This window comes from Sinohyriopsis cumingii, chromosome 2 (genome assembly GCF_028554795.1).
Source record: "Sinohyriopsis cumingii isolate HCF-2022 chromosome 2, ASM2855479v2, whole genome shotgun sequence".
Taxonomy (NCBI): domain Eukaryota; kingdom Metazoa; phylum Mollusca; class Bivalvia; order Unionida; family Unionidae; genus Sinohyriopsis; species Sinohyriopsis cumingii.
Genome location: NC_142962.1, coordinates 23,819,566 through 24,085,766, shown reverse-complemented (window position 1 = coordinate 24,085,766; position 266,201 = coordinate 23,819,566). Strand labels below are relative to the sequence as shown.

The 266,201-nt window shown below is 35.7% G+C and overlaps 3 protein-coding genes across 4 annotated transcripts; 1 reads left to right on the top strand and 2 right to left on the bottom strand.

Annotated features, from left to right (window-relative positions):
* Positions 1–36,768: 36,768 nt before the first annotated feature.
* On the bottom strand, positions 36,769–108,498 carry LOC149804477 (F-box only protein 11-like). Of its 2 annotated transcripts, XM_089940691.1 has the most exons (19): positions 108,323–108,498; positions 93,382–93,573; positions 92,616–92,763; positions 91,518–91,647; positions 83,625–83,705; positions 82,008–82,143; positions 75,932–76,038; positions 75,041–75,152; positions 74,622–74,728; positions 72,348–72,485; positions 71,387–71,604; positions 70,026–70,111; positions 63,259–63,353; positions 57,212–57,334; positions 56,914–56,999; positions 50,671–50,891; positions 43,381–43,599; positions 38,685–38,793; positions 36,769–38,148 (listed from the first exon to the last, which is right to left on the bottom strand). In XM_089940691.1, exons 1-19 carry the CDS (start codon positions 108,417–108,419, stop codon positions 37,920–37,922), a joined length of 2,634 nt encoding a protein of 877 aa, XP_089796817.1. In that variant the 5' UTR covers positions 108,420–108,498; the 3' UTR covers positions 36,769–37,919. The 2 variants fall into 2 exon arrangements, with proteins under 2 accessions (XP_089796817.1, XP_089796818.1); XM_089940692.1 differs by lacking the exon at positions 38,685–38,793 and having other exon boundaries at positions 37,964–38,148.
* Positions 108,499–108,596: 98 nt separating this feature from the next.
* Positions 108,597–126,597, top strand: LOC149804476 (EF-hand calcium-binding domain-containing protein 11-like). The gene is made up of 6 exons (XM_089940690.1): positions 108,597–108,792; positions 109,912–110,007; positions 111,948–112,008; positions 113,767–113,868; positions 116,801–116,891; positions 120,631–126,597. The coding sequence occupies exons 1-6, from the start codon at positions 108,703–108,705 to the stop codon at positions 120,713–120,715; spliced, it is 525 nt and encodes a 174-aa protein (XP_089796816.1). The 5' UTR covers positions 108,597–108,702; the 3' UTR covers positions 120,716–126,597.
* A 128-nt stretch (positions 126,598–126,725) lies between these two features.
* Positions 126,726–259,825, bottom strand: LOC149804475 (Golgi-pH regulating cation channel-like). The gene is made up of 21 exons (XM_089940689.1): positions 259,719–259,825; positions 248,608–248,665; positions 238,599–238,705; positions 229,161–229,283; positions 220,128–220,181; positions 211,271–211,378; positions 199,554–199,595; positions 194,758–194,848; positions 192,129–192,190; positions 189,822–189,942; positions 181,434–181,496; positions 179,405–179,507; positions 169,284–169,377; positions 167,789–167,859; positions 165,836–165,945; positions 162,143–162,201; positions 158,994–159,097; positions 151,924–151,997; positions 145,820–145,890; positions 140,407–140,459; positions 126,726–138,032 (listed from the first exon to the last, which is right to left on the bottom strand). The coding sequence occupies exons 1-21, from the start codon at positions 259,815–259,817 to the stop codon at positions 137,960–137,962; spliced, it is 1,740 nt and encodes a 579-aa protein (XP_089796815.1). The 5' UTR covers positions 259,818–259,825; the 3' UTR covers positions 126,726–137,959.
* Between the last annotated feature and the right edge of the window lie 6,376 nt (positions 259,826–266,201).

Genomic DNA, 266,201 nt, shown 5'->3' with positions numbered 1-266,201 from the left:
GATAGCGGCGTAACCCAGCATAGACGCCCTCAAATGTGGATATGCCGGGCTGTCTCCATCGCTGTAGGAAACAACTGTACCCAACTTTGTTCCATTGGACAGCAGAGCTGTTTTGCAGTTCACGTATCTATTTTTTGCCACTGCGTCCTTGATTACGAAATCATATTCTGCGTCATCTATAATCAGCCGTGAGCAATATCGTTTGTAGTCGCAGTTTTTTCCACCTTGTGTGAACTTACCGATTATCCTTCTACCGAGATCTTTTGCCTCGCGGTTTCGTTGGTTGAATATCTTTTTGGACCATTCGATGATATATTCCTCGTCGGCATCAATGTGTTTTCTAGATTCGTCAATTATGCTATCTAGACGCTCTGGTTCTGGTAACCAGACTTCAGTCTGCGCCCGATATGATATAATCGCGTCGCTGACAATCAACGATACAAGCATGCTACAATCAATCATATACCGTAGCAGCGCTATTGGCAACCACTTCTTTTCAGCCATGTGTCTACCGATCCAAATATAACAACAGCGATGAAGTCCTGCTGCGAATTCAAATGATACTATGCGAGCGAATCCGGTTAAATCAAAATCAGGCAGTGGTCCATTAATAGCAACACGAGTCATTTCATGTCTGGGGTGTCCAAATCGTTTGAAATACTCAGCGGCGGATCCATACCCGAGAAAACTCGCTGGATAACAGGCAACCATATCAACGGAAATCATAGCGTCGCGGTTGTATTCAGTGTTCCATAGTCCACCGTGATAGTATTCCAAACAACTGGATTGTACATCCGGTAGAAATTCCTTGCGCGTTGGTCTCCACGCATTTTTCCTTGCTGCAACATGAGCCGCAACCGATGGAATCGTAAAACAATTTGTTAGCAGTTGTTCATCATGCTCTTCAAATTCCATGGCGGTTTTTTTCATCTTGTTGTGAAACGCTTCAGTGCGATATAATTCACCGTTTGGTCTTACAAACTGATCAAAGGTATCCGCATCGTTTTCAGCGCTGCGAAGTAACCACACTGACACAGGGTCGTTTTTACACAAGCAGGCAATAGCATCAAATAGTTTCCTCTCCGCGAGAAAACCATCCTCTCCCAGGAATTCCCCCGGGATAGACTTTACTGTTCTATCCCGTGGAAATATTGTGACCGCGGGCGTCCACGCGTGTTCGTTATGATCAATAATTTTGATTGGGGCTCCCTTTGATTTATACTTTGATTCGTATAATACTTCACCGGTTATCGTTGTAACGGTTATTGGAAATCTCAGCGACGTTTCTAATTTCGTTATGTCGCTGATGGTTGCTCCTCGCTCGCGTACTGTCTCCTCCCATTGGTTTATTTTGCTACGTCGTAAATCGGTCAGTTTATTTCCTCGACACGCATTTGTAAAATGCTCTATTACTCGTTCTGCTACACAATTTATCCCCGTTGACTGTTTCATCGGCGCTAGTTTTCCGATATCAGGTTTCTTATTTAACGGGTATATTCCATAGACAACTGCTGTTTCAGGATACGCTCGTTCATAGTATGGTCTGTCAATTCCGGTTAACAGCCCTGGCTTGGAGTCGCGGCTAACAATGACTGTTTTCTTATCGCTGAGAACCGGTTCAAATTTATCACGTATGATCCAATTACCTTATTCCACCCGGACAATGAATTTTACTCTGAAGAAATACCTTTTACCGTCAAGTTGTGATATTATCGTTGCTGCGCGGTTGTCGTTCATGGTAGCATCAACAACACCATCAATTCGAAATGTTGACCAACTATGAGATGCACCATCACGCTTGAATTCATTGATACAGTCGCGTATTTTATTCAACAGGGTTCTATCGTTTATTAACGCTTTTGGTGCGTCCTTGAGGACTCTATCGAGATTGAACTTAATATTTTTCCAGGGCTTAATTGCTGCTAATCTCTCAAACTCTTCCATATAATTAAAACAAGTATTTAAATGAAAGAATATAGTATAATGAATCACTGCAAATGGTTGATGATTGGGTCGATAACCCCGTGCAATAAATCATGTAGAGGTGAATTCTGCGGGTATCATTTACAAAGCGTTCGTAATGGTTCTCTTGGCCCCCTCCCGTGCTTGGTTTGTCACGTTGGTGTAAGAGGAAAATCGCAGTTGTGTATCAATTGTGGCGGAAAGCGATACAGGGAGTTAAAACGCTATTATGACAAGCGAATAAAAAATGCCGTCATTGACCCCACCGCAGACTTCGTCATCAAAACTCCTCAGGACTACATTGAAAGGTTTATAATTAAACCAAATAATGAATTAGACAAGTAGTATTATTATACAAATGAACCAAGAATTTCAGCCGCATCCCGTCCTCGTTAATTACGAGGCATCTCGCGACGGCGTTGTTAGAAATTGTAGACTGAAGAAGCCGGTTGGATGGAAAAATAATCACGGATACTTGATGTTTGGTGCCGGAAAGAAGAAGTATTATGTTCATAGGGTGGTATTTGAAGCATTCAACGGATTAATCGAGGACGGTCTCGTTATTGATCATATTGATGGATGTCCTCAAAATAATTCTCTTATAAACCTGCAAGCTATCTCTCAGAGTGAAAATAGTAAAAAAGGCCAAACTGGTAAATGCTCAAAAAAAGCAAAAATCGTAAAGTCATTTGATACAACAACTCACGAGGAAAAAATATTTCAGTCGATGAATGAGGCAGGAAAATATTTCGATATTTGTAGAGCCTCAATACAATTTGTTGCAGAACGAGTATATCAAACAGCGATCTCAAAAAAGACGGGTCACAGAATTCGATTTTCATATATAACAGAAATCAGCGAGTGACAAGGTCACCGTGACAGTGCGAACGCTACAATAAATTGTCTCTTCCGGAAGAAATACCGGAAGAAAACGAATTATCCTACGGTTTCATCGAATGTTAACACACCTCGGGATTGATACGCGGGGTTCATTTTGTAAAATAATTTTTTTTTTTGATATTAGAAATAAGATGTTTTATAAGAATATGAATATCGAAGACATCAATAATATATTAACCGAGATTTTAAAATTAAAAAATCAAGGAATTGAATTATCTGATAAGCTTGATAACCAAAAAATATTGTCCGATTATGAAATTATTAACGAGCAATCAAAGAAAGGTCGATATACCTTGCCACGCGAGTATTCTTTTATAAAGCGATTACAATATACGATCAATGAAAACTTGTATGGCAATGACGTAAATGCATTTATTGGACTATTTACTGCCGTTGAGACAGTACGAAAAAAACTCGGACAGGCTTTTGAACGACGTCGAGAAATCTCTAATAAAATTAAAAACATTAGAAGGATTATAGACGAAAACTCCCTGGAGCCCCTGGGACATATCCCCCCCCGCCACACTCGGCGGGAAATTAGAAATTACGGAGCAATTGCAATAATGGTAGGCGAATCACTTACTACTCGGCTAGCCAGAGAGCGGCTAGTAGCGCTTAAAATGTTCATACCGTTACGAGACAGGGTCCGAAAACAACTTCAAACGCGGCAACAACTACAAACTGATTTTGCTGTTGGAAGCGAACAGCTCTTTGCTCCGGTAACTAAAGCGACCAAAGATGTTACGGCGGCAACTGTGCCCGTCCTCGGTGCGCTTGAAAAGATAGCGGCTCAGACCGAGCAAACAAAAAAGTCTCTGGAAACACTCCCTGCGAAAATAGCGGTTGCTACAACACGGAGGCCGCCACCACTCGCTATAACGGACCCACAAGAACCTTATGTTACAATAGCCGATGAAGAAGAACTAGGCGCCACCGCAAGAGAACCAGAAGAAGAAATACCGGAAGAAATACCGGAAGAAATACGGAAAGAGGGGAATATACCCCGTAATGTGCTTAAAAAGTCCGCAATAGATAAAATTAGAAATCTCGGCTACGAAGGATTAGTTGATTTTACTGTTACAAATTTTGCTAAGGACACACGAGATGAGCATATCAATAGCGGCTACGAGAAAAATATAAGGTCGTTAAAGGACTGGACAAGAATAGTGTATTTAGCAAGTAAATATAAAAATGAATTACCACCGCGTGATAATAATTATATAATATTCCACAATAAAGTAAAAAGTGAAAGACCAAAACACGGAAAAGGATACTCTGTTGGTAAAGACGTTACTTGTCCTGGTAGTGTTCTCAGTGATATATCACGGCTAGAAATACTAGTCGGAGGAAAACGAGCCGGAAATAACTCTCCGGAAATAATCAATGAGGCCGCTGATATTTGCAGGCGGTTATTTGCCGGTGGTATCATGGACATTAATGCATATCGAACGCTCATTGACGAGTTAGTGGATGATTAAAAAAATTATAAAATTGTCGTTTTTTGTCGGTTTTTGGTCGTTTTTGGTTGGTTTTTACGGGTGAAAACCCCAGGAAATCATTTAGAGAAAATCGATGTTTTTTACCAAAAACCGGCAAAAACCAACCAAAAACGACAAAAAATCGACAAAAATTGACAAAAATTGACAAAAACCGTGGATTTTTACCGCCGATGAAAACCCCAGGAAATCATTTAGAGAAAATCGATGTTTTTGACAAAATTTATGATTCGGTAGTGGGGAGGGAGGTGATCAATCACTAATTGGAAAACACTGGTGTTTTTTATAATAAAGATGATTATACACTACAACCATGATAAACCAGTCAGCGTCTACGTGGTAAACTCACGATTGCCCGTATACCGCGCGTGGTACGGAGACGGTCTCGGTAGCACCATTGCGGGGTTATTTACAAGAATGGCTCCAAAAGTGGAGCCGTTAGCTAAACAATTAGGAATGAAGGCTATTGATGTTATTCGTGATAAGGGTATTAGTGCTATTGGAGACGTTGCCGGAAGGGTGGTTTCTGCAGCACGAGATAAACTAATGTCGTTGGTAAAATCCAAGGGATTTTCACGAAAACAACCGGTGATGCCATCAACGACAGTGATGCCTGCAAATGTCAGTAAAGTAATAAATAACGCCGTGGAAGAAAAACTAGCGTCGTTGGTAAACAATAATCAAGATGACATCGCAAACATAATAGCGGGAAGTGGTTTAAAACGACGACGATGATTTAGATGCATCAGCGTATTATTAAATAAAATGTTTAAACGAACAGCTGACCCGGCGTTTGATATGGACGCACCAGTGCACAAGGATGATTCTGTCCGTAATTATCAATTTTATTCCTATCATGCAGTACAACCCAACATACGATCGCGAATTGAACTTCAAGTCCATGATACCAGTAAATATTTTTTACCGTGTGAAGCGTTTATTGAAATCGAAGGAGAACTTGTAACAGAGGCCGATACTCCTGCTGTACCAGCACCGTATCCAGATGGTACCAAAGTTGGCTTAGTCAATAACGGCGTAATGGCGCTATTTGAGAGCGCAAAATATCTCATTGATGGAAGAGAGATCGAGTCTATAGAACGCGATGTTGATGTTGCTACAACAATAATCGGGTTAGCAAGATATTCCGACGATTATACAAGATCAGCGGGTCCATCTATGATGTTTGCAAAGGATACTAGAAACACTGCTGGAAACTCGCAATTTGTGGTAAGACGACCAAGAAATAATGCTAATAACGCTGATGCTGATGTTGAGAATATGATTATAAACAGCGATCCTAATTTTAACATCGGAGCTGCAACACGCATATCAATGTTAACAGGGCCGCGTAGATCTTTCTCATGCGCGATTCCACTGCATCATATATTTGGATTTTGTAGGAACGTGCGAAAAGTTATCTACGGAGCAAAGCATACCGTGGTGCTTGTGCGAAAAGGTGATGATAGAAATGCAATTTGGAGAATTCTAGCGGATCTTGCGAATCCAAATAATGACTCTGGTAAAGTCGTTTTAACTAAAATATTATTGTGGATGCCAGTAATGACTCCATCCATTACCACAGAGGCACGATTGCTATCCTTTATGGAGCAGGGAGGAAAATCATTACTAAGTTGGCTAACAACAACAACAGATACTAAGCAATCAAATATCAATGGTGTATTTACATGGAACCTGGCATCACAACAAGGCATTTCGGCTCCGCGTCATATATTTGTTGCGTTGCAGGATATGACGAGAGTTGATAATCAACTATCCAGCCATATGATATTTGATCGATTAGGCGTTACTGACGTCTCGCTGAGAATAAACGGCCAGCAGGAACCATCTGAGGATATACAACTTAATTACGGTCAAAACCATATTGCACGCGTGTACCATCGGTTGCTGTCGTATATGAGTCGTGATCAAAACGTCGACACTGGTTTGCAAATATCACAACATGATTTCAAAGAACTATATCCGATCTATTACTTTTCGCTGGAACATCTTGATTTAACAAGACAATCCGTCGTTGATATACACTTCCGAGCTAATGTAACTCGCGGCGTTATTGCCGATTATAGAGCGGTTGCTGTCATTCTCAGCGATAAATCAATGCTGTTGGAAGGCGTTGGTGGACGAATGAGAATCGTTGATGCGCCAGTGGAAAACATGTAATTGAAAACATAAACGCGTTTACAATAAAAATGTCGTATAATGTTGTCGGTGTAGAGTTGACCGATGGTCAAGTCAAGAAATTACGATCAAAGTCGGCTAAACAATGCGGAACCACAATAACGTTAAAGCCGTCACAGATGGCAGGTGGTAATCATAAGATATCGTTGACGGCGCGTCAAATAAAACATTTCAATGATGCGATGAAGAATAAAAAGGGTGTTCAAATAGATTTTTCGGCCGCAGCGATTAAAAACATGGAAAAGACCGGTGGGATATTTCCGCTGTTAGCTGCGATTCCAGCGTTGATTGCCGCGGCGGCCCCAGCAGTGGCGAAGGCGGCTGCGTTAGGAGCCGTTGGTACCGCGGCGGGAATGGCATTGAAGAAGGCAACCGGGAAAGGCTATAAAAAAAAACGACCCGTAGCAGGAAAGGGTCTAAGACTACCGGGAACCCCGTATTCATGGTACTCGGGGAAGGGTCTAAGACTACCGGGAACCGTTTATTAACGCAAGAGTCAATGACTCCAATGTCTAATTTTGATTTAATAGATGCCGCAAACGCGTTAGCGATAAAAAACTTCAGAGGTGTTTTCATGAGGGATCAATTACCGACAAAACCAAGGAATATTGAAACCGGTATAATTAACCTCGATAAATCCTCCGGAGCGGGAACTCATTGGGTTGCATACGCAATTGATCCGCGTGCGATCGTCTATTTTGATTCATACGGGTTAGCCCCGCCAAACGAGTTCATGCGGTATATCCGGGCGTGTTCAGCCCCGGTTTTTTATTCCACGCTGCCAACACAACAATTAAGTGACCCACCGATATGCGGCCGTGAGGTATTGAACGTACTCGCGGCTATTTCATCATCGCGGAAACCACCTCATGTGGTTGTAAACGAATACACTAGTGGGGTCGTAGAGGCCCGGCGGGTTAATTAAAAACACTGTTTTTTTTAACAATAATAATGATTGATATCTGGGGACGACCGGTTTCGGCGCTGAAAAAACCCACGGAAACGCTCGCCACCGATGACATAAAAAACTAATCGAGGATGAAATCGCTGATACGTTAAATTTAACCAGTGTTGACCCGGGCGAAATAGTTGTATTTCAAGACCGCCAGGGTAAACTGAAATCCAGTAATGTGTCGCTGAATGACGTTTTAACACGAAATAATGATGCCGCCGAGAACAATATCGTGTTGTATACCGATGACGGACGACTTAAATCAGGTGAATCCATCTTGACGATAAATGGAAAAATAAGTACACTTGGCAACAATTATATATCCATGTCGGATTCGTTAAAAAATTTGTATGATAGACTTAACGCGCAAGCAAATCAGTTCGAGGGGATACAAAAGTCTGTCACCGATATACAACTCACTACTGCTAGTTTTTTTGGAACCCCGACGGTAACCGAACCGAATCTTGTGGGGATAAAAAATACTATTTCGGAGTTTACAACGCTGTCGGGCCAATTTTACACGTTACGAAAAAATTTTAACAGGGCTGATAACACCATTGATAAATTCTTTGGTAAAAAAAATACCAGACCGGATGAAATTACAATAACTATAAATGATATCACTGCGTATGGACAGGAAATAGAAACAATCAAAATTGATGTTAAAACGATCAAAGCGGGTTTATACGTGAATGAACGGGAAATAGAAATAATCAAAAATGATGTTGAAGCGAACAAAAGGAGTGTAGACGCGACACAGGAAACAGAAAAAATCAAAACTGATGTTGAAACGATCAAAGCGGGGTTATACGTTCATATACAGGAAATAGGAACAATCAAAACTGATGTTACAGCGATTAAAGACAGACTACCGGAAATGACAAAAATAAAAATCCCTCATGAAAACACCATCAACACAGTATACACGATTCATCATGGATCATTCGCTTGGACTCCTACACAGAATACAGTAGAAATCACCGCAACCGTCGAGGGTATTTATCGATTGACACTGGTTTCAATGATGCAGTTTAATATATTATCGTCGAGTTCATCCGGGTTTAACAATACAATATCAACAATTATAGACAAGGACGAAACTGAACAGTTTACAATTTATGCCGTCGATAGACATTTAACCGGGGCAAACATTACATGGTATGTGGAATTTGTAACGGATCTAAGTAATTAAAAATACTAGCTCTTTTAAAATAAAAATGACCACCAAGGTAATTGAATCAGAGGTATCACCGACGTCACATCAATATCGATTCAATACCGTAAAAGAATTTTCCGCGAATTTGAAAACGCTTTCCGAACAATACCGTGTAAAAATAAAAAAATACCGCCGAAAAATAACCACCATCGACGCGGTCGTGTACTCGGTGTCGGGTATAGTAGCCGGTACCGGTGTTATTTTATCCACGGTGACCATGATGGCCCCGATCGCTGTTCCAATCGTTATGTCCGCGGCGACAACAATTGCTGGAGTCGCCAACGCAATCACTAGAAAGATATCATCGTGTGCTCAGAAAAAACTCAGCGAGTATACAGTAAAACATCAAATAGTATCCGACGCGTACTCGAAATTATCCGGGTTTATCTCGTTGGCGATAGATAATTCGTTTATATCCGATGCTGCATTCTCCACGATGGTCCAGTTGTATGACTCCGCGATGTCAAAAATCGAGGATTTTCAACTGGAAGCTGGAAACCACGTGGCTGAAACAACTTCAATGGGCTTAAAACATTCTCCTGAAAACAAGCAGGTTGTTGAAATTAAACAATAGAAACGACGAATAATAATAATGTCGCTGAACCCCGAATGGTTGCAATTATTTCAACGGATCGCGGAGAACACCACTCCGGTACAAACAAATATGATATCGATAACATCAACGAAGCCAGAATTCAGTGTAAACTTCCCATCACCGGTTCCAGTGAAGGAAATAGCGCTGGCAAAATTGCGAATATATCACAGTTGGCCTAATATCCGAGCGGAAGCATTTAACGGACAACAACCTAATAACTCGCTGATTTTTGCATGGACAAATAAACCCGATGGGACCCCAGACTGGAATGAGGTTACAATACCAACTGGGTCATACCAAGTAGAACAAATCAATAAAGAATTCCAACGCAGGATAAAATTGATCACAGGAAAAGAATCAAAAATCGATATTACGGTTCATGAACCGACGTTATCATCGACGATTGAAATAAACACACCGGGGTATATGGTTGATATTTATAACAGTTCAATAAGAACCATACTAGGTTGGCCCGAGAATCCACCTAATGAAATCCCCGCGTATTTGCACACAAATGTGCAATCGTATCATGAGATTAATCCTAGTTATCAAGATGAATTGTCTATTATAAAAAACACGTTATTACCCAGCGGGTTTATATTTCAAGACAGGAATACCATGCAATGGTATTTTCCGTATAAGCAAACTCCTGAATCGTCCGCCAAGGTCACAGTTCGTTTAAATGATATCACTGGTGCGTTTGCCGAGATTAATCGTAATTACCAATTACAACTAGAACAGCTACGGAAAACAAAAGCACGAAAACGCGTTGAGGTGTTAAATCAACTTATATCAGACATGGAATATATCAATGAACGAATCGTTAAGACAACATCTGCTAACAACGATGATAATAAACAAAAATTCCTAACCGAGTATAATATCACAGAAGCCGATTTACCCGATTTCAAGTTTCCAGGATACAACGCGCCAGAACTAAGAAAGTCTCTTAATGATTTTCTCGGTCCATCAACTATCCTCAAACACGATAACGGAGATGGTGGTAGGCATATTGCTCCATACAACGTAAATATCGCATCGGTGATAGCAATCAATCTAGTGTGCGATGTTATCGAAGGGAGTTACCAGGTAGATACCAAGCAATCAAATCAAGCTCAACAGGGGTATATCCTTTATTCATTTTCACCAACAGCCCCTCCCGGATTCTTAATCGTTGAGAGCCCAATTAATCCGGTCTATATGCGATGCCATAATCGGTTTTTAACGAGAATTAATTTTAGACTTACCGATCAGTCAAATAACCTAATTGATCTACAAGAGGAGGAGTTAGTGGTTACTCTATTTGTGAGATCATTGTAAATAACCACTTAGCAGCGGGGGGGGTAAATGACATCGACGCGGTCGTCGCTGTGTTTACCGGACGCTGACGACGCTGGGATCGGCTCGCAGAAGGTATTAATTAAACCAAATGACGTCACCGTCGTGTAGGATGGACCGTCGTCGTTTTTTTTTTACCAGGCGCTGACTACACCGGATCCGCTGAGTGCAGAAAGTATTAATTAAGCAAAATAACGATTGGACAAAATGTCCGATTCGCCCCCCCCCCTGCTGCTAGAACAATAACAAACAATGCAATTTAAATATACATAACAGTATGACATAACAATACGACATCAGTACCATTTTATATCCAATTTAGAAATATCATTTTGGATAATTGAGTCATTTCATAATTTTGATAATTTGAAATAATTTTCATTTTTGGATTTCCTTATGTTCAGTTTGGGATTTTGAAATATTACTTTTAAGAAGTTTCTTGTTTTAAATTTTCAGCGCGTTTAAAGTTGTCCCCCACCCCAAATTGAAAGAAAATTCACATACAATTGTTTAAAAAATATGGTTTGCGCAATGTGATAATTTGTAGTATATGTAGTATAGGAAAGCAATTTACGATTCACTGGGTAGTATTTAATGATACAAAGTTGAGAATGCAAGTAGGTTTGGATTGGGAAATGTTTCTCTGTGTTTATAGTAATTCCAACACAGCTAAAGAAAAGGATAGTTTCAGAATTGAAAGTTCTATATGATTTGCGTGTTGCAGAAAATGAAATAATATGTAAATAAATTAAGAACACAAAATATTACTGTAGGTTATCGCAAAAAGAAATATTTTATATAAATTTAAAAGGTACTCATAAATTCATGTGGCTGTCTACTGATCAACAGATTAAGATGAGCGATAATCAGAATAATTAGGGGTACAAATTGGGGAGAAAATTAGTGATAAAATTCATCTAATCAATCGTAGCAAGACATTTTTACAGTTATCTCAAAGCCGAAAATAAAATTGCAAGCCACCGACCCAGAAAATTAAATTGTTGATCCCTAACATATTGGCGGTAAAACGTGGTACGTACCCCGGTATCCAGCTGTTATTTAGATCTGCACAATAGATTTTATAAAGACCAAATTCAGGAACATATGTCGTTATATTTACCACAATCAACTACGATCATGAATTTATGAATATTTTCAGATGATTTTAATACTTCAACTTCAACTAATATGCAATGGTTCAAGAGAGTGGTAGGCCTAGTGTAGATACTATTAAAAAATAAATTAAAAACAGGGATAGCAATTAAATCATTAGCGGACAATGGTGCGAACAATGTTACAAGAGACACTTTTTGGAATGCTGCAAACGCAAGTAATTTTTTTTATTAACAAACTCGTTTATAACGTTGGTTTTGCATAAAGATTACTTCTAGCAATAGGAAATAAAGAAATATGTATGCTGTCGGTTCAGTTTTGCCCGTCACCCCTGCCGGGGTATAGGCCGCCCACAAATGATCGCCATTTCCACCAAAGTCACTTCCCAATGGGCTTCGTGGTCTAATTGGATGGCCTGATGTAATTTGGCCGTGTAACAACACAAAGTTACACATTTTGTTACACATTTTGATGATAATGGTTTCATTTCTGGATATACTTACTCAAAACTAATGTACTCCCACTTGAAGAGAAAAAAACCATGTTTAATAGCATCAATCACATTTTCAAAGATATTACCATCAATATTTGTCATTTTTGCCCTGCTAACGTTACAGTATTTGTCGGGAGTGTTAGTTTGTCAATTATGATATTATCAAGCACGATTATTTTTGTTGTTGTTTTTTGTTGTTGTGTGTTTCATTATCCAAATCTTCTGTAGGAATAACATTTTCAAGTGCGTACACAGTTAACAGTCACTGTAAGCAATATATATATATATATATATATATATATATATATATATATATATATATAAAGCAAGAAACTATATAGAGATAGATAGATAGATGGAGAGCGAGAGAGAGGGGACATGTCTGTATTAGTTTTAGTAGTTAGAAACGTTTAGAAAGCATAATATGATTGTAAAGGAATTTAAGATAATGGACAGAAAAAGGATAAATATTTTAATGTTCCAGAATTATGAAAACCAGATTAAATCCCTGTGTATAATATATGCATATGCTCACTTTTAAACATTTAATATAAAAAGTTATTAATAAAGGCTATGTCCTTTTCGTCTTTGTCTTGGGGTTCTGCTTCCACGGTATCATCCCATTTCAAAGATTCTCCACTATTCAAAACGGGATAACAGTCTTTCATGGCTTCTAATAGTCTAGAATGACTTCTCTCAAACTTTTGATTTCTTGGTATTATCGAATTCGGCATACAGGATGACGTTCACCGTGTTGTTTACGGGTATTGACTTTGCAAATTGAAGTTCCACACGAATCTGTCCCGATTTTATAGGGTGGAAATGTCCCTCGTCGCTGCCTTGGTCTGGGGTGAAATCAAAAGCCCACAAAGTGTAGCCTTCTGCATAATCCTCGTACGTAATGCCGTGACTATCACTGGTTCCTAACTGTCATGTGGCTTCGTACAGGCACAAGTATGACCTTGAATAATTCTTCTTCTCGTCACTAAAGTCAGGTTTGAAAGGTCTGGTACACAAGGTTTTGCCATCTCAACCGACTTCGATCTTGGACGCATTGTAGTGCTGAAACTCATAAGGATTTTCCTCGAAGCCTCCATCGAAAGCTGTATTTTTGACGATACGAATGATCAAACGTTTGGGTAACTCGAACCTATCAGCAATGGCGTCCACCAAATGTTCAATACTAAAATAATAGCCTGACGCAATTTTCAGCGTGTAGATGCTGAATCATGGATTGCTTGCTGACTTTGTGTCATCTGAAAACCCGATTTTATTTATTTCTTGTTGCAATTGGGCATTCAGGATTTCGACCTGGAAAGTGTTTTGCTTTTCAGTGATGTTTTTGATTTGTCTAGGGTGAATCATTTCCACCAAAGTCACTTCCCAATGGGCTTCGTGGTCTAATTGGATGGCCTGATGTAATTTGGCCGTGTAACAACACAAAGTGTTGTTGGAAAAAAACCTCCAAGGAACTGTCACTGGGTAAGGTTAAGTAAAATTGGTTTTTGTTGTTGTTGTTCATAATTCCAGGGGTCACTGTTTGAGGGGTCACTGGAAGTCAGAGGAGTGTCTCCGCCCAAAATGTTGTTGTTATTGGGGTGGTGATTGACGTTGGACGCAAGACTCCCGTTGTTTCCGTTCGAAGAGTATTTCAGGGAAGGATTGGGAAGAAGGTAACCGATTCAACTGCTCAATAAAACAGTCCACAATTGCTTGTCTCCTTGTGCAAACTCAAATTGGCAATGGCCGCACCGATGACACAATATACCACAAAGATTTGGCAGAAAAAGACGATTTGTGTTTTAGGCACATGTTCTCCACACCACACCCACACGGGTTGTTTTTGTAGATCTTGCAGAGAAGAACTCGGCGAAGGAGTGGTCACTGCGGTGGTAGCGGTAGCTGAGGCTGTGTGGAAGGGCATGATGGTCACTTCTTTTTATAGTCGATGACTTGCGAGGGTATCCTTTCCAACGCGCTTTAGACATCTTTTGACACGTCGTTTACCCACTTTTTAGGGTTCTTCGTTCGAGAATGCTTTCGATATCGTACACTTCGTCTTCTTTTCTGGTCACACGTTGTAACTCGGGGAAGAAAAACGTTCCTATTAACACTTCCCCGTTCATGTCTTCCAATTTATAGACGGCAGGATGACAGCCTCGCACTCGTCCAGTGACACGAAACAATTCGGTGGTCGAGTTGGGTAATTAGCCTTTGTCGAAAGTGCGTTCGGTTTTGCCAATGCGCACCCAATCTCCTGTGGACAAGACTCCACTTTTCTTGGGGACAGCCACCGTCGGAGACTTACCAAACACACCCTAGAAAAGGGTCACTTCATTCTCGGGAGTCACTTTTTTTTTGGGGGGGGTGCATGTCCAATGCTTCAATGGTAAGATTGGTTTTACGCTTGAACCAAGTGTGGTAAGACGTCGACGTACTTGAGAGTGTGTTGATGTGTACAATACTTCCACATGCGTTCTTTCAAAGTGCGTTGAAAACGTTCCACGATGGATTTGGTTTCGGGATTCTCGGTGGTGAAAAAATGAATGTCTCGTTTCTTTAATTCTTTTTGGAAATCTTGGTTCAGAAATTCGATGCCTTTGCCAGATTGCCATCGAATAGGGTGACGTCCGCTACGTTTCAGCACCAGTTGGAGGGCTGGCACTAACTCACTGCTCGATTTGGAAGTCAATGACACGATCCAGGGAAATTTGGAAAAGACATCGATGACACAAAACAAAATTGTGTAGCCACGACTGTAGGTGGCCAAATGACAGACATAGGCTAAATCGACGTGTCACTGATGATCAATTACCTCCACTCTAGTGCAATTTCTGGAAACTTTTCGTCGAATGGGTTTATGTAAAGTATACGTGCCTTGTTATTGTAATCATCGTTGCACTTGAGGTAAACGGAGACTTTTCAGTCGAGTTTTGGCAGCACGATGCAATTTCTGAACTCCTCCGTAACCTGCAGGATGAGATGGATCGTTGTAAATGCTGGCTAACACCTTCTCCATTTTTTAATGTCACACACTCTTCCCTGATGATACTTTGGACGGGGTGAAACGGATTTACGTGTCGAAAGTGCCACGGGAGTAGAAGTCAAAGGTAGTGGTGGAGGTGGTAATGAAATGGCTTTGGTCTTCTTTTCTTTTTTCACTTCTGGCTTCCCTTCTTTTTTTTCACTTCTGTCGAAGGAGGAGTGGATATCATCTTTTTTAAAAAAAACTTTCAGTTCTTCTCGTTGAGGTGTGAGGGAAGGGGTTAACAAGGACGCTGAAATCTTGCTAGGAATGGGAGCTGCTGACGGTGTTTGACAGACTTCTCGTACCTCTTCTTCCTCACGCTTTCGTGGGGTTGCGTATGTCTTGACCGCTGCATGTGGTGGTGGTAGTGGTGGTGGTGGACTTTTCATCAGGGTCTTAAAATCTTTCAGAGTGGGTAGAGCTGTTTCGTCTAAATCTTTCTCGTGAAAGAGTTGTAGTCGTTGCAAGAGCTGACCGTACTTTTGCGATTTTTCTCTTTCGGACAAATCGTTGTAATCCATCAACGTCTGCAATTCGTGTTGTAACTGAGACATCTCTGTCAAACGAGGATTGGGAGGCAAATGCGGAGTCCGTTGTTCTTGCCATCGATGTTATTCCATCCGCCGTTTGTAAGGCAGAAGAGCCAGTTTTCGTCCTTTCATCGGATTTCAAAGGTCACGTCTGAGATTTTTGGAGTGCAGATGTCCTTTTAATCTTCTTGGTCCTTTTTTATCTTGCACCCACGAATCCTCTCAGCATTGTTCCCAATACTCCTTTCAGCAAGGGTCCTAACAACAGGGGTAAAATTCCTCTGCGTTGTACCAACATCTTCTTCTTTTGACGAATGGGTATTTTCTTTTGAACCATGTGGCGAAGAACGTTACAATGTTTGGCTAAGCATTTTTTCTGGTGTTTAGACAAAGGTATCGTGCCTTTCAAGACGTTCAACAACATTCGCACACAGTATCGGCGACATCTTTGGAGGCGGTTTGAATGGGTTTTTGTTTCGCATGGGGTGGAAAAGCTCTGGGCAGGATAGACAACATGTCCCTATGTTTGATTAAACGAGGAAGCAGTCCTTTCCTTTTCTTTCCGTTGGGTGTAGAAGAGGGATAGCTTCTGGGGGTGGGGGTGACATCTTTGGGTGTTCAGGAGCACAAAAACACTGATTCCCATTATGTTCTCATGCCTTTTTTATACTGGAACGCGTCGCCACTGATTGTCTAAGCGTCGTATCAACTTGATGACAGGCATCACGCGTCGCAACGGACTAAATCGGGACAGTTCTTGCTTGGACAAGTACAGTAAACCCTGTAACATGCCCGATCTCTCCTGGACTTTGATTTAGGGAGCAGGAACTTTGTGAGCAGCTGCCGCCGAAGCTAAAGAGGTGGAGGCTGTCATCGATGGAGAGGTTTTTGGAGACGCGGGTTTTCATTGTTTCATCAAATGAGGAAGAATGGATGTGTGTGTCAAATTGGGTTTAGCTGACATCACCAGCAACGGAGAAGTGGAAGAACCTGAGGCTACTGTAGACGTGGTCACCGTCTCTGCATGTCGTGGTTTGCGAATGTAAGATTGCGTCCTGGTTGACGTGTCTCTCTTGCGGGTAGAAGCTGTTTCTGGGGACTTTTTCTTTTTTGTGGGCTTTTCATTTTCTGGGGTTGTGACCTGGTCTTGACACGGTTGTTCTTTTTCTTCTTTGGGCTTCGTTTGTTTTGGTTTTTTTTTGAGTGATCTTTTTCTTGGGGAGAACTTTGGGGGCATTAGGATCCCATCTTAAGAGGGAGCGAATGATGACACCTCTTAGAGTACCTCTCCCATCAGGTTTGAAACTGATTTACTTTTTGGTTTGAGTGTCGACGCGGGGATCGGCCAGTTGGGTCAAGGCTACTTTGTTTATATCAAACAAGCGTTTGGTTTGATGAGGGATTTGAATGATGCCTTGCAGTAATTGAAGTGCTGTCACCGCAAACCATCGTAAGACTTCTTTGAAACTGGCTTCTAAGACACGAGCACGTATTTGTGGATTTTTTTCGCGACTGATGCCGTACCAGGCACGAATAAATTTGACGGGAAGATGAGACTGGAGGGATGTCATGTTGACACTGTGTGAGACAGACCTAAATTGTTTTTATAGATTTTTTTGTTAAGTCGACGACGAGGACGCGTACATGACAGGCCTATGTCTTGACACCAGTGTTGAAACAAATGGGTACGAAATCGCAAATAATCGGCGGTGGTGGGTTTTAAATCCACGAGTAAATAGGCGTGTGGGTTTTGAGTGGCATCCTTGTACGAATGAGTCAGCCAAGGCGTTCCTAACTTTTTGGCTAAGACTTGCACTTGCGATTTATCTCTAGGGCTTTTAAACAAGACCACGTAATGAGCATTGAGACTGATGGTGCGATGGACTTTACTTTATTGAGTAATGTGAATGACACTGGCATTACGATGATGCCCTTTGCGCGTAAACCACAGCTTAATTTCTTCTTCGTCTTCTCGTAACATGTCGTCGAAAATGACCAGATGGGTTTGACTGGGGTCAGACACAATTCCGTCGTCTTCGCTAGGAATGCCTTCCACAAACACGATGGAATCGCCTTGGCTTTTTAGCAAGAGACTGTACGCCGATTGCCACTCTTTGTAACACCACACGATTCGTTGGGTGGACGATCGATTAAATGATGTTTATGTTCGATCAAACGTTTGACAAATTCAGTTTTGCCTGAACCGCTAGGTCCGGCAATTAACACGTTAAAGGGATGGCGAAGATACGAGGTCTCCCAACTGGCACGATCTAAGTGTTCGTCGATGAAGGAAGTGGAAGAAGAGGGAGCAGAGACAGCAGAGGTAGCCATAATGCAAGGAATGTCACTTTTGACACGAAGACAGACAAAACAAGAAGGTATTTTTTAATACTTTTTCAGGACAAGTTTATTGCAAGTGAAATTGGAACAACACGAAAGACAAAAATACATAAAATGCAAATGGTTAAGTACAACGATAAAATACACTTCAAAACGATCAAAGTGGAATATAAACAAGTCACTGTACAACATGTTTTGGGTAACCAAGGTGTCCTAGGGACAGTGTGTAATGTTCTTACAGTCTCTACATTGGGTACAGTCACACAAGTGTCCTCCCGGAATGGTCTTTCGGGAAGGTCCATGATAGTCCTGTCCTGAAGGGTGTGGTTGTCCTCGGTGACGGGTTCTTCAAACACTTTCACTAACACAAGTTTAAAAGTTACTTTTTTCCTTGGACGTTTGAATTGAGGATCACAGCTCTTGGGTGTGGTTACTGGCAAATATCCATGAATAAGGAAAGCCAGTTATTGATAACATTTAACACCCCGTTTAGTAGATACTGCTACCTGAGAATGCCTTTTGGTATTAAATCTGCTCAAGAAGTGTTCCAGAAACGTATGGCACAGTATTTTGAAAACCTGCCTGGGATGGAGACTGAAATAGATGACATAATTGTTTGGGGAACTTCAAAGGAAGATCATGATGTAAAACTGAAAAATATTTTAAAGAGATGCCAGGAAAAAAATCTTACACCGAATTTGGCAAAATGCCAATTTGGACTAATAGAAATGTGCCACGTGGGACACATGTTGACATCATCAGGTATTAAAAACCTGACCCAGAAAAAGTAACAGCAATCACAGGTATGCCCGCTCCGACGGACAAGAAAGGAACTGAAAGATTACTGGGTACAGTCAACTACCTAGCAAAATGTATCCCAAATATGTCTACAGTGACAGAGCCAATCAGAGCACTTTTTAAAAGTAAAACTGACTTTGTTTGGGATCAAACAGTTTCTAAGCAAAGAACCTGTGTGGAAATATCTCGATGTTAAAAAGCCTGTCGTTGTTAGTTGTAATGCATCAAAATCAGGACTTGGAGCGGTGTTGGTGCAGTCAGGCAAACCCGTTGCATTTGCATCAAGGTCTTTGACAGATACAGAAACAAGGTATGCACAGATCGAGTAAGAACTGCTTGGTCTTGAAATATTTAATCAATATACTATATACTTATGGTCGTCAAGTACAAGTTAAATCGGATCATAAACCTCTGGAATCAATCCCCAAGAAACCTCTTTCTGCAGCACCGCCTAGACTTCAGAGAATGCTTTTAAGACTGCAAAAGTACAGTTTTCACTTAACGTATTATCCTGGAAAAGAGTTAATTGTAGCAGATACACTGTCGAGAGCATACAGACAGACGAACACATCTGAGATGAACATGGATAGTGAAATTGAGTGTTATGTGCACATGATCATGTCAAATATACATATTACATATACACAATTAGAAGCAACAAAGAATGGGCCAAATTATGAGAAATGATTTAAAAGGGATGGCCAAATGATAAACATCTCGTACCTTTTGAAATCAGAAATTTCTGGAACTGCAGAGATGAACTTTCAGAAATGGACGGATTAGTTCTAAACTTGTAATACCAGATGCTCCTCAGAAAGAAATGCTAAAAGAGTTGCACAAAAGTCATATGGGCATTAATAAGACAAAGCAAAGAGTAAGAGACATTATGTATTGGCCTGGCATGAATGCACAAATTGCAGACACAGTATCGAATTGTTCTACTTGCCAGGAATACAGAAAGTCAAATAAAAAAGAAACCGTTGTTGTCTACACAACCTACTGCACCATGGGAAATGTTTGGATCAGATTTAATTATGTGGAATAATTACAACTATGCCAGTGGTTTAGCAGAAAGAACCATTCAAACTGTCAAAAGAATTCTCAATAAGGCAAAGAGAGATCGAAAAGATCCATACTTACCGATATTGGAGTATCGAAATACACCAATTGTTAATATAGGATCTCCGGCACAAATACTGATGAGTCGAAAACTTCGATCGACTTTACCTACTACCAACATACAGTTACATCTACAATTTATAAAAGAGGAACCTAAAGTGGAAACAGAGGAAAAGAAAAATCATCAAAAGAAACAGTATGACAGAACAGCTAAAGAGCTTCCAAATCTGACTTCTGGAGACAAAGTTAGAATCAGAAGACAAGATCTTTGGGAACCAGCTGTAGTCGTCAGAAAAAGTAGTACTCCAAGGTCGTATGATGTGAAAACCCAGGATGGTGCTATATACAGGAGAAAACCGAAGACATCTGTTACAAACAAAAGAGACATTACCAGAACCAGAGATATATGATACATACGAAGATACTAACAAGGAGGTCACTAAACTGAATGACAAGACGCCATTAGTCATCAATGAGCCAAACCAGACAGGAGAGATTCGAACAAGGAGTGTACGTCTAATAAAAAAGCCTGCAAGATACAGCGATTCTGTTACATGGACTCGATAATTTTTCTCAATTTCAAAATTGTGTCTTGTGAATATTAGAAACTGGAAGTGTTTAAGAACATAATAATACATCTGTTATATCACATCAGTTTATATGCAGTGATAACAACTGGATTGAAGGACAAAATATTGGGGATATAGATTTAAGTGACAATGCCAATACATCACCATGTATTTGTTTTCATGAGTGTAAGAACGATTGTGAGTGTCATAGGGCTAGAACTTAATTTTAACTACAATTAGTAGAACTTTTACAACTCACCAGCACAAAACTCATTTTTAAGGGAAGTTGTGGTAATATATGGTATTAACATTCTGTTGCTTCAAATGGTCCGACAGTTACAGGTCATGTAAACCGAATCAACGCGGAATGTTGTTAACATGACCTCTAGTAAAAAGCATCAAATGATACCCGTGCACGTCAACGCGCCGAACGTGGATCTCAAAAATGACTTGTACGCGATCGAGGGAATCTCTGCTTCCTTAGGTACACTTGGAGAATGAACTGCCGGATGGATTACCAGAGGAGGCCTGAAGACTAAGACTGCACTTGACGGCCACTAACTCACCACTCACTGGAGATAAAACGGCAGTATAAGAAACAAAAAAGGACGCAAAACTGTAGCAGTCAAAATCACCCAACACCTTTTGAAACTTGAGCACGGGATTCTTTTTGACGAACATACGATGCAACCTCGGTAGTGGCTGCGATACGAGAACGATTTTGTAACCACGCGTGCGATTTCGGTTCGCCTGGCTCGAATGCGAATTTGGATCCGTAATTGAGCTGTCATTGTTTAAAGCTGACTTACAACATTGTGTCTGGGAAGGTCCTAATAACGCAAGTAAGTCGGTTTTTTTGTTGTTACGCCTCTTGCTATCTGATTTCCTATGTTTATTTACAGTTGGTGGTGCTGTTTCAACCAGCTGTGATGCGTGGTGGTGGTGGTGGTGGGACATGCCCTGCCTCTTGAGCTGATGTGAAAATGAACTTATTTCAGACTTGTTATCGCGTTTGTGTTTGACTGAAACAGCGTTTAGTGCAATTTTGTTTTTGAGATGTGTGTGTTATGTGCAGTGTTTCAATTAATACAATTAATACAATTGCCCTCTCCAAAATAATTATTGAGATCTCGTGCACACACGTGTAATCGTACTCAAAGTTCAGTTTGAAATTCCCAGTCACAAAAGTATTAATTGGCATGCTCACGAACAATAATAATTCGATTCATTTTCACATCAGCATGGTATAGTTCAGCCACGTGAAATTTTAATCCAAATCATCTTTGGTTTTCTATTTGAGAATCCGGCATGAAAAACAAGAGATTTATATCGGACTGTTATTTTCTTCAGTAGTTGAACTTTATGAACCACACAATATTGTTAGCAGTGCATGCAATAGTTGTACGAGATTCAAGCCCGGGCGCCCGCGGAGGTTTCTCTTACGCAAGGCGCTGAGTTTATGCGTGAATACACTCACGTTCCACTCGCCTATTCCGAGCGGAGTAAAGTCATGTGTGTATGTGTGTGTGTGTGTAGAGGGCGATGACCCATATTGGTAATGGAAATCTAAAATGCCTATCCCCTCTACTAACTTCAAAACATAATTATGTAAATATTCCTTGAAGGTATGATTTACCTGCAAATATGTGTGTCATTTATGCATATGAAATATTAAATAAAATGACATTCTTGCATACTACAGGCACATCGTGCAACAGTAGTTTTAAAAAGCCACGATGTATTTTAACTGACAACAGTGTAAAGTGAGCTACAACTTTTCTACAAGTAAAAAACCATATGGAAAAAATGGTGATAGTATATTTTTGACATTCATTTAGCCACGTGTTTGTGACGTATTCAGAGTGTAATTTTAGCACATTCCGTGCGTATTCGTTGTGAACGAGTTCCATATGTTGAATTTTTATTTATTACTTGTTGAAGTTATATATTCTAATTAGTTCAGTATTTGAACGATATCGTTTCTTTATCTCAGTTGTTTAACTGTGCGCATCCATTGTTGGACTTTATGCGCACGCGTATGATGGTATCAGATTCATTCACCGTTCAATCACATTATAAATAAACATATTCACGATGTTGCGTTCAGTGTCTTCGACAAATCCAATCCCAGCTCGGTTTCATCTTATTACGAACGTAACAGACCACACGTATTGTTACCACTGTCTTTTCGTCCACATACGTACTTCAAATGTTGCTTTCCTTTTCAGAACCAGGCACCAAATTTCATCGGAGTATCAAGCGGGTTAATTGGCTTTGTATAAAACTGGCAGAGGACACATGATGGTGAACACTATCTGGAGACAGGGTCGGCGCCAGACCCGGCCAGACTATCTGGCGCCCTAGGCAAAGTTAAATTCTGGCGCCCCCCCCCCCCCCGGAAAATATCAATTTCAAAATTTATAAACAATAAAAAAAAAAAATTAAATATGCGCTCCCTGAAATAAGCGCGCTAGGCGGCTGCCTAGTTTGCCTATATGGTAGCGCCGGCTCTGTCTGGAGATGCTTCTGCTTCTGGGAATCTCTGAAGACTATAATTTTTCAAAATAAATTCATTCAATATGAAAGGCTGTGCTCGTCCTAGGAATAACACTGAAATTTAACATTGAGCGAGCTATTTCTCTGTTGCGCTGTGACTATCTTTTTGCAGACTGCAATATGTTAGTTTGTAAAATCCGCCTTTCACCATATAAAACATATCCTCGTCCGTGTTTAATGTTGATAGCATAATGATTCATAAACATTGTTAATTAATCATCTTGTTTTTGTTTGTTAGGTTCTGCTTAAAGTATGACAAGTATGAATATTGTACGCTTCTCGTCTTTAATGACGAAGTGTGTATGAGAGGATAGGAATAAATATAGGTACAAGAAATGAGCAGTAATATCCATTTTGCAAAATTTATGTCGATGATAGTAAGGCAGAAAGTAAGAATCTCAGCAGAAGGAATAACGATGGAAATGATTTGTTGATGCAGATTTATTTTGACGAGTTTTTTTTATAACAAAATGGCTACAAAATATCCAGACATTATCATTATTATCACCATGAACTACGAAGCTAGTGGTTAGCGTGCTGTACTCACGGCCGAAACGGTGCGGGTTTGAATCCTACTATCCGATCAGTCTGGGTCAGCTACCGTCGTGCGTCCTTGGACAACGCACTTTACTCCAATTCCATCGGTTCGAAATAACCTGCTTGTGTTACTGTGCGGTAAAGCACCAACCCAAAATTATTACTATTCCAGGATGAAAGCGAGAGAGATGAGCTTAACATTACGTTGTAGATAGAAAGAGATGGATGATGGTGAAAGACAGAAAATAGCAGGTCCGCATTTTTCCTATTATTTTGCGGCATTATACGCTAAGGAGAAATGAACATTACGTTATCATTTTTATGTTTTTGAAGACGTGGATAAATTTTATGCAGGAAATATTCATTTGTAATGTTTTTTTTTTCTTTCATCACTTTTAAAAAAGGTAGCGTATTATTTACTGTTAATGACCTCTGTAACATTTGCTGTATGTCCCTTACCCCGCAATGTAAGATATGTCATTTTTGCTGCACACTCCTTGAGGTTAAAACAATGTTCCCTAAATCAAAGATCGAAAGAGCAGTAACCCCTGCCCCCATCGTCTTATTCTATCGGCAATCAGAAATTAACAGACTGATAATAAGGCATACACTGGGAAATTCATAGATTTGGACTTGTGATAGAACGTTTAGGACTATTTGGGATTTAATTCACAACACTGTAAGTTCTTTTTAAATTTTCACTTTGCATTATAGGGAAATAAGTTATTTGCTGAATTTTACAAAACTTGTTCTTTTCTGTAACTCTGTGATCATAGAGTCATAACAATATTCATTGGCATTACAAGGTACTCATAACTCTGGATTAAGCAGCAGTGTTGGAATTACTGTGAATTCATTAAAGACATTTTGGATTATAATCTACATTACTGGCACATCAGCACAATAGATTCGACTTCATTCAGAACACTACTGGAACTCACTGGAATACTCAATACTTTCGAATTGTGATAGAAGTTTATAACTATTTAGGATTTCATTCACCATGCAGCAAGTAATATTTTGTATTTTTCACTTTGTATTTCAGGGAAATAAATTATATTTTGAATTTTACAAAACGTTGGTTGGTTTTCATTCTTTTTTGTTATGTAGTTTAAGACCATAGAGTTGTAACAACACAAATGAACCATGTGCTGAAAATACATTTTTTGAAAGAACAATCATGAAAAAATGTAAACAAAATAATTAAGATAGTTTATTTATTGTACAATTTATATATTGTCTTATAACAAATAAATATATTGAATATGCTCTTCAAATACTGCAACAGCATATGTATTTTGAGATTTTCAAACACAAGTATCAATAATGTGCCCTCAATTTTTTTTTAAAGAAAAGAACTGTCTTCCCATCGAGAAATATCACACATACATCAAATCACATACACACAACAACAAAATTACCTATAAATATGGTTAATTAATAATAAGTATATCCAACCAAACAGTGGGCTAAACAATATGGTCTAGAAAGATCATTTTGCTTTTCTGCATTACACAGATACATCATGATAAAAATAAAACAGGTACACAGTCATTCAGCCCAAGATACAAGCTTCTGCCTCAAAACATTTTCTTGTAGCTACAGTTTGCAATGTGAGACATTTTAAGGTCATAACAAGTTCACAGAAAATACAAGTTTCATCAACTAATACCTTTTAAATGAATTTATTTTATTTAACAAGGCATACTGGAGTTTATCTTTACTGTACTTGATGTGAAAGACACTTTCTACATCACTGTAAAGTTTACAAATCATGCTTGGGGGGGAGGGATATAACAAGAGTAACAAGAATGACACATTGTACACCCACCCCATGTTTAATAGTCCTCTATGTAGATATCTCAAATTTGTGGTCAGAAACCACTTTTCTTTTTCAGTCAGTGACCTTGACCTTTGACTCCAACATCACTAGACCTTTGCCATACTTGAATGCTGGCCATGCACGAAGTTTGTTAACTGCAAATGGGGATAACTTGAGTTAATGTGGAGAACCCATTTTTCTTCTTTCAGTGACAGTAACCTTACCTTTCACCTTGAAATAACTTTCTTACCCTAAAAAACACTCCATTTACAAAGTATGGTAACTGTACATCTTGGGGAACTAATGTTATTATATGAAAATCATTTTTTTCTCTTTTAGTAACAGTGACCTTGACCCTTCAATTTTTTACCCTGAAATTGATTGTATTCTTTATCCCCTGTGCCAGCCATCCTCAATGTTTGGTAACTGTAGATGGTGGAGAATTTATGTACCAAAAACAAATCTGGTAAAAGATTTAATTTCACAATATCTCTGCCTTGTGCCCAGCATAATGAAGTGAAATTTATACCTGCAGCTAAATATTTTCTGTCTTATCCCCAGGTCATTAAAATAAACTGAATTTGTCCAAACACTTTAAATGACATCAGTGCTTTACAGCTATTGTTTGATAAAACAGTTCTATTTAGAGAAAATGTTCTTTACTCTTCACTTCCATATTCTTTCTGGACATGACTACATTTGATCTAACACTTTCTGGAAAATATGTGCACCCAGACTTTCATGATCAAAATCGTTTATACAGCTGTTTATATTCTTATCTAGAGAAGCTCATCAAAGAACCATTTCCTCAGCTGAATTCTTTATTCCCCTGTACTCTATAATATTTTAATTATTTAAAAATTTGGTACAATACCCCCCAAATCACATTCAATTAAATTTGGATCTACTCTCTCTGCACAGGCCAAAATTACTGAACAAGTGTGTATGCATATTTAAAAAGATGGTAATTATCTCTATCAGCTAAACTTCTCAGAATTAAATATCAACATTTATTTTCACCTGGAAAGAATGCAACTGCATGACCCTGACCTCTTAAATTCTGATCAATCAATCCTACATCTTCCCAAATTTCATATACCTAAAACTGCTATCCATGGATACTTCCCTAATGAAGATGCGAAATTTAAAAAAATGAAATAATGATGCTGGATAGACATTAAAAGTGCAGACACAGAGACAGTTGTAGACACAGAGACAGTTGTAAGCTAATGTTAACTATCATTTTTGAGAAATCTACTGACCGTTGCATAAAGAAAAATGTGAGTATTAGTACGGCAGAGGTTATTTCTTCAATGTATCAATAGCTTGATATTTTGTGGGAGACAGAACTGGTAACATTTCAACATACCAAATAAAACAATCCAACCGGTGTATTGAGGTTGAGCATGTTAACTCTTAACCAGTAGCAAAAGTACAATGAGGTAACTTTGTTAGCAAAATTACTGCAGCTTTAGTAATATGAACAGGGAATGACTGATCATCCTCTAGTTATCAATAAAATAAAGAAACTCAACAAATCCTGATTGTGAGACCAACAGACTTCTGTTACCGTATTTACAAGTGTGCAACACACCCAACTGTAAACAGCATATGTCCAGATCTATCGTATATCGTGGCAGCAGATCAGTTCCTACTTTGCTTGAAATCATAGATCGAATAAACAGCACTGGCCCTAATCTGTCATTTTATAATGTGCCTGCAGGCTAGTATTTGTTTGAAATGATAGAACAGCACAGACCCCAATCTGCCATTACATTCTATGCCAGCAGCTCAGTGTATACCCTATCTGGAATCAGTGAATAAACAGAAAAGAACTGGATCTGTCATTTAATAGCGTACCTGCGTGCCAGTGTTCACCCTGTTCATTTGATATCATAAACAGAACAGCACAGACCCCAATATGTCAACACATAATGTGCCAGGAGACCAGTGCCTGCCCTGTTTATTTTGAAATAACAGAAAGAACAGCAAAAATCCTCATCTGCCATTGCTTAACATGCAGTTTCTATTCCATATGAAATCACAGAATAAAATACATATACCCCAATCTACCAGTGCATTTATATGATGGCACACCTGGGACTACATTAACTGCAGCTAAGTGTATAAAATAAACCAGCAATGTATTGTAAATACAGTGTGTACACTTGGACAATAAAACTCTCACATTAGAAATGCTAAAATGGACAAAAACATTTATTCCTAAAATCAACCACAAAATGTATAAAGAGGTGAACAATGTGGTACAAGCTTGAATTCTAACAAGTTATAAATGATAACAACTACTTATGTGAGGATGGGTGAATTAAAATCAACCTTACAACATCGAAAAGAAAAGAATTATAAATAAACCTGCTATTGACTACCTATAACTTTTTAAGACACAGGGAGTCATATCACAAGTGCAGCATACAAAGATGTACAACACAAAATTCATCATTTCACTCCTCCCTTCAAGGGAAAGGTAAAGATGGGTACAAAAAAACTTTAATATAACTACCTGCCAGCATACTTTGAACTGTTTGAAAGAAGAAAAAAAAAGAGACTAAGATAGCCCATGGTATAAAGACCTATTTCATATGTCTATATTATTCACTTATCCTCCCTGCAGCTTGTACCCTTTTATTGATTTTAAAAACAAAAGGCACCCAAAATGCACAAAAGTAAGTCAATTCATTCATCAATTTCTAACCTCACTGCTGCCAGATGGTCTCTAACACTGTCATTTTGTTTGCATGTTTCCACTGTCAAAAAGCTACATCAAAACAGACTGCTCAATGTCAGGTGTTTGGAAAAGTCCATTTTCAGTGAAGAGGTGAGGTTCCTTCGACTACACATATGCAGAAGGTATAAACAAATAACATCTGCATCAAACATTATTCAAAGTTTAATTTCATGTTTCGAAAAAATAAAATTGGAATAAAATGAAAGGGCAAGTAATAAAAGAGATGTCAGCTGTCTTAGAGAAGAATCCCCTGATTGAAATGAAACACAAAGGATATGACAGTTTTAGAGGCTGCCAGGTGACAAACAGGTTAGAAATAATAAGTTGATAAATGAAAAGACTAAGCTTTGTGCTGTTTTTAAATTCTTGATGCTTTTCATTTAAAAAATTGGTAGGGGGTTACAAGCTGCTGGGAGGATGGGTGAATACTATAGGTATAGTCTATGCAGTCATGTTTAAAACAGGTTTTTGTCTTTCTTTTTAATTATATAAATAAATAATTTATTTTCATCCTTGGGAAAATTAAAATAACACAGTGTCAGCTTTTTTGATGCATGTTTAAATTAAATATTAACATCAATTTAAATAACAAAATTGTAAACATGTACATAGATTTTGTGACTAATGCAGTTTTGTTGAAAAATTGGAATCCAAGGGCAGTTACATTTTCATAATAAACAGACTTGCAACAAGCAATATTACCATAAAACACAACTTCTTTAAGATTAGTACTTTCTGATTAAGATCCCATCCAATACAAAACCATATAATGGGTATTTGTTTATGCATTGCTACATTTTCTCAGTTTTACATCTTCGGTCTTTCCATGAAAAATAAACATGTTCATGCTTTATAATCCAATACTTCTCTGTCCCTACATTTGTAGAAGTTAAACATACAAAACACAGATTACGTTTGTTCTGAAACACATAAAACAAGAGCCCCAAGTGGACCTGGTAATAATCAACTGGCTTACATAACAGCTGACCATTTCACTAAGCAGGCTTATGAAGTAGTATAATAACATATCCTAAATAAACTCTCAAAATTTATATCTTGTATATTTTTACCTATTTTATCAAATCCTAATAAAAAATTCTTTCAAAAGATGAAGGCATAATTAATATGCATAGTATATATTCCCAGTTTGTCAAAACTAGATTACAAATACTGTTTCCACAGTAGCTCATCCAATCAGATGCAAGATTACAGTATTAACAAGCTAGATGTCACTATGAAACACAACCAAGACCATGATGATACAAGTCAATATTTCAGGTTTGATCAAAACTTGACCAGAAATATGGCTTCCAGCATGGTAACAAGCTTACCCAATCTGATGCAAGAATGACTTAATATGCGTGCATCTCACTCAGTATTGAACTTGAAAAAGATCTTGATGATACAAACATATTTCAAGTGGTATAAACATCTGATCAGAAATATGGCCTCCATAGTGGCAACAAACTCAGCGATCAGATGCAAGGTAACCTCATTAATATGTGTGCATCTCACTCATTATTGAACTCATTCCAATATCTTGATGATATAAGCATATATTCCAAATTCGATCAAAAGTGGATTAGAAATCTGCCCTCCATAGTGGCAACAAGGTCAGACAATCAGAAGCAAGATTCTAATATGTGTAGATCTTGATCATTATTGAATTCATCCAAGATCTTGATGACAAAAGCTTATATTTCAAGCCTGATTCAAATTAGATCAGAAATATGTCTTCCAGTGAGGTAATAACAAGCTCATCAGATGCAAGATTGTCTCATACATTGATCTCACTCATTATCAAATCCTTGATTGAAACGCATATAACATGTTCGTTTCAAAATCAAATCAGAAATAGAAACCAAGCCAATCAGATGCAAGATTGCCTCATAGTATGCATGGATCAAACTCATCTGAGATCTTAAACATTTGCAAACATTTGAAGTCTGATCAAAACCAGATCAGAATATGGTTTCCAGAGTGGTAACATGCTCAGCCAATCATACGCTAATTCACCTCGTTAATATGCATGGATTCTGCTCATTACTTACTCATCCAAGATCTTAAATCTGCATATATTCCAAAAATCAGATCACAGATATGGCATTGACAGAGGTAACAAAGTTAGCTAATCAGTTGCAAGATCATTACTATGTATGAAGCATGCTCATTACCAAACTCAGAGATTTTGCAAACATAAACCCATATTCCAAGTTTGATTGAAATCAGTCAGAAATGTGGACTCCCGAGTTGTAGATGGATGCAGCTTCATATCATAAGCTCCGGTCTTATTGATAGGTGAGCTTAAAACTACAGCAGCATATATAGCCCATTTTGTCATATACTCGGAATCTGTCACACTGATCAACATGGGAGGCAACTGAACAATACTTCCTCATACATGTTGTCAATAAGGACACTTCATAACATTATGATACCATGTAAGATTTTACATCACAACACTGAATTAGCACAGTATATTTCTATGCATCTGGACTGAATTCAGGATGAAGTTGAGTACAGGATAAAAAGATCATATGTATTTTAAAAATTGTAAATTCTTTCCAAGAGTAATGTTAAAAGACTTGCAAATGATGCTAACTATAAATTTTGGTATACAACAAGCATGTAAAGTATACTGTCTGAGATCTCAGGTGGACTTGCTGTTTCAGTGTATCAGACTTGCAAGTTTGCCAGCCACTTCCATTGGGGATATCAGACAGTACTTATATAGTTTACACATACATAAAAGGAAAATCAAAATTTTAGGCCAGAGTTTATGGTAAGAAAATACATATAATATCATCAAATGCTTAAATGGCTACGTTATTACAGAATAAGGCAGCACTATACTTAATAACAGTTTTTGATGAGTGGGGTATGAGAACATTTTTTAAGTATCCTTCGATCCTGCCTGTAATGAATGTTACCTCGCACCTCAACTCTTGTGACACTGACCTATAACACTTTTGGCTTGCAAAACTGCTTGGAAACCAGATGCAAAATCTGATGACAATTCCAAAGTGACAAATCAAAGACACAAGAGTCAAGCCCCTTTTTGTCAAGCCTTTAATTTAGCTAGTGAGTAATAAAATTAAACTTTAATCCAAATAAGTTAATTACCAAATTAACCATAATCCAGGATGTGGACAAACATATGGATATTCACACTAAATGATTGCTATGGTGAACTTCTGTGTTGGTGGGCTTGACAGTATTCAATAAATGAGCTAGAATTGATGTCCATGGAATATGGATGTCAACAGGGGATAACTAATGAGAAATTAATCATGCCCCTGCTTGCTTCAATGATCTTAATGTTATGTGCATTCTAAAATTTCAGAACCACATTACTTGTAATGTTTGAAAATAATGGTATTAAATCGATGGTCAGGAAAGAAAGCATATGTACATTATAATATAAAGAAAACATTTAAATCTCAGGCGGCAACATTTAAAACCATGTAAATAAACACACGTGGATGTCAGTGATGTGGAAATTACACATTCCATGAAATTTCCACAGCTCTGATTAAGATGGTTGTTTGGTAAGATTTTGACCTTCCTACCTTGGAAACATGTTCACTGACAAAACCTTTGATGTTTTAATCTGAGAAACATCATTTCAAGTTTGTAACCCACTGTAGTTTCTCAGTCATGTAGATCCAACAAATGCATCCTATATGCAGGTCTGGACAAAGAGTCCAGTTGCAGTATAAATTTTTTCAGATTGTACATATATGCAGCAGTGTGAAACAATACCATGATGATCCACTGGTTGTTTTACTTAGACTGGCAAATATATTCAACAAAGACAATGTCATAAACAGCAGTCACTCAAAGGTTCTGATGCCCTACTGTGTGAAAAGATTTTCCAGGAATACAAGATAAGACTATTTCCTCTTTTTAACTGCTGAGTGTAGAAACCACATCTATTATTTTTAAGTGACAAGATTTTTAAGATCAGCAATATTTTCATATAGGGCAAACTAGACACAATTAGAAAATGTTTGGTAAAATTCCATGTTCATGAGAATTAGTGACAAGATTTTCAATATGTTCATTCTGGCAGTCATATTTGAGGTTAGATTGGCATCAATTACATTCCGGCCACACTAGATATATAATTAGTGTTCTGTTGGAACTTCTTAACTTTAAACTCTGTAGAAGTAGCACTATCAAGATTCTAAAGATGATTGTTATGGTGGCAATACTGGATTTCAGTTACACACCATTTTCATTTACAACCAAAGAGACAATGTAGGATGTCTTATAAGGAAAACCTCTATGTTGATATGACCATACATTCTGGTGGAGTAGCAATAACAAGAAGATTTTCATGATGTCAGGCCATGGTGGACATACTGGATGTCAAATTGGCACCATTTTCAGTTAGGACCAACTAGATATCACAAGAAGTCTTTCAGTGAAAACAACATGTTGATATGAACATCCATTCCAGAGTAACAATACCATTTTAACAATTACCACTGTGGTGGCCATATTGGATGTCCAAATGGAACCATTTTCATTTTGGAAAAACTTGACATCATAATAATTCTTGTGAAAAGCCCATGGTGATATAACTTTCTATTAAGGAGTAGTGATAAAAAAGTTTCAAGATGGCTGCCATGCCAGTCACACTGGACATCAGATCAGCACCATTTACATTAACAACCAACTAGACGTAAGATGTCTTTTACTGAAACTCTGGTCTTGAGGAAAAGTAGTGTTAATGAGATTTTCATGATGGCCACTGTAGTGGTTGCACTGGCTGTCCAAGCTTTAATTATTTTCAGTTAGGACCCAGTAGATATTATAAGAAGTCTTCTGGGGAGATGACTGCCATGGAAGCCATATTTAATGTCAAATTGGCACCATTTTAATTTGTGACCTACAAGACATAATGAGTCTTTTCTGAAACTCCTATGTTGATATGACTATCCATCATGGAGAAGTAAAAATAGGATTATCAAAATGACTGCCAAACTGGATGTAAAATTTGCACAATTTTATTTTGGACCATCTAGACATCATGGGAAGTCTCTTAGTGAATCCCTCTGGTGATATGACCATCCATTCAGGAGGAGTAGCGATATGAAGATTTCATTTATGACTTATCTATTCAGGAGTAATAATAAAGATAAGATTTTCAAAATGGCTGCTGTTGGTCATACCGGATATCTGGGCTGCAGTTTTCATTTGAGACCAATTAGACCTTGGGGATGAATGTGGTTAAGGTTGGATGGCAAACCTCCAAGTAATTTAGAAGGAGCAGCAATTACAAATGTGTGCATGGACATTGGAGGGTGAACAGACCATCCCATAATCTCCTCTGGTCTTTGACCTGTACTGCTAACAAGATGTACAACAATGAAACAAACACAAGCTAAGCTACATATGGCATGCACATCTGTCAAGGATTTACATAAAAATAGTTGAAAGCTTAATGTGCTGATTGGAAAGAAGGTTTAGTTTGGAATAATTTTCATTAAACTGTATAATTTTGGTAAATGTACAAGTTTGCACATTTCTAAATCATGGTAAGCTCTTGCAGCTTTATTAAAATTTAAAAGAAATTCTGGAGGAGCAAAATTTGCAGCAGAGTACATAATTAAGTTCAGTTAATGGGGCTATATTTAAGTGATCAATGATTATCTCAAGGTCATGATCACAAAGAATGTTCATCAATTCGTCAAATTTCATGACAATGTGTTTGAGTACATGTAAACAAAATTCTGTGACACATGGATCAACAGTGGAGTGGATGAACACATGTATGGAATGACTTAATCCCTTGGACTTCAGGGGAAAAAATATGAAGTATAAAAGACCCCTTGTTTGACAATCTGGCCTTTTTCTTTATTTAGAAAAGACATAAACAGAAAGTAAAAAAGAACCCCATACAACACTGAGCTTAATCTAAAAACTGCCATACTCAACGAAATCCAGGATGCAGATGGACATATAGACAGACATACATGCATGCAAAGTGATCATTATGTCCAGATTTTTACATCTGTATATAATATTTGGACTATAAAAATATTATCCCAGAGTTTTAGTTTAATTCAGCAACTCAAACCTATGATATATGACTTTTCAAAATCCTTGTATACAACAAATTGTTTATTAACTATATATGGGTGGAAATACTTGTGATATTTTTTGCATCCATACATAAATGTACTAACAACGAGGTTACTAGAGTCCATTACAGCAGTCTAATAGGTATATCCTTCCAGTTTTCTGAAGAAAGAAAGATACTTAAAAGTGATAGCTACAAACCTTGACAGCATGAAAGTGCAGTTATTTTAAGCAGTTAAATGAATTTCAATTTCAGAAACAAGCATATTTATAGCAAATGATGGTAGAGACAATGCAATTTCTGTGAAAACTGCAGTCATAGTGGTTAAATTTCTGAATGACTTGTATCAGACTTCTTTCCAAAAAAGTGTAACAGACATGGGGTGTTGTTGTTGTTGTTGTTGTTGTAGAGTTTAACACCATTTTTCAGCACAAGATAGGCTATACATGGCGGCCAGTATAACTGGTGGAGGAAGAACACTGGAAAACCCAGGGAAGAACCACTGACCCACGAGAAGCTACTGGCAGGCTTTCCCACATATCCATGCTAGCCGAGCCTTGGACTTGAACCCAGGCAAACAGAGGTGAGATGGCAGTGATCTGGAACGGTGAGCACTTTAGACCACTCGGCCACTCGGGGCCCCCACATGGGGGGTGGGGTGAACTAGGAAGAGTACAGCACTGAACTAGTATTACCCACAATACCTTTCCTAAAAATTACCACAATGACTTGCATATATGGCTAATTTACACATTAATTTCCACATCTACCAGTGCTAGTGATAAATTACAATTCTAACTGAAACTGACATTCATTTACCAGTTCAACTCGAAACAACCGAGCTTTCATGTTGTCAAAAGTTGCATTTATCTTTTAAATTTGGTGAAATATTTTTAGGAGAAAAAATGAAAGGGTATACCTGTTAAGACAGGCTATAATGTATTTCAGTAAATGACAAAATACAGAAAATAAATGTCAGTACAAAACTGGCTGATCTGTTTTGATACCAGCATTAAAATAGGGTATTCAGGTCTTCCTTAGATGTATAAGCTGAGCTTGTGCACCATTAACAAAAAAAGACAGCAAACTCATCTTGATACTTGCAGAAAACTCATGGTCATTTTTTTTAACAAATTCCTATACAACACAAGCAATCTAGTCCTTAGCTTTTAGGTCAGTAGTGTCAAGATGGCAGTTTTCTTTAATGGAGGTAAATATAATAATAAAAATCCATATTACTTTTTGTTCAGAAGGAGTAGTAATAGGATTTTCTAGCTGTCATACTGTGCATCAGATCAGCACCATTTTGATTTAGGATCAACTAAACATTATAAGATGTCTTCCAGTGAAAGTCCATATGACTTTAAATTCAGGAGAACTATATATACCTCAGATACAAGCCCCCAAACAGATAAAACATTAAAGAGTGCATGACCTGTGCATAAGCTGACCCTTAAGTCAAGCCATACAACTGTAATGACATTAAGATTTTCATGATGGCTGCTATGGAGGAGATATTGGACATCAGACGACTGGCATCATTTTTATTTAGAACCAACCAGACATCATGAGAAGGCTTTTAGTTAAAGACCCTTTCTGATTTGACCATCCATTCATGAGGAGTAACAATAATATTATCTTCAATCTTCTTAGCAATATTGAATGTCCAAGCAGCTCCACTGACATTTTGGACCAGCTAGATCAAGATAAATGTGTGAAAAGTTTTAAGGCAATTCTCCGAGTAGTTTAGGAGAAGTAGCAACAACAAATTTGTGCTAATGGACAGATGGACATCGGATGACAGACAGAGAAAAGACCATCCCATAAGCTCTTCTGGTCTAAATCGTGACCTGACCAGTAGAAAAAGTTAAGCAAGCATGTTGCAGAATGCATCATCTTAGCACTGTAATTATTCATCTAGAGTATAAAGAAAAACCACCGAGGGGTTTAAGAAATATAAGCAAATGTACAAACTTTGATCAAAATCTTGACATCAAGGTCATAGGGTTGGGAAAGCATGTTGCAGGATGAGTCGCCTTTGCTTCATAATGATTTGTGTCAAATATGATTAGACTTACTCATGGAATTTTGGACATATAAGCAAACCTTAATTCAAGTTTTTTATGATTAACATCTTGACCATAAGGTAACAGAGGCAAGTAAATATGTCACTAATTTGTTTAAATGTGTAATGCTTCATATGAGTATGATGTGACAGAAAATTAAGGAATATAGGAAATATATGCAAATAAAAAGCTTTAACCAAAACTTTAAAACTGTTGACCCCACTGCTTCTATTAGCAGAAGAGTGACTACCATGTCTTACTTCTAACAATGTTGAAATAAATGGAAGAAAAACAACCTTATAATATATATATATATATAAAAGCACTCAAAAGAATTTGACCAAAATTTGATGGACAGCATACTGGTTTTTTAAAATTTATACATTTATACAAATGATAACAACTTATCTTCCATCTGCAATTTATATATTAGTATAATATAGCATTGATAGTGTTTACTTTTGGCTTTTCTGTTTTCATTCTACAGAGCCAAAGTTATCATCCCGACCACCACACTACCCTCCGCTTGACAAATATAAACATTACACAGGTGACATAGGTGACAAAGAAATATGACTGATTTTGTAGATATGCATCTCTTACCTCCCTCCAAATGACCTAAAACTATGAGATTTAATTTGATAAAGACTGAAGGAAAAAAAAAGAATTTAAAAATGTCTGGTTATCATCAGATGAAAATTAAATTGGAATATAAATTCTGGATTTCTGAGCAATATATTCTAATACAAAAAAATAAATAAAAAAAATAAAAAATAATTCCGGGCACATAAATCTACTGGTTAAAATTTAGTTTTTATCAGCAATGCAACAGCATAAAAAGTTAAAACCTTTCCTATACTCCGTAATATTGCCCGAGTTCTCAAAACATAAGGAAAATTGTCTTGCAATGTTGAATACATTATTAACAGTGCTTTCTCTAGATATTGCTCTTTAAAAGTAGGGCCAAACCTATATTTTCTCTGGCTGGTTTGTGTCAAATGGAAATATTCTGCTTGGTATGTCATACACAAGAACCTTACAATAAAACATACGCTGTGCTTCACATAAATTTACATCTCTTACATAAAAACATTTATTAGTTTAAAATATCATCCCACACTCACTGGAAGCACACATTATTTTTCACAAGAAATTCTGTAGTTCATTACAGTGTACTACACAAGAATGGTGTACATTTCACCTTGTATCCTGTGAGATGTGCATGAAAAATGCATGCAATAATAAGCTACCTCATGTAGCAGTCTGTATATACCTCCTCTTTTGACTGGCATCATGGAACATGACTGAATGGGGGAGAAACTCTCCTGGAACCATCTGAATGGAAATTACTCCTTTCCTCCATTGACAAAAATGTTGATATGATGACACTGGGGCTGTTGATAAGTTATCTGGATCCATTAACACCAACTCATTTGAAATATAAATTAATCACAGAGACTCAGTTGACACGTAATGTATGAGATTCCATAGGTGCTGCTGAATCATATAATGTGTCCGTGTCCTGTGTGGGTTCACCTTGTAACTGACATGAATTGTTCAGCGTCCCTGCGCCACAATCACAGAAAAACCTATCATGACGGATAAATTCTACCTCATGGTCTGCATGGCATGTCTTAATACAGTTTATACATATAGCGTTTCTCTCTGTTGTGTTGCATGTGCGACATCTGTAATATAAGGTAAGTTATTTAAGCAGTTTACTAATACCGACAAGAATCCTCAAGTTAATTAAATTTAATTCTGACGTCTTTTATCTGAAATATGGTAAAAATTTCATCTGATGTGTTTTGCAGCAATGTGTTTCACATACACAACCATTTTTTAGATATTAAACAATAAACCAAGATTTAAATTTGACAATAAACAGTACATATTATATTCAAGTATTAACTCAGTATTTGGTACCTAAATAATGTTCAATGGGCAAGTCAATACATTTAAAACTAAGTAACTGAAAAGTATTTGGCATACTTGATCAGAAGAATTACTGATAATTAACAATCTCTGTTATAAAACCTAATTTTATTTCATTCGCTTCAGGAACAACTAGCAATGTGTTCAGGGAACACAGATGCCCCACCACAGTGCCTGAAATGACCTAATCACAAAATACAACCAAGGTGTGATGGACATATGGACAATGATAATAATATGCTTCTACCACAGTGACATAGAAAAATCAGGCTACCAAGATGTTACATACCTGTAAAAGTCATGCATTGGAAAACTAGTATAACTGGAAATTTTATACAAACACTGGCCAGAGTTGACTGCTCGTTCCACCATATTATGATTCCCATATATTTGGTTGTCTTAAAAGAAAAAAAAGAAATAGTCTGCCAATCTAGATTTCTGTCACATGTCCTAATTTTTCCCCAAATTCATTTAAATATGTAATCAATGATATATATAAAGAACAAAAGACCCATAAAGCATCTGATGCTCAACTGGCTGAAAAGAATTTCATGAAATTCAATACAAGACCATTTCTTCCTCGTTGATATGACAATTCCATTTCAGAGGATTAAGGATAACATTTTCTTTTCTAGATGGATGATATGGTGGCCATATTGGAAAGCAGACTAGAACTATTCCTATTCAGTACCAACAAAATAAGGAATCTTCTGGAGAACAATTTCAATATTACCAGTCATCTAGAAGTAGTGATAACAAGAATTTCAAGATGGCCACTGTGGCAGCCATACTGGTCATCAGATCAGCACCATTTACATTTAGGATCAACTAGGCATCATAAGAAGTCTTTTAGTGAAAATTGCCTTGGTAATATGACCATCCATCAGGAGAGTAGTGACAACAAGATTTTCAAAATGGCCAGTTCTTTTTGGCACCATTTTCATGAAGAACCAAGTAGTCATCAAAAACAATCTTCTGAAACAAAACGCCATATCAATAACATAATTTTCAAGATGGCCACCATGGTAGCCATACTAGAAATCAGATCAGCACCATTTTCACTCTGAACAAACTAAACATCATAAGCAGTCTTCTGAGGAAAACTTCATATCAGTATGGCTTTCTGTTTGGGATCAGTAGTGATAAAAGGTTTTCAAGATACTGATGTCTCAGATTCCCCTTTTTCATTTAGGACTAAATAGACCATGGGATGACTTTGCATGTATAAGTTTCATGGTAATCCTCCAAGTAGTTTAGGAGGAGTAGAGATAACTGGTGCTAACAGTTGGACGGATGATGGACAACAGACCATCCCATAAGCTTCTGGTCTAAGACCAGTTGAGCTAAAAATACAGCAGTGCAGATTCAAAAGTGAAGACTGTAAAAAATTTAGATTAAACAAAGAGGGATAAGAAACATTTACAATAAAAAAAATAATATATATATATATATATATATATATATATATATATATATATATATATATATATATATATATATATATAATAAGTAAGCATTGAAAAGTTTGTATATGTGACTAGCAGTGATATATAAAGATTAAACTAGGACAACATTCAATCCTTTATTTTGCAGACATATCAGAAAACAAAATTCATGTACTTATCAAAGCAGCATATCTTTTTTAATGTATGTATTGACAATTAATTTCTGCAATACCATATCAGTATTTTTATTAGATAAAAACAAAGGAGCCCTCATCCTTGCCATCCCCATTTCACCAAGATGTAAACTGTGTGATTTTCTTTGTTGCTGTTGTTGACATGCTCTAGCCTCGTATTATTGAAATTTTTGGAGCAAGAAAATCAAGGTCAAACTCAAAGACCCTTAACTAGGACAGTCTAGATCTTTAATTAGAAAACATCTATAACCATAGGACTTCTCAAAATGTGGGGACTTTGGAAGAGTATTGTTAACAGCACATTATATACCCCCAGTGTGTTTATAAGTTCTTAAAGTAGAGACCAGACCCTGGAAATAATTGATCAATGGTTCTCAATGACCTCAATCTTTGGTCAAGGTTTGCAGTCTTCCATAAAATTTATTAGACTTATCATGATTAGGTCTGCAGACCTTTACATCAAAGAATATACAGATTTCTCTACCTAAAGTGCAAGTCAACCACAAAGTTTGGTCAAGGAACTTGTAATAAAACAAAAGTTATTCTGCAAAACCCATATTTTGTTTTAACCACAATGACCTTGAATTTTGACCTACTGACCACCAAAAGTTATCTTCCATATCTTAAGTGCAAGCACTCCACAAACTTTGGTCAAGGTAAAAGCCTATAACTAAAGTTATTATGCTGAACCAGTTTTCTTCTTTTTGGTTACAGCAACCTTCAACCATTTGACCCGGAATCGATAGGGTTTCTTTATCACCATAACTGCAAGCTATCCACAAAGTCTGGTAACTGCCCATGGTGAAGAAGTGCAGTTATTGTGCAGAACCACTTGTCTTCTTTCATTAACAGTGACCATTACCTTTGATTTTTTTAAAGCCTAAAATCAATAAGATTCTTCCTTACAGCAAGTGTAAGCCATCCACAAAGTCTGGTAACTGCAGATGGTGGAGAACACAAGTTATTGTGCAGAAACCATTTTTCTTTTTTCATTACAGTGACCAATACCTTTAACCTCTTAATGCTAAAAAATCAGCTAAGTTCTTCCTTGCTGTAGATGCAAGCCATTCACAAAGATTTTTGATGGTAAACATCTAATTTATTGTACGGAAACCATTTTCCTTTTTTCAGTGGGAGTGTTCTTGATTTTTGGCTTTTTGACCCTAACTCTGATATAGTTCTTCATTACCCACAAGTGCAAGCCATCTACAATGTTCGGTCTTGGTCTGTAATGTAGAACAGTTATCTGCAGATTCTTTTTACTCTCACAAATTTAAATTCATTCACTGTAGGTTTTCAACAAGGTTACCAAATGGCCACTGTCATTAACCTAAATATTCACACATTAAAAAATAATTACTTTTCTCTCTGTCCAGATGATTTGTGTTCTAATGGGAATTGTCAATTTTCCAGTTATTTTGTCCAGAAAATGAATATCTTTATTGTCAGGAAAGTAGACCAATTCACCTAGCAAGTTCAATGCTGGTTCAAGTGGTTCAGGTAAAAAAGGTTGGATTATGTGCTTGCTTGCTAATAAAGAACACTTTCATGACAATGTTTCAGTGTTTTCTCTAAGAGTAAAGAAGTTAGGTTGCATTTCCGGCATTTGTTGATAGTTTGGAAAACCACGTAAGCCTGTTCAATGTGTACGCACAATGTCACTGGTAACAAGTGTGAACTGGCCCAAAAAGATATAATATGCAAACTTTAATTTCTGTACACTCCGGGCATGTTTACAACACATACCGGATAACATAGCTAAAATGTTTCAGTAAAGTATTAGCAAAATTAACTGATTAAAGCCCAACAAGTCTCAATCATTAGTAGTAACTTGTCTATAAACAGGGGCCATATTAATACTAACATGTACATAGTGCTGATAGGAGCCAGTTCTAATAGATACTATTTCATAATGTCAAGATCTTCTTTGACAACAAAATGTATCAGTAAAAAGGCATTTAGATCTATCCATATTATACTGCCTCTGAAAATCTTACAGATAACCTGTATTGTCCTTCAAAAAAGCCAGAAGTGACCTCAACACTACAACTCCAATTATGGCAATGACTGCCCCAAATATGCAAATAAGCTATACCACTTAGGATGGTTCTGGAACTAAATTTTAAAACAATTATTTGTCATCATACTCAAGGTAAAAGGACCAAACTGACTACATTCAAAATACCCAAATTGACTACATTCAAAATACCCAAACTAACTACATTCAAAATGCCCAAACTGGCTACATTTAAAATACCCAAACTGACTACATTCAAAATCAGGTCATTAGAGGAAATTGCCAGTGAATAAATATGTGATGTTAAGAACTTGTGAAGCTTGTTTGTTGGATGTGAAAACCACTTCAATGCCAAGTTTAGCTTACTGGAAAAGGGAAAAGAAAGAATAACAACCCTGAACACTATATCACACAAGCAACTGCACCTTACTGAGAACGTGAATTGCCTACATCCAGTCAATGGTACATAATACTGAATAATCGCAAGTTGTGACAGTTGTCTACTGACAAGACCTAATGTTAATCCATGCAATAATATGGTTAATGGTTTCATGCCTACATCCAGTCAATGGTATATAATACTGAATAATCGCAAGTTGTGACAGTTGTCTACTGACAAGATCTAATGTTAATCCATGCAATAATATGGTTAACGGTTTCATGCTATCATTTATTCCAGGGGTCATAAACTCAAATCACCCTGAGGGCTGCATTGGGGGGCATTTTCAATGGTCTAAGGGCCGTACCACCTTTGTTGTCTTTCATGACACCTTGTGATGCCAATTAATTTGCAGGCAATAGGATATGGCTTGGCATGCTGCATGCAGCCCACATGTTTGAGACTGATCTATTCTAACACCTGTTTTTGAGAACTGGCATAACATTACTTAGTTTATGTTCCAACCTAAATATTTTAATTTTTTTGTTTGCTTTAAAACAAGAGACACATTTGGTTTTAAGTAATTTTGTATACTCTTACTATTGAAAATTATTAAAAATTTTGAAATATGGAATACAGAAAATTGGAGGGACTGGACATTTAGGTTAACAACACCATGTTCTTTCTTGTGCATATATATATACAGAATGAAATATTAATTACTGTTAAATTATTTGGCTGAAGAATTTCAAGCTATTAACCAAATATGCTAAACCATATGTCATGATATATTTATTTCAGTTCAGTTAGGATTTGCATTTCTAAAACAAAATACTTATATTTAAACAACTGCAACATAAAATTTGGTATGACTATCTGAAACTGTTTTAAACTGATATAATAGAATTTTAAAAAGAAATTTAAAAGAACATTCACATTGTTTTATGTACCTTTTAATACTGGGTTCACTCCACTGGCTAGACACAATCCACCAAACTTGTTGTTGAAGATCTTGTTTCCATCCAAATTGGCTGTGGCATTATTGGTGATTTCTACTCCTGCTGCCAGGCCATCAAATATACGATTTCGGCGCAGTGTGGGATGGCTTTGTGTGCTTATTAATACACCAGCTTGAGCATTTCGGAAAATGTCATTTTCTTCCAAAATTCCTGCAAATCAAACACATTTGTTTCAAAAATGTAAATTTGTATAGTCAATTGCATTTCTCCAAGAATATTTAACTATCAAATTATTAACATTAGGAAATAAATTCTGTTTCCTTTTGAATCCAGTCCTCCAATAAAGATGAGTGAGTGTGATTTGGATTTTAACATAGCTTTAAAAATTGTTCAGTCATATCGCTATGATGTCTATAGTGAGGCAGTTTATAGTGATGTCTAGCACCGAGGCATCAAGCCACAGATATATAACATGATGTCCCACCAGTCACATTATCCTGACACCAGGCTGACCAGTTCTAACACTAACCTCTTATTTCTGAGTGCCTAGCGAGGCAGCTGTTAGTACCATTTTTAAAGTCTTTTGTATGACTCAGCTAGGGTTCGAACCTGTGACCTCCCGCATCCAAGGTGGACGCTCTAACCACTAGGCCACCAGAGCAGTCCAAAAAAGATGAAAATATTGTCTTTCACATCCATATATCACATAATATCAGGTGGGGAAGAAACTCAGATTCCTGTCCCTAATCACTGCAGATTAGTGTAGACACCATTCAATGACAATTGTCTTGTCCCTCCTTGACAAACTGTCTGCCAAAATATTTTTTTCTCCAGGATTGTGTTACTCAGTGAAAGCCCGTGTGAGGTTGCCCAGTGAAAAAGGTTCTAAACCTCCATGAAAAGAGGTAGTGTGTCTCCTTACCACCTCAGGTACACTATCACTGCATTGGTGATGGAGACCACCATGCAGTGACTTATTTTGTCTACTCTTATGGACATTAGCACTGCATTCATTGCTTAATTGTTGAGGGATAATTTTCATGGGACCACAAAACCTTACCAGTTAGCCGTTCCAGCTTCAGCTGAAAACCCCACCTGGAATCTGATGTCTCTGTGAACACACTGCAATGGCGTTCTGGGCCATGTATCAGAAAAATGTTCTGACTTGACCAACATATAAATGATTGTGGAAATCTGGTCCCAAGGAAATCTTATCTGTCAGAAGATCCATGTGGGTCCCAGCTTTCTAGAAAGAGAAACTGGAAGGGGCTGCAAATGCAGTCTGCTTAAAGGAACATGAACTGCAGTCAAGTCAAGGTTCCCAGAAGGCATAGATTTATACGAGGTTTATTTATATCATATTATGTGTGTTAATTTTAATGATTATAGATTGAAAGGGTCATTTAGTAAATAACATGTTAAATAGCTAATTTTGTACATTGTGGATTTGGTCTTAGTGATGAGGTCATGATTTTAATAAAAACATAACTTGAAGATAGTGGGATGTGCTTTTAAAGAAAGTAAACATTGATGAGATCAGCCGAGGTCATGGGATACCCCCACCCCAGGAAAATTTAGCTGACCTAATTCCAGACTGGCTTGCAGCTAAAGTGCTAGACCTTGTTGAAAAAGTGTTTTCAAAATGATTAGTTGAGCCTAATTCTGCTTTACATTGTGCATCTCAGTTTTAATATAAGGGATGATTTACTGAGAACGAGTTATTCTTAGCATAAGTATCAGTCTAAGAGACAAATAGTTGTGTTTAATTCAGCTGAAAGGATTTAATTAATTTATTTAAATTACCATTTTTAATTACAAATTGCTCGGACTTTACTATTTATTAGCAGTTTTGGAAGTAATGTGAATTCATTTAAAGACATTTTGGATTAATCAATGTGATACATCAAGACTATTGGCACATCAACACAAATGGCTGAACTTCATTGAAACTCATATGGAATAATCGATACTTTTGGACTTGTGATAGAACTTTTATGACTATTAGGATTTCATTCACCATACTTTAAGTTATTTTTTTGAAATTTTGACTTTCTATTTTAGGGAAATAAATTATATTTTGAATTTTACAATGCTTGTTTGTTTTCGCTCTTTTCTGTTACTTAGGTTAAGACCATGAGTCCTAAAGGAGCCCACAATGAGGTCTGGGCTCTGCACCCTCCAACAGGACTAGGGTTCTGTCTATGGTTCTGTGGGACATGGAATAAATCAGTGTATGTGAGGAAATTCATCCCCATGTATAAAAAATCCTGGACTTGAACCAGTTTGATTGTTCTAGGTTGTTTAAAAGGCTCTGTCTGACCACTTCTGACCAACAATGAGTCAGGTCTTGTATGAGGAACTCTAACCAGCTACTGTTCATCAAACAACTGTCAAAATACAGTCCTGCCAGACCCAACAAGAACTTCTCAGTAAGGCAGTAGATTTTTTCCCATAAATTAAGACCAGTTTTCAGTATCATGTACTGCTACTGTACAGCTGAAAAACAGGCATGTAAAAGCACAGAAGTGTGATTCAAGACAGGTGCAATGACAGTAAATATTGTGTTAAATTAAAAGTTTGTAAAGAATACTTGGACCTTAATTACCTGCAGTACAGTTCATTAACTGCAGTTCCAAAATCTACAGAGCCCAATGGCTTCTTGCTATATCTTAAGTTGATGTAAACCTTTAAAAAATTATTTAAATTTCACATGGGCCGTGGCAAAGGCAATCACCTTTTCTATCATGACACACTCTCAAATACACATATGCTGTCCAAAAAACATAGTTGTTGCCCTTTCTGCTTTTTTGCCCAAGAACCCAAATATTTCTTTTTATTCTTCTGCAATGACCATCAAAACTTTATAAGAGGTTTATTGTTCAGTTTTGTCCCAAAAATGTATTGTTTGTTGGAAGCCATGTTTAGAAAGTAAGCAATAGCAATAACAAAAAAAACCATGCATTTAAAGCATCTGAATTATTACTATAATGTTAGTGTGCTGTCCCAACCAAGTTAACTGAATATAATATAAAACCCAGATCTGAATCAAACACAGACAAACCAGTATCCGGATTTTACCGCAAACAATCATACTTTTGTAGTTTGTGCTTTATTCCACAAGTCCATATTTTAAGGGTCATTTCCATAAGACTTATGATAAAATCATAAGGACTAGCAGGTCAGAAAATACTAGAGAATAGAGATCCTCAGTTAACCAAAGGTGGACAGCTGCTACTTCCATGAAGTTGGCAAAAGCTCTGGTTGTAGAAGCTAGGCCAAACAGCTGAGTGTGAAATCGGAAGACCTCCCTGAGCAAGTACAACTGGAGGAGCTTCATCTGAGGAGGAAAGATAGGAATGTGAAAGAACGCATCCTGCTGGTTGATAGAGACAGCCCAGCTGCTGTGCCTCATGTTGTTGGTAACCAAGTCTCTGGTGTCCAGCTTGCATGGACCCTCCTGCAAAAATCTTTTTTAGGTGGAAAGGTTAATGAGTCAAAACTTCACACCTTTTTTGAGGAACAAGAAAATCCATAAGTAGAACACTTGAAAATGGTTGTTGAACACCCTCTCTACTGCACCCTTCTGCAGAAGATTGTATACTTCTTACTTTAAGTGCACCAGAATCAAATGTGAGAACCACATGGGCCTCCTTACAAGTGGAGCAAGTTTCCAGAACTGAAGCCACTATCCTCCGTTTATGATAAAAGAGGACCCACCAATCAACTGTTGTGCTTTCCCAAACCTCTGGAAGGAGGGTTACTGTGTGCTTAAAGGAATAGAAGGAAGAGGAACACATTGCAGGAGAGGGAGCAAGTCCCTACAACTGCCCCCTTCCATTTAGAACAGTGGGTAAGGCCTGCAAAATTCGTCCCATGGATTTTCCAATGCACATTTCTATAGCCTGACTGCTGAGAGGGAGGTCTAAACTGGGTTTGCTTTTTGGATGGAGGCTTCATTGCTTTGAAGAATGCTATCAATGGCCCCTGGTGGTGGTCTGGAGTGCAGATGCGAGAGACTGGTGCTGTTGGTCCTTCAGGTCCTGGAAGCCACAGAGGACTGAGTCTTCCAAAGAGGATCTCTGCTTCCAGGGAAACAGTCTGCAGGAGATTCTAACTACACTCAAGCAAAACTTTGGAAGTGTCCAAAAAAAAAAGCATCCCTGCAGAAGTGGAGAAGATGATCTAACAATGTCATGGACATGAACTGGCCATTGCCTCCAGTAAGTGCTGAAGCACAGCTGGCTACAAAGAATTCTCCTTCAGCAGATCAAGGCAGAAGCCAAGAAAAAAAAAAAACCCTCAGATGAGATGCTATGGTCACTTGTTACTTGGTGTTAAGCTCTAAGGTCTCCAGTGTTGTGACAAGCCACCATTGAAAAACCCACTTGAGACACTTTGGCATATAAGGCATGAGGTGTTAGGGGTTAGGTAGGAGTGTGAACCTTATAACTAGCTGCTGAGGACAAAGGTCTTAATATAGAGAGGACTCATCACCCCTTACACTGCCAAGCAAACTCCCGACAGCGACTATACCTCTGATAAAGTTATCTGACCATGGCCAAGTGGGTGAGCAACAGGAGATTTGGGTGGGACGAGATAATTTTAGTGTCCTCTGAGCATGAAGCTTGGGATATAAATGGCAGAGGGGAGGATCTTCATAAAAGGGAAGGATAAATCACTTCCCTGAATAGGATGACCTTGCATTTCATAGGGACTGAATGGGAAGATAGGATGTGGGGAGGAGAGGAAATGATATCAATTCGAGACCCTTCAATAGTATTGTGTCCGTATGCTGACTTTCAGACACTAGTGCAATTCAATCCAGCAGCTGTTGCTACCATATTGGATATCAGATTGGCACCATTTTTATTTAAGACCAGACAGACATCATAAGAAGTCTTTTAGTGAATATCCAATGTTGATATGATCATCTTGCAGGAGCATCATCATCTTTAAAGGTCATATTTCTCATTCAGTATTAACTTGACCAGGAATCGGCAACTTTTAGAACTGGCGTTCCAAGTCCATTCAGTTGTAGACAGCTGCATGTCAAGCCTTATTCATCCCTTTTATTTAATTATTTTTTTTAGTTCATACAACACAAATTTACACTTTGTAACGCATGCCTTTCCAAAGAGTCTGGCATGCCATCATTGGCACATGTGCCATAGATTGCCAACACCTGAACTAGACCATGGGATGAATGTGTCTGTGTAAAGTTTCAGAGCAATCCTCCAAGTAGCTTTGGAAGATTAGTGATAATAGACAATAGATGAAAGACTATCTCATAAGCTCCTTTTTGTCTGGTCTTCTAGCAGAACTAAAAATTATCCAACATTTTCATGATATTAACCTGTCAAGTTTGATTAAAACCAAGTCAAATATACAGTGTCTCAGCTGAAAAGGAACTTAGCCAAACATAAGCATAGATCATGCTCATAATAAAATGCATTCTACTCTTCAGAGATAAGATGATGGTCAAATTTGCCGCTGATGTGGATATACTGGTTGTCGCCTTGGTACCATGTTCTTGTATGATCAGCAAGACATCAAGTCTTCTGGTGAAACTCCATGTTGATATGCCTTTCCATTTCAAAGAGGTAACGATAACCAGATTTTCAAGATGGCTGTCATGGTGGCCATATTTTTATATCCGATTGACACCATCTCTATTTGGTACAAACTACACATCATTAGAAATTTTCAAGTTGGCCAATGTGATAGGCATATTGAATTTCTGAATGGTATCATTAGGTCCAAACAGGAATGAGAAGTTGTTTAGTAAGAACCCCATATTGATACAACCTTCCATATATAAGTAGTAGTGATTAATATTTTCAAGATGGCCACAGTGGTGGCTATATTGGACACAAGATTAGAACCGTTTTCATTTATGACAAACTAGACACCATAAGAAGTCTTTCAGTGACCAATTAAGACCAAGTATGTGCAACTTCCTCCTGGGTGTGGGCCAGATGAGCGATTATTAAAGTCATACCTTATAATATAAACAGGTTGATAAAGCAGGTCGCAGGTCCTAGTCTGCACGTGTATGAACTTGACATTGGGATGAATATGTGTGTGTAATGTTTCATGGCCCTCCTCAAAGTCGTTTAGGAATAATAACAATTGATAACTTATGCTATTACTTGACAAACAGATGAAAGACCATTGCACAAGCTATTCTGGTCTATGACCAACAGCTAAAATGATACTAGCAACAACAAATAACTTGTATTATCATGTTGTCAATTAAAAATTAACTGTTGTTGGGTGAAATTCTATGATACAGTTCTCTGAAAGAAAAAATGATCATAATAAATAATTAGTGTGAGCAGAAACAAGTTGATCATGATAGGAGAACACTAGCACTAAAGCAGAAATGGACCTAGAACCCAAAATGACACGTTTTCTGGAACATTTAATAATTAGTTGTTGTTGTTGTGAGGTATAACACCATTTTCGGTACAAGATAGGCTATACATGGCGGCCAGTATTATTGGTGGAGGAAGAACCTGGGAAAACCCTGGAAAGAACCACCGACCCACGAGAGGCTACCGGCAAGCTTTCTCACATACCCACACTGGCTGAAACCGAGACTCAAACCGGCGCAGACAGAGGTGAGATGGCAGTGATCCGTAACGGAGAGCACTTTAGACCACTCGGGGCCCCATTTACTAATTAGATGTATCAATGTTTTTCATCACAACTTGTATCTCCATTTATTGTTTTTATATTAATTCCACAATTATATGGCTGCCACATTACAATTGTGGAACAATGTCCAGTAAGACCCATTAGAATTTCATAACCTTTGGAACCATTAATGTCATAAGTGATGACAAGGTCTGAGACAAAGTCAACAAACTTATACAAACCTAAATGCAATGAAACATAAAAAAAGAAGTTACCAATGACTTTAAATAACCTTAGTGATCAATACTATACTGACTTTCCAGATGGATGAAAAGAATAAATGACAGCTTCTGATAGATAAAAGCAGTCCACCGAGTTTCTGCTTTGCACAGATATTGCAACAACATGCAGTACTTGGATGGTTGAATTATTTTAAAAAATATATAAAGTAACCCTATGACTTGTACAATGTATTTTGACTCGAACAGGACCCTTTGCAGTCAACAGCACAATAAAACAAATGTGAAAGTAAGGTCCCTGGGTTTAAAATATTTGCTGCAATAATTTTATTCTTATTCTTTTCACTGGATTTTTAGTTGTACATTTTGTTTCTTAACCTTTTTTGCAAAATCCACATCAAGTTACCTTTTCCTCCATTGAATATACAAATTCCTCCATCTCTTCCATCATGAATTTTGTTATGCCTAAGTACAGGATTGCTGTCTGTTTTAATCCACACACCAGCCATGGCATTGTCAAATATCTCATTATTTTCTATCATGCCTAGTCCACCATTATATACTAAAATTCCACCATTCTGTCCTCCCCAGATTTTATTCTTGCGAATCAGAGGATTACTTCCAGTTCTGAAAGTGAATGAATCAAATACTGATGATCACTGCATTTTCACTAGTATAAAATATGAAATAAGTCGGCAATAGAACAAATATGTCCAATTTCTATTAATAAGCAATATGCAATAAGTCAGCAATATAACTAATATGTCCAATTTCTATTCAGAGCAATATGCAATAAGTCAGCAATAAAACTAACATGTCCAATTTCTGTTAATGAGCAACAAGCAATAAGTCAGCAATAGAACTAATATGTCTAATTTCTGTTAATGAGCAACATGCAATAAGTCAGCAATATAACTAATATGTCCAATTTCTATTCAGAGCAATATGCAATAAGTCAGCAATAGAACTAATATGTCCAATTTCTGTTAATAAGCATCATGCAATAAGTCAGCAATAGAACTAATATGTCCAATTTCTGCTAATGAGCAACATGCATTAAGTCAGCAATAGAACTAACATGTCCAATTTCTATTAATGAGCAAAGATTATATAGATCTTAAGTACTGATAAGGAATTAATTGTTCTCACTGAGTTATGTTAAATAAATATCACAGTCTTTCAATACAAATGTCTCACTTAATAGATAATATAATCATGCCAAATAGGCATAATAAGTAGAAAACAAATACAATTCCATTGAATGCTATGTTTCACCTGCTATATTGGAAACTTGGAAAGTTGCCTGAGCATATAAACCTAAGTCACTGTGACCTACATTTGCCACAGTGAGTAGAACCTTCCATGATGAACATACCTGGTTAAGTTCCAAGACTGCATAAAAGTGACAGAGAATCATAAACTGTAACAAGAGTCCCTTGAAGGGGTTGACTACTGGGTAAAAAGAATTTCCTGGAATTCAAGATAAGACCATTTCTTTCTTTTAACTGTCAAGTGATGAAACCATCGATGATATTCTTCAGCAATAACAAGCTTTTCAAATAACATATAGTGGTACACATACTGACTGTGATCTTTGCACCATGTTTATGTAGGAAAAAGTAGACATAAAATCTTTCAGTGAAACCCTCAGATCATAATAATCATCCATAGTGGGAGTAGAGACAAAAATGGAGTAGAGACAAAAAAAGTTTTTAAACAGTTATCATTGCAGCCATTGTATGCACAACTGGAACCATTTTCATTTAGGAATAAACTGGTATCGTAAAAAATCTATTGCTGAAAACCACATGTTGATAATAGCCATCCATATGAAAATGAGTAGAGATAATATTTTATAGCTGCCAACCCCCAAATACAAAAATACTGACTTCTTGTGACAAAAATACTGATTTTCAGGAACAAATACTGATTTTTAAAATTGTAATGCATATGTAACTATTTACAATATATACAACCATCAGTAAAGTAGGACAGTGCTTTACATAATTATTTAATGTCAAAGATGCATGTGTTGTACCATGTTCCATTCGGGTGCCCATTCAGAACATGCAAGAGTGCAACACACTTAGACACAGGCTTTTTATAGTAGCCTTTTCTACACATTTTTTTCCTATCATTATCAATCTGAATGTATCAACTTTCATTGATGATCTCAATTCTGTGTGATTTTCTTATTGAACTGTTTTCGTTCAAGCATATAAGTAATCCTTTGCGATTTTACTGTCTGGAAAGCGTGTGCGAAAGAAATCGCCAACAACACTAGTAACTGAAAGAGGAAGGTTAATTTCCAAAAGAAATTTAATAAACCGATAATTTTGATCAAATTACATCAAGGTTCTCTCTGGTATTTATATACGTCGTAAGTTCAGGCTGAGTTGTGTATGATGAAGCAGCAAGCTGATGTTTATTAGCTTTTTCATGCTCTTTATTTCATAGGCGCCCAATAGTGAAATCACATCACACAATTTGCAAAACATAGAGTTTTCTCTCACTAAATGGTTTCACAAATCTAAACAAGATGGCACAATTGTCCTTCTAGTTCTGTTTTCTTGTCTTTCCTGGAGAAAATTATGAATATTCTGCTTTCCTATTCAACATGATTAGAAGCTGAATATTACGAAGATGAGATACAGGCATTGTAGCATCGATTTCGAATGAACCAATCATATTGTAGAACTGTATTCCTATAATTCCTATATACATGTGATACATTTCTATCAGAATGGAACCGAGTGCCCGTTTGAAACTGAAAATTGCAAGGAATTTTTAAAATATTTTTTTTAAAAATAAAAAACATTTTTCTGCCCAAAAACTGTACACCCATATTCAGGTCCAAAATACGGGACAAATATGGAAAAAAAGGGACAATTGACAGCTATGATATTTTCAAGATGGCTGCTGGACAGCCAAACTGGAACCATTTGCAACTTAAGAGCAACTAGACATCATAAAAGGTCTTCTGGTGAAAACCACATGTCAATATGTATTTCTGTTCCAAGTCAAGTTGTGATAAGACTTTAAGATGGCCATGTCAGATTGGTACCATTATATATTTAGCACCATCCTGATGTCATAAAAAGTCTTTTAGGGATAACCTAATGTTGTTACAACCATCTATTCAGAACGAGAAGCAATAACAAGATTTTCAAGATGGCCAGTGTGGCTGCCATATTGGAAGTCAGATCAGCACCATTTCATTTAGAACCAACTAAACATCATTAGAAGTATTTTACTGAAAACCGCATGCTGATGTGACCATCCATTCCTGGTGGCCACACTGAATGACAGATCTGTACTATTTTTATTCAGGACCACTACACATCATAAGAAGTTTAATGAAAATCTCAGGTTGATATGACAATCCATTCAGGATGAGTAGCCACTACAGATTTTCAAGATGGGTGGATGTCAGATCAGCACCATTTCATGCAGGATGAACTAGACACCATAAGAAGTCTTAAAGTGAAAACCACATCTTGATATGACTATCCATTCTGGGGGAGTAGAGATATCAAGATTTTCAAGATGGCTACTGTTGTTGTTGTGGGGTTTAACGCCATTTTTCAGCACACAATAGGCTATACATGGTGGCCAGTGTCAATGGTGGAGGAAGAACCCAGGAAAACCCCCGGAAAGAACCAACGACCCATGAGAAGCTACTGGCAGGCCTTCTCACATACCTACACTGGCCAAATCTCAAGATGGCTACTGATGCCTATGCCAATAACAATAGTGATACTGCAAGGAATTAGTTTAAAATGGGGAGCCCCCCCCCCGCCCAGCTATAAAAGAAAAAAAGTGGAGTGGGTGTCAGGAAAGTTACTAGGTGGAATAAATCTTGCCCATAACACCTGAACATGTTTCTTCTTCCCTTCAATGCTCTGTTGAACAGAAATATTGATATGACCCACCCTGTAGCTGTTTTAACATTATTCTGTTGACATATCTGAAGTTAATCTGATTACAGTGTGAATGTTAATTTCATGAAATCTGTATTTTGGAGTGGCATCTACATGGTTAGCTTTTCTAACTTTATCAAGCCTAGAACCTCTAAACTTTGACTGTAATTCTTTCTTGTTTCTTTGGTAGTACATCACATGCAGTCCAAGAATAAGCAGATTCTGATCCTGAGAAACTTTAATTGTTTCTGTTCAATCTGAGGTCTCCAGAGATAATGTGTCCTAAGCATTATCAATGTATACTGATCCAAGTCATAGGTCTCAGCAATGGAAACTTGAAAGCAATCCCTTATCACACTTACAACCAACTATTGTCTTAAGCACACCTGAATGGATTTCTAGACATGAGTGCAAAAGATGCATTAAAAAAGGCTGCCAGATTTGCAAAAACACTTGGTTGTTGTTGTTGTAGGGTTTAACGCCATTTTTCAGCACAAGATAGGCTATACATGGCGGCCAGTATTAATGGTGGAGGAAGAACCCGGGAAAACCCCGGAAAGAACCACCAACCCACGAGAAGCTACTGGCAAGCTTTCTCACATACCCACATTGGCTGAATCTGAGACTCGAACCCACGCAGACAGAGGTGAGATGGCAGTGATCTGTAACGGAGAGCGCTTTAGACCACTCGGCCACTCGGGGCCCCGCAAAAACACTTGGATGATCAAGACTAAAGCAGACAACCTTATACTGAGCAAAACACGGCCAGACTTTGTTTAGGTTTTTCACACATCAACATCATATATTTTTTTTGGAGGAAGTTCAGGTTTTATTGCATTAGTTCTTGTGCATAGTTAATTCAAATCACATGAGAGACTGTCAGTTTTATGTGATGATCCCTTTTGTGTGGTATACCATCAAAAAACTGATATCTCTGAGTCTCCTATCCTTTAAAGGTGAGACAAAACCTAGAGTAACTTCATATTAATCTTTGTATTAAATATGATGAAGATTCATCAATTTTGTTTTCTTCTAGTTATTAAGAGGAAGAAAAAAGCAGTATGCACAAAGCATATAGACAAGGGCCTATTTTATTTTCTCATCTGTGTAAGGCACTGTGCATAATCAACACATCAGGATGTGTATGGCACTATGCATAATGAATACATCAGGTAGTCACTGTGCATAATGAACATATCAGGATGTGTATGGTACTGTGCATAATGAATACATCAGGTAGTCACTGTGCATAATGAACACACCAGGATGTGTATGGTACTGTGCATAATGAATACATAAGGTAGTCACTGTGCATAATGAACACACCAGGATGTGTTTGGCACTGTGCATAATGAACACATCTGGATGTGTATGGCTCTGTGCATAATGAACACATCAGGATGTGTATGGCTCTGTGCATAATGAACACATCAGGATGTGTATGGCACTGTGCATAATGAACACATCAGGATGTGTATGGCACTGTGCATAATGAACACATCAGGATGTGTATGGCACTGTGCATAATGAACACATCAGGATGTGTTTGGCACTGTGCATAATGAACACATCTGGATGTGTATGGCTCTGTGCATAATGAACACATCAGGATGTGTATGGCTCTGTGCATAATGAACACATCAGGATGTGTATGGCTCTGTGCATAATGAACACACCAGGATGTGTTTGGCACTGTGCATAATGAACACATCTGGATGTGTATGGCTCTGTGCATAATGAACACACCAGGATGTGTTTGGCACTGTGCATAATGAACACATCTGGATGTGTATGGCTCTGTGCATAATGAACACATCAGGATGTGTATGGCACTGTGCATAATGAACACATCAGGATGTGTATGACACTATGCATAATGAACACATCAGGATGTGTATGGCACTGTGCATAATGAACACATCAGGATGTGTATGGCACTGTGCATAATGAGCATATCAGGTTGGCACTGTGCATAATGAACATATCAGGATGTGAATGGCACTGTGCATAATGGATATATCAGATAGTCACTGAGCATAATGAACACATCAGGTTGTCACTGTGAACAATGAATACATCAGGATGTGTACCGCACTATGTATAATGAACATGTCAGATTTCACTCTGCTTAATGATGATGACATCAAGTTGTGATTGGTACTGTGCATAAAGAACAGATCAGATTGTGTATGGTAATGTACATAGTGAATAGATCAGGTTGTGTGTAGCACTGCATTATAAGCAGATCAAGCTGTGCATGGCACTGTGCATAATGAACAGAGGAGGCTGTCACTGCATAATGAACAGATCAGGTTGTCTATGGTACTGTGCATAATGAACACATCAGGTTGTCTGTGTATAATGAATACAACAGGTTGTGTATGACACTGTGCATGATAAATACATCAGGATGTGTATGGCACTGTGCATAAAGAACACATCAGGTTGTCTGTGTATAATGAATACAACAGGTTGTGTATGACACTGTGCATGAGGCTGTCTATGGCACTGTGCATAATGAACACATCAGGTTGTCTGTGTATAATGAATACAACAGGTTGTGTATGGCACTGTGCATGATAAATACATCAGGCTGTGTATGGGACTGTGCATAATGAACATGTCAAACTGCAAAACTATCTGATTTTATCAAGTCAAATAAATTAATTAGCAAATAATGTAATGATTCAAATATTCATGTTCCAATTACTGATGAGGTAAATTCTTACCTAATTTGGACACCAGAATACAGGTGGTTGAAAATGTCATTATCTTCCAGCACTCCATGGCCATTGTCATAAAAGTAAACACCCACCTAAGAAAAAGAAAATGAAAAAATCCTTCTAGAATCATTACAAATTTAATTTTTCTGCAATTTTGAACTCCCTGATGAATAAAACAAGCTTAGGTACAACAAAGACATCTTTTGAAAAAGTAGCACACATTTCAAAGAATTGACAAGCAGTGTTTTTCAAAAGTAATTTCAATTCTGTTGTTGCCAGAAAGAAGTAAAGATTACTTGCTGACCTGTTTTCCACTGTGTATTCTATTCCTCCTGAGAACTGGTGTACTTCCAGTGGTGATCCATACACCTGCCAATGTATTGGAGTAAACTTCATTCTCCTCTATCAGCCCTTGACCTTTCTCATGCTGCAATAATAGATCACATCATTATGCATTCATCCAAATAAAACAATTGAAATTCTAATATTACAAACATTATACTGAAAAATGGTTGACTGGAATAAAAAAAAAGAATACTGCCATTTTAACAAAGATTTGGCAAACAAAACAATCCAAACAGAGCGTAGAATTTGTCCAAATTAAGCACAAACAATCTTTACGACACAATTTTATATGTAATCTGATAGAAAAGTGCCTGACAGAATTTAAAAAAAGAAAGAAAACCACCATCAAATTCTCAAAACAGTCCCAGCTTAATAGAACATAAATGAACATAAAAAACTGTGCTCATTGTAACCGAAAAACTAAGTTGATAAACAAGACCAAATAACAATACCATGTGAAATAAGTTAAGTGTCCTTTTCTACTGAGTTACATTACCCCTGATAGCATGAAATATAAAGTATCCATGCCTATTGAGTTACATTACCCCTGATAGCATGAAATTAATATAGAGTATCCATTCCTAATGAGTTACATTACCCCTGATAGCATGAAATTAATATGAAGTATCCATGCTTACTGAGTTACATTACCCCTGATAGCATGAAATTAATATAAAGTATCCATGCCTACTGAGTTACATTACCCCTGATAGCATGAAATTAATATAAAGTATCCATGCCTACTGAGTTACATTACCCCTGATAGCATGAAATTAATATAAAGTATCCATGCCTACTGAGTTCCATTACCCCTGATAGCATGAAATTTATATAAAGTATCCATGCCTACTGAGTTACATTACCCCTGATAGCATGAAATATAAAGTATCCATACCTATTGAATCTCATTACCCCTGATAGCATGAAATTAATAAAAAGTATCCATACCTATTGAGTTACGTTACTCATGATAAGATTAAATGATATAAAGTATCCTTTTCTATTCAGCTAAATAACCCCTGATGAGAATAAATTAATATAAAGTAATTGTTTCTATTGAGCTACATTAAACCTGATTAGAATAAATCATAATAAAGTATCCATTTCTACTGAGGGCTGTTCCATTTAAACATACATGGCATCCAGGGAAAGTAGTTTTTACAAAATATATCCCAGGGTACTTTGATTTCACAGAGTTCATATTAAAATAAGAAAATTCTAAATTGCATCTAAGGGTGAGTACCCAACAGCTCAGGGTTACATTGACCCTGATAAGATTAAATTTATATAAAATATCCATTACTACTGAGTGACATTACCCATGATAAAATTAACTTAATATAAAGTATCCTTTTGTTGAGTTGCATTACCTTTGATAAAAACAAATACATCAGATAAATTACCCATGATGAGAATAAATTATTATAAAGTATCCATTTCAATTCAGTTACATTATCCCTGGTAAGATTAAATTAATATAAAGTATCCATTTCAATTTAGTTACATTACCCGTGGTAAGATTAAATTAATATAAAGTATCCATTTCAATTTAGTTACATTATCCCTGGTAAGATTAAATTAATATAAGGTATTCATTTCAATTTAGTTGCATTATCCCTGGTAAGATTAAATTAATATAAAGTATCCATTTCAATTTAGATACATTATCCCTGGTAAGATTAAACTAATATAAGGTATTCATTTCAATTTAGTTGCATTATCCCTGGTAAGATTAAATTAATATAAAGTATCCATTTCAATTTAGATACATTATCCCTGGTAAGATTAAACTAATATAAGGTATTCATTTCAATTTAGTTGCATTATCCCTGGTAAGATTAAATTAATATAAGGTATTCATTTCAATTTAGTTACATTATCCCTGGTAAGATTAAATTAATATAAAGTATCCATTTCATTTCAGTTACATTATCCCTGGTAAGATTAAATTAACATAAGGTATTCATTTCAATTTAGATACATTATCCCTGGTAAGATTAAATTAATATAAGGTATTCATTTCAATTTAGTTACATTATCCCTGGTAAGATTAAATTAATATAAGGTATTCATTTCAATTTAGTTGCATTATCCCTGGTAAGATTAAATTAATATAAAGTATCCATTTCAATTCAGTTACATTATCTCTGGTAAGATTAAATTAATATAAAGTATCCATTTTAATTTAGATACATTATACCTGGTAAGATTAAATTAATATAAGGTATTCATTTCATTTCAGTTACATTATCCCTGGTAAGATTAAATTAATATAAAGTATCCATTTTAATTTAGATACATTATCCCTGGTAAGATTAAATTAATATAAAGTATCCATTTTAATTTAGATACATTATCCCTGGTAAGATTAAATTATTATAAAGTATCCATTTCAATTCAGTTACATTATCCCTGGTAAGATTAAATTAATATAAAGTATCCATTTCATTTCAGTTACATTATCCCTGGTAAGATTAAATTAATATAAAGTATCCATTTTAATTTAGATACATTATCCCTGGTAAGATTAAATTATTATAAAGTATCCATTTCAATTCAGTTACATTATCCCTGGTAAGATTAAATTAATATAAAGTATCCATTTCATTTCAGTTACATTATCCCTGGTAAGATTAAATTAATATAAAGTATCCATTTCATTTCAGTTACATTATCCCTGGTAAGATTAAATTAATATAAAGTATCCATTTCATTTCAGTTACATTATCCCTGGTAAGATTAAATTAATATAAGGTATTCATTTCAATTTAGATACATTATCCCTGGTAAGATTAAATTAATATAAGGTATTCATTTCAATTTAGTTACATTATCCCTGGTAAGATTAAATTAATATAAGGTATTCATTTCAATTTAGTTGCATTATCCCTGGTAAGATTAAATTAATATAAAGTATCCATTTCAATTCAGTTACATTATCCCTGGTAAGATTAAATTAATATAAAGTATCCATTTTCATTTAGATACATTATCCCTGGTAAGATTAAATTAATATAAGGTATCCATTTTAATTTAGATACATTATCCCTGGTAAGATTAAATTAATATAAGGTATTCATTTCAATTTAGTTGCATTATCCCTGGTAAGATTAAATTAATATAAAGTATCCATTTCAATTTAGATACATTATCCCTGGTAAGATTAAATTAATATAAGGTATTCATTTCAATTTAGTTACATTATCCCTGGTAAGATTAAATTAATATAAAGTATCCATTTTAATTTAGATACATTATCCCTGGTAAGATTAAATTAATATAAGGTATTCATTTCAATTTAGTTACATTATCCCTGGTAAGATTAAATTAATATAAAGTATCCATTTTAATTTAGATACATTATCCCTGGTAAGATTAAATTAATATAAGGTATTCATTTCAATTTAGTTACATTATCCCTGGTAAGATTAAATTAATATAAAGTATCCATTTTAATTCAGATACATTATCCCTGGTAAGATTAAATTAATATAAAGTATCCATTTTAATTTAGATACATTATCCCTGGTAAGATTAAATTAATATAAGGTATTCATTTCAATTTAGTTACATTATCCCTGGTAAGATTAAATTAATAAAAAGTATCCATTTTAATTTAGATACATTATCCCTGGTAAGATTAAATTAATATAAAGTATCCATTTTAATTTAGATACACTATCCCTGGTAAGATTAAATTAATATAAAGTATCTATTTTAATTTAGATACATTACCCCTGGTAAGATTAAATTAATATAAGGTATCCATTTTAATTTAGATACATTATCCCTGGTAAGATTAAATTAATATAAAGTATCCATTTTAATTTAGATACATTATCCCTGGTAAGATTAAACTAATGTAAAGTATCCTTTTCTGTAGATTTACATTACCCATAATAAGATTGCATGTGAGAATTTTATTTGCTTGAAAAATGCTTTTGTTGTGTTCGTTTATGACTTCTAATGATAGGACTCAAAATTAACAAGTGGTCTTGTATCTAATAACACATGGGATGTCATTCGCTTTCATGATTAACTGATCTGTTTGTATAAATTGAATACCTGCAAAAATCCTGGCTTGATGAGGTACATTGAATATTATGGCTGCAACTTTTATCAACATGTCAATGTTTTAGTATAAAACAATAAATAAACTAATAATGTTTAATAGAAATGACTAAAAACTCTTACTCTTCCCCCCAACCTGCCGAGTTTATTTTCAGCTGACAGTATTTATATGTAAACCACTGACAATGTGCATGATGTACTTAGTTTACCTTGGTTTTTTTTTTCTTTCATTTATTGGATGTTATTTTGCCTCTTATTTTGATAGGAATCAGTTTTTATGTGTATTCAGTGAAAATATAAGGCAATCAAAGTAAAACAGCCTTAGGGTTCTCATGAGATCATTTTAATTTGTTGCATATATGCACATGATACAAAGAGACCCATAATGAAATCTGATGTACTGTACTGGATACACTTGCATGCTGTTTTTGCATGATACACAAACACTACAAGAAACTGCAGCTGCTCACAAAATTAAAAATGGTGTTTCTTTATAACAGAATGTTACTCACCAAAGGTTCTGTAAACGAACATATTTTTCATAGAAAACTAGTTCAAAGAATGTTTTGACAACAAGTAACTCAAACTAGTGTGTAGTGTTTAATGCAAGGTACAACCGATTCTTGTCAACTTAAGCTTTTTGTTCCTGTTATAGCCCATTTGATGCGAAAATCATCTATACTTTATAAGAAAAAACCCCAGAAACATCTTACTGAAAATTTGTCTCAAGATGTGACAATAGATCATTTACATGGAACAGATAGTTCCTGCATCCCTAACAACCATATGCATATTCGTTTACATGGTTACCAATTTTGTAAATGTTTATAAGCAGTAAACTAAACCATTTACACATGTCAATGCTGCAGCCTTAATCAATGCCCATGTGTTCTTCAACACATCAAGTAATGATGGATGTTTATTGTCAAAACTGTCAGTATGCATGCTGAACTAGTCTGGATCCATGGCCCAATGTGCTAATTTCAATACTGACAACACAACATGACACAGGGTATCAGACCAGTATCAAAACTAGACACAATGGAAAAGGTTGTTTTAGCCGACTCATTGAATAATGTAGAATTATATGCAACAGATTTTATATTTAAATCATTGTTGACAAAGATACTTTGCATTGTGCTGTGACAATTGGAAAGGTGTGACAAATCTTAGGTGTGCAGCTGAGTTTAAAATGTCAGAAATCTGATGACAAGAAAGAGTGTGACTAATAAACATGATAACAGAATCGAATGATAAAGCACCAGAAATCCTGGGGAAAGACACACAATGGCTAGAATATGACCCAGAAAAGATGTGCACTTTTGGCAAGGAGTATTCAGAGAAACCATTGATTCATATCTAATGGCAAGGTCCAGTCTTGGTGAATCAAAGCAGTCATTTCTCTCTTTCAGAGCCAAGGTCAGAACATCCATCTCTGACTGAATTGTCCATGGTCTGGACATCCAGGACTGAAATGTTACCATAGCCAGTACCAGAATTAAGTCAGGACTGGTTGTCTAACAGCTCGTGAACATTGTTCAGTGATGGCACTGGAAAGAGATGGATCTGTAAGGTGCCAAGCTTAAGAGTATTCATAACAGGTATGGAGCATTTCACTTCCAAAGACGGCCCTGGGGTCCATAACAGAAACTCTGCATAATGGCTGCAATATGTTGATTGAGTTTGCAAACCATTTTAAATGTCAATTACATGCACATGACCACACAAGAACACACCTATCAAACGTTTGGTCATTTTTCACACAAGCAACTGCTGCTTTAATTATACTGACTGAAAAGTTCCAGGAAAAAGAAATAAATGGTTCAGTCTAAATAAAACAGCAATTAAGTAATATTTTTCTGACAGCTGAAAACATATAACATTATTCTCAGTCTCCCAGCAACCAAATATAACTGAGAAGAGTGAAAAACTTACCACATAAATACCTCCATGTTGACCATGATGTATTTTGTTGTGCCGGACAATTGGGTTGCTATTAGTTCTAATCTGAATACCTGCAAGAGCATTACCTGAAATTACAAAAATAGATGGTAATCATTGTTTTAGCATAGGGAGAGCATAAATACTGTAAGTATTCACTTGAGCCTAGAAAAAAAAAACAATGCCTACCTCTTCATATTTAAATTGGAATAAATGGAGTGATTATGTTATATGTAAATTTGCATAAATTCCTATGATGATATTTTCATCTTGAATAAATATATCTTTCTTTCTTCCATCATTAACTCTTACTTAATGTTTTTTCAAGGAAGAAGCTAAAAATCCTTTACCCCCCCCTTACATTTGTATAATAATACAGTGTCATGTATTTTTATGAGAATGAATTATATGGCTTTGGGAAAAAACCCATTTTCATTGACACTTTTCATGGATGGGGGAAGGAGTCCTTTTGTTTCCAGAGATTGATCATTGTTTATTTATTGGGGAAGGAGTTTTTTCTCCAAAGAGATATCACTGTTCATGGACTGAAGTAGTCCTATTGTTATTGATTCCAGAGATATATCATTGTTCATACAACGGGATTGGGTTCAAATTTCCAGGGAAAGCACTGCTCATGGATTGGGGAAGGGCTCATGGATTGGGGAATGAGTTCTTTTATTTCAAGATCGAGATCAAGAGAGAGCATTGTTCACTGAGTCTTCAAATCTGGGCTTTGAAGCAGCTGCCATAAAATTCATGATACCCCACTAAATGAAGTCCCAGTAAAGACAGTACAATACATGACAAATATTAGTCCTAAATATTAAATGTACGAAAGACACAATGGAGATTTTCATCACCTCTCTGACAGTCACTGATTACATAAGGAAATATTCTTTTAAGGAGCAGATCACAGAAAACATGTAAATCATGTGTGTAAGGAGTGTAATACATGAATTATGAAAACATGTAAAGCCTAGGTGTAAGGAGTGTAATGGCATGGATTATGAAAACATGTACATCATGTGTGTAAGGAGTGTAATGGCATGGATTATGAAAACATGTAAAGCCTAGGTGTAAGGAGTGTGATGGTATGGATTATGAAAACATGTAAATCATGTGTGTAAGGAGTGTAATGGCATGGATTATGAAAACATGTAAAGCCTAGGTGTAAGGAGTGTGATGGTATGGATTATGAAAACATGTAAAGCCTAAGTGTAAGGAGTGTAATGGAATGGATTATGAAAACATGTAAAGCCTAGGTGTAAGGAGTGTAATCGCATGGATTATGAAAACATGTAAAGCCTAGGTGTAAGTGTAATGGCATGGATTATGAAAACATGTAAAGCCTAGGTGTAAGGAGTGTAATGGCATGGATTATGAAAACATGTAAAGCCTAAGTGTAAGAAGTGTAATGGCATGGATTATGAAAACATGTAAAGCCTAGGTGTAAGGAGTATAATGGCATGGATTATGAAAACATGTAAAGCCTAGGTGTAAGGAGTGTAATGGCATGGATTATGAAAACATGTAAAGCCTAGGTGTAAGGAGTGTAATGGCATGGATTATGAAAACATTTTGTTGTTGTTGAGTTTAATTATAGTAGCGTGCGCACAATTGTGCATGTGCCACTTTTTTCTGACTGCACAGCAGCCTGCTAGTTGTTCCTGGGGAAGGGAATGGTGCCAACTCCCCCAGGCTTTTATGGATTCAAGGAACCCTGATAGTTTGGTCTCAATCTGTGGGTCATCTGCAAATTGTGACAAGTTTATTTTTGTGGAGGCTGCATTGAGGTCAAGGTTGTTTACCATTAGGTTAAATAGTAAGGGACTTATTACACTGCCTTGCGGTGTTCCATTTTCAAGTGAAAATTCTTCCGAATGGGTGTTGCCTATACTTGTGGTGATTTTCAGGCCTGTGAGGAAATTGCCAATCCAGTTGAACAAGCATCCAGTTATTCCAAATTGGTTTAATTTGGCCATTAGTCCATTGGTCCATACTAGGTCGAACACTTTTTCTAGGTCTAAAAAAACCGCTATGAGGTTGCGATCAGTTTTCCTATGTGTGTTAAAAGCGAGTTTGATGTCTGTTTCCAATCTGAGAAGTTGGTCAGTGGTGGACCGTTTGTTCTGAAAGCCACACTGATTTATGAAGAGTAGGTTATTGGTTTCTATGTGGTGTTTTAACCTATTTGCGATTATTATCGTCTCCATTATTTTGCAAATATTGTTTGTAAGGGAGATGGGTCGGTACGAATTTATGTTGTTGGGATCTTTACTTAGCTTGGGGATTGGCATTACTATGGCCTGTTTACATTTGGTGGGTAGTTGGCCTTTATCCCATATCCTATTAAAGAGTTTGTAAATCATTTGTGTAAAGAGTGTAATGGCATGGATCATGAAAACATGTAAAAAGCCTAGGTGTAAGGAGTGTAATGGCATGGATTATGAAAACATGTAAAGCCTAGGTGTAAGGAGTGTAATAACATGGGCTCTGAAAACATGTAAATCATGCATATAAGTAGAGCTGCCAACTCTCCAGATTCATAATTAGTGAAAATAAAAAACAATTTTGTCTAGCAAAATGTGTTTCTTCAAAAATACTTACCCAATCATAATACATTAGGAGAACTACCACTACCTCGCAAATCCAGCCCTCACAGATACTACTATTAGCTCAAGGGTGCTAAAAGTTGTCTGCTGATCCATTGGTGGTTGGACAGAGTAATCTCCCCTTATATATGAGACTTGGCGGCAAGGCATAACGATATGTTAGTTATTAGTGGAGTAGAAGGCATGCTTGCTGTGGATGCAACTGAATGGAGGCTGGGAGGGTGTATATGTATTATGATTGGATAAGTATTTTCAAAGAAACATATTTTACTGTAAATAATTGGTTTCTTTTTTGAATACATAACCCAATCGTAATACCTTAGGAGAATAAGAGATCGAGGGAGGTACATCCTCTTACCCTGGATATAAAATCTCCAATCCGCTAAGGTATGAGAGACAGCTTTTAAGTAGCCCCACTGGAAGTGACTCGATCTGTTGGGGTACCGCTTCAAATGGGAAAAAATGTTCCCCATGCAAATCCTGCAGAAGTCGTGAAGCTGTGTCTTAAGAAGCTGGACTAACGACTTCGAAATGTGACCTGTTGAGCTGCATATATAGGTCTGACCAGATGGAACTGGGCCCTTTGGGATTATAAATCTCACTGATAAAAGCTAGAAAACGTGGACTCCAATCTCCATCACACAGCCTGAATAATGACAGAGAACAGTTCCATAAGAATGCTATGCTTGTGGCAACTGCCCTAACCTCATGAGCCAAAATGCGTAAAAAAGTTCACTGAACCGGGGTTATTTCCCTGTATGCTGAGCAAAGAACCCATGGATATATCGTCTTGGCCTGATTTAAGAGACAGAAAAAGGCATGATCTCCCTCTACGCACTGGCTCCATTCGATAAAGTTACCACTTCAAAATTCTGCCAAGGTCTTGTAAGTGACCTTCAGCTGAAGTGTCCAGATGAGACAGGTTTCATGAGAAAAGACTCTTTATCCAATGAAGGGCGACAGTTCTTGGTGATGAATGAGGATGCTGTCATAAGACTGACCCATCTTGTCGAAACTGCAGGTAATTGGGGTCTGAGGACAGAGCATGCATTTCACTAATTCTGCCTGCTAAAGCCATGAGGAAGCAGGGCTTGTAGGAAAGGTACACCAGAGATGTGTGTGTGTGTGATTAGGAATTTTAATGAAGCTTTAAAAAAATTTCAGTCATATCGCTATGATGTCTGCAGTGTGGCAGTTTATAGTGATGTCTAGTACTGGGACATCATGCTACAGACACATAGCATGATGTCCCACCCAGTCACATTATCCTGACACCAGGCCAACCAGTCCTAACACTAACCTCTTAATGCTTAGTGCCAATCGAGTCAGGTGTTAGTACCATTTTTGTAAGTCTTTGTTATTACTCGGCCATGGTTCGAACCCACGACCTCCTGCTTCCGAGGTGGACACTACACCAGAGATGCCCATACAATGGATTCAAAAGGGTTCTTGTTCAGCCCGGTTAAGGGAAGGAAAGACCATTCCTTCTGTACTAGTTGACTGTTCCGTGATGATGGGACAATCAGTATGTTGAGGAGTCCCAGGATATGGTGAACTTGAAATTCTTGTTGATGACAACACCACTTCAACAAGTCGCACACCATGATGCAAAGGTCTGGCATCTGGGATCCTTGTTATTGAAGATAATGATTGAGTTCTTCCTTGTTGTCGGAGCAAAGTCCCATAGCATGATGCAAAGGTCTGGGGACTAAGAGCCTCCTTGTTGCTGGAGATAAACCAGCATTGTAGTTTTGAGATAGTCCTTGTTGTTGAGAAAAGTCACCACTGTAGATATGTCAGACAGAATGAGAACTCCCTTGGCCTCTTAAGTATTCTTGCCCTTAATGAAAAGCTTTCACACTGGCCGTCCTCTCCAGAACTATTGATATGTAGATGTCATTTCTGGGGAGATCATGCACCACTGGTGTCCCGAAATGATGGTTGTGGGTGGGCTCCCATACCTTTTGTAATTGCATTGGTACAGCTTGTAATCTCAAGTGTGTGGATGTGTAGATGCACACCCACCGAGAACCAAGTTAGGCTGTTCCAAGTTCTGCTGATGGTGCCTCAAATGGGTGCAGGTGTTGAGAGGATGGTCCAGTGGGCCAACTTGAGGACTCCATTTGTGCAGACAAAAACAGCTGCAAAGCAGCAGAAGGTGACCAAGGACCATGATGTCCGCTGCCGCACTGAGCAATCCCATGTGGATAGAATTCCTCAAAAGAGAGGTGTTATCATGAATCATTTCAATGCCTGATCCTGACGGAGACAAAGTATGGTGCCTGTGTTCTGAAGTCCATACCTAAGTGAGTGAATTTTTGAGATGCTACTAGGTTGGAATTTTCCTTGTTACTGAGAAGTCCAGATTGGTAACATGGGCCATCATGACTGGTTAGAGCTCGCTGATGTTGCTGCAGGATGTTGTCCAGGTAACCCAAGGTATGCACCTTTACTAGATTCGTCAGACGAGGCAAGACCCCAGAGTCAATGAAGAGCCTCAAATGGGCTCTGAATTGATATATGATGTTGTATGCAATTCTCAGGAACTTGTTTACAAACATGTTTTATTGCATACAGTGTGACAATACCACGTGTTTGCATACATGCCAACCCCTGGCGATGAAAATGTGTAATCCAAGTGGACAAAAAGAGTAATCTGAGCAGAAAAAGAGTAATCCACATATAGCATGATAAAGATTCGACGAGCATATGTACAAAATAATTTATTCATCCCTCTGGATTTTTAACATCAGTTATTGCTTCAAGCTTTCATATATAACACTTTGAGCTTTAAAAAGCAACAGTCTCTCATGTTGCATTTCAAAACATTTTGTACCAGCTGAGACTGAATGTTTTGCACACCAGTAGAGCACTAAGTGATGGGTTACAGAGCTTGGATCTGAATTCAGTTTTATTTTTCTTCATTAGAATGGTAAAGAACCAATATTCCTTTCATAACCTGACAAAGAAGAGGAAATTTATATCTTAGTTATTGGGTCTTTTAGCTGGGAAATAAGATTAAAAAAATCAACTGTGTCCACAGGAAGTACATTGTCAGGTAGAGTGCCAATTTGATACTTCAAGAGTTCCCTAATTTATCAGCAGCCTTTCCTGCAGCATGGTGCATCATATGAGAGAGACAACCTGATATCTACAATTTTTCAAAATACAGAATGCAACTCCTTTATGAATTCCAGTCATCACTGATGCAGTATCAGCTGAAAACCCACATACAGTTCTGCCAACTTATGTTTATTCAAAGCAGTATCAAGCAAATTAAAAAAAATGCTTTCTCCAGTGGAACCTACTGTTAATTCTGTTAATGAAAGAAGAGTACTCTGACTTTGCCCTTTTCGTTGTCAAAGTCTATTACACAGACTGGGTACAACTTTTTGTTGTAGTCACTACTCCTGTCTTTTGCAATACTTAACAACCCAATTTTCATCGCTTCTGCAAATTTAAGTCAAGTATCTTCTGCTAAACACCTAACAATATTAGATGATTTTATTCTTGCACATACATATTTTCTGTAATTTCGGAATCAGGAAACATTTGTTTGAACAAAGGACCAATGTAGTGTTCTACTGTGCAGGCTAGTCTGTGTTCTATCAAGAACTTGGTAGATAACGCCTCTGCATTTATATAATTTGTGTCCACAATGTAGTTCTGCTGTAAAAAAGAAACTACCTTAGTATTGGAGCTAGTAAAACGAGCTAATTAAAGGTTTCTTTGTTTTACCACCATGACCAATATTGAAATCCTTTCCATGCAGCCTGCAAGGGGAGTGAAGCTGCCCTAGAATGGAACGCTGTATTGTGTAATTCATGTATTCATCTCTGAATGAGTTTTTCGTCTTTTATATTTAGTGTAATGACATGGGTTCAGAAAACATGTAAAGCCTGTGCGTATGTAGTGTAATGACACGGATTCTGCAAAATGCTGTCTCACCTAAAACCACTCTACAATGTACTCTCATGTATGACTTTCAAAATTTTTTAACAAAACCTTCAAACAAAATTGTTGAGATCATTGTTGCAGATGTTGATCCAAATTTCATTATCTGGGGAACTAAACTGCTTTATCCCTCTAAGTATAAACAACAATGACTTGCAAAACTAATGGTGAATGATGCTCTTTATCTATACGTACCATAAATATTATTATGTTCTACAAGTCCTCTTCCTTCACCAAATATATACACCCCTCCTTGATGCCCATTATAGATTTCATTTTTCCTGTAAGTGAAAATACATATCAGTAAGAACTTGTATGCATATGTGTTAGTGTGTCTGATTGTATGTATGTAAGATGAAATATAAAAAGTAAAAAAAACCCAACAACATAATTTACATGCATTGTTATCACACCTATTCTGTTTTGCTTGCATGCAACTAACTCCAATATTTCTCTTAAGGTTTCTTCCAATGACCAGTAGAAGACTACATGTAAAGCAAAACAAACAAAAAATGCATCTAACTTCATGTTTGTACAGGCCTGGAGAATTTTATTTAAACACCTTATAAGGATTTTTCTGGGAGTATTTTTTTTTCTAATCAAAATCAAAATTCAACTTTCTTCCTGTGTTACACATACTTTGTTTACTGCTGCACAGAAGTTTTTACAAAAATAGAATTTAATAAAAAACAAAACAATTACTATGGCAGGTGATGTAGTACTTTATGCATGAAGGATTGTTTTATGGCACCTCGGCATAACAGTACGTATATATTGCCAATGTAATATATGTTTGTGCTCAAAACATTGTGTGAAAGATGATGGCAGACGAATTTAGCAATGTGATTCTCTTGTGCTTTTAACTTTTCATGTATGGTTTTAACATACTTTTGTCCAAGCTGGAAACATTAACAACTTTGTTGTTGCATGTCGTACACATCACTTTGTGCTTATCAACCTCAAAACACTTTCACCAAGTTGCAAATTGGGTCATGCTCCGATTCTGAACAGTGAAGAAAACTCATTCCTAGTCAGGTCCAATTCCTTACCCAAACAGCCATCCACCTGCAATTGTGATTAGCACACCACTACTGCAAAGAGATCCTATCCAATCTTGTAACTACTGATGCATATTTATTTGATCCACAAAACATTAGGCTGTACAAGACATGATAATTTAACAGTGTGTGTACTTCATTGGACAGCTATGAATATTTCGGGTGGGTGAGATGATATGAGTGATGGATGATAGTTGCCTGACAAAATTAATAATAAGTAACCTAAAAAACAGAAGTATCAAATGACTAATCAAAAGAAGAACCAAAATGAATTATTAGATGATGGTCAAAATTAAGTATCACTTCTAAACTACAAGAAGTAATATTGTCAAGCTCTGTGGACTCATTTTTGAACAGTCTACACTTCAGCTGATCTTTAGACATTAAAATTGAACGCAACAAACATAATCTCAGAATTTTTAGATATCAAAAATTAACGCAGCAAACATCTATCTCAGAGAACTGTCTGATTGTATAATACAGAAGGCATATGCATACCTTATTGTTGGGTCACTATTTGATGTGATCCAGACACCGGCAAAGTTGTTGGAGTGGATTTTATTCTCAATAAATTGACCACGACCATTCTCATGGACATAAATGCCTCCAGTCTGGCCATGATGGATTTCACAGCGCACTACTGTTGGGTTCGCCCCTGCCTTCACTTCAAATCCTGCTATTCTATTGTTGTGAATATCACAGTGCTCAAAGTAACCCTGTAACATGGTTTTGAAAGAATGGTCACATGACCTCTTCTGCTTGAACATCAGAACAATATTATATACATATCCATAGTGGCATCACTAAAGAGGAAATATAAGAAATCACAGCCATATCAAAGACAATTTATGGTGCAGTTATGCAGTGAAACTTCCAGTATATTCTAATGAAATACATTAAGACCACCCACAGAAAAATATTTTTGTTTTTACAATGGTTTATAAGTTGTTTATTAAACTGCTGATTTTTATGTAATAATTGTAACAAATGAAACACTATCTGGCATCATATTGTAATTTCTATTTAAAGATCATTAGTATTCATGACATAGACAAAACCAAGCAGTCTCCGAGCTTGAAGCAAGCAATACTGTATCCTGCAACAATAACAATATCAATTTCAAACAATGACTTATTTTGTATCTTTGGTTCCAATGATTCATCAAGGAATGATCCAGTTCTGAAATGAATGACATGAAAGCTGACCCAGATTTAGCAACTTCAACTTTAAAGTTTTCTTCACATTTCATCTGCATCAGCCATTTTACTAAATCATTTTCAAAATGCCAGTCAATGATCAATCTGCTACTTAAGAAACGAGGTTATTTACAGTGTCTAGATCTCATTAAGCTTTAATGCTACAAAAAAAATGACATTTCATGAGAAAACAATCACCAGGTTTTTAGAAATACTTTGATTTATTCAAAATGAGAAATTATTGCAAATCGCATAAGACTTACCAATCCATTATCAAATGTAAATATCCCTACATCTCGGCCATGATGTATATGATTCCTGCGCATGATGGGATTGGAGTGATTTTTGACCCAGATTCCAGCCAAAGCATTCCCACTGATTTCATTGTCTTCATAGGTACCCTATTAAGACATAAAATAATGGAGCTGAAACAATAACAAATGTTCCAATTGGAATATTCATTGAATGTACTAGTCAATGCTAAAAGAGCAATCAAATCTATCCTCTCTTTAAAACACCGTGAACTGAGTCATCTAAATTAAATGAAATGACATTTTAGATGACTGTAGGCAGTTTTCCCGCTGCTTTTCCAACTCAGTATGACCATAAATGTTCTTGTAGTGCTAAGATGGATGGTACTGAAGGACAGAAACTCAATTACCTGCTTAGTTAAATGAGAAGATCTCAATAATTTATATGGGAAGGTTTTCTTTCACAATAAAAACTGCACAGATTAAATTTGGATTAGTTGGTCGGTGGCTTCTGGAATTGATGTTCATGTAAGACATGTCCAACTAGTTCCCTGCCACAACTAAGTTTGGGAGCAGACCATTCACTTTCAAGGAAAATGAGAGATCCCCAACAAACAGTTCAGTCATTTTCAAAACAGCATACAAATGAAATAATCCCAGGATAAATTAAATAAATGACATCAATTAAAATGTATACTCTGAATAGCAAGATTTACTGTAACAGCAAAATCTTCTACCACTACAATTAAAATGGATGTGTTCCAAAGTCATGTCAACTGGCCCATGTACACCTGTTATATGACACGGACATCTGTACTACATACTTTGCAAACTGGTAATTCTATAGCTATTAAATGACCTCACAACTTGTTTAAAAGACCAAACATGCAAATACAGTACAGGTTACTTCCAAGATAAGAAAGATATCAAGTGATAATGTACGCAGTACTAACTAGATCAGCTCCAGACAGAAACAATGTCCAAAAACCAGCTCACAGATATTTTAAAGGCTATACTAAAAAAGGCTTTGTTGATTTTAATATGAACATATTCTTCATCAACTTACCATATTATGCATAATTATTTCAGAGTGCCTTAATGACAATAAATAGAAACTGCAATGTTGGGAGCAAAGTGATATCAGAATTTTGACATTGTCTTGGGAGTCCATATATAAATTTCAGATGATTTAACAGTTCTGAAATTGTTCCCTAGGAAAGTAAATTCATCATTTGCACAGTTTACCTTTAACTCTGTTTCCTTCTGTAACAAAATGCTGTCAGATTCACATAGTAAACAAATGAATATTCAATTATACCAGCTATCTATTTAAATATTTACAAAAATATTTTCTGATTAGACTATTCAGGTCATGTCTCAGCTCTATAAAAGACTTTATTTGATCTATACAGAATTCAGTATACATTTGACACAAATTTTGACCACGATCTGGTTAATGACAGCAGACAAGTCTTGTAACATTGCCTAAAATGTATTGTTGGTAGCAGACAATTATGAAATTATTACTTGTCTGTGATAGTAAGTTTGATGTTTGGAAGCAATGTGTCAACTGCTTGTAAATTTAATACAATGGGTTATGTGACACTTGTTAGAAATGGATAGAGGAGAGACAGACCGTGAGATTCTTGTTCAAATGCCCAGAACAAGTTAAAAATATAGCTGTGGATGTTCACTGTGCCACAAGATGTTATTGGTCTATATAGTTTTTTGGATTATATACATTCAGTGGCATCTAATTACATCACATATGTCCTGTTGTTTGTTGTTATGGGCTTTAATGACATTTTTCAGCACATGATAGGATATGCATTGCAACCAGTATATTTGGTTGAAGAAGAGCCCAGACAAACCCTGGTAAGAACCAGCTACCCACAGTAAGCTACAGGCAAACCTTCTCACATACCCATGTTGGCTAAGCCTGACACTGAAACCCACACAGACAGTGGTGAGATGTTTATGATTTGCAATGACCTTAGACCACACTGCCACCCACTGCCGCAAATGATGTCCTGTCATTTAAAGCCAAAATGTAGTGTCAGTGCCAATCAGCATAAATTTTCAGATTTACTGAACAAACTCGTTTAGTTTTCTCACACAAGATAAAAAAATCTTCAACTCATTTCACATACCCAAAATCTTATTTAAAAAATATAAAGAAAAATATTAGAATCTGGGGAATTTTCACAAACTCTTATTAATTTTCTACATTACAAATTTAAAATTGTTTAAGCAATCAAGTCCTGTTAACAATACTGCATAGCCTACCTGTGCATAGTCTGTAACATAAAGTCCAACATTTTCACAGTCTTTGATGAGACAGTGACGAATGTGTGGGTCTGCTCCAGAGCCAGATACACAAACTGCAGCACCAACTGAAAACAGAGACCAATAAACTAAATCAAGAAATTTGTTTAAAGTATATTTTTATGTTTCAAATGTAATTTTTAAAACAAATAAATAACAAAATGCTATAAATGTGCACAAATTATCACACATTTAAGTAATTATTTTATGTGTGTGGAGCTAGGACGCTATACAGAGAAGGGGAAATAAATCTTTGTTTCAATTAGTACTTTTGTGCAGTAAAGATTTTTCTCCATATGAAAATAAGTAAATATGATCTCCAATAAAACTAATAAAATTCGTCTGCACAATTCATGGAAATAGAAAGTGTATACACTTACCAACAGATGTACTTTTGATCCTACAGTGATCAATGGTAGGAGAACACGTCTCGGATACTTCCAGTGCATAGTGTTTATGATGTGGAACAGAGGAGGTAATATCTGGAGAAAACTAAGTTAAAACAAAAACAGCCATAAAATTAACATGGATGACAGAAAAAATATAAACAGTCATGGCAAAGACAGTGAGTGAATAATTTATGAAGTTGCTTTAAACCCCTCAGTAATTTTAAAACTAATTAATAGTAGATAATAATGCTTACTGAGGTATTCAAACGGTATGGTAGGGCCTTTTTATACTAATGTCACAGTCCTAGATAAGCTGTATATTATGCCATAATTATACGAATGTTATTAACTGGGAATTATAGTGAAATTCAAATAAGGATATGTTCTTGGATTGTATTATTGTGATTCAACAAAAGACTGTTGAATATCACTACGACATAGGCCACTACAGACACATCAACGCTTCCTCCATTGGATTTATTTTAGAATACCACTAATGTCTGTTAAGAACTTAGTACTTGTGTTCAAAATTCTAGGATTATTTGGATAGATTTTGCAATACTGTAAGTTCTTTTTGACATTTTTCACTTTGTATTCTAGGGAAATAAATTATTTGTTGTATTCTACAAAGCTTGTTCTTATTACTCTTTTCTATTACTTATATTAAGAGCATAGAGTCATAATACAACATAATTAACAAAAGTTCAAGTAAATTATTCATGCATTGCAACATACAGAAAGATGAAGATGGATGTACAGACAGATATATGGACATTATCATAATATCTCCCTTCCAAGTGTTTAGATCATTATATAATCTTTTCATAATAAATTTACCTAAAAAAAACCCATTTTCTATATATGGTGCCTAAGGTAAGTTACCTTTAGTGTCATGTAACCTAGATAAGCATCTTTTGCACCCTCGACAAACACCACAGTGGACCCACTCTCTCTTTCAATCAGTACATGGTCATACACAGTCCCTGGAGCTGTAAATAAGAAACAAATTCCATCAATGTATAGTCAAAAACCACAAGAAATGGATAATGCATCATACATTATATTCATGTTGTGATCATATAAGGAAAATTTTGTTTACTGCAATGAATCTATTATAATAATTTAATATGTAACCCTATTACTGTGCAAGAATTTGGATATAATGAAATCATGGTGTGTCTCCTGAATTGTACAATAACTTTACCAAGTTCTTGAAGAACTATACAATTTTAGTTTCAAAATAAACAAGAGTTTGATTTAATAATTTGGCAAGATGTGTTGTATTCTTGACTGAAAAATGTATAATATTTGTCCATTTCTATGAATAAAATGTACATGCAAACTGTCAATCATTGCATGTTGATTTTAGTCTCCTTCTGAAAGATGTCAACTTGTTAGAAAGCTGATAGTTGTTATCTAATTATGATTAAACCATTAACAATAAAGATATCAAGTCTTCTTTGCATTTGTCTTCAGAGCACCCCATGTACAATTGTTGCTTAGTAAAGGGTAAGCAATAGCCAATGGATGCCTCTGTGTGTGTGTGTGTGATTTGGATTTTTAACGTAGCTTTAACAATTTTTCAGTCATATCGCTATGATGTCTGCAGTGTGACAGTTTATAGTTATGTCTAGCACAGGGGCATCATGCCACAGACATGAGCACGATGTCCCACCCAGTCACATTATCCTGACACCAGGCCAACCAGTCCTAACACTAACCTCTTAATGCTGAGCACCAAGCGAGGCAGCTGTTAGTACCATTTTTGTAAGTCTTTGGCATGACTCGGCCAGGGATCGAACCCAATAAATGCCTGTATAAACAACCAAGAACCAAACAATGTGGTAGTCAAAAAAAAGGTTTTACACCCAAATTTATGTATCAATTAATTTACATATCTAATGAAGTAATTGCTCATCATGGCAGTCAATCTCAAAGCTTAAAACTTAAATTCTCGGGCACTGCTTGATAACATTTTTTTTAAAAAACAACCCATGAACCACAGCAGCCATCCCTGGCCAACCATATGAACTTGGACCAAATTCCAGTGGTTTGCAATTTATACATATACTACTAATAACCTCAACATGTACATGTGCATATATACTAAACTCTGTAAGGTTGAGATCTTTCCTTATATTATTTTGGGGTCAGTTTTTGGGCACTGGATTTATGATCCATGCTGAATGATTCATTATGGACTCACTGTTATGGATGCAACTGTATTGGATGGAACGTCCTTGTATCAATACTTTAACCATTCATACTGTGTTAACAAAAATTCACCGAGTCAAGCAGAAATATACACACATCAGTTCCTTCCTAAACTTGTCCTGCTATTTTACATAGCATGATGGCACTGTGATTCCAACTATCATGTCATGGTGAGGTTTCATTTTTTTTTTTTTAATGTAATGAATCTGTCCAATTTTCAATTTTAGCACCAAAAATTATAAATCTTTTACTCAATTATGCATACGGTTAGGAACAGCCAATACTTTATTCAGGCTGATGTTACCATGTGACAGAGTGGCCCAGCGGTTGAAGCTGCTTGCCTTTACAGATCACTGACATCTCACCTGTCCGCATGGGGTCGACTCTCTGGCTCAGTCAATATGGTTATGTGCATAAAAAGTTTGCCAATAGTTTCTCAAAGGTTGTTTGTTCTTCCCGGTGTTTTCTCCAGGTTCTTCCTCCAGTGACTGTTAAGTATGGAGTATCATGTGCTGCATAATAGCATTAAATCCAGTAAAACCCTTCTTAAATAACCTCTGCTAATAACAACCACCTGTCTTTAATAGCCACAATTATTATGTATGGATCAATTTTATTATAGAAATGCAATGTCGTGAGTGACTAAATGCAAAACATTGACCAGTGACCATGATTATTAGGCAAAACAAGTGAGTCAGCACTGCTATGAGCTAACACATAGTAAAAACAGTGACAAATACCACTGACCTTTATTCATTTTTTTTGAACATTACTGCTTCAGAAGGTTTACAGATAAAGTACAGATTGTTGTAAACAATGCCATGAATGTCAGCATTGCAAGAACAGAGCTAAACACTTGGATTTTTTTATTTCATCCTCTGTAATCACAACCTCTTAGGAGGTTAGCTCTAAACACCCCACTCCCCGAGTCTGGCTACTGTTTTTAGAAGCCTACAAGTCATGCAGGTATGCCAAAGACCATAAACCAGGATAAAGTACATGTCACTAACTGCCTTGTAGTGTCGACGTAAAGTAAAACCCCATTATGAATAACCAATCCTTCTTTAAAGGGAGCAGTCAAGGAAGTACATAGTCAATTCCACAGTGTATACTCTTGTTTTATCTTTGGCAAAAACTACAGAACCCCAATAATACCATAATTAGAAACATTCTTAAAGGGCATCACTGTAGTGGTTGAGTATGATGTTTCTGACTAGACTCAATCCATAATGCCTGGGTTGAATGAGGTTTTTGTCTTTTAATAAGTGCTTATTGTTTTAAAGTTTTGATTCTCACTGTAAAAAATGTTTTTTGTTTGTTACTTTTTTGACACAACTGTTAATAAAACCCCTATACCAAACTGTCATCTGTTCACCATAGTGCAGCCAGTTACAACAGCTCTTTATTGTGTTAAGCTCTTCATATTGTTGGAGAATTAAGCCTTTAGCTTTTGTCTCTCTCAATACATTTGCTGTACAGTAGTCCCCCTCTTGAACGGCCCCCCCCCCCCCCCGACCAGCGGCCACCTGCTCCTTACGGCCAGAATCTGTTGGCACCGACGAGTTTGTGTTCAAAAGAACCCCTCACGAAAGGCCACCTGGCTAACGTGACCAGCGGCCAGCATATTAGTGCAATAATATAAAATTTACCCCTCACAAGCGGCCGCATTATTCTGATATATATCCAGAACCAGTATTTTATTCATAATGTGTGTTAAGTAATCCGATTTCTGTTTCCCGATGTCAGGTTTTCGTTACTGAAAGAAGTGTTGACTAAAGTACATGTACCACTAAGGTTAATATTATATCATTTACAACTCACGGGAAGCCACATTTATTCCATAAAGCCAAGAAAGACTCAAATTTTAATCCATATAAAAGGGTAAATACATGCAATCCAATTAGCCTTACTGCTCTGTTATCATAAGATGTCCGGTTTAGTCACTTCGATAATTGTTAAAATTACAATTGTTGAACATTAGTAACAGCTGAGAAGTGGCAGCATCGATGTACAATACACAAGTCAGCAGGAAAATGGTTTGATAGCCTTTATGGCTTCCCTTAGTAACATGTTCACCTTGATAATTAGTGGCTATTACTAATGACAATGATTGTCAAAATTACAAATCCTAACGGCCGCGAGGTCAAATCTGTGTGATGTTAAATGGTACATATCGAAGCCGTTTTGGCTTCACTCACTTAGTGTAAAGAAATATATAAAAACAATAAGGTACCAGACTGCGACTAACGAATCACGTGACAAGATCACTTCCTTTATAAACACACGGCAATTTGTTTAGATGCATACAAAATTGTTTTATCAACATTGTAGTTGTCAACATGAATAACTTACTGCAAAAAGATCAACATGTCATCGAGGAAAAGAAAATTTATCAGTTTAGAAGAGAAAGTAATTCAACTGACCGAGACCTTTGGGGGGGGGGGGAGGAGAGAAGGTCGGGTCGAGTATCCTTGCAGAAAACTAATGTCGGAAAGACTCAGATAAACAATATCGTGAAAGATAAGGAAACAATTCTGCAGAAGTGGGAAGATGAAATGGATGAAGAAAGGAAGATTGTTTGAGCCAGGGGATGTTTGTATCGTGATTTGAATGACAAGGAAAAGCAACAATGTTATCAGCTGAATTGACATCACGACTTTACCGCAAGTAACGGATGGTTGCACAGATTTCAAGTGCGACATAATGTTAAGTGTTCTGTCCTTATTGAAGAATCAGATGATGTTAATAATGAAGTTGTCGAAGATTGGAACAAAAGACTAAATGACATATGCAGGGGATATGACAGCAAGGATATTTTTAATTGTGACGAGACTGGTTTGTTTTTTAGACTGTTACCAACAGAGTGACAGATGATGTGATCTGTAACATAATTATCAAGACAGTTTTAAAACTGTATCAATGGTTATTCATAACATTCTTTTGAAAATGATGAAACAGTTTGTTCTTCATTTATTTCACAACATGCATGTGATATTTTAATGAAAATATTAAATGTTTTAGAATTAAATGTACTTGTGACTTTCTTCATATGTATTAACTATTCACATTTGACATCCCCCTCTAGAAAGGCCACCCTCATTATAAGGCCACTTCCCTGCTGCAGTAGGGGTGGCCTTATAAGAGGGGGACTACTGTATTCAGATGGGTTAATTCTGTTTGCCTCTTCTTTTTACTTCTTTCATTAACTGGTAAATATTTACCTAAAGCCTGACCAAAAGCGCTAATCAATACGCAGAATGAGTAAGAGTTATCTACGCTGCAATTCCCATACTACATTTAAAGTAACTAGAATGGAGATGTTAAGTTAACATATGGACATGATAATAAATATTACCTTAGTTAATCTTGCAATTCATATGCTAATACATTTAAACCTATCTGCAAATATAAATGTGAATGTTTTATGACAGATGTATATCTTTATTGCTAAATAAAATTATTTTTTAGATGAAGTAAATGCTTTATTTTAACAAAAAAGGAATTAATTGCATATATGTAAACTGCAGGCATTTATCTTCCACATGTTTAATATTGACCTCGAAAACAGGTCATCTTGCACAAACCTGTTATGAAAGACTACTGGTCTTGAGCAACTGCTTTTTGTTGAGAGAAAGGGTGGTTCTCAAGAGAGTTTGTACTCTATTACTTTTCATGCAGACATATTGTCATTCGAACAGGTCATAAGTATCAAGTTCATGATAAATGGAGAATATTTACCTTCTGAACAACAAAAGTATTCAACAGAAATGAACTAATGCAAATGTAAATGGGTAATCAATAGTATTTTGGCACTGAGGGTAAAATGTTTGTGTGTCAAAATATGATGGTGAAATCTGGCAACCTGAGGGCCAACCTTCAAAACATAATGAAATAAAGTTCTGATAATTGTGAATGGTGGAAATTTGAGAACATTCAGATCTAAAGGTCTGTCAAAAATTTAAAAGATAGGAATATTAAAAATTGCTAGATAATACAGTTCTTTTATTTGTGACTTCTATCGCTGAGATCTTTTTTATATTTGCATATTTCTCATTTAATAATATGCAGATCATGAGAAATATACATGACTGAATTTATCTACTTACTCAATCTGTGTGTGAAATTTTAAATTATGCATGACAACTTGGGTTCCCGGTTCCAGACAACCCTTGTAGCAAAAATAATTACATCGAATTCTTGATTATTTCTTAGATTAGATCTGAGAGTATACAAAGAATTAAAATCCTGACATATAAAGTAAGCTTCTACCAGTAGTTCCTAAGACCAGAATGTATTCTGGTTTGAATGACATTAAGTAATTTTAAGTACAGAGCTCCATTTGTAAAGCATGTCAGTTCATAAGTGGGTTTACTCCCCTACTATAATTAGTATATGTAGTTCCACTGGAAATGAGTTTAAGCTGGACTTCATATTCAAAGACACAATGCAGGATCCATAGCAAACACGAGACTTTCAAAGTCTGCATATACACCAATGAACCATACTTCGATCTCCCAATCTCAAAGTATGACCATTTACATGAAGATAAGAAACCTATAGGTCTGATACACAAAATACATTTAAGCCTGAAGATAAGCACTGTAAATGTATTAAACACATGAGCACAATAATACATGTATGTATGCATGTATGTATGTATATGTGTGTGTGTGTGTGTGTATATATATATATATATATATATATATATATATATATATATATATATATATATATAATGACTGACCTGCTCCTATTATGGCAACATTTGTATCAATCAGAAGAAACTCTTCTTGGTAGACTCCTGTATGGACAAACAGTATGGGATTCTCAATTTCCTCTGCATCTACATAATTGTATGCCTGCTCAATTGTGTCAAAGCACTGAAAGCAAGACCATATTGTTATGATTTTTGGTCAAAAAATATGTTACAGAAAGAAGTTTAACCAACAATTTTAGTAAAATCAACAAGCAATATATTTCACTACAATACAGTGAAAAATCTGGATATTTACAACATTATGAATTCAATACCAAATAATCCTCCAAAAATATAGAATGTTCTGATTGTATTCCAATGCTCCTGAATGCCCTGATGTAACACAATAATACAATCCAGAACATCTTGGAACGAGTTCACATTAATGAAAAGTAATGTAATAGTCCAAAAGTCAATGAACAGTTTAGAAATTCCAATTTATGTTTTAAATAAATATTCCTCTTGAATTATATTTGAACACAAATGCAAACTCTGAACACGGATTACCACACACTGATATAGAAAATAAACGAATTATTCACTTATCAAATCCCTATTTAGATAAAATTTCACCTGATCAACATTGCAATAGAATATGAAGATTTCCAATGGAATAACCTAGTCTAACTGCAAACAAAACTGGCCTTGAACTCTGCAACTTAAAGTCTGTTTGCAACTTACAATCAACGACAAAAATTAAGCACGCATTATAAATCAAATATACGTAACAATATCATACGTAGTTTTTATCAGTTTGCTAGAAATCAGACCAATAATGCCATTAATGTAGGCTGCTGTGCAGCCATATCTCCACCAAGAGAACAGATACGATTTTTGACACAATTTGGAAGCAAACTAACAAAATAATATGCATTCCATACATATTTAAAGAAGTGAAAAAAAAAGCGTCTCTAACAATGAGCAATTTATTGCAATTTTACTCACCTATTCTGCAAATGGTAAAATAACTTTGGTCCAAATAGTAATAATCTCAGAAATCTTTAAATTTTCAAAGGGTGATCTAGTATCTACTTTGAGAACATTTTTTTCAAAGCTATTAACTTTTTGTGAATGACTTGTATATCTTTTTTTTTAAAATATGAAAATGTCTGAATTTACACACTGAAAGAAATAAGTAAAAATTGAATGTCTTACATAATATAAACTTTAGCTATTTAAATGCAAATTTCTTCCGAGTATAAAATGTTTCTTTAATATTACTTTCCATATTGTGATATGTTAGGAGTACATCACTACATCACAAATCCATCCTTCTCAAGTTAACATTGTGTCTTCTAGCTTGTTTGAACAACAAAATTGCTTAACGATTATCTTCTTGCTAAGTAGAAAGTCAGACCGGAGTGATCTCTGTTGGATAGAGGGACTGATGCAAAATCACACCAATCATCCATTGTTATGTGATCGGAGGGCATGGCAGGTTTGCCCATCCGATAACTGGGTAAGTATTACTGAAGAAATAAATTTCATTCAAAGATTATATATATGTACCCATTATGGCATCACCAATGGCTATTTGTGAAAAATGCTACAATTTATTCTTGTAATTAATAAAAGTGTGGTATCATAATCTGTACAATAATTTACCATCATGTTCCTGCTCTTTAACTTTTTCCCCTTTGGTTGATAAAGTTCATCAAAGCCAGGTCTGACATGGAACCCTCGGTACTAAAATTCAGAACAGGAAATATACAGATGAGAATATTCATGAATGTCCAATCCAGGAATTATTCAAAAACTTAAGTGTCATTCGATGCAAACATACATGGTACACAGGGAATGCACCGAGTCCCAAAAAGGCAGAAGAATTTCCATGAATTTAAGGTAAGCCTTTTCATTGCGGTCTTCAAGATTTTTAAACTAGCTATTGTGATTCACATATTGCATGTCAGCCGTACACCATTTCTTTTAGGACAAAATATAGATGTTATTAGAAATCTTTTGGCATAAACACATTATAATGGTGATCCATTTGAGGGGTGGGGGACTGACAAGAATTTTTTAAGACAATCGTCATGGCAAACATATTGGATATATGACTGGCATCATTTAGGACCAACTAGATATCATAAGAAATCTACTGGTGAAAACCCCGTGCTGATATAGCTATCCATTGGGGGAGGAGTAGAAATAGCAATATTTTAAAGTTATGACGTTGCATTCTGGAGGAGCAGCAATAACAAGATTTTTAAGATGGATGTTATGGTGGCCATATTGGATATCAGATTGGCACCATTATTATATTAAGATCAACTGGACATCAGAAAAAATTTTGTGAAAAGCCCATGCCAAAATGACCTTCTGTTCAAGCAGAGTTATGATAAGATTTTAATGATGACTTCCATGAAGTCATATTGGTTATCAGATCGGCAGTATTTTTTATTTAGGATCAGCAAGACATAAGAAGTCTTTCAGAGTAAACCCCATGTTGATATGACCATCCATTTGGGAGGAATAGTGATAAGATTTTCAAGATGACTGTCATGGCAGCCACAATGGATGTCCCAGCATCACCCTTTTCATTTAGGACCAACCAGACCATGGGATGAAGGTGTGTGTCAAGTTTCAGGGTAATCCTGTAAGTAGTTTGGGAGGAGTATCAATGACCAACTTGTACCAATGGACAAATCAAGGACAGATGATGGACAAGAGACCATCCCATAAACTCTTCTGTCTATGACCAGTAGAGCTCAAATACATGTCTGGGTATACTGATTTCTCAAACAGTTTATATGAAAATGATACAAAATTGTAAATGGCATCTATAGGTAGGATTTCCAAGCTGCCCAAGCTGACCAGCTCAATGGGCTGCCAGCAGGGCAAAAGTAAAAAATTTGCACATTTTGAACAATAAATTTTATGCCATCACTATTCATAAAATCAATAAATGTATGCATTTGTCACAATAACTACTTTTCTTCTATCATTTTATGCACAAATCTGTATTTTTCTTTTCTTTTCATATTTAAAAATGTTTGAGGTATGTAATGGGCATAATTTGTGTAGTGGCAGTTCGTCTGAACGACAAAATATTACATACATGTTTACTGTAAGACTTGGGATTATGTGTATTTCCCATGCAATTATATTAGCACCATTGTAAAGCAGAGAGAATGACCTACATTTTGATATCTTTACTGTGTAAATCGGTTTTGTATTTGCTTCAAATTTTACACGATGAAAACTTCAAAATGACAATTGTTCAGGTTAATCTCAATTTTAAAACAAGAATTTGATATTTTAAAGCGTGTTCATTATACTTTATTCCTGTATAAACAGGAATTTTCCATGACATCTACGGTTCAAGGAAAACCTTTAGAGTCTGATTTCCTCAGATAAGTCATTTTTACACATGAAACACACGTGCAAAAATGGCTTCGGATGAAGCATGGCATGTTATTTTATGTAATTAAAGTAAATTTGTTGACATAATTTTTTTTCTTGTATGTGACCGAGCAAGTAATAATAGATTGAATTGGATAGTGATAAAGTTGTGACCTTTGACCTTTCTGTTTGTAAACACGATTCATCAAAAGCAAGATGAGCTCTGTAACCCTTCTTTATTTCTTTTCACTTTGTTTCTTTTGATTTTTAATTTTGAGCAAGGTCCAAAATTTAGGATAAGTGTCTTATGGATAAAAGGGCATTGTAAATCTAGCTAGCTATAGTCTGGCATTTTAGTATGTTAAAACTACAAAACCTATCAATTTCCAATTTTTATATATCTTCATGGCATTTTTAATTTCTCCTGTCTGTAACAACTCAGTAAATTGTCAGATCAGCATCTTTAAATGTAGAAAAAAGTACCTAATTTGTTTTAAATACTTTGTGTGAAATGAATTAATTCAGCCTCATTTAGGAAATCAAAGAACAATCAGTGCTCAACCATTAAACATGACCATTTTTAAAAACAATTTTTTGGGGGGCTGAACAAATAATTTACATGAATTTATTTAAATTCTTTTATTTCTAAATATATTTTTTTGCTTTGTTGTATTCATCAGTTCAAATGCATTTGAGTGAACTTTTTCTAAGCTTACACATTTCAAGTTTATGAGTGGATTAAGAAACTCTATCCTGAGAATCCATTCCTCATTCTGCATCACATGGGTAGCTGTGTATTACGATGACTAATATTACATTGGACAAGTGTTGGAAGTACACCAACCTGAACTGTCACTCTTACAATTTTTATGCTAGATGAAAATCAAAACCGTTCATTTCAAATGGACAGCCAGTGATGACATTGCCGAGGTTAAGTCGTGTTTTGGAAATTTAATGTACAACCAGCTTCAAGTGACGGCCAAACTTGGAAAGTTGAAAATATTGGTCACACTGACCAGCAATATCCAGCAGAATAAAATTCTCAAGCTAAAAGTTTGTTAAAGCTGTTACTTTTCTGATTATTTTAAACAAAATAGTCCTTTATGACATTTACAATTGTATCTACTGTCTGAAGTGTACATTATCTTCAAAACATTAGTTGCAGTTAAAGATTTTGATACCTTTTCAATAGTTCTTGCTTTGTAACCTATCTTTGCTTTATCATAATTACATTTGCTTTATTAGTATGTATGCAATAAGGCTGTAATATGCTCCATTTAGGTGCAAAAACTATCAAAATCAGTTACTAACTGATGAAGTTGTAAACTTTTGAAAATTGTTTTTGCCATTTTTCAGATATTGCTTCTGCTTTAAAACCTACTGTCACACTAATTTTGACATTCTTTGTATACTGCATGAATTCTTCATATATTACCCTGCATTTTGGTACAAGTATTATAATCTGTTAATAAATATTAAAAAAGTTGTGACCTTTTGAAAATTATTGTTTTTTCATTTTTTTGTACATTCAAATATTTGATGTGTTCCCATGATTTCTATGATCTGGTACGGCAAAAGTTTCAAACCCACTGGTCCAGAAAAAATTGGGCTTTGTTTTCAGAAGGTTTTCTCACAGGAACATACTTTAATTTGCATTTAAATGTCATAGTCTTACTATAGCAAGGTTGCAAAGTCATGGAAAAGCTCAATTTCTGGCTTTTCCAGTTAAGCTGCCCTCTGTAGTTTTGCTGTTTTAGAGAGAACCTAATAAAAAGGATTTTTTTTAATGTATCACTGTAATGTCTGCATTTCTTGAATAACAAGGAACTTGTCTAGCTTTGCAGTAAATGCCACTGCTGTATAGCTTCAAATTATTTATTTTTACTCAACTGAATTGATGGTAATTGCATTTTCGGTGGGGATCGCAAATTTCCCAAGTCCCTCTAAAACTTTGCAAGGTCATATACTGAAAAGTATTTGACTGATTTACATGATTTTTTCAACATTTTATTTTCATATTAAGGTCATAAGGATGGTAACGATAGCTTAGTGCTTTTAACTGCATTTGCTGATATCCTAAAAGTGCCTGGAATACCTACTATAGGTCACTACTTAAACCTTTCCTGGTTTAGAAGTATTTGACTGGAACAACAATAACTAAGCGTCACTTAACTACAACAAAAAGGAGAAAGCCGTATCTTTGACATTTCAACTTTTGTGCAAAAAGAAAGGTGTGCCATGTCATAACTTACATTAAAACACATTGGTAATGACAGAAAGCCTTAAAGTACTTATTCTGGTTTTGTATTGCTTGATTGATACCACTTTTAGAAAATTTTGTAAGCATTAGCTTGATCACGCAGACATTTTGCATGAAGAAAAAAAAAGCAGTTTAAAGCATCTGAGTAACTCTTGTCAAGTTACTCTGGTTCCCTGACCAATTACACTGACTGTAATATGACACCCAGATCAGAATAAAGCATGGACAAGCCAATATCTGGATTTTGTACTGCAACAATTGTATTACTTTTGTTTCTGCTTTGCTCCGTAAGACTGTATTTTAACGTCTATTTCCATAGAAACTGTAATTCACTGTGAAACGTATGCTGTTCCTGTTGTTTGAAATTGGGCACAATATTTACTAATGTGTGCACTTGAGTTCAATTTATCACTAGAGGGTGTTCATGTAAATATTTTTTTCAGAATTCTTCCTTATTTGGTAATATTTGTGAAAATGTGTTGAACTTCCTGTGTTTGAGATCTACCATTCTGGTGCCTGTAGTTAAGCTCAGTTCCAGAGATGGTCTAAAAACCAACCAAACAAAAATCACTCCATCCAATCTTGACTGTTAAAATTTCTTTAAGCACAACAGCAAAGTAGACTAGTAACTACTGACAACCACTGGCTCAAAACAGTTTTTTTTTATTGGTCATTTTCCAATATAAACTTTGGCATCGAGATACATGACTAATACTGATTATAATACTTCTCTTAAGTTGTTTCAACCTTTATTTCCCTCGTCATATCAAATTAAAAAGTTTCCATAGAGGGATTTGACCAATAATGTCAGTGTCGAAATTAAAACAGAAGTCTGCTATTCATTGAAAAATCAGTATTCCAACCGGCATTATCATATTTCCTACTCAATAACACATATTACTTTGAAATCATAAATTTTCCTTAATTTTGTTGTTTTTGTGTTATTTGGTTATTGAAAAAATTTACACAACACAATGACATTCTGCTGCTACAAAACACAGTCACATTTAACCTATGTGACACACTACTGACATCTGGTTCCAGATTGTGTCTCTAACATATTTACCATTTAACTCTGAAACATAAACCTAAGTCTGGTTCTGAACCTTGACTTGACTCTGGATTGTATGTGAACAATTTCTGGTAACCACTTCCTTATTTTTCTGCCAAGATTAGTTTTGGAATTAGGATTATTTGATTAATTGGACATTTAGGCTGATGTTCACCTGCTATTTAACACTTGTATCATTGCTGTCATTTCAATATGATTTGATTACATACATGCCAACCCCTGACAAGGAAAAGGTGTAATCCAAGTGGACAAAAAGAGGAATCCACAAATAACCTGCTAAAAATTCAATAAAAAAAATGATTTATTCGCCCCTCTCGTCTTTTAGCATCCTTTACTGCTTCAAGTTTTCATATGTAGCACTTTTAGCTTTCGAAGGCAAAAGATTTCCATGTTGCATTTTAAAACACTTTGTACCAGCTGTGTCCATAAATGTTTTGCACACCAGTAGAGCACAAAGTACTGGGTTACTGAGCCTGGTTCTGAATTCACTTTTATTTTTGTTAACAATACTGAACAATCTCTCACAGTCAGCACTAGAATGGTAAATAACCAATATTCCTTTCTTAACCTGACAAAGAAGAGGAAATTTATATCTTCCAGTGACTGTGTCTTTTAGCTGGGAAATAAAGTGCCACTGCACATCAACTCTATCTGCATTAAGTATATTGTCAGGAAGAATCCCAACTTTATACTGCAGGAATTCTCCTTCCAGATGACACAAGGTAGGCAAGGATGGTAATAGAAAGGGACATCTCTTGACAAAGAGTCTAACACTTTTGAAGCTTTCTGATTCTCTCTCATTTACATCAGCAACTGAAGCATTTAAAAGCACTTCATCTCCATAGGAGAATTTCTGGAGCATGTAATCACAGGCTGTAGAATATTAATATCTAACATATTCATAAAACACCTTCATTATCTTTCTATTAAGAACCCGGTAAATAACACCTCTGCATTTATAACATTCATGTCCGCAATTTAGTTCTGCTGTAGATAAGAAGTTACCTTAATATTGGAGTTTGTAAGACACGCTAATTCGACGTTTCTTTGTTTTCAAGTGTTTCACCACATAAAATTTACCAACATGCCCAATATTAAAATCGTTTCCGCACAGACTGCAACGAGCATGATGCTGCCCTAGAATACAGGGACTCGTATCGTTGCTTAAAACTGACCTGTCATACATGTACTATATAGTACATATATGACAGGTCAATTTTAAGCAATGATACGAGCCCCTGTGCCCGAGAATGGAACGCTGAATTTTGCCATTTATGTATTCATCTTTTTCTGATCCACCTGTGAAATTCTTTGAAAAAATATATGTGCTCTAACACAAACATTGACTAGAATACATCTGATGACTTTTAGTACCAAATAGTAAAATTATTTCCACGTGTCCTGCAATAGACGTCACGTGATGCTGCCCTCGTGTCCTCATCTTTGGAGAATTCTGCTACTTTATGTTTCGTTTATTTTTGGCCTTTTTCTAATCCATTTGTGAAATTATTTGAAAGGATATATTTTTGCTCTCATACACACATTGACTAAAATAAATTATACTTTTTAGCGCCAATTACCTTTAGCCTGGTTCTGTACCATATATAAAATAGAAAAAGGAATCTGCGAGTAAAGATTAAAAATTAGAAAACCAGTCTGTTCTCTCCTCACTAAGCCATACAGCTGCTATAAATAGAATTATACGATCAAACGTTTGAAAGTAGAACCAACATGTTTCTGGGTAATAGGATAGTTGCCATGAATAGAACATAATACTGTTAGGAAAGTGCACGGACAAGTGTACTCTTATATTGTAGTTACGTAGAAGCCGTCTTTTCTAAAATATGGTCTGTGGGATTAATGGAATGTTAATAAAAATGAGAAAACAAACAATTATTTTTTTTGGGAAGGTGGATATACCAAAAAAGCGTAATCCATACATGTTTACGCGTAAGGCGTAATTTAGTGGGAAAAAAAAAGCGTAATGATTACACCAAAAGCGTAATGTTGGCATGTATGTGATTATCACACCTTTTTTATACGTCATTCTACATTTGCAAATATCATATTTCTAACATTTTGAACACTAAAATGTTTGTGAGTGTGTGTGTGTGTGTGATTTGGATTTTTAACATAGCTTTAACAATTTTTCAGTCAAACTGCTACAATGTCTACAGTGTGGTTATTTAGAGTGATGTCTAGTACTGGGGCATCATGCTGCAAACATGTAGCATAATGTCCCATCCAGTCATATTATCCTGACACCAGGCCGACCAGTCCTAACATAAACCTCTTATGCTGAGCGCCTAGCGAGGCAGCTGTTAGTACCATTTTATAAGTCTTTGGTAGGACTTGGTCAGGGTTGGAACCCATGACCTCCCATATCTGAGGCATATGTTATAACCACAAGGCCACCAGATCAGTAAAATTTGTGTGAGAAAACATATAAGACTGAAAGCAATTTAATAAACTGTTGACTATTTGCATGATTCATTTTTTTCTAGTATGATAAGAAACTTGGTGGTGAAAGTATCATTTTATGACAGTCAAGTAGTTTAGGATAAGTAGTGAAAACAAACTTGTGCTGATAGATGGATAGATGACTGAGCATCTCCTAAGTTTTTCTAGTCTATCACCAGGTACAGCCAATAAAAACCAAAGAAAATAAATACCTGCTAAAATTTTAGCAAACCCTTTTTACTCCTGAAAATTATTGCACATATGACTGGTCCAATGAACTAAGGTATGATTGATGGACCAAGACAATGATAAAACTATACACCTTACCACCGACATGGTGGAGTATATAAAAAAATGAACTTGCCAACTGTCGAAAGCTTTCCTTCCATGGGTTTTCTAATGCACTCTCTTTCAACTGGACAAAATTAAAAACTTTGGGCTCTGGATGAAGAAGTGGAAGATCATACTCAAAAAGATCTTGATACAGGGTTTTCCTGTTGAAATACAATGTAAATGTCATACAGTATTGGTCTTATTTGAAATGTTCAGTGTTCACTTCTGCAACTAATTTTCAACAAAAGTCATACCATCAATTTTACCAGGAGCTGTGATTTCTTCTCTGTGAAATTATGTTGCATTGATACAGCATATATGACAAAGTGTACATATTCATGTATTTTTTCTAAATAACATTCATGGCACAGAAATTACAAAAAAAATTCAATTGATTTAAAGCATGGGAGTCAACAATATAGTTTATAATATGGATCACTCCATGTTATTACACAACATAATTATGAATCTTGTATGTTTGGCTCATACTAATCAAACATTTTAGATAGTACAAATGCCTTCTGAAGTCTGTCAGAAGCAGCTTCCCCTCCATTGAAGGTTGAACCAGGTGTCCATCTGAGTTTCCACTTCTAGGAAGGGTGGACAAAGTGTTCATCAGAAGCTTCCCCTCAAAGGAAGGATGGACCAAGTTTCCATCAGAAGCTCCACCTTGTAGGAAGCTTGAACCATGTGGCCATCAGAAGCTTCCATCTAAAAAGGTTGGACCAAATATCCAGATGCTTCCCCTCCAAGGAAGGATGGACCAAGTGTCCATCAAATGCTTTCCCTCCTAGGAAGGATTAACAAAGTGTCCATCATAAGCTTCCCCTACTTGGAAGGTTGGACGCAGTTTCGATCAGAAGCTTCACCTCCTAGGAAGGTTGAACCAAGTGTCCATCAGAAACTTCCCATTCTAGGAAAGATCGATCAAGTGCCCATTAGAAGCTTCCTTCCAAAAAGGTTGGACCAAATATCCAACAGAAGTTTCCCCTCCGAGGAAGGATGGATCAAATGTCCATCAGAAGCTTTTCCACCTATGAAGATGGACCAAGTATACCTCCTGGCAATCAGATGACAAGACAAGTAATTCATGTATATTAGGTTATAATACCATCTACAGCACACTTACCACAACTCAGAGTCATTAGCTATTTCTTTAAATCTACGGCAAACTTGGGCCACACGACACAAATCAAATTCTAGAAGATAACTAAAAATCTTCAAAAGCACTTCATCAGGCAAATCCTCTGTCAGGTATCGACCACCAACGGCATATCCTGCAAGTAAAATTATTGTGTGTAGACACACATACATGTGTAATTTAAGTATATAAAACACAGCTTAGTAAAGCACAATGCAGCAACTTTAAGGACATTGCAACTTTTCCCTCCAAGCTCATAGCTGGATGTTGAGTCATGGAATGGACCTTAAACCATGGCAACCTACTAAAAGTTGAGAATCTTTTCATACAAGACGTAAGAGCAAAATATTTTTGTCCGCATAATTTTTTAAAGATAATTTAGATAAAAAAGGGTAAAGTTATGTAATTTGATAACTTTTTCATCTATGAATAGGGGACCTAAGGTAATCAATGTAGGGAAATTATAATTAACCAAATAAAATTAGTTATGAGATTTCAAATTCCAGAATTAAACAATCTGCACAAAAATGAAACGCTTTTCATTGTCAGACCTTGTAAACCTTCCCTCTATCTCACAGAATATCTATTGCCTTTTCAATGATCAATACACACATTAATAAACTGGTTCCATGCAATGATGTGTCTAGCCTGTGAATAGCATCAAGGTGATGTGAACTCCTGATATATCTGGACACAAACATTATACCCACACAGGTCTCACCATTCACAGATGAGACCAAAGAAGTATTTATACCTTCAATATGCTGAGATGATGTACTACTGGCACATTTTCTGATTCTCCTGTTTTTCTTGCTATTTGGGTGGGCTGTAATTCCAGATTCAGATGATGGCCTCTTCCTCAAATTGTAGACAGATCGTCCCACTTGGTTTTCAGACTGGCTGACATCGGTTTCTCTTGGCTCTTCTCTACCTCCATATTCATCATCTGGAATGGAAAATAATGACCTCTATTTTTGCATCTGTCACAGAAAACAATTTTCATGTGTCGTGACATTGTGCTGAAGCAAGTATGATTATCCTCTAAAAATTCACATAACCACTGCTCTCAACTGGACTCTTCACATGGAACTGATGGGTCACCAGCCTTTTCTTGACAGTAATTCAGTTTCAAATGGACAGATTAAAAAAAAGACAAAGTCTATAATCATTATTTCAATACACATTGGGGGCTCAGAGTGGCAGAGTGGTCTAAATGCTCTCCATTACAGATCACTGCCATCTCACCTCCGTCTGCGTAGGTTCGAGTCTCGGATTCAGCCAGAATGCCAGTAGCTTCTTGTGGGTCGGGGGTTCTTTCTGGGGTTTTCCCCGGGTTCTTCCTCCACCATTAATACTGGACGCCATGTATAGTCTATCGTGTGCTGAAAAATGGCGTTAAATCCTACAACAACAACATCAATACACATCAGGGCAGAATTCTTATATATTTTATAAAATCACACTAAAAACAAAATAATTTTCAGTAAACAGACTATTAGGTCTAAACATTATACATGCAAATTTCTAATTTTTACTCCTACAACAACACTAAAAACAAAAACAACAATAAAGTCATCAACAATTATTTTAAATCCCAAGGCTGATCATTTTGGGAGCTGTTAAGTTGTTCCTGAAAGTAAAATAACATTTCCAGAAAAACGCTTGTCCTGACTGTTAGAAAAACACTGACTGAGCTGAGCAGATGCATATATACATGTACATCTCAAGAACAAAACTGAGTTGATATTCAATATCACTTAACACTTGATTCCGTCAATTATAGATTACTTTTATTTAATTTGCCTCTGTGTAATTATTTTGTATACGTATGTACCCAATATAAGACTCGATGCTAAAGAGGTTAAAAATCGTAAACATGTTATGTTGCAGTTTCATATTTAGTCCTTGATTCCTCAATTGCAGCAACACTTCTCAGTAATTTAAGTATCATTTGGATGTGTAAAAAGTTTCCCTTTCAAACAGCAGTCACACATCTTTATTAGTCAAATCTCTGAGAAGTTACCAGACAGAAAATGTCAAAGTTTTGTAATTTGTCATATGGTATAAGGTAATGTTACACTGTGCCCCACGTCACCATTATTGTTGTGACCGATACTTTATTCATACATTTTCATGCCAAAGAAAAGATGCCAGCAGAGTTCTGTAAGTATCTAATGCCTTTCACAAGAAAAATGTTCCAACTTAATTCTGGCAACTGTTTTAAGGCTCTCAGATAATTTCTATCAAGTTTCACACGATGGATGCTGTTGTAATTTATTTGTTTTGTTGTTGTCATGGGTTTTGATGCCATTTTTCAGCATATGCTATTTGGTGGCCAGTGGTGGAGTAAGCACCAGGGAAAACCCTGGGAAGAACTACTGACACAAGGGAAGCTACTGGACACTTTCTACAATAACCACTTTTGTAGAGACTTGAAACTATGAGGACAGAGGTGAAATGTAAGTGGTCTGTGAAGGCAAGTGCATTAGACCATCCAGCCACACAGGGCAGGGATGGAGCTGGACTTTGCCAATGTCACAAACTGTGATTTCTTTTTCAGCTTATAGGCAACATAATATACCAACAGGTGATTTGTTGGACAAAAACATTTTTGTGCTGTTTATACCTATGTATACAATCTTTGGTTTGGGGTGGAGAAATTCAAAGGCATCAGGAAAGGAAGCTTCAAACTTGGATATAAAAATGCAATGGAATCTATCTATTGTTACATAAATAAAATCCTTTGTTCATGTGACAAACACATCTTAGCACATTTTTACATCAAATCTGCTTATGCAGACACCTGGCCTGGGTAATGTATGCTGTGATACACTCAGATAGTCATGCTACTGGATTAGCTACAATTGATCAACCTCTGAAGGCAGGAACCAGAAAAGCTACAATCAACCAAATGGTGTTTTTGTTTGTTTGTATTGTTATAAAATATGTAAACCAAAAAATATTTCTGCTGAAACTTCAAAGAAAAATGAATAACTTTGAAGCACCTATTGTTCTATATAAAAACTAAGCAAATGATGAAGAAAAAAAAGGTCTTAGTCAAATGTTCTACAATTCTTTGATGTTACCACCACAATAACAGCATTTGTTTGGTCCTTGAAATTTTACATTTAGTGGTGACTTCAATAACAAATGCAGCCTTCATCAAAGCAAGTGGACAACAATCTTAAATAAAAACAATAAACCTGTCATCAAAGGAAATCAGCACCAAACTTTAAAAAGAAAAGAAAAGCAATCGAGTCTGATCGATCGTTGCATTTTCCAAAGTGATTGAACACTTTTATTGTGCCATGAAAGTTTCCGCATTGCCAGATAACATAAAATGCAAATTAAATTTAAAATCTTTTGAAACCATAGACATTTGGTTGCAAAGAACTATTTAATCTGCTCACTTGTTTTCATTTCCCTATTAACAGCCTCATCCCTTGGTAGCCTCAGAAAGATGATACCTGCCTCCAGCAAGGACTAAAAGTTATTTTACATAGGAATTATTGGTGTTTTCTAATGGCAGGTGAATGATATATAAATTTTTTAACATGTGATCTGTACTTGAATTGATAGATTTTTCCTGTACACTTACAGTACTTTACGCATTATGGATTCTTCTACACAACTGTAAGTTGTCAATACATGTGCATTTCCAACTAGTTGTGTCTCCAATTAATCAAATTTCCACCATTTATTTTCTCTCAGTGTAAATCCTACTCACTCACAACAGGTTACCTCCATCAAATTTCACTTGTGTGCGAAATTTGAATGTTTTATCCCCCCACCCCATCTCAACAGCCACTTAAGTTGACAATATTACTTTAGTCACAGGGAGTACTGTAGTAGAAAATGGCATTTTTAATACAAAAATTAGCGACAAAGTATAAAGATAATCTATTTGTTTTGGCAAAATCTTTATTAATGCCAGCACCATCCATGAAGGGCCCTTGCTCATAAAGCACATGTCAAGATAGCATCTAATTGGTCAACATTTCTTTTGGGTTGTGTCCTGAAAATGTTCAATTCTATCTTTTTTTGGTGGCATCCACGAAAATAGAGGTTAAATAAAAAGGATGATTTGGTACAGAAAATTTATGGAAATTAAAATGGATGAATTCTTTCAACTGCAAATCAATGACAGTTTTCTTGTAAGAAGTTATTACATACTTATACAAATAAATGTATCTCCTGGCGGCTTTTCCTTGACTTGACAATGTATGAATAAACATTACACTGTCTTGAAAATGCTGATGATCTGCAGCAACTGTTACAGTCTGACAAGATGATCATTATAAAGTTTTGACATTATCTCTCTAGTTTTCCCATAAGTGAAAAAGACAAGTAACAGACGTAAATCATTTCTCTCTTGGAAGAATGCCTAGAAAAAAATATCCTGATTCCCTGATCTCCATTTACTCCAAAGAAAACTTCAACAAGTAAATATGAGGCATTACACTATATATATATATATATATATATATATATATATATATATATATATATATATATATATATATATACATACATATATATATATATATATATATATACATACACACACACACAGAGCTGTCGAGCATTTCTGCACGTGTAAAGTTTCCATCTCCAAAATTGAAGCAAAACACTTACAGAATTTGACCAACTGATGAAAATAAAATACTGCAATGCATACCATCTGAAAAGAGGCAATTGTCACCAAAATATTCTGTTCAAAATAATAGTAATTTTGGACACATGTGATACCCCCCTCCATTTTCATGACTTGTGATATGTCGGCCTATTCTGCGCACAGCTTTGAAAAGATGTAATGTTTATCCATTGGGCTATATAAATGAAATACATTACTTTGGACTATTTCTGTCAGCAGTTCAGTTGAGTAATTAGGTCAGGTTTATAGCTAGTTTTACAAAATTTAATGTTACTAGGAAAATAAATGGCAGGTGATATTAAGCAAACTAAACTGATCTTGTAAAAAAAACTAGTAAAGTTCAACGTGTTATAAAAAAATATATAGAGGATATTTGCTTTAAACAAGTGAATAACGGATATATTTCATCGAGTGGATGAAAAACTCGGTATTTTCACGAGCGACGAAGCCACGAGTGAAAATACTAGTTTTTCACCCACGAGATGAAATGTATCCGTTATTCACTCGTTTCAAGCAAATATTCTTTTTACTTTATGCTCACATATGTTGGCTACCTAAAGTTTGTAACACAGTGGATTAGCAGATTTCTTACGGTAATGTCAGCTGTTTACCGTACATGTTCTGCTGTGCTATGTGTAAAAACGCACAAAATTAGTTCCACATCAGATTGATAAAAATTAACTGATATTTCCAGAATAATAAACTACAAGTTTCAAGGATAACAGACAGGGATTATTAATAATAAAACAACCACAAGTAATTCATCAATGTATAAGTAGTTCACCAACAGAAAATCAAAGGGAGGTAAGTATGTTCTGACCCCAAAAGTAATTCCTGAAGTGAAAAATTATTATTTTTTCACTACAGTGAAATATCATTATTTTAATTAGAAAATCAAGTAATTCACTGCTTAGCATTAAATAAAAGCTATTATGTAGAAGAGAAACAACAACAAATAGGATGCAACGTTTTTACAATGTCTTGTTTATGGGGCAAAAAAACTAAAGAATATAGAAACATACTATATGCTGGGGAATTTCTTGAGAATCTTGTTCTAGCAGACAATTTTGTACATGTGGAACAACTTCATGCAAAACTGGAAAATTGGATTAAGATACAGAATTTTTTTAAGGTATACATTTTCATCTTTTATATAATGTATTTATTTGTATGATTCTAAACATACATAGTAAATAGGATTTTCTGGGTTACAAGTTCAAGAAGGTCATGGAGTGGGTCTTCATGCTGAAATTTAGAAATCACATTTTCATATGCATTTTGAGTCAAAATGTGGGATATTTTTGTACACTTTATCAATATCACTTTTCTTAATTAAAGTATGATTGTTCTTTCTTGATAGAATTTGGATTTTTGACCCAAAATAACACATGATCCAATGTTTACAGAAGTGATGTATTGTTGCACAGAATAACCAGACGCGTAGAAATTGGCCGACATGGTGGTATTTAGATGAAATAAAATTAAAAATGATGCATAAATCCACAGCCTAAGAGTCCCATATGATTCAGTACAAATTGCTGACCAAGTCGATTTCTGGCTTGCAGAAAAGACTGAGGTTTCTCAAAACAGAGATCTCAAGGATTTTCTATGCCATCAGTTGAGGTCATACTCATTAATTATGCAATGTATTCATTTCCAAGTGTAGCCATATAAGTATAGTGCACATGATCTCTAAAGGATGATGCACTAAGGATTCAAATTAAATTTGAAGATTAAACCCTATGAGAATAAATATTACTACCATTTGTTGCTTTCACGTTCAGACTTGGACAAAATGCCATTTGCAAATCTGGGAAAGCATTTGGGGGTTAAATGCATACATGCCAGCCAATATGCTTTTATTATAATCATTATGCCCATTTTCAACAAATTATGATTTTTTTTCTCCATTATATGGATTATGCTGTTTTGGTAAATTAAAAAATAAAATAAATAAAAGTCAGTAAGAAGTTGTGTTTATCACTTTTAGTTTCATCTCTTTAATTTCACTTGCATAAATTTGAAGATCTGCATTAAGAATTTTCCTTGTTTTCTATTTATAGCAACTGCATATGACCCATTTTATTTCCAAGAAAACATGGTTTTCAATTTGAACTTAGCCTCAGAGATTCATTATATTCATAAAAAAATTAGGTAGAGGACCAGTCTTTGGTTTTATAGAAAATGGTGTTAGATTATAAACAAGACACTTCACAGTGTGATTTGTGGATGTTATATGAAAGAAAATGTTAAGAGCCAATGGATCTTGCAAACTTCAAAATATGTCTGATCAGAAAAAAGGAAATATCAACATTGTTTTACAAACTTTAAAAGAAGAATATGAGTAATGTAATACAGCACTCGAGATTTAGCACATGAATGCTCACTGCAAAATTTAAAATTAAATTCATGATCATCCAGTTCTGTAATTAAGACGCCTCACCTGATATTTTTGTTTTGGACGGTGTGACGTATTACTGTCCAAATAACGGCCTTCTGTAGCATGTTCCCAAGTTGACTGATGGGATATGAATTTTATACATGAATATTTAAAAAATTACAAATAAGTAAAACTGACAAGGTTTTTTGTCTCTTTATTCCTGGCATTATAATGGACATTTATCCACTTCATGTATACTTGTACAAGGGACTGCAACTTTTGCTAGTGGAACTACTATTTTCAAAATTCTAGTAAGACCTCTCTCTCTCACACACACACAGACACACAAATTTCTGTAGAAACTATGAAGTGGGACCCTTTAATATCTAGTAAGGACCCTATAAAATTCAAATGTGGGGGTCCTCGGGACTCCATAAAATATCAATTTAACAGAAGCCCTGACTGGTCTCCATTACTCTTCCAATCTAAGCTCATCTTAAGGAGAAAGTTTCAGAGCTGGACATGAGATGTAATCTTGAGTTTCATATTTTTCAGCCAATCAGTTTTCTTTATCACTGGTAGAAAACTCCTGTTTCTGTATTTTGACATCAATTAAAACATAGATCAATTGCCTTTAAATATTCCTCTAAAATCATCATGAACAATGGAATAACAATACAAAAAATCATGGCTTTGCCAAGTGGTGGAGACAAATAATCTAACCCCATGACTGGGATCTCCTTGTCTTGGTGCAAACCCTAACATTTTTTTCTCACCCAATATTTTCCTTTAAAGTTAAAAGAACTCTTCATTTGTGCAATATAGTTTAGCACATTTGACACACAGTATTCATCATTATTATTTCTACAACTGTATCTGTAGGTCATTCAGTCTAATAATGTTTTATGAGAATCAGAATAATCATCTCAGCAGAATCCAAGTATTTTTATAGACCTTCACCCACAAACTGCAACAACAGTTATAATTGTTAAGTATTATATTGTAAGTATTGTGCAAAGAGGTCTAAAGCCAGATGCAAACGTTGTTCAATACGTCATATTAATATGAATATATTAATGAGGGATGCTGCGTGACTGGTCCATTTGAAGTACATAATTTTTAATGCAGCAGAAAACAGTACTGGGGTATTTTATCACATATAACAGATGGATGTTATATGAAATTAACAATAAATATTTAATATTTATTACAAAGAAACAATTCCATGGAGCCAAGCAGATGATAACAACGGTTGATAAAGTAGTTCCTGGCACGCTGACAGCATGATGAGACACTGGAGATAGTTGCATGATAATCAGATATCCCACTCAGCCCTTGTTCATGTTGTCTGATGCATGACAATCAGATATCCCACTCAGCCCTAGTTCATGTTGTCTGATGCATGACAATCAGATATCCCACTCTGCCCATGTTCATGTTGTTTGATGCATGACAATCAGATTTCAAACTCAGCCCTTGTTCATGTTGTCTAATTCATGACAATCAGATGTCAAACTCAGCCCCTGTTCATGTCTGATGCATGACAATCAGATTGGATTGATGATGATAAAGAAATTAGGTATCTGACTCGTATATAACTTTCTTAGTTTTGTATAGATATAGTTTTGCATTTAAAATGATTCTGACAAGTTGAAAAAAGAAATTATATTAAAGTTAGAAATATAAAAAGTATAAAACAATCCTTTTTCTGTGTATTATACAAAATATTCAGCAGTGGCCGAGTGGTCTAAAGCACTCACTGTTCCAGATCACTGCCATCTCACCTCTGTCTGTGTATGTTCGAGTCCAAGGCTCGGCTAGCGTGGGTACGTGGGAAAGCCTGCCAGTAGCTTCTCGTGGGTCGGTGGTTCTTTCCTGGGGTTTCCAGGGTTCTTCCTCCACCAGTTATACTGGCCGCCATATATGGCCTATCTTGTGCTGAAAAATGGCGTTAAACCCTAGAACAACAACAACAACAACAACAAAATATTCAGCAGTGTTTTATCTACAAATGGCTTCATGTAAGTCATTTGATTCATCAAGGCAAAAAACTAGTCAAAATCAAAACCTACGAGCCTTATTCAAGCTGATGATAAGTCTTCAGTAGTTTTTAAAAATAATTACATTGTTTAAATACACAACTAAAATATTAGTTATATAATGTGATTAAAGCCAATAAGGCAATTCCCTTGCCAGAAGCATCTGAACATTCTATATTTGTTAAAAATCATGTTGATGGTTTCATGTCATCAGAAAAATTCAGCCATTGCTGTCACATATGATGAATTCTGAAGGTCACGTATAAGGCTGTCCTCAACAATGTTTGATAGGCTATCCAGTACCTATGAACAGGTAGCAGTAGCCAAGTCATACTGATTGGCAAAATTCTTCAAAATGCATATGACATCAATTTCTGCCGCCATTATATCATGTATTAATTAGGAAGAGATCTGTATTTAAAAAAGGGATGTCTTTTACACTCAGCCAATGTACACACTTAACTCATTCAGCCCCAATCCTGCCTGTAGGCGTGATGAGGCTGTACTCTATTTTCGAGCTCTGCAGCATCAAAGTCATTTAAGATGCACCAACATGGGTGGTATTACAAAAAAGCAGACAGATATAGCTATACAATGATACCAAATAATCTGGAAGTTCTAGTTGCACTACAAAATACAGAGGGAAAAACCTCATATTTTGGACCCAGCTTTTTTCACGCAAAATTCGTTCGTGGTCGGAATGCGATTTTGTATCTGGATTTTAGACATTTTGGCCTCAGATCTAAGGCAGACCGGTCTGAACTGCACACAGACAGGTGATCCTTTGCAAAAACTAGGATAAGGTGGGCATTTGGAATAAAGAGCGGCCTCCATACAAAAATGATGGGTCCATTAAGCAAAAAAAAAAAAAAAAAAATTAAAAAAATAATTCCAACTTTTACTCTTCTGCTCATGCGCAAGCAAAATAACCAATGGAAAATTATGTTTCTAATACAACATGGAAAATTTATTGAAAGCCGATGTATTATGATGTATTCAGAAATAGTACCCTAAATGTCTTTCCTACTCACATTTCAGGCGAAAAAGACAAAAACCTCTGGGGCCGAATGAGTTAAGTAGCACTTTCACTGCTATGTCTTATTTGTAAAACTCCATTAAAATCTGCCTGGTGTTGTAGACCTTTAATCAGTAGTTTGTGTTATGATTACCAAGCAATGCCTTGCTAGTGTACTGTTCTGAAAGTTATTTTATTTTTTTGCACATTTGGTCATGGAAGTTGGGTTGTTTAAGCCTCTGTACATATATGGCAAAACATAAAGGTGTCTTCACTGCCACTTTCTTCACTCGACTTAACTTCTTTTTGAAAATGTAGCCAGCATATGTTTTCAAATATTTCTGCACAAAATTTTACATTTTCTCTTACGAGTAACCGTTACCTCATTTTTAGATGATGAAGACTCCACTGGTTTGATAACAATACTATTATCTACGGTCAGTTGTACAAACATAGTCCAAATGATAATTTCGTTCATTTCGGTTCTATTTTGTTTTGTTTGCTTTGGATGCCATTTCAGTAGAACACTGACAGTATCTTGGAACAATGAAAGGCATACACTTGAGCGAATCAAAACTGTTGCTTCGTTGCATGACAAGGATGCGCATAAAATAATAGTTTCTCATGATAATCACTTGAAAATCACGTTTATTTTCCGCCTCTTTCTTGTGTGTGGAGATTATATGGTTCTAACATCCAGTTGCTACAAATGATGTGACAGTTACAGGTCACGTAAGATCAGCTCCAGATTCCACACTCACTTGTACCCTTATGTATTATGATAACATCAGCGTAAGAAACTGATGTGCATGTGTTTTGCCTTTTTGGAAGAGTTGTAATTGAGCCAATAAAGTAGTTAAAGCAAACCTTTATTTTGTGTTAATCAGCAAAACATAATATTAGGGTGTGCCAATTTACGTACCGGTTATGATTTTTAGACCAAACCTTTGCTTGGTGTTAATCAGTAAAACATAACACTGGGGTGAGCCAGTTTACATACCATTGATGACTTTTGTGCATCAAATCGGAGAAGTCTGTGATTTGATGCATGATGCATAGGTAGATTCAGTCATACATAATACGAGAAAGAAACATTCCATACAAAGATAAGAAATCTTAAACATCAGTCCAGGGCCTCCCTTGGGAATATTTTTCTTTGCGCCATTAAATTTGCCAAATTTAAAAGTTTGTAGCCACTTTTCAACCATAGGAGACATTTTATTTCATAATGCAGGGACTTAAATATATGAGTAATATTATATTTGCCCTATTTTTAATCTATATAAACACGAGAGTAAGTTTTACATTTATTACTTTTCAAAGCATAAGAATAATTATTCATAAATATAACAATACCATTATATACTCTTGAAGTTCAATGAATAACATCTGAAAAGCAAGAATGAATAAGAATGTTTCTTTATAACTGAAAATACAAAATAGTGCTTAGCCTTTTTGAACAATGTCACTGACCCTTCATCAATAACTGCCTCATTTTTTCCCCAGACATTTCTCAAATGCCTACTTGAAATCAAATTTATTAACAATGGGCCCATCACAAATGACGATTTATGAGTGGCTACAATGTTGCCAATAGACACTAAAATCCAGTATTTTTCCCACATCAATATTCATGAATACTGGATAAACTGACATTTCTGGTGTACCATCAATAGTCATTAGTTTTTTTTAGAGTGAGTGCTCATAGCCAGGATTGTTTATTATTCAATGATCAGATTACAAGACCTCCGTTAGGCTTCACATTTGCCAGATGTGAAAAAATTCTGAAGTGGTGCTATTTTTTATTGACACAGAAGTTGCTGACGACAAATTTTTATAAAGTAAATTATTTTTTTTTTTTAACGATAAATGACTCGGGCCACTTAATACCTGTTTTCACTATCTGCAGCAGTGAGTGGATCATGTTGGTTGACAATGAATAAGACATTATTTGAACATGATTGCAGCTAACTGCAAAATGTCAGTCAGTTTTGAGAAGTAATTAAATGTGATTAATAGGAAATAAGGAATCACCGGGGATATAGTTGTTGAACTGGTTGGCAACAAGATTTTGTGTCATTTGCACATGTATGTTGATTGCAAAATGTGAGTGTGAAATGCACTTTGTATTACTTAGTGTTTTAGGGATTATTTACTTTGATAACACATTTTTGTTCTATGAACTTAAATGAGTAACACAGAATGCTGCTACAAGGATGCCAGCTGTCGACTGTAACGGGTCAGAGAAAAATTACAAACTTCCTTTATAAAACAAGATGGTATCAAGCACAAAGAATATGGCTAATCTAACTCTGAAAATGAAGATTTATATCCAGCTGTATCTGAGGCAGCTACCAGGTTACTTGTTGTCGATATACCCATTGAATTTCACAAGTTTGTTTTAATCAGATTCTGGTGACTGAAACCCTCTCTCAGTCTGCTGTAGAAATAGGGGCAATCACTTTCATTTATTTTCTCCTTGAATGTTAATGATCTAAAAAAGCTGACCAATATGATCCAGAGTTTAGAAATTAAAAAATCAGCAGAAAACTTTTATTACTGTTTTAATTTTACTGTCTATCATATTTCAGAACATACACATATGAATTATGTAATTAATCCAATTAACAATACAAGATTAGAGAATCAATGGGATTATCATGCAAAACAGTGTGAAAAAGCAATAATAATGAAATTTTACCACAGCATGGATTTCTTACACGAGTAATATGTAGGCAAGTACACAATTTAATGTTTTAACTCAGCAATGTCAAATAATCAGTCTAGTTATTACAACAGGCATTAGATGGAAATTCATCATATTGCAGTCTTGTTTGTTAGCATTTACCATGTATTTTGATGGAAAAGATGTGGACTGTCACTGAGACAAATGAATAGTGCTGTGCTGTATGTCAATATGAATTGTTGAAGTCATTTATGCATGACGATATTCGGTAATGTTAGCTACATTTAGAAAAACTGATGCATGAATTTAATGAGAAACAAATATATTTATCATTCACGATGCTGTGTGGAATACTATAATATAGTTTCACCAAAGTCCATTCAATCCTGATTGTTTAATACTCTGCTCCTTAAATCTGATCAAATTGCTTGGAGATGAAAAATACTGATCATTGTGGACTTTTACAATTGTGGCCAAGTACAATCAGGACAATAAATGGGATGTTGGGTCTATCACAACAAATAACAGGGTACAGTTGTCTTATATTATATTCCTGAAACTTGGATTACTCATTCCAGTGTCAACAGACATCATAGTTTCAATTACACATTCTAGTTTTCCACACAGCATCGTGAATGATAAATATATTTTTTCTCATTAAATTCTTGTATGTACCCTGTTATTTGTTGTGATAGACCCAACTGTAGTTTTATATGATCCCCCTTCCACACCAGTGACCACTGTCTCTACAAGGCCAGTTTTGTTGGCACCGACAAGTTCGTATACAAATGTACCACTCGTGGGTGGCAACCTCTCTGATGAAGCATGTGGCCAGTATCTTAGTCCCAAAATGTCCAATGTACCCCTAACAATAGGCAGTGTATTCCCTAGGGGTACAAGACTGAGAGTCAAAAATCTCCTTGGTGTCAAAACTGGGGGTCAGACTGAGTAAAAAACAAACTTTGGTATCAAAACTGGGGATTGAATTAAAAATTTGGGGGTCTCTGAAGCGCAAATGAGGGTAAAGGGAAACACTGAATAGGGTAATTCACGTAGTAAGCTAAGTGATCTGATTATATTCTCCTGTCTGATTCCAGACGTTAGGTTTTTGTTGCTAAGATAAAAATGCTGCCTATAGTATATTATAACATGTACCACTACTGTTAATATTACTGGTATATCATTATCTACATTAATTACATATCAATTTGTGGAAGAGCGTCGATATGGGTTGCCAATAATCCTACAATGTAAGACATAGCACGTTTTTGTTGTTGCTGTTATAGGGTTTAACGACATTCTTTCCGCACACGAAAGGCTACACATGGCGGCCAGTACAACTGGTGAAGAACCCTGAATACTCCTGGAAGGACCACCGACCCACGAGAAGCTTCTGGCAAGCTTTCTCACGTACCAACGTTAGCCAAGTCTGAGACTCGAATCCAGGCAGAAAGCAGTGAGATGGCAGTTATCCAGAATGGTGTGCACTTTAGACCACTTGGCCACTCGAGGCCCCCACATTGTTTTAGTGCTATGTCTTACTACCCAAATAACAGCCTTGGATAGTGTGTTCTATGTCTGTTGTCACTGGAATGAGTAGTCCAAGTTTCATGAATATCTCACACACTTGGCAGCCTATATCAACACTCTTCCACTAATTTATGTGAAATTAATATACTTACTGTGCTGTCTTTATCCTGGCGGAATGAAAATATGACACTAGCAAATAGATGCATTTTCATGTTCTGTTAACATACATATGAATTTGTTGCAATGTGAGGGAAGTCGAGGAAGGCCGAAATATGTTTAAGTAGGTTCATGTGGAGGGTATGTTTTCTTGAATGAAACAAATCATTGCTTACAGTTTCAATAGGCATAATATATTTTTATTTGTTTTGTTAAAGAATAATATTTCAGCTTTCATCACTTTCCAGCCAAATGAAATGTAGGCCAACGAAACTTGAAAACAGGTCCATTACTTTTGTGAAAATTTTAATTTATCAGAGAAAAAACATCAGGGTAAGTAAAGTCTGACAAAAACATTATAACTTTACTTACTAGAAAAGCGTTGTTATTGGTTGCCAGTTGTGTGTGATATTCCTGAAAATTTGACTTTTGTTACACTGTTAGTCCACATCAAAACATGCTACACAGCGCCGTTAGGCTCTAAGAACCATCACCCCCCAGAACATAAATATCGGGTGATGTGTCTTACGTTGTAGGACAAGGCTGCCAAGTGTGACATATTCCTGAAACTTTGACTACTCGTTCCGATGTCAACGTACATTGGAACACGCGATACAAGGCCGTTAGTTGGGTAGTAAGACATAGCACTAAAACAAAAATAACGCTTGATACGTCTTACATGGTAGGGCTACTGCCAAGCGTGAGATATTCTTGAAAATTTCTAAGCTCGTTCCGATGTCAGTCAAACATCGGAACAGGCTAACAAGGCCGTTATATGAGATGTAAGACGTAGCACGAAATCATACAAATACAAGGGATACTTTTTCATGTATGGACTACAAGAGAAGTGGCTTCATAACCACGAGTTTACACATTGAGTTGGATTCAATTTTCAAACTTTTTCACACAAAGATTAAACACTTCTAAGCAGCCAGTAAATACTTTTACATCAAATATCGCGGCTGCGTTCTACTGGTGATCCATGATTTCCGTAAATTTTTTGTCGACAGCTGCCAAACCTGATCCTGCCATAGAGGGGACAACTCTTTTCCAATGCACAACCAATGGAGGTTTACAAGCTCAAAGCAACGTGCAAATAATTCTTTAAGACAAGATTTGAACATGCTATATGGTGCTAAGCACCTACAAAATAGCGGTGATTGGGGTTCGAAACATTTGCAGACATGAATAATAATTGAGACGTTTGACTTCCACAAAGGGTTAAGAATACTCACATGAACTTTTCCTACTTCTAAGCAAAGAATTTGACCTGTAGCGATTCCGTAATTTCCTCGTACTAAATCGCGTTACTCTGGTGCTTTGCGGTCGCATTTTCAGCCATAAATCCGACAAAATATACAATTTTGTTCACGATTCTGTTGTTCAACATTATTGAATGGAAGCCATCTTGAAATATACTCTACTTTCTTATCACGAGAGTGGTTAACTGACAAGGTCACGTGCCGTTGCTACGCCAATCAAATCGGAGAATAGCAATACACTCCAAAATTCCGCCAGACCAAACGTGTAGAGAAATGTCATAAACCACCTTTTGAACAAGCGAGTTTTGATGGGCTATTATAAAAAGGCACCGACAGAATAAAATATAATAATAATGACATATTTGGGATTTTGTTTGGGTGCTGATGGTTATTCTTTCTTACCTAGAAAGTTAACCAAAGAAGATGAGATATTATTGAACAGGGTTTGTATTACATTTGGCTGCTACATTAATGAGAGGGATGATGTGTATTGCAGTAATGTGGTTTGTCTCGTTCAAACAATGAGGGATAAACAAAGAATTTTTTAGAAGGCTTTTTATAAAATCTGATATACACCGTGTACAACAATGGTTCCATTAATGAGAGTTGCAGCTAACATTTATGGCCATCAGAAGAAATAACAAGTTTCTTATTAATAATCTTTTTTTAAAGGCCAAACCACAGGAACTCTTATCGTTGCTTACAATTTATCTGTCATACATGTACTATATAATAACTAATAATAGTTGTTATATAGTACATATATTACAGGTCAGTTTTAAGCAACGATACGAGCTACTGTGGGCGAAACTGCCACGAAAGCAAAGTATTTGCAACAACGAATACACATTATAATAATGATTATTAAAACGTGTTGGATATATATTCAGATAGAAAAAACAAATACAACTGTATAAACATAAGCACACACACTTTATAGAAAGCACTTGATACAAATTCATTACAGAAATTGAGAAAGCTGATAATTTATGGGTTGTTGGGCTATATTAGTTGGCTCATGTAAGAAGGCCTTATATGGTATGTTTATCCAACAGTGGTTGCAATTATGAATCTGCCACCCAAATGGATTAACACTACAAGTTTCAACAATTACTGTGTTTTATCTCCAGTTGTTAGCCAGAAGGCCTAACTTAACAAGATTTGTGGAGTTTGTTACAAAGTATGACTCCGGTGCTCAAAATTTCCCAGTCGCGTACGTACAGAGTATATAAATATTGTGATCATTTCTATTCAAATAATTAAAAAGGCAACCTAATGATTTAGTAATTAATTATTTTTTGTACTATATCTAGATTCTTAAGTCTGTCAAGGTATAATGTACTGTGATGACTGTATCTATGATAAGTACTGGCTTAATGATAAGTCCCTTTTTTTAAAATTAATTTTTGGCAAATATTTGCTAAGAACATGTTAGCCTGGTGATAATTTCCCCACTCCCATTTGATATTAAAAGTTAAAGTGGTTTTGTGATGGAAGAAATACTTTACCTCTGAAAAGCTATCTTTCTTTTTACAGTATTTCTTTCAAAATTATTTTTGCAGATATTTGACACAGCTGATGAGGGTGGAAAGGGATACCTCAACAGAGAGGATCTTAAGGTTGCGTTAGTTGAATTGTTTGGCTACAAACCAACTAAGGTACACTATGACTACAAAAAGTCATCTTACAGAATAGTTTATTATGACTTATTAATAGTTTATTATGACTTAATAGACATTGAATAGACATTTACCACATAACATAGACATTGCATAGACATTAACTAAATAACACAGACATTGCATAGATGTTTACCACATAACATATATTTACAACAAAAAATATACATTGCATAGACATTTTCACATAACAGAGATTGCATTGACATCTATATGGCTTAATATTAAGCTATATAATTCTTATTTGTTTCATTAATCTATTTAAATCTACGTTTATTAGCAACGGTAAGGAATGTCCATAGTTATCTGGTTTCGTAAGAATGATTATGAAGAAGGGTGTGTCAGCTGTGATCCATGCTGTTTGCTGACATTGTGTTTGACTTAAAATGGTAAAATTTTACCATTAAATCAGTGCTTACACAGGTGAGACAAAAACATCAAGGGGGAACTGCAATCCCAAACCAAAGAAACCTTATGTTTTTCCAAATTTAAAACATAAATTGAATTATAAAGTCAGTAATGGTATGATGTTTCAACTATGTGGTCTTAAACTAAGTGACAGAAAGATGTGAAACCAACAAGTTTACTAAAATTAATAAAAAAGTTTATTTATCTAACTTAGTGAAAATTAAAGAGGAACTTGCACTATTAATAGTTGAATCCCAAATAATTTTAAAAAATTCTAGGATAGGTCCAAAAGTATAGTGTTCTAAATTAATTCCATTCTTGAATATGCTGTTGTTTCAATAGTCTTGAATAGATTGATGTACCTACGGTCTTGTTGTAACAGGATGATACAATCCAGAAAGTCTTTGAATAAATTCACAATAATCCCCAAAAAGTATTTTAATGTAAACAGTCAAGTAGCACTTTGTAATTCCAGTGAATAATTTTTAAAATTATATCTGAACACAACTGAAAATGATTCTATAGACTAATCTTAAGATTGTAATGAATAAGTTTTCTTACCAGGACTCATATGCAGCCTAGGACACAATAAAACGACCATCATGTGAGTCAAAAGTTCTCCAGAAAGGATTCTATATTTGTAAATATAGCTTGACATTGAGCTTAGATTTCAGTAAAGAACTTATTTATTACTTACAAACATAACAACATGAGAATAGTCAGGTAAGCCAAACCTGTACCCTCAGTTATGGACAGTGGTAAAGCACATGATAAAATTTGTTGGCATAACAATGCTGTGAGCTAATAGTATAATATCAGTAAGCATTTAGCATAGAAGGTATGGTCAGAATGTGTTAAATGAAGCGGTGGCATACAAAAGGGACAATGTGAGATGTGCAGACTAAGTATAAATAGTACATAAGCATCACTAACCATAAAGAGTCTTTAAAGCTAATACTTTGAGTTTTGTTTATTTGTACATTTGACATATTATAAGCAAAAACAAAACCATGTTGAACTTGTGATAAATTAGAGTTCATGCTGGTCCATGAAAACTTTCATAGTACTTGGTTTTAAATGGGAAAAAGAAATGATGAAAGTTTTTTCAGTTGGCTTAAAATTGCTTGAAGCTTGAGAGAGAAGTAAAATGTTAGATTATAATGTTCATTATATACACTAATTGAAGAAGCCCACGTTCTGCTTAAAGTCGGGAAAGACAAAAACATAATTGATTCATAATTTTTTGGTTTACTAGTAAATGAAGAAAAACGTAATTTATACAGTTATATGGTCTTCCATAACCTTTATAATGGAGAATTATGGCTTGTGTCTTTTAAAATCCATGGAAAAAGCTTTGAATATTATGCTTCCAAAGCTGTACCAACCCAGTAAATTTCCTTTTAACTAAACTGCCCTTTTGTTATATAGACTGTTTGACTTAAGTTCTAGTTCAGCTGGTAAGGATACAATATTTCTTCATTCCTGTACCTTTAATTTCTGTTTGTTTCCAGCTGGAGATGAATCAGCTGCTGGAGAAATATGGTGACAAGTATGATCCTTCAAATTGCAAAGGTTGTTACTTTACCATCTCCGTCTGCACAAACTTTGTAATGGAACATACATACTATAGATACTCACAGGAAGAATATGACCGAGTTAACCTTATCTTATAGCCTCAAGTTTAAATCAATGTCCAACATTCTATATTTAGATGTTTTAGGTAATGACAATTTGTCACTTAAGGCAAAACTCAGCACATTTTAAATGAAACAAATGTGATGTAACTATATCATACTTGAATCAGTGATTTAAAATCAGACATTGTCCACAGCTGTACCAGATGGTTAAAATATCCTTTTTTGAAGTGGAAAACTGAAAAAAGTTTGAAGATCAGGGTTACATAGAGAAATTATTTACTTGTGTCAGAATGTTTTGTCATTAGACATTGCATAGACATTTACCATACAACATAGACATTGCACATTGTCAGCAACTGTACCAGATTGCTAAAAAAATCCTCTTTTGAAATGGAAAACTGAAACTGTTTGAAGATCAAGGTTAGATGAAGGAATTGGTTTGTTGTGTTGTAATGTTTTGTCATCAGCATGTCACAGACATTTACCATATAACACAGACATTGCATATACATTTACCATAAAATAGATATCAGAGACATTTACAACATAACAGACATTGTATAGCCATTTACCACAAAATATACATTTCATAGACATTTACCACATAACAGACATTGCATAGCCATTTACCACAAAATATACATCGCATAGACATTTACCACATAACACAGACATTGCATAGACATTTCCCAAATAACACAGACTTCGCATAGACATTTACTACATAACATAGGCATTGCATTTACAACAAAAAATATACATTGCAGACATTTATTACATAACACATTGCATAGACATTTATAACATAAAATATACATTGCAGATATTTACCACATAATGCAGACATTACATAGATGTTTACCACATAAGACAGATATTTACAACAAAAAATATACATTGCAAGGACATTTACCACAACAGACATTGCATAGACATTTACTGCATAAAATAGACATTGCATAGACATTTGCCACATAACATACAATGTTTATTGGAATTTAGAGGTTGAAATTCAAAGTTTAGGGACACAGTCATTGCAGAAGCTTGCTTCACTGTTTTGGAGTTACCTTACTGGATATCATATTTTCATAGAGAAGTTGCCAGAACATACACACAGGTTCACCTAGTATATGGATCATTATTGGGGATTAAAAAGCAAAGAATCAATGGTCTTTATTACCAGATATCTATTTTAAAGCATTTTGGATAGATTGTCAAAAGCTTTAGCAAGCCTTCTATTTTCTTGGATGGACTGTCATCACATTTTAGTTTTGCATGTTGCAAATTTTGCTGTAGGCTAGACAATATCACTTTAAGCCAAGACACAGTATTCTTAATGCTGAGTCACTTTAAGCCAAGACACAGTATTCTTAATGCTGAGTCACTTTAAGGCAAGACACAGTATTCTTAATGCTGAGTCACTTTAAGGCAAGACAGTATTTTTAGTCATTTTAAGTATAAATGCAAATTGCTACAAACCACAAATTTAAAGACTCAATAACAATTATAGAAGTAGAAGTGTAAAACCAATGAAAATGTCACGTTTTGTAAATGATAAAAATTTATGACTTTGCCTATCTTCCTGTCCTTCACTTTTTGAATTAACAAGTGTAAGAGACCACAGTCTCATTCTTTACAAATAAAATAATAAATATTCATATACTTTGTCGTAAAGAACTTGTACATTTTCCAGTCTTGTCCAAACAACAGTTTATGGCATCCATGATGGAGAAGATGGTCAGACGTGATGAAGATGAGGAGATTAGGCAGACATTCCTCGCTTTTGACATGCAGTGTAAGTTACAAACAAAAGTCAGTTAAGAAAAATTACAAAGTGTAATATAACAGAACATTTATGAGGTATATTTGTATTTTTTGTGTATTCTGATATTCATTTTGTGGGGCTTGTACATTTATCTGTATTTTTATTAATTAATTATCCCCACACTGTTCAAAAAGTTGTATGGGATATTGTGATTGCCGCAATAACTTGACCACTGATACACTTATTTTGACTGACATCTGATACACTTATTTTGGCATTAAAAGATTAATGCAGATGTTCAACTAACAAATGGAACCCAGGGGCTGTCCTTATTCGCGGGAACATAACTTGGAAACTTGTAAATCAAAGATTTTGACTATATGTACACTTACTGGGGACGAAAAGATGAATTCATATGTGAAACTAATAATGTCCAATGGGTCTATCCTTACGCTCAAGGAACTTATCCCATGGGTCATAGCTTTGAAGCTGATAAGATGGTCATAAAAGGACAGATGACTCTTAAGCAGCTGACATTAGTATCTGGGTCTGTTCCTAAACCCAAACACTTAGTCCCAGGGTCATAACTTTTAAAGCATTAAGAACCCCATGCTATAACCATATTAATACTTGCTGGAAATGAAAAGACATTTATGAAACTGATATTGTCCCCTGGGTCTATCCTTAACTCACACACACATATGAAATATATAAAATTCTCTCACTTGCATACACACTTGCTGTCTCTGTCTGTCTGTCTGTCTCTGTCTCTCTCTCTCTCTCTGTATATATATATTCTGGATACAATTTCTTATCTTTTTCTAATTCTATAAGTAGATATAACTACCAGTAACCTTTGTTACCCAGGGGATTCCATAATCCACTGACCATCAGTGGCTGAAGAATTATTCAAAGTCTTCTTGATAGTTTAGTATAATCTGATCAGTCAAAGTCTATGTATATGGTCCATTCTAAATTAAAATAAACTTAATGGTGGTCTTCAATATACACATCATGGTTTACCAGAATCATTCAAGACTTTGATGAGCAATTATGGAGAAAATGTTCAAATTTCAGATTTATCACGCTTTAGTGTTCAACGCTATGTAAAGATTAAGAATGAATTCCCTAAATTTTCTAATGAAAGGGTTGATTATCCAAAATTACTGACTGCATCACCACTTTGGTAGGCTGTTATTTTTGGCATCATTTAAAAAATCTGCTGACCAGTCACTAATTTAGAACTGTGTTCATTGCTTGGTCTGTTTAGGTAAGAATGTTGGATTTTGTACAGTGTACATTCACAAATTGTGATCATAAACAGAATTAGGGTCAAAACAAAGTTACAAATAACGATAAACTGATTGTATTGTGTAAAACCAGGAATTATTATAAAAAGCTTTCCCTGTGGCCATATTGCTCATTCTGATTTAGTTTGAAGCATATTACTGCCAATCAAATCACCAGAAATATTTCGAAATGATCAAGAAAGGATTTTGATACATCACTGAGGCAGTCATCATGTGAAAATGGGAGAGCAAATGAGAGAGAATGAGAAGATAAGAATATTGAGAAAGAAACTGTCCCTTTGAGAGGGTACAGAAATTTGAACCACTAACACATATCTTGATTTAACTTTTGCTTTACAGAACTATGATGGTGGTAAAAGAGCATGGCAAAGTTATATTTTTAGGAGATAAACGGTTATGTTTTAATGGAGCAGGGTAGCTATGTATGATTGTAAAATAAAGTTACAGTTAATTTTAAACAGTTATTGCTTACTTTTTTTACTACAATAATGGCTGTGATGATGTACCATTTTTCTTAGTGTGGTTAATAAAAACCTTTTAAAACTTTGAAAATATACCAAGATCACAATTCTACATTTGATTGCACAAATATTTTGTAATTCTTTACTTTTTGTTCTCATAATCTATTATTTTGACTCTGTGGTCTTAAACTATTTGACAGAGAAAAGAGCAAAAACCAATAAGTTTTGTAAAATCAACAAATAATTTATTTCCCTCAAATACAAATTGAAAATTTAAAAAGGACTTACAGTATTGTGAATTAAATCCCAAATAGTCCTAAACGTTATATCACAAGTCTAAAATAAATGAATTCACAATAATCCCAAATAGTGATTTAATCTGAAAGTATTATTGAACACTTTGTAATTCCAGTGAATAATTTAAATAAATCTTCTCAAATTAGAACTGAACACAACAATAATACTGATTTCACTTTGGATATTAAGATAGGAATGAATAATTCTAATATAAACAACCCTAGTACAGTGTATCAAAACCTAAGTCACCATATGAGTACCAGGATGATGGTCATCTTAATGGAAGTTTCCATGAAACTGTAGACAAAATTAGTTTCTGGAATCTTGTAGGGCCAGAATCAAGGCTATATCTCGAACTCAAACCAAGTAAACATATTTATCCTACATGACACTAGCCATGTAGGTCCAAACTCCTACCCTCATTTATGGATAAAGATCAGTCACACAGTACAAATTAAATATACTTTTGATTACCATTTTTGACCATAGGTTTAGCACTAGTCATTTTCATTTCTGAAATTTCCACAGAATCACTGATTATTTAATAACCTATTGTAAATTCCCTCCACTATAGTCTCAATGTTCTTTATGCTAGTAATCCCTTATGAACTCATTTTTAAGACAAGTCCATCAGCAGATTACACAGAGCCAGATCTGCCACCACATAATGCACTGGCAGATCTGGGTCTGTGCAGTTTGTTTGGAGTAATCAGTAGAAAAGATAACATAGACCCTGATCAGCAGGTGCATTATGCTATGGCATATCAAGATATTTGTTGTATTCAGTTTGGCTCGACTTATAATTAAATTAAGATGCAATTACCAAAAATGTTATTGTCAAAGTATGAATTTTAAATACATCTTGCTTTAAAAGCAATTTTTACTCTTATATAGGTCATGGATTTCTGACTGTTGAGGATTTGAAGAAAGTTTTCAGTCAAGTGGCTCCCAGCTTACCAGCACAGTCAATCCACTCTTCATTCAGGTATTCGTTGACTATCTGTACTCTTCAACTCTCTGTAGCTGTAGAGTATGATAATCAGCATTCATCTGTTTTATTAATATATTCTGCTGCAATATATAATTGTTTTTAACTCTCATGTATTGCCAGATGCCAAGATGGGGTATCATTTTTCCAGAGTGACAGAAGTAACAGTGGCCTCTGTGTTATTATAATTCTGTGTCAGCATTATGATGCTGTTTGCTGGTGAGAAACGTCTTGGTACAATTTGACCGTATGTACAGTAATGACATCTTATTAATTCTGTCGCAGCAAAAACCCCTGAACTTGAAGGTATGATTTAGTACAGCTCACATGATTTTCCAATTCCTGACACTTCACAATGGGGGACTTAATACTCTCCAAGATAACACTCTGTAGTGGAGGGATAAATACCTACCGGTAACAACTACGCCTTGGCAGGCATACTGTTGGCGACTCTACCATGGAGGGGCAGGTCAATATTACTGATTGACATTCGAACAGCAAATGAATGAAGACAACCCATGGAAAGACTGATATGTCAAGAGCGATTTTCAATCGGATACCATTTGAATGAATCATCTTTATTTTGGTCATAAATTTGGACAATGAAAAAAAACTATAATTTCAAAAGTCTTGTATGTTCAATAGATGTACATTCAGAAAAGGTTAACTGACTTTTGCATAATTGTATGCTCTTACTGTATTCAAAGAAATCTGAACAAATACTCTATCTTGATGAGAGGCACACCTTGTTGACCTTAACTAAGTTGAACAGCGTAAGTGTATCCTTTTGTTACAAAGGAAAAGTTGTCCTCTGGGATAAGAACAGTTAAATTCCAAATGACAACCACTTCTGTTTAACAAGAACTAAATAAAAAAACACTGTATTTGCACTGAAATGCAAAGCACATGCTTAGTCCTTAAGCAGTAATGGCAGTCATAGACAAATAATGTAACCTAATGTAACCTCTTGACTGGCACTTCCTTGTCTCAGTACAAACCCCAACAAAGATTTTCTTAATCTAGTTTGGAAAAAGAATTAGGATAACTCTGTCTGCTTGGTCAAACAAAACTGTTGTTTGAACTCTTGGTTTTTATTATTAACACCTTTTTGATATCCTATGTTTGTCTGTTTTGACTCGTATAGGTTCTATCAGTATCCATCTTTATAATAAATCTTGCTGTTTTCAGATATAACCAGTGCCTTCTTTGCCACCCCTGCTGAAACAAATATGTATACTGACACCTTTAGTGGACAATTATAGGACAAATGAGTCCTTTGCAGGTAGTTGGCTTCTGCATTAAACAACCACAAAAATGTATTTGTTACGGGCAGTTAACCTCAGATATGAAAGAACCACAAAATGTATCTCTTAATATGCATTTGGTGTCAGATAAGAAAGGACAACCAAAACGTATCTCTTACAGGCAGTTGGTGTCAGATATGAAAGGACCACAAAAGTTCAGATATGAAAGGACCATGAAAATGTATCTCTTAAAGGCAGTTGGTGTCAGATATGAAAGGACTGCAAAATGTATCTCTTACAGACAGTTGGTGTCCGATGTGAAAGGACCATGAAAATGTATCTCTTACAGGCAGGTGATTTCAGATGTCAAAGGACCACGAAATAGATTTCTTACGGGCATTTAGCCTCTACATTAAAGAACCACAACATAGATGCTGCCAGGATGTGTGAGTGCAGATCACACCAATTTGCCTGAATTCACATACTTGGAAAACAGTGATGCATAAGAAATCCTTCAAATTAGTACATAGTCATGCCATGGCTCATCATACTTTTTTAAAAACTCTTAACCTGTACAGTGCTTGCCATGATATAAGTTGTGCATCCAGTCGAGGTCGTTTAGCACTTGTCACAACATATGTCAATTTGGGTAGGCAACTGTTGATATATCTGGGTACTTTAGTGTGACATGTATGGTTGTTAATTTTTGTATAATCAGCCCTGGAACAAACATTCTGTCATAGTTGGAACCTTGCAGTCATCAATGAAGTTTTACAAAAATGCATGTCCAAATTTTGGGATACCTAGAACACCCCAAATGGCTGACTCACAACATGGTTCATCATTAACAGATACTGGCTGACGCTAGCGATGATGACAGTGATTTTTTTGAAAGTTTTGAAGTATATCTGTATGTCTGTGTAGAAAATGTTTCCTTAACACTAAACATATTATAGCAAATCTGCATATGGAACCAAATCATTTGCCACAATAAGAGAGTAATTTACCTTTGATTGAATCCATAGTAGCTGAAAGAGTATACCAGTATACTGCAGTAATTAAAGCAGACTGTTGAAACCATGCTTGTATGTGTCTTTTCATGTGTACACAAAGTATACTGTTGAAACCATGCTTGTATGTGTGGTTTAAATTGTATATAAAGTATACTGCTGAAACAATGCTTGGATGTGTCGTTTCATGTGTACACAAAGTATACTGTTTTGAAATCATACTTGTATGTGTGGTTTCAGGTGTACACAAAGTATACTGTTGAAACCATGCTTGGATGTGTGGTTTCATGTGTACACAAAGTATACTGTTGAAACCATGCTTGTATGTTTTTGGTTATTTTCATATGTACACAAAGTATCTGTTGAAACTGCTTGTATGGGTCTTTGCATGTGTACTCAAAGTATTCTGTTGAAACCATGCTTGGATGTGTCTTTGCATGTGTACTGTTAAAACCATGCTTGTATGTGTCTTTTCATGTGTACACAAAATATACTGTTCAGACCTTGCTTGGATGTGTCTTTGGATGTGTACACAAAGTATACTGTTGAAACCATGCTTGTATGTGTCTTTTCATGTGTACACAAAGTATACTGTTGAAACCATGCTTGGATGTGTCTTTTCATGTGTACACAAAGTATACTGTTGAAACCATGCTTGTATGTGTCTTTTCATGTGTACACAAAGTATACTGTTGAAACCATGCTTGGATATGTCTTTGCATGTGTACTCATGAAACCATGCTTGTATGTGTCTTTTCATGTGTGCACAAAGTATACTGTTGAAACCATGCTTGTATGTGTGGTTTCATGTGTACTATTGAAACCATGCTTGTATGTGTCTTTGCATGTGTACACAAAGTATACTATTGAAACTATGCTTGGATGTGTCTTTGCATGTGTACTGTTGAAACCATGCTTGTATGTGTCTTTTCATGCGTACACAAAGTATACTGTTGAAACCATGCTTGCATGCGTCTTTTCAGGTGTGCACAATGTATACTGTTGAAACCATGCTTGTATGTATCTTTTCTTCTTCATATGTACACAAAGTATCTGTTGAAACTGTGATTGTACGTGTTTTCATGTGTACTCCAAGTATACTGTTGAAACCATGCTTGTATGTGTCTTTTCATGTGTACATAAAGTATACTGTTGAAACCATGCATGGATGTGTCTTTTCATGTGTACTCAAAGTGTACTGTTGAAACTATGGTTGTATGTGTCTTTTCATGTGTGCACAAAGTATACTGTTGAAACCATGCTTGTATGTGTGGGTTTTATGTGTACTATTGAAACCATGCTTGTATGTGTCTTTTCATGTGTACTCAAAGTATACTGCAGTAATTAAGCAGACTGCAGAAAATACATTAAAACAAGCAACATCATTACAATATCATGTGCCATTTGCACTGCTCCTTTTTACAACATGTACATTTTATACAAGTTCATGATAAGTTTATAATCCATTATTGAATCTTGCAGAGAGCTGGACAGGGATGGAGATGGTCGGATCAGCTACAAAGATTTTGACTTCATGATGAAATACAATGCTGCTGATCATATTTGAAGCCTTGAATTGACAACAGAAAGTTAAAGATTCTGAAGAAGCAGAGAAAAAGAAAGAAGACCTGACCTGGCATTCATAAAAACCCTTGAGTCTGCAACTCACTATTACAAAAAGAATGACATTCTAAACTTTCATTTTGAATGTAGAAGAATCACAAAAATTGTAGGATTGATAATGTATTGTCTCCCATTTTACAACAAGGAAGAGCTTTTTTCAAATAAACTAAATTTTTAAGGTTTTTGAATCATAACATGTACATGGCTGTATAACTTTAGGCTGTGAACTGATATGATTTTACCCAGAGTTTAGGCTGTGTGCTGAGAAAATTGTTTCCTTTGTTTAGGCTGTGAGACCAGTTTTTAGGCTGTGTGCCAAGAGTTTTATCTTTTCTTTAGACTGTGCTCAGATGATTTTATCCTGAGTTTAGGCCGTGATCATTTTATTTACAAATATGGCAATGGTCTCTGAATGAGATTCCAGAGAATTACTCCCCTTTGTCCATGATAACTCGGTAGGTATGATGTGAGGGAGAACTCATAAGATGAAATAACTTATTAAAACAAGTCTAATGATTATATGATTGTGATAGATAAGGCTAGAACTGTTGCTACTAGAATCAGTTGACCATGACTGATAGACAAGGCTAGAACTGTTGCTACTAGAATCACTAGCCATGACTGATAGACAAAGCTAGAACTGTTGCTACTGGAATCAGTTGACCATGACTGTGATAGACAAGGCTAGAACTGTTGCTACTAGAATCAATTGACCATGATTGTGATACACAAGGCTAGAACTACATACTACATCATCTCTTAAACTCAGGTAGTAATTTACATGGATATCAACTAGGGCATAGGCTAGCATCCCAGTTAAAACCTTGGAGACCTGAACAATAGTGGCAGTTGCTTGCATGCCAATCTCTTTTCAGCATTCTTCTTCATCCTCTTCAGTCTCTTGAAGAAGTCATTGTTTCCAGCATCACTTCAGCTTATGCTGGAGGCTGTAGTGTGATCTTCTTGTTGATGATACACTTTGTGGAGCTTCACCTCTGCAGGAATGCCACTTTGGAGACGTCAAAGGTATTGCTGGACCACAGGAAGAACTTTTAAGGGTTGCACATCTTGTAGCAGAGATGTGCTATTTAGCTTGAATCCCATTGTTTTGACATCATAGGATTCGAAGGATCAACACCACATGTCCCTCGCAGCCACTATGGGTCCTTTGAGACAGGCCAAGAAGTGCACCGACCCTGACTGCTCTATCGGATCTCCCCTTGGGTTCTTCAAGCAAGTGCAACCTCAGTAGTCTTAGAAGCAGCCCCAGTTCAAAGCTATTCTACCATTGTTCAATAGACAAGGCAGGCAGAGAGTTCAAGGGAGAAAGTCTTTGGACTCCTCCCTCTTCTTCAATAGGGATAAGGTCATGTCTAGGGAGTTGCACCCCTTCTGCAGTATCTTCCTCTTCCCAGCATTCTAGTAGGAACTTGTTTAGTCCTGGGGTGGGGTGGGGGTCAGACGTCACAGATGATGTGCAGGTTCATTCCACCTTAAAGGGTGGCTACTGGCTTCATTTCCATGAACATCTCCACTATCATGGCGCCAAATCTTTCACCAGTCCAAAATGGCTAAATTGAAGAAAGAAGTACACACCCTTACAAAGAAGGAAGCAGTTGAGAGGGTGAAAAATGACCAGACTGCAGCTTTCTATTCATGGATTTTTCTGGTGTCAAAAAAGGTGGACAGTTTCAGCCCATAATAAACTTTTCTGCCATGAACACATTTCTTGAGGAAGAGCGCTCAAAGGTGGAGACTACATCCTTGATCAGGAACCCAATATGGCCCTATGGCTGGGCAGTCCCCATTGATCATTAGGATGTGTATCTTCATATCTTCATATTCCCTCAACACAAAAAATACCTTGGATTTTGTTTCAATCAGGAGGCTTTTCAGTTTTAAGGTGATCCGTTCTTTGACGTATTAAGTGAGGGAAGAAGCAGAGTTCTCTTTAAGGCCTGTAGATATGTTTTGGCCAGTGGAATATCAGTCTTTTCAAGGTACTATTGTTTCTTTGTGTTGGGAAAAGGGTGGGTGGGTTTTAATTGCAAGAACATTGTTTTTCTTATTCCTTTTATTTTAAATTTATATATCAGAATAAGCATCAAAGAACATAGATCGATAGCTTAATGTGTTTAATCAATAGCTTTAATGTGTTTAACCATGAAAAATGAAGATTTCTTTTTTTGTTGTTGTTAGTATTACTAAAAGTATTTGTTACTTCATCCTTGCATCCATCAACATTGCTATTGTTTTTGTCTGAACCCAACCAGCCCCATTACTGTAAAGGCAGTTTTGCATGGCCCCTTTAAGACTATTGTGCTAATAATCCATTAATATAATTATGATACCACACTGGTTGCAAAGTCATAAAAAGATGATTTGTGCATGTGAGAAATATTGCCTAAAAGTTTTACAATCAATAAAAAAAATGTACATCTCAGTAAAATGTGAAAGTGGAAGTGGGAACACCATTGCCATTACTTTTAGTATTGTACTGAAATAATATCATTTCTTTTGATAAAGGAGAGTATATTTATAAATCTGTATTCAACAGTCTATCCTGTTTTGCTCACCATTCTAATGCTCATTCACAGCTGTAGAGTGGATATATTGTTCCATCATTATAATACTATATATTAGATATATTGTTCCATCATTATAATACTATATAGTGGATATATTGTTCAGTCATTATAATACTATATAGTGGATATATTGTTCCATCATTATAATACTATATAGTGGATATATTGTTCAGTCATTATAATGCTATATAGTGGATATATTGTTCCATCATTATAATACTATATAGTGGATATATTGTTCCATCATTATAATACTATATAGTGGATATATTGTTCAGTCATTATAATACCATATAGTGGATATATTGTTCAATCATTATAATACTATATAGTGGATATATAATTGTCCCTCTATATGTTTTACCCACCATTCAGATAATCATATCTATATAGTAAATATATTTTCTCTCTTTATAATGCCATTTTGCCCATCATTCAAATGCCCAATCATAGCTATATAGTCGATATATTGTTCCCCCTTTATAATACTGTTTATGGGGGCCATTAAAGTTAACCTGCATTGAGATGAGCTAAAAACTGAAATAAAGTAGCAGTGATGGAACTGAATGAGCAGTTTAATGGGATCTATGCTAATACCCATATTATGAGAATAGCACTTGTACACTGAGTAGCTTTATAACAAGGGATTACTAAACTGATAGACCTTAGTCACCCTGACTTTTTGCCTCTTCATTTCTTCCATTAATGTGGATTTTCCATGCCCTTAGTAATGCATATGGGTCATGTGGTCAATGTTGCAAATAGAAGATTCAGTTGCTTATATACAGTTTAAACAAAAAGTCAGTATAGCAGGATGATTTTTTTTCTTCATGTGTAATGCCATTGTCACATTCCCTATGTGAAACTGTTTCCTTTTGTTTTGGGGTCATGTATCCTAAGAGGTATAAAGAGTTATTTGAAGACAAGGGATGACAATTACTTGATACAAAGACGTTTCTAACAATATGAATTGTTAACATTCAATCAGGAAACCCATGATGGTTGCATGAAAACAAGTTACTGGAATCTGCTGAACTTGGTCAAACTAGAATCTGGTTATCAAAGGGATGTAACTCTGGCAAATAATAAGGCACATGTGGGAGGGTGCGTGTACTTTTGTAGAGGAAGTGGCTATGTTACAATTTTGATATAGAAATTTAGTTAAGGTTCAAGGAAACTGTACAATTGCTTGAAATAAATTATGATTAAGAGAGTTATTGTTCAGAACCAAAAAGTATGTGTGCCCAACATTCAGTGGCCATAACTCACCTAAAGAATGACATAGAAAACTGTAAACATTTACTGAGGTTGTATTAATCTGAAATTGCATGTAACAATTTCTTGAAATCAAATAATAATTAAGGGAGACATTGTACGAAAGCAAAACTGGATGGGTCCAACAGTAAGGAGCAGTATATCTGTAAATCATAGCCAAGTCTTCATCAGAGTAATATTGCATATCAGATAATGGTTAAAATTTAATAAGAATCAAGGATTAGAGAAAGTCAGCCAATTAGGATCCAGAATTGTCCTTAAACCTTATGTATCATGCTATCTTGGCAGTCGAACACAAACAAGACTCATCACACTGAGAATAAAACACATCAAAATTCTCATCAGTATCAAGATGATTATTACATCTGCTTGACAGTACAAGTAAGAGTTTTGTGCAGAAACAAAATTGGGTGGCTCTGAAAGTCCTGCAAAAAGGTATGTTGAGAATGAAGCTTTGCCAAGGTCTTGTCAATATTAAGCTGCTTAACAAATTAGGTTGAACTAAATCTATCATTAAGCATGTGCTTGTGGAATTTAATGGAAATGTGAAGTGTAAACAGTGTTCAAACATGGGGAGATAACTCTAAAAGCAAAACTAAATTGTATATGTAACATAAACTGGTCATTATGTAAATGCATATAGTTTTATGAAGAAGTCTAAAATGGTTCAGGTGACATTATGCAGAGAAGAATGAGATGGATGGATAGTTTGCTATAAAAATAGGATTAATTCTTTAAAAAATTTTTATAGACTCCATATTGAACTTTATAGTCATTAAACAAAAAGTATACCAAGTACCAGGAACATATCTCCAAGGATTCAGGAGATAATTTTAAAAGATGGTATGGATTGACAAATGGATGGTCAAGTTGAGACCCAGTATACCTGTTATCACTAACTCCAATTGCAATGGGTATTATTATTACACTAAAATAACAATTTTCTATGAGTAGTAGTGCACAAACAAGAAAAACCAAAGTTAAACACAAGTTCCCCGTTAGTATTTTGAAATTGTATATACCTGACTAAAACAAAAACTAGCACCAGTGTAGAGAAAACTTTTACCTTTGTTAAGAAGAATACCATGAAAGGCACACTATACACCCACCTCTTTGTTTAACAGTCCTCTGAATAGGTGCTAATAGGTCATTGTTGGCTTTCGAAAAAAGTATAAAGTCTTGGACTAAATTTGATGTAAATATCTTTGTACAGTAAAATCTATAAAAATCTATAGTCTTCATTACCTGAAATACAAACCATCCACAAAGTTTGATCAAGGTACTCTAGAACAAATGTGCAAAACAAAATTTTCCAAGTCACAATGACCTTGACATCTGACCTTCTGACCCCAGATCAATGGGCCTTTTTTTAATACTTAAAGTGCATGCCATCCACAGAGCCTGAAAGTATATGGTTGAGAACTTAAATCTTTGCACAGTGACCATTTTAAGTTTTTCAGCCATACTGACCATGATCTTTTAATTTTTTACCCCAAAATCAGTAGGCTTTCTGCCTTACTCCAAATGCAAACCATCTACAATGTTTAGTGAAGGTCAGTGATGTAAAACAAATGCTATAGAGCAGGAACCATATTTCTTTCTGTCAAAGTGACCTTCACATTCTGATCCCAAAATAGACTTCTTTCTTGACTCGAGTGCAAGTCGTCCAAAAAGTTTGGTCTAGATCAGTAGTATGGAACTTGCGACATTGTGCAGAAAACCTTTGTCTTCTTCCATGCTGTGACCTTGACCTTTTAATTTTTGATCCAACACTGATTGGCTTATTGTTGACCCCAAATACAAGCTATTTACAATGTTTGATAATGGTATGAGGGAAACACTGACAAATGGATATTACAACAATTTGCCTTATGGTGGTCATATTAAAAATGAATCCAGAAGAAGGGTATGTCTTGAAACTAAGGACTCTAACTATACAGTGATCTGCTTGATAGCATATAGACATGACAAACAGTGTATGTAGATTACATGGCCTGGAAGGTTGACTAGATGGAAGTCATCATCACACAGTTTAATGATGGGCATGGGGATAAACAAAAATTTAAACGACATAAAAATATCAGAACGAAATTAGCTGAAAATAATACTTTATTATGGATTATTTAAACAAGCACAGTGTGAAAAAATACCAGTCAAGGTATATGATTACATTCAATACGAACACATTTTTTATTGAAAATAAATAAAACTGAGTCATGTTTCAAACGACATGTTCACACACACAATACAGGATAATAAGTGTTCAACTTTATTACTATTTCTTTTCAAAGGAGGTGAATTATTTTCTGGAAGTAAAACATTCTAAATAAAAAAAAATGAAATTATCTCAATAGTTTTATCTTTAAACACTTTTTTTTTTAGAGGTTGATACACATGGACATCTTATACTGTGTGAAGAACGAATGCAGAAATTGTTTTCAAACCTCTTGTTCTATGTGAAGAATGAGAACAGCAGTTTTTTGTTTTTAAACACCAATTCTGAAAACCCAACAAGGATGATGTTATTGTATTATGAACATCACTGAGTGAGGGTCATAGATAATGATTCTGAGGACACAGTATACTTAGATGCAACATTTTCATACAAAACTGTATTTGTACATCAGTCAATAAACAATTTATCACAATATGTAATTGCTGGAAATTTGCAACGTAAATGTCCTAAAATTAAAATCTTTGATCTTAACTGGAAGAACCTCAATGCTGGTATGCCTTCTGTCAAATTCCTGGCTTAAATCTTTTATGTTTAATAATGGCAACAATTTTTATCTCTGACTGGTACTATTTACAAAAGCCTCCATGGTAGAATGCTTTCTGTCAAACTTGGTCAAAATCTGTTCTTGGAATACATCTTATAAGGTTTTCTCTATATTTAGTAATAAGAGTCGAATTTGAAATCGGTTTTCTTATTATCTGCATAAAATTGAAAGGCCACTATGACAGGACGCTTTTTGGGTCAAATGTGGTCAATTTAGTTAAGCATTTTGAGAGAGGTCATTTTAAGATTTTTATATTTTTAATAAGTGTCCATATTGGATTGCAGATCAGCCTCATTTGTACAAACATGAATGGCCTTCATGGAAGGATGCTCTCTTCTAAGTTTGGTCGAAATCAGTCCAGTGTTTATTTTGGGAAAAGCTGAAACTGTTCACAGATGAGTAAAAGGCAGATCACTTGACTGTAAAAGCCATGTGAGCTAACAATTGGTAATTTCCCTCGTATGTTTTCTCCTAATTTGTTAAATACAAACTCTATGGTACAAAAACAAAATAAAATTAATATGTATCTGCAGTTAAGGAAATAATCTACACTTAAAAAGCTGAAATTGTACTTTACTTACTGGATATACACACACACACAAACAGTACACAAAGATATGACTGCTCAACTAAGAACAATGAAACAAATTGAATTATTTGTGCAACATTCACTTCACACCCAAATCAGACTGGTCTACTGATCTGAACATACATTTTCTAAATACCTGTGAATGTACAGTGCTTAATGACTGGTCGCACATCAAAATTTGCAGCAATAATATTTATGGTATACCTTATTCCATGTTACTTTTCGTATCCTTAAATTCTTTGTACACCATCAAGCTATAAAAGTAATAATTAACTGTATCATATTTTTTCATACACAAAACTTCATATTTTTTGTCAAATCCTCTTATTTTTTGTACATAAAATGTTCTACTGTGAAGATTTACATTTGCTAAAGTGATTGAAAATACTGCCCTTTTAAGTTTTACAAGAACAAGAAATCAAAATCATTGTTTTTGTTGCATTTTTATTTATCTCTTATTTTCATTTCAACTTTTAATGTTAAAATTGAAGACAGGTCATTCCAAATGGCTTAAAAACATACCAACGACCACAATGTTGTTTTGCTAAGCAAGTTATGAATAGTGATTGACTCTGGATAAGTTCTTAACTGAGGTATCGAATAGTGAAACAAGAAATTATTAAAATCTAATAGTCATCATTTATAATCACTGATCATTTCTTTCTTTTATTATTTTATTTCACCACATATTTTTATGTTTTTTACTTGCATCAAGAAGTTCACATTTCAAAAGGCTTTGAAAAAATATTGATGATTGATGTATATTTAGCTATGCAGAAAAACCATATATATATATATATATATATATATATATATATATATATATATATATATATATATATATATATATATATAGTCTTAATACCCCAATACACTCATTTCCCTACATAAAGCCTCACTAATTTTATCTGTTGAGGCAAATCTGAACTTCAATCCAGTATTTACTATAAAAAAGATAGCTAAAGGTAAAAGCATATTTAATTAGCATGTATAACATGTTTGCATTGCCATGTGGCCCTGTGACATTGGATCTTGTAATTACAAAAACAATTTATATACAGATGTTACTTTACAAATGGAATATAATAGTGCCCTTGTAATGTTTACATAAAGAATAACACTTTCATGAGGTAACTGAACAAAAGAGATAACAATCACCATGTAACCCTCCCCTCTCTCGTACACAGATTCATTGAAACAAATATCTAAAATTTTAACGTTATCAGCTGACTTGACCTGGATCATCTTCATACATTTGCCCACTACAACAAATGTTTTTTTTAAAGAAAATACACTCGGCATATACATAATTTTACACAATGACATGTTATTGCTCCCCCCCTCACACACACACACACAAATGCACATATTAATTTGTATTAGAGTATTTAAAGAAAAGAGACTGTACTTTGGTTGAAAGCAATATTGTGTTTATTTTATGTTGGTGCTCTTAGGTTGCCAAGCACTGTGTCACATAAAGCTCGTTAGGTCTGAACTCTATATTTTTGTACACAGTCAGTACTCCAAAATAATACTACTTTTTTCATATAATTTTTCATACTGTGAAAAGAATATTTTTGTGTACAAAAACATGCAATATGTACTGTTGGAAAATCTTAAGCCACCATGATGATGTGACTTTCTCTATTATGCAGCGTACATGAGAGGCACATTTCCTGCTATTCTTCTACAAAATTTTCCAAAGTGTTATACTTGGGATAACTCTCTAGTGCTTGTAGATCATAGGTAAAGTTCCAGCAATAATCCAAAGAGCATGGGTTCCATACCTACCGGGGGCAAACCCTCGTTGGGTGCCTAGGTGAATCCTTGGGGAAAAGCAGATAGCTTCCATTTCCTCATAGTAATATAGCCAGTAATGTGTTACTTGTGCTGTAAAAACCAACAACAAGAATAGGTCTAGTGTTTGCAGACATAATGGAAGCTTTACTGTTGGTAAGATCCATTTTTTTGGTTCTGCCAATGCTTTGCTGGTAAAACAGTTTAATATCCTCAAATACGAGACTTATCCCCTAAATACCATTAATATCCTCAAATATATGACTGTTATCTAATAAATACCATTAACATCCTCAAATACAAGACTGTTATCCCCTAAATACCAGAATGCTATGATGTGCATCAATACAGAACTTTAAGACAACATAGAAAATTATTGTCAAAAAAGAAAGCCCTTGTCATTCAGCTCCATATGAAATCACTATGAAATATTAGTCAATTAAGAAATATTCTTATTAAAAGCTGACAAGTATTTATCAAGATTTTTCTGTCATTTTTTTTCCTATTTGTGATGCATGATTATTGTTGTTGTGGGTTTAACGCCATTTTTCAGCACATAGGCTATGCATGGCGGCCAGTATTAATGGTGGAGAAGAACCTGGGAAGAACCAATGACCCATGAGAAGCTACTGGCAAGCTTTCTCACATACCCACATTGGCCGAATCCTAGATTCGAACCCACGCAGAGAGAGGTGAGATGGCAGTGATCCGTAACGGAGAGCGCTTTAGACCACTCGGCCACTTGAGGCCCCCATGATGATTGTTGTTTTATTATTACCAGTTCCAAATATTCTGCCACTTGTTTTATGTGGAGTATGTTCTCTATAATATTTTCAGAATTATTAATTGTTCAATGAAATTTGTATTATTGCGTTGAAAAGGCCCATAAAAAAACTTAAAAACAATTTCAGGGTTAGAAATGAAATTATATTTTAAAATTTGATGGATTTTAAGGTTATTTTCCCCAAGGTTTTAATATATATATTTTGAGTTCAAGACTCCAAACAAGTTAAAAGATTATCTCCATGGTCAGCATAACATTTATTAAAAATCTTATAAAGTGTGTTTCGAGTTTATTTCACATTCAATGAAAATAATTAGTTAAAATGGCTGGATGTCTTTAATTTGCATAATTTTATTGCTTTCTTGACTACTAGGCTAGCCTAATGAAAAACTGTGTGTGAAAATGTATCTTTTGTGGGGCCTGAATAAAGCCATTCATGATGTTTTCAGTTTTTAGGTTTCTTTTGTATTATTTAGGTTTCCTACTATTTTTTAAGGCTTATTTTAGGTTTCAAAGGTCAAAACTGAAATTTAGGCTTTTCATGGTTTTTGAGCTCCACTGCTAACCATGCAATTAGTACAGAAATGAGCTAATTTGTAGAGCCTGCTGGTTTTTTAACATGCTGGGAAAAGAATTAATCTTCAGAAATATTTACCAAATTTTGAAATTAATGCAACTTTTAGTTTTGGGAGTACAACATCCATCTGTAGTGTTACTGCTCTCATCACAAGAAAATAAACAATTTTATGCAAAAGATGAACAGACAGGCAAATTTAAATTATAATAGGAATAAATTGATGTGTACAATAACCCCTTATTTCCATATGAAATAACCTCATTGCCACGCATTGTTCTCTTTCACTCTGGAGGAAGAAACTTTATGAAATGAATTTCTATTTATAACAGCCAAGCTTGCAGACAGTATTTACATAATTTGTGTCTTTCATACCATAAAGCTGTTCAGTTACATAGAATTACTGGGAAAATGTGTAATTATATAAACAATAAATACGTTTCTCTTTTTTCCTGAAAACAACACCATAGACTTAAGTGGTTTTTTTTAATTTTTTCTTGTCCAATGCAGACAGTAATATCAAATTCATTGTCTTTTTTGTAAGTTTATTGACAAATATTTTAAAAGCACATATTGCGAATTGAGTTCTGGCATGCATTATTAACATATGGACAACAATACAATGGATTATTTTTAAACACACTCATCCTTGCAAGTACTCTTAAAATTTGTAAAATCAAATTTCGAGGTTCAAACAAAGGGAAAACTTTCTTAATATGTACAAGATTCAACAAAACATATCTTTGAATTGTATTTCACCTAATGAATGTATTTACAACAGTTGTTTACATATAATCCACACCAACTGAAAAGAGCACAGATCCAGATCCACTGTTACTTAATGCACTAGACTATGCATACCTCGTTCATACAGGGCAGATGATGATTACAGTGAAACTGCTTAATTGTGCTTCTTTATAAATTTATTCCAGCAAGATTTCTTTATAAAAAAAACAAAACAAAATAAACATCAATAACAGTGAACAGTTTTATTTTATTGCGATAAAAGAAAAATATTTGTTCAAGTGAACTTAAAAAATAGTAAATACATTGTTTCTTTGGAAACAAATTTCACATCTAATACTGTTGCTATGCTGCTGTCTGTTACAAGTTCTTCTGTGCAGATTATGGCTGGATTCAGATATAATATACAACTGTGATGTTGATCATCAAAGAAACATTTATATGCATCCAATCAAAGCAATGGATACATTGGTAAATAATGGATGTACTGCATCTGCCCTGTTCTTCTGATACAGAGTGGTATAGGCAAATCATGATCTACTCTCTTTTGATCTACATAAGAATGATCACATGTGAAACATTCCAAAATCACAACAACAAAAAATGTATAGCTTGGTGTGGATTTTTTTGCATCACACTGGTGACTATCTGTCCCCAAGCAAGAGTTATTACAAAGAAAAATATGGATAAAAAGCACATTGTCACTAGATGCCCATACAATGGTCCCTGTCTTGAACAGCCTCCTTGACCAGTGGCCACATGATCCCTTGGCATGGACGAGTTCATTTCTTTAAAAATACTCCTCTAGGACAACCAGCCCTCTAATACACGTCATCTTAGTGCAAAAACTGTCAAATTTACCCTTCATGGGTGGATATATAATGGGGCTTCCAGTTCGAAATTTAAATATTTGAAATTTTTTAAATTCAATACAATAACAGCTGGATGTTTCAGCATGCCAATAAAATACCTACCTTTAATCCATACAAGGAAGTAAGTAATTCAATTAACCTTATTGGTCTGAAGCTTTGTCACTTTCAAATTGACTGAGCACTATTACAATAGCTAATAATCAAAGAAATGAAAGATAATGAAAGATAAATGCTGACAAGAACAAAATTCAGCTCTAGACAGCATGATGTCCAGTCACCTCAAAGTATTTAAAATGGTATATTGGTCACTGTGACTTCTTTCTCATATATTACAAAAAATATCTGAAAGTGTACCAGATAAAAACCATTTGATAATGTTAAAAACTCACTTCCTCTGTAACACAGAGCATTATGGGTAATAGCTATATGTTGCCAAAAGAATAAGTTGCAAAAAGTGCAGAATGTTGTCACATGGTCTCAGTTAAGAGAAAGTGAAAGAAATCTGTCTGAACAAAAGGAAGGAAAGTCCGCCAATGACTGCTAAGAAATCTAACGTCCAAAAGATTCAAATAAAAATGGGGTCTATTCTAAGATATTGCAATTACAAATTTCATGCTAATTTCCTAGAAACAGTCATGCCAAAACATCAAGTGAATACACAAAAATCACACATCAAATTTTCTTTTTCTTTTTTATTAAATAACAAAAATAGGGTAGGACATAGGAAACTCAAAATGGAGTAGATCGTGAATAAATATCAATTATATATTCTACAGCAGTGAGAAAATGGAATGGATGGACAATGATAGTTACAGCCAGTTGTACCCGATTTTATTTACATGGTGAATTTTTGCACCACAACTGACGAGTCATAATTACTGTAAAGAAATTAATATCAGTTTTATCATATGGGTTCCATAACATGCCTGTGATTTTTAAATGGCAATATTAAATATTCAAAAATTAGTTATGCCTTTTTTACATTATATTTAATTATTACTCACATGTGTGTCATCCCCCTTTAGAATGGATGTGGATCTTATAAGGAAATCTCCCTACTGTTGAAGAGGTGGCCTTGTAATGTGAGGGGGGCCAATGTACAATAATATTTAAATGTATTAAAAATATTATTCAAATTTACATAAGCTGATCATTAAACTCTTCTTATCAAACTCACAAAGAAATGCTGGTACTTCAACTTTTACAGCAAGACTGGAATGCTGGTACTTCAACTTTTACAGCAAGACTGGGTTACTGAGATAACAATGTTTCCCACAACAGAAAGATGAACTGTCAATTTACAACAGATAGCAAATCTCAAAACGATTTCCATGGGCAAATACACTTTATGCTGACTTTATTGTCTTTCATAGGGCTGTTATTACAATTATTACAGCTGCTCATTTTTGTTATTTAATAAGTAACAGATGTCGCAATGACATAATTTAATGTCCAATATCTCCAAGAGATTATAGCACTACAACACAAAAAGGTTATGTATGTTCATAGCATCATAACATAATGATCAATGAATCTGCAAAATGAGACCACCATAAAGCATACAGATTATTACCCCTTCAGGAAGAAAAGAATAAACACTTCCGCTGTACAAATTATGTAAGTTTCCCAATAAATAAATTCTCAATAAAGTAAATATATACATAATAAAAGCAACTCTAGCTATACATATCAAAATAACATTAGACAAAAACAAGCAGCTCATAATGGTAAGCATTTTCCCCCCAATTAATAACCTTCCACCATGCAGACAAGAGCTATCATTGATAGGAAATCTCAGAAGAGACATGATAAGGAAAATATTACTAAACTTGAAGCACATTTTTGAAACATGGATGCCCCACCACAATGCCCTAAATAAGCTAAACACAAAACATAACCCAGGTGTGATGGACAGATGGATGGTCAGACATTACATACTCTAAAACTGTTGCAATGGGGGTATAAATCAGATCTAATGATTTACATAAAAATTCGCTTTACTGGATGAAAGTTATTTTGCTCTTAAACCAGATTATGTTTTGTATTTGGATTTATGTGCAAATTGGTAAATCAAATTGTTAAAAGTTACAAGATTGAGTGTCAAATAACAAGAAAATAACAAGTCACTGCTAGGGAAAACAAAAGCTTCGCATGAATTCTTGCTTTTTTTGCAAGATACATATATATCAATATATTACCTAGCCATAAATAGCTACATTACATTGATACTGCTATTAAAAATGACAACCCTAGTAAAGTCATTAGTCTATATCTGTTCTCTATGCTAACATCAATTCAGTATAATGCACTTGGGATCTCTATAGTTTTGTCAGCATTTACATGAATACATAACTGTCTTGTGTTATCCCTTCTTATCATAATCATCAGTTGCTGGCTTTGCTATTTCTCTTTGCAATTCTACTACACAAATGCATATTATTATCTGGATTTGTTCACTTGAGTTCAGTGATATCAAAACATTTCATCTTCCCAAATGACAAATTGGCATTAAAAAAACATGCTCTAGTCTCTTGATAATATGCAGATATGTCTTTTGACAATACCTGTCACTCTTTCATAAAAAGATCTAGTATAGTTCAACTACCTTATTTACACTCATGCCATCCAGTCAAAAAACAATGTTGGATGAATGTGGTTCAAAATTAATGAAACCTGACTGTGCCTGGTTGACAAACATTTTGATAACTAAATTGCAATATAATATACATAATTTTATAAACTCTGTCAAGAAACTAAGTGCTTATGAAAATTTAATGTGAATACTCAAAATAAAAGAGGCCCAAGTGATCCTGAGATCACTCACCTAGCTGACGTCTGCCTAACAGCAACAAAAGCTTGCCAAGAATTCTGGCTCATCTGAATACTTTCTTCCGAAATATTTTCAATATTGTTGACTACATACATTATGGTAACAGCTGTTTCAAATTTTTTTTGTTGAGTATTAGAATGCCCCATAACCAGTAAGCGTTTCGTAAAGGTTGCTGAAATTCTGTTCAGCATTCTTTAAGAAAATCTGGAAAATGTTCTACTTTTATTAACAGCAGCCATGTCTGAAGATTGAATGGCATCATTTGCATAAATCTGAGCAGCAGTCAAGCAAGGATGCTTTCACAAAAACAATTATTTAGGAGTTCTTAAAAGGGTTTTCTGCTTTTTAGTAACACATCAGACTTATTTGTGTAAAATGTTTTTCTACTTTAAGTGGTGGATTGACATAATTTGTACCAATCTGAAAGCCCTCTATGCTGTCTGAAAAATCTGGTCCAATTCAGTTAAGTGGTTTTGAAAAAGTCATTTCAATGTTTCTCTCTTTTTACTGACAGACATATTTGATAATGGATTGGCATCGTTTGTATAAATCTAAAAGGTCTCCAAGCCAAGATCTATCGTAATTGGTCAAATTCTGTGCAAACGTATTTAAAGCTTTTCTATTTTTAGTAACAATAGCCTTAATTTTTATTAACAGTAGCTACATGATCACCATAAATTATCGGATTTTAAAGAAGAATACTTTCTATCAAATTTGTACAGATTCAACAGAGTGGTTTTTGAAGAGAAGTTTTTTTTATAAGTTTTCTATTTTTATTAAAGCTATGCATTTTATTAATTCTATCTATTTTAAGTCGGAATTATTTTGTACAAAATAAAAGTCTTTATGCCAGGATGCTTTCTGTCAAGTTAGGTCAAATTTTATTCAATAGTTTTGGAGAAGTTGCGTTAAATTTTTTTAAATTTTAGTAATGATAGCCATTTTTGATGGAGGATGCTTTTTTTCAAGTGTGGTCAATTTCTATGTAGTGGTTTAGGATGATAAGTTGTTTAAAGTCATTCTATTTTTAGTAATTGTATCTTACGTTCTTAGCATCAGTGGACATATCTGACTGCAGATTGTCATCATTTGTACAAAACTGAATGGTTGTAATGGTTGTTTTTCTTTCAAATTTGCTCCATTTCTGCAAAGTTGTTTTTGAAAAGTCATATAAAGGTAATACCATCTTAGTAATGGCAACCATATAAATATCTGATTATGGATTGGCATCATCTGTAAAAATTGTAAAGTACTTCATGACAGGATGCTCTATGCTGAATTTTTATCAAAAATGGTCAAGTGGTTTCTGACAAGCAGATTAAAATAGCAATGTTCGATGGATGCAAATTACATGGATGCATAATTCACAACACAAGACTGACACAGAGACATTGCATAAGCTCATATGGCCTTATGTTCAGGTCAGCTAAAAGGTGATGACCTGATTATTAAAGTTTCCCTGTTAATACATAATGTGGTTACAGATGAAAATTGTAGAATTTAAATATATCCCAAATAATCTTCAATACAGAGTAAATTTCAGAATAATAAAGTCCATGGTACACAAAACTTTAGCTCATTATGTACAGATCTCATTATATACAAGCTATTACAATAATGCTTATGTTTGCCAAGAAAGTAAATCATGCTTTTTACATGTGACTTCTTGCTGTATCAGTTTTTGCTCTATCTAAAGTTTTCCACATTTGGATAGGCTGAATGGCCCTGATATAATTATGCCAGATCCACTTATGACAAGAGGAAACTACTATCATAATTTGGTACCTTTTGTTCTACTTACAAGATCAAGTCAAGAATATGAATTACATCAGAATTTGTATGATAACACTACACAGACAATATTTACAACACTCCCTCTCTGATCTAAGAAATTTGCTTCATTGGAGAAAACAGAATTATACTCATTGTGGAAAATACAATACAGTGACAAGTTTTAGCAGTGGATACATTTTAGTGATTTAGTGGTCAATGAAATCATGAAAATAGATCCAATAAAATTGTACCACCTTAAATATTTCAACTTGTAATGATCCACAGTTACTGAAATATAAATATACAAGTTTTACATATGTCACATTGCCCACAGTGTGGTATTATTTTAAAAAATCCTTTTGTATTTAGACCATCTTGGCACCTGATGTAAATGTATAAAGAAATCTTTACCATCATTATTACAACAAGTATGAAAACTTAAGCACAGTGAATCTGAGCAAGTTGAAAAGAAGCAAACAACTGTCTAATACAAACTACATATAATCACAGACATTGGGAAGTCTCACAGCCATCACTGCATCTTGGACATCTCACACTTGGCACTGTAAAGTCTCACAGTCATCACTGCATCTTGGACATCTCATACTTGGCAGTCACAATTTCCTCATCAGAGTCCAGAAGGCTTGGAAGGGCCCTGTAGAGATAAAAAGACAGAAAAACTGAAAATGCCTTTCCACCACAATGTCTGAAAACAGACTTAAATGAAAACTTAGAAGGACAGATGAACAAGGAAACAAAAAATACCCCAATACATTCAATGTAATGCATAACCATTTTCAGAAAAAAATGTAAACTTGCATGGTGACTATCACTAAAACTTAAACATTTTATTTTAAAATCATCATATAGATTACTCAGCATTGAAGCATCATGCACAAGAGGATACATGTGACAGAATCACTATCAATCACACAGTCCTAGATTGCAAGTTTCAAAATCCTATGTGTATTCTCTACATATTATGATAAAACATCAAGTTTTAACATGACACCGATTCTGATGGAAAATGTTACCAAAAATTGTTAATTTGAGTCTGCATATTGTCAATTAAATGAAAGAGGAAGATTTGTAATAAAATACATTCACAATCATTTAAGTTTCCGTCACTGCCTGGTGAGCACTGATGACATCCATTGTAATTATTAAGTATCACACTTAACTGGCTCTGATTAGTTTTCTGGTCCAGATTTCTCTACTAAATTAATTAGCATTTTGAAGAATGGAGAATGTCCTTTTCCAATAAGCACTGGAATATGGCAATGACAGAGCATGTGACTGTCTCAAAACAAGGCCTCAAAATGGGTGTTTAACTAAAGAATCTGAGGCATGATGCTACATGTCTGTGGCATAATGCCAAATGTTTGTGGCATGATGCCCCAGTGCTAGACATCACTATTAAACTGCCACACTGCAGACATCATAGTGATATAACTCAAATTGTTAAGGCTACGTTAAAAATCCAAAAACACAAACACATAACAAATTTGGTGTTGTCTATACTGTGTGACTAAAACAAAACTAGACTGACCCTACTCCTCAATTTACTGTAATACTGGCACATATAATGTATTGTAAATTGCTGGAGCCAATGTTAATTAACTTCCATCACTTCATCAAATGACCATTTAGTCCTCAACTAATGTAAAGGACATCTTGAGTTACGGCATCAAAGGTCCATTTAGTCCTCAACCATTGTAAAAGACAGTTTGCATCACTAAATCAATGGACCATTTAGTCCTCAACCATTGTAAAAGACAGTTTGCATCACTAAATCAATAGACCATTTAGTCTACAACCATTGTAATAGACAGCTTGCATCACTAAATCAATGGACCATTTAGTTGTCAACCATTGTAAAAGACAGTTTGCATCACTAAATCGATGGACAATTTAGTCCTCAACCATTGTAAAAGACAATTTGCATCACTAAATCAATAGACCATTTAGTCTACAACCATTGTAAAAGACAGTGTGCATCACTAAATCAATGGACCATTTAGTCCTCAACCATTGTAAAAGACAGTTTGCATCACTAAATCAATGGACCATTTAGTCCTCAACCATTGTAAAAGACAGTTTGCATCACTAAATCAATAGACCATTTAGTCTACAACCATTGTAAAAGACAGTTTGCATCACTAAATTAATGGACCATTTTGTCCTCAACCATTGCAAAAGACAGCTTGTGTCACTAAATCAATAGACCATTATGTCTACAACCATTGTAAAAGACAGTCTGCATCACTAAATCAATGGACCATTTAGTCCTCAACCATTTTAAAATATATCTTGTGTCACTGCATCAAACAACCATTCAGTCCGCAGTAAAAGACAGCTCAGCCACCAAGTTAGTTAATAACTGATTTTTTTAAAGTGCTTAGAATTTAATTTTACTTTGTTCTCAGTTCCCAAGTCATTAGAAAAGAAACTACGCAGTCCTGTGTCAGTATAAACATTTATTGGTGATAGCTTCATATTTCTCATGTAATACAATTTAATGGCAAAATACAATCAGAAATGTTTACATGTAAAATGTGCCAATATTGGATCTTCAGTATAACTGGGCACAACAGTCTTACTTTGAAATCATCTATTTCTTTTTAGCTGTTGCCCACTTAAGAAATCAAAACGAGATCCACACATTTTATTGTAGTATAAGTGGGTTTGCAAGTTATCTGGGTGTGAATTACTGAGTGCTGTACCTGCATGTTTGTGCCAGCACAAATACAAACACAGAGACCAGTAGGATCATTAGTTCCTGCTCTCTGACTCCCTCTTGGCTATTGTTGATGCAACTTTATCATGCACCGATCTACATCTCGACAATGCAACCAATACTGAAGATATTTGTGGAATTGAATTAAAAACTGGTTCACTTCCATATGCTGTCTATTTTTAGTAGAAATTGAAACGTTGTTGATATATTACTGCTCCATACCTTATACATTTCAAAAGGACAAATAACAATAAACCAGACTACATCAGTTTGGCAAAGAAAATATACTTACTTGTCAGTTATACTTGAAGGAATGTTTTCTTCTACCCACTTCAGGTCATCTTCCTACAAGCAAAGGTAACATCCATGTACACAGATGAACATTCTATTTAAAGTTTTCATATAATAACTTAACAGCAAGAGATATTTGTCAAAAATGTGCAAAACAGAATACAGGTGTTTATATTTTATCTTTTAAGAGTAATTGATTCAGAATAAATATTACAGAACCTTTGTAAGCGTAAATGTTATTGGATTCAAAACTGGACAAACAATACAAATCATTTACATGTTTAAACTGGACATTATTGGGGCATATTATCCATACCAATTAGATACCAGTTGTGCTTTGTCAGCATTAAATTTTTATTTCCTGACATTCCTTTAGTCCATGATATAACAGAAAAATATAAACAATTTCCTCACATAACAATATCCCTGCTGCTGATGCATCCCACATCTCCTTCCAGGATGGAAATGAGTATATAGTCTAACAAAAAGTAACTAGATGGGACTGACATTCTACTGGCTGAGAAGAATTTCTAAAAACCCTAAGTAAGTAAATTCTCCTCTCTAACTGCAGAGTACTGAAACCATCTCCGATATTGCTGAGAAACTCAACATCACAAATTTGGTAACAAAATTATATTCTTATGTTTGAGTTAACATGTCCACAAGATTCCTGTCTGATTGGCACCTCTTTCATTGATAACCATCATGACATCATAAAATGTCTTTTAGTGAAAATCCGATACCGATACTTTAGGTTAAGCAGCTATAACAACAGCATGGCCACCATGCCTGCCATTTTTGTATGTCAGTCTGACATAAATTCAATACAAGACCAACCAGACATGATAAAAAGTCTTTTGGTGAAATCCCCATGTAGCTAATACCATCAATTTAGAAGCAGCAAAAGCAAGATTTGGCAGCCATGCTGAAGGTCGAATTGGCACCATTTTTATTTAGTACCAAAGAGGTTTGCTTTAATTTTGTGAGATTTAACACGCTTTCACCACATGATAGGCCATACATAACAGCCTATATTTCTGTTGGAGGAGTACCTGGGAGTACACCAGGGAGAACCACCCAAGAGAAGCTATTGGCAAGCTTTCTCACAAATCTACATTGGTCAGCCCAAGATTCAAATACACATGGACAGATGTGACAAGGACCACTCAGCCACCAGGGCCCCTTAGTTTCAAAGAGACATCTCAAGTCTTTTTAATGAAAAGACCATGTAGATATGACCATCCATTCAAAAGGCATAGTCATAAGATTTTCAAGATAGCAACTGTTAACTATCTTGGGTGCCCTGGAGGCACCATTTTCATCTAAGAACTGCTCAACTTGACATCAAAAGAAGTATCTGAGCGAAAACCTCCCGTCAATATTACAAACTATTCAAGAGGAGTAGCAATAACAAGATTTTCAAGCTGACTTCCATGGTGGCTCTAATGAAAAGCGGATCAGCACCATTTTCATGAAGGACCAAACAGGATTCATATTAAGTCTTTTTGTAAAACCTCTATGTCAATATGACCATCCATCAAGGAGGCATAATTTTAAAAAGATTTTCAAGATGGCCAACATGGGATCAATATTGGCTGTCAGATCAGCAGCATTTGCATTTGGGAACAACTAGATATAATTCTTTAATGAAAACTCCACAGTGATATGATAAACTGTCCAGGAGTAATAGTGATAATAAGATTTTCAAGATGGCTGCAAAGGTGACCACATGTTTATTTAGGACCAACTAGATATTGTGATGAATGTACTTCTGAAGTTTCATGGCAAGTAGTGACTGCATATAGTCATCTATTCTATGGAGCCAGAAAGTGCACAGTTCTTCCAAAATCTTCTGGTGACAATAATGTGTCTTTTGTTTCACAGCTATTCACAGAAAAGTATGTGGACAGAGCAGTTGTGAAGGTGTTTGCATCCGGTGATTCAGTATGTGGACAGCAATTCTAAAGGTGTTTGCATCTGGTGATAAAGTATGTGGACAGAGCAATTCTAAAGGTGTTTGCATCTGGTGATTAAGTATGTGGAAAGAGCAATTCTAAAGGTGTTTGAATCTGGTGATAAAGTATGTGGACAGAGCAATTCTAAAGGTGTTTGAATCTGGTGATAAAGTATGTGGACAGAGCAATTCTAAAGGTGTTTGAATCTGGTGATAAAGTATGTGGACAGAGCAATTCTAAAGGTGTTTGCATCTGGTGATTAAGTACATGGACAGATCAATTCTAAATGTGTTTGCATCGGGTGATTAAGTATGTGGACAGAAATTCTAAAGGTGTTTGCATCTGGTGATTAAGTATGTGGACAGAGCAATTCTAAAGGTGTTTGTATCTGGTGATTAAGTACATGGACAGATCAATTCTAAAGGTGTTTGCATCTGGTGATTAAGTATGTGGACAGAGCAATTCTAAAAGTGTTTGCATCAGGTGATTAAGTACATGGACAGAGCAATTCTAAAGGTGTTTGCATCTGGTGATGAAGTATGTGGACAGCAATTTTAAAGGTGTTTGCATCTGGTGATTAAGTATGTCGATAGAGCAGTTCAAAAGGTGCTTGCATCTGGTGATTAAGTATGTGGACAGCAAATTCTAAAGGTGTTTGTATCTGGTGATTAAGTATGTCGATAGAGCAATTCTAAAGGTGCTTGCATCTGGTGATGAAGTATGTGGACAGAGCAATTCTAAAGGTGTTTGAATCTGGTGATAAAGTATGTGGACAGAGCAATTCTAAAGGTGTTTGCATCTGGTGATTAGGTACATGGACAGATCAATTCTAAATGTGTTTGCATTGGGTGATTAAGTATGTGGACAGAAATTCTAAAGGTGTTTGCATCTGGTGATTAAGTATGTGGACAGAGCAATTCTAAAGGTGTTTGTATCATGTGATGAAGTATGTGGACAGCAATTCTAAAGGTGCTTGCATCTGGTGATTAAGTATGTGGACAGCAATTCTAAAGGTGTTTGCATCTGGTGATTAAGTACATGGACAGATCAATTCTAAAGATGTTTGCATCTGGTGATTAAGTATGTGGACAGAGCACTTCTAAAGGTGTTTGCATCTGGTGATTAAGTACATGGACAGATCAATTCTAAATGTGTTTGCATCGGGTGATTAAGTATGTGGACAGAAATTCTAAAGGTGTTTGCAACATGTGATTAAGTATGTGGACAGCATTTCTAAAGGTGTTTGTATCTGGTGATTAAGTATGTGGATACAGCAATTCTAAAGGTGTTTGCATCTGGTGATTAAGTATGTGGACAGCAATTCTAAAGGTGTTTGCATCTGGTGATTAAGTACATGGACAGATCAATTCTAAAGATGTTTGCATCTGGTGATTAAGTATGTGGACAGAGCAATTCTAAAGGTGTTTGCATCTGGTGATTAAGTACATGGACAGATCAATTCTAAATGTGTTTGCATCGGGTGATTAAGTATGTGGACAGAAATTCTAAAGGTGTTTGCAACATTTGATTAAGTATGTGGACAGCAATTCTAAAGGTGTTTGCATCTGGTGATTAAGTATGTGGATACAGCAATTCTAAAGGTGTTTGCATCTGGTGATTAAGTATGTGGACAGCAATTCTAAAGGTGTTTTCATCTGATGATTAAGTATGTGGACAGATCAATTCTAAAGGTGTTTGCATCTGGTGATTAAGTACATAGACAGATCAATTCTAAAGGTGTTTGCATCTGGTGATTAAGTATGTGGACAGAAATTTTAAAGGTGTTTGCATCTGGTGATTAAGTATGTGGACAGCAATTCTAAAGGTGTTTGCATCTGGTGATTAAGTACATGGACAGATCAATTCTAAATGTGTTTGCATCGGGTGATTAAGTATGTGGACAGAAATTTTAAAGGTGTTTGCATCTGGTGATTAAGTATGTGGACAGAGCAATTCTAAAGGTGTTAGCATCTGGTGATTAAGTATGTGGACAGAGCAATTCTAAAGGTGTTTGCATCAGGTGATTAAGTACATGGACAAAGCAATTCCAAAGGTGTTTGCATCTGGTGATTAAGTATGTGGACAGCAATTCTAAAGGTGTTTTCATCTGATGATTAAATATGTGGACAGATCAATTCTAAAGGTGTTTGCATCTGGTGATTAAGTACATAGACAGATCAATTCTAAAGGTGTTTGCATCTGGTGATTAAGTATGTGGACAGAAATTTTAAAGGTGTTTGCATCTGGTGATTAAGTATGTGGACAGCAATTCTAAAGGTGTTTGCATCTGGTGATTAAGTACATGGACAGATCAATTCTAAACGTGTTTGCATCTGGTGATTAAGTATGTGGACAGAAATTTTAAAGGTGTTTGCATCTGGTGATTAAGTATGTGGACAGAGCAATTCTAAAGGTGTTTGCATCAGGTGATTAAGTACATGGAAAGACCAATTCTAAAGGTGTTTGCATCTGGTGATTAAGTATGTGGACAGCAATTTTAAAGGTGTTTGCATCTGGTGATTAAGTATGTGGACAGAGCAATTCTAAAGGTGTTTGAATCTGGTGATTAAGTATGTGGACAGAGCAATTCTAAAGGTGTTTGCATCTGGTGATTAAGTACATGGACAGATCAATTTTAAAGGTGTTTGAATCTGGTGATTAAGTATGTGGACAGAGCAATTCTAAAGGGGTTTGCATCTGGTGATAAGTACATGGACAAAGCATTTCTAAAGGTGTGTTTGTTGCTAGTCTTTAGTAGCCATTTAAAAAAATGTGAACTAGTTATAGCCAATTAGCTAAGGAAAGGGTTATCTACTCAAAGATACTTAAAGTCAAATCACAGTGGTGTGCCAAAACTTATGTAGTCACAATAAAACCTCATTTGGTAATTTTGGGCACAAATGAATTTTTCTTAGTTACTTGACATGGGAAGGCAAAGCACTTTTTGTACTTGACTTGCATACATATTTAAAAAGAAATCTGATTTTAGTTTTTTTTTATTTTTGTCAGAATCTGACCCAATTTTCTTGTTTTGGAAAGACGGGAAATGATGGTAATGTAAAGAATATAATAAAACAACAAAAACAAAAACGTAGTATATAACAATTGCCATATTTGTTTGGGTTTTGCACTATGCTGAAAATTTTATGTGTATGTATGTACTTCATGAAACTGAATATCATCTAAAAGGACAAGCTAAATAACTACGAGCTTATTTAATTTGTCATGACATGTATCTATATCTTAGATGTATACAAATATTTAGTGCTTGGAATTAATATTCATTTTTATTATAGTAGAGGTGAGATTATAACAGGATGTTTTAACTTGTGATTTTGTACAACATAATGATTAATAACTGAAACTAACACGGGATAAGAAAATATCCTAATTCAAAATTACACTGTGTATACAACTATTACTGTGTAAAAAAAATGGAAGACATGAAGGTTTGCTTACTATGCTGTTCCTGCCATCCTTTTGCTTTGGTGAGCCATTAGCCTGAGACTTTGTTCGCATCTTCATTCCTTCTGTACATAGAAGAATTGAAATATTTTATTCTAAATATTAATTACAAAATACATCTTTTAAGCTTTAAGACAGGCTTTTTTAAAACATATAACAAAATTTAAATAAACTTGAAATTGTGTTTGTAAAACATGTATGCCCTCACTGCTATTATGCTGACCAAAGAAAGTCAGAGTCCTGAAATAAACAAGAGTCCCTCAAAGAGACTGATGCTCTACCGTCAGAAAGAATTTCCAGGAATTAAAAAAGAATGTTTCTTCTTTTTAACTAGTGAGTGTTGAAGCCATCTCTGAGCAATAAGACTGTCAATATATCCAATGTACCAGCTATACTAATTGTAAAATTAGCACCGTTTTCATTTAGGACAAAGTGGACACCATTATAAGACTCTTAGTGAAAATGCCATGGTGATATGACCACCGATGCAGGAGAATTAGTGACAATATTTTTTAAATGTTTATTGTGGCAATCGTATTAGAGGTCAGATCAGCATCATTTCCAGTCAGGACAAATTAAACATTACAAATCAGTTATCTGGTGAAAACCCCATGTCAATATGATTTTCTGTTCTGGAACAGAAGAGGTAAGATTTTCAAGATGGCTACCATAGTGACTATACTGCATGTGAGATCATCAGTTTCATTAATTACCAAGGAGACATCATGGGAAATCTTTTAGTGAAAACTCCATGTTTATATAACCATCCAATAGTGTATAGCAGTGATAGATTTCCAATACAGCCAATGCAGGACAATTTCATCATCCTACATCTTCTGGTGAAAATCTAATGGTGGAAATATTACTTCCTGTTCAGGTGGAGAAGCTATAACAAAAGATTTCAAGATGGTTGTATCTGGATGTCATATCAGTACCATTTTCATAGAGGACCAACTAGGCATCGTAAGAAGTCTTTCTGTGACATCCCTATGCTAATATGACCATCTGTTTTGGAGGAATAGATATAAGATTTTCAGCATGGCAATTGCAGTAATTTGGATGTCCAGGCGGAATCATTTTCAGTTAGGACCAACCAGATATCATAAGAAGTCTTTTGTTGAACACAGCATGATGATATGACATTTGTTCAGCAGTAGTAATAACAAGATTTTCAAAATGGCTGCCATTGTGGAATATCTAAGCAGGCTCAAATGACTTACATAACTTCACCACTGACCATTTCATTAACTAGAATGAAGTAGTACTGTAGGAACACAATGTAAGTCAAATGTCTCAAAAACTTCATATCATGATAATGATTTTCCTTTATCATTATAACCTGATAAAACTTATATCTAAAGTAAACTAGGCATTATAAGAAGTATTTTTGTGAAACCCGAAGTTTATATAACCATCCATTCTGAAGGAACCGCGATAAGGTTTTCAACATGGAAATTATGGTGGCCTTATTGGATGTCCCAGTGGGACCCTTTTCAATTTGGGACATACTAGATATCATAAGAAGTCTTCTGTTGAAAACCTCACATCGATATGACTTGTTCAGAAGAAGCAATCATATGAGTTTCAATATAGCTACCATGGTGGACATAATGGATGTAAAATCGGCACCATTTTCTTTAGGACCAACTAGACATCATAAGAAATCTTTTAGTGAAGATCCCATGTTGATAGGACTGTCCATTCAGGAGAAGTAGCAACAAAATTTTCCAGATGGCTGTAGTGACAGCAATAATGGATGACTGAGCAGCACCATTTTCATTTACAGCTGACGAGGTCTCGGGATGAATGTGTGTGTAACGTTTTATTGTAGTCCTCCAAGTAGTTTAGGTGTAGCAATAACAATCCTGTGCTAACAGACAGATGGATGACAGATAACAGGCCATCCCAAAAACTCTTTTGGTTTATGACCAGTAGAGCAAAAAGAACTGAAAAATTGCTTAATGGTCTCAAATCATATTCAGGTCAGTTTCATATATAACGGCCTCAAAATCTAATTTGCTCATCAATGTTCCAAGAGGCTGAACTGGCTTACATAGTTTGACAGCTGACGATTTCACTGACCAGACTGATGTAGTACTGTAAGAATACAATTTATTTCAAATGTCTGAAACACTTCACTTGATGTTGATTTTTGTTACCTATATTACCCCAAAAAATGTAAAATAACAATTCATGTGCATAGTTATCTGCTCATAATGTCACCCAAGATGTTGATGCTATGAACCCACTTCACAAGTTTGGTAGAAATCTGATGAGAAATATAGTTCCTAAATCTAGAGAGGTAACAATCATGGCTAATCAGAAGAGCTGATCTATAATCTGTCTAAACTGATGCAAATATAAGGATAATGATCAAGATAGAGCAAAAGATGGTTGGAATTCCATCTCCAGAGGGATAACAAGCTTAGTCATTCATATACAAAATATGGTTGGCATTCCGTCTCCAGAGGGATAACAAGCTTAGTTCTTCATATACAAAATAAGGTTGGAATTCCGTCTCCCAAGGGATAACAAGCTTAGTCATTCATATACAAAATATGGTTGGAATTCTGTCTCCAGAGGGATAACAAGCTTAGTCATTCATTTACTAAGTAAGGTTGGAATTCTGTCTCCAGAGGGATAACAAGCTTAGTCATTCATATACAAAATATAGTTGGAATTCTGTCTCCAGCTTAGTCATTTATAGACAAAATATGGTTGGAATTCTGTCTCCAGAGGGATAACAAGCTCAGTCATTCATATACAAAATATGGTTGAAATTCTGTTTCCAGAGGGATAACAAGCTTAGTCATTCATATACAAAATATAGTTAGAATTCTGCCTCCAGCTTAGTCATTCATATACAAAATATGGTTTAAATTCTGTTTCCAGAGGGATAACAAGCTTAGTCATTCATATACAAAATATAGTTGGAATTCTGTCTCCAGCATAGTCATTCATAGACAAAATATGGTTGGAATTCTGTCTCCAGAGGGATAACAAGCTTAGTCATTCATATACAAAATATGGTTGAAATTCCATCTCCAGAGGGATAACAAGCTTAGTCATTCATATACAAAATCTTGCTCATAATCAAATTAACTAAAAGTACAAGAGTGGTTCCATTCACAAATTCTGTCATACACAGCATCCAGCTGCAAGTCAAAAATGGGAAATAATTCCTACAAATATGACAAGATTCATCAAGCCCCAAGTCAAATAGGTCAACAACCCAAGCAAAAATCATAGAATCACAGTGGCTACTTAGGTGCATCTTCTTCACATGATGATAATAACATACCCTTTGGTTCACAGCAATCCAAATAAGCCTGTTAGACTAGTTGATTTCAGAAGATTCTGTCATACACATTTAGACAACAAAAAAAAAACTCTTATAAAAATTGTGGGAACAAAGTAATTCGAATCTAAATTGATGATAACCAAAATATATACCAAGTTTCATGACAATCCATACAGAACTGCATTAAAGGGTGTTGCAGTCGTGAGACTGTGTCACACTGCATTTAGGTACAATACAAAAAATGGGAATAACAACAATTGTAGAAGCAAAGTCATTGGTCAATATATGCATCTGCTGATGATGACTGTAGTATTTACCAAATTTCATCACAAGCCATCAAAAACTGAGGGACTAGCTGTACTAACAAGATTGCATTATCTTCTGCATTAAGCTCAAAGACTACAAGGGCAACAACTCTAACAAAAAATTCAGGAGCAAAGGGATTTGTCCATGGATGACCAAGATATTTTCTAACTGTATGAAAATCATTCCAAACCTGCAGGACAAGTTGCACTAAAGAGACTGTAGAATGGATAGATGCATAGATGGACAGATGAGGATTAATATATACTCCGTGGTATTAAAAATGTGAAAAATCCGTAAATCATGCTAACAAGGTTTTTTAAAAACTGAAATTTTGATAACACGTGCAAATGAACAAACAAAATCTGATTTGGCTTCTTGAGCACTTCTTTGCTCAAATGTGTTAACAAGGTTTTCTTTTAAAAAGAAAAACAAAGTCCAAAAGTTCCAAATACATGTATATAAACAAATTTTGTAATGACTGTATGGTCTAAAACTCAGACTAGATCGTCTACTTATGACAAGAATCTAGACTGGTGCAAGCAAGTGAAACACAACTGTTCGGCATAAACTAAAGAATTTATTTATCTTTTACAGGGGATAATGCATTGATCTTCTTTACTGCTGCACAATTTGGGGAAATACAACTAATAGTAATATTTAAATGACCCATAAAGGGCAACGAGAATTCTCCTACATTTACTATTTGATACGCCATCCAGAATTCTATTACTGAAACTGAAATGGCTGAAATCTGAATACAGATTAGCCTACCAAGAGTCCACATTAATGTTCAAAGACCGAACTTTGTCCACAATATTTGCATGGTTGTTTCATTTCAAGTCAGAAAAACAACATCAAGGACATAAGCAGACATCGATTACAAGTGATCACTGCAAAATATCATTTCCAAAAACAAATATTTAAAAAAAATAATTTGCTCACTCTAGTGCCATTCTATGGAATGAACTCCCCAAAACTGTTAGATCCTAAATAAATGTGTTCAAAACAAAATCATACGACTATTATCTTGAAAGACAGTTTCATTGTAAATATTGAAATACATGCACTCCAATTTATTCTGTCAATGCATTTAATATACACTTTGTGCTTTTGTACTAAATGTATTTTAGCATGCTTTACTGTTTTTGGAGGGTATTTATAATAGTTTGTTCATCATGAGGTCCTCAGAGGAGAATAGTATATTATATCTCAGTTATCCTCATTAAATAAAGTATATTAAATTTCATATGGGCCTGAGTAAAATAGTTTTTGTGTTATTGCACTCAAGTGGATTGGAGACAAAATGTATTGATGTAAGGATGGTCAGCAGTAAAAAAAAAAAAATATGCCGTCTTCTGCCATCCCTGTGGAAACAATAAAACTTTACCTTTTATTCAATGTACAAATTATAAATTTCAGAATATTCAATATATAGAAACTAAAGAATTTGAAGTTCTAGCAGTGATACATTAGATGTCCTATAGTTGAACCCTCTAAGATTTTTACAACTATATAAATTTTACAATATCAACATCCAAAATTCTTATTTTACATCATTTAAATTTTTGCTCATACCAAACTCACAGTTCCCAAGAACCCATCTCAAAGCCCAAACTCGCTGTCCCCAAGCACTCATCTGAAAGCCCAAATTCACTTTCACCAACTGCCCATCGTAAAGTAAAAAATCTGTCCCCAACCACTTACAGTTGCCAAACCCCTCATCTCAATGCCCAAACTCGATGTCATCAGCCACTCATCTTAATGCCCAAATTCACTGTCACCATCCAATGATCATAAAAGCCAAGCTCACTTTCACCAACACTCAGTCCCCAAACACTCGTCTTCAAATGCAAACTCACTGTTGCTAACCACTTTTGTTTTAGACCAAACTCACCACTGCCAAAGACACGTCTTAAGGCCCCTACCTACTGTCCCCACCCACTCATCTTAAAGCCTATATTCACTGTCCCCATCCATTCACCTTGCAGCCCGAAATCACTGTTACCAACCACTCATCTTAAAGCCTATATTCACTGTCCCCACCCACTCACCTTGCAGCCCAAACACACTGTTACCAAACACTAATCTTAAAGAGCAAACTCCTGCTTTGTGAGCAATGTGACTATACATTATGATTACATGAGTGGGAGTTTGAATTTGAGGTGATTACACTAGGCTGAAGTTGTTCCCTTGTAAACTTAACCAACATTACCTCATTTACTTTTTTTTATATCTCTTTTACAAATGCTATCAAACCATTGTCACCATGACCAATGGCTGAGTCTGGTTATAGGTATTACAAGGTAAACAATAATAACCCCATTCAAATACCAGTTTTTATTTGAATATATGCCAAAACTTATTCTAATTGTATTCTTCAATTATTCATGTCAGCGCTAAATTTGTACACATACCTTTGCAAGAAAAATATACCAACGTCACAAGAAAGATGTACACCAAATTTTTATATAAAAAATAAAAAAGGACATACCAAATGCATCATTCATAACAGCTTCATCTCCCTCCTCATCATCTGCAGCATCCAGAAGGGGAGAGTAAGCATACCTATAAGAGAAAATGACTATCTATAAATTTAACATAAAAATGTTCTCCATTCAGTTCTTTAATTTCATCAATAACAATGGGGGAAAGATAAACTTACAGATCTAGATCTTACCTACAGCATGTATGAAGTTGGTGAGTGACCTGGACTTTAGACTGTTAAACTGCTGATCTAGGTTCCAACAGATCAAACTGAGTCCTCTGGGATGAAAGACAGAAAGTGGAGCATACAGCACCTGACCTTCATCCCACAGCCTGAATAATATCAGTCTTGGAACAGTTATGGTCCAGAGTTATACAAGTGGCAATTCCCTTAACTCTTAAGAATAAACATGAGTAAACTAATTCATATGATCCTCAGTTAATATCTCAATAATTGAGTGGGTGGATAATTGAGCAAGACCTCCCTCTTTTGATCAGCTCAGTATGTTCTGGGTAGCACTGCAATGCCTTTATGGAGTCCTGAAAATGCTCTTCCTAACAAGGAACAACAAGGCAGTAATTTCAAAACAAAAGAATGATTTCCCATGAGTTGGAGTCCATTCCTAGCAATGAAAATTGGGATCATCATGACAGAAATTAAGCCATCATTACAAAACAAAAGATAAGCCAAGAATTTGACTGATTCTGTCTGGGAAGACTTAGGTAACTAGGAAGCAGGCCTTGTATAAAAGAATGAGTCTGTCAAGCTTTAGACAATGGTTAAATGGATACTTTGTTCAACCACATCTAAACCTAGGGTAGGTTCCATTTTAGACAGTTAAAGGGTGCCTTGTTCAGCCACATCTAAACCTAGTGTAGGTTCCATTTCAGACAGTTAAAGGGTGCCTTGTTCAGTCACATCTAAACCTATGGTAGGTTCCATTTTAGACAGTTAAATGGATACTTTGTTCAGCCACATCTAAACCTAGGGTAGGTTCCATTTTAGACAGCTAAATGGATACTTTGTTCAACCACATCTAAACCTATGGTAGGTTCCATTTTAGACAGTTAAAGGGTGCCCTTGTTCAGCCACATCTAAACCTATGGTAGGTTCCATTTTAGACAGTTAAAGGGTGCCCTTGTTCAGCCACATCTAAACAAATGGTAGGTTCCATTTTAGACAGTTAAAGGGTGCCCTTGTTTAGCCACATCTAAACCTATGGTAGGTTCCATTTTAGACAATTAAAGGGTGCCCTTATTCAGCCACATCTAAACCTATGGTAGGTTCCATTTTAGACAGTTAAAGGGTGCCTTGTTCAGCCACATCTAAACCTAGGGTAGGTTCCATTTTAGACAGTTGTTGTTGTTGTTCTAGAGTTTAACGCCATTTTTCAGCACAAGATAGGCCATATATGGCGGCCAGTGTAACTGGTGGAGGAAGAATCCTGGAAAACCCAGGAAAGAACCACCGACCCACGAGAAGCTACTGGCAGCATTTTAGACAGTTAAAGGGTGCCTTGTTCAGCCACATCAAAATCTATGGTAAGTTTCATTTCTGACAAAGAGCCAAGCCTTTGGTTCAAACAAATCAATATTGGCTAGAAGGTCAAAGAAGTATTTGTTTTGGCTAATATCTATCCTAACATGCCATAAATGATGGAATGGTGGCCTTTGTGATTTGGGTGGACTTCTTCTCAGTGAATAACATTTTGTGATTCTGCTGACAGTAAGACAAAAATATTGTTTTATAGTCTACTGCACATACTGTTTCAAGGCTTAAATCCATAACTTTGAAGAATAAAAGATTTTTTAAAAAATCTATTTTAAAAACAACAAAACCTTTTTATGCATTATATCTCCATGTCAAAGAAACCAGTGGAAACCACGCTATTGGGAGCTGGAAATGTTAAACTGGTGCAATGATGGGTGGCGAAGTTACTGGTTTATGGATGTTAATAAATGTACACATGAAGCTGTTAACTGATTACCTTTTTGTTGAAATCTGGAGAGTTTAAGACCAAATGCAGAATGTTTTATGAAGCATTATAAACAATAAAGGAAGCCAAGTTTGTCCATGATAGCTTTAGAGTCTCTGAGTAAAAACTGGTCAACCTTTGGCAGTGGTGAGATAAAAATGAGAGACTGAGCCAAAAAATTATTTCAGCAGAAACACTCGAATTAGTATTTCAATTGTTTAATTTTGTTCTGCTGTTCAAGATGCTTTGATAGGACTATTTAAAGGCAACTTGTATATTTTTGGTTCAATTAGGTCAAAATGCGCTGAAATATGCATGTTCTCCTAATGCTAAAAAAGGCTAAGAAATAGAAGCCTCAGGAATCTATATTAAGGTCAAATCAAGAACTTCCTCCTGAGGGTGATTTTAGCTTAGTGGATTACTGCAGAGCAGTTAGATGCCTTGAAAACACAGAGGAAAAATGAACTTTGAGCTTCTTTGTAGGCTAAGTGTGGCTGCTTTGTCAGTCACTTCCAATGGTGATACAGATTACATTCTCCATTCTTCGCAAAATACGGTGATTCAAGTGAAATCTAAACCAGAAAAATCTGACAGTATATGAAGTGCGAAATTTAAATTATCACATTTAATGTCATTAGTGGTCACCAGTCAGTGATTTTATGAAGAAAGCTAAAAATGCTTTACCTTTTGTGGATTTTATAATAAAAAAATCATAGCAGTGAATGATGAGATACACAACTCTTAATTAATCCATAATACACTGACTAGTATTCATTCATTCTAACACTTTCCATCAGAATCTGATTCATACTCAAAAGCTGCTCTTTAATTATAGAATGGAGAATAAAAATTACATTGCATGTCAAACAATTTCATTTTTTTTTCTTTTCAGTCCTCTTAAAACATTTCATTACTGGCAGCCTCACCAATCTGATCTGGTGTGTGGAATCTTGTCCTCAATCTCGTGTTGGCTGGAATAACCTGGCCAAAAGCTCTAGGTATATTTAACTAGCATGTCAACAACACTGCACAGCTTGATTCTTGTGGCGAAGGATATTATAATTAAAATAATTAAAACATATATGAATTGAGTATTCACTGGTGTTAATTGACAATGGAATATAGTAGTGACCTCGTATATTAGGAAGATCACAATTAGCTAACTGAACAACACAGATTACAATTGCAATGTAACCTCTCTCTTTCCTACAGCGACAAAAAATACTGTTCAGCACATATAAAATTGTACACACTGATGCAATATGGTTTCCTCAATCACTACAAACAACAGAAGTCTTTTGATTAAAAAAAAAATGTGATATTGAGGTTGTTTTGTTATAGGGTTAAATGCCATTTTTCAGCACAAGATAGGCTATACATGGTGGCCAGTATAAATGGCAGAGGAAGAACCAGGGAAAACCTTGGAAAGATCCACCTACCCACGAGAAGCTACTGGTAAGTTTTCTCACATACCCACATGGGCCGAGCCTGAGACTCGAACCCATGCAGACAGAGGTCAGATGGTAGTGATCTGTAACGGTGAGCGCTTTAGACCACTCGGCCACTCGGGGCCCTTGATATGGAGGTTAATGCTGCTGAAAGAATAGGTTGTACATAACTTTGACAAAATGGTCTAATATCCTTGCTAACAATTTACCTATATATAGTAAATACTACATGTACAGACCATCTAAATCACTTTGACAACATAACAAACTACAACAGCTACAAAGAAATACATTGTAAATAAACATAATCTTACACACCAATGCAATGATTCATCTATCTCTCGGTCACTCTCTCTCTAATAACAAAAAAAAAAAAAAAAGACTTTTAAAAGCTGTTATGTTTTATACTAATTAAATTCATCAGAGCAAAATGAGATAAAAAAGGTAAATTTTATTTTGCATGTTAGCACTGTTAGATTGTTGGATATTGTGTGTTGTGTAGACTGATCAGGTCTGATCCCTTTTTTGTTTATGGTCAGTACTCTAAAATAATTATTTTTTAGATACAATTGTCCATACTCTGAAAGAAATAATTATTTTTACTTTTATTTGTAATCATGGGTATTGACATCACTCATTTACTAAATTCTGAAGGAACATTTTTATCAACTACTTAAATTTGAGAAGATTTAATAATTTTTCAATTTGCTTCTATGTTTCTCCTATTGTCAAGACCACTGACTTTATCTTTATCACATCAAATCACTGATTCTATCCAAGTCACTGGCTTCCCATTAAAACCACTGATTCTATCCAAGTCACTGGCTTCCCATTAAAACCACTGATTCTATCCAAGTCACTGACTTCACTGCAAGACAACTGATTCTATCAAAGTCACTGACTTCATATCAAGACCAACAATTCTATCCAAGTCACTGATTTCACATCAAAACAACTGATTCTATCCAAGTCACTGATTTCACATCAAGACACTGATTCTATTCATGTCACTGACTTCACATCAAGACCACTGATTCTATTCAAGTCACTGGTTTCACATCAAAACCACTGATTCTATTCAAGTCACTGGTTTCACATCAAGACCACTGATTCTATCCAAGTAACTGGCTTCAGATCAAGACCACTGATTCTATCCAAGTTACTGGCTTTAGATCAAGACCACTGATTCTATCCAAGTTACTGGCTTTAGATCAAGACCACTGATTCTATCCAAGTCACTGACATCACATCAAGACCACTGATTCTATCCAAGTCACTGGCTTCAGATCAAGACCACTGATTCTATCCAAGTCACTGACTTCACATCAAGACCACTGATTCTATCCAAGTCACTGACTTCACATCAAGACCACTGATTCTATTCAAGTCACTGGTTTCATATCAAGACCACTGATTCTATTAAAGTCACTGGCTTCACAGTAAAACCACTGATTTTATCAGTCACTGACATCACATCAAGATCACTGAATTTATCCAAGTCACTGACTTCACATCAAGACCACTGATTCTATGCAAATCACTGGCTTCTCATCACATGACACATCTTTGCTAAACAAACAAAAAAAAAATCCATGATTCTGTTGTTTGATGATGCCTGTATAGCCAACTACATGCAATAACATGATTAAAATAGTATGGTGAATGTATGTGTCACGATTAGCCAGGCAGTGTAGTCAGGAAAAAGTAAGATATATTTTTTTCTTGAGAAGAAAAGTTAACTATTTGTACTAAACAATACCATTTTGTCACTGGTCATTCAAGTCAATAACCATATTGCCAAGTCTGCATCTCTTCTCTGTATAATCAGTATTATTATCATGAAAATCCCCCATAACATGCATGTTGGCTTTATCTCTGACCTTGTCAGATATGACCTTTCAAACTTGTTTAAATGGATGTTATTTTTACAAAAAAAGGATCTGAAAAATTGAGAAGTTCACATTTAGCACTTAGCTAAATACAAGACATAGCCTTATTACATGATATTGTCAATTGCTTATACAGTGAAACCCCTCAAAATAAAAAACTCTTCAGACCAAATTTAATTTTTCTTCATATGTGTATTCAATATGCAATCAGCACAATATCATCCCATCTCTCTGATTTGTTCTCCATAAGGGATGCCACTTTTCAATTTATTGACAAAATTATTTATATTCAAATTCTGCAATAAACATGATGATGTGCTCAATCTGAGTGCTGTATTACAACACCCTCATGTTCTTCTTTTTAAATCTGTACAAGTTATGATGATTAAAAAGATCCCTCTCCTCTAAAATTTAACAGTAACATAACATCCATAAGTCACAACTTTTTATTTCTTTTAGTTTTATTTTTGTTAATGTACCCAAAAAGTGTAACTGAGATACAGGGGAGCATAAGATGTAATTAGGTGGAAATACAATGCATAATGATTATGCAAAAAAACACATATAATGGTTGGCATGTAAGGATAGTTCAATCCTATGATTCTTATATCTACAAGTGTTCAATTATTAAAATTTTACCTTAAAAGCAGGCTTCCTTTTAGGTGCAAAGTCTTCAGATTAGCTTATTACTGGCCCAGCTCTTTGTCAGTGCACGTCAAGTAATGTTTAACCTTACATTCCTCTGGGACACTTTCTCACCGATAAACCAACTAAAGTATTTGCTAAACTGTAAATAATCTGGAATTTATGAGTGAAATTATGTTTCCAAGATTGAAGTGAGTTTTTTTTTTATGGTCCTTTTTTTTATTTGTAAGAGTAAACTTTAAATTTGGTATCAAAATTTGTTTCAGTTTTCGGCGATTAGGGGCTTTGTTTTATTGGTCAAAAAATGATGATATTAAAGAAGGAAAAAGTTTAGGACCAGGATTTAGTTCAATATTGACTGCAACTATCCAGGGCAGCAGTAGATTTGTATGGCATGATTATTTCAAGTTTCACCGCTCTGGTGGCCTAGTGGTTAGAGTGTCCGCCTCAGATGTGGGTGGTTGTGGGTTCGATCCCCAATTGAGTCATACCAAAGACTTACAAAAATGGTACTAACAGCTGCCTCGCTTGGCACTCAGCATTAAGAGGTTAGTGTTAGGACTGGTCAGCCTGGTGTCAGGATAATGTGACTGGGTGGGACATCATGCTACATGTCTGTGGCATGATGCCCCAGTGCTAGACATCACTATAAACTGTCACAGTGCAGACATCGTAGTGATATGAAGTGATATGACTGAAATATTGTTAAAGCTACATTAAAAATCCAAATCAAACACACACACATTTCAAGTTTCTTAAAAGTTATGTTTCACTGCAGCTGCTAGATTTGTTAACATGGTCAAAGTATTAAACTCGTTTGAAATACAACAACTACTGATAAAGTTAAGCTGCGAAAACAAACTTTAGAGGATAGGTAATCAGAGGTTGTAACTCCTCTAAATTAGATAGCTGGCTAGAAATATAAAAAACTGAGATCTTAAAAATGCTGGTCTACAAACCAAATCTGCTTAATATCCACTTATTCCAAGTCCAGTTATCATGCAAAATCCAATTTTGCTTAAAATCCTACCGCTGGTAGCTTGGTTGTGTGACCAGACTAGATAAACCTCTAATTGTGATAAACATGTCGCATCTTTCCCAGATGAATCAATAGTATACCTCTGGTTGTTTGCAGTAGGCCTCCACAGGATCATGATGATGATAAGGATGATGGAAAAGAGAAGGTGCCATACAGCTTCATCCAACCAGAGCTCTTTCCAGTCCTGGCAAACAGATAGGTCATCTATTTCAAAATCTTTATGATAGTCAATTAATACTGCCAATTTAATTAGTGAGAACCCATTTTGTAGACTTCACATATGTTACAAACCAGATTTACAGACCCACTGAATCATGATAAGACCTATCTAACCCATTTTCAATCAGAGGCATATCTGCATATTTAAGTACTGACAAAATTATAATTTCTGCAAAACCATGAAATCTTGTGCTCACAACAATAACTTCCTCTTATTCTGCAATACAATTACACACACTCCCTTGATGTGAATTCACTGAAACTTTTCAAATTCAAGCAATTTCAAATACTTTTAGGTCTGTACGGACCATGTTAGCCTAATGGCAATGGGTATATGGAGTTAAAGAATGTCATAATATTCCATACAAGCCTAGGAATTCATACCTTACTGTAAGTTACACTGGTCAACAGTGAAATCATTACTGACTTGAAAAGGCCCTAATCTGTAGTATTTTGGTGTGCCGAACACGAATATAACCGTGAAAAATTTGTATTGGCTCTCGTTTTGAAGATATTCATATACCTCATTTTCTATGTTTCACTGTGTAAATTTCTCCAGTAGGACTGCAGCAACATCCGGAATAATGATGTAACATTGCATAATACCATCATGCTCACATCATCCACAGTTGATTGCATCATTGTCTGATGCAATGCAATACTAATGCCATGCGGCTGCTGAAGTAAGTTGACGTCAGCAGTGTACTATACATGTGTAGGCCTATTATACTAATGTCAGGTGGCTGCTGAAGCTGACGTAAGCAGTGTACTATATAAAGCCCAATCAGATAGGTTCAGCATTTAAAATATTTTAGACGTTGTGCGAGACAGTTCAAGCTACTGTTACATAAAACTTATTATTTTATCCATTTACGTACAATAAAGAACAGTAATGCCTCGAAAGTGTGTTAATACCGCGGACAATTTTTGCTATATTTGTGGGGAAGTGACATTTGCCAACCAGAAGAAAAGTATCAATTCTCAAGTGAAGAAGGCATATCATCTTTACTTCGGATGCAAGGTTGGTGACCAAGACAAGCCTTGGGCTCCGCATATATGCTGTGCTACATGTACAACACAGCTTTCACAGTGGTTGAATTGCAAAAGGTCATCAATGCCGTTTGCAGTCCCAATGGTGTGGAGAGAGCCAAGCAACCACCTAAATGACTGTTACTTCTGCTTGGTTCCTCCTCTTTCCGGCGGAATAACGAAGCGAAAGAAGTCGAGAATAGTCTACCCAAACATTCCGTCTGCATTGAGACCAGTTCCACATGGTGAGGGACTTCCTATTCCAGAACCTCCAGCAGAATATTCTCTTGATTCATCTGACGAAGACAAAGGTGAGTCGACCTGTTCTTCTCCTGGTCCATCAGCATGCAGTGATCCAGATTTTCACTGTGGTGCATCATCAACCCCACACAGAATAACACAGGAAGAACTAAATGACCTGATTCGTGATTTGGACTTATCAAAGAACAAGGCAGAATTGCTAGGATCAAGACTCCAACAATGGAATCTTCTAGAAGAAGATGTCACAATTACTGCATATCGAAAGCGCCACCAGCAATTGGAGCCTTTCTTCAGAAAGGAAAGTAATCTGATATTCTGTTCCGATATTGAGGGCCTCATGAATGCTTTAAAAATCACTCATGACCCACAAGAATGGAGACTATTTGTGGACTCTTCGAAACTGAGTCTCAAGGCTGTGCTTTTGCACAATGGAAACATTCTTCCATCTATTCCAGTAGCGTATGCTGTCCACATGAACGAGACATACGATAACTTAAGGCAGCTACTGAATTCCATTGAGTATAACAAGTACAGCTGGCACCTCTGTGGTGATTTGAAGGTAGTTGCCCTTTTAATGGGACTGCAGCAAGGATATACAAAATACATGTGTTTCTTATGCGAGTGGGATAGCCGAGCAAGGGAAATGCACTACATGAGGAAGGAATGGACTCACAGGCAGAATGTAGCCATTGGAGAGAAGAATATCCAACACCCAGCTCTGGTTGAGGCTCAGAAAATCTTGCTACCACCCCTTCACATCAAACTAGGTTTGATGAAGAACTTCGTGAAAGCCATTGACCGGACTTTGCCAGCATTCCGATACCTGCATGAAAAATTCCCTCGACTCAGCGAAGCAAAGATTAAAGAGGGAGTTTTTGCGGGTCCTCAGATTCGAGAGCTTTTCAAAGATGACCGGTTCAACAACTTGCTGGAAGGTGACGCGAAACAAGCATGGAATGCTTTTCGCCTAGTTTCTACAAACTTCCTCGGAAATGTTAGGGCAGAAAACTATAAGGAACTAGTAGAAGACATGTTGATGAAGTATAAGAAACTTGGCTGCAATATGTCTCTAAAGATTCACTTCCTTCATTCCCATTTGGATTTCTTTCCTAGCAACTGTGGTATTGTTAGTGATGAACACGGCGAACGTTTTCATCAAGATATCGCAACAATGGAACAAAGATACCAGGGAAAATGGTCCACTACAATGCTGGCTGACTACTGCTGGACACTCCTCAGAGATGCTCCCGAACAGCTGTACAAGAGACAGGCGAAGAAATCTAAGATGTAGTCAATGACTTGATTTTTTATAGGTAGGCTATTACAGTTGACCTTTTACTATTGGAATGCATTTCGTTATGTAAACATTAATTTCTTGCAGATTACAAAAAAACTAGAGCCAATTTTGCAATTTGACTGTCATATTCGTGTTCAGCACATAAAAATTGATAAGAATTGACTAATTTTATTTCAGTAACATGACTTTTGTAAAAATTTGTTGTCCAGTGTTATATTTAATCTTTTCACTTTATATTTTACTTTGGATTATGGAATGCTTCTTGGTTTTTACTTTTTCTTGTTACAGAGTTTAAGCCCCTATGATGTAATTATATATAATCATCATCGTAATCATTATCATCAATGTAACTCTTGTACTATCTTTGCTTTTCTTCTGGCTAGATGTAGCAAATATGACTGAAAATGATGCAATTCCACTCACCTTTACACAATCTTTGAATTTAATCTGTACCAAGGACCAGATCATGAATATAATTGAGGCTGAAAAATTAAAATTAGCTTAAGCAGCAATACAGTTCAAGATAAAAAGAGAATTTTGTTTACACACAAGACAGACCACTGACCTGCCTGTCAAACATGTCTACAATATGCATTACATAAAGCAATAAAGATCTGCATTATAGTGACAAATCTTGTCAGACTACAATATTGAATTTAGATGAGATACAAGCTGGGATAGAACAACCTTTTCTAAGATTTTTGATATGAATGGGAGATTTGAAACTGGGCGGTAATTCTTTATATCATTATGGTCTAGTGTTGGTTTCTTCAGCAGAGGCTTTACAATGGCAGTTTTGAAAAATGATGGGAATTCCCCGGATGAGAGAGAGGTATTAATAACATCAGTTAAGGAAGGCAATACTGGATCTAAGCACTCAAGCAGCAGTGATGTTGGAAATGGATCAAGTTCACATGACTTTGGTGCACTCTTCATCAGGATTGTACGTATGAAAATAATAACAAATCTTGTCTACAAAATGAATCATATAGAACAATAAAGATTTGCATTATAATAACAGATCTTGTCTACAATATGAATTACATAGAACAATAAAGATTTGCATTATAATAACAAATCTTGTCTACAATATGTATTACACAGAACAAAAAAAATTTGCATTATAATAACAAATCTTGTCAATAATATGTATAACACAGAACAACAAAGATTTACATTATAATAACAAATCTTGTCTACAATATTTATTATACAGAACAATAAAAATTTGCATTATAATAACCATGAGAAGATTTACAATACTTATTTCTTACAGACATTTTTAAAATCCATTTATAAATCTATTTTTACTGGACTGTTAATTGTTCAAATATATACATATACATATACATATATATATATATATATATATATATATATATATATATATATATATATAGTGTAATGAATTACAAGTCATGGCATGAAACTTAAGCAAAATGGATTTCTATGTAAACAGTTTTCTGCTACAATTGTCAACATCGTACAATCATTTGTGTTCTACTTTCTGATAAGACTTGTCATAAATAAAACAAGAAATATCCACACAAAGCAAGAGGAAAAGTCAACTATAGCTGTTCACAATATATGCAACAGCTATTCAAAATGGGTGCATCACAAAGGTCGACTTGCATGCTACGATTTGCAAACAGCTTTTCACAAAGGATGCATAAAAAAGGGCCAGATGCATGTTACAATTAGCTCCACAGCTATTCACAAAGGATGCATCACAGACGGCCACTTACATACTACGATTTGCAAACAGCTATTCATAATGGATGCATCACAAAGGTCCCCATGCATGCTACAATTTGCTCAACAGCTATTCACAATGGGTGCATCAGCTACAATTTGCTAAACAGCTATTTACAAAGGGTACATCACAAAAGGCCCCATGTATGCTATGATTTGCTCAACAGCTATTCACAAAGGGTGCATCATAAAGGGCCCCATGCATTCTACAATTTGTTCCACAGCATTCATAATGGGTGCATCACAAAGAGCCCCGTGCATGCTACAATTTGCACAACAGTTATTCATAATGATGCCCATATATGCTACAGTTGCTCAACAGCTGCATACAGTTTGCTCAAGAGGTATTTATAATGGGTGCATCACAAAGAGCCCCATACATGCTACAATTTGCACAACAGTTATTCATTATGATGCCCATACATGCTACAGTTGCTCAACAGCTGCATACAGTTTGCTCAAGAGGTATTTATAATGGGTGCATCACAAAGAGCCCCGTGCATGCTACAATTTGCACAACAGTTATTCATAATGATGCCCATACATGCTACAGTTGTTCAACAGCTGCATAGTTTGCTCAAGAGGTATTCATAATGGGTGCATAACAAAGAGCCCCGTGCATGCTACAATTTGCACAACAGTTATTCATTATGATGCCCATACATGCTACAGTTGCTCAACAGCTGCATACAGTTTGCTCAAGAGGTATTCATATGGGTTCATCATAAAGGCCCCCCTGCATGATACAATTTGCTCAACAGGACTTCAAACAGGTGCATGTTATCCACCAATACTGGAAAATAATGCAGCAAACAAAAGGGCCATAATCTGTCACATGAATGGCTTTCCCATGTTGACTTGGTTCATCAGACGATTTATTCTTTCACATTTTGGGCTCATTTTCATCATATTTCATTCCCCCATTTCTCAAATTTGATCCCCTAAATAAGTTTCAATCATAATATGTACTTCAATGTCATTCATTTCATCTTTTAAATATCATACACTACTTCAGCCTTTAACCGACCGTCCTATTCTATGTATCCTAGAATAAGTATGTTATTGTCTGCATCCTAATAATAAAGTCAAACATGTTTAAGTGGATGGTATTGTGACCTTGCCTTAGTTTGGCATGCAAAACTTTCTTCAGTGCATTCCATCTTGAGCCATTAAAGATGTTAGACTCATTTTATCACAGTTATGTATATATTCATTTATCTTTGTGTTTTGCAAGATAATATTTAAACTGTACAGTTGGCAATGTTTACACCTAAACTTCACTTTATTTTCACCATCATCAGTAATTATCTTCAAAAAAGTCATGTTGTCTGAAGTCGTTTCAGGCATAACTAGTTGAAGTTATAATAAATGGCGTATTGTGTAACTATTCTGAATTCTATGCTGAAGAGAGAAGGAATGAAAGGAACTAAAAAGGTGAAAGCAGTATTTCTTAACATATTGCAGTTTAATTAAACTATTCTAGATTATAAAATAGGCATTTCATCTTGAGCTAATGAAGGTGTAAGATTAATTTTCTCTCACACAACATTTACTGAATTATTATAAACAAGATATGAATTTTGCCATGTTATTTATTACAAGCCTCTATTACTCTAATGTAAGAAGATTCATTACCTCTTTCTCTGTTGTTAGTGTTATCATCATAAACTCAAAATGAACTATGTAAGATGCATCCTAAAAAAATGTTCATTAGACAAAACCTAATAAAGGCACATCTAGGTCTTTAAACAACTTGCAGATCAAATTGCATCAGAATAGTTGTTTTTGTTGTTTTGGGTTTAACACCATTTCTCAGCACATGACAGGCTATACATGGCAGAAAGTATAACTGGCAGAGGAAGAATCCACCCCCACCCCCCAGTAAGAACCACCGACCCATGGAAAGCTACTGGCAAGCTTTCTCACAAACCCACATTGGCTTAGCCTGAGATTTAAACACACAAGGATACAGGTAAGATGGCAGTAATCAGTAAAGGCATGGACCACTTCGCCGCCCTGGACCCCATCATCAGAATATAACACTCCCTCATAACAATATGACCCCATGACCAAAATCATACTGATGTATAACAATATGGGTTGAAAAGAAAACATGAAGCTAATGTTTTATCTTTATTTCCTATTCAATATACCATATTTAAATACTTCTGATCATTCCTGCTATACTACAGTTATATAACTATATTTTCAATATATCAAATATATCATGAATTGGTACACACCACAGTTCTCACTAAAAGTTCTTAACATGGATGGTGGTTATGGACTTCCTCATCTTTATGTCAGGCACTAATAACAGCTGATCATTTATGTAAACAAAGCTTAATATAAAATGTAACTTACCAATGACAGCAAAAATAAGAGTATTTGTGAAATGCCTATACAGGCTAAGCTTGACAATGTTTCTCCGCAATCGAAGTGTTCTGGTCGTCTGGACAAGGCTAGAGAAAATCTGCATACAGTCAAGGAAAAGTAACCCTGATCTATCTCAATAAAATTAAAAATATTTTATTTAAAAACCAAGAAGCAAAATGAGTCTCAATAGGACTGATACCTCACTGTCCAAAAGAAACTTTTCAGGAAATCAAGAATAGATCATTTCTACTTTTCATCTGCCAAATGTTGAAACCACCTCTAACATTCTTGAGCAACAAAAATTTTAAATTGGCCATTTTAGCAGCCATAATGGATGCAAGATTGGCATCATTTTCATTCAGGATCATTAGTCTTCTGGTAAAGTCCCCATATCAATATGGCTTTCTATTTAGGAGGATTAGCAATCACAATGTTGGTCATACTGGACTGTCAGATTGGCACCACTTACATTTAGTACCAACATCATGGGAAATTTTGTGGTGAAAACCCAATGCTGACATCACTTTCATTTAAGAAGGACTAGTGACAAGATTTTCATGATTGCCACTGAGGTGGCCATATTGGATATCAAATTAACAATTTTTTTTTTTAAACTTATGACAAACTAGACACAATGAGGAGTCTTCAAGTAATACGACTAATATGACTTTCTGTTCAGCAGAAATAACAAGATTAAAGAGATAGCTAGTGTGGCAGATTGGTACTATTTTCATTTATGACCAACCAGACATAAGAAACCTTTAAGTGAAATCCTATGTTGATATGACCATTCATTGTGGACAAGTAGTGATATCAAGATTTTCAAGATGGCCTCTGTGGTAACTATACTTGATACCCAGTGGAAGAATTTTCATCTAGGCCCAATGCTGACATTATAAGAAATATTCTAGTAAAAACACCATGTTGATGATATTTTGTTTATAACTGACAAAAACAAGATTTTCAAGAGAGCTACTGTGGTGGCCATATTGGATGTCTGAGCAGCCCCATTCTCATTCCTGAGCATCTTGAGCTTGGTACAATGTGTGTATACAGTTTCAAGGCAATCCTCCAAGTAGTTTAGGAGTAGTAGTGATAACAAACCTGTACTAACAGATACACGGATGTATAACAGATGATGAACGATGGACAACAGGTCATCCCGTAAGCTCTTCCAGCAGAGCACGTAACATCCATTCACTTAACATCAGCACAGAAATGAAACTTCACACAGTGTCAAGTTGATGCATGTATGCATTCAAAATTGACTGATATTTATGATTTCTGCATGAAATAAACTGCATTTTACTTGGGAAAGATAGTTCATTTAAAACATCAATATGTGACCATCCTGGCCTGAAGAAACATTTACTCATGGCTCACATTTATCTGACAAACCCTCCTTTACAACAGATGATAGCTTACTACCATATAAAATACCTGTACTATACAAATACTAGCTGTACTATACAAATTTTTGAAGATACAAATTTCAGCAAGATGCATCAACCTTTAAAATCCAATAAAGATCTGAAGTGGTGGCTATGGTTTATAACAAAAGGATGCTATCATTCAGTGTAGAAGTAGAAGTATTTTTCCAGCAAGTCTTATAGTTCTAACATGGGTAATAGTGTCCAAGTACCGTACTTGAACATAAAACTGAACCCAAGTCAATAATGTGTAAAACAGGTCATAGTGACCTGGTTAAGAAGCAAGGGTGTTGTACTTAATGAACATGAATCCACATCCAAGCTTCTTGACTTCGGTATTGTCACTGAGATAAATGAACTTTTTTTCACAAAATGTACAAAAAAAACAGAACATGAACCGGACTCAAAATGCCTTCCCACTCCCATATAGCTTTGCTAATGGTGGAATACAATCTATGGATGCTCTCAAAACAACTACAGGACATGATGAATTTGCCATAAAAAGGATATCCACCAGCAGATAGAGGCATCAATGATTGCCAGAGGTACAGCGGCTAACAGTTCATTCTTGTCTTGAGCACCCTTGGGTTAAAAGAGATAAATACATGATTACATTAAGATCCATTAGAAACTATATTGTTTGTTACACTGTACTACATAACTAATGAAGTATTTTAGTTTGAAGTTTTTTCAAGATATCTATGTGTAAAGTTATGATATTACTTGTTTTTCAAATAAACACTTGTTACAAAGCAGCTTTAACATCTTCATGGAATTTAATTTCCTTCATCAAGATAAAGCCAGCTGTTACCACTCTGTGATGTGTTGTACATACAATATTAGCCAGTTATTTAGATTGACAAAATTTGGGGGCAAAATGGAGTACTCACATATATAGCTCTTTTATGCTGACATGTTCTCAAAGGAAAACAAAATCAATAAGACAAAAGTCATTATGAAAATGACAAAAGTTTAGCTGATAGCAATAAAAAGGTTTGTCAATCCCAAACAGTTCTTGGAGTACACATAATAAGTTGTTGTTGTTGTGGGGTTTAACGCCATTTTTCAGCACACGAGAGGCTATACATAGCGGCCAGTATTAATGGTGGAGGAAGAACCCGGGAAAACACCGGAAAGAACCACCGACCCATAAGAAGCTACTGGCAAGCTTTCTCACATACCAACATTGGCCGAATCCAAGACTCGAACCCACGCAGATAGAGGTGAGATGGCAGTAATCCGTAATGGAGAGTGCTTTAGACCACTCGGGGCCCACACATAAAAAGAGGTGCTCACCTGTGTATGTATATATATATATATATATATATATATATATATATATATATATATATATATATATATGTATATATATATATATATATATATATATATATATATATATATATATATATATATATATATGTATGTATATGTATATATACACACACACACACAGAGTAAATGTAGTATTAAGGCAGGTGCCTTTAGATGAAATACACCCCCATCAGGATAATATCCAATCATCTGTTAGAAATTTGAGGTATTTGATATATTATTTAACTGTGTACTATATAAGTGTGCTTATAAGTAAAATAAATTTACTGAAAATTTGATTCATGCAAAGTAGAGGCCATCTTATAAGTGCAATATACCTACAAACCAAAATCTGATAAAACTATGGGTAATATTGGAAACAATAATAATAATAATAATAATAATGCTTTATATGTAGAGTATGACTCATTAGTCAAGGACTATTCTCCCTTGAAACTCTAGATGTTTGCAGTACATACAAATACTATCAATTCAATTACTTTTACATTTTCATGCTCATAATCACATTCAGAAATGCATATATGAACTGCGTGTTTCACTATTGTATTTGTTACACAATACTTATATCTACAGTTATTATAGAATTTGAAAATATTATTGGTAATTTAATATTATCCAGTACAAAGTGTAGTATGTATCAATATTGTTTATAAATAATTTATTGTACTTACATTTAGGGACCTCATGCATCCTTCGACAGTGCCAGCAACAAAATAAAGAAAGCCAATACACAGGACCTTGTGCAGGGTTGGTCCAAGTCGGGGCCTGAAGAAACAGCAAGAAATGTGTTTTAAGAAACTAAAGGTATGCCTTGAAAGAAAGATGTCCATCTATCAAAGGCATAAACCCATGGGACCCAAACCAGGGACTACAAGATGTTTTTATTTTTAAAATCCAATGTAAAATAAAATTACTAAAATGAAAGTTATAAACCCAATCACCCTGTCCAAGAACATAGCCCACAAGCAGGAATGGTATGTATGTCATGATGTTACATCCTAAATCTACAATGAACTGGGTCAGACTTCACTGAAATTGTGACAAAAGATCTTAACCTAATGACACCACTCAAGAACATAATCCTAGAAGCAACAATGGTTTGAGAAAGGAAATACTGAATCATATAACTGAATCCAAATATGAAGTGAATGAGGTAAGGGGTTATTAAAAGATTAGGAGAAAAAAACTAAATTAAAAGTACCATGCTTCTTACCCCACTGCAGTATGCTAAGAAAGGCAAGTTTTTGATCAAATTATATTCCAAATTTTACATTAACTGGGTAAATATTAAAATATGAGATAAAATAAAATCTTTAATAACTTTAAAATGCCCTATATAGTGCCCCCCCCCCCCCGTTCCATATAGCAACTGATCAGTGTTAAGGGCAGATGTGTGATATTACATCCTTAGAAGAAAGTTAACTGAGTAAGAGTTCTTAAAAAAAAGGTGATAAAAAAATTAATCTGTGTTCTATGTGTAGCTCCTGACCCTATGGCCCCACACAGGAACACAGCCCTGGGGCAACAAAAGTAAAATATGTGAGGTACCATATACACTTGCTTATTACCCCACCCAGGGGCAGGAATGGTATTGAGAGAAAGATGTATGTGATGAAGTCATATTTAAAACTGGCAGTAAATTGATAAATTGGTTATAGAAATATAACTAATGAAAAAAAAGACTTTAAATAAATGTGTCCTCATCATAATTCTTTATTCCACAGCCCCACCTAGAAACAGAACCCTGGGGTAAGTGTCGCTGGGAGAAAGGGAATATGTGATGATAAGTTCCAAATATGAAGTAAACTGGATAAGGTGTTAGTGAGCTAAATAGCTGGAAAAACTTGAATCAGTGATGTCCATTGACACCCACAAATGGACAATCAGACGGTATATGCTGTTTAAGGAAAACAGAATAAATGTTATATTTAAAAAATGTGCATCTTTTCAAGGAAAAGAGTATTATTTTACAATGCATTTTTGAAATGAAAAGTATGGTTGGATTAAACTGCAACTCAATAATAGAAAATATGACTAAAAACAGCTATGTTTCTTATGATTTATATCTATCTTATCTAATATAAGACGTCAACAGACCAAAGGAATTATTTATGCCTAAAGTCAATGACATGGTTTGATCAATTAAAGCAATGAATGAAAACATATTTACATAACTCGAAATAGTGATTGAATTGAGAGTTCTGATTAATTGAAATGACAGAGAATTACAGGCCAATTAATTTCACTGCTTGAAATAATAATTGAAATGAGACTTACGTCCCAATTAATTACAGAGCTTGAAATAATGACTGAAATGAAACTTAATGTTGCCATCAATTTTGAAGCTTGAAATAATGATTGAAATGAGATTAAAGTCCCCATTAATTACAAAGCTTGAAATAATGGCTGAATTGAGACTTAAAGACCCCATTAATTTCGAAGCTTGAAATAATGGCTGAATTGAGACTTAAAGTCCCCATTAATTTTGAAGCTTAAAATAATGATTGAAATGAGACTCAAGTCCAATCAATGACATTGCTTGACATAAGACCAGCTGAATTTCTCAGTTCAAAACATTCACAATACAAGTTTTATATTTCTGCAAGTCAAGTTTTGTTGTTCTGCTAATGTTATCCTTTAGGTATTTTGAGAAAAGGCCTAAAAAATTCTGTGTTTCTGTCAGCCGACCATCCTTGTTTCTCATTGCCAATCCTAGCACTTGCCCACCCCCCAAGAAAGAAAAAAAAAATCACTAAAAATCACATTAAATATATATGTTAAAAAAGATAAAAGACCCATCTACCCATATTTTCAAGCCAGTACAACAAGAAACACATTTTTTCCTAAACACTAATAACAAAATAATGTATATAGATGTTTTATTCAAATTATGCATGGAACAGGTGAATGTCAGTTCTGAATTAAGTAGCCATCCTAAAATGTAATTAAAGCCTTGGAGGATTCACCCACAGAATTTATTTCTGATGAAAGTCACCCACTGACAGAACTTGCTTTCTTTTAGACTGGGTCACACCTCATATATATAAAATAGCATTTCATAAATTGCTCTAATGTTTTCTTTGGCAAATATGGATTTTAAAATTCGAGTTATAAATCCAATGTGCATTCTGGTATGACCAACTCGAGTAGACTAACTCTAGCAGGGTCTTCAGTTTTGTTAGTCTACAATGTAAGACACTTCATCCGATAATTTTGTTCAGGAGGGTGATGGGCATTTTGATGTTGACTAAGAGAGCAATGAAAGTCAAATTTTCAGGAGTATTGCACACAACTGGGAACCAATAATGATGCTTTTCTATAAAGTAAACTTATAATATTTTGACAGACTTTACTTACTCTGATGTTTTTTTCTCATTAAAAATTCAAATTCTCACAAAAGAAATGGACCTGTTTTCAAGTTTCATTGCCTTACATTTCAGTTGGCTAGAAAGTGATGAAAGCTGGGAATGCCGAAATCAGGTTAAGTTAAAATATTATTCTTTAACAAAATGAATAAAAATATATTATGCCTATTGGAACTGTAAGCAACATTTTGTTTCATTCAGGAAACATATCCCCCACATGAACCTACTTCAGCATACCTCAACTACCATCGCATTGCAACAAATTCAAATGTATGTTAATGGAACATGAAAATGTGTCCATTTGCTAGTGTCGTATTTTCATTTCACCAGGAAAACGACAGCACAGTAAGTACATTAATTACACATAAATTAGTCGAAGAGTGTCGATATAGGCGGCCAAGTGTGTGAGATATTCCTGAAACTTTGACTACTCATTCCAATGTCAACCCGTATCAAAACAGGCTATACAAGGCCGTTATTAGGGTAGTAAGACATAGCACTAAAACAAAAACAACATGTGATATGTCTTACATTGTAGGACTAAAGTTTTGTAACACACATAGTATAAAAGTGTAGACCAAATTTTGTCCATTTCACTGGTACTAGATAGCCAATAAATCAGCTGGTCAGTCTCACACAACTTGTGCACACTTCACATGCAAATCTTCCGAAATGAAATACATATCTACATCTGGATACCAGATTGTGTGTTTATTTCTGGACAGTATATTCACAGGAAATGTCATTCAAAATGAAACATATCTACATCTGAATACCAGATTGTGTGTTTATTTCTGGACAGCATGTTCACATGAAAATGTCATTCATAGTGAAGATAAGTCTTAAGTCTGTATACAACAAAACTTGCTGTCTTTATTACTGTGAAATTAATTGAACATTAAAGTTGTGGAATGTACTGGAAGCATAAGCATTTCAGAGATGTGTAAAATATGGACACATTTTGAGTGGTTGATTACATCTATGCATAAAAGTCTGTGATGATGCCAAGAAACAGATATTTACCATGCCAAGGTGTTGACATGACATACTGCAGCACCATGACACGCAAAGTCTGTAGTTATGACAAGACTTAGGTACGTTTTAGACATAATATATTGCAAGTCTGTAGTGATGCCAATAAGCAAATTTTTAAGTAAATTATGTTTCTCAGAGCATACTTACCTAATCACATTATGTCAGAAATATTAGCCCTGCTATCTTGCAAATCAAGCCCTATTAAAGATCAAAATCGTCTTTTCTGCTCTATAGACAAAGGGCAATAACTCTTACTCATTAGCTCCCATTGCCACCACCAGGTGTTGCCAGTTTTTAGCTGAGCAATATATTTTACCGGGTCATCAATACTACCTGAAAGCCAGTCAATGATCACCTTCATTCCTGCTGCTGGAGGAGCCAGAAGAACTTGTATCTCTTCCTCCTCGTTAAGACCCACTGATTTTTTTTACTTGATAGTCTTGAGCAGCGGTAGGAGGTGGAGCACATTCTGAAGTAGCCAACACCCCATAAATGTCCTTGACAAGGTCTTTAAAGCTAAAATTCATCCTGTTCCATGGTCGGATTCGAGTATGTCTGATCTGAAGGAGTTTCATCGCATGCAGAGTCCCAACCGTGGTCTGCTTGCAGCTCTGGAGAAAGCACACCAGGTGGCATTGAAAACTTAATTCCATTCCCTCTGAAAATGTCACTAGCTCTCCCTTCTGGACAAGCAGTGAACATAAAGAAGTCCCGCACTGCTGGAACTGCCAGTTGGTTTGCCTGGTGAATGGTCAGCCTGGATGCTTGCTCTATAGATGATGGCCGTCACTGGCACTGGCCACTCCTTGTGCCTGGTTGGACACACAGATTTCTCACTGAAATCTCCATCATAGTAAGAGTATGCCATTGACAGTATGGCAAGCTGAATGGATCTGTCACTAAGATTCCCATAAATCACAGCTGGATGGACCACTTCAATGAAAAGGTCCCTGTGCTGGGATTTCTAGACAGCCAGTGAAGGCTGACTGCTGGTGGCTGTGCAGTTTTATTATGCAATGGATCCAGTACAAATCCCATGTGTCCAGGCTTAAAGGCCCAAAGACCATGCTTGAACATGCAGGGATATTTAAACCACTGGGCTGCCTAAAATGTGTGTGTGCGTGTGCTCAACCCAAAGAGTTGCAATTGCAAGTGACACATTAGTTGGGTGGGCCGTCTATTCAAATGGTTGGTGAAGGCTGGCCAGCCAGTAAAAGTGCAGTGGTATAATGAGTTAGATCCAATGGATCTGGTACAATCACCATGTGTTCTGACTTACAGGCCTGAAGGCCATGCTCACATGTGCTGGGGACTTATATTCAAAGGGCTGCCTAAAATTGGGGGACACTCCCACAATGAGTCAGAATTGCCAACGACAAACTTTAGGTTGTCTTCTTGATTTATTCCATCATTCCTTCCCTTCAATGGATATTGCTCTGAACTTTGCTGCATTTCATGCCTTTAGTAGACATTTCTCCAGAAATGACACAAGAAGTGAAAACAAAGCATAGATCTGTATGTGATTCAGTATGTTACTAACTAGCTAATACTGAAGACAATACTTCCTCTGACCATGTATTACATACATATGCTACACAGATGATTTACACTTAGTATATACAAAACAAGAGTTCTGGGAGACTTCCATGCCCTGAACTTGCATTTATAGCATTTAGATGACATTTCTGATGAAATGACACATTAAGAGAAAACAAAGAATAAATCTGAAATTCATCATGTTATTAACTTGCTGAACTTAACCCTATCACTAATGGAGTAATCAGAAAAGTCACTGTCACATTCACAACTTATAGAATATGCTTTGAACTGATGCATTTCAAGTATTTAGCTGACATTTCTACTGAAACAACACAAGGGAAAGCAAAGCATAAAACAGAAATACAGCATGTTAATAACTTGCTAAAACCAACTCTATTACTAATGGTGCAAATGAAAAAAGACAAAGTCACAATGACCTTGCCCGGGGTCAACAATAGTGTGGTGCGACATCGTGTTAAAAAGATGAAGTCCATAAAGGTGACAAAATTGCTCAAATTTTGCAGAAACTTTAAAAATAAATACAACCTGCAGCAGACTGATTAATAGATCCAAAAGGAACGTTGGATGGTTCCATCAGGATACAAAAAAATTACCATTACAGCAGTGAAGCTAAGGTGGCAGGGTCCAGTTTCGTAAATTGGCCTCTGGCAAATTTCTTAACTTAAGGCTACGGTGTGACTTTTATTGTTTACTATTTATAGATATGGATATATTTGTGAACTAGGTGTTTCGGGCTTGTGTTGTTCTTGAAATTGATGTCAGGCATGTACACCTTCCATAGTTGCTCTGCAGTATGTTGATAGTGAAATACCAATAGTCGGCTAGGAAGAAGAGCTAGCCTCCCACAGCAGTAGACACGTAAGTTCAAGGGGTGACAACTATTCTGAATTGCATCAAACTATTTAGTAGACAATATTTTTCAAAATTTTCATCCAGGAAAAGGGCTTGCGTTTGCACTGTGAGCACCACATGCTGTGAAAAATGGCCTTTGGATGTGAAAAATGCATGTATAAAATAGGGGTTGGGGTGCATAAACTTCTTCTGCTATGAACTGCCATTGACTTACCTGGTCAAGTGAATACTATTCTTATGCTTTTGTTTTAATATAGGTATCTAAAAATATGGACCTTTTTGACCTCACTTGTGTATTTGATTTTTTATGATTTTTTTATACTAGGTCGCTGATTGTGGCATTAAATTTGTACATAAAAACTGGCCCCTGCCCCCTAAAAACTAGCAACATCTGGCAGTGGCAAGGGGAGGTAATGGGGAAGAGTTACTGCCCATTGTCTACTGAAATAGAGAGGAAATGACGATTTTTGTCCTTTACAAGGGCTGGATTCATGAGATAGCAGGCTAATATTCCCAATATAATATGTCTGGGGAACATATTTGAAGGAAAAATATATAAGTGGACTGACTGACTGGGAATTCATTCAAAAGAACAAAGAGAAAGTAAAAAGGACGTCAGGCCATTTTCAACTTTCTACACTTCTCCAAATTTCGCTCACTTCATTCTCTTCTGGCTGGCAAGAGGTAATTTCACCCAAATATTGAGTTGAGACCCTGACTAATTATGATTAAATGCACATAAAATGAGATACCAAGCTTTTGTATACCAAAATTACTTCTCAGAAGGAACAAGTTAAAATTACAGTTCTGATCTAGTAACATGTTATAGATATGAACTGGATGAGGGAAAATTTCTGACAAGATTTACTAATGTTTATAGGCATATTCCAAAATAAAAACTGTAACAGACATTTCTAATTCTCAGATACAGTTAAACCAGGTTATCTCAATTACATCAAAAGGGTGTCAAAATATCATCAACATAACCGGGTCCTGAGATATCAGGGTTCATAAAAAATGGTAACATAATTTTAAAGTTGTCCTTGACCTTTATTCCTGTATTTTACTCTTAGGTTTACTGGTCATAGTTTTAAGATTAATAATTGCTTTATTTATATAAAGTTTTACCTTAATAACAAGTGCTGTGATTTAGATTTTTAGACAGAAATCAAACTCCAGCTGTACACAGCAGACAATACAAAAAGAAGTGTTGTTAATAAATTACTCACGTGTGTACATGTATGTGCACTCTCTAAAATAAAGGTACTCTATTTTCTCTTTTAATTCCAGTCAATGTATATTTTGCAGTAAACATATAGTTTTAATATTCCTCAGTAGATAAAATAACCTTACCTATATGAACTTATCTAAAACATGACCACCCCTATGTAAGCAAAATGGATTTGCTTGTGTATTTGCAGATGAGAATGAAATACAATACAGATGTACCTACAGTTGCCATGAATCTAAATTCATACATTATTTAATGGAAATTGGTACCCTAATGCATCACTATGTCAAATTTTATGGGCTGAAGACAGAGCCAGAATTTTTATTTTAAAAAATGTTAATAAACATCTGACCTCACCTAATACACTGTAATGGCTAAAAGGAATGGTTGTTTTTTTCCCCTCTCATTCAAATAACTATTGAGATGCACATGTGTGCTCCAAATAATTTATGTTTGTTATTAACATCTTTTAATTTTAAAAATTCAATTCAGTGATTTTCAGACTCTGAATAACTTCACAATACTGAAAAAAATAATTGCTAGTCTCATTTTATGTAGAACCCATTGTCAAACAACATGTATAAACAAACAATTAACTATGACATGCATTATCATGTGGCTGTTAAAATGTAACAGCAATTACGTGCTACATGTACTTAAATTGGCCTAGATTTTGGGCTGCCCCAGTGTCCGAGGCAACAAACATAAACTACTTAATGAGGTCATCAAGAGAGGGGCTATTCATAGGGAAGCAAAAACCTTTCACCAAGTTTGCTTCTTTTTTAAAAAAATTAATTAAGCATATATAAAACTTGTACCATTTTAAAACACGCATGAATTCTAGAATGGAGTAATGCATATAATTATCATTAACCTGCAGAAAACAAAACTTGCATGACAAATTAAATTTGTTCCAAGCACCAATAATTACAGAAAATGCAACAATCAATCAGAATTCATTGCCTCAATCAGAAATACATCTTGAATCAATGGCTGATGAGATCATGGACTTCATTAGAATTTCTCAGGAAGAATTTAAATTATGTACATATGGATGATGAAGCTACAGTAAAATGGCTGAACGTCTTAAAAATCGAAATTGTTTGTGGTTAAGTGTCACCAGTGCTAAGCATATGTATGAAAATGTGTTTTTGAATTGTTTCAACAAATTAAGTGGGTCCATATGTTACTTCACACCAAAACTTGTGCATGACATAAGGGGTTATCAACTTAGCAGGGGTCGAGATAAGAGGGGTAAAATTAGCAAAACAAAGAAGGATTTTTTTCAGGACTGGACCAAAACACTCAACATAAATGGGTTCTCGAGATAACCTAGGTCAAGATAAGTGGGTTTGACTGTATCCGATTCTTATAATATCAAACTCCAAAAATCTCAGAATTGTTCTGAAGGAGTAAGAACTGTGAACAGCACAGGTTCCATCATTGCAGTCACTATAACAGCTCTGTTCTGTCATTTTCGGAGTACTCCGTGTATCCAAAAACATTAAAATGATGCAAACTCAACTCCTGTAAGACTTATAATAATGAAGACAAAAGTTTTATTTTTAATGTTGTAAACAATGTTTTTAACAAACTCTGATAAAATTTTCCTTTGTGACATGAATGAGATTTTTTATATATGATTCAATAGCATTTATTATCATAGAATGGTCCCAATATGTTTTTTTGGAAAGTGCAAGTAAAAAAAATGTGATAGCTTCATGCAGGCTGGGGACATGACTGCAATTTTGACACAGTGTTCTTGGCTTTTCTCAACCTATTTAGAGTTGACAAATAAAACATTTTTGTATACATCCAATCAAAGCAACAGAAAGAGACACCCTTGTCCGGTCACTCCTTCACTGCAATGCAGCACTAAACATTTGAGTTGGATGATGGGATTTCAAAAGTAGTAATGCTTAGAAGATGTCTGGCTTGCATGTTTTGGCAGAAATCCCTAACTAGTTATTTTGACCACCAAGAGAAGTGATTTTATATCACAAACAATTAGGGCAGAAGTAATTTTGAACCTATACTACCCTGGAATATATTACTCCCATCCCTGGGTCGTATGTTTAACAGAAAAACCCTAACTGTGTTTTATTGTATTTTTCTCCAATATAAATTGGTAAACTGCAACATAGCTGCATATCCCCAAATCTTTCAATGTTATGTTTAACTCCACTCCTGTGCAAGGACAAACCACTGATGTGCAAAGATAACAAATCTAAATCTTCTATTTTGCATATCCAAAGAACACCCCACCTCATATTCCAAGGTTAAGAATATTTATCTTGAACAGTGTAGTATGAGTTGCCAGAAATTATACACACATCCATGATGCATGAACAGAAAGTATCATCATACCCATCTTTACTTTGAAAAGTACAGAAATAATTAAGATATAACAGTCTTACATTTAAAAATTTCATAACATCAATTGTGGTTTTAACACTGTCAAATGAACCTGTATGTTGCTTGTTAAATGTCTGCAAAAGTTAAAGCACCATTAACATTCTCAAATAATAAAATACTTTCTGCCCAACAAATTTCATAAAACTTTGTTAAGAACTGCTGAATATAGAATTATTTATGGGAATCCATGTGCATTGCATGGACCATCATAATATAACAATGGCATCAACATTTTCAAATATTTTATTGTCAGATATAACTGCTACAGCTGTGACCATCAACAAATAAAAAGCAATATGATACTTGCAAATGTGTGATAATTCATGATACTCACTTTACAATGCCAAATCCTAAACTGACAATAATGACAAGCATCCTGGAAATGGCTCGCTTGAGACATGAAATGACCTCCGCAACTATCAAAGCTCCTTTGGTCACTGAAAATAAACAAGAGTACCATAATTATATGCCTACCCTGCGTTTAATAGTCTACTATACAGGCATCCATAGAGCATAATTCACTCTGTGCAGAAACCGTTATTTTCATATAAGACTTGCTATGACCACAGCTTTTAACCATTTGGCTGCAGAATTTGTAGTTTTCCTTAACTTTAGACCCCAGATATTATAGGTTTCTTAATTACCCTAAGAGAAAACATCTTGAAAATTTGTTAAGAAACAAAAGTCATTCTGCACAAGTAATTTTTCTTGAGCCACAATGATGATGACTTTTAATCTTTCTGACCCCAAAATAACAAGAATGTTTCCATTTCTTAAGTGCAAGCATACAACAAACTTTGGTCAAGGTTTAGGGTTCAGAATTTAAGTCTTAATTTTCAGGTTTTTTTCTTCTATGACCTTGTTGACCTTTGACCCCAAAATCAATACACTTCATCCACAACACTGGTGAGGGCATATGATCAATGAATGAAATGTTTGTACAGAAACCGTCTTTGGTATTTCAGCTGCAGTGACATTAGCCTTTGACCTTCATATTTCTATATATCTGAACACTGTTCTGCCTACATATCTGGCTAATTGAAAGCTCCAACAATCTGTCCCTGGCTTATAGTATCTTGAAAAGTTCATCCTCCTCCTGACAATTGTAAGTGTGAGCTATGTACAAAGCAGTATATAACTGCATATAAACTGGCAGTTCAAAAGATCATATATGATATGATATTGACATTATTTTAACTACAAAATATACAAGTATATGACATAAAACTGGTTCTACATTACAATCAATCACATGATTTCAATAAATTTTATTGATTATCTTTCTAAAAACTCTCTAAAATGGTATGTACAGTATCAGGGTGGAGAATGGGAGATGTTAGATTTTACAGAGAAGAGTCCCTCAAAGTGATCGAGGGGCCCCGAGTGGCCGAGTGGTCTAAAGCGCTCTTCGTTACGGATCACTGCCATCTCACCTCTGTCTGCGGCGGTTCGAGTCTAAGATTCAACCAATGTGGGCATGTGAGAAAGCTTGCCAGTAGCTTCTCGTGGGTCGGTGGTTCTTTCCGGGGTTTTCCGGGTTCTTCCTCCACCATTAATACTGGCCGCCATGTATAGCCTATCGTGCTGAAAAATGGCGTTAAACCCCACAACAACAACAACAAAGTGATCGATGCTCTGCTAGCTGAAAAGAATTTTCCTGGAATTCCAAGATAAGAACATTTCTTCCTTTGAACTGCAGAGTGTTGAAACCATCTTTGACATTCTTCAGTGATAACAAGAGGTTCAAATCAGACACCATGGTGGACGTATTGGATAACAACTTGGCACTGTTTTCAATTAAGACCAATATTCAGAGATTATGCCAGAAAGTTTCTTAAGAACAGGAGGTCCCCAACACCTACATCCAAAGGGGATGCAGGGGAATTATAGGGGCAAACAATGACAAATGGTAGCTAATGGTTGACAGTATTATTAGGTATACAATAAGCCCATAGATATTCAGCCCAAAATTGGTGAGTCTTTATGTTTAAAGGTCTAAAACATTACAAATTTGCTTTATGATTGACTTTTGTGATTTTTTTAGTAGCTTGTGTTACCTTCAAATATGAGAGATGCAGTTTGTCTTGACAATCACACAAATCTACAGCCCCAAAAAGTGACTAAAATACCAAGCTTTTTAAAAAATAAAAAATAAAACAAATAAAGGAAGCTTTAAGAATGAATCAAGTAAAAATATGAATGAATTTATCTAACATATTTCACCTGATGATCTGCCTACAACATGTATTAGTAATATCATTCCAGTAATAGTTACCTGGTGATGGTGTTCTATCAGCATACAAAAGTTGTCCAAACTAGCACACTTAACAAAAAAGGGGAAAAGAACTTTCTACTCCACTTACCTGATTCTCCGGTGTAGCTGATGCTCTGATACTCTGCATAGAAGACTGCTTTCTCCAGCATGCCTATAATTACAGCACAAGGAATAGTAAATATATCTGTAGCTGCTATATATAAGAAGTTAGGCACACGCTTATCCTATTATAAAACTTATAGGATTTTAAAGCCGATACTTTTAACTGGTATATGTTAAAGTAACTCTCCAAAATACTGCCATACCTTGCAATTTAACTCATTAAATATAGTACACATATATCAGGCAAACATCAGAAAAAGTTTTAAATATTAATCTGATCATAAGAAAAATATTTACTCTTTATATTTTTGGGTATACCAGTCATAGCAGTATTTAGGTATTGTAAGTTAATTCTCCTTGTGAACCTTATAGAGAATGATGGTAAAGTTTTACTGGAAGAAGTTACACTGTTTTAGGAAAACCAATGGTTTTAATCTAAGAAGAAGCCCAAGTGGGCATGACAGTACTACCCTAGGCAGATGACATGTCAGAACAAGCCAATCAGAATGTATAACATTCCAACCTCATTAATAATATTGCTACCAGCCTCAACTTAGCGATATTTAGCTTGATGTGGAAAAATACTTTTCTGTAGACAATGGTTGAGATTTTCAAGAAAATGGATTCCGACATCTTAATGACTGTGTGTGGGGATTTTGTTGTGGACAGTGACAATGCTACAGAATTGGAGGAAATGTATCGTCCATCACCCTCAGGCACAGGTACTAAAGACTATCATGCAATTCCTGCTGGCCAAATAACATTAAAGAGAACTTCTCAGCAAGGCAGTCATTTACTTCACATATGCATCACCAATTTTCAGTAAGGTGAAATGAAATATCAAGTACTGCTATTTTCAATTTGGATAAAAAATGCATCTGATTCAGGAGTGTGATCTGAACAAAGGCAACATTATATTCGATTAAAAAGTTTGTTAAGTATAGTTAGATCTTTTTGATGTCTATTTCATGTTCAGAAATTGCTGTCCCAAACCCCATGAACACCAATGGCTCCCCACAAGATCACTCAGCTCAATATAATCTGTTGTTTTTTTTATTATTATATGGCAGCAGCAGTCATCTCTAAAGCTAATGTATCGTCCATCACCCTCAGGCACAGGTACTAAAGACTATCATGCAATTCCTGCTGGCCAAATAACATTAAAGAGAACTTCTCAGCAAGGCAGTCATTTACTTCACATATGCATCACCAATTTTCAGTAAGGTGAAATGAAATATCAAGTACTGCTATTTTCAATTTGGATAAAAAATGCATCTGATTCAGGAGTGTGATCTGAACAAAGGCAACATTATATTCGATTAAAAAGTTTGTTAAGTATAGTTAGATCTTTTTGATGTCTATTTCATGTTCAGAAATTGCTGTCCCAAACCCCATGAACACCAATGGCTCCCCACAAGATCACTCAGCTCAATATAATCTGTTGTTTTTTTTATTATTATATGGCAGCAGCAGTCATCTCTAAAGCTATTCGTGTACAACACATATTATTCCTGTTTTTCCCCATAACCATGGCTATAAGAAATTTAATATCCCATTTTATACATCTGTACTCATTGTTTGAGCATTTTTCCTTGTACATGTTTTTGTTTGTTGGATGACATTTCTAGATAATCCTGTAATGTAAATGCAAAAGCTTGATCATACTGGTTTTTGACCTAATAAACACCATCAGCTTCAAGTGTCTCACTCCAGTAAAGTTAGTCTGGTACCCAGACCAAACCCCAAAAGCCAATATCCAGATCTGACAGATTCGGGGAAGGGGGTAGGGGGAGAGGCGGCTGCACAAATGGGGGGAGTGTAAAACTTTATGTATGTAATAGTTACATGCTTTTATTGCATTACTACCCTTTTCCATGATACCAAGTCTCCAATCATGGCTAATTATTTCCTCCTCTAATAATTAATTGGATGACCAGAATAGAATAGAACATGATACCAGTCTGATGCATTAGTCATATGCAACATACAAAATTAGTTTACTCTCCACCAGAGCTATATTTTAATAGCTGTAATACATCACTGCAAGCATGGACTTGGTCATATGTACTGTCATGACTGGACCCAAAAAGTAAATGCTTTCACACTGGTGTGCCAAAAATCAAATAAAGGAAGAAAAAGCAGACTGAGACCTCTTGAAGGTGGATCTTATGACATCATTCAAACTGGAGTGATTAAAGCAGGTCCATGGTGTAGCAATAGCCCCCAACCTTATGGGCTTTAATTCTCTTGAAAGAAAGACCCTTCTCAGTGAGGAATTGTTAAGGTCTCTTGACAGTGATGACAAACCACCTAGAAATGGTGGCCACCAATATATCAGAGGAAGCCTTGACTGTGAGAAAAAGATGACTCCATCACTTCGTTCTCCTTCCACTGGAAGCTAAAACAAAAACCCTTAAGGCCCTAACTAGGCAACAGAGCCTAGTTTTATCATTCCCAGCATAGACACAACTAAGACTGGGAATCTCAAACAGAACAAAGGTTACTGAAGGTAATGGATTCTTAGCTGGAAAACCAGGTGGGCAAATAAGAGAAGCTGAATTGTAGCTACCTTTGAGCTGGAAACCCTTTTCCATTGGCATAAATTTCAGCTCTTCTCCTCACTGAAGCTAAGTAGAGCAGGTAGGTTGTTTTAAGGGAAAAATTCTTGAAGGAAGCTTCTCTTATTATCTGATGGGAGGGGGTTAGATAATGCTAAGAACACAGTGTCATAAAAGGTACCATCAGGGAATTAATGAGCTAGATATTGAAGCTCTAAATACCTGATAAGTGCCATCCACCACCTAGCCCTCTGATCTGGCATTGTATAGTTATTTAGCAAACAGGTGGTCTCCCCCACAGCTGAAAAAAATATGCTACTGACTGGTGCAGAAACCATTTCATAAGGACCACATGACCCTGTCTGGTCAGGCTGACCATCAGGATATTTCTCATGGCTGGAATGTAGTCTGAGGGTGATCGCCTCCATGACTGCTCATTGGAGGAGGTTTAAGACTTCCATGCACAGAGGAGCATGTGTACCTCCTTGTTGTGCGAAGTACACTATAACTGATGTGTCGCTCAAGGCCATAATAATACAATGACACCTTATGAGGTTGACACACCCATTCTGGACTAGAAATTGCCAGCATTTCTTGGCTACAAATATAAAGGGTGGAGTCTTCCTAGACTGAAGTCACTGAATAACTAGTTGCTCTGGCTCCAGGTGAGCACCCCATCCTGAATCGAATGCATTTTGGTACAGATAATAGTGTGGTTGCTGCATGCAAATTAAGAATCCATCTAGAAACTGGTCCTTATCTATCTACCAACTCAGGTGGTAACAAAAATCAAATCCTGGGAGTATCTGAGCAGACACTGGATCCTTCTGTAATCTCCAAATGGCTAGAAGCAGGAACTGGAGAGGATGCAAATGAAGTGAACTAATTCAACAGTTGTGTTCATAGTTCCTAGGCCAGAGACATAAAGGTGAACTGACAATGAAGTCTTGGCCAAAAGACCCCCTATGATGGGGGTTCTCAATCTGTGGTACACAGAGCACTGATGGTGTGCAAGATCTATTCAGGTGGTCCACAGAAAAGTTTCCAACAGTCAGCAAACAGTACAATCAACATTAGGAAAGATCGTCAAATGATCTGCCAAGACCCAAAAAACGTTCAAGTGGTCCACAAAAAAATAGTTTTGCTCAAAGAGAATCTGGACTATACTGTCAGGGGGAAACTAGAAATATCCTCTGACCAATAAGGAAAACTCCTCCCCAAAGAAAGGACAGAATCTGACATCTCAAGGTTGGGTCAAAATACTCAAAGATGGAGGCCCCTAAAGAGCTTGAGTGAGCCACTATTACTCCCATTACTCTGGTAAGGCAATGGAGTAAGAGGTGAAGCCAAACAGAAGTGCCCAATGCTGAAATACCTCCTGGAAGATGGGGATGTGAAGGTAAATATGCTGATAATCTATGTAGACCACACAGTCATTGGGCCTAATGGCATTCCTGACTGAGGCAGCATATTCCATATTCCATTTTGAAATGTTCTTCTGAAGACATTTGTTTACGCTGGAAAGATTTATGATTACAAAATTTCAAGCTCTTTTCAAGACCACAAAGATCTGGGAATAGAACCCAGGACATTGTTCATTTTCTAACCTTTTAATTGCACCCTTCCAATGAAGAGTGTACACCTTTTCCATTAGATTAACCACTTTGTACCAGTGAAAACAAGAAAGGGTCTGCAAAAGGGGAGGAGGTTCCCAGAAATGAAGCTGATAACCCTCCCTCATTGTGAAAAGGACATATCATCAATAATGCCACACCAAACATCTGACAAGATGCTAGTCAGGCACCTACTGGGATGCTGGGAAGTGGAAGATCATGCAGAAAAAGATGTGATTCCTCCCTCATTAGGGAAAGGTGAGGATGCTGAAGACTTTCTCCCTTGGCCTCTATGACTGCCTCATCTAGAAAAAGGTGTGCAAGAGGAAGTTTAGAACTAATTATGCTTTTGGAGCTTTTGAAAGTGACCATGTTTAAAAATACCTGGTAGGTCAACTTGACTGATTATGGAGAGCGTGCTTCTTGCCTGGATAGTCTGGCATGAGCTATGGCCAGGGAGTGATGCTGTTGGTCCCTAAAGTCTTGGGATGCTACAGAGGGGATTAGACCTCCAAGGAGTGTCTCTGCATTAAGCAAAATCTTGGAAGACTCCAAAGTGGCATCTCGGTAGAGGTGGAGAAGCTTCACAGAGAGTGCCACTGAAAATGCATGACAAAGTATTGTAAGGCTGCTGGAGACATGGATTCCTCCTTTAACATGATAAAGAGGCCTAAAGACAAAAATGAAGGCAAATTTCATTAAACACTCTGACACACATACATCAGTTTAAGTGTCAAAGGATCATTATGAGATGTGCAGCGTCAAGTCATGATCTGGATGTCCTTATGACAACAAGACATGATCTAGCAAACAATATCAAAATCACTACAATAATATTATTGTTATCTATAAATTTTCAGATAATTAAAAAAAATTACCATGATCAGGACTGAGCAAATCCCATAGCCCAACGTCCCAGACTAGTCATTTTTGAAGTCGGACAAGTAAAATTTTCCAAGTCACTAGTCCGGGACAAGTGCTTTTTAAAAAAGTCTGGCTAGTCCTTATTTTCGTGCTTTAATCACTATATCTGCCTTTATTTGGCCAATCATGCCCTCTGCGCATACTAAATACTTTATTCTACCCCTCTTCGTGTATACATATACATCCTTTTACTGCTTGACTCCATATAGGGCTAAGCGACCAAATTATTGGCAAATCAAAACATGACAAACAAAAGAAAGCCAGTATGATCAATTAGCAGTGTTGTAAGCGTTTTTTTTGCAATGAGTTTACTCAATCTAGATCATAACAAGCAGCTCACTATGATTTTAATCCAGCGAATCAGTGTAATTAAATTAATGAAAGGTACTTTACCGACATCAGTGTTGGTTTCCTTTATGAACTGATTAAAAGACAGTAATGATTCTTTAATTAAAATTGATTATACAGATGATTAACTTCCACGTGCGATATTGTGTTTCAAGCGAAACAATTATGCTAATTAATTAGCTGGTTCAGTTTGTGTTTAAAAGAGAAAATTGATGTTATGATCACTTTAGAAGTAGTTGTCAAGCAAGCTGATAGTTACTCTGTGGATAAAATGAGATTGCTAAATTATTTTCGCAAATAAAGTAATAACGGCGATTTGGCAAAGGTAAATTTGTTTGAAAATGGAGGGATAAAACGTAAGATGGATACTGAGTGTGCAGTAGCTATTTCTGAGTGTGAACGAGGATATAGTTCACTGAACTTAATCAAGACTTCTTTAAGGAATTCCTTAAACCAAAAGAGTTTACAAATGCTAATGAACATTTCTGCAAATGGTCCAGAGCTTGAAGACTTTAACCCAGACACAGCTATCAACTGCTGGCTTAGTGCTGGTGCAGGTGGCAGACATATACATGGTCATATTTTCAAATCCATCAGCTAAAACATATGTACATGAACCTGAAGAAGCCAAATGTATAACAATCAATGTTTTTGAAAAACTATATTCTTTTAAGAAATAATTATGTTGTATATCATTTTGTTTGTTTTTTCTATGGATTAAGCACATACGTCTCATCAAATCTCGGCAAGTGATTACCATTTTGGGACCAGTGAAAAATAAGGTGGGACTAGTGACGAGTAAGGTGGGACTAGTGAAGAGAAAGGTGGGACTAGTGAATTTTCTGAAACCACTTTGTCCTGGACTAGTGGTTAAAAAAAATTTGCTCAGCCCTGATGGTTGACTTAAAAAAAATAGAAACTGCTTAACATTTAAATGTTTTTAATATGAACTTCATCCTAAAGCATGAACCAAATTGCACAATGATCAGTTGATATGCGCATTAATATCAGAGTTCATTAATGAAGTGCATGAAACAAAGCAGAATCATATATGTGATTTACAGTTATTGTGCAGAGCTCATATTTGCATCACATTTTAAAGCTGAATGACAGGGAGAATTTCTCTCTCCTGACAATAGGTTAAAAAGCGGTTTGAGAGGCCACGATGGGGACTTGGCATATGAATGACAGAATTATGTTGAGAGTTGCTTACAAAGGGATTGGGCAATTGTTGGAAAACTTAGTGATGCAAGTTTGTTCAAGGGAATGTTACTCATATTCTTGTGCAGGTGAAGTGAGGGTACAGTGCAGATGTCCATGCTTGTTTGGTTGGTGAAGGAAGGAAGGAGGAAAGAATAGTTCCAACTTTGCCTGAGATGATGGTGATAAGGGTTTGCAAAATGAGATTATTATTTTCTGACTGATGGAAAATGATGGTCAATATCTGGGGTTTTCTTGAGTAGAAATTGTATAATAATTCATGGTATGTTCTTCAGACACATAGTAATAATGCACCAAAAGTTGCAGTTAAATACAGACCTTGATGTTGAAGTTATACAACTTTTCAAAACTGTTCAAACAGTACCTTAACACTTAAAGTTGCTTCTGCTGCCATTTTGACATTTACTGGAAAAGCTGATTTTTATTCTCTAAACAAGAATCCCTCAAAACAACTGATGCACTATTGTCCGAAATGAATTTCCATTAACTGAAGACAAGACAATTCCTTCCATTTAACTGCTATCAATATGAAAATCCAGTCATCAACTGGATTTTTCAAGGTGGCTGTGATGACAACCATATTGAATGTACAATTGGCACTATTTTTACCAACTAGGTATCATAAAAAGTCAAGTGGTGAAAGCTCTGTGTTGATAAAGCCCTCCATTTGGATGGAATAGAGACAATATTTTACAGATAACCACCATGGTGGCCATACTGAGAGTCAGTATTATCATTATCTTCATTTTAGACCAAAAATACACAGTTTAAGATATCTTCTGCAAACCCCATTCCAAAATGACTTTCTGCATACACATAGTAACAAGAAGTTTAAAAGATGGATATATTGGGCACTGGATGTGAAGCATTTTCACTTAAGACCAACCAGACATCATTAAAATTCTGGTGAAAACCCAATAACAGTACAAATCTTTTTTTGTTCAAGAAGAGTAACCATAACAAGATTTTCAAGATAGCTCCTGTGGCAGCCATATTGGACATCAGTTTGGCACCATTTTTATTTAGAACCAACTATACATAAGAAGGAGTCTTTCAATGAAAACCCCATGTTGACATGACCATCATTTCAAGCGGAATAGCGATAACAAGATTTTCAATATAGTCACAGTAGAATCTGATGCAATACTGGATGTCCAAGCAGACCCATTTTTTGCAGGATCAACTAGACCATGGGATAAATGTGTATGTAAAGTTTCATAACATTCCTCCAAGTAGATCAGGAGGAGCAGTACAACCTGAGTGAGTGGGTGGGTGGTGGGATGGATGGATGATGGACAGACAATGGATAACAGTCCATCCCTTAAGGTGTCCTGGTTTATAACATGAGTAGAACTAAACACAGCACATGCTGCGGCACAAATTAAAGCTCATAAAATTTTTCTGAATTTAAGGTTTGCCAGAACAAGATGAATAACAGTGATCCTTAGGCAAAGCCTGTGGCTTGAAATCTGATCAGTGTTTTGCAAATGTCTTGTCTCAAGAAGCAGTGGATAATGTTATTCTGACATTATCATTGACATTATTTTTTTTTCTTTCAATACCTGCAAAAAGGTGAGATTCTGATGTCACATTACAGCTTAAATTACCTAACTGCATGCACTGCATCAAGAACCAAGTGGGACAGGATTGACTATTTAAGCGTAGTTCAACAACTTTCAGACTAAAGGAGAGGAAAAACAATGTACATACCAAGAAAAATAACTCCTCCTATCCAAAACTGCACCCTCAGCAAGTCTCGCCAGTTACATGCTAGTAAAATTAACCACACAAGTCCATATATAATGTAAACAAGGCCCATAAGTCCATAAAACTGAAAAATAAGAAGGTGGAAATCTTGATATAATAAAATAATTTACACCCTATGTACCCAGTATCAGATAGATTATATAATCATGGTTAACCAGAAACGCTTAGTCAACTGGTCCAATTTATGGGTGTATTAAGATAAGCAAAGTTTTCTTGTTACAGATTTAGTAGTAATAACCTCTCAATCCACATAATGAAACTTACAAAGTCATCTCTCACTGGTTTTCATGTATTCGTCTTTACAATTACATTACAAAGTCTAATTTTCAAAAACCATCTGCTATACAGGATCGATCTTTGCTTTTCCATTTGCCACATCAAAAGCTCTACTTTCTTTTTATTTGAAATTTCCTTGTGTCCTATATGTTACTTTCTGACTGGCTTGTGCCAGAGATGGGACAATTCTAATGCTGCAGATGGGTATAAAACCACACCAGTGGTCAGTTTAGTCAACTTGCTTGCTGAAGGTCTTACTCTGCCCAAGCAGCCATTGCCAAGGGTATAGGATAATTTCATCTTTCTTTTGATAGTGTTAGGCTCTACTAATAAAAATGGGGAAGGTGGTTTTGATTTTCTTTTGAATTGTTACTTTCTTATTTGGATGGGTCGTTACTGACCATTTTCCCTATGCCTATATATTTATTCAATTTTGACATAGGCTGGCAACAGATTTTCTTATGGGATGCGATACTGACCTTGTTTCTCATTTTCTTTCCTGATTATATTTATTGTCCAAAGTAATTTTCACTTATAATGTTACAATGTATGGCTTAAATTAAAGTTCATATAATTGTTATCTGCAATTTGACACCTTCAGAAGTAACAGAAAAGCCAGCCCCATGAGTTGTTTGAATTGACTCCATCATTTGCAATTGACCATCTCTATCCAAATCCAAATAACAATCAAACTTGTGCCTTAACTGGAATAGGAATAAACATGTCCTGTTACACATAATATAAATGACAAAAGAAGACCACAATATTCTTTTTCATATCTTACTATATATCGTCTCTCTTCCATTACTGTTATTTCCAATCCACTTTTAGGATGGTGCTGTGCCCTTTCCTTTCATGCCATGATGCCATCTTTCAAGTATCAAGCCCCTGTGGGAACCTTTTCCTTAGTACCATGCTGCCCATTTGCCTTTGTGAGGACCTTTTCCTTAGTACCATGCTGCCCATTTGCCCTTGTGGGGACCTTTTCTGGCACCATGCTACCCATTTGCCAACATAGTGCCTCAGCTTCTGTCCCTCTTTATTATTTACAGCTTTCATCATACTTATAAATGGATCACCAAAGCTTGTTAATTAACAGCTGACCCTCAAATAAATGTCTGATGACATGTCTGCATCCCACTGACAAGGGTCCATAATGAGTTTGGAATATATAGTGATACATCTCAAGGCCAAAAGTTCATTAGCTGAAATCCTCTTGAAACAAAAAATGTTTTTCAGGTCCTAAATTTTTCCTCCTATAATTTAGGTAAGGATTATTCTGTACACATTTAGCCATACATGAAGTAAAAAGAAAGGTCTGGCAGCATTTGTTTGTATGCAGATCAATTGACATAGTGTTTAATTGCCGATCTGACAATATCCAACACTATACAAAATAAAATATTCTCAACCAAATTACTTCCAAACTTGTTCCATCATATTTAGTGGATAGTGACATTTTATCAAATAAATTTATATAAAAGTACAAATGCCCATGTCGAACATAATGAGTGTAAACACTTACAGCATAAATACCAATAAAAATAATATCAATATATTCATAATAAGTAAACTAGGCATTAATCAATATACACATTATAACTAAGGGGACATAACAGCTTGCATTTCATTTATGGAGATATCTATAAAGCTCAGTAAACAAACCCATCCCCCAACCAGAACTATTACTAGGTTCCTTGGATTTTAGTCTCAAAAGTACTACTGTAGTTTTTGTTTGATTTTTCAAGTAGAGTTTATAATTTCATGACATTTAGTTTATAACTGGAAATTAACCACCATTTCTATTAGTAGTATCACTCCCTTTTCAAAGACACAGACAGACCAGATGCTATTTGCTGGTTATAGGATCTCAGCAAACAAAGCTGTATAATGCAATCCATCATTCAATACAAAATAGCAATACACTGCAGTCTGAAATTCAATTCCTGCAGTAAATAATGTATTGATACATACTACAAGTAATGGCCATTCCCGTGCTGAGCTGTATCCATAAGGACCAATCATTCGCACTGTGACTGAAAAGAAACACAAATATTTTCAAAGGAAATGCAGCAAACTAAAAATGTGTCTTCAGGACTATGTCACACCACCACAACGTTAAACAACAAGTTGCTATCTCCTAATGCGTGTCTGACCTCATAATCAAGACAGATAGATTGTGCAATTATCCCAAAGATTTTTGAAAACAAAATCTATGCTGGACTTGTAATGATCTGATGCTATGTCACATATGACTTAGCATCAGGAAGTGAAAATTTTAAGAATTTCATCAACAAATGGGACATAATTCAACACTAATTCTGAAATGGAATGTCTATCAATGGAAACATACCGAGTTCACTGTTTGGATACTGTAAGAATTATCAAAAAAGTTCTAATTCTAAGATCATTTATAATCTCCATCAATGGATAAATTCAAATTTAAAAGATTATAGATATTTAAAGGGAAATAGAACTGTTTGTCTCTATTTCTTTCTATGTTCTCCTGCTATAGCTTTCAATCGAGATATAGGTATCTTAATGATCCAGTTTTTTCAATCTTGTAATTTTTTCATGCTATTTATAAATTTATGACATTATATAAAATTGTAACCAGAATGTTTCATAATAATTCTTGCCATGACATCACATCATTTGCCACAACGTTAAGCTCTTAGAAACCAAGGATGTTTAATGACAAAAAAAATTCTTAATTCTGACCGAAGAAGCAACAATGTGTAGCTGGTCACCGATTTTATGTGTTTCTGTTGTTTATTTTAAATAATTATCAACAAAAGAACAAACCCTCTAATCGTTGTTCACAATTTCATACATTTCTAAAGCCCTAGCCATATATAATAACTAAAAGTCTCTGTTTGTAAAACATGTATGTCCATGCTTCCACACTTTAAATTTCAACCCAAAGTTTGAGCTTCTTGGGAGGTCCCAATGAGTAAGGACTGTCCTTGGGACAAATGTCAGATGGGTATGTGCATTTGTCCTTTCATGCCTAGTAAGCATGTGTATCATTATTGACTGGGGATCTCAACTCATTTTAAGCTAAGATTCAGTGACTCAGTTACTTTTTGGGGTTAATGATGGATTGTGAGGCCAATGTCTTTTGGGTATATACATTTGTCTTTTCGTCGCCAATGAGTGTATATGTGATTATTACAGAAAGTGGAATTTAATAATTTCCAATTTATGGAGGGTAGCAAAAGATTACAGGGTACCATACAGGTGTCCCATTTCCTATGTGTTGGCATCTGGGTCACTGAACATATATACCAACTTTCTGACATGTGAGATGTACAAGTTGGGTTAATGTCACATTTATGTAAAATCATGACTATAGACTCTGAGGGACATAATCAAATTACATAAGTTTTGGCACAGTGTACACCCACAGGACTATCACAGACACAAACTTTATGTGTCTAGCTTTAACAGTGTTGCAGGAGTTCAAGGACGCTACACATGTATGACTTTACAATTATAAAGGTGGACTAATCCCAATGTCCCGCATGGGGTTAATGACAGACATGCAAAAACATTTTATAGTGAGGAACCAATGTATGGGTTGAATGAAGGGATCTGATGGTTTAATCCTATTTAAGAACATTATAAAATTACAGTGAAATATTCTAAAGTCATTTAGTTCCATGTACCCATTTCTACTTGGTCTTTTGTTGTTATGACATACTGTTAGATCCAACTGAATAATGATATGTATTCTATTTTCAGGAATGGTAAAACAGTCAAAATTCATTTATACTGTTTACTAAATTCTACTTTGAAACTGTATTTTGCTTTGTTAGATTACAACAATGCATGCAATAAGAATTTAAACTTAAGGTATCTTCATTAGATTCTGATTTTTCAGTACTTCATGGCATGCAATTATGATTATTGCAGAATAAGGAAACAAAGATTAATACTGCTTCTGGCTACATTAATCATTAAAAATAGAAGTTGTACTTGATGAAAAATGATTGTATACATGTTGGAAATTTCACAAACTGTAGTAAATCTTGCTTCATGCAAAATTATTTCTCAAAATGCAAATCTAACTTCAAAAAAGCAATTAGTTAGAAGCATAACTGAATTTTGGCCCTTTTACTGTACCATATTATGAGGACCTGAGAGAACAAGTGGTCTAAAGCACTTGCCTTTGCAGATCACTGACATCTCACCTGTCTCTGTGGATTCTAGTCTCAGGCTCAGCCAACGTAGATATCTGAGAAAGTCTGCAAGCAGCTTCCTGTGGGTCAGTGTATCTTCCTCAACCAGACATAATGGCCACCATGTATTACATGCTTAAAAATGGCATTAAACCCACAAAATCCACAACCCCTATTGTATTGTTTGCATTAGGCAAGCAATTTGTAAATGCGACCTTTTCATAGTTTCCTCATAACCATTTATTGCTACTCTCTTTGCCACTTGCATTACTTCAAAGCATACAGTTCTATTATCTTCCCATTGATATTTCAGGGTGCTACTAGTGTGCATTAGTGCAAGGTAGGTGTTAACTATTGTTGATCTAAACTAGAACTTGTCATCCAGAAAATGAGTAAAAAGCAAAAGTATAAATTGTATTTACCATGAGCCTCAAAATCATCTGATGCTTGTATGAACAGAACGAATATGTAAGCTCCATCTTTCCATGTCTTCACTAAATTGAAGTGATCATTCTGCAACAAGAGATAAAATTTAGTACTAGACCAGAAGTCTCCAGCAAAACAGCATTATTCCCAGACTTTTCTCAGTTATCATTAACTTCCCATTATAAATAAGAGCCCCACCCCCACCCATGAAGTCTCTATCCTGAAAGGTGCAGAAGTTGCATGACATTACACAAAATACGAAATCGCTACACATTTTCATAGTTATATATATATGCAAACGTTTCCAACCTCACCAAAAGTTTCTTTATTTGGTGATGAAAGTTTAAACGATCTTGTAAATCTACAAGTACCCAAATCATATCCCAAAGTTCTGAAACGATCTTGTAAATCTACAAGTACCCAAATCATATCCCAAAGTTTTAAAACAATCTTGTAAATCTACACGTACCAAAATCATATCCCAAAGTTAAGAAACAATCTTGTAATCTACAAGTATAAAGTCTTGTCTCATACTGAATAGGTATTGGGTGACATTACACAAGCAAGCATGTATAAACAGTCAGATCACAAAATCAAGATCTTTTCTTTAATCTCCTCACAATTATAATTTTCCTCACTATTGCAATTGTCGAGTTCATCCACATACAAGGCACTGTTGAATAACCAGAGAAAACTATTAGCTTTGAAAGGCAAATAAAAATTTGCTTCACATTCTACAGTATTTGCTGGCCTATAACACAATACTTTTTGACCAGAAAATCTTAGCTTCCTCTTATACTCCGAATCAACTTGTATATGGATTATGTAATCCAAATCGCTTTATCATATTTTTTGTATCGAACATAATTCTCCATGAGTACGAAAAATAATGTGCAAAAATATTTAATTTTGGGGAAGAGATCATGTATGAACAAATATAGAATCCCACAGTATTTTAACCGATTACATGATCATAGTAATTAAAAATTACCAGATCAGATGTAATTGCGCTAAAGCAGCATGTACCAGTAATGTATGTTGTTTGTAATATACATTGTTTAAATTTAATTACATATATGTGTGTTAGAATTTACAAGTTAGAAGATGAATAACCATGACAAAGACATATTCCATCACAATTCTCTTCTTGCAACTAATGATCAAATAAGCTGTATGCCACATTGAGAGACAGGCAGACAGATGTCTTCATGATTGTAAATCTGTACTGTTCACTTACCTGATGACTGATTTTACTTGTGTACAAGTGCAGTACCATATTCCATTATCAATTAACACCACTAGTTAAGAGATTCCTTCTAAGTTTTGTTTCCACTTCCGTTATTAAAATAATCACATGGCTCTGTAGTGGTATTTACATGTACTTAAATATGCTATGGCTGTATTCAGTCATTCCAAGATAACACCTGTTTGAGGTCAAGATTCTGCAGACCAGATCAGATTAGCAAGGCTACAAATAGGGAATGAGGCTACCCATGGGTACTATGAATACCGTACCTTATAGTTGAAGAAAACACCAGGTGGCAATTATGGTAAATTTCTCAGCCAGTGACATTTTTGAACTTGCCCACAGAACCGACAGCAATTTAAAGTACATCTAGCATGAGCAAAGATCAGAAACAATTGCCATCTAAGTACAGGAAGAGTACATGCACTTTAAACAAAATCTTAATTGTTGGGAATGGAGAGGACGTTACACTTGCAAAGAAAATTAGCATACAAAATGGTCATTCTTGGGATTTAACCCAGTGGAGACCATATGGATATAACTACTGTGAATATTTAAACCCTGAAGTAGTATAATATGTATTTTAATAGTTTACATTTACTGTTTCATCTATTAATGTTTTCTCTCTTGACAAAAGCTTGAGCAACATGGGGGCAGTAAGTTAAAAAAAAGAACAAAAAATCCACAAAGAGCTAAACTTCATCTCTCTCTCATATATCAGACCATATTTGATTTTGATCACGAGGTGCAAAAAAAAATGCAATGGAATACATATGCATCCTTCTCTCCATATCTCTCTCCCCATCCCCTCGGGAAAATGCATTTTAGCATTATTGATGCAATTTCCTTATTGCTGGTAATCTGAAATAGCATACAGTGAGACTTTTAATATTTATGAAAACGGAAATTATTATAATTTAATTCCACACAGCATCGCAAGTTTTATTCTATCTGTAACTCAATAAATTTTCGGGTCAGCGCCATTATATGTAGCTAAAAGTACATAATATGTTTAAAATACTTCTTGTGAAATAAATTAGGTACTTTTAGTTACATTTAATGATCCTGACTGGAAAGGTTACTGAGTTACAGGTAGGATAAATTTCGTGATATTGAGTGGAACTAAGTGAAAAACACAATCTGACGTGTAGATTTGGCCTTGTCTTATGCTCAGCATCAACTTATATAAGGACGAAGGATAGAAAATTTGCCAATTTGCTGATTCAACTTATACTCCTCATCGACTTGTAGGCCGGCAAATACAGTAATTATTTCATATAATATTCAAGTATATAACTTTTATTAAGAGATATATGTTCAATAAATTTTCAAGTTTATGTATACATATCTATATATATATATCTGAAAGTGTATTGTGGTAGTTTATCAAATGCATCAGTGACTTACTATCCTACTTTCAACATCTGTGCTGATGGTATTAAGACAATATACTGAATATATTTAATCTATATTTGCCTCCACTATAACGGCATTCAAGGAATTTTTATCAATTGTGATTTATACCCAAATATTTTATATTCTTAAATTGTTCTCTCTGCTTTATGCACAGTTACCTGTGTATATTGAAAATTGTTATTACATTATGCATGAGTATTCTACTTTACCCATAATTCTCTGGTAGGGGCCTGGGTAGTATTATCTAGTGGACACCTATAAGGAGGACATAACTGCCCCACATAAGTCTATTTAAACATCTAGTTATCTGTGGATGAGATCATTAAATTAAGCTACACAGCAAACTTATTTGGAGTTCTGGTCCATCCTAAGAGTCACTGTTGCAGGCATGATCTCTTCTGTATCACACTGTTGTCAAATTAAGGATATATTCAAAGGCCATTCAGAATTGACTTCACATAATAATTTACTCGACTGAAGACCAATCAAGATGGACTTCATTGAATAATTAATTAGTCCAATTATTTATTAATCTATTTATGATCACTATTAACAAGTCAAAATTGAATTAAGACTTAACTAATCAATAAATAAGAATGTGATGTCAATACTAGTGAATCAAAATTGGAGTTGAAGGTTGGCTCTGGGGCACTAGATGTCAGTATTTGGATTCATGATCAGTCAGTCAGGATACACATGAGTGTTCATTTAATTTAGAGCAAATCTGTTTTTTTTCTTCTAATGGCTTTTAACTGAAAATCCATCCACCATCCCCTGGCAAACTGACTGCAGGTTAGAAAGATATAATACCATACTGTACACATGCGGGCTTTAGGATGCACAATTGTTATAATGCAACCTTCTGCATGTCATATTAATCAACTAATGACGATAACATGTCTGCATGACGATGTTCGTCTTGAGAAGTTTTTGACTAGTACTGTTTATTTAGAACAATCATGACCTTGTATTTGAGGATTTTACTCTTTTTTTTCTTCTTCTTTTTCTCTAATATGACTTTTACTTACTATTGCTATATCGTGTGCTGAAAAATGGCGTTAAGCCCCAAAACAACAACAACTTACTATTGCAATACTTTTGCAATTTTAACTGCATATTGTTTACTCAGTGCTTGATAGCCTGGGTTGTGCAGAAACATTCAGTTTTATACATTAACGTTGGTTGCATGTGGGGAAAGTCCTGAAATTTTACATTTGAGATTGATTATGTTAATGGACTGACTTAGGGAAATGCACACAACTTTTAACAAATTAATCCCCCAATTTTACGTTTTGTATTCTGTTAGTGGAAAGGACTGAGATGTTGCAATTTGGGTGATGTGTGTCTTGGGTAGGGCATATGGTGGTTTTTGATATGCGGGTATTGCTTTATTTTGTTACTAACAGCAATACAAAGTCTCAAAAATTTTGTAGTTTTGGAGTAACTCTCGAAAATAAAATGCATGACACAAGCCATTGCCATTTTAACTTACTAACATTTGCAACAGCAACAGGCATTTTTTTGTTGCTGAAATGGGAATTGTTCACTTCAAACAACTATTTTATTTTGCACAAATATGTAATGAGCAAGATCAAGTTAATTTTGTTAGACAATTTGAATAATATATACACAGGTCAATAACTGAGAAATGGTGACTGGGTAATGTTTATCTTAATGGAGATGTGTATATTACAGTTCTGTTTAAACACATATTGTTGCCATAATAATGCCATAATTGGGGTTGGTCAACAAGTTCTCCAATTTAGGTAAAGACCATGCCAACATAAAAGCACACAGCATAATATCTGAGGCAATGGGAGAGAAAGAGAGACAACCATGAGAGAATCCCATAAATATGTGCAATACAGATAATATTTACATAGGAATTTTAGGCAATCATTTACAAACTTATGATAAATATCGGCAATGTGGCCACTCTACAATTTAGATCACAAGTTATCTTAGATGAACCTTGAAGTAGCAGGTCAATTATTGCAGGAAAAAGTAGGTGATTAAGATTTAGATACAGTATTATTGCAGGCAAAAGTAGGTGATTAAGATTTAGATACAGTATTATTGCAGGCAAAAGTAGGTGATTAAGATTTAGATACAGAATATTATGTAAATTACCTGACTTGGCTTCTCAACAGCTGAGTTTACTGTGGTTGGTGACTGAAAAAAAGTAACAATCAAACATATAATCAGTTTAATTAGCAAACAGATGCTTTCCAACTTAACAGATTCCAATAAACAGTACAACTGTCATTCTCTGGTCAAAAATATACATTTCATAAGATGACAAAACAATAATCAAAGTTTTGAGAATACTAATGGCTTTGGTGGGCTCAGGTAATACTATATTAACCAGGATCAAAGGATGAGAATACTAATGGCTCTGGAGGACTCAGGTAATACTATATTCACCTGGATCAAAGGGTGAGGATACTAATGGCTCTGGAGGACTCAGGTAATACAATATTTATTTGGATCAAAGAGTGAGAATACTAATGGCTCTGGAGAACTCAGGTAAATATTATATTCACCTGGATCAAAGAGTGAGAATACTAATGGCTCTGGAGGACTCGGGTAATTAAACAGGATAACAGGGATGAATATTATATCCCTGCCTCATTTCAATGTAAGCATGTTTCAATGCCTCAACTGCATTTCAATGTAAGCATATCTTCACATGCCTGTCTCATCTCCATAAAAGTATTTTCAGACATCCTTAGTAAGCAACTGCCACTTGCATGGTCAATTAGTAAGGCCATCTGATCGGAATATCCTCTAAAGTAAGCCAGTTTTCTGGAAGCTTCTATGACATCAAGTGTATTAGGTGCTTCTTATGACATCATAGCACATCCTAGTGTATTACATGCTTTCTATGACATCCAGTGTATTAGATGCTTTCTATGATATTATAGCACATTCAAGTGTATTTGATGCTTTTTATGACATCATAGTACATTCAAGTGTATTAGATACTTTCTATGATATTATAGCACATTCTAATGTGTTATATGCTTTTATGACATCATAGCACATTCAAGTGTGTTAGATGTTTTTATGACATAGTACATTCAAGTGTATTAGATGCTTTTTATGACATCATAGTACATTCAAGTGTATTAGATGCTTTTATGACATCATAGGTGGCGTTATACAGTTTCGAATTTTGCATAGGGTTAGGATTTTAAAGAAAAAGAATGTCCCCAGCTTTCCTCACTGGTTATACTGGCTATTTAAAAAAGACCTTGCATATCTTAGGTATAATGCAAAGAACCTTTAATTCCCTTTATTTTGGTGTATGATTGATGGGTGTACTATGGGTTATAGAGTATACAGCTTGGCCTTACTTCAAATGTGCACCTTTCAAAAAGGTGCTAGCTCTACCTGGTCATTTTCACTTCCTGAACTTCAGAGGTCAGTGGTATAAAAAAGAGCCGATAACTTTTGTTACATTTTATATATTTGGTAATTCATTCATTGCACTTTCATAAGCTGGTATTGTCTAGTCTGGCAAAATTCATTTTCCCTATTTTAATAGCTGCTATGTATAGTGTACTTTAGACTAATTCAGACTGATTTTTTAACACAAGGGAGCAGTCATTTTAGTTAGCAGTGTGCTTAAATCATGTAAAATTTCCAAAAGTACAATATCCAAAAGAAATATCATCCACATTACATTAATGTAGCATAGAGGTATGCAAACATTCTCTCCACTGTGCATGTTTTAAATGCAAACTACTTCACCTTACATACGTCACTCTCTCAAAAGTACATATTATCTGGTGAGTGCCACCATAGTACATTCAAGTGTTTTAGATGCTTTTTATGACATCATAGTACATTCAAGTGTATTAGATGCTTTTCATGACATCACAGAACATTCAAGTGTATTAGATGCATGATAAAACATTCACAGATAAGAACACTGAAAATTGTCCCAAATATTTGCAGGCAGAAATATAGAACCCAAACCATCATGATATTGATTTTTGAGGGTTAAATTTATCTCAAGACCTCAGAATAAAAACAAAAATATAAACCCAAATAGACTAAGAAGCAAAGACAGTGATTGCCAATTCTGAAGCCCAACATTAAGTGGAATCTATTTATAGCAAACAATCCTATTAGTCCTACAATGTAATATGTCTACTCTGATATTTATGTTTTTGGGTTGACATCTTACTGCCTAAATAACAGTGTTAAGTAGTATGTTCCCCAGTCAAATGACAGAATGAGAAGCAAAATTTTCATAGGTCTCATTTCAGTTGGCTGGAATGCAATGGAAGCCAGGAATGCCAAAATTGGTTAAAGGGATGAAAAATATCTTGAATGAAATGAAGCTATCTAAAACAATTTTTTCAATATTAGTATATTTTTATTCATTTCATTACAGAGACATACTTCAGCTTAATCCGGGGTGAGAATCCTGGCTTCCACTGCATTCCAGCCAATTAAAATGGAATGTGAAAACTCTATTTGCTTGTGTCCAAATTTGAATCCTTCAGGAAAAAGATTAGGTAATGACCAACTAAAGCAATATGACATCAATTTAATGGGCTGCCATGTGTACGAGTTATTCCTGAAAATCTGTCCTCTTGTTACTCTGTCAGTTGAGTGGGGATTACGCTAAACAATGCCTTTATTTCAGCAGCAAGATGCTGACCCAAAATCATAATATCAGTATAGACATCTTACACTGTAGGATTAACTAACCAAGGACTCACCACTTAATGTACAACATGAATCTTGCTGCTTATAACTTTATACTTCTGAAATAACAAACATTCAAAAAAGAATTTTAATTCCTAAATATCTGTATGTCAGTTGGAAGTTACATCCTGCCCAGCCATACTGGGATACTGTCTGCTGGTGGAGTACTGTTTAACTGACAGCACACACTGTACAATGTAACAAGATACATGTATGCTAAGTTGTTTTGTCAAAGGTTTTATGTGGGAAAGTTTGGAAAGTATGTGGTTGGTGCTATAAGGGAACTTTTGATGTAGGTGCTATGAGGGAAAGTTTGACGTGGCTGCAATGAGGGAAAGTTTGTGGTAGATGCTATTAGGGAAAGTTTGAGGTAGGTGCTATGAGGTAAAGGGATAAGCAAATACAAATATTCCTCTAAATACATGTTATCTTAATTAAAAATGTTTAAAGTATATTTCATATTTTTACTTCTTCACCTGAAAATGTTATAAAAAAATTAAAATATAAAAGATTTTGAATACAGAATGTAAGCAATTACAACTGATAAGAATTTTCCCATAGAAGCTGTCAAACTATATCAAGCGAAGTAACCACTCTCACTTTCTCTCTCTGCCTTATTATTAAAAATACAGACTATTCTTAGTAACACCGAATAGACTTCATGTCATAGGCTTTTGGTGAGATGAAATCCATTCAGGCCTCACAAAAAACAATGGGCAGAGACATTTATTTGCATTGTAACTTCTCTTCAGTCCCAAGAAATCTGAATTTTTGTCATCAGTTTTTTAACTGCTTTCAAACCATAAAGTAGAATCAATTCCTTCTCGGGACTAAGTATACAGTGCAGTTCTATTGGCTCAGGGCTGAAACAATAAACATACATGGGACCCAGGGAATGTACTTTTAAATGTAGGGTACTCTTCCATAGATGCAATTTATAATTTTCTTCTCAATTTACACCACTCCCTCGATAACTCGTGTCCTGATAACTTGCGATCCTGCTTTTCCTGCAGGGTCAGGCGTGGATCCCATTTTTTAAACCAGAAACTACCTCAAAAATTGATCCCCATCTGTTGAACTTGAAGAAAATCACGATCAAAATTGATAATGAAAACTATGATATATTGCTCATTTTATCATCAAAAATATAGATAGGACCTGGAAATTTTTATTAACATTAACATTATGAAATATCAAACTCAAAAATTGGTCATTCAATTTTTTTACATTTTCCTTCCAAACGACATACCTAGTACACCACAATTAACGATATGTAAGGAAATTTTTATCAATGAAAATGTCAATTACGCAGAGTAGAGGCAGTACTTTAATAAATACAAATTAAATCATTTTTTTATCAATTGAAATTTTTGTTCTAGTTCTATCTTTTAGTTCCTTTTAAGTGTAATTGTCATAAATGCAATGTGTCCTCTTGTAATTAAACGTAAAATGCATCAATCTAACATAACAGCTATGTCCGCAAGCGTTTCTCTGAGAACCTAATTAAGTGCCGACCGTGTTTTGATAACTGACTTGCAGAAGTATTTGTTGTATTGTTGCACTGAATTAAAAGCTGGCCTCCTTTGTATTATCATGTTAATTATGTCTTCTGAATCAAATAAAGGAGATGGAATAAAGGAAAAGTTAAAAGGCACGAAAATCTTACAACTTAAATTCTAGCAGCCCCGGTCTTATGTCTGTTGAACTCACTTCATTTGATCAATCGATCACTGGAATCAAGATAGCAAGGCAGCCAAGCAAAATAAATACTTCGTAAAATAAAGAGCTTGATTTCACAGATACGGACCATTGTGGGCAAGCGAGTTTCAGAGAATTCTTTAACTGGCCTTTAGAGATATCCTCAAGGATGATAAGAAGATTCATTATTACTTCCAATGAAATCACAACATTAATACTGAACTAAATTAACAATACAAAATATGAGTTTCGATGCAGATGATGTCTCACGAAATAAATGTTGCGTGTTTTTTTTAAAAAAAAAGGAATCTTGTTTAGTGGTGTATCAACAGTTAGTCTAGTTCCCTGCTATGGGGACTCATGATTTGGCAGGATACCATTAAACGTCACAACGGGAACCAGACTCATCAAGAAAACAAAATGCAGTAATGTAATACACAGATTTTTTGCATACACATGATTCTTGTTGAAACCAGTTGGAATGATCTTTCTCATGTTGGACATTTTGAAATAAATGTTATTTAAACAGAATAATGAAAACTTCTTTAGAAAAAGCACGTTATTAAAAATTATTATCGATGTGATTGTAAAATTAGTTTTCAGTCATTAAACAGCCCAGTTCTCTAATGCCGCCCCCCCATGGTTTTCTCGATGTCAAAGCTAATGTTTTCAATTTTTGGAGGTAGCTTGGTAACTCAACCCTGTTGTGTGTGAGCTATCAAGAGAGTTGTAATATGAACTCAAATTACCCAAGCATATATTTTCAAAAAACTGCCTTACCTGGGTACCATGTATGTTTAAATGGAACAGCCCTCACTAAATTATTGTAAATTCATTTGTATGGGTATCTACTTTCATGCATTTGTGAAATACAGTGTGATCCCGCTATAACATGGCAGTTGGGGTTCATAGAATCTGACTGTGTTACAGACTGAACCGTGTCATAACCAACCAAGTCAGTTCGCTGAAGAAAATGATGCATTTATCTAAAATACCGCAGGTGTGGGGTGGGGGTGGGTTATTAAAAGCAGGTGCAAAAATACGAGCTACCATAAACGTTATTTTAAAAAAATGACGAGATCTCACACCAAACAGTACTCAGGCCAGATGTCAGAATAAGCAGATTATGATATAACAATACACTGTTAAGATGATTTACCAAAATGAACAAAGAATTTGCTTATCTAACAATGGATGAATTCCAGTACAATTTATATCAAGTTTTGGCTTCCTTTCATGATACCTCTAAATATCTTCACTCCAAACCCAAGGATGTATGTGCAAATTCATAGTCAATAATGTCGGGGAAAAAAACTGCCAGATGGTATATTTTTGTTGCCAGTAAGGAAATCGCAATTTTTAGATACCGTATTTACCACATATGTTGGGACACAATAAATTTTTTTTTTCCTGTCCCAGAACTTATGGTGAAACATTTTTTTCACTTTGGTCATATGTTCCAAGACTTAAGAACGACATAAATTGGTATTGCATTTGTGCTCTCCCCCCACCCACCCCCAACTGCATGTTGCAATAAAATGCTTAATTGACAATAAAAAGAAAGAAACTAACCTTGAGTTGTTATCATTTATTCCTTTTTTTCAACATGAGTATTAAAGAATAAAACATTTCCACGAAATCCGTATAAGTGGCGTAGGCTTCCATACTGTAGCGTGTATCAATTATGTCCGATACCACACACCATGTTGTTCATTGACATGAACACTGAGAAACAATTGTGTGTGGTTGTGCTCAAAGGTTTGAACATGTTTTCCGACTGAAAACTGGAGCCATCAAAATCGCATACAAGAGGGGAATAGTCAACTGATATCTTGAATAAGCCATTCATGCATGACACGGTGTTGGGTGCAAAATAATCAAGATTATAACCAGGTCTACTGTATGACAATATCTCGCAAAAAAAATTCATCATTTGAAAACACATTCACTTGAGTATAAGTGACAGTCTTTTCAACAGCTAGCGTTACACAATTATCCTTACTATAACAAGCACACATAAGTCCTGGTGGTGAATAAACACGACTGGCAGCAAGCAGTTAACTCCTTCTTTGAACCTACCGACAGGACATCAAAGACAAAAGGTTAATTTTATTACAAAGCAGGTGATCTCAGAAGCCGACCCCGGTTACTTTATTTTGTAAAGGATATCAATACAAAGGTTATTTTATTGCAAAGCAAGCCGACATCGGAAGTTGACTATGGATTCTGTGAAGTGAGCCGATTTTTTTTGTTTTGAATATACAAAGACGGCCGAGATATGGAAGCATACTTTGTGTTCCTTTTCAACTGTATTCACGGGAATTTTGAAAATAAATTTAAACAATGGAACAAATTTTTAAGTGACACAATAAAGTGCTTTGTGCACAGATGTTGATGACCCAGCGTCACCCAGAATATTTGGAGAAAATAAAATCATGTGATGAATTCATTAAGGCCAGAAGAGAGCTATACTGTATGCCAGTATCTCGTAAATAAAAATCATTATTTTAAAACACGTTCACTTGAGTGCAAATGACAATCTTTTCGCCAGCGTGGGTTACATAAGTATCATTAATATTTACCCGCAGACATCAGTACACCTTTGTATTAATTATTACTAAAGATGCCAAGCACATATAAGCCCTGGTGGTAAATAAACACAACTGGCAGCCAGCAGTAAACTTCTTTGAACTTGCCGACAGGACATCAAAGACAAAGGTTATTTTTATTACAAAGCAAGCAGACGCTGGAAGCCGACTTTGGACTCGGAAGCCGATTTTTTTTTTAAAGGCTATCAATACAAAGGTTATTTTACTGCAAAGCAAGCTGACCTCAGATGCAGACTACTGGATTCTTTTAAGTGTGCCGATTTATTTTTTTAGCTTTGAATATACAAAGACGGCCGAGATATGGAAGCTAACTTTGGTTCCTTGTCAACAGTGTTCACAAAAAGTTTGACAATAAAGTAAAACAATGGAACAGTTTTTAAAGTTGCACAATATAGTGCTTTGTGCGTGAACATCGATGACCCAGCATCATCCAGAAGATTTGGAGAAAATAAAATCATGTGATAAATTCGTGATGGCCAGAAGAGAAACAAATCATTTCGCAGACAATATGATCATTAACATGGATGAAACTCTGGTGTACTTTGATCACATTCCTGGATGGACTGACGATAAGATGGGCATCAAAAGTGTGAGAATTAGCAAGACTAGTGCAGATTTGAAAAAAAATCTTCCTTTTGTTCTTGCAGTTTCCACTTCAGGTGGTGTGTTGCCTCCAACAATTTTTCACGGTAAGAGAAAGTTTAAAAAAAAGTATTCATGTACCAAAATAATAGACCGTACATGTGCAGGAGAAGGGTTGTGTTGATGAGACACTGCTGCATTGGATTAAAGAGTTTTATCTCAAGTACAGTTTTATATTCAAAAAATAAAATTTCAGTTGGATTGCAATTTCTGAATGATTTAAAAGGTGTCCCACAACTTACGACTCGAAAAAAACTGTCCCAGAACATACAGTGCAAAAAAAATTACTTTTAAAATTAATTTATGGTGTCCCAACAAATACGGTGTCCCAACATATGCGGTAAGTACGGTACAATATTACTGACATTGGCAAAGCTCAGCATTATCCCTGAATAAACAATTTACACATTATTTTTTGTACTTTTAAAAAGAAAAACCTTTTATTTCGAGTACAAGAAAAAATACATGTATATGAAATCGCAGGAGCCATGCCTGAATCGTCTTGTATTAGAAGTGATATAAGATCTCTTCCCCAAAAATGATAATCAACTTTTTAAATATTACTTTTTGGACTTTTAAAAAAGATTTTTTTTTGCATATATGAGAAAAGTACTTGTCTATGAAATTTCGGGAGCCATGCCACAACTGTGTTATATCTGAATTCATGTTATAACGGAGCATGCTATAAGGGAATCACACTGTACTGCAAAACCAGTCTCTAGAGACCACCTGCCCTGACGGACCAGATTCTCAATGCACATATTTAACGATTATACAGAGTTATGGCCTGTAATGAGAGACCACCTGTCTTTCAAGACAAGTTCTACTGTATTACATTTAAATATAAACTTAAATTCATTGATTTGGTAAGAGGCCAATTATTCCCAGCACAACAAAAATAACTACTTGCTGGGTCTTTAAATTTCTATTTGTAGCAATAGTGAAACCAGTTAAAATTAGTAACCCATCAAAAGCTGTGAACTGACAGTAGTTGTTCCATTACTAACCTCATTGAAAATACACAGAATGAGTTTTGACTAAGACCTAATGTTTATTAGAGGTTCCATCTGAAATGGGATTGCAGACAAATGACCCAGTTTCACTACATCTTTTAATAAATTTAAGTAAGTCCAGTTCTGAATGACTTTACTATTATACACTGGTTACAGACCCTGAAAATTATCCTAAGAGGCTACGATGTCTTCATATGAGACAAGGCCTGAATGAAGGTTTACACTGTTTGCAACATATATTGGAAGAGACATTGCTGAACCAAACATGAGGAAGTCTAAAATCCAGATGCCAAAAATATGATTCTTACACCTGCAATTTTTTGCTTTATTCTGAAACACTGGGTCTTTAAATATCTGACTAAAAAAATTAACTTTTTTTTTACACTGTATTATTGTAAAGCTTAGTCTTTGCTTCATTTATCTTTTAGATGGGTACATCATTATCCCTGATTATGTCATAGCCCCTCGATTAGGGATCAAGCCTAAAGTCATCACATGGATTTATTTCTACAGTTTTCTTGTGACACATACTTTATGCAAGACAAATGCTCAAATCAAATGATTTATGTAGAATAAACCCTTCTCTATATTAACTTAATAATTGCAGATTTACATTAGAGGTCTCACAAACTATGGTACATCAAAACAGCTTTTGGTTATGGATATTATGATACTCTCATTCTGTCTGTTTGAGGAATTCTAAAATCTAAGCCCAAATTTATTCCAGACCTGTCATTATTAACTCTTGCAAAGTGGTCTCAAAACTGCCGCATTTTAACTGTAAATCTGATTCCAGACTGGTCAGTAATGGCTCTTACAAACTGATCTCAAAATTTTGAATTGGTAAAAAACTGTTTCAAACTTACATTTCTTGGAGTTATTTTAATCAATCAACATTCATATGTAATATTTCTAAAGTCACTCTGAACAGCTAGCTATAAGGAATTCAGACTGACCTACATTCATTATGTACCATTTTTAAAAGTCACTCAAACAGCTATAAGGGAACTATGACTCGCTAACATTTCTAAAGTCACCCCAAAAGCTATAAGGGATTTAGACTGACCTATATTCATATTATTATTTCTACAGTCATTCAGAACAGCTGTAGGGGATTTAGACTGCATACATGCCAACCCATGGCAAGGAAAAAGTGTAATCCACGTGGACAAAAAGAGAAATCCGAGGAGAAAAAGAGTAATCCACATAACACATGATAAAAATTCAATGAGCATATGTACAAAATTATTTATTTATCCCTCTGGAATTTTAACATCGATTACTACTTCACGTTTTCGTATATAACACTGAGCTTTAAAAAGCACCGACTCTTATATTACATTTCAAAACACTTTGTACCAGTTGAGATTATGAATATTTTGCACACCAGTAAAGCACTAAGTGCTGGGTTAGAGAACTTGAATCTGAACTGAACAATCTCTCACAATCAGCATTAGAATGGTAAAGAACCAATATTCCTTTCATAACCTGACAAAGAAGAGTAAATTTATGTCTTACAGTTATAGGGTCTTTTAGCTCGGAAATAAGATGAAAAAACAATTCTATCCGTATGAAGTACATTGTCAGGTAGAGTGGAGTGCCAACTTGATACTTCAGGAGTTCTTCTAATTTATCAGCAGCTTTTCCTGCAACATGGTGCAAATAAATAAAACGGTTTCTCCAGTGGAATCTACTGTTAATTCTGGTAATGAAAGAAGAGCACTCTGACTCTGCCCTTTTCGTTCGTTGTCAAAGTCTCTTACACAGACTAGGTACAACCTTTTGTCACAATCACTCCTCCTGTCTGTTGCAAGACTAAATGGCCCAATTTTCATGGCTTCTGCAATTTTCAGTGATGTATCTTCTGCTAAAAACCTAACAATATTAGATGATTTTGTTCTTGCACATGCATATTTTCTGCAATTTTGGAATCAGGAAACATCCGTCTGAACAAAGGACCAATGTAGTCTTCTACCGCTTGAGGCTGTCCATGTTTTATTAAGAACTCGGTAGATAATGCATCTGCGTTTATAAAATTTGTGTCCATAATTTAGTTCTGCTGTATAAAAAGAAGTTACCTCAGTACTGTAGTAAACGAACTACTTCAAGGTTTCTTGTTTTACCACCATGACAAATATTAAAATCCTTTCCACGCAGCCTGCAAGGGGCATGAAGATCCACAGAATGGAATGCTGTATTGTGTAATTCATGTATTCATCTCTGAATTGGTTTTTCATCTTTTCCTAATCCATCTGTCAAATTACTTGAAGAATATTTTTGCTCTAACACGAATCGACTAAAATAAATCTGACTTGACTTTTAGTGCCAAACAGCTAAAGACTGGTTCTGTTGTGAATTAGAACAAAGATTCTGCGAGCAAAGATTAAAAGTTAGAAAACCAGTCTGTTCTCTTCCAACTAAGCCATACCGATGCTATAAATAGAAACTGAGGTCAAAGCTGAAAGTAGAAACCAGCATGTTTCTTGAAGTAGGGCAACTGCTATAAATAGAACATAATACTGTTAGGAAAGTGCATGCAAGTCTTCAGACAAGAGAACTCTTATGTCGTAGTTACATAGACGCCATCTTTTCTATAATATGGTCTGTGGGATTAATGAGATGTTACTACAAATGAGAAAACAAATTTGTTAATTTTTTGGGAAGGGGATATACCGAAAACGTGTAGTCCGAATAGTTACGCGTAAGGCGTAATTTAGTGAAAAAAAGCATAATGGTTGGCATGTATGAGACTGATCTATCTTCATATTATTATTTCTACAGTCATTCAGAACAGCTGTAAGGGATTTAGACCGACCTGTATTCATATTATTATTTCTACAGTCATTCAGAACAGCTGTAAGGGATTTAGACCGACCTATATTCATATTATTATTTCTACAGTCATTCAGAACAGCTGTAAGGGATTTAGACTGACCTATATTCTTATTAATATTTATAAAGTCATTCAGAAACAGCTGTAAGGGATTTATAATAACCTATATTTAAAAAGTAATATTTCTAAATTCGCTCAGAATTTCTACAAGTGCTTGTCAAACTAACCATATTTCACAAAAATACTAATAGTGTTCAGCATTTAAAACCTGTAATATCTAACTGAGATCACTCTGTATTCTTCTAAGTCAAAAAATCTGTTTATGTACACTACCTTAGAAGTAGATTCTGTTGTTTTTGAGGATGCACTGACCCCTCTCTTCTTCCTAGATTGTTTATCTTGTGCTTTCCCTTTCTCTGTCACTTGTGTTGTATTTTGATCCTGTAAATGAAAAGTTTCATACTTCACATTACCAATTCATTCTCAATCTCTCTGAGACTGGTCATTACTGGCTCTTTACAAACTGGTCTCAAAATTCTGAATCCGTTAAAAGCTATATCAAACTTACACATGTATTTATGTGCATAGGCTCAAGTTTACTCCAATGTTTCATTTTACCTAAAACCAGAAAGGTCTCCAGTTAACATGTATGGCCCTGCCAATGTGATATAATTATAGAAGCCTTAGTTAAAGATGCAAGAACAAACCACAAATCAAACAGGGGCCATAATTTAATGTTTTTTACTGAAAAAGGTGAAAATCAGACATCATACTGCTTAATCCCACATTACACTTTGTTTCAATCAATTAAGGATGTCCACTTTTGTAAAATCAATTAAGGATGTCCACTTGTTTGAAATCAATAACTGGTGTAAACATTTGTACAATCAATTAGGGATGTCCACTGTTGTACAATCAATTAATGATGTCAACTTTTGTATAATCAATTAAGGATGTCCACTTTTGTAAGATCAAAAAAGGATGTCCACTTTTTAAAAGTCAATTACTGATGTCAAATTTTGAATAATCAATAATAATAATAATGTGACGGTTACATCTGGCATCACCTATATGATGCCACATGTTACCTGACTGTTTCATACAACTCCGAAAGTGGCTAATAATAAAATAATATGATTGCAACTTTCATCTCTTATTACACAATGAAAAAGAAAAATGCTTTTACAAATTTAATATCTGCAATAATAGTCTTGTAAAAGATAATAAACTCTAGCATAAGTAGATCTTTGGATATCTTTCATAATTATGAACTGACATAAGGCCTCATTGGTTCAATGCCTTCAAAAATGAACAAGATTTATATTGTTTAAAAATGAACTAAATTTATATGGTGTGAAAATATGTTTTAGCCCTGCAGCCTCAACATATATGCACATCATATCAAACTGTCTTTCTGCTCACTCAGAATAAAACATGCATGCAGTCTGTTGTATTACAGTAAAATCCTTCACACTGATATACAAGTTGATGGTACAATAATCTATATGGTTTACACATACAGAAAAAAAAAACTCTTGACTCGTGCAAAACAGGACTCCTCTTGCAAATATTTAAAAAAACCACAAAAAAACACAACGCCAGAGTTCTATTAATAGTACATACCTGCCCCACGATTAATAATCCTAGAAGGGCATAGTCACTCTACAGATTATTGACCATGGGGTCTCAATGACCTTGACTGCTGGCCAGGGTATACTGTCTTGATCTAAATTTACTGTGCAGAACAAATATATTCTATTAAACCTGCAGTACAGTTAAGGCAATTTTTCAATTCTCCACATGACATGGTGAAGCAGTTTATCCACCGGGCACTTGCTCCACAATGCAGCTTTAACATAGGAAATCCTTGTGAATGAGAAACATCACTTACAAAAAGTTTAGAAGACAGCACTTCATCATCTACAAAGGAAGCTTTCAACAACATCAAGAAGACTGTCCAATGCAAACTCAGAGAACTACAAGACTCAAGGCTAGGCAATAAGTCAGATGAGATCCAGATGAACTGGAATGATATGAAACAATTTTATGATGTTTTGAAGACAATCTATTGCCCACAATCAGGGACATATCCAATACTGAATGCTGACAACTCCATGCTGCTCACTGTCAAAGAAAAGATACTTCAAGGATCGGCAGAGCACTTCAACAACATCCTCAATCAGCAGTGTTATATAAGTAATGAGGCATCTGACTGACTGTCCAAAGTATCACTTGCTGATACTCCAATGTTAACTGAAACTATTACAGTAATTGACCTGCTGTCAAATGGCAAAGCACCTGCAGCAGATGGTAAACCATAAACCAACAGAAGCCTACAAAAGTGGAGTCTCGCACATGGCACAGAAACTGACTGACAACTCTTCCAATCAATGTGGACTTGGGGAACTACACCCCTGGAGTACAAGAATGCATTCTGTGTCCACTTGTACAAGTAACAGACAACCCTATGACAACCACTGGGGCATAACCTTGCTATCAATAGCTGGCAAAATCATTGCCAGAATTCTGCTGAATCACCTTGTGCATCACACTGATCATGGGGTTCTTCCTGAGAGTCAGTGTGGCTTCAGGAAAGAAGGGACCACACACGTGTTTTCTGCTCATCAACTCTGGAGAAATGCCAGAACAGAACTCCAACGTGTAGACAATATTCACTGACCTGACAAAGCCTTTGACAGAGTCAGCATTGGATACCTTGGAAAATCATGGCAAAATTTGTTATGGCAATTCCATGATGGCATGCTCCCTTGTGCTGTGGGCAAAGGTGAGAAATCTAACTATTGCCAGTCACCAATGGAGTCCAGCAAGGCCATGTGTTAGCCCCAACCATCTACAGCATGTTGTTCTCTGCCATGCTTACTGATGCCTTCTATGTCTATGACACTGAGATCAACATCAGATACTGGAATGACAGCAAGCTCTTCAATCTGAGGAGACTACAGGCAATGATGAAGCTAAGTGACTGTTCCTGATCTCCTATTTGCTGATGACTGTTCCCAGAATGCCACAACTGAGTCTACACAGAACAGAATATGGACCATTTCTCTTCAGCTTGTGACAATTCTGGTCTCACAATCAGTATCAAGAAGACAGATGTTATACACCAACCTACATCAGGAAAGCCTTTTGTAGAGCAGCAGATGTCTTAGAACTGCAGCATGTCCTCTAACGATCAAGCAAAGCCAAACAGCATCTCCTGTCAAGTGTGCCAAAGACAGTTCAGAGCACAAGCTGGCTTGATCAAGCATTCATGTATTCACAGAAACCAAACCAGTTGATGATGCCATGGTCATCTTCAAACTCAAAGCATGAACAACATCAGTGTCATATGAAATTAACACCTCAGTGGCCAAGAAAACAAACTGCATAAAGAGCTGCCATTGTGCTAGGTTATCACTTGTGATAGCTTATAAAAACTGTTTTTAAGGCCATCTACTGCAAATACCATTTTATAGTTGAAATATACCCTTTTGAAAATTAAAATAATTAAAAAAAAATATTTAAAAAATGAAAAAAACAAGTAGTTTTATTTGTTCTATCAACACATCTGTAATTGTACTGGTTCAAGTTTAAGTGTTATGATGAATGGCTGAGCAACTAAGATTATAGAATAGCTAACATGTGTGCACAGCAAGCTGTAAATTGCTTACATTTATAATAAAATTGGCAGAGTTTAAGGCCAAATGCATGATGCTGTTTTGGTGTTTTAAGTAATAATAATGGGATAAATGGTGGTCCATGATCACTTCTAAGTATGACGAACATCAGCTGATCTGTGGCGAAAGGGGATAAAATGGAAAGAATGACCACAAAAATTAAAGTTTGATTCTTTGTCTTGCTCAATTGGTATTGAATTGTTTGTGTGTGTGATTTGGATTTTTAATGTAGCTTTAAAAAAAAATCAGTCATATTTCTACAATGTCTGCAGTGTGACAGTTTTTATAGTGATGTCTAGCACTGGGGCATCATGCTGCAGACATGAAGCATGATGTCCCACCCAGTCACATTATCCTGACACCAGGTCAACCAGTCCTAACACTAACCTCTTAATGCTAAGCACCAAGCAAGGCAGCTGTTAGTACCATTTTTATAAGTCTTTGGTATGACTCGGTTGGGGGATCGAATCCATGACCTTCTGCATCCGAGGCAGACGATCTAACCACTAGGCCACCGGAGCGGTATGTTAATTGTTTAAGATGAACATTTTAAAAGGAATATTAAAGGACAACTCATATTTTTTTATTCGTGTCAAAATGCTGAAACATTACTAAGAATCCACTGACCACAAAATATTTTGAGTTCAACAATGCTTGGAAATCAGAGTTTCAGTGTGTGCTGACAATTAGCAATGGTCCAGAGCTTGCATTGTGCGTTTCATGCAAAGTTGAAATTAAGATAGTATATGGAGGAAGAAAAGGTATCACCAGGCATATTCAGATAGAGACAATACTTCTTCTGTAACAAACACATGAACTATGAATGCATTATTTGAGGCTGATAAAAAGTAGATCATGTGAAACTGGCAGACATTCTGTTTGCCAATTTTGTGGCAGAGCACAATTTACTGTTCCTCATTGAAGAACATTTTAATAAATGCGTTAAAGTAATGTTGCCATGCTCTAAAATTGTAAGCATACAAAGAAAACAAGAGCTCTAGTGGCCACATGGTCTAAAGTGCTCTCTGTTATGGATCACTGCCATCTCAACTCTCTCTGCATGGGCCAATGTGGGTATGTGGGAAAGCCTGCCAGTAGCTTCCTGTGGGTCACTGGTTCTTTCCTGGGTTTCCTTAGGTTATTCATCCACCAATTATACTGTCCACCATAACTGGACTATCTTGTGCTGAAAAATGACGTTAAACCCCATAACGACAACAATAACAAAGACCACACATTGCCACTCTGGTCATAGCCCCCAACTGAGACTGAAAAGTTGAAAATACATGTTTGTTACAAGTTCAGTGTCATGATTGATGAATCAGATCATCAAAGGGATAATAAAATGTTGAATTTTCTAGTCCATGTGTGTGATCAAAGAGTTCAGCATATTTCTAACAGATTCAATGGGGTTCCGGCATGTATCACAAGCACAAGTGAAATGATCTTCAGGTCCCTAAACCAGATTTTTATGTACTCTTCATTTTATCTTTATATTTTAGATTTAGGAGTAATCTGAACCTGAAAGCTACTGAGAGCCAATTAAGTGTAAAGCTTAGTAATCACAATGAATGCCATCAGTGATCAAAAGCCTGTCACCAGCTTGTGGATTTTATATACAACCCCTAGTCTGCAGTGAACTAAAAGATGTACAAATGTTCCTTTTTCATTTAATTAACAATATACAGACTTGTATTAATTATAACTGTAACATTTTCCATCAGAATTTGAATCTGATTCATGTTAAAAACTTGCTGTTTTAATGAAATATATAACATATTAGTGCAAAAATGTAAAATCACCCCCACCAAGGCTACATTTTTATTATTAATGTGTCCAGAACCAATATTTAATTCATAAGGTACGGTAAGTAATCCAATTATCTTTTCCTATGTCTGTTTCTTGATGCCAGGTTATCATTTTAAAAAAAGGTGTTGGCTAAAGTACATGTACCAGTAAGGTTAGTATTATTAATGCTGATGTTTAGAGGGGATTACATTTTTCTCTCACGAATATGACCAGATGTAATTATCAAGATCATAACATGGTCAAACAAAGACCTCAAAATGAAGCAATAGTATATGTATCACATTCTTGATAAACAAGGAATTTCGTTTACTCTACATAGTTTCGTCTGCATAATTAAATTACAGTACTGTACAATTAGCAACATAGGAATAAACTGTTATAAAACTTTAACATGTCATCACCTAAATGGAGAAATAATACTCCCGAAGGAAAAGTAAAAGTTATTCACTTGCCAATAAATTATGTTGGCATATGTGTGTGTGTGTGTGTGTGATTAGGATTTTTAATGTAGCTTTAACAATTTTTCAGTCATATCACTACAATGTCTAGATTGTAACAGTTTACAGTCCACTGGGGCATCATGCCACAGATGTAGCATGATGTCCCACCCAGTCACATTATCCTGACACCAGGCCAATCAGTCCTAACACTTACCTTTTAATGTTGAGTGCCAAGCGAGGCAGCTGTTAGTACCATTTTTGTTATAAGTCATTGGTATGACAAGGCTGGGGATTGAACCCACGACCTCCTGCATCCAAGGTGGACACTCTAACCACTAGGCCACCAGAGCAATCATAAATTATGTTGGGATGGCTCAAACAAACCATCATAAAAGATACAGAGAATATTCTGTAGCAGTGGGAAAATGGGTTAAATGGGAAGAGAATTATTTTGAATACGAAACAATGTATGTACCCAGATTTAAATAACGTTTTTGAATGGTATTGCAATGCGCATGCCCACAACACCCAACTCACATTTCATGCCTAAGAATATATTACTAATAATTTATGTTACCTTGAAATAAGTCTGTTTTTAAGACAAGGAGAACATTTTAATAATTAATGCTACTTTTAAATGAAGATATTAACTGCTCTAAGTTATATGTAGATTTCTTACTATATACACATACATATACATACACATACATCTCATAAATATGGTCCCCCTCTGGAAAGGCCACCCATCTTATACAGCTACCTTCCCGATGCAGAAGGGGTGGCAGTATAAGAGTGGGACCACTGTACTTATTTTGATTTCATCTCTCAAAACATGTAATGTTTATAATGAAGAAAAAAATCTAGAAGCCAATCTACTGATCAAATTTGCAAATCTACTGGTCTCAAATCCCGAGTCAGTCACATGTATGCTATCAGTTCAACAATTAAATATTTGGGGCCCAAACCTTAGAACTGATCATTTTTAGCATAATACTCTGGGAATTTTTAATACATAGGAAACGCATTTACAACTTCCTATCATTCACCATTTATGTAGTTATTGTTCCAGTTTTTTTTTCATATGTCCCTTTACAACATATTAAAGCAATTATTTCATGGATTTGTGCAGTGTAAACCAAAATTAGCAGTAAAATTTTGTTCTGTAGTGAAGCTGTAAGTTATTTCTTTGGTATAAACAGCCTTTTCACAGTCCTTAATGCAAGAACAAGGATCTGCACCAACAAATATTTAAACATAATATGAATTAGGCTCATCATGACAACTCTGTTACAGGTTTTCATTGGAATGAAAGTGCTCTATCACATGGTACTTTTATTTAGCTTCACGTCTAATTTAAGTTCCATTCTATTCTAAAGGATAGGAATCTTTTACAGGATAGTTGCCAGCAGTCACAAGTCTACAAATCAGAATACTTAATAATATTAAAAATAATATTCAAGTTTCAATTTTTTAAAAAAGCATGAAATAAATAGCTTAAAAACATGATTCAGTTCATTTATCAAAAAAAGTCATTTAGCATTCACGACAGATGATGTGACTCATAGCATCTCTTGGTAGACAAATATGTGCTGCTGTCTTTATCACTATGTATTTGTCAATGATCCAATCTGCGAGTCAGAAAGTTATAATTAAAGAAGGATGATATATCCACTGCTACGAAAATGGAGGAGCAGTCTGCTCACTTGTCAGCTCTTCAACAATGAAAATACATTGGAACATCTCAATACTCATTATAACTCTTGGATTACAGTCCAATGCTCTACCACTTATCAGCTCTTCAACAATGCACATACACTGGAACATCTCAATACTTATTATAACCCTTGGATTACAGTCCAATGCTCTACCAAATGATCTACATGTACTGTGGGAAAATAAATTCAATCAGTCAAAATTTTTTTTAAGGAAATCAAGATAAAACCATTTCCTCTTTGTAACTGTTTAATGTTAAAGCCAGCTGATATTCTTGTGCAGTAAGATATTAAATCAGACACTTTGGAAGCCATACTGGAATTATGATTGGCATCATTTACATTTAGGGCCAACTAAGCATTGTAAAAAGTCTTCTGCTGAAAAAGCTGATTTTGATTACAACTTTCCATTTAAGTGGAGTGGTGACAAGATTTTCAAGATGGCCATTGTGGTGGCAACATTGAGTATCAGACTTGCACAATTTTTATTTGTGACCAACTAGACAACATATGAAGTCTTCCAGTAAAACCCTATAGTGATATGACTTTCTGTTCTGGAGAAACAGCAATAACAAGATTGATGCTGTGTTGGCCATTCTGGCTGTAAGACTGGTACAGTAGTTATTTATGGAAAACAAGACATCATCAGAAGTCTTTTAGTCAAAACACTATGGTCACTGAAGCATCCATTTAAGTGGTGTAGTGATAACAAGATCTTCAAGATGTCCACTGTGGTGGCTATATGGGATGTCTAGTAAGCATTATTTTTATTTAGGTTGGCTGGTTTTGTGGGTTGAATGTGCACAGCCATTTTCTAGAAATAACATCTATTCAAAGAAATGGAATAATATAATGCCATCTACATCAGCCTTAAAATGTTAGCGTTCAATTTATGTACTTAACAAATTATCATCTGAAATTATTTTACACTTACATTGTTCATTAAATATATTTTTTAGCAGGACTGAGTCATATCTATATTTATCAGCAACTGCTAGCTGCCTTAATATTTATTTCTGTGTTGACAGATTCTTTTCTTGCTATTCTCTTGTGACCAGATGTAGGAGACCTACAAACATGTAACCATTTCAGCCTGCTCAAATTAGACCCAAATCAGTATTTAAAACAGAGTGCAGACAGATTCTGTATTTAAAACTTGTCCTACTCTCTAATAATCAATGTAATTTTCTAGGGATCAAACCATTCAACGAACAGTGTCAAGCACAGCACATGAATCATTTAATATACGATGCCACATTTTACTGACAGAATAAACTTTTAGAAAAACTTTGACATTCATATCTGTGTGTCTAAATATCCGATATTTTTCATCATACACATATGCTATAAATAGTATGGCATTTTCGTTTGTAATCCCCATTTGTTTGAGTTCTTAATGTTTATCATCATTCTCAAAATCATCATTCTCAAAAATAAATATTGCTTCATGTATCTTCGTAAGAGAGGACATCTATTCAAGTTGATACATTTAAATACACATTTTACCTTCTAATATGGATACTCCTTTAATTATTAATGCTACAATACCTACCTCTATCCGTGGATACACAGCATCAAGAATGGTTGGTGTTGCATCCATACGGTCCTTCAAAAGACAAAAAAAATAAAACAACTTAGAAGGGTTACTCAAAAAAAGTTTCTAATTGGTAGATTATTTAATGGCAAGCATGAAAAACTTGGTAGATCCATGAATACCAGATCTTGCACACCTGCCTCACACCAGCATAAGATCCAAGTATAACTGAAATGGGTCAGGTAATCTAGGTTGAAAGACATTTTCTGCTTAATAATAATAATAATAATAACCTTATTTAAAGAGGGTAACACAATTAGCCAAGAACTAATCTACCTTGAGGCCCTCATACAAAGGAATTTTTTTATTTTAGCTGCATCTCTGAAGCCACTGGATATGATGGGTTTGGAAGAAGGAAATAGGGTGGGCATTTCTAATCTCAACTGGAATACTATTCCAGAGCAGAGTTCCAGAGTATTGGAAACTTTTTTAAAATAACTCCTTCTTTGGTATGGGAATTTTATAATGTTTGGTAGACATGGATCGCAGGTGGGGAGTATTACCAGGTAGCCTATATTGGAATAGTGATTGTGAATATTCAGGAGCACTATTATGGGATATCCTGTACATTAATTTGGCTTTTCTCAAACAGATTCAGTCTTTAATACATAATATTTTTAACTTACCAGCTAAATTTTCCTTGCTTTCTTTCTGGATTGATATTAGCCCTAATGCTCTTTTTTGAAGATGTACCAGTTTTGCTATGTTTTTATCATTTTAATTACCCCATACTGTGTTACAGTAGTCTAAATAGGGTTGTATGTAACTGTTATAAAATAGTTTTCTGTCTTATCCTACTGAGAAGCCATAAACTTGAATTGACTTTTTTACTGATATGTTCAGTCCATGATAGGTTATTATCTACCAGAACACCATGTAGTCTATCATGACAGACCATTTCAAATTTTTATCCTTCCATGTCAGACATAGTTCATCACTATCAAGATTTTCCCCTTTTTTCCATGTTGAGATAAGTAATATTTTAGTTTTACCAGTATTTACCACCATGCCATTGCATGTGCACCAGTTTTCCAGTTTGTTTAGGGCATTCTGCAAAGAAATTTTGAGTTCATGCTTTGTGTTTTGGATATCTGACAATGTTGTGTCATGTGCATAGAGATCAGTAGATGATATTGAGTCTCTTAGTAAAAGTGGTAGGTCATTAATAAATAAAATAAATAGTAATGGACCTAGAATTGAGCCTTGTGGTACTGATCAATATCTAATTGTTCCGGGTTCAGACAGAATATTATTTATATAAATATGTGTTCTCTCACTTAAGTAAGAAGTAAACCATCTAACTGTTCTTTCATCACATTTGTAGATTTTCAGTTTTTTCTAAAGGATTTCATGATCCACCATTTCCTGAAATCTACAAATACAGATCCTATTAGTCTACATTGGTCAAGTGCTTGAAGCCATTGATCAGTTAGGGAGATCAAGGCAGTCTCACAGGAGTGTTTCTGTCTAAAGCCTGATTGATTAGGGTGTAACAGCAAGTGTTTGGTTAAATATGACATGAGTCATGGACATGTGTTTCAATCAATTTTGACAAGTTTAGTAGTACTGAGATTGGTCGGTAGTTATCAGTGTCATCCTTAGAACCAGATTTGTGAATAGGAGTTACTTTTGCAGTTTTCCATATTTTGGGGACAGATGAGGTTGCAATACTTTAATTGATTATGAATGTCATGCTATCTACAATAGCATAGGCAGAAGACTGAATGAGTCGTGGACCAATCTGATCAAGCCCTGTAGCTTTCTTGGTATCAAGTTCACTGAGACATTTTTCAACACTGGTGGGATAGAGAAACATACCTCCTTAGAGATTTTGCTGCTGCAGAACTTTTTAAGTTCTTTAAAGTTGTTTTCTATCACTGGTTCTTTTAACTTTGTAGTAATTTTTGTGAAAAAAAATCATTAAAAACATTTGCAATGTCAGTGTCATCAGTGACTATGGTGTTATTTACCAGAAGTGAATCAATTTTATTTGTGTGATCTTTGTGTGTTCCTCCAGTGAGTTCATTGAAAACTTTCCAAATGGAGTTTGTGCTGCTCTTTTTGTTTTCAAGCAATGATTGATAATAAGGTTTTTTAAAGCTTTTTTAATCATACTTGTTATTTTATTTCTCCATACTTTATATCGTGCATGGTTTTCCATAGCCTTTGTTACGTATATTTGATTTAATCCATATTTATTTTAATTTAATTGTCAGTTTTAAATTTTTTATTCTATCATATGCTATTATAATGTAAATTTATTCACTAGAGATGATACTTTTTCAGAAAACTGTTTGACCTTGACTCTTAGTTTATAAACACCAGGTGTTGATCTAAATTCTGACCTTGATTCAGAACTTGTGGCTACTTTCATAAACAATTTCTATTTTATTTTAAAATGATTGGTTGTTTCCAAGGTCATGATGGGACTACATGATTTAAGATGTAAAAAAAATTATTTTTTAATTTCTTGGAGTAAAATGATTGGTTGTCGTCAGAATCCCGTGTTTTCATAGCATCAAGGATTTCAGTAGTAAGCCAATTAGTTTGAATTTCAGTCTTTACTCGATGTACTTTCAGTGGTGCATGCTTAGAGACTACATCCATGAATAAGTCAGTCCACACCATCAGAGCTTCATCTATGTCATCCAAATTTTGGATCATATTCCATGGAACTTTATATAGGTCATTGAGAAATTGTTCTTCATTAAAAATTTTGAACAATCTGTAAGTGATCATTTTGTGTGTATTTTTCTTATTTTTCTTGCATTAAACCTTTCTTGTCAAAAAAGTAGAATAGTGGTCACTAAGACCAACATTCGGTACATTAACACAAGCCACATTGTCTGGTAGGTTGGTATAAATGTGATCAATAAGAATGCTCAATTTTTCTGTTACCCTTGTAGGTTCATTTACCAGCTGGTCTAGGCCTAATGATTCAATAAATTCTATCCAGTTGTTCCTTATTTGAGTATTGATAAGGTCCTTATTTATATTGCCGACCAAAAAATAAACAAGAGACCCAAATGTACCTGATATTGCTCTACTGGGACTCTTAACAGGTATTTAAAAGTGTACAAGTCTTAAAAAATATACATATGCATACCAACCCACCCTTTTCAGGGTTAGTTGGTAGTTCACCATTACAAGCTATGAGTGAAAATCACTATGCTCTTTTCACATATGGCTGTCTGCAATACAAAAAATTAATTCCTTCATGAACATGCATAAACAAAAGAATCATCAATGGTCTTATAAAATAAGCTCTTACTGATGAATGGAAGTGACCTCTTATTAACCTATATGTTGCTGTGTTTGAAAGATAAAATCTGACAGGCTCACTCCTTAGTATCAAATGTCATCTTGGCAATGACTGCTAAAGTAGGTTTATGCATATTCATGAGAAATGAGGAAATAATGTAGCAGGCAGACATGGGTGAAGAGAGCAGAAAGATGTCAGCAACCAAAAACAATTTTTTAAGTAAGTCATATGAGGAGCAATCTTATAAAGCTTGACTAAAATTTGATTCAGTAGTTCTATAGAGGATGTCAAAAAGCTTAAATGATGTAAATGTTGATGGATGTGCAGTGGGTGAGACTAACACAAAACCCAACTGCCCATAAGGGCCAGCAACTTACATCACTAAATGATCCTACATCTGTACTGATATATTTATAAAGGACCAGGTCTATGCATGTAATAATGTTACGTTAATAAAAAATAGCAAGAGCATATGCCCTCCACATGTTTAATGGTCTTCTATGTAGGAACTAGTAGGAAATGGTTGATTCTTGAAATCAGTGACTAACAGTCTCAATGATCTAGAGCTTTGGTCAAGGCAAGTGGTTATGAACTGAACTTGCTGCATGCAGAAACACTATTTTATTATTAGACTTACCATAATCATGACCTCTGACCTTTAGATCCCAAATCTAAAGGTTCCTTTATTACCTATGTGCAAACCACAATGTTTGGTCAAGGAATCTGCTCTGTGACCTTTTAACCCCAAAATCAATTGGCCTCTTCTTTACTTCAAGTGCAAGCCTTTAACACACTTTTGTTACAGTATTTGGCTTTCATTAATTGTCAGTAGGAAAAATCCATTACTCTTCTTACAGTTAGAGTGACCATAACCTTTGACCTTTTGAACCCCAAATCAACATGCCTTTTTCTTACCCCAAAAGCAAGTCATCAACAAAATTTGGTCCAGGTCTGTGTATATGGTCGAGAATTGAATTTTTGTGCTGGAAACATTTTTCTCCATTATTTATCAGTGATCTTGACCTTTGACCCCCCAATTCAATAGGCTTCTTCTTCAACCCATGTGCAAGCGTCTACACGGTTTGGTCTCAATCTGTGATGAAGAACTGTCATGGTGCAAAATCTATTCTTCTTCTCTCAGGCATGGCACAGTGATCTTGCCCTCTGAACTTTCAGCCCTAATCTTGATAAACTTCTTCCTTACCCCAAGAGCAAGATATCCACCGAGTTTCGTCATGGTCTGTTATGCAGAACTACTAATATTATGCAGAAACCATTTTTCTTCTTGCAGTCACAGTGTCCATGACCACAAATCTTTCACAACAAAACTGAATGGAATTTTTTCCTTACCACAAGTGGAAGATCAATGCATTCATATCCCCAAAACAACTGTTTGTGCATAAAATTCAAAAAGCATACCCTACAACACCTAACATGAATGTATTAAATCAAAGTACCCATGATACTTAAAGCAGAGGAAATAAAAAGGGTTCAACATTAATAATAATTGTGTATTCAAAAATGCTATAACAACCCAACATATAGATGATAATGTCAAATTTACAAGGGAGCCATGGCGGGCTCAGTGGTTAGCATGCCTATGACAAAAAGTGCAGGTTCGAATCCTACCATTGGACCAGCCTGGGTCAGCTACCATGGTGTGTCCTAGAGCAAAGCACTTTACTCCAACTGCCTAAGCACTAAATATCTTACTTGTGTTGCTGTACCATAAAGAACCAAATAAAAAAAATTATATATACAACATCCAATTAGAATCAGATCCAATATTCATTCTTAATTAACAGGGGGTGTGTGTGTGATTTGTATTTTTAATGTAACTTTAACAATTTTAATCATATCGCTATGAAGTCTAGCACTGGTGCATCATACTGCACACATATAGCATCAAGTCCCACCCAGTTACATTATCCAGACATCAGGCCGACCAGTCCTAACACTAACTCTTAATGCCGAGCACCAAGAAAGACAGCTGCAAGTACCATTTTTATAAGTTTCTGGTATGGCTTGGCCAGGGCTTGAACCTGCAACATCCTGCATCTGAGGCAGACACTCTATCCACTTAGGTCACCAGAGCATTCTCTAAATTAACAGTACCAGTTCAATAAAAAAAAATTAATTTCATGTCTAATAAATGGATTGAATTATATGTCCTAGTCTTGGTTTCACATTAAAATCATGTGTTAAAAAATGGTTTGAATCACATCTCTGTCTTGGTTTCACATTTAAATCATGGGTTGCTTTACTCTGGAAAGTTTGTAAGTGTTTAAGGAGAAAGAAGGGCCCGAAAAATTAATTTCTGACTCACTGCCCTGGAACACACAAGCCAAGGACCTGACCAAGAGGTACATCTCATGCGATTATTTGCTACAGTGCAGTAACACTAACAAAAGACTGAAGTAAATAAGAAAATGAATGCAAACTGAAAATTCTGATGACTTCGTACTGCTGCCTTTAAGGAACAAACTATGGGGTTGACATACATGCCATGTCTCCTGGATTATAAGGTAGTTTCTTTATATTTGCGAACTCATCTTTTGATCTACCAATTTGCTGACAAAATAAAATATCTACTAAGCATAAATATTTCAAGACAAAGCAACATTTGTCAAGCACAGGTATTTCAAGCTAAATCAACATTTGTCAAGCATATGCATTTCCACGAAAACAACATTCAACAGACTGTTTACAACTATTGTAATATGTCAATAAAGTTGTTATTGACCTAATAATCAATCTAATCATGCCTCGTAACATGCGCTAATGCATTTATTGTATGCATGTAAGTTGTTTTACTCATCAATATTTCAGTATTGAGTAATGTGTAATGTATAACAAACTGCAGTCAACCTGACAAGTATAAAACAGTTATTCATACTTGGAAATATAATAATTCTGGTACAATGTTAAAATGTAAGCTAACAGATTCAAAGGAAAATATGCCATCAAAAAATGTTTGCCAGTTCAATAATCCTTGGATAGACAAATTTGAATGTGTGAAGTGAAAAGGGAGAAAGTTTTTGTGTATTGCACAAAAAGCAGCACACTTCTGAACATTTCTAATGAGTGGAAAAAACATTTGAACATTTCTAATGAGTGGAAAAATGATCTTACATGGCAAAGTACCAAGTCAAATTTCATCAATGCTGTAGTTTCATCTTGTCTATCAGCAGATTAACTCATTCGGCCCCAGCACTGTTTCACTATCTCTGCTGATATGCCTCAGAAGCACAAAGCTGTGTCTAGCTGCTTGTGCCCCATAGTTTTTACCTGTTTAAAAACATTGTGCACATGCATTCACTCTTACCTTAATATCTCTTCTATATCCAAACAAAATCCATGAAATTGTCACCATTTATTTCAAATGAATTTGTCAACACACTGATGTAATTTTTTCCCTATCTGTCGAAGTCTTTCAAAACTTTTTTATACAGTATTTACAAACTTATGTGCAACGTTTATCCGCAATAACTCAGCATCATCATCTTCGGACGATTCAATCTCAGAAACTTTTATGTCCAAATCTAAATCTCACAAAATATCCAACTGCTGAACGTATCTTTCCTCAGCTTGCTCAATATTTTCAAGATCAAACCTGAGAAACTCCACATTTTTGCTCTCATCAAAAATCACTCTTCCGTCTGCCATTATTTACGATTTTTCATGAACAGAACACGTGTAGTTAAACCGCTCTCAAACTTTAGTCATTGGCTTCTGAACGATTCAAAAAATGAAAGTAAAATCATTTCTGATTGGTTTAATAGTTGTTTAGTTCTTGGAATAAACCATTTCTAACCAATCAGAGACGTTGTATCTAACACACATTCTTCACACCTGGAGACGGGATTGGCCATTGAATGCAGTAAACAATTCACAACTACAGGCGGGATCGGCCAATGAATGCAGAAACCGGATCATGCCTACAGATGGGATCGGGGCCGAATGCGTTAAAGACATACCAATTATAATATTTGCATTTTTTGAGAGAAAAAAATCATTTTCCTATAGATTTCATGCAGGTATGATTCAATGTAACAGTGTTTAAGTTTGCTAGGCAAGCTGGTAAGCAGCTACCCTATGCCACCACCATGCTGGCATTTTGTGACACAAGACTGGTTTTCATACCTTCCATGCAAGAAAAGATATTGATAAGGAGCTGTCTGTGAAGTATACAGTTGCTGTCTGTGAATTAAATGGTCTCCTAGGTGAATATAATCCACTGAGTGTTTGGATTGACTATATAAATATGTCAATGGCATCCACCCAAATGATCCATACAGAAACCTCCAAATATTCTGGTCAGAACTCTATAATTTAACTCGCAATCACTTTAGTTATGACTCAATTGTGCAACTGTTTCTGCCAAGTGGCTGTGGAACATTTCCAAGTTTTTCTTTAACTTTCATCAATATCTGCTAAATTCAAAGACTTTTCATGGTCAGGAGAAAAAAATTATCATTTCTCTTGATTTTTTCCCACTTTCAAAGTAGTGGGGGAACCCTGGAGAGAATATGGAGGAATCTAGAACTTCCCTATCCTCCTAAAAAAAAAAGCAAATAAGAAAGGGACTTTAAAAGCATTAAATTTTTATGTATACTGGGTTGGTACTATAGTAGGAACAGAAGGTGACCAAAATTATTAAAATATACATTGTTATTACCTTAAAGAAATCCAAACGACAATTTTAGTGTCTTCTAGTGCTAATAAAGTACATCTTTTGAGTTACTTCAATATATGATCAGATATTATATGTTTTCATAACACAAGTCCTAAAATTTGTCTAAGGTGTTCACCTTCACAGATCAATAACATTTCATCTCTGTCCATGTTTGTTAGAGTATTGACTTGACCAAGTCAGTATGTAAGAAAAATTTACAGTAGCTTTAAGCAAGTTGGTGGTTCTTCCCCGGTTCTTCCTCAACCAAATATATTGGTTACAATGTACAGCCTATCATGTGCTTAAAAAAGACATTACAACCCACAAAATAAACAAACTGACAATTTGTTCTGCCAAATGATAAAAACAAAAGGGGCAAGATTTAACATCAGGACCACGCTTTTCTGTTACTCCACCTGCTGGGAAGATAACTCACTATGATTCCTCATTATAATAAACATTTATTATAATAAATGCTGGTAGTAATGAGTGAAAATTAAAGTTAACTGAGAGCAAGTTATCCAGATATTTAAAACATGTAATGTATTCACGAGTTACTTGAATCAGTGGATGATAAAACTTTTATTGTAATAATGCAAGTGTCCGAGGAAAGTTATTAAGTTCTGATGATAAAGTTATGGTGGCAAAACTGTCAACACAAACAGATTATCTCATTGTTTTAAGAAAATACTTTTGCATTATGTGCTACAGTTTTCTTTTGTCCATTTAAATTCATGTGTGCTACCCAAATCTGGTGGGTGGTGGAACACAATCTCCCATGCCCTTGGTGCATATGGCCATCTATTTTATTGCCGTTTGCAACTGTGGCCATTTCCTCGTGCCAATATAATCAGGATGGATATGCAGGAATTAAGAGTAGTAGGCACAGTTTTCATGTTTTTCTAATGAAAAAGAACACCTAGAGGGCACACAGCAGTGAAGGCATAAAACAAAATATTGTGTGGAAAAACCACAATCCTACACTAATGGTGCATCAATGAATCTGCTATGTGCAACTAAACCTAACCCAGATATGTATACTGTTAATACTCACCTGTAAGGAAAAGGAGGTGCCATCACAATAATGTTGTTCTGCATTTTTAATGATTTCAACTTTTTTGTACCCCATACCTTGATATGGCACAACGTCTGGATGTTGAAGGTAAGACATCAACACCTGAAAAATAAGTACTTCATTTATACATATATAAGAACTTCAGTTATACATATATATCATGAATCCACAGAGTCAAAACAGTAAATATATTTTAAGGTTTCCACTATGGGGAAAACTGGACATGTTGTATGTTCATCTTTTTGTCCCAGACAGTGAAAATTCAGTATTCAACTGTTAATATATAATAAAATCACAAAACTCACCATCAAAAATAAGACAATTTTCCTGGTTTATGACGAATATGTACAGGCAAATCTATTCTCTTAAGTACAAACTATTATTCTGTATTAAATGTGAGTAAAAACCATTTATTTTGTTTATAAAGACCTTTTATAGTAAGATCTAGCAAACAAAAGTAATTGCAGCATTGCTGTAGCAAGAAATTTAGAAGTCTTGTTTATTCTAATTACTGTTATAATGTATACTGGTAATTAATTACTTTGGTTGGTATCAATACATATATCTTCACCGGTTTTATAAAAGAAACATTTTCTAAGGTTCTTAAATTTGTGAACAGAAGGTAGATCTGACACATCAACAAACGGATCAGAGTTCACTGGGTCTACTGTAGTCACATGGTATGTGAAGTTTGGTACTTCATGACAAAAAAATGTGAATTCAGAATATTGATGACAATGTTGATGGACCACTAGCTAAACATACAAAAACTGACTTATTGGTGGCAAAACACAAAGTATAAATGTGGCTAATGAGATTGAAGGAGACCACAGCTTCAAAGATAAATAGATAACTTTTAGGAGAGCAAATGTGGTATCAATTACATACATTTAATTATTTTGGTATCTGAATCACCACTGTCACTTAATTTAATATTTATCAGCCTGTTAACAATTAATTCAAATAAATGTTCTATATTATCTATATGAACAGTTCAAGCTTCAGGTGACAGCTGTCACAAATATCTGTTCTTTTGACACCACCCAACCACCCATTACTTGCTACTGCATCCCGGATTATAAATCTTGGTTATCATCTAATCTTCCTCATGAAACAACTTGGCAAACATGATCACCCTATCTGAGCTGTTATAGACAAAGTTATGGTAACAAGCCATACATAAAAAACCCATTTTACTCTCGTACAACCAATCTACCAAGAGATCAAAGAAATCACCCTACCTCAGTCGGTATTGACAAAGTTATGGCTACATGCCCTACATGAAAATGTGACATTTTACTCTTGTACAACCAATCTACCAAGAGATCAAAGAAATCACCCTACCTCAGTCAGTACTGACAAAGTTATGGCTACATGCCTTACATGAAAATGTGACATTTTACTCTCGTACAACCAATCTACCAAGATATCAAAGAAATCACCCTACCTCAGTTGGTATTGACAAAGTTATGGCTACATGCCCTACATGAAAATGTGACATTTTACTCTTGTACAACCAATCTACCAAGATATCAAAGAAATCACCCTACCTCAGTCGGTATTGACAAAGTTATGGCTACATGCCCTACATGAAATCGTGACATTTTACTCTCACCCTCAAGGTTTGAAGAATCTAAAGTGTCTATTTATGATCCACTTATCCAAGCAATCTCACCTACCTGTCACAGTAAAACAACTGATTAATATGATCACCCTAAGTTGAAAACGATTTTTAAGGTTATAAGCCCTACATAAACATGACGTACCGGTATACCCTCACCCAATCATCCAAAAAAACATTCTTCAATCATATAAAAAAATTTGTTATCATCTAGTTAAACAAGTGAAACAACTTATCAAATATGATCAACCCCCATTATTTTGAGTAAGAACCAATTGATAGCTGGACATGTGCACTGAAGCACAGACACTAACAAGCACAATATGTTCAACAAAGTGCTGATATAATAATAATCGTTCATTTCTTAAATTCATCATTCCATCATCATGCTTTTCATGTTGCACTGAAATTCAGATTCTAAGTCTTCTTTTACCAATTAAAGACACATCAACCTCAAAGAATTCACAAGTTATCTATATTTTGTATTTTTATTTGTTTATTTGCATCATAATGTCAAATATGAAAACTGTTCAACAATCCACTGTAGTTGGTTTCAAATAGATTTGCTTTTGGTATCCTGTGCTAGACATAATAATGTCTTGAGGCAAACAGTCTTAAAAATGTGTAAAGAGAGTTTGTTTTATACTGTTCTTTTCTCCATTAATGTTCAAATGGTCAAGGCTTTGTACCCTTTCAAGATTCAGTCTATTAGGTCTGGAATGTTAAATAAAATGAATGTATCACCCATGAACAAGACTCAAAATGCTACATTAAGTTCCATGCCTTTTTGGATCCATTTAATGGCAGAATTTTGCTAATGCAGCAGTGGACATTTTAATACTTCGTCGCTTTATTGGGCTCCATTAATAATGATTACATGGTCCAAGTGGAGACCTAAACTTTGACCACTGGACCAACTCTCACAACTGGCAACCATAGTGGCACATCCTCCAGAAATCACGATTACTACAGATGAAAACACAGAGGAATGGGGGGGAGCAAGTCTCCTACCATTTCAGACTGACAAACAAACAGGGTCCTTCCAGATCATTATTTACATGTCAACATCATCAAAATGGTAACTGTTTTTGAAAACCTTTCATTGGTGGCTGGAGAACCTATGTGGGAATGGAGTTCATTTTCAGTCTGATAACTTCACTGTGGTAACTTATCTCAAACAGAAAAGTGGAAAAAATACTCAGGCATTTTGTATTCTTCTTTGCGATTTTCTGAAGTGGTATCCTCAACGAAAATCCATATTTAAGTCTAACATTTAGTAGGCTGGCTAATGCACTGGCAGTCTCCTTGTTCTACAGAAAGGAACTAATAGAAATGAAATGGTTTCCTCATCCCTCTATTCTCACCCAAAAGATGCTTGATGGGATCGAACAATGAGGGACATATTGGTGACAAGGTGGAATCCCAAAACCTCAACTTCTGTCTCACCAGTTCTGGACACAAATGGCCTGAATAATAAATGCTCTTTCTATATACTGGAAAGGTTGAATGTATACACTCCTCCAACACCTCAGATCCTGAAGGGGATCCAGGAATCAACAAATCTGAGTGTCTCCTCATCCTGATTACTACACTCAAATGGGAAATACTTGACCAACCTCATCAATCACCATGAATTGAGATATCCACTCATCTGAATTAAGAAACTATGATGTTAGGTATTTCACCCCAATCCGAGTTGCTGAACCTGCATGTCAGGATCTTATGAAATATACCTTTAAGAATAGATGTTTTTCACAACAAGCAGTGTATAATCGTCAAGTGAGATGGCTATTCACCTTAGAGGCTTGTAAAGGCAACGTAATATAATCTCAGTGGACTGCACAAAGCACTTTATACCAATCTAAGCACCCATACCTCAACAGCCACCTTATACCCCCTAATTAGTGCCCCCAATCTAATTAATGTACCTCTCCCCTTCTGAAGAACAGGAAATTTAAAACTTACCAAATCATCACTGCTGTGTAATCCCTAAGTGCAACACAGGAATTAAGTGGTCCACAATGATAATTTTAACACAATCCCATTTTCATGTAACTCTTCGTAACATTTACCTCGCACAAATGCACGACACTATTGATGACTTTCAGAAATCTTACAGTAGTACTTCGCATGTTCAATGTAAATTGCAAGACCTGCACTTTTCAATGACAGCTGCTTCTGATCCATGATTACAACAAAATGTTGCAGCACTCTCAGTTGATCACAGTGTCACAATGTATATATATCTATGTATAAATTACGAAAGCCACAGGCACATATATAATGTTAAACATAATGCAATAGCTGGGCAGCAAATTCAAAGACTTGCCATTTCTGTTTCAACCAACTGCTGATTGGGAAATGTGTTGATCAATTGATCATTTTAGCTGTGCTGATATTTGCAAAGACAGAATTCAGTGGCTGAAAGAGAGGTGCATGTTGTGATCATAAGTGAACATCAAAAGAACATGATGCAATTAGCTGGGTGCAAAGTTCAAAAACTTGGACTAGCTGCTGAGTGGGAAAATGTGCTGATATTTACAATGGCTGAATTCAGAGGCAGAAAGACCAAGAGATGTACATGTGGTCATTAAAAGAGTAAACCAAATGAACAACTTTAGCTTTGAGCATTTATTAGGGAGTACACAGTAACTTTCTTCAATGAGACACAGTTAGCACCAATCACGATTAAACCTACAGTTCCATGATCACTAGCACACTGTGATATCATAGGAGAGGACACCGAACTAACTAAAGAATTATCTATTTATTTGGATTCCATATGGCCAATGATAATGGACCCTTACGACGTGGAAGTTATCATGGGCATGAACCTGGCAAACTAGAAAGCATTTCAACTGCTCTCAGGAGCTTAATTTGTTCACCTTTTTTAATACATTTTACCTCCAGATATTGGTAATACACTAATTCCCATCTAATCTGGACACTTCATCTCAAAGTCATCAACAGGACCCAGAGCAAGCTCTTAAGTGGTATTTCTGGAATATCAAGCCATTACATTGAGGGAGATCATGCCATGTTTTACTTTCAAGAGGGGAAGGGTGATATATCAGCATAGACATTTCATCCTGAATAAAGTGGTCTATCTGTTCTGCATACTGGACTAAACCCAAACCAATGAATTTACTTTGCATATTGGCTCATGAAGTTAGGACAGTCACCACAATCATTGCATTCAAGTAAAACTGTTCCCTATCATTATCAATTATGTGGGATGGAGATCCGAGTGTACTTGTGTTCTTATCAGAGATCATTTATCCTAAAAGTCTCAAGTTGATCTGGAGGAACTTTATTTGTGGTACAAAGCTTACCCTTCCAGATTGTTGGACAGATTCATACAGACATGGCTTCATAACTTCTGCTGGATTTGCAGGAGAGCAACTTTTCCCTTTTGAAGAAACTCCAAGACAGATGGAGTCTCCTCCAGTTGGGTTATCTAGAAGCTATCTCACATACCTTATTGAACCAGAAATGGTCTCTCTGATGTAAGTGGATATATCTTCCTCCACCCGTACCTATTCTCCTAAGATATTATGATTTGGTAATGTATTTAAAGAAAACAATTTTGTCTAGCAAAATATGTTCCTTTGACAATACTTAGCCAGTCATAATACACATACACCCTCCCAGCCTCCCTGCATTACATCCATGTAGACAGCTTACCTTTCGTTTCAGTAGTAACCGATGGCACAAATCCTTGTCACAAGATCATCACTATGCCCAATCACCACCAAGGTGGGCAGATAACATTAAGCCTTTTAGCTAAAAGTTTTAGTCTGGGAATGCTGGATTTGTGAGGCAGTAGTAGTTCTGCTAAGGTATTACGATGGAGTAAGTATTATCAAGAAAACATATTTTATCATAAAAATTTGGTTTCTGTGCAGCATCAACATCATCGATGTTAATTTGCAGGCATCACATCCGATCTCTATTCATGATAAGCCCTTTAATCATTTCATCACTCACTCGACTTGTTAACTTTTGATTCTGTGTTTGCATCATTGTATTAATGTAGTCTTTTGGTAAATGCAATTAATACACCAGACTCGAATCCCCTAGTTCTTAATGCTCTCGGCTTGGTTTTTTGTGATGGCACCATGGGGCTTCAAAACAGCATTGCTGATGTCCATGCAGGATGTTTGCAATTTTCCAATTTGTCTCGAAAAAAATGACAAGCTTGCCTGGGTCAACACCAATGACAACCCAGTTGCTTAACTAGGTCAAAACCACATTAGTGACAAACCTGGTCAGATCCACATTGATGCCACCCCATTGTTTAACTGGAACAACTCCACCTTGGTGTCAATGCTGCCCTGTCAACTGTCTAGTTGCTGTACTTGTTCATCTATAAATACCAACAGGCACTGTATACTATCAAGGTCAAGTGACAATGACAAGCTCAATGTATTTTGAAAGTCAGTGAAACCAGTGTTTCCCTTTACCCTCATTTGTGCTTCAGAGACCCCCAAATTTTTTATCTGACCCTCAGTTTTGATACCAAAGTTTGGTTTTTACTCAGTCTGACCTCCAGTTTTGTCACCAAGGAGATTTTTGACTCTCTCTTGCACCACTAAGGGATACACTGGTGAAACACATGTATAACATTATTGCTTTCAAAGTCAAGAATAACATCTTGGGTACATTCTTGGTGGCTGTTTAACAACAGCAACACCTCAGTCACTGCCCGTTTTTAAAAGCAAATTATTCAGTAAATGATATTTGTCTAAAATGCTACTGCGTTCACATTAACACAAGGGTAAAAGCCCTACTACCTCCAGAATCCAGCCCTCCCAAAGACATAAATTTGTCTTTTCTGTCTACATTATATAGACATAGGGTAATAACTCTTGTCCATTACCTCCCCTTGCCACATACAGGTGGTGCTAATTTTAAGAAGAACTGAACATCATGTAATGGTATGATTACACTGCAGGCAGGATGGAAGGGTATTAAAGTAATGTCTTCAGGCAAATATTCTAGGAGAAACATAATTTACTGAAATTTGCTTTCCTCTCTGAATATGTTCCCCCATCAAATTAGCATTAGAAGAATAGGTAATAAGCAGACGGAATGTTGTGCATCCTACCTTGAACAACCTCTGAGGGAAGAATATTGGATTCCCCACAAGAGGGTTATTTCACTCTCCTAATGTGCAAGCTGCACTACAAGTAACCATAATTTAATCTATAAATATTACAAACATACAGTCATTGAGATTACTGATTATTACAAATGATTGAATTTTCATTAAAACATATTTAAATCTTCCTGTGAATTTAAATCTTTCAAATCTGCATTATAAACAAGCATGCAAATAAATATGTAGGGTGTGTAGAACTGGAAGTATTGTTATTCCAGTTTTTCCACAAAATGTAAAACTGCCACCTATTATGCACAAAGTATTACTTTTACTACTAAAACAAAAGTAATAAATAGAAATAAATTTGTGATCTTATGAGGGAATTTCATTAAATGTATCAAAACATTATTATCCCATAAATAATCCTATTCAATGAAATAATCTACATGGAGCCCTATGGCCTCAAGTTACTGTATACATTCCCCAAAGAGGCCTATTCAACCTTCCTTGATGGATGCCACACAAGTGGGTATCTCAACTGGAGCCTGGGCATGCCTTACATAAAAACAATTTTGTAGCTTCTTCTGAACAGAAAGCCCAGTTTTTAGTCACCAAGGCTTCTCATAATGACCCATTCTCAGCAACTTCATTCAGCTAGCTGAAAAAGGCTGATGTGGTGCTGCTCCTCCCACTTTCGAGGGCATGACAAGCTACCCCAGAAGTGTTGTACATGTAAGTGGTACAGCTCCCCCCTCATGGGAGAGTGTGGCATACTGCTCAGGCTGTGAGGCATGTAGTGCATCTCATAATTTAAGTGAGGGAGCAACATGCTACTCTGAATATGAGATATGTTCAACCTTTTTCCCCTTCTGGGGAGCTGATCCACTCAAATTTTGAGTCCCTCCTTCTGGAGAGGCCTCATCTGTCCCCAATGAGACTGGTCCCGTAATCTCCTGGAACTTATGACAGCACTTCCAACTTGATGATTTAATGGGTCATTTGGGGCTCTACAAGAGAAACCCGATAAATCTAAGATGAAGGGAAGGGACATTTCCTATGCCATCTATATTTGCATCAGGAAGCAGCTAGATTCCAGATTTCATTAGACCATAATTTTCAAATGCATAATGATTCAATCATCATTTTGAAAAATGAGGCAGTCTGAGTGAGTGTCCCATGGGCACTTCTTGTGGCCACACTTTCCCGCAGACTGCCCATATACTGTTCTCTGAAATAAAATTTCCTGGAGAAAAACGATGAGTAATTATATGTTATTATGTCACACATGAACTCACCTGTTGTTTTTATGGTGTGTGCTATATCCACCCCATGCATGCACAAGGAAAACAATGAATCCGCTTGTTAGGAACTGATTTTTTTCTTTTCTTTAGTAAAGTAAGATGTTCAATTGTTAAACCTTTATGGAGATGCAGTTGCAAGACACACATAATAACAATATGACATGTCACAAAACCAAATATCAATAATACAAAAATGAAAGGAGACTGAATTGGTGTTTAGCCAAATATTTATTAAAAAGGAATACATAATTCTTGCATTATTTATTAACACAAAAGACTTACCCATAATCAGTTGCAATTGATAAGAATATGAGTGTACCCTAATCCCAATGGGGCAGATACAGCATAGTAACCTAGGAGGTCTCTTAAAGAACTAAATTATAAAAGGGGGTGGGCATTACTGACATATAAAATGAATACCGAGAAGATAAATGTAACCACCGAGATATATTTTGTTGACTGGAGACTGCAATGCAGTAAAGCTCTTACAACAAGCAATTCATGTCCATTAACATGGCATCCATGAAAAGCAATTACGCCACAATTCATGTCCATTAACACAGCATCGTTGAAAAGCATTTACCCCACAATTCATGTCCATTAACATGGCATCCTTGAAAAGCAATTACCCCACAATTCATGTCCATTAACATGGCATCCTTGAAAAAGATGACTAGTCCACACATGAGCATGCGAGGTAAACAAGTGGACCATGTCTTAACGACAATTCTCCACTATGTGGAAGGATGTATTTACATCAATGGATAAAGTTTTGCAGCCCAAAAAAGTAACAGCTACACAATAGCAATGGGTGATGCAGTGCTGGGTTTTAACTGAATATTAATAAAGACAAAAAGATATATAAAAAAGCAAGAACACTTAAAATCCCAACAATAACAGTTCTGGTATTTATTAGTAAATGAAAACTTTCAATTTTTCAAATGAATTTAAATTTGTAAAGTGTCCCTTCTCAATGTAACCTTTACTAAAATACTTGTACGCTTAAGGTCTTCATTTTGGCATCACTTTTTTTTAATCTCTCAATTGATTTTCAGTCAAATTAGAGGAGAATTCATTAAGCATCATAAGAGCAAATACCCAACATAAATAGTTGTTAAAGCTTCTAAAACTGTCATGGCTATGGATATCACTTGGTGATTTGTCATTTGCAATAGAATGTTACTACAATATTATACTGCATCATAGTAGAGGCTACCAAGAGTATTTGTATGAAATTAGTTTCATTACTGAATACAGTACAAAGTTATGCGTTTTGAAATGTAATGATTTACATACAGTATGTGTGCACATGAGGTTTTGATCAGCTTTTCTTTTCAGGGTATATGACAGAAGTATTAACTAGTGTACTGTGCAGAAACTACAATCACACTTACTTGTTGGAATGATTCTGTTGAATCATACTCGCTGACACACAAAGAGTATCTCATCACCCATTCGATCTGCAGCATGGTATGATTCCCCTTAGTAGGCTGACATGAAACTGAGGAAAAAAATGAAAATAATCACTATAAATATATATATATATATATATATATATATATATATATATATATATATATATATATATATAAAAACACTTGCCATTATGATAGGAATTTTTGCTACAGCTGTACTTCCAAACATGATTATCACATGATCAGGCTGGTTCTGGGTAGTTAGCTCCATTTTAAATTTTGTAATATGAGCCATACTATGGTCCTGAACGAGTTGAAGAGATAAAGGATTTTATGAAACTCCTTCTAGAACTACACTCGTGTCATTCATTTATCTGACAATTTATCATGTACGAAGTACAGGACCTTTTTTATGTCATTTATTTATCAGGTAATTTATCATGTAAGAAGTACAGGACCTTTTTCATGTCATTTATTTATCAGGTAATTTACCATATAAGAAGTACACAGTCTTCTTCATGTCATTTATTTGTCAAGTAATTTATCATGTAAGTACACAGCCTTCTTCATGTCATTTATTTATCAGGTCATTTATCATGTAAGAAGTACACAGCCTTTTTCATGTCACTTATTTGTCAAGTAATTTATCATGTAAGTACACAGCCTTCTTCATGTCATTTTTTTATCAGGTCATTTATCATGTAAGAAGTACACAGCCTTTTTCATGTCATTTATTAGGTAATTTACCATGTAAGAAGTACACAGCCTTCTTCATGTCATTTATTTATCAGGTCATTTATCATTCAAGAAGTACACAGCCTTTTTTCATCAAGAAACTTGAGCTTGAAATAAATCACTGGAACTCAAGTAAAATCTTGGAACTTGGAGGTTATTTTTCACTTTTGTTCTTCTACATACATGTAAAATATCATGCATATTTACTCTAAACGCCATATCAAAAGGGCCTAGCTGGATAAGGGCCAAGAATGGCCCTCAAATAACTAATAAATAAAAGAATCTGAAAGAGTGTTTGTTATAGTTTTATACCATAACTGCTACATATCCACTTCAACATACATGTATGTAAACATGATATAATGAAATAGTGTGGAAGTAACAGTTAATTTTGTTCCTTAAAAAAGTGCATGTCCATCCAAAACCTCAAATTTAGCCAGCTTTCCTCATCTTCAAAGTCTTCAAAAACTACAACCACAACCAAAAACACATTTTTGTTGATTGTTTTATTTTACTGAAGCCCCTATTTTTGTAATTAACTAAAACATAAAAATTGTATGTCCTCATCTGCACTTTTTCCTTATAAACAGAAAAAGAAACCAAAACTACTCTTAGCTTATCAATAAAAATGTCTGTCACTGTAAGGGCCTATTTCACAGTCACAAAAAATATGCAATTATCATTTTTTAAAAACAAATATGACATTCAAATGTCAAGTATAGAAAAGGTGAATAAAAGGTAAAACAAAACAACAGTCTATCTCATTTTTGACTAACATGGGCTGAAAAACAATATAATTAAATATAGTCTGTGTGTGTGTGTGTGTGTGTGTGTGATTATGATTTTTAACCTAGCTTTTACATTTTCAGTCACATTGCTACGATGTCTGCAGTGTGGCAGTTTATAGTGATGTCCAGCCCTGGGGCATCATGCCGCAGACATGTAGCATAACGTCCCACCCAGTCACATTATCCTGACACCAGGCCAACCAGTCCTAACACTAACCTCTTAATGCTTAACGCCAAGCAAGGCAGCTGTTGGTACCATTTTTGTAAATCTTTGGTATGACTCAACCGGGGATCGAACCCGCAACCTCCCGCTTCCAAGACAGACGCTCCAACCACTAGGCCACCGAAGCGGTCAAATACAGTCTCCAGCATGGTCACAAGTCTTCATATCAGAGGCAAAACCACTTCATAAACATATGCATAGATTTCAGTCATAAAACCAACATTTTGAGAAGTTTGATTAAACTAGGATCATTAATACAGCCTCAAGTAACTAGAAGCTCAGCCAATCAGATGAAAGATCAACTAATCTGATAGGCATATATCTTGATAATAATAACAATGCACGAATTATCTAAATCATATCAACGAAAGTCAAATCAGAAAGATAAAGAAGTTCAAGCAAATGACCTCATTATTATAAAGGGATTTTCTCATTACTGAAATTGTACAAGATCTTGCTGGTATAAACATACATTCCATGTTTGGTCAAAATCATACATAAAGCTGCAAAGTTTACCAAAATTGGTAAATGTGTACACAAAATACAAAAATACAAAATAATCAAAACAATGCCATTTAATCGAAATGATTCAAAACTCAAACCCTGCACTTTATTCAACCTGTGATTTGTTTGATTTGTTGCATATGTGTATCTTTTTACCTGTTATGACAGGATTCAGTTGGTAAGATGTCTTTGTTGAGTATACCTGACGGTTTAGGATAAATATTCATAGAATCTTAGTGATTTTGTAACATATATGTACATGATAAAACAAATCAGTAATGTAACCTGACAAGCTCTTTAGACATGCATGAAAGTTCATTCATGCCATAATACTGGAGAAGATCTCAAACAAACAATATAATTTATTGTCTGTCACTGTCACATATGCAGTGCCTGCTATAACAATGTGGTTTGTCTGTATTTTGCAGTGATTCCCAATTAACACCAATTTAAAAATATCACTACAGCGATACACAGTATTACCTATACAAGCACCTGAAGTAGTATGATGTAAATATTTTCTTAATTATGTTAATGGAGAAACAAACAAATGAAGATATATAAACGAAAATAGATAAATGAAAAATATTGGATCTGGTGAAAACTTTTACTTCTAGACATGGTTTGGGAAGTCACACAATGTATTAGATGGAAATTTTTGTTTACAATTCCAACAAATGTCTACTTTAATACAGTTCTGATGAAAAATTTAAGGTACTCAAGAAGCAAATAAAGTGACGCATACTGGTTCATTCAGTCAAACTGAAGATGATCTATAGCTTTCTGCTAAACTTTAAAGTGAAATAAATATATAAAGAATTCCAAATGAATTGACAATTTGAGGATTTCCACTAAAAGTTTTACACTTTGGTGATTAGGAATTGGAGTGCTTCCACTTGCTGACAAGCACCAGTTGCTGTTTTGAATGGTTCTTCCTTGAAGCAGGATGTAGCAGAGGAAATGGTCCAAGGAGGAGTATAGTTAATCAAGCAGACCTTCCATGAGGTTGAACCTCTGATCACCAAAAGAATCTTCTCAAAGCCATCTGAGTCAAGAGATAATCACACTTTTGTTACCGTAGTGCCTGCAGGAGAGAAAAATCGCTCTGATGGGATTAAGGGCCAAAATTGCAAAAGAGCCCCCTTCCAAGTTCTGACAAGGTGGGGACATTTTTGAGTTAATGTTACAGGAAGAAAATGGGTTTCTTTTGGTTGAAATTGTTTTTTTTTAGTTATTGTTCCAGTAACAGAATGGGGAACTCTTGGTTGAATTGGCTTCTTGGACTTAATGTTCCAGTAAGAAAATGAGTTACTCTTGGCTGAAAATGGCTTCTTGGAGTTAATGTTCCAGTAAGAAAATGGATTACTCTTAGCTGAAATTGGCTTCTTGGAGTTAATGTTCCAGTAAAATAGCAGATTACTCTTAGATGAAATTGGCTTCTTGGAGTTAATATTCCAGTAAGAAAATGGGTTACTCTTGGTTGAAATTGGCTTCTTAGAGTTAATGTTCCAGTAAAATAACAGATTACTCTTAGCTGAAATTGGCTTCTTGAAGTTCATGTTCCAGTAAGAAAATCGATTACTCTAAGTTGAAATTGGCTTCTTGGAGTTAATGTTCCAGTAAAATAGCAGATTACTCTTAGATGAAATTGGCTTCTTGGAGTTAATGTTCCAATAAGAAAATGGATTACTCTTGGTTGAAATTGGCTTTTTGGGGGCATATAATCATACTTCAGCATCAATGGAATCTGGAGCTACAATAGAATTTTAATACTCCCTCAAAATAGTCCCCTAACAAATCATCCTGAGTCCATTTTCCTCTTAAACAAGGAGATGTACACCCTGTCTGGTTAATATGATTACTTTCAATATTAGGCATAGTGTTTGTGTCATTGTACAAGAGAGTAACCGTTGCTTGAGGGATAATCATTTGTTGAGCTGCAAATAGAACAGCCTTTTGGAAAATGTTTTATCTCTTTGGCGTAAAAAGGGAGACATTGATACCTGGGATACAAAATGGTGCACATCATGGCAATTTTTTGACACGTGTCCTCACTGTCAAGCTTGTGTCATGACTAGATTTCATGAAGCATATGTCATCACTGTCAAGCTTGTATCTGGACTATATATAATGAAGTTTATGTTGACTGAATTCAACATGAACTAAGGTATATGTGTTTGATTCATTCAAGTATCAAGAACTGCAAAGTACTGGGTACAACACACTCAATGTAGGACACTCCTCAGAACACCTGACCTGGTGATAATAATAATAATAATAATAATAATGTGCACTTAGTACAGCACCTAATGTTTAGAAGCTCTAAGTGGTTTACAATATTAGATAACATTAAAACATACAATGACAAGATTACAAAACCAAACACATGAAATTACAAAACCAAAAAATACTGACAATAATTAAGGAAGTAAACACTAAGTCCTTAAATCTGTTCTTGTAGTTGAAATAGGCAAGTCTTAAGAGCACTCTTGCATGAGAACTAGAACCATTAATTCCATTATCTTCAGCTGTGAGCTGATACATCAAGAATATCAGCTTCTTTGGTAGCGTTTTTATCATGTAGAACACTGTAAACTATTCAGTGCTGTTAAAGCTGGTGTTCAATCGTGTCACAGACTTTCAACTTGTCAGGCAATCAATTATGAGCTGGTTTGTGGGCAAGTTCATTTATTTTTATCTGACAGTCCATCAGAAGCCAGAAATTTAAAAAAATGTGTAATGAGACATTTTCCTGCTGCAATGGTTCAAGCCAAGGCAGGAACAGCATCAATAGATAAAGGAGGCGTATGACCCAAACATCCAACATGGTGGCCTTGCAGGGTCTCTGCACAATCTATCCTATCTTAGGCATTGTCACTTACTAGTGCACTAACTTGATCATGTTTATGTCCGATTCTGCACCAAGCTTCATAATATCAGTTGTGATACTGTGTATCTATCATCCAGCTCTCACACTTCATGCACACTATTCCATAAACTCCAGAATTCATCTTATATATGCAGATATACAGGTACAGCGCACCAACAGCAGTAGGAAACCTTCAGTAGCAAGACTTGCTCACGTATCAGTTGTAAATGATAGGCCACATCAATTCCAAATGTCTTGTATCGAGAGTATCTTTCATTAGAAGAAAGATTAAATATATTTTGAAAAGGCTGCTGGGTAATTAGCATGCTGGATTGAATTCTTGTCAGAAACATTTGAAATGACCCCAAATGACAATACTTATTGGTCTCGGGTGCACACTGAAGCCAATTTCTCTGTGCATCCCACCCATTTATCATGGCACGCGATGTAAATCCAATCAATCAAAAAATGACACATATAGGATCTGGAAAGCAGTTTTAGATCTATGTTTAGATGTAGGTGTTTTCATGCACTAGATGTTGACTGACATGTTTTAGCATATGATACAAGTCTAAAATTGTGATGATCTGCCCTATGGCTGTACCGTCCAAGAGCTCAAGTTGGCATGCATTGCATTTAACCTTTGTCTTCTATATTTATAGCTTACTGCATTTATATGGGAAAATATGAACAAGTTTTTTGGATGGAATACTGCACGACTTTGGGAGTGCAGTCCAGTAGTCCCCCTCTTATAAGGCCACCCCTAATGCAGCAGGGAAGTGGCCTTATAATGCGGGTGGCCTTTCTAGAGGGGGATGACAAATGTGAATAGTAAATACATATGAAAAAAGTCACAAGTACATTTAATTTTAAATATTTAATATTTTAATTAAAAAATCACATGCATGATGTGAAATAAATGTAAAACAAACTTTGTCATCATTTGCAAAGAATGCTATGAATAACCACTGATACAGTTTTAAAACTGTCTTTATGATTATTTTACAGTTCACATCACGTCACTTTGTTGGTAACAGTCTAAAAAACAAACCAGTCTCATCACATTAAAAATATCCTTGCTGTCATATCCCCTGCATATATCGTTTAGTCTTTTGTTCCAATCTTCGACAACTTCATTATTAACATCAGCTGATTCGCCGCTAATGACAGAACACTTGATATTGTGTCGCACTTGAAATCTGTGCAACCATCTGTTACTTGCGGTAAAGTCGTCATATCCCAGTTCAACTGACACAATTTTTTGCTTTTTCTTGTCTCTCAAATCAGGATACAAACGTCTCCTGGCTCAAACAATGTTCCTTTCTCCGCCCATTTCACCTTTCCACTTCTGCAGAATTGTTTCATTATCTTTCACGATATTGTTTATCTGAGTCTTCCCGACGTTAGTTTTCTGCAAGGATCCTCGATGACCACCCCGTCAATTGAATTACTTTCACGTTCTCCTCTAAACTGAGAATTTTTATTTTCCTTGATGACATGTTGATCTTTTTGCAGTAAGTTATTCATGTTCCCAACTACAATACTGATAAAACAATTTTGTATGCATCTAAACAAATTGCCATGTGTTTTTAAAGGAAGTGATCTTGTCACGTGATTCGTTAGTCGCAGTCTGGTACCCTATTGTTTTTATACATTTCTTGAAACAGTTGAGAGAGAAGCCAAAATGGCTTCGATATGTACCATTAACATCATGCAGATTTGACCTCGCAGCTGCTAGGATTCGTAATTTTGACAATTATTGTCAGTAGTAATAGCCACTGATTACCAAAGTGAACAAGCTCAACATCTTACTAAGGGAAGCCATAAAGGCTATTAAACCATTTTCCTGCTGACTTGGGTATTGTACATTGATACTGCCACTTCTCAGCTGTTACTACTGTTCGATAATTTTATTCTTAACAATTATCAGAGTGACTAAATCAGACATCTTATGGTAACACAGCAGTAAGGCTAATTGGATTACATGTACATACCCTTTTGTATGGATTAAAATCTGAGTCTTTCTTGGTTTATATGGAATAAATTTGGCTTCTCATGAGGCGTAAATGATATAATGTCAACCTTAGTGGTAAATGTACTTTACTCGACACTTCTTTCAGTAACGAAAACCTGACATCGGGAAACAGAAATCGGATTACTTAACACACGTTATGAATACAATACTGGTTCTGGATACATATTCAAATAAAATGCGGCCGCTTGTCAGGGGTAAATTTTATGATTTTCACTAATATGCTGGCCGCTGGTCGCGTTAGCCAGGTGGCCTTTCGCGAGGGGTACATTTGAACACAAACTCGTCAGTGCCAACGGATTCTGGCCGTAAGGAGCGGGTGGCCGCTGGTCAGGGGGGCCGTTCAAGAGGGGGACTACTGTATATCCATCCGACAAAACAAGTTCATATTTTCCCATACAAATGCAGTATCCTTATTATTATATGCTCATTTTCTTATTCTACCTAAGGCTTAATTAAATAAACAAAATACACTGCAAGAAACAACGTAAATGAATGTATGCCGTATTCCAAACTAAATACACAAGCGCATTCATCATTACACAACAATAACATTATTAATGCGCACATAACTCCACCCAGATAAATTTGAACTTAGTCATGTGCTCGACATAACTTTCGAAAGAAAATGGCATGTCTAGTTAAAATTTAAATTTGGAGTCATATTGTGAATGAATGCGCATTGCAGCAACTTTTCCATTTGATCTGGAATGAATAGATTTTGTTATTTTTTTTCTAGATTCTACGAAAGTTCGTGATTATAGACTGGATTCAACTGTGCAAATTGTACACGAAATACATCGGATTGAAGCAGCGCGGGAGATGCATGTTTACATCTGCAAGTGTGTTTGTTCTGTCACTGAAATCATAATGTGGGGAAAATATGAAGTGTTTCAATTGCAATTATCAAAAAGACGCTACTGAATTTAATGTTTATTTCATTTTGAGTGCAGTAAGGAGGATGTAATTGCACTTGAAATATAGTCGAAATTACAGTACAATTTCGAAATGTATAATCAAGCTTGAGAACTCATGACATGGCTCATGTAATTCGGATTTGCAGAACTAAAAAAGTACATTTTGAGGAAATTCAGAATGTAAAACTGTAAGGATATTTTTTTGCCATTCTTATTAACAGCTAAAGGAGACGGTTTATGCCTTTATAGCTTGCATGTTATTTGTAGGTACCAAACAATTTTATGAAATATGGCGTCTAACGCCAAAATCCGAAACAGTGTATCAAAAAAGTTAACGCGGAATGTAGCAAAGCAGCTGGTATGTGGCAGACCACGAAACATCTGCTTTAGTTCACTCAGAAACAAATTGAATCAACCAACACATATTGCGCCTACTATGCGAATGTACATGATTTGTTTACAAAGTAGTTTCTAATACACTATTGGGCACACATGTCCTGCGCGTGGGTACAATATGAAGGTATGCAATATCGTAAAGTACGATTCTGATAATGTGAAGTTAACGGAGAAAAAAATGAGCATATAATAAATATATATATATATATATATATATTCTGATCATTTCTGCGTCACAGACAGCCATGTACATTTTGTTTACAGTTACTAATTTTGCAACTGTTTATCTGCGTTAAATGAAACTAAGCCATTCACTAGTGTAAACATTGCAGCCTTAATCAGATCACAAATATGTCTTCCCCACTGGTAACAAGCTCAGACAATCAATTTCAAGTTCACCACATTAGTATGCATGGATCTCATTCATTATCACTCATTTCAAGACCTTGATACTATAAGCACATATTCCAAGTTTTATCAAAGCCAGATCAGAAATTTGGCCTTCAGAGTAGAAACAAACTCAGCCATCTATATGCAGGATAACCTCATCAATGTGTGGATCAAACTCCTTATTGAACCATCACACGATCTTAAGGATATAAGTCTATATTTCAACTTTGATTAAATTCAGATCAGAAATATGGCTTACCCTGGGGTAACATGTTCAGCCTGTCCGATGCAAGAGATTTTATTGATTTAAACGCATATGCCAAGTTTGACTGAAAATGGACTACAATATGGAGTGGTAAGGGTGGTAAGAAGCAATTACTGATGGATGCATGATATAAACCACAAAATGGGCCATACTTTATGTTCGTGGCTTTACAGCCAAGTGAGCTCAAAATCATTTAAAGGTCTTCCGTTATTAGAACAGAGGCCATATCTTATGGTGAACTGGCATCCAGTGAACAACCCTGAATGTCCTTTATGCCAAAATTGTTATCTCTCAAATCTGGTGAATTTCTGTGGAGCAGTTTTTAAGTTGTTTTTCTGTTTAAAGAAACAGCTTCCTAACTGGATGACGGATTAGCGACAGCTGAACAAATCGGAAAGGTCTTTAGTAATTATAGAGCCTAATTAAAGTGTTTTTCACAAACTTCCAAAAAATTTCATCTGAATGTTCTTCATATTTTACTTTGTTTATCAGTACATCAATGTGTAAAAATAAAAGAGTTTCTCTGGAAATTTAATGACATTACAAAGATAAAAAGGCAACCCCTCAAATTCAAGGATCTGTCAAAGATGTATGAACCCTGGCTTTGTTGCTAGAATACTCCCTGTAAAATCATGTGTAAACTGATCAAGTGGTTTTTGAGAAGTTTAAAATAACAACTGTGACCAGATAGAGAGCTGTGCAATAGATGAAAGATCATACCATGAACTCACTTGACTTAATGTAAGGTTTGCTAAAAGTAGTAAATGCTGGATGAAGCACAGCATACAGTACAAGATAGATGATAAATACAAAAGCATTCCATATTATAAATTGGACTTTAAGCCAGATAAACTAAAACTGCTACTCACTTTCGACTGAAACTTTGGTTCCATTGTACACAGTCTTTGGAAAGCCCATGATTGTTCCCTGAATGGAAAAAAAAATAACAAATCTCATTAGGCTATTCTAATTATAAATGGACTATTCTATTCCTGGTGAAATATTTGCCAAAACAATGGCATGTTATAGTAAATTTGATCTTTAAAACTGAATGTATTGCAACATTACAAACTTCAGTGCTCAAAGAAAAAACATCTTTGACAGAGAACCAGTGCTTTCGACTTGAAAAATATCACAAGCCCTAACTGAAATTCCACAAGCACAGACTCTAATTTCTATATGCCCAAAATTTCCCCTTTAATATTATTTGTAATGCAGGTGTTATTAGGGTTCATAGCTACACTCACTAGAGACTGGATTGACCTGGTGTTCAAAACTTCTCTGAACCAATCATTTGTCAGAACCAAGATGACATTTGTCAATACATTATTTCAGTATGTGCAAAGAATTCACGGCCTCTCCCCCAACTTATTTTTTTATTTTTTTGATGGCATGTTTCACAAAGTAAAACTCTGTCAACCAGTTCTGAAATGTAGTTTTTTGGGAGGGTAAAACTAACTTTAATTATGCAATACTCACCTGACGTTATTGTGCAGATACCTATTTTCATGCCATAAACTGTGTTCAATTTGAATACATCCTCCCACGGAGTGGAAAAAGTCAGAATGACCTTTTGCATCCACTCTCTTATATTGCACACAACTCTCTGTCACATGGTTCTATGCATTAGGCAAGACATCAGAGTGGGGTGGGAACAGGGCATTCATCGGCAATAGTGGTAGGTAATTATTGCATACTTAAAATTGTTTTACCCCACCCAAAAAAACCACTTTTTCATAGCAGCAATTACTTATCCTGCTGCTATTGTGCAGTTGAATTTTCAGCTAGGGGGATAGGCTGATGCTCTAGTAAAATTGAACAAAAACAAAAATTAAGTTGCACTCACCATAGAGGGAGAGGTCCATATATAGAAGGTTGATGTCTCTCTGAGCCCCATTTTGTGTCATACAACAGGCCTCAGAGAGAAACACAAATATGAGCTGTGTTGCAATGCTCTACCTCCCTAATGGGAGAGCATCACCTGCTGTCATGATGTTCTACCTCCCTGAGAAGGGTGCAACCCGCCATTGCCCTGTGCAACCTGCCTAACGGGAGGATGCAACCTGCTAGAAACCAGAGACAACCAGTGTCAATAGACAAGGCATTAATATCCACTGTCTTGCAGAAGGAATCTTCACTCAGTGGGCTTGGTTAATGACCATAAGAAACAATATTCCATCTGGGCACAAGAAGCAGGAAGCAAGTCTCTGGAATCCGAAACACTAGACAAAAGTGGCAAGGTGATGGAAGCTTGATAGCCCTTAAGAGCAGATGCTAACATCTTTTGCTCTTAAAAAGGAATAAAACGAAATCAGCAATGAAGTTAAAGGGGGGAGGCAGAGAGGATCAACATGTTCCTACCCCACCAAATGCAGAAGATTCTCCACCAGACATCATAGACCTTGGAAGTAGAAACTCTCTTGGTCTGAATGACACAACTGGCAACTTGGCCCAAAAACCTGTTCCATCAGAGAGAACGATAGAGATGAGCCAAGTTAGAAGGCGAAGAAGGTGTGGGCTGTTGTGGAGGAGGGTTCTACGGTGTAGTGACAGAGAGCCTTCCTGTGAAGTAGAGACTTGGGTCAATCCATCAACAGGTTGAGGAGATCAATGAACCATGATCGCGGGGGCCACACAGTGGTGATGAGAATGATCGGAGTAGAGAAGTTTGGACTTGTTGCAAAACTTGTAGTTAGCAGTTGGAAGGCATATGTGAATTGGCAATCCCACTGGAAGCTGAATGTATCAACTGCCCTCGCTCTCTGATTCGAGACAGGCACATAAAAGGGAAGTTGTTGAGCTTGGTAACAAATAGGTCCACTAGAGGTCTTCCCCAGAGGGAAAAACAGGGTCTATGTTATCGAGTGGTAAAGAGACCATTCAGATGTTGAAGGCTTGGTCTTTTCAAGACAGTCTGTCTGCTAATACATTATTCTGCCCAGAATGTGGTGAATTCAGATTGTGATATTTTATGAGATTGCACAGATGAAGAGGTTCCAGACATCCACACAAACAGAAGGGACATGTGTGCTTTCTTGACATTGAAGGTAGGCTAAGATGGATATGTTGTCTGAGGAGCCTATGACACATCGGCCCCTTGTCATTTTGATGCACCCTTGCAATGCTAGAAATGCTGCTTTCATTTCTAGGTTGTTAATGTGGAGGGACAATTGAGCCTGAGTCCAGGAACCATGGAGAACTAAATGAGCTCCCCAGCCTAAATCTGATACATCGGCGAACAGATAGGAATGGGGGTCAGGTGCATGCATGTGGACCCCCATCAGGAATCTGTCTTGATTCATCCGCCAAAGCAAACGGCGGTGAAAATCTGGTCCTGGAGCGATTAGGGTTGATAGAGAATCTCTGTGAGGTTTCTACTTTGCAAGAAGGAAGAATTGTAGAGGATGCACGAGGAGACATCTTAAAGGAACCAAATCGGCAGAGGCGTACAAGGTTCTGAGTAGGGAAAGATCAAGGCAAGCAGATAACAGAGTTTTCACTCACAGCATTTATAGCAGAGCCAGGATTTTACCTACCTGATTCAGGGGAACTTGAACCAAGTTTTGGTTTGTGAGGAAGTTCATCCATACGTTAAAAAAATCCCGTGATGGAACAGAAACCCAACTAAGCGAAAGTGGACCAGCAGAGGAACAGATCCTGATGAAGGGACTGAACTTGCACACAGTGAATCAACCAGTTGTCAAAATACTGGAGAATCGATATTCCCCATATACTGAGGTAGGCTGCTACTACTCCCATGACCTGGGTGAAGACTCTGGTATGGAAGAGATTCCGAACACCAGAACTCAGCACTGAAAAGCTTCCTAGTCAAGGAAAAAATGAAGATATTTGTAGTGTGAAGGAAATATGGTGATATGTAGATAGGTATCCTGAAGGTCAATGGATATTGCCCAATCTAATGTACGAAAAGCATTCCATATTGAGGAGGTTGTCTCCATCTTGAAGGTTTTCTCTGACAGAAACTGGTTGAGCAGGAAGTGATCAATGATTAGAATTTCCAGCTTTTCTTGGTGACCAGGAAGATTGTTGGGGTTGTTCTCGAAACTTAAGACAATAACCCTCATTAACAATGGAGATGACCCACCCAACAATCACGTTATGCTTGACCAAGCCCCCAAGAGGCCTGAGCAAGCACCTACTGGGATGTATGAAGCAGATGTACTGCAGGAGAAGGGGTTAATTGCTAAGGCTACACCATCCCTTTCCTGCAGGCAGGGAAGGAAGGTCTGAGAACTTCCTCATGGATCTGCGGTGTCTTAGGTACTGTGAACCTGATGAGGAAGTGATCAAGAGTTGTGGACTGGACTTGGCTAGTGCCTGCTTGAAAAATTGCAGAAGGTCCCTGAGGGTGATGTGTCTGATCTCGTTTCCTGGTCAACTGTGATGGACCGGGAGAGAAGAGAAAAATCAACGTTACCAGTAGTGATCCAGCATGGCTGGAGAAGCCAAGGTAGAAATGATGCCCCCAAGAAGGTTTTGGCTTCTCAAGGAGCAGCCCTTGTAAGGTCACTACTGTGGTTAAGAAAGACTTTCAAGGAGTCCAATGTAACGTCAAATCAGATGTGCATAAGCCCAAAAATAATGCCATGGCAACAGAGTGTATGTCGAGATGCCTGGTCACAGCATCCTGCACATGTAGTAATGCAGTTGAATTCAAAAGGCCTTTCTCAGCATACTAAAGGAAGAAGCTGAGAATAGGATGGCATGCAAAACTATGGTTACAAGGAACCAATTTCCTTCTCCACAGCATCAACTGTTTTGATGGGAAGGCATGCCCAGGCTCTCATAGAAATACCAATTTTGGACGAATTCTACACAAAGAAGGTTTGATAGACCACTTCAGGGAAAGTGCCCAGTAGCTAGAAGAAGAAATAGGTAGGGAGTCTCAATTCTGAGGGAGGAACAGATCATCCTCTATGTTGTTGACCTACATTGGCCTTGTTAACACCTCCATGATATTTCCTCAGTCATGGATGAATGTGGGAGAAGTAAGAGGCCTGGTTGAGATGGTGCCCAAAATGGTAATAATCCTTATGGCCAGGTGGGGGCACAAGTCCTAGGGTAACAGATGTTAAACCTTGTTTATCACATTATAAATGGACCAGACCTCCTCTTACTTGTTCATCTGAGCTGAAGGGGGGTGGGCCTGAGAGAAGGTGTTTTTGCCACAGCTTCTGTCAAGAACTCACTGGAGGCAATGATGAGTTATCATCCTCATCACAGTCAAGGATGCTCCAAATTGGAGAGTGGCTGGGCAGCACCATGTTCCTTGATGGAAGGGGCATAGAGCACTCTGTGCCAGAGTCTCTGGTTCTTTATGTGTTACAGAGGGAAAACAACATGTGTCTACCCCAGATGATGCATCACCTTAACCCTTCCAAAAGAAAACCACCTGGTGATGAGATGATGGTGGGACACGAGCTGCAGCATCACTTCAATGGTGAGGGCAAGGTCCACTAGCCCATGGCTACATAATGGGGCAAGGGCCATGAGGTGGAAGGTCCCACATCCCAAAATGGTTCATAGGTATAACTGAAAACAGGGAAACACTGATATGGTCCCTGTCCCTAGCCTGAGTACTGTGTATAGATTGCAAATCCTGCACAGGATGGGATGATAAAGGGAGGGAAAGGGGAAGCATAGTCTTTGTCCTGTCCCCATACAGACAGGCCAGTGAGAGATAAATGGAGAAGACCTTAACTTCTACAGATTTATCACTGTGTGCATGGGTGTGGTGTTTTGCCTCCCAAACAGAAGGGAGGGCAACATGCTGCCAAAAGCATGATGTGTATTGCAGTGCTCTATGTCCTTGATGGGAGGGAGCAACCATATGGGTGCAATGCTCCACCTCCTTCAAAGGGACGGTGCAACCCGTTCTCACGGTGCTCAACCTTCCAAGTGGGAGGAAGCAATCTGCAACCTCAGGCATGCATGCTGCTAGAGACATGAGAAATGTTCATTGTTGCCCTACATGGGTAAGTCTATCTACTTCTCAAATGTCTAGACCCTCCTCAGGGAGGGGCTTCACCAACCGCAAAAGATATCTGTATCAACATGTGAGAACTGGAAGAGATTCTTTTCGGAAAATTTCAGAACAAAATTGGGAGTGAAGGTTACTCTTGCCTTGATACAAGGCCAAATTCACAAGAAGTTGAACAATTTTTCCTCGTGCACTTTGAGCACCAACGCAACCTGTGCAAGTATCCCAAGGGCCCTTTTATGGTTGCAACACTGACCCACAGCATCTTCTGACATTATCCTGTAATAAAGAAATAATGAAATCACCTCTTGCCTTGAAATTCACCTGGATGTATGCAGTGTTATACTGCATGCACTTCTTTTGGTGTATGTGTCAAGAGCACTGTAAGATGTTGCTGTGAAATTTACCCGATTTTATGCAAGGTCGTACCATGTACATCCCTGTGTATGCACCAAGAACACTGTATGATGTTGCCGCAAAACTCACCTGGTTATATGCAGTGTCATACTGCATGTACACCTGTGTATTCTCTAAGAACCCTGTATACATGAAGTAAACAATCCAACTGACCTCGTGAAAATTACTGGTAGTTTCCCCAATTTAAAAACTAGATATTTCAATTGTGAATTTGTTTATTAAAGCAACATTCAAATACATTTGTGATGTCAATTTGTTGAGCAAACAAAAAAGAATACAATATGAATCTGAAGATAGACTAACAGATAAATGCAGGGGAAGACTGCTATTTACGATAACTGCAACAGATTTAATTTCTGTGGTGGCAGTTTAGGCAGCATCTACACAGTATGGTGTCCATGACAAATATGACCTTATGCACAGAACCACATGACATAAAAAGTGGTGTGAAAAATAAGAATGGAATGCAAAGGTCATCTGACTTTTTCTCCACTCTGTGGAAGGATGTATTCACATTGAACAGATGGTTAGTTTTTGGCATGAAAATAGGTAGCTGCACAATAGTGGCAAAATAAGTAATTGCTGCTATTAAAATTAATTTTAGTTGGACTTTGCTGATACTATTGATAGCTAATTGCTTCCTAAATCGATTTAAAAAATGAATCACATTTGAACACTATCAACTGGAATGATCATGCTTTGTATTTTATATGTGCCGTAAAATATGGTTTCAAAGAAACGTTTCCACTGTTCACAAACTTGTCAAAAACCTATAATACATATGGCTGAAACACTTTCTTTCAAAGCAAAAATACATAATACCTTTTTTTCTCCTACATGCATCTAGCATCTCTTTGCTTTACCTATTGGGTTGTTCTATGTCCTGAGCATACCTATGCTGCAGTCTGAAAACACATCTCTCAAGCTACTGTCAGCCAGTTGATAAACATGTGAAATGGTGATTTATAACCTGATCTCTCTGGCCTTTAATTATCACAGTTTAAACTGCCCAAAGGATAGTTTTACATCAGAACCAATCATGACTGTTTACTGTTTATATGTGCAACATGCAATGGGCATATACTGATAGTGGTGGTTTATTTTTTTCTCTTCTCAAGGACTACTGAAAACTGTTGTCTTAAAACATTACTGTTTCAGGAGTTCTGGGAGTACAATTCATGTTTTCATCATGATATGCCATGTAACAATTTGATTAAAATTAGATCTCCACTTCAAGTAGGACAGTGGTGATCTGATTTTAATTAGGTTTTGCTGTGTTATGGCAGGTATGTCAACATTTTGAAAATACATTTCTGCATTTCATCAGTGCAATAAAAGATTTCTCTTACAGATTTGACTATTTTTTTTATACAAGCCAGACGGGCACCTCTTTTTGAATACTGGTTGGGCCCAATCTGAAATTAGAGGGACCCCAGGTGTTGAGCTATACGATTTTTGAGCAGTGAACTTCAACAATCACTCTAAACACAAAATAAGTTGAAATAGCTGTAGGGCATTATGATTAGCCCCATGAATACCAACAGTGTGTCTGTGTGTGTGTGTTTGTGAGTGATTTAGATTTTTAACATAGCTTTAACAATTTTACAGTCATATTGCTATGGTATCTGCAGTGTGGCAGTTTATAGTGATGTATAGGACTGGGGTATCATGCTGCCGACACATAGCATGATGTCCCACCCAGTCAATATCCTGACACCAGGCCAACCAGTCCAGGGTTCATACAGATGAGGAGAACTGAAATTCAATGACTTTCAATGACCAGTTTTCAGTTTTCAGTGACTACTCACTGCATCAAGTGTTCTACTTCAGTTGCTAATTTAAATACAAGAAACAAATACAAAAAACATACAGAAATAAATAAAAGTAATATGAAAGGGAAATGATATTTAAAAAGTCATTGTAACCCTGATGTTAACTATTGCCCTTTGGCTTCTGTACTTTCTTCTCTAGCTGCAGCTCCAGTACTTTCACTTCAGAGATGCTACCAGGATTTTATTTAATGGGGGTTGGGGTACCTACTTGTTACGAAAATTAGTGGGGAGTAGTACAAAAAGGAGGGAGAGGAGGAAATGGCCATAGTTCACTACATACCTAACACTTCAAAATCCATCTATCTTTCTTCCAGCTATATTCTGTTAGAGTCCTATTGAAATCAAAATCTTTAAAAGATCTCTAGTTGTATACGCATTAATCTTTTAATTTTTCTGATCTTAATCTGTTCCTCACCAGTGTATGAATATTGTTCTGTGCTGATACGCCCCTGCTGATGGGGCATATAAACAGCAAGCTTAGCCAACTGTAACTAGTTTTGAAACTGTTTTTTATGTTTATTATGTGCATTTTTTCACTTCTCAAAGGTAATATCTTTCAGATACTTTGGCTCCAAAATAAGATTTTTCACTAACATAAGCTCTGCTTGAATCTTGAATCGGTGCTTTACAGACTAGTATGCCAGACCTGTTCAATAATGCTTTATTAGGATCTGAAGTCCATTAATGCTGTCATCTGTTTGTTCTGACAGTGGTATTTTGATCACATAAATATATGTGCTTCCTAATTTTATTTTTAGATTATTTTTTAAATTTATCTGATACCGTATAAGACTACATGTAGCTTTGCTCAAGATATTTTGAGCAGTGCATTTTTAAGAAACACTTAACTTTTTTTTTATTTACCCTCATTATTACATACTTATGGATTTTTTCCTTTTTTTTTCAACTCATAAACCGTAAGATATTATGCCAAAAGCCTATTAAAAATGAAATCTAAAAATAGCATGTAGTCACAATTTTCTGGACCCTGGGAATTTGCAAACATACCAAAAATAGAAACACTTTTTATAGTACCCTAAATACTATAAGTGAATAAATGAGTGATATCCCAACATTTCTTCCAGTGGATTAAGAAGACAGTGAAAACATATCCCCATGTTTTTCCTATCTAGAATAATTTGGCGGTAAATTGTTCCCAATTGTACACTAGAATTCACCTTGCATTAAAACTTACTGCATTCATCTTCCATAAAAGAAATATAATCCAGGTGAATCAAAGCATATAAATCCATGTTACTATTCACTGTTTCAATTGAACTAATTTTTGTACCTGTAAATTGAGCAGTAAACAAAATATCCAAACTACTTTAAAATGCTCCTCAGGAGTGAGGAGTTAATCCGTATTTATAAGCCCATATATTGGTGCTTACAACTGCCAAATGAATAGTTGGTAAGTTTACACCTCTTATGCAGCTGATCAGACCTATTGAAATTACATATCTGGTGTTTGAAAAGTTATGAATTTGTTAAACTGTGTGCCAAGATTAGCCAAAAAGTTGACAAACATTTGCAGTATAACGTTTTCGTGCTTTCCGAATGTCAGTTTCAGTTCTGATTACATGCATGACCCACTCCATTCAGCTCATGTTTAGTCAAGCCGTATCAGCTAAAAGTCTCACTTTTAACACTTTTCAAGCCCCAATAATCTAATATAATTCAAAGTTTTAAAATATACTGGCATCACTATACTCAGCAAGTAGGCCTATTTGCTGAACTAAATCATCCGCGCTGCGATTCAGCCCTGTTGGATTGTTAAGGTAGCCCGTATTTTAAACATTCATTTGCAAAACTTTCTCAATACATGGTTCAATCTATGATAGAAGGTCTTGTCCAGGACCAAATGTAACAAACTTAGTGAAGTCAAAGTGTGTTAATGATATCATGTCAAAGGGGTGATATGCATGATATCCGAATTACTTCATGTGGATTACGATAATAGTGGCATTGCTATAGTACAAGTCACATGGGTCATGCATGTGCATTTACTCTTAACTTAAATATAAATTATGCTTTTCAAATTTAGCACTAAATTTCTTTAACCAAAGTCTATTCAATCCTGATCATTGGATACTCTGCACCCTAACTGTCACCAAGAAACTTCCAGACGAAAATTATCAATTGCTATAGTCTTTTACAATGATAGCCATGTACTAAACTTGGGTCTAAATAAGAGCGCATTTAGTGGAATCCTCACAGTAGAGGGTAGTACAAATTTGTTATTCAATATGCATAACTTTCATTGTGATATCACAGTGCACAACATTCAATCTGGATTGTACTGGATCACACCGTTAGGTTCATTTCATCCAAAAATGGCTACGTTGTTTAACATTGGTTTTGTCCTAAACACCTTTTGGGGCATCTAAAAAACTGACTTTTCAAAGGAGTATGGATGTATACGAATCCAATTCTAAAAAATGACACCCATTACTGACACATTCGGTGTTGAATGCCTATATGACCCATGTGAGTTGTACTATAACACATGACATAAAATTAAACCATACTTCCAATTGGCACTACAATGTAAATTAAATTACTTGAAAGTACAATTTTCAATCACTTTCTATTTTTTAAGCAAAACCTCAATAATTCAATGACTTTCAAAGACCTAAGTGAAAAATCAATGACTTGAAAGGCTTTGAATTGAGGTGTTCATTTCTCAATGATTTTTAATGATCATGCGAACCCAGCAGTCCTAACAATAACCTCTTAATGCTGAGTACCAAGCAAGGCAACTGCTAGTACCATTTTCATAAGTCTTTATAATGACTTGGCTGGGGTTCGAATCCATGACCTCTTGCATCCGAGCGGATGCTCTAACCACTAAGGCCACAGAAGCGGTCCACAGGGAAGTTATTTCTGTAGTGAGACCAAACACAGGAATGCTGGCACAGACAATTCAATGCAAATGTGTGGTAGCTTTGGATACAATGTCAAAGCTCATGATTCAAGGAATAGGTAATGGCAATAAGGCCATTTTAAAAAAATGGATTTGAAAGTATGTTGTAGCGAAACTGTAAAGTATGTTGTTTACATAACTTTACTTTTGCACATAATTTTTTACATCTTAATATTTTTGTGAAAAAATATAACTTTGTTTAAATCTTCATGCTTTTAAAATGGTATACAACTCTAACAATTTGAAAAACTCGTCCTGTAAAGCCAGCTTGAAAAAGTGGGTAAAAACCACAGGCACTTGATTCCGGAGTAAACTAACGTGTACTGTACACTCACCAATTAGCACAATTAATTGGTGAGTGTACACGTTAGTTTACCACGGAATCAAGTCCCTGTGGTAAAAACAATGATAATTGTCGTATTTTTAATCATTAAAAAATCTGTACAGATATTTTGATACTGAGCATGTTGATTTTATTGCCGGGGATGCTGACTTTTTTGCTTAGCGAGTACAATTTGTTACCTGTCCGGTGGACAAGAAGGTAAAAGTGAAATTTGTATAGTCATGGGTTTGAGTATATTTTTTTTAATGCTTACGCGTGTTTGGGTGAATAAACAACACAGTTATGTGTTACTACCCGTGGTTCTTTACTACCGATGATCTACAATACCCAATAGTACATAGTCAAATCAACATACACAGTTGACGTAAAACCATGGTATCATATATGCGTCATAGCACTCGACTTACTGCAAACGGAGGCAATATAGGATAACACAAGTAACCAAAGCGATGTCAGTTCAATACCTTTCCATACTGTACATGCCATATTCCCTGCTGTGGAAAAGCAAACGAAGACGAAATACAAGCAATGGTAAACAACACCGAAATTGGGATTTCCGCCATCTTTTCAATGTCTGTCTCCGGAGTAAATTGCCGTGATACGTGGAAATCAATTTGTATATGATGTATCAATCAAGTCAATAAAAAATGAACATAAGATAGAGTTTAATTTCATGGCTATATAAATGAGATTTTTTTCTTCCACAAGGCGAAAGACAATATCAAAAACAAAGAGAGAGAAAAAAAAAAAAAGAGTCAAACATAAAAATCCGGCTACGGTCCCGTAACCGGTGCATAGAAACACCGGAACGCACCGAAACGCCGGAACGCAATAGACACACCGAAAAGCAATATCGTAAATACCATAGCTGGAATTTGTGAAATTTTAGACATTTTTTTTTTACAGAAAATAAAATTTACTTTTAATAGTGTCTAATACTACTTTTACAAAAGTTTAAGTTTATTGTTTAATCTATTACTAATAAATACATATTAGTAATGATTTATTAGTAATGCCGAGATGAATAAAGTTCGTGAAAATCAGCAATTTAAATAGCCGTACAGTGTAAGCGTAACTATCAAGAACTATCAAGAATTATTTTAATGATCTAAATACAAAGATACATGCAAAAACGGCATGTCAAATCATTTCCGTATTTATTTTGGAATTTACATCACAACAAAATGTTTTGGACCGTGATTCAGAGCAGTTACATTTTTCATATTGATTGTTCAATGATAATGATAAGAAAAAAAGTACACGCAGTTGTCCTTTTATGACAGTTTTTCTTCAATGCCCATATGTCTTCACTTATTTGTCAATAGCATTATCGGCATATATTGATAAAACATTATGCTGGCATGTTTACTTTGCAATCGGGGCATATGTATTTTCAGAATACGAATTGATGACAATGTCATGTTTCTTCGTATTAAAGTGTTTAAACTCTGCAAATCTCTGGTCAGCTGGCTATGTTCATTAGTGAATCAAGATAGATGTCTGAATTTCCCTGTGGCAAGTGTAAATTGGAATATAACCATGATACCATTCAGTGCTCAGATTGTTGTAAATGGTACCATAGGAGATGTATTGATATGTCTCAGCAAGAACTTGATTCTTGGTCTTTAAAATCACTAAAATTCCTCTGCAAATCCTGTGAATTCGAAGGTGACGAGTATGATGCATGAGCGGCTTTATCAAGGTAAGAGGATTCAAATAATTTTATTTAGTATGTTATTAGTCTTCATTTTAGTAAATGTTTTCAATGAAGTTAAGTTTCAAACTATTTTGAATGTAGTTTACATTAAAAAATATTGTCTTCGTGTATACAAAATAGTATTTTCCTCAAACTAATTCAGTAACAACTGCTTCTTTATTTCAAGTAATAAACGAAATTGAACCGTATACTTAGTTTCTTACAAAAGATCAAACATAAATAATAACACCATTTTCATTGAGTTTTCACTATTTTTATTATAATGTACAGGAGGCCGTGTGCGTCATTTTATTCAAATGCACTCAAATATATTGAAATACACTCAAATATACTTAAAGACACTCAAACACGTCATTTTTAATATTAAAAGTCTCGGGATTTTACTGATAGCCATTGAACAAAAATGAACATTACAACAACCTTACTATCATATAAATCGTGGACCGAAAGAAAAGACCGAACATATAATGGTCCTAGTACGTAATTCAGCATACTGTCCAGTAGACTCAACAATGGCAACATCTCTCTTGATTAAACCGTCCAAATGTATATTTTATTACTGACAACGGATCCAATATCATAAATCGCAGCAAAATATCAAAGAGTAGCTTTTCTGATGATTGTGGTAGTTGGAACACGGCTTTGGGTCGCGGATCATATTCAGCAACTTGAGAATATGATAGTAGTGAATGGGGCCACCCTAGCCTCAATGGGAATTAGCATTACAGAGACCCCTGGGCCACTCTAGCCTCAATGGAAAATTAACATGGAGAAAAATCGTGGGCCACTCTAGCCTCAAGGGGAATTTAACATGGGAAATAGTCTTGGGCTACTCTAGCCTCAAGGGGAATTGAACATGGAGAAAAAACCCTGGGCCACTCTAGCCTCAAGGGGAATTGAACATGGGATTTTTTTTTTTTAATTTTTTTTTAAATTTAAATTTAAATTTAAATTTAAATTTAAATTTAAAAAAGGGGTAGGCAATTGAATAAAGTCATTCTCTTTTCGAGAAATATGGCTGGTCCTGAAAAGGGCCTTTGGTTTTTCTTCTTCTTCTGCTTCTAATTTCTTCTTTTTCTCAACCAACTTCTTATTTTCTCTCCTACACTCTTTCTCTTCTTTTCTTTCTTTTTTTTCTCCTCCTCTTCTTTCTTCTTCTCTTCCTCCTCTTCTTTCTGCCTCTTCTCATTTTCTTCTTCTTTTTCAATTTTTTCGTTCCATTTGCGTGTTCTTATCCTTTCCTCTTCATCCTCCTTCTCCTCCTTTATCTCTTTCATTACACCACTTATCTTATCCTTTACCTTTCTTAAGTTATTAATTTCCATCTTTACACGATGGGGACTATAGGAATAGTGGTCTTCAACGAGTCTTATTAACATCTGCTCCATCATTCCTAAATTGTCCAAAACGTCTTGCAATGTTTGCATTTTGTCAATTTGGTTAGAAGCCATCTTCTTTGTAGAATGGTTTGAACGACGAATACTGTGGGTTCTTATAGTGAAAGCGCGTACGTGATGGAAAACATCCCCCTAAAACATAAAATTGATATTACCTAGATCATGACCTAACATCGTGCGGACGTGAAAGAAAACATCCCCTACTTTTCTCATTTCATATAATATACTATCCACATAAGTGAAGCAACAATAAACAAACCCCAAATCTACTATTTACACACGCAAATCATTAAAACAAAATCCATAATCTACTATCCACACAATCGTACGTGAGCGGTTACAAAACCCAAACTATACTCTTCACATACGCTAAGAAACAATAAAGAAACCCATAATCTACCATTCACACAAACTTACGTGAGCAGTTACAAACACAAACACACAAACACATACCCTCGCACTATGAAAAAAGAGTTAGTGTTTATAATCACACTACTCTACCTACACACACACACACACACACACACACACACATTGGCAAATCGATAGTTATTTCTTTTCTAGAGTATTGGGTAGCCCTGAAAAGGGCTGTTTTTTTTTGAACTCCAGATGCAACTATCTAATGATTGCACCTTCCTGGCCTGGCGCCACACACGCATCTTCTTCCCCAGTCTCCTTTCACCTTTCTTCTGGGGAGCGAAGAGGGAGGATGATTCGCTTCAGCACCCCAATCCTCTGTCTCGGGAATATTGAATGACATCCTCTCTTCTCCTTTCTTTTCCTCCTCTTCCCTCTGTCTTCTCTCCTCCTCTTCCTTCTTTATTCTTTCTTCTATTATAGCCTCCGCAGCCAGTTCATTTACCAGGCGCCTGACATATTCCAGATGTATCTGGAGTTCAAGAAGTTTGCTTATTCTGCTACTATTCATTCTTGTGTTGATCAATCAACAAGGGTAGCTAGACTGCCGAACGAGTTTCAATTTATAGTGAAAGCGCGTACGTGAAGGAAAACATCCCCCTAAAAACATAAAATTGATCTTACCTAGATCATGACCAAAAAAAAACAACAACGCGCGGACCTAAAAGAAACACTCACTCACTTTTTTATTCTACCCATCACTATTTTAAAATTTTTTATAAATCACTTCAATTGACTATCCACATACTCAAAGCAATCCAATCTAACCCCGAAATCTACACCTCAAACACCAAATAAAGACATCATTTTAATCTACTATCCACACCAACGTACTTGATCACTTACAAACACACAAACTCACAAACACATATCCTCACATTTTTTTAAAAAGAGTTAGTGTTTATTTTTACACTATTCTACCTACACACATTGGCAAGTGGATAGTTATTTCTTTTCTAGAGTATTGGGTAACCCTGAAAAGGGCTGGGTTTTTTTTGTTTCCTATGGCAATCTTTTAGTTTCAAAGAATTCGATGTCCTCTGAGGATAGACTTTCTGGCGATAGGCCTGCTTCTTCGGAAAGAGAAGAAGAACTCTTTGGTGTCGATACGACAATCGACAAAGCCTCTGTCAGCTTCAGGTTCTTGTTGCTGCTGTTGTTGTTGTTGCTGCTGTTGCTGCTGTCTCTGAAGTCTGTACTTCTCTGTCCATTCTTCTTTTTCCCTGTTCATTTCTTCTCTGAAAAGATCTTCTATCAGGTCTTCAGTGATTTTTAACATTCTCACATTCTCTATTTCTTCTGGCTTCGGTATCAGACTGTGTCTGACCCTATGCAAATTCACGATGGCTTCGTTGAGCTTAGCTAGTTTGGAACACATCTTCTTACGAGGATGAGTCGACAATGGATGGTTAGACTGGAAACAAACCGGTTCTTAAAGTCAAAGCGCGGACGTGAAGGAAAACATCCCCCACACGGTTTTCGAGTCGCAATGTACAGTGAGTGTCATGAGAGGGATAGTAAGAAGTCAAAGAGCATCAATCCAACATTCTTATAGCTAAACAAAAGACAAAGGCATTTTTTTCAAAACACAACATTTTTATTCAAAAATCACTTAACACTAACCAACAACAACTCTAACATTTTTAACAATAATCCAACACTATAACATCAAACAATTTTTTCAAATCACAAACATTTTTTTCTCAATTCACAATCTACTTTAAACAGGGCTGACAACGTTGTGAATGAAATTGTGATTTCCACTGTTGGAAATCATTAGGCCATTGATGGACACTACGTTTCCTAGCTTGAGACAAAAGATAAGCATAATGGTCACAAAACCATCGCTCTACTTTCACATCATTTCTTGAAGAAGAACAAGGATCAAAATGAGTCACTAAATGTTCTAAGGAATAGCCCAGGCTTCGATGATGCAGAAAATACACGCAATATTGTCCACACACCAAGGAATCTGTGCCTTGTAATTTCACATTATTGAATCGGGTGGTCTGAGCGTTTCTTCTCATAAAGTCGATGATATCGTCTTCCAAAGGGGGCAATCCGTACGAATCGAAATATTCCACACATCCTTCTTGAGGAAAGTAGACGACTACCCAGTGGGTTCCTGGGAGATGACTGTCGTCCGTGTTGATCACGTAAGCTTGATGGTCTTGAGGTTTGCGATGAGGGAGTTCATCTTTAGCACAGACGACAGGATTCCAAGAAGCCGTATACGAACTGTGGTTCAAAAGGTAATAAAGTTCCCAGGTATCCATTGATTTGTGTGTGGTTTTTTTTCTTCTTCACAGGTAATAATAAGTCGTCAATTCGATCCTGACTTTTTGCTTGAAAATGTCTGACGAATAAACGGTTATTCGTTCTGTTTCCTCACTCTGATTCAGGAGAGCTTCGATACGATGGATCTCTTGAGTGGTTAATGGTGGACAAGAATGTTTACGCAAGTCTTTATACCACTGATGCAACACGTCTTTGTTCGAGATGAGACTCCAAGCTTCGTCCAGATACTCGTCCAATTTTTCTTCTTGACTCAACATCAGGCATTTATCGTGTTGAATTTGACTGGGATGATCGTTTTGACATCCATAGCAATTTTTCTTGATCAATTCCGTCATTTTGTCGACCAAGTGTTTGGCAAAACAGGAGACTAAATGGGCTTCTTGTTCTGGCCATCTTAACTTCATCATGATCACTTCTTCTTTTTCCACGGTCTCCTCACATTTCATGTCCAAAGTTTCTCCACTAGGTAAAGAGGGATAACAGTCTTCCATGGTTTCTAGTAATCTAGGATGACTTCTCTCAAACTGTTGATTTCTATCGTATTATCGAATTCTGCATACAGGATGACGTTCACCGTTTCATCAGGGTCTCGGTCTTTAAACTGAATTTCCACACGAATCTGGCCGGATTTTATAGGGTGGAAATGTCCCTCGTCGCTGCCTTGGTCAGGAGTGAAATCGAAAGCCCACAAAGCATAGCCTCCTGCATAATCTTCGTACGTAATGCCGTGACTGGTGTTGGTTCCTAACTGGCCGGTGGCTTCGTACAGGGACAAGTACGATCTCAAGTAATTCTTCTTGGTAAAGTCAGGTTCGAAAGGTCGGGTACACAAGGTTTTGCCATCGCGACTGACTTCGATTTTGGACACGCCAAAGTGTTGAAAGTAGAAAGGATTTTTTTCGGCAGCTCCGTTGAAGGCTGTATTCTCGACGATACCAACGATCAAACGTTTGGGTAACTGTCCTTGGAACAGATGATCTTCGATCATGGATCGCTGTCCCTTGGGAATGGTGAAGGTTTTCACTTCCACGCGTCGTATGGGATACTTGGCAGTCGTTCTGCTCAACGTCTGATTGATGTCGTTTCCCACTTTAGGTAACACTTCCACACGGCGTACG

Coding starts and splice junctions, on each gene's coding strand:
- LOC149804477 (XM_089940691.1), bottom strand. CDS start 108,419: ATGCGACCGCAAAGCACCAGAGTAACGCGATTTAGTACGAGGAAATTA. Junction 70,112..71,386: donor AATAGTGACCCAACAATAAG/GTATGCATATGC, acceptor TTTCACTTACAG/GAAAAATGAAATCTATAATG. Junction 50,892..56,913: donor TATTCTGGTGTCCAAATTAG/GTAAGAATTTAC, acceptor ATTCACTTTCAG/AACTGGAAGTAATCCTCTGA.
- LOC149804476 (XM_089940690.1), top strand. CDS start 108,703: ATGACATATTTGGGATTTTGTTTGGGTGCTGATGGTTATTCTTTCTTA. Junction 110,008..111,947: donor TTGGCTACAAACCAACTAAG/GTACACTATGAC, acceptor GTTTGTTTCCAG/CTGGAGATGAATCAGCTGCT. Junction 113,869..116,800: donor CCTCGCTTTTGACATGCAGT/GTAAGTTACAAA, acceptor ACTCTTATATAG/GTCATGGATTTCTGACTGTT.
- LOC149804475 (XM_089940689.1), bottom strand. CDS start 259,817: ATGGCGGAAATCCCAATTTCGGTGTTGTTTACCATTGCTTGTATTTCG. Junction 211,379..220,127: donor CTGTGTATCCACGGATAGAG/GTAGGTATTGTA, acceptor TTTCATTTACAG/GATCAAAATACAACACAAGT. Junction 189,943..192,128: donor GGGAATGGCCATTACTTGTA/GTATGTATCAAT, acceptor CTTATTTTTCAG/TTTTATGGACTTATGGGCCT.